A 283,505-nucleotide genomic window follows, 5' to 3' on the forward strand; every position below is an offset into this window, starting at 1 on the left:
AGAGCTTTGGTTGGCGGGGCAGAGAAATCAGGCGGCGAGCTGCGTTGCACGACTAACTTCGGTGGCAGAGGAGAGAGCTCGAGGGAGGCCGCGGGCGAGGCAGGGGTGGGGGCCTAGGGATCTGCAGGAGGGCAGAGGTCGGTGGCCTGACCTCGCCCCACCTGGCCCGGGGCGCGGTGCCCGGGAGTTGCGTGAGAAGGGCCCGGAGGCCCGCGAAGACACCCAGACGCCCAATTCCCGGCCCGGCGTGGGTCCCGGCGCTGTCACGCGAAGGGGGGAGGGGAGGCGGGGGCGAGGCTCTTAGAGGGCCAATCTGTCACCGGGAGTCGGGAGGGGGTGGAGAGAGAGGAGCCGCCTAAGCCAAGAGTGCACCAGTGGATGGGGGTGGGGCGGTGCAAAGGGCCGGGTTTGCGTGCGGAGCTGGCTTCTGCCTGCCAGGGAAAGCTTGCATGTATCTGTATTTTCGGTCCACGCCTGTGGCAGGACACGCAGCCCCACCGCCGCCCGGCATGCCTGGCTGTCTGCCCCTGGAGGCTGTCCTTCCTCTTCAGAGCTCTCCCAATGCAAGGTGTCCGGGGTGAAAAGCTGTATGTGCGTGTCTATCTCAACCTGTCTCCAACATCATCACCTGGTCCTCTCCCACGAGTTCCCAAACCCAGTAACTAGGACTGCCACCTGTCCTCGGACCTAGGCCAGCAAACAATCTTATCTGCCCCCTCACCACCCACCTCAGTCAGATGCGGCCTCACGCACTGCACGCATATTTACCAAGTGCCTACTATGTGCCTGGGACTGTTCTGAAACGCGGGCCACTGATACAAAAGTGAGCAAAACTGCCAGCGCTCCTTCTCTGATGCAACTTGCATTCTGATGGGAGGGGGCGGACAATGGAAGAGGGTAAAAAGTGCTCTAGAAAAAAAGATATATATGTGCAGAGAAGGAGTAAGAATTACAAGGATGCTGGATTGGAAGGGGTCCCTGTGGTGACGCCGAGCGGTGGCAGGAGTGTGAAATCAAGAACCAAGGCGCAGCCAGGTGTGATAGCACACGCTTGTAATCCCAGTACCTTGGAGGCTGAGGCAGGAGGATCTGGCTTCGCAGCCAGCTTCAGTTACTTAGTGAGGCCCTCTGCAACTTAGTGAGACCCTCCGAAACTTAGTGAGACCCTGTTTTAAAATAAAGAATAGCCGGGCATGGTGGAGCGCTTGGGAGGCAGAGACAGGAGGATCGCGCTGGTTCGAAGCCAGCCTCTCTGGCTTAAGAGTCCCTGTTTCCAAATAAAAAATATAAAATAGGTCTGGGACTGTAGCCCAGAGGTAGAAGGGTTTCCAGGAACCCCAGTACCACCAGTAAATAAATAAATAAATATAATAATAAATAAATAAATAAAATACATTACAGAGGTAGAATGCCCCTGGGTTCAATTCCTAGCACCACCAAAAAAAAAAAAAAAAAAAAAAAAACAACCAAGGCAGACAGGTATCTGGAGAAAAAGCACATCTGGCCAAAAGAATAGCAGGTTGAAAGACCGTGCACTGCGTCTTGAGCAGTGTGTCTTGAGGGAGGAAATAGTACCAGGAGACTGTGGAGGTGTGCAGAGGCCACAGGCTGGGGAATTCTCCAGGCACATAGTGTTTAGCAGAATTAGATACAGGGAGTACCCCATTAAGAAACATGAGCGATGCATACCTTAATCCCAGCACTTGGGAGGCTGAGCCAGGAAGATTTCATGTTCAAGACCAGCCAATGATCACAATTTCAAGGTCAGCCTCAGCAAATTAGTGACACCCTGTTTTAAAATAAAAAATTAAAAGGGCTAGGAATGCAGCTTGGAAGTTTGGAAGTAGAAGGCTTCTGGGTTCAACCCCCAGGAACGAACACACACACACACACACACACACATACACACACACACATGACCAGCCTCAGCAACTTTAGTGAGAACTAAAAATAGTAAAAAGGGGCCAGGCGTGGTGGCACATGCTTGTAATCCCAGCATTCGGGAGGCTGAGACAGGAGGTTCGCAGTTCGTGGACAGCCTCAGCTTCTTAGTGAGGTCCTTTGCAACTCAGTGAGACCCTATTTGAAAATAATTAAAAATAGGGCTGGTGGTGTAGCTCAGAGGTAGAATGCCCCTGAGTTCCATCCTCAAGACTGCAAAAAAAGAAGAAAAAAGTAAAAAGTGTTGGGATTATAACTTAGAGGTCATATGACCCTGGGTTCAATCCAAGAAAGAAAAAAAAGAGTGGTGTGTGAGATAAAGACAATGCAAGAGCCTCTCTTCTCTCTCTCTCTCTCTCTCTCTCTCTCTCTCTCTCTCTCTCTCTCTCTCCCTCTCCCTCTCTCCCTCTCTCTCGGTCAGAGGCCTATTGGCCTCCACTTCCAATGTCCCCTACTTCGAGTACTTTCTCCAGAATGCCTTCCTGGATCTCTCCATAACAGGTTAAGATTTCTTCTGGTCTCCAATTCTAGAACTTCATAGTAATTCTCAGAGCTTTTGGCCTTTGCTATATATAACTCTGACCCAAACTGCAACTTTTTCCTCTATGCTATAACAAAGAAAAACAACCTATGGGGAATTGATCTGATATACCAAGTCCTGGCAAGAAGGAGCCATTTCAAACGTAGAGACTATGAGGAGAGAACTGCCTGGCAGGCATTTTCACACAGGAGTGTAGAGAAAAAAAACAAAGCAAGCAAACTCATTGTCCTCCTTCCCTCCCATCTCACGCCAGAACCTTCCACTGGCAGAAGCCAGAGGGCAGGAAACTTATCCACAGTCCACAGGGGTCAGCTTCACGGTGCACAGAACCTGGAGGAAGGCAGAGCTCTCAGCACAGCCTGGGCCCGCAGTGATCTCGATTAACTTGCCTGCTCATCATCAGTGTCCTCCATAGAAGCAGGACCTGCCTCAGTCACTGCTGGAGGTCTCCTCCTAGAACAGTGCTGACAGAGGGATCTCCAGCCAGAGCGTCCAGCTGAGAACCCACTATGTGAAGGCACTGTACTAAAGTCAAGTAAGAACATAAGTCAGGGGGTTCAGTTCACAAAGGGAAGATGAAACCCAAGCACTGTGGTGCCTGCCTCTGCCTTTGGGGCCAAGAGAGAGTCTGTCCAAAGAAGGAGGCACTGAGCCAGGACAGGGGTCAGAATGGCCCCAGAGGAGGGGGCCTGGAGCTGAACTTTGGAGGGATGAGAGCGCTTTGTCATTAAGGCATCATAATGTTGCCATGTAGGTACGCATCTCAGGCCAGGTATGGTGGTGCACGCTTGTAATCCCAGGGCTTGGGAAGCCGAAATAGGAGGAACACAGGTCCAAAGCCAGCCTCAGCGACTTAGCAAGGCTCTCCACAGGAGGGAATGGCAAGTAAGGATGCTCAAGGCAACCGACTTGAGGAACTGCATGATGTACTCTTTGACTGGTGAGAAGGTTGCTTGAAGGGGAGGAGAAAGAATGGGCGATGAGAGTAGGAACGGGTTCACACGGAGAGCTCACTTTAAATTTTGTTTCTAATGCCTTGAGAAATGAATGAGGGCTGGGGGCAGTGCGAATGCCGATGATCCCGGTCCTTGGGAGACAAAGACAGGAAGAGCTCAGGTCTGAGGCCAGCTTCAGCAGCTTAGAAACACCCTCAGTAACTTAGTAAGACCTTGTTTCAAAATGAAAACTGAGGCCGGGTGAGGTGATGCACACTTGTAATCCTCACGCTTGGGAGGCAGAGACAGGAGGATCATGCAAGTTCGAAGCCAGGCACGCTGGCTTAAGAGACCATGTTTCCAAATAAAAATATTAAAAAATAGGTCTGGGAGTGTAGCCCGGAGGAATAAGGGTTTCCAGAAACCCCAGTACCACCAAAATAATAAATAAATAAATAAATAAATAAATAAATAAATAAATAAATAAAGACAGACATCTCAGAAGTAGAATGGTCCTGGGTAAAATCCCCAGAATGGAAGGAAGGAAGGAAGAAGAAGGAGGAGGGAGGAAGTGAAGAAGAAAGGAAGGAAGAAGAAGATTTTGGTTGCGTGCTTAGATTTGTAATTTGAGAAAGTTGTCTTAGGTGGCAGTGTGAACCGATTGCCCTGGTGCTGTCTGGCCCCAGGTTGTTGGAGAGGACCACAGCAACCTTCTGGAGGAGCAACAAGCCTGGCCCCTGGCTGGCCTGGGCTGCCTGCCCCAGCAGGGCCCTTCCTTGGAAGGGGCACAGTAGGAAGAAGGCTGGACAGTCCACAGGCCTTGTTCTCAGACCTATCACCCTGTCCTGCCCTTGGAAGAAACGAGCTCCCTGTCCCAGAGCCTGAAGGAGCTTGGCATTCATCCCCAGGGCCCAGAATCCCTGCCGGCCTATCCCCAAATTGCTGTCCCTGACACAGAGTAGTAGGTGGGGCTGAGGTGAAGATGGTGACCTAGAGCCAAGGGTTGATCTTTTCAACTTTGCTCAGTGATCCAACTTGGATATCAGGTGACCAGGACAGCTATGCTGCTCTGATAGGAGTGTTTTCTATAAAAGGCCCCCTTGTCTGCAGCCAGAAGCCCTCACAACTCCGCTGATCTCAAGCATCTGCTTCTACAGGTACCTTTCTGAACCCATTTTCCAATCCCTGGGATTCCCTGCTATGTATCCTGGGCACTAGTAGAGGTGGAGGGACAGGAACCCTGGAGTAGATACAGAAGGCTTGGGTCCTAGTCCTTGCTGCTAAGTCCTGGACTCAGTTTCTTTCTCTCTCGCATACTAGGGATTGGAGCCGGGGGGATTTTACCACTGAGCTACATCACCAGCCAAACATACTTTTCTTATTTTTAAGAATGGTCTCAGGGCCGGGCATGGTGGCACACGCTTGTAATCCCCGCGCTTGGGAGGCTGAGACAGGAGGATTGCACAATTTAAAACCAGCCTCAGCTACTTAGTTAGTGAGGTTTTCAGCAACTTAGTGCGACCTTGTTTCCAAATAAAATATAAAATAGGCCTGGGAGTATAGCCTGGCGGTAGAAAGCTCCTGGGTTCCACCCCCAGTACCACAAAAAAAAACAAAGGTCTCACTAATTTTCTGAAGGTCTGGATAAGGTACTGAGGGTGGCCCCAAACTTATAATTCTCCTGTCTCAGCCTGCCAAGTACTAGAGTTAAAGGTGTACACCTCATGCCCAGAAGTTTCTTTATTTTTAAATGAAAAGATTTCAATTAATCCATTTTTAAGAATCCCTTTACATCCCTTTACTTGGATTGGAGAGATGGGGAGGTAGTTCCCACCTGGCATGAAGTTAGTCCTAGTCCTGGCTGCAGCCCCCCTCAGCCTCCAAGACTGTGAGGGGCTGGGGTCTTGTCCTTGGAGGAGGTGCCCCTCTTGTTATGAATAGTGCTATCGATCCAGGAGTGGCAGCACACACCTGTAATCCCAGTACTTGGGAGGCTGATAAAGGAGAATTGAAGGTTCAATTGTCAATCAACCTCAAAAACTTAGCAATACCTTCAGTAAGTTAGCGAGATTATGTTTTAAAACAAAAAATAAAAAGATCCGACGGTTTGCTCAGAGGTAGGTTGCCGCGAGGTTCAATTTCCAGGACCACCAAAGAGAAAGTCAGGTGTGGTAGCACATACCTGTGTCCCAGTACCTAGGAGGCTGAGACAGGAGGACCAAAGGTTTGAGGCCAGCTTTGGCAATTTTGCAAGACCCTCAACCACTGAGCGAGACTCTGTTTCAAACTAAAAAGGGCTGAGAGTGTAGTTCACTGAGTTCCCCTGGGTTCAACCCCCTCACCTCCCAGAAAAGAGTACTGTCAGGGGGCAGGGGCATCACAGGCCACTTCATCAGGCCTGGGACCTCGGCCTCCTCAGTGCTGCTGAGGCTCCCTGTTCCCTGGTATGTGGGAGGTATCAGCAGGAACCTGCACTGGTGGGGACCTTTCAGTACGATGTGAGCATACACCCCGTGCCTGGGTTTGCCGGGGCGGGGGCCGTCTTTGGCTTCTCTATGACATGGAGTGGTCAGTCGCCCTCACTGTAGCCTCAGATGTGAAAATTAAGAGGATGGGAGGGGGAGAAGCAGGGCCGCGAATTCAGCATCCAAGTTGGGAATACCGAGGCTCATTTCCAGCCTTCAGATTCTATAATGTCCTAAGGTGGGCCCTGGGGACCTGTGAAGGATGGACCTTAGTCTTTCTGCTGTCCAGCTGGGAGCCAAGAATAAATACATCAGTTGTTACTAAATTAGAACATAAATGAAGGAAAGAAAGAAAGAAAAAGAAAGGCTTCACCTCCATCCTTAGCCTGGCGCCTCCTTCTTTTCCCCCATCAGTCCACAAGGATGGCGTCCTTGTCTCTTCCCCTGTCGACCACGGAGCTGCTCCTGGCTGCCACCATCTTCTGCCTGGTATTCTGGGCGGTCCGAGCCCCCAGGCGTCGGCTCCCCAAAGGCCTGAAGAGTCCACCAGGGCCCTGGGCTTGGCCCCTGATAGGGAACGTGCTGACGCTGGGGAAGAACCCGCACCTGGCACTGACCAAGCTGAGGCAGAAGTATGGCGACGTCTTGCAGATCCACATCGGCTCCACGCCCGTGGTGGTGCTGAGCGGCCTGGACACCATCCGCCAGGCCCTGGTGCGGCAGGGGGACGATTTCAAGGGCCGGCCCGACCTCTACAGCTTCACCCTTGTGATGGAGGGCCAGAGCATGACCTTCAACCCAGACTCCGGACCTGTGTGGGCTGCCCGCCGGCGCCTGGCCCAGGATTCCCTGAAGAGTTTCTCCATAGCCTCGGACCCGGCTTCCGCATCCTCCTGCTACCTGGAGGAGCACGTGAGCAGGGAGGCAGAGCAGCTAATCAGCAGGTTCCAGGAGCTGATGGCAGAGTCCGGGTGCTTTGACCCCTACGACCAGCTGGTGGTGGCGGTGGCCAAGGTCATTGGTTCCATGTGCTTCGGGAAGAACTTCCCCCAGAACAGTGAGGAGATGCTCAGAATCGTGCAGAGCAGCAGTGAATTCGTGGAGACAGCTTCCTCTGGGAATTCCGTGGACTTCTTCCCCATTCTTCGATACCTTCCCAACCCCGCCCTGCAGAGGTTCCGGGACTTCAATCGAAGGATTGTGGGGTTCCTGCAGAAAATCATCCAGGAGCACTACCAAGACTTTGACAAGGTGAGCCAGATACAGGGCATAAGGGGACACCTGCCGGGCCAGGGTGTGCCCCCTGCACCCTGCTCCAAGGCGCCCACACAGCCCTTGTGCTGCCAAGGCATAAAAGGTTCTCTGAGCAGCTGAGTGACCTGGGTCATCCCCTCCCCATTCTGGGGCCTCGTTCTTACAACCTCCCTGCTCCAAGCCCCCGAGAGAAAAAGCTTGTGAATGGGGCCCTGGCAGATCCTGTAATGTGAGGTGTCATTATCAAGATGGGAAGGCTTTTGTTCTGCAAGACCCTGAACCCCAACAGAGACTAATCCCCAACTGCATGCCACTTACCTTTCCTGTTTTCACATCAGTCTCTTCCTCAAGAAACTCAACCCATGGGGCAACCCATTTGGGCATGAGATGATACTTTAAGTCCATCCAGGGCCTCTATGAGGCTAGAGGCTAGGTGAGTTGCCCAGCCCCCAGGAACGCTCTAGGCAGAGTGGAGCAAGTCCAGCTTAGGCCTTTCATCTTGTGCCCCTCAGAACACTGTCCAGGACATCACAGGCGCCCTGTTCAAGCACAGCGAGAAGGGCTCCAAAGCCGATGGCAAACCTGTGCCCCAGGAGAAGATCATCAACCTCATCAACGACATCTTTGGAGCAGGTAGGAGCCAGATTCCTGCCCACCTTCCATCAGTGCCTGCTGGTCACCCACACTCTCACCCAAATCCAAGTGCCAGCCACATGCCATCTGGGATCAGGGCACAGAGGCCTGGCCTGGGGTCTGAGCCCACGCTGTGCTACCAACTCCCAGTGGAAACTCGACCAAGTCCCTCTCTCTTTGGGGTTCTCTGCTACCCCGTGTGAATGTTAGAGTTCTCTGACCTGTTAATCTAGGCTCCTGTAATTCCAGCAGCTCATTATAAAGCCAGTGTCTCAAGTTTCTGTTAAAGAAACTTAGACTATGCCCTCTGGGAACTCGTGGGCTGGCACCAGAGAAACAAAAAGCTTGCCCTGCTCCTGGCAGGTGCTAGGAACATGCCCATTTCCTTCTTTTTATTCCCTCTCACTTCACTCTGCTGCCCAGGGTTCGACACGGTCACAACCGCCATCTCCTGGAGCCTTTTGCACCTTATAACAAAGCCGGAGATACAAAGGAAGATCCAGAAGGAGCTGGGTAGGTGGTGCCCCAACCCTCTGGCCAGAGAAGCTTCAGGGCCCCAGGGTGTTTGTTCAGGCTACAAATACCTGTTGTGTGCCTACTGTATGCAAGCCCTGGGGGTATAGCAGTGCACAGTCTTGCCCAGAATGCATCGTTAGAAAGGGGATATGTGGGAGCTCAGACAAGTGAGTAGACATAGTCCCACACAGAGTGACTCATGGCATAACCGGGGACACAGATGCTGTGGAGTAAGCAGAGCAGCCCCTAAGTGCTGTCTGTCCTCTGTTCTGCAGACACAGTGATCGGCAGGACACGGCGACCCCGACTCTCTGACAGACCCCAGCTGCCCTATTTGGAGGCCTTCATCCTGGAGATCTTCCGATACACCTCCTTCGTGCCCTTCACCATCCCGCACAGGTGAGGCTTCTTATTCTGCACTCCCAAATCTTTGCCACGTTCCCTCCTTCACCTTCTCTTTTCCCAGATCTGGCTCAAGCCTGCATCTCCTTTCTGGACACAATATAGCTTCCTTACAGAGCCCCCCAGCCTCCTGTCTGCCTCATCTGGTCCAATCATGACCCAACCACCTGGTTTTCAGAACAAAATCACTCTTATGACCTCAGCTGTCACTCACCTCCACTCAGATTCCCTTCCTACAAGTCCCCTCTGCCCAGCCAGGTCATCCTGTCTGACCCTCAGAGGCATGATCTGTCCAGTCTCCAATTTTGCTTATGCTGGGCCTTCTTTTCCTGAAGGGACTTCTAGCTTATGCTGGATCTTCTCTTCCTGAAAGTCCTTCCACCCACTTCTCAGACTCCCAGAATCTTACAGTAATGCCTAAGGTCCAAGGTCAACTGCGGCCCCAGCTCCTCTCCCAAAGCCTGTTCTGACTCATCAGCTGTCACCCTCAAGTCTTCTAGGATTTAGAGTCCTCAACTGTTGGTGATAAGAGCCACTGAGCATTGGCTTCTTCCCACTTGTCCATCTAGTTATTCCTGGCTAAAAGGCTTGAGACCCCCCCCTCAGGGATGACCCAGGCCACCTGCTTCTTGGCTCCAGAGAAGTTTAGTAACACCTATTGAAATGGAAGAACAAGAGCTGAGGAAGAGGAAGGATAAATTCCCCTCTTTCCTGCCCTCACACTCCTCTCACTGTGGAGTATGGGAACTGTGCTGGGCAGATAGTGGTGTGGGGTGGACAGAGGAACAAACTGTGCCCCAGATTTCCATCCCCTGAGCCTAACAGAGCCCTCTTCCCTCCACAGCACAACAAGAGACACATCGCTGAATGGCTTCCACATCCCCAAGGAGTGCTGTGTCTTTGTAAACCAGTGGCAGGTCAACCACGACCAGTGAGTACATTTCTCCCATGGGGAAATGTGTACAAGGGTGTTTCTCTTTCCAGGAATTGGTTACACACGCAACAGGGCCTTCAACTGTTATATAGCCTATTCTAAGAGACAAAACTTAGATCTATGTCTCCCAAACTTTAAAGCTCATGAGAATTGACAGGAGCCGGTTGTGGTGTTACACACTTGTATTCCCAGTACTTGAATGGTGATACATATCACAGGTATGAGGCCATTCTCGTCAATTTAGTAAGGCCCTCAGCAACTTAGTGAGATCCTGTTTCAATATAAAAAATAAAAACCAGGCATAGTGGCACATGCTCATAGTCCCAGTACTTGGGAGTCTGAGACAGGAGGATCATGCAGGTTCAAAGCCAGCCTCAGCTATTTAGTGAGCTCAGCAACTTAGAGAGACCCTGTTTCCAAATAAAATATAAAATAGGTCTGGAAGTGTAGCCCAGAGGTAGAAGGCCCTGGTTCCATCCCTAGTACCAAATAATAATAATAATAATAATAATAATAATAATAATAAATATAAAATAGGGTTTGGGGTTTGGCTCAGAAGTAGAATGTCCCTGAGTTCAATCCACATAATAATAATAATAATAATAATAATAATAATAATAATAATAATAAAAATAAAAATTGGCACCGGGCATGGTGGCACGCGCTTGTAATCCCTGCGCTTGGGAGGTGGAGGCAGGAGGATCATGCAGGTTCAAAGCCAGCTGTGCCGGCTTAAGAGACCCTGTTTCCAAAAATAAAATAGGTCTGGGAGTGTGGCCCGGAGGTAGAAGGGCTTCCAGGAATCCCCCCAAAAAATAAATAAAAAATTGCCAGGCGTGGTGGTGCACGCTTGTAATCCCAGCATTTGGGAGGCTGAGACCTGGAGGATCGCGGTTCGCGGACAGCCTCAGCTACTTAGTGAGGCCCTCTGCAACTCAGTGAGACCCGGTTTCAAAATAAAGAATAAAATATAGGTCAGGGGGTGTAGCTCAGAAGTCAAATGCCCCTGGGTTCCATCCCCAGACCCGCAAAAAAAAAAAAAAAAGAAAAGAAAATAATAAATAAATAAATAAATAAATGAATAAATAATAAAAAGTAAATTGGCCCTGAAGGTTGTTACACAGTATGCCCATCTACCTGGGTACCACTCTGGTAGATAAGGGTGAGCACCTCAACTGATTCTAATGAGAATGCCCCAGAGACCTCTCTTTGGAAAACCTACTTTAGCCTATAATTAGAGGAACCAAGAACTTTTCCACTCAAACTGGGACAATTCTGAGTGTGAATGTGCTGTCTAGCTGGGCACAATGTGCACACCTGTAATCCCAAGGACTTGGGAGGTTGAAGCAGGATTGAAAGTTTGAGGCCAGCCTGTTCAAAGACAGGCTGGGCAACTAAGACCCTGTCTCAAAATAAACAGTAAAAAGGACTAGGGATCTAGGGATGTAACTCAGGAGTAGAGTGTGTCCCTAGGTTCCACTCCCATTACTTGGGGGGAAAAAGTTGGGTTTTTTTTTTTGTTTTTTTTTTTTTGGTGGTACTGGGGTTCCTGGAAGCCTTTCTACCTCCGGGCTACACTCCCAGACCTATTTTATATTTTTTTAAAATTTGGAAACAGGGTCTCTTAAGCCAGCATGGCTGGCTTCGAACCTGCCTGATCCTCCTGTCTCTGCCTCCCAAGCGCGGGGATTACAAGCGTGCGCCACCACACCTGGCGGGAAAAAAGTTTTATCAATATTTTACTATCATGCCAGGCGTGGTGACGCAGGCTTGTAATCCCAGCAGAATTCAGGAGGCTGAGACAGGAGGATTGCAGTTCGTGGACAGCCTCAGCTACTTAGTAAGCCCTCCGCAACTTACTGAGACCCTGCTTCAAAATAAAGAATAAAAAGTAGGGCAGGAGGTGTAGCTCGGAGGCTGAATTCCCCTGGGTTCCATCCCCAGACCCGCAAATATAAATATATTTGTGCTATCAAAATTGCTCCTAAACAATAAGCAGAAACCAAGGCATGTTGTTTTTCATTTTGTTTTATTTGTGTGTGCGTGCTGTCCTGAGGCTTGAACCCAAAGTCATTCTACTTCCAAGCTACATCCCCATCCATCCTTTTTGTTTATTTATTTTTGTTGTTGTTGTTGTTTTGTAAGAAGGTCTCACTAGGTTACTGAGATTCTCACTAAATTGCTGAGGCTGTCCTTGAACCTGTGATCCTCCTCTCTCAGCATCTCAAAATACTGGTATTATAGGCCTGCGCCACCACGCCTGGCTGAAACCAGGGCCTGCTGTTACACCTCCTTGCTAATGGCATATTTTGAGTAGAATGCAGATTAAACATGTTATCCTTTTCTTTTTTTCTTTTTTTTTTTTTTAGTACTGGGGATGGAACCCAGGGGCATTCTACCCCCGAGCTACTTCCAGCTCTCTTTTTTTTATTCTTTATTTTGAAACAGGGTTTCACTGAGTTGCGAAGGCCCTCCTCGAATGGCCCTGGGTTCCATTCCCAGTACTGCAGGGTGGTGGAGGGAGGGCTGCTCAGTAAGTACTCAGGCTGTCTGCGAACCACGATCCTCCTGTCTCAGCCTCTCAAATGTTGTTACAAGCGTGCGCTACCATGCATGGCTCATATTATCTTAAAAAATGTGTTTTAAGCCGGGCGTGGTGGTGCACGCTTGTAATCCTCGTGCTTGGGAGGCTGAGACAGGAGCATCGCTCGGGTTCGAAGCCAGCCTCAGCTACTTAGTAAGGCTCTCAGCAACTTAGTGAGACCCTGTTTCTAAATAAAATATAAAGTGGGTCTGGGAGTATAGCCCGGAGATAGAAAGCCTCTGGGTTCCACCCCCAGTATCACTAAACAAATAAATAAATAAAGTCATGATGTCATTATTTAAAAAATAAAAAATAAAAAATTTGCTGGGCATGGTGGTGCATGCTTGTAATCCCTGTGCTTGGGAGGTGGACACAGGAGGATCGCACAGGTTCAAAGCCAGCCTCACTGGCTTAAGAGACCCTGTTTAAAAAAAAAAATATATATATATATATATACACACACACACACACACACACACACACATATGGTCTGGGAGTATAGCCCAGAGTTAGAAGGGTTTGCAGGAACCCAAATACCACCAAAACAAAAACAAAAAAAAAAAAAATAAAAAATTAGTTTTAGATAAAGAATTGGTTCTTCAAAATACATTATTATTAAAAAGCACTAGCTTCATCCAGGCATAGTGGTGCACACCTGTAATCTCAGTATTTAGGAGGTTCAGACAGGAGGATCACAGATTCAAGGACAGCCTCAGAAACATAACAACTCTCAGCAACCTAGCAAGACTCTGTTCCCAAACAAAAACCATAAAAGGTTGGAGGTGTAGCTCAGAGGTAGAATATGCCTAGATTCACTCCCCAGTAACACACACACACACACACACACACACACACACAATAATGAAGAAAAGGAGGAGAAGGAGGAGAAAGAGGAAGAGGAGGAGAATGAGAATAAGGAGAAGGAGGAGGAGGAGGAGGAGGAGGAGGAGGAGGAGGAGGAGGAGGAGGAGGAGGAGGAGGAATAGGAGATGACAACAAAATAAAAAAGTTTCAAGCTAGTTGCAAAGCCACTTGAGGTAGAACACACCTGAAATCCCAGTACTTGGGAGACTGAGATAAAGAGGATTGCAGGTTTGAAGCCAGCCTCAACAACGTAGCGAGGCCCTTAACAACCAACGTAGTGAGACCATGTTTCAAAAAAATAAAAATAAAAAGCATGGGTATGTAACTCAGAGGTAGAATGACTCTGGGATCAATCTCCAGTAACCGCCACAAATAAAAAAGGACCAGGGGTAGAGCTCAGAGGTAGAAAACCATTGAGTTTGATCCCAGTAAAAAGAAAGAAGAAAGAAAGAAAGAAAGAAAGGAAGAAAGAAAGAAAGAAAGAGAGAAAAGAAAAGAAAAGAAAAGAAAAGAGAGAAAGGAAGGACCAAAGCTCAGTTTTGTCCTCTCCTCACAAAGCTCTCATTGCCCTCAACCTGTTCTACCACTGTGCTCTCAACAGAAGTCTGTCCAGAGTCTCCCCTACCACTTACCCCCAGGGCCTCCCCAGCCCAGGGCGCCCATGTCTTTGGTTTCTGTTGCAGGGCGCTGTGGGGGGACCCCTTTGAGTTCCGTCCAGAGCGGTTCCTCACCGCCCAGAACACCGCCATCAACAAGACCTTGAGTGAGAAGGTGATGCTCTTTGGCCTGGGCAAGCGCAGGTGCATCGGGGAGATCCCCGCCAGGTGGGAGGTCTTCCTCTTCCTCAGCATCCTGCTGCAGCAACTGGAGTTCAGCGTGCCAGCAGGCGTGAAGGTGGACATGACCCCCATCTACGGGCTGACCATGAAGCATCCCCGCTGCAAACAAGTCCAGGCTCGGCTGCGCTACTCCGAGTAAAGAAGGCACCATTCTAAAGCAGGGGAGGGGCCCAGTCCTGGGGCCTTAGCCCTTGTCTCTTTTCTTCTTAAAAAAACAGCTTTCTTCAGTCTCAGAGGCCCTATGCAACTTAGTGAGACCCTGTTTCAAAATAAGAAGTAAAAAATAGGTCTGTGGGTGTAGCTCGAGGGAGAATGCCCCTGGGTTCTATCCCCAGTACAGCAAAATAAACAAACAAATAAATAAAATAAAACAGCTTTCTTGAGACACCATTCTTATTTGATTCACCCCTTTCAGAATATTCAAGAGCTGCAAAACCTTGGCAATTGATCACCGCAGCCTGTTACCCTCCCCCCAAGACCCTACACCCATTATCATCCAATGGGTGGTTCAAGGACCTTGGCCAGAGCTGAACACCCGGTGCCCGGGCAAAGTTTACATGCCTTTGCGTGAGAAGCTCTTTGGCTAGGATTCCCTAGTGATCGATACTGGGCACCTAGGGAGGAGGCAGCCGGGAGGCAAGAGAGCTTCCTGGGCTAGAGGATGCAGATGGCTGAGGGCCTTGGGTCTCTGCTAGCAGAGTCACCCATCCTGGGCCTTCCCTTGCCTTACTGAAGGCTCTGTGGTGAGGGACAGTAAACAAGCAAGACTCCAAACACACTCCCACCCCGTGGTGGAGCCACACCCCAAACAGAGCCTTTGCTGAGGCCCAAGACGCAATGGGAGTCAGAGAAGGCTGAGGACAGGGCAGGAGTGTTTCAGGGAGTCTGGAGGGGGAGAGCTAGAGGAGTCCTGGAGTGGAGGAGCATAGGAAGGGCGCCCCTGCATGGGCGGGGGACACGCAAGAACAACGGCAGGGCAGTGGAGGCTGGGAGGCAGTTTGGGGAATCTCTTGCTAGGATTTCAGGCTTGTGCCACCCTGCCTGGCTCCTGTGGAATTTTCGATGAAGTCACTGGAGAAAAGGGGGTTCTCCTTTGCCAGAGATGGCCGTGCTGATAAGAAAATAAGCCTAGCCAGGCATGGTGGTGCATACCTGTAACCCTGGTACCTAGGAGGCTGAGACAGGAGCATTGCAGGTTCTCAGCAACTTAGCAAGACCTGTTTCAAAATAAATTAGGCTATGTCGGGCGTGGTGGTGCATGCTTGTAATCCCTGCGCTTGAGAGGCGGAGACAAGAGATCACGCAGGTTTGAAGCCAGCAGCGTTGGCTTAGGAGACCCTGTTTCCAAATTTTAAAAAAAGTATAAAATAGGTCTGGGAGTGTAGCCCGGAAGTAGAAGGGTTTCCAGGAACCCCAGTACCACCAATAAATAAATAAATAAATAAATAAATAAATAAATAAATAAATAAATAAAATAGGCTGGGGTGTGGCTTGGGGGTAGTATGCCCCTGGGTTCGACACCCAGGAAGAGAAAGGAAAGGAAAAGAAAAGAAAATAAAGAGCAAGCGACAAAATCTGGAGCTGCCAGTGGCTGTATATATTTTTAAGCCACTGAGAGGAGAAAGAAAGGGAAGGATTGGATGACATTATGCACCTAGATCTTGTTACACCTGAAGGCAATGAAATCACCCACAGAGCTTCCCTGCTGTATGAACCATTCACCACCACTTCTCCCTTCCCCTCCTTTTCCTTCTTCACCGCTGCCTCTTCCTCTCTTCTCTCACCTCCTTTCCCTCTTCTAGTGTGAGTTGGGCGAGTTGTATGTTTTGAGAACACACAACTGTAAGAATTATAACCCAAACCTGCCATCCAGGACTTGTACCAGCAGAGCTGAGCAGCTCAGCCTTGGCGCTTGCATGGCCCAGGAAGACCTCGCAGGTTGGACAGAGTCCTAAGAAGTTACTCCTGCCTGATGCCCCCTGCTCTGCCCCCTCCAGACTGCTGTTGGAAGGCAACTATATCTCAGAAGCCATGATGCTGTTGTGTTGTTGGTGGCCAGTGCCCACGGAGAACTGCTGTGCGTGGCAGGGTCTGCGAGGCCTGTTACCCTGCAGTTCCTCCTGGGGGCAGAGAACCCTCCATGTTGGCAGAAGGCTGGTTGGCTGGAGCCTGACCTGGGAAGCAAGCAGCTATCACCAGGTTCCTGATACCTTAGCTTCTCTCCCCCCCACAGCCCTCTGGCTTTTGGCTGAGGGACACCAGCCTTTCTCCAAGTTCAGGATGGGCAAAGTTGACGTTTTTAGGAGGAGGTGTCTGAGGAGGGCCCAAGGAAACCATTCTTCAATGCTCTTGAGGCCCTTCTGGAGCTGTCTCCCAGTTCTTCTTTGACCTCCTTACATCTCTCCTCTCTCTCTCTCTCTGTCTCTCTTTCTCTCTTTCTCTCTCTTGTATTTTTTTATGGTACTGAGGATTGAACTCAGGGGCATTCTACTGCCTGTTCTATCTCTGAGCTACATTCTCAGCCCTATTTTTATTTTGAAACAGGATCTTGCTAAGTTGATGAAAATCTCACTACTTGCTGAAGCTGCCCTTGAATCTGTGATCCTCTTGTTTCAGCTTCCCAAATACTAGAATTACAAGTATGCACCGCCTCAGCTGGTTAGAATTTTATTGGTAAAAGGGACACACAAACTGGATATGGTGGCAACTACCTGTAATCCTAGTAATTTGGAAGCTGAGACCGGAGTATTGCAGGTTCGAGACCAGCCTCAGCAACTTAGTAAGACACTCAGCAATTTAGAAAGACTCTTTAAAAATAAAAAAGGGCTGAAGATATAGCTCACAGATAGAACACACATATGATCAATCACTAATAATACACGCACACACACACACACACACACACACACACACACATACCACACAGCAAAAGACAAGTACCCTCTGGTTCTTGTTGCGTCTGGATTATAATGGCTAGGGGGAAATACTGAAGTCATATTGTGAGCCAAAGGTTTGTAGGAAAGCTGGCATTCCAAGGAAGGTAGTGCAGAATGAATGAATTTATTATTCAGGATCTTGGGAGTAAACAGAAGACTCATCCAAACTAGCTCATTAAAGAGATTTTATGCCTATGGTGGTGGTTCACTCTTGAAACCCCAGTACTTGGAAGGCTGAGACAGAAGGATCACGATTCACTACCAGCGTCAGCAGCAGAGCAAGACTCTCGGCAACCTATAGCAAGACTTGTTTCAAAATAAAAAGTTAAAAAAGGGCTGGGAATATATCTTGGAAATAGAATTCCGCTGGGTTCAATCCCCAATGCCACAAAAATATATAAATAAAAAAGAGTTTAATGAATGAACTACTCATGAAGATATGAGCAGAATACAGAGGAACCAAGACTGGACAGTGTAGGACCATGGACTAGTAACAGAGGGGCCCTGGCCACCTTGGCCTGAGGACACATTTCACACTTAGAGACTATGAGGAGAGAACTGCCTGGCAGGCATTTTCACACAGGTGTAGAGAAAAAACAAAGCAAGCAAACTCATTGTCCTCCTTCCCTCCCATCTCACGCCAGAACCTTCCACTGGCAGAAGCCAGAGGGCAGGAAACTTATCCACAGCCCACAGGGGTCAGCTTCAGGGTGCACAGAACCTGGAGGAAGGCAGAGCTCTCAGCACAGCCTGGGCCCGCAGTGATCTCGATTAACTTGCCTGCTCATCATCAGTGTCCTCCATAGAAGCAGGACCTGCCTCAGTCACTGCTGGAGGTCTCCTCCTAGAACAGTGCTGACAGAGGGATCTCCAGCCAGAGCGTCCAGCTGAGAACCCACTATGTGAAGGCACTGTACTAAAGTCAAGTAAGAACATAAGTCAGGGGGTTCAGTTCACAAAGGGAAGATGAAACCCAAGCACTGTGGTGCCTGCCTCTGCCTTTGGGGCCAAGAGAGAGTCTGTCCAAAGAAGGAGGCTCTGAGCCAGGACAGGGGTCAGAATGGCCCCAGAGGAGGGGGCCTGGAGCTGAACTTTGGAGGGATGAGAGCGCTTTGTCATTAAGGCATCATAATGTTGCCATGTAGGTACGCATCTCAGGCCAGGTATGGTGGTGCACGCTTGTAATCCCAGGGCTTGGGAAGCCGAAATAGGAGGAACACAGGTCCAAAGCCAGCCTCAGTGACTTAGCAAGGCTCTCCACAGGAGGGAATGGCAAGTAAGGATGCTCAAGGCAACCGACTTGAGGAACTGCATGATGTACTCTTTGACTGGTGAGAAGGTTGCTTGAAGGGGAGGAGAAGGAATGGGCGATGAGAGTAGGAACGGGCTCACACGGTGAGCTCACTTTAAATTTTGTTTCTAATGCCTTGAGAAATGAATGAGGGCTGGGGGCAGTGCGAATGCCGATGATCCCGGTCCTTGGGAGACAAAGACAGGAAGAGCTCAGGTCTGAGGCCAGCTTCAGCAGCTTAGAAACACCCTCAGTAACTTAGTAAGACCTTGTTTCAAAATGAAAACTGGCATCTCAGAGGTAGAATGGACCTGGGTGAAATGCCCAGGATGGAAGGAAGGAAGGAGGAGGAGGGAGGAAGCAAAGAAGAAAGGAAGGAGGAAGGGGGTTTTGGTTGCGTGCTTAGATTTCTAATTATAGAAAGTTGTCTTAGGTGGCAGTGTGAACCAATTGCCCAGGTTGTTGGAGAGGACCACAGCAACCTTTTGGAGGAGCAGCAAGCCTGGCCCCTGGCTGGCCTGGGCCACCTGTCCCAGCAGGGCCCTTCCTCGGGAGGGGCACAGTAGGAAGAAGGCTGGACAGTCCACAGGCCTCGTTCTCAGACCTATCACCCTGTCCTGCCCTTGGAAGAAATGAGCTCCCTGTCCCAGACCCTGAAGGGAGCTGGGCATTCATCCCCAGGGCCCAGAATCCCTGCTGGCCTATCCCCAAATTGCTGTCCCTGACACAGAGTAGTAGGTGGGGCTGAGGGATGGTGGCTCAAAGCCAAGGGTTGATCTTTTTAACTTTGTTCAGTGATCCAACTCTGATATCAGGTGACCAGAACAGCTAGGCTACTCTGATAGGAGTGTTTTTTTTTTTTTTTTTTTTTTTTTTTTATAAAAGGCCCCCTTGTCTGCAGCCAGAAGCCCTCACAACTCCGCTGATCTCAAGCACCTGCTTCTACAGGTACCTTTCTGAACCCATTTTCCAATCTCTGCAATTCCCTGCCATGGATCCTGGGCACTAGTAGAGGTGGAGGGACAGGGACCCTGGAGTAGATACAGAAGGCTTGGGTCCTAGTCCTTGCTGCTAAGCCCTGGACTCAGTTCCTTTCTCTCTTGCATAGTAGGGATTGGAGCCGGGGGGATTCTACCACTGAGCTACATCACCAGCCAAACATACTTTAAAAAAAAGGGGGGTCTTACTAATTATCTGAAGGTCTGGATAAGGTACTGAGGGTGGCCCCAAACTTACAATTCTCCTGTCTCAGCCTGCCAAGTACTAGAGTTAAAGGTGTACACCTCATGCCCAGAAGTTTCTTTATTTTTAAATGAAAAGATTTCAATTAATCCATTTTTAAGAATCCCTTTACATCCCTTTACTTGGATTGGAGAGATGGGGAGGTAGTCCCCACCTGGCATGAAGTTAGTCCTAGTCCTGGCTGCAGCCCCCCTCAGCCTCCAAGTCTGTGAGGGGCTGGGGTCTTGTCCTTGGAGGAGGTGCCCCTCTTGTTATGAATAGTGCTATCGATCCAGGAGTGGTGGCACACACCTGTAATCCCAGTACTTGGGAGGCTGATAAAGGAGAATTGAAGGTTCAATTGTCAATCAACCTCAAAAACTTAGCAATACCTTCAGTAAGTTAGCGAGATTATGTTTTAAAACAAAAAATAAAAAGATCCGACGGTGTGCTCAGAGGTAGGTTGCCGCGAGGTTCAATTTCCAGGACCACCAAAGAGAAAGTCAGGTGTGGTAGCACATACCTGTATCCCAGTACCTAGGAGGCTGAGACAGGAGGACCAAAGGTTTGAGGCCAGCTTTGGCAATTTTGCAAGACCCTCAACCACTGAGCGAGACTCTGTTTCAAACTAAAAAGGGCTGAGAGTGTAGCTCACTGAATTCCCCTGGGTTCAACCCCCTCACCTCCCAGAAAAGAGTACTGTCAGGGGGCAGGGGCATCACAGGCCACTTTCATCAGGCCTGGGACCTCGGCCTCCTCAGTACTGCTGAGGCTCCCTGTTCCCTGGTATGTGGGAGGTATCAGCAGGAACCTGCACTGGTGGGGACCTTTCAGTACGATGTGAGCATACACCCCGTGCCTGGGTTTGCCGGGGCGGGGGCTGTCTTTGGCTTCTCCATGACATGGAGTGGTCAGTCGCCCTCACTGTAGCCTCAGATTTGAAAATTAAGAGGATGGGAGGGGGAGAAGCAGGGCCGCGAATTCAGCATCCAAGTTGGGAACACCGAGGCTAATTTCCAGCCTTCAGATTCTATAATGTCCTAAGGTGGGCCCTGGGGACCTGTGAAGGATGGACCTTAGTCTTTCTGCTGTCCAGCTAGGAGCCAAGCATAAAAACATCAGTTGTTACTAAATTAGAACATCAATGAAAGAATGAAAGAATGAAAGAATGAAAGAATGAATGAATGAATGAATGAATGGCTTCACCTCCATGATTAGCCTGGCCCCTCCTTCTTTTCCCCCATCAGTCCACAAGGATGGCGTCCTTGTCTCTTCCCCTGTCGACCACAGAGCTGCTCCTGGCTGCCACTATCTTCTGCCTGGTATTCTGGGCGGTCCGAGCCCCCAGGCGTCGGCTCCCCAAAGGCCTGAAGAGTCCACCAGGGCCCTGGGCTTGGCCCCTGATAGGGAACGTGCTGACGCTGGGGAAGAACCCGCACCTGGCACTGACCAAGCTGAGGCAGAAGTATGGCGACGTCTTGCAGATCCACATCGGCTCCACGCCCGTGGTGGTGCTGAGCGGCCTGGACACCATCCGCCAGGCCCTGGTGCGGCAGGGGGACGATTTCAAGGGCCGGCCCGACCTCTACAGCTTCACCCTTGTGATGGAGGGCCAGAGCATGACCTTCAACCCAGACTCCGGACCTGTGTGGGCTGCCCGCCGGCGCCTGGCCCAGGATTCCCTGAAGAGTTTCTCCATAGCCTCGGACCCGGCTTCCGCATCCTCCTGCTACCTGGAGGAGCACGTGAGCAGGGAGGCAGAGCAGCTAATCAGCAGGTTCCAGGAGCTGATGGCAGAGTCCGGGCGCTTTGACCCCTACGACCAGCTGGTGGTGGCGGTGGCCAAGGTCATTGGTTCCATGTGCTTCGGGAAGAACTTCCCCCAGAACAGTGAGGAGATGCTCAGAATCGTGCAGAGCAGCAGTGACTTCGTGGAGACAGCCTCCTCTGGGAATTCCGTGGACTTCTTCCCCATTCTTCGATACCTTCCCAACCCCGCCCTGCAGAGGTTCCGGGACTTCAATCGAAGGTTTGTGGGGTTCCTGCAGAAAATCATCCAGGAGCACTACCAAGACTTTGACAAGGTGAGCCAGCCTGGATACAGGGCATAAGGGGACACCTGCAGGCCAGGGTGTGCCCCCTGCACCCTGCTCCAAGGCGCCCACACAGCCCTTGTGCTGCCAAGGCATAAAAGGTTCTCTGAGCAGCTGAGTGACCTGGGGTCATCCCCTCCCCATTCTGGGGCCTCGTTCTTACAACCTCCCTGCTCCAAGCCCCCGAGAAGAAAAAGCTTGTGAATGGGGCCCTGGCAGATCCTGTAATGTGAGGTGTCATTATCAAGATGGGAAGGCTTTTGTTCTGCAAGAACCTGAACCCCAACAGAGACTAATCCCCAACTGCATGCCACTTACCTTTCCTGTTTTCACATCAGTCTCTTCCTCAAGAAACTCAACCCATGGGGTCCAATAACCAGTTAGGGAGGAAGGGTCATGTGGGCATGAGATGATACTTTAAGTCCATCCAGGGCCTCTATGAGGCTAGAAGCTAGGGGAGTTGCCCAGCCTCCAGGAATGCTCTAGGCAGAGTGGAGCAAGTCCAGCTTAGGCCTTTCATCTTGTGCCCCTCAGAACACTGTCCAGGACATCACAGGCGCCCTGTTCAAGCACAGCGAGAAGGGCTCCAAAGCCGATGGCAAACCTGTGCCCCAGGAGAAGATCATCAACCTCGTCAACGACATCTTTGGAGCAGGTAGGAGCCAGATTCCTGCCCACCTTCCATCAGTGCCTGCTGGTCACCCACACTCTCACCCAAATCCAAGTGCCAGCCACATGCCATCTGGGATCAGGGCACAGAGGCCTGGCCTGGGGTCTGAGCCCACGCTGTGCTACCAACTCCCAGTGGAAACTCGACCAAGTCCCTCTCTCTTTGGGGTTCTCTGCTACCCCGTGTGAATGTTAGAGTTCTCTGACCTGTTAATCTAGGCTCCTGTAATTCCAGCAGCTCATTATAAAGCCAGTGTCTCAAGTTTCTGTTAAAGAAACTTAGACTATGCCCTCTGGGAACTCGTGGGCTGGCACCAGAGAAACAAAAAGCTTGCCCTGCTCCTGGCAGGTGCTAGGAACATGCCCATTTCCTTCTTTTTATTCCCTCTCACTTCACTCTGCTGCCCAGGGTTCGACACGGTCACAACCGCCATCTCCTGGAGCCTTTTGCACCTTATAACAAAGCCGGAGATACAAAGGAAGATCCAGAAGGAGCTGGGTAGGTGGTGCCCCAACCCTCTGGCCAGAGAAGCTTCAGGGCCCCAGGGTGTTTGTTCAGGCTACAAATACCTGTTGTGTGCCTACTGTATGCAAGCCCTGGGGGTATAGCAGTGCACAGTCTTGCCCAGAATGCATCATTAGAAAGGGGATTTGTGGGATCTCAGACAAGTGAGTAGACATAGTCCCACACAGAGTGACTCATGGCATAACCGGGGACACAGATGCTGTGGAGTAAGCAGAGCAGCCCCTAAGTTCTGTCTGTCCTCTGTTCTGCAGACACAGTGATCGGCAGGACACGGCGACCCCGACTCTCTGACAGACCCCAGCTGCCCTATTTGGAGGCCTTCATCCTGGAGATCTTCCGATACACCTCCTTCGTGCCCTTCACCATCCCGCACAGGTGAGGCTTCTTATTCTGCACTCCCAAATCTTTGCCACGTTCCCTCCTTCACCTTCTCTTTTCCCAGATCTGGCTCAAGCCTGCATCTCCTTTCTGGACACAATATAGCTTCCTTACAGAGCCCCTCAGCCTCCTGTCTGCCTCATCTGGTCCAATCATGACCCAACCACCTGGTTTTCAGAACAAAATCACTCTTATGACCTCAGCTGTCACTCACCTCCACTCAGATTCCCTTCCCACAAGTCCCCTCTGCCCAGCCAGGTCATCCTGTCTGACCCTCAGAGGCATGATCTGTCCAGTCTCCAATTTTGCTTATGCTGGGCCTTCTTTTCCCGAAGGGACTTCTAGCTTATGCTGGATCTTCTCTTCCTGAAAGTCCTTCCACCCACTTCTCAGACTCCCAGAATCTTACAGTAATGCCTAAGGTCCAAGGTCAACTGTGGTCCCAGCTTCCTCTCCCAAAGCCTATTCTGACTCATCAGCTGTCACCTCAAGTCTTCTAGGACTTAGAGTCCTCAGCCCTTGGTGATAAGAGCCACTGAGCATTGGCTTCTTCCCACTTGTCCATCTAGTTATTCCTGGCTAAAAGGCTTGAGACCCCCCCCCCTCCCAGGGATGACCCAGGCCACCTGCTTCTTGGCTCCAGAGAAGTTTAGTAACACCTATTGAAATGGAAGAACAAGAGCTGAGGAAGAGGAAGGATAAATTCCCCTCTTTCTTGCCCTCATACTCCCTTTCACTGTGGAGAATGGGAACTGTGCTGGGCAGATAGTGGTGTGGGGTGGACAGAGAAACAAACTATGCCCCAGATTTCCATCCCCTGAACCTAACAGAGCCCTCTTCCCTCCACAGCACAACAAGAGACACATCGCTGAATGGCTTCCACATCCCCAAGGAGTGCTGTGTCTTTGTAAACCAGTGGCAGGTCAACCACGACCAGTGAGTACATTTCTCCCATGGGGAAATGTGTACCAATTCGGCAGACAGGAAGGGTCTTTGTCTTTCCTGGAATTGGTTACACACGCAGCAGGGCCTTCAACTGTTATATAGCCTATTCTAAGAGACAAAACTTAGATCTATGTCTTCCAAACTTCAGAGTACGCCAGGCGTGGTGGCGAACGCTTGTAATCCCCGTGCTTCTGAGGCAGAGACAGGAGGATCGCGCAGGTTCAAAGCCATCCGCGCTGGCTTAAGAGACACTGTTTCCAAATAAAAATATAAAAATAGGTCTGGGAGTGTAGCCCGGAAGTAGAAGGGCTTCCAGGTACCCCAGTACCACCAAAAACAAAAAAACTTCAGGGCACATAAGGATCGACTGGAAGCAGGTGTGGTGATGCACACCTGCACTCATATTAGTACTTGAGAGGTTGAGACATATCACAGGTATGAGGCCATTCTCATCAACTTAGCAAGGCCCTCAGCAACTTAGTGAGGTCCTGTTTCAATATGAAAAATAAAAGCCAGGCATGGTGGTACATGCTTAAAATCCCAGTACTTTGCAGTACTGGGAGACAGGAGGATCATGCAGGTTCAAAGCCAGTCTCAGCTACTTAGTGAGGCTCTCAGCAACTTAGTGAGACCCTGTTTCCAAATAACATACAAAATAGGTCTAGAAGCTGGGCACAGTGGTGCACGCTTGTAATTCCCGCGCTTGGGAGGCTGAGACAGGAGGATTGCGCAGGTTTGAAACCAGCCTCAGCTACTTAGTGATGCTCTCAGCAACTTAGTGAGACCCTGTTTCCAAATTAAAAAAATACAAAATAGGTCTGGAAGTGTAGTCCAAAGGTAGAAAGCCTCTGGGTTCCATCCCAGGCACCACAAAAAAATAAAATAAAATAATAAATAAATAAAATAGGTCTAGAAGTGTAGCCCAGAGATAGAAGGCCCCTGATTCCATCACTAGTACCACAAAATAATAAATAAATAAATAAATAAATAAATAAATAAATAAAACAGGATTAGGGGTTTGGCTCAGAAGTAGGATGTCCCTGGGTTCAATTCCCAGTACAACAACAACAAAAATAATAATAATAAAATAAAAAATTGGCCCCAAAAGTTGTTATAGATTATGCCCATCTTCCTGGGTACCACTCTGGTAGATAAGGATGAGTACATCAACTGATTCTAATGAGAATGGCCCAGAGACCTCTCTTTGGAAAACACACTTTAGCCTATATGTAGAGGAACCGAGAACTTTACCACCCAAACTGGGACAATTCTGAGTGTGAAAGCGCTATCAAGCTGGGCACAGTGTGCACACTTGTAATCCCAGGGACTTGGGAGGCTGAGGCAGGATTGGAATTTCGAGGCCAGCTGTTCCAGGACAGGCTTGGCAACTAAGACCCTGTCTCAAAATAAAAAGTAAAAAGGAATAGAGATATAACTCAGGAATTGAGTGTGCCCCTGGGTTCCACTCTCAGTACTGGGGAAAAAAAAGTGTTATCAATATTTGTATTATCAAGCTGTATGTGATGGTGCACACTTGTAATCTCAGCAGCATTCAGGAGCAGAGACAGAGGATCGCAGTTCGTGGACAGCCTCAGCTACTTAGTGAGGCCCTCCGTAACTTACTGAGACCCTGCTTCAAAATAATGAATAAAAACTAGGGCAAGTGGATGCAACTCAGAGGTCAAATGCCCCTGGGTTCCATCCCCGACCTGCAAAAAAAAAAAAAAAATTTAAAAATATATCTATTTATTTGTACTATCAATAATTGCTCTAAAGCAAAAAGCAGAAACCAAGGCATGTTGTTTTTCATTTTGTTTTGTTTTTTTTGTGTGTGCGTGCTGTCCTGAGGCTTGAACCCAAAGTCATTCTACTTCCAAGCTACATCCCCATCCATCCCTTTTTGTTTATTTATTTTTGTTGTTGTTGTTGTTTTGTAAGAAGGTCTCGCTAGGTTACTGAGATTCTCACTAAATTGCTGAGGCTGTCCTTGAACCTGTGATCCTCCTCTCTCAGCATCTCAAAATACTGGTATTATAGGCCTGCGCCACCACGCCTGGCTGAAACCAGGGCCTGCTGTTACACCTCCTTGCTAATGGCATATTTTGAGTAGAATGCAGATTAAACATGTTACCCTTTTGTTTTTGTTTTTGTTTTTTTACTGGGGATGGAACCCAGGGGCATTCTACCCCCAAGCTACACCCCCAGCTCTATTTTTTATTCTTTTTTTTGTGTGTGGTACTGGGGTTCCTGGAAACCCTTCTGCCTCGAGTTACACTCCCAGACCTATTTTTTATACTTTTTTATTTTATTTGGAAACAGGGTCTCATAAGCCAGCGCGGCTGGCTTCAAAACTGCGCGATCCTCCTGTCTCCGCCTCCCGAGTGCGGGGATTACAAGCGTGCGCCACCACGCCTGGCTTTTTTATTCTTTATTTTGAAATAGGGTTTCACTGAGTTGTAAAGGGCCTCCTCAAATGCCCCTGGGTTCCATTCCCAGTGCTGCGAGGGGAAAAAAAGGGGGCCTTGTCACTAAGTACTCAGGCTGTCTGTGAACCACGGTCCTCCTGTTTCAGACTTCCAAATGCTGGGGTTACAAGCGTGCACTACCATGCCCAGCTCATGTTATCCTTTTTAAGAAAAAATGTTTTAGATAAAGAATTGTTTTTTCAAATAAATTATTATTAAAAAGCACTAACTTCAGCCAGGCTCGGTGGTGCACACCTGTAATCCCAGTATTTACGAGGCTCTGACAGGAGGATCACAGATTCAAGGACAGCCTTAGACACATAACAACTCTCAGCAACCTAGCAAGACTCTGTTCCCAAACAAAAAATAAAAAAGGCTGGAGGTGTAGCTCAGAGGTAGAATACCCTAGAATCACTCCCCAGTAACACACACACACACACACACACACACACACACACACACAATAATGAAGAAAAGGATGAGGAGAAGGACGAAGAGGAGGAGAATGAGAATAAGGAGGAGGAGGAGGAGAAGGAGGAGGAGGAGGAGGAGGAGGAGGAGGAGGAGGAGGAGGAAGAGTGTACTGGTATTGGGAAGAGAGTTTAAAAAGTATTAATGTATCAGTCCTGGGAAAGATGTCCAACCTTGAAACATATCGTCTTTACTAAGAAAGCCAGGGTTAGCCAACATGTCCTTGCATTCCTAAGAACAATTTAACACATTGTGGGGGAAAAGACGAAATGTAAAAGCCTGTGTTTGAAGACAGAGATGCCTCCCCCTCCGGCCATAAATCTGGGTCTGTGTTTGGAGACAGAGATGTCTCCCCCTTTCAGGCCATAAACCCAGCTGGAGAGATAACAGAAGCAGAGCAGGGGCTGGCGATAAGGTGTAACATGATCTCCAAAAATCAAAGGGACCTGCTGGACTTAGACAGGATAAATATTCAGTGAACTGGAGTTTGTTGGCATTTTCGTTCGAATTGCCCCCCTGTGTCTCCTCCGGCACAGGGCTGTGACTATCTCTATATTTCTATCTTTTAATAAACTTCTTTAAATCTGCAGCAGCTGTCCAAGCGATGAATACTTATTCTTAGCTTAGGACAAGAATCCACGGTTTTTCTGTTTGTCTCTGTGTGTCTGGTGGTGGGGGGATTATTTCACACCACACACCTTTCCCCCCCCAACCTATCCCCCTGCAACATATTTGGCGCCCACGCGGGGCTATCTACAGCTGCAGGTGACTCCAGCCGACGGTGGTTCTAAAGCCACTGCATCTTGAAGGTCAGTAACCTTCCCTAAAATGGGACCAGATCTCAGAGGATGACTGGATTGCCGGCGCCAATGAGCTCTCTGGAACCATGGAGACCCCCCTGCCACGGCCTAGCTACGGCAGAATCTCCAGGGGAAGGGAAAATTTCCCATTAAATAGTGTAGGGGACGATAGAGGACTGAGAACCTCCTCCCGGCCTACTACAAGGCTTAGTGGCGGCCAGTACGCGATCTGAGATCCGCACCCTACGGGGGTAAGATCTTTGCTGCCTATGCCTACGTAGGGGGTGCAGGGCCAGTGCTTGGTCCTTATTGAGGCTTCTCGGAAACCGCTATTGTCTTGTCAGGCCCAATGAGTGCCCATTTATTAGGCCCACATCACGGATGGGACACGGTTAAAATCCCTATACAAAGTGAAATCTAAAATGCCCATGGCCCACCTTGAGAAAGATTTCCAAACAAGAGACCCAAGCTAGGGGATGGTAGTTTTTTTTTGTAATTTGAAACAGATTCTAGGAAGATAAGCTAGCGCGTTTGTTTTTAGAGACGACATCTAGGTAACGTTGTCATTGGCAACTGGAGCCACGTGTAATAGTCTTAAATTTCAGAGCATGAAGGGTTAAGCTTTTTCAAGAGGTCAAAAAGAAAAGTTTCAGTCAGGCAAGTCTGCTAGGTGACGGCCGCACTCAGCAGAAATTGTTTGACATTCAACAGGCAGGGAAAGCTCAATTTGCATGGAAAAGCCCTCCGAGGAGGCGCCTCAAAGAAAGGCAACGCCCAGCCGCTGGCCGGCATGGGGATTTTAGGCCTTGCATGAGTGAAGTGAATACAGGAAAACACAGTAGGAAGACCATTTTTTTTGGTGAAAAATGGCAGTAGACACCCCATCGGGAAAAGGGGGGCACTGTGAAAGTGCGGGAAATGGAACAGGAGTAAGGGGGCTAAATCTCCATATCCATTTCGGTTGGTGGAAAGTACTGCCCCGTGCTTCTCCACGGACGGGACAGCTGGACGTCCACAGCTGTACCCATGGCTTTAGGATAGGAAGTCTCATCAAACAGAGAACGGACCAAGCAGCTCGATCGGACAGGGGAAAGGGTGGCAAAGCCTCTTCCCATTTAAGACCCTCCCGGTGGGCAGCAAAGCGTGGGAAATGAGGCCACCCTCTAGGCCCCCACTTTCACACGGTGCAGGGTCAGAAGGACAACCTTCTGCGCACCATATGCTTCTCTGTCGTAAAATGAGATTCCAAGCATGTCCTAAACGCTGGGATTTTCGGTTTGAGTGCACAGCTCTGGGGGAGGAGGGGACAACCTCCGCTCAGACAGGACACTAAACCACACCCTTTTCCCTCTCAGATGGGTTCCCAGCACTCCAAGGTGGAATCTGGATCTCCACTCGCATGTGTTCTCCAAAATTGGGAGAAGTGTGACCCTAAGATGCTAAAGAAGAAAGCTCTCATATTTTTTTATGCACCCAAGTATGGCCGCAGTACGCGCTAGGGGACGAAGACACGTGGCCCCCACAGGGAAGTTTCAATTACAAGATTTTAAGGCAATTGGACCTATTTTGTAGAAAAGAGGGTAAATGGACAGAGATAGCTTATCTTCAAGTGTTTCTCTACTTACGGGAACACCCAGAGTTACTTAAAAGGTGCAAGGTTGAGGCTATTGTGGCAGCTTTGGCTAAAACAGAATCTAAAGCACAAATGGGACAGAACAATCAGGAAGAGGGCCTTATAGGAGCTACAGGACCCCCTCTCATGCCCAAGGGATCAAACCAGACGAAGGCCCCTCCACCTCAGGGTAGCAACTCTGATATGCGGGAGACCCAGGGGGTGCCCTAGGCTCAGGGGCAAGGAGGAATGTTTCCTCTTGTAACGATAGGAGGGGGGAGAAACGGTCGAAGCGAGTCCATCAGCCTTTCTCGCTAGCAGAATTGAAAGAAATTAAAAAGGATTTGGGAAATTATACTACTGACCCGGACCAATATATAAAGGTATTCAAATTACTCAGTTCACTGTATGATCTTACTTGGAGATCATGTTACACCTTATCGCCAGCCCCTGCTCTGCTTCTGTTATCTCTCCAGCTGGGTTTATGGCCTGAAAGGGGGAGACATCTCTGTCTCCAAACACAGACCCAGATTTATGGCCGGAGGGGGAGGCATCTCTGTCTTCAAACACAGGCTTTTACATTTCGTCTTTTCCCCCACAATGTGTTAAATTGTTCTTAGGAATGCAAGGACATGTTGGCTAACCCTGGCTTTCTTAGTAAAGACGATATGTTTCAAGGTTGGACATCTTTCCCAGGACTGATACATTAATACTTTTTAAACTCTCTTCCCAATACCAGTACAAAGAGGAGGAGAAAATAAAAAAGTTTCAAGCTACTTGCAAAGCCACTTGAGGTAGAACACACCTGAAATCCCAGTACTTGGGAGACTGAGATAAAGAGGATTGCAGGTTTGAAGCCAGCCTCAACAACGTAGCGAGGCCCTCAACAACCAACTTAGTGAGACCATGTTTCAAAAAAAATAAAAATAAAAATCATGGGCATGTAACTCAGAGGTAGAATGACTCTGGGATCAATCTCCAGTAACCCCCACAAATAAAAAGAACCAGGGGTAAAGCTCAGCGATAGAATATCTTTGAGTGTGATCCCTGTATGACAAACAAATAAACAAAAAGAAATAAGAAAAGAGAGAGAAAGAGAGAGAGAGAGAGGACCAAAGCTCAGTTTTGTCCTCTCCTCACAAAGCTCTCATTGCCCTCAACCTGTTCTACCACTGTGCTCTCAACAGAAGTCTGTCCAGAGTCTCCCCTACCACTTACCCCCAGGGCCTCCCCAGCCCAGGGCGCCCATGTCTTTGGTTTCTGTTGCAGGGCGCTGTGGGGGGACCCCTTTGAGTTCCGTCCAGAGCGGTTCCTCACTGCCCAGAACACCGCCATCAACAAGACCTTGAGTGAGAAGGTGATGCTCTTTGGCCTGGGCAAGCGCAGGTGCATCGGGGAGATCCCCGCCAGGTGGGAGGTCTTCCTCTTCCTCAGCATCCTGCTGCAGCAACTGGAGTTCAGCGTGCCAGCAGGCGTGAAGGTGGACATGACCCCCATCTACGGGCTGACCATGAAGCATCCCCGCTGCAAACAAGTCCAGGCTCGGCTGCGCTACTCCGAGTAAAGAAGGCACCATTCTAAAGCAGGGGAGGGGCCCAGTCCTGGGGCCTTAGCCCTTGTCTCTTTTCTTCTTAAAAAAACAGCTTTCTTCAGTCTCAGAGGCCCTATGCAACTTAGTGAGACCCTGTTTCAAAATAAGAAGTAAAAAATAGGTCTGGGGGTGTAGCTCGAGGGAGAATGCCCGTGGGTTCCATCCCCAGTACAGCAAAATAAACAAACAAATAAATAAAATAAAACAGCTTTCTTGAGACACCATTCTTATTTGATTCACCCCTTTCAGAATATTCAAGAGCTGCAAAACCTTGGCAATTGATCACCGCAGCCTGTTACCCTCCCCCCAAGACCCTACACCCATTATCATCCAATGGGTGGTTCAAGGACCTTGGCCAGAGCTGAACACCCGGTGCCCGGGCAAAGTTTACATGCCTTTGCGTGAGAAGCTCTTTGGCTAGGATTCCCTAGTGATCGATACTGGGCACCTAGGGAGGAGGCAGCCGGGAGGCAAGAGAGCTTCCTGGGCTAGAGGATGCAGATGGCTGAGGGCCTTGGGTCTCTGCTAGCAGAGTCACCCATCCTGGGCCTTCCCTTGCCTTACTGAAGGCTCTGTGGTGAGGGACAGTAAACAAGCAAGACTCCAAACACACTCCCACCCCGTGGTGGAGCCACACCCCAAACAGAGCCTTTGCTGAGGCCCAAGACGCAATGGGAGTCAGAGAAGCCTGAGGACAGGGCAGGAGTGTTTCAGGGAGTCTGGAGGGGGAGAGCTAGAGGAGTCCTGGAGTGGAGGAGCATAGGAAGGGCGCCCCTAGCCAGGCATGGTGGTGCATACCTGTAACCCTGGTACCTAGGAGGCTGAGACAGGAGCATTGCAGGTTCTCAGCAACTTAGCAAGACCTGTTTCAAAATAAATTAGGCTATGCCGGGCGTGGTGGTGCATGCTTGTAATCCCTGCGCTTGAGAGGCGGAGACAAGAGATCACGCAGGTTTGAAGCCAGCAGCGTTGGCTTAGGAGACCCTGTTTCCAAATTTTAAAAAAAGTATAAAATAGTTCTGGGAGTGTAGCCCGGAAGTAGAAGGGTTTCCAGGAACCCCAGTACCACCAATAAATAAATAAATAAATAAATAAATAAATAAATAAATAAATAAAATAGGCTGGGGTGTGGCTTGGGGGCAGGATGCCCCTGGGTTCGACACCCAGGAAGAGAAAGGAAAGGAAAAGAAAAGAAAAGAAGGAGCAAGCGACAAAATCTGGAGCTGCCAGTGGCTGTATATATTTTTAAGCCACTGAGAGGAGAAAGAAAGGGAAGGATTGGATGACATTATGCACTAGATCTTGTTACACCTGAAGGCAGTGAAATCACCCACAGAGCTTCCCTGCTGTATGAACCATTCACCACCACTTCTCCCTTCCCCTCCTTTTCCTTCTTCACCGCTGCCTCTTCCTCTCTTCTCTCACCTCCTTTCCCTCTTCTAGTGTGAGTTGGGCGAGTTGTATGTTTTGAGAACACACAACTGTAAGAATTATAACCCAAACCTGCCATCCAGGACTTGTTCCAGCAGAGCTGAGCAGCTCAGCCTTGGCGCTTGCATGGCCCAGGAAGACCTCGCAGGTTGGACAGAGTCCTAAGAAGTTACTCCTGCCTGATGCCCCCTGCTCTGCCCCCTCCAGACTGCTGTTGGAAGGCAACTATATCTCAGAAGCCATGATGCTGTTGTGTTGTTGGTGGCCAGTGCCCACGGAGAACTGCTGTGCGTGGCAGGGTCTGCGAGGCCTGTTACCCTGCAGTTCCTCCTGCTGTCCCAGCAGGCTGGGGTCAGAGCACCCTCCATGTTGGCAGAAGGCTGGCTGGCTGGGCCTGACCTGGGCCATAATTTTATTCGTAAAAGGGACACACAAACTGGTTATGGTGTATGATGATAACTACCTGTACTCCTAGTACTTTGAGGCTGAGACAGGAGGATTGCAGGTTCAAGATCTTGTTTGAAAATAAAAATAAAATAGGGCTGGGAGTCTGGGGATGTAGCTCAGCGATAGAAAGCCCATGGGTTCAATCCCCAGTACAAGAAACAAACAAACAAACAGGCTTACTGACACATGCTAAACCATGTGTGAACTTTTTTAAAAATTATGTTAAGAGAAGGAAACCAGTCACAGCCCACTTATTGTATAATTTATTTTTCTAAAACATACAGAAGAGGCAAATCTATAGAGTCAGAAAATAGATTAGTAGTTTCCCAGGGCTGGTGGGGTAGGAGAGGCGATTTGGAACAGTCATCAAATGATAATGTGTGTGGGGCCTTGGGGGGGAGGTAACAGAATGTCCCTGGTTTCCACCCCCAGTACCGCAAAAAAAAAAAAATAATAATAATAATAATAAATAGAGCTAGGGTATATAGCTTGGAGGTAGAATGCCCCTGGTTTCCATCTCCAGTAACAAAGAAAAAAAAATTAGGCCGGGCGTGGTGGCACACGCTTGTAATCCCAGCATTCGGGAGGCTGAGACTGGAGAATTGCTGTTCACAGACAGCCTCAGCTACTTAGGCCCTTAGCAACTTAATGAGACCCTGTTTCAAAATAAAGAATAAAAAATAGGGCTAGGGAAGTACCTCAGAGGTAGAATGTCCCTGGGTTCCATCCCCAGACACACACACACACACACACACACACACACACACACACACGTACGCGTGCGCGCACACACACACGCACACACACACACACAATTTTTTTAGAAAAAGCTGGATGCCGGGCATGGTGGCGCATGCTTGTAATCCCAGCTCTTGGGAGGCTGAGACAGGAGGATCGCACAGGTTCTTAGCCAGCCTCAGCTACTTAGTGAGGCTCTCAACAAGTTAGTGAGACCCTGTTTCCAAATAAAATATAAAAATTAGGTCTGGGAGTATGGCCCAGAGGTAGAAAAGCCCCTGGCTTCCACGCTTAGTACCAAAATAAAATAAAATAAAAAGCTAGGTGTAGTGGCACACACTTATAATTTCAGCATTTGGGAGGCTGAGACAGGAGGACCGGCCTCAGCTACTTAGAGAGGCCCTTTACAACTCAGTGAGACCCTGTTTCAAAATAAAGAATAAAAAAAGGGCTGGAGGTGTACATCGGAGGTAGAATGCCTCTGGGTTCAACCCCCAAAAAGAAAAAGAAAACAGCTCAGAGCTTCACCCACATACAATCTCAGTAGTTGGGAGGCTGAGACAGGACAATCACAGGTTCAAGGCAAGTCTTGGCAATTTAGTGAGACCTTCAACAACTTTGTGAAACCCTGTTTCAAAATAAAAAATAAGCCTGACATGTTGGGGCACGCTTGTAATCTCAGCATTCGGGAGGCTGAGACCGGAGGATCGCGGTTTGCAGACAGCCTCAAGTAGTTAGGCTCTCCACAACTTAGACCCCGTTTCAAAATAAAAAAAATAAAAAATAAAAAATAGGGTGTAGCTCAGAGGTTGAATGCCCCTGGGTTCAATCTCCAGTGTATATCTAGTCTGCCTGCCTGCCTGTCTGTTCTGTCTGTCTGTCTGTCTCTCCCTCTCCCTCTCACACACACACAAATAATAAATAAAAAATAAGAAGGGTTGGGTATAGTTCATAGCTAAAATGCTCCTAAGTTCCAATTCCTAGTTCTAAAAACAGAAAGAAAAAAAAAAGGCAAGCTCAACCTTGCCCTCAGCCTTCACGTGGCCCCAAGGTTGAGCCTCCTGAAAAATTAGAGAACTGTCACTCTCTATCCCAAAACAAGTCACCCCTTCTCTGAAGGGCACTGTAACACTGAGTGTGATGGTCTGGCTACTTTTACCCTCAGGATGAGCTCTCTCCTAGGATTCCCTTGGTTCCTCTACAAATAAATCCAGGCACCAGGGTACCCTTCACTCAGATCTGCCCAGTAAATCTCATCATAAAGCAATTTTCTCCCCACGTAAGGATTTTCCAGTTGGCAACGGCGTCTGAAGATGGAACAGACTGTTTGAAAACAGTAGTGGGCGCACCGTCTGGGTGGGGGAAACCAAGCAGGCTGGATTTCCCTAGACCATAGTAAACACAGCTACAGAAAGGCTCAGCCCAGGAGTTTACCTGCATCTTCTCCCTGTAGCTGGCTCCTGTCCCTGAGAGGGGGCTGCTGCCTCTGGAGATGCTCTCTTCTAGAGCTGAGCTCCTCATCCCTCAGGGATCCTCACTTAAAATCAGCCCCCTCGGGCCCTGCATGCCGTTCACCGCTCTGCAGGATACAACGCCAGGTTCGGAGGTCCCACTGGAGTGCAGCTGTGATAGGTGGCCCTAGACCAGTGTGACAGGGACACTGTGACAAAATCTCCCCGCGGCCCCTCACCTTACATGGTGACAGTGTTCTTTGCTGAGACCACCTGCACACCTCTGTATACCAGCAGATATTTCTAGCTTTTGAAGGATAACCGATGGGTGGCACGCCTGTAATCCTAGTATTTGGTAGGGTTGAGGATAGTCTCAGCAACTTAGTGAGGCTCTCAGCAACCTAGCAAGATCCTGTTTCAAAACAAAAAATAAAAAGGGCTGGGGGTATATCTCAGAAGTAGAATGACCCTGGGTTCAATCCCTAGTCCCCAAAAGAAAGAAAGGCAAAACCAAAGGATAATGGGGTGACCCTTGAGAGCTTCCCCCAGGCCACACCTCTACCTCTGCACTCCCTGATCCACCCTGGGTCAGTAATTAAAGATGAGTCCAAAGTCGGTATGGTGGTGCCTGCTTGTAATCCCGGTACTTGGGAGGCTGAGACAGGAGGATCACAGGTTTGAGGTCAGCCTCAGCTACTTAGTGAGGCTCTCAGCGACTTAATGAAACCCTGTTTCCAAATAAAAAATAAAATAGGTCTGGGGATATAGTCCAGAGGTAAAAAGCCTCTGGGTTCCATGTTCAGTACCACACAAAAAAAAAAAAAAAAAAAGAGAGAGTTCAACCCTAAGCCAACTTTGGGAAAGAGAAAGGTGACTAGCCAGGAGGCTAGCTCACAGATCAGAGCCAACTCCGCTAACCCCAGGCCACTTTCATAACCTTTCCAACTCTGGATTTTCACACCTTGCAATGGGGATGATGATTCCACCCAGGAGGCTGGTGGGAGGCTCAATGAGATAGTGAATGTCGGGTGCCAGGTACTAGGTAGGTGCAACACACACACACACACACACACACACACACACACACACACACACACACACCAGGTTTGCTGGGAAGGGTGTTCTTAGGGCAGAACTAAGCCTGTGACACAGTGTGGCACATGGAGCCGTGTGCGCTTGGGCATGTGAGCCAGCACCCTCTCACTGGGTCTTGCCAAGGCCTGGGCTCAGCCCACTTCCTCCTTTTCCTCCCCCCGCCCAGATCAGGGAGGACCGATGGGGTGTAGCGTGCCAAGGAACAATGGGCCCCCAACCCCTTCCGGCCCATTGCGTGAGAAGGAGCTGCAGGAAGGAAAGTCACCTCCCGGCGGGACAGGCCACCGCACCCCTGACGCCTGTCCCTGGGGAAGCCAGAGACCCCGTGCCGTCAAGGACCTCTGAGCATCCCAGGCTCTCCTGCTAGGTGGGTCCTGTCCCCACCACCTGGACCGGCACACTCTACCGGCTCTTTCAGAGACAACCTCCCATCTAGGCATGGCCGGCTTCCTCCCTGCAACGGGGCAGGTGCCCCCGCAGAGACCAGGGCCTGGTTCTCATTTGCCTCAGGGCCCCCATGCGTGGCCTGGCCCAGAGCCGTCTCCCGAGCGCTGATCAACAGGATGAGGGACCACGCGAAGGAAGCCAGGGGCAGTCAGAGACCTGGAGGCTGGGCCAGAAAAGATGAGGGGAAAGGACCCATTTGGAAGAAGCCGAAACTCCCACACTGAACCTAGAGATGAGGTTAGGGCCTTGGGAATGCCTCCAGTGAGCACAGGCGAGGTGGGGAGACCCTCCCCCTAATCCTGCCCACGCTCAGCTCTGCATGTGTACAGCAGCTTCGGCACTTTCACCGACATCCCCATACACACCTCTCCCTCTCCCCCTCATGCAGGATCACATTCCTGGTGGGTCGGCACCTCTGCTGTCACCAGGGACTCTGTAACAGGCGGTCCCAGGTGGCTTTGGGACCACATCCATCCACTGCCAGCAGGATAGCTCCGAGGGTCGCTGTCAGGCGGGCTGATGACCAGCGGCTCTGGGCGCCAGTTCCCTACCTAGAGGACGTGGTGGGTGGACCAGATGAAGCCATCCCTCTGTGTGTGTGGGGGGGGGGGGGCTCTCCTACCTGGGTGTGAGGTGCACTCTGGCCCAGAGCACAGCCTCTTGGAGTGTGGGCTGATGGTGAATTCCACCTGGATCTGGCCAGCTCAGCCGTGCTCCCCAACACTCTGGTCCAGCTCTCAGCTCCCCCTCCATGGAGATGGTGTCACCGTCCTCAGGTGTCTCAGTCCTGCCAGGAAGCAAGAGGAGCAGAGCATGCTTCCCAAACCTGCCCGGATTCCCCTGCCCTCCGCCTCCCCACGTCCGCCCCCACCCTGGAGCAAGCGCTGGGGACAGAAAGATTCCTCCATTCTCACGGCAAGAAGGGCCCTAGTCACCCAGCCCCGGGGGCACAGAAGATGGCCAGCGCACCTGGGAACATATACCTGGCTGGTGTGTGGCTCCGCCTGAATGCACACCTGTTAAACTCACGCACATACATGCACCTGGCCATGCCCGCCCACACGCAAGCACCCACAAAGAGCACATGCCCCATACCTGCACGCACACTGGAGAGCACCCGGCAGGCAGTCCACCCCCGTGGGGCTCTTGGATGGGTAACCCCAGGAACTACATCAGCCTGAACACCTCACACCACCTCTATTTTGGAGACTGAGAGGATACGGGGGGGGGCAGGGCTTTGGGAATAGACTCAGGCAGGGCCTAGGGGTGACAATCAGGTGCAATGCTATAATACAGTCATTCATTTGCAAAAGTTCTTATTAAAAGGTAACCTCAAGCCAGGCATGGTGGCGCACGCTTGTAATCCTAGTACTTGGGAGGCTGAGACAAAAGGATCATGGTTCGCGGACAGCCTCAGCTACTTAGTGAGGCCCTATGCAACTCAGTGAGACCCTGTTTCAAAATAAAGAATAAAAAACAGGGCTAGGGGTGTAGCTCGGAGGTAGAATGCCCCTGGGTTCCATCCCCAGTACTGCAAAAAAAAAAAAAAAAAAAAAAAAAGGTAACCTCAAGGAGCTGGGTACAGTGTGTATACCTGTAATCCCAGGATTTGGGAGGCTGATATAGAGGAGGATCACAGGTTCAGAGCCAACCTCGGCAACTCAGCAAGTCTCTCAGTAACTTATCAAGACCCTGTTTCAAAATAAAATAAAATAAAGCCGGGCATGGTGGCCCACACTTGTAATCCCAGTACTTGGAAGGCTGAGACAGGAGGATCACAGGTTCACAGACAGCCTCATTAAGCAGTGAGACTCTCATCAACCTAGTGAGACCCTGTTTCAAAAATAAAAATAAAATAGGGCTGGATGTATAGCTCAGAGGTAGAATGTCCCTGGGTTCAATCCACAGTACTAAATAATGATGATGATGATGATGATGATGATGATGATGATGATAATGGCTGGGAGTAAGATGGGCATGGTGGTACAAACACCTGTAAATCCCAATACTTAGGAGGCGGAGACAGGAAGATCACAGGTTCAAGAAGAGTCTCAGCATGTAGTGAGACTTTCATCTAGCAAGACCCTGTTTCAAAATAAAAATAGCAGGGCGTGGTGACGCGCGCTTGTAATCCCCACTCTTGGGAGGCAGAAACAGTTGGATCACGCAGGTTTGAAGCCAGCCTCGTTGGCTTAAGAGACCCTGTTTCCAAATTTAAAAAATATAAAAAATAAGTCTGAGAGTGTAGCCCGGAGGTAGAAGGGTTCCATTCCCAGTACCACCAAAATAAATAAATAAAATTAAAAAATTAAAAAATAGAGCCAGGGGTGTAGCTCAGAGGTAGAATGCCGCTGGGTTCAATCCTCCGTACCACAAGAAGAAGAATGGAGTGTAGCTTGGGGGTAGAAAGCCTCTGGGTTCAAATCCCAATAGCACACACACAAAACCAAAACCAAACCACAGGCTCCTCCTGTCTCCACGTAGTCCTGGATGAGTCACTATGCTCATGTCCACAGGGCCAGAATCCCTGTCTGCTCTCCAGCTCCCTAATGGCACCTGCAAATTCTAGGCAGAAAATTGGAGTAGTTGCTCTTATGAAAGCCCTAACATCTCAGTGCACAATGAGTTTGTTGGCATTAATTTCTTTCTCTTCTTCCTTTTCCTCTTCTTCTTCCTCCTCTTTCTCCCTTGTTTTCTTTCTTTTTCTTTTTCTTTTTCTTTTTTTTTTTTTGGCAGTACTGGGGTTCCTGGAAGCCCTTCTATCTCCGGGCTACACTCCCAGACCTATTTTATATTTTTTATTTGAAACGGGGTCTCACTAGGTTGCTGAAAGTCCCTCTAAATAGCTGAGGCTGGTCTAAAACTTGTGATCCTCCCGTTTCAGCCTCCCAGGTACTGGGATTACAGGTATGTGCACCTACACAGCAATTTATCAACATTTTAAGGTATATACCCTTTGGCCCAGCAAGTTCACTTTCACAAATTCATCCTTCAGTTAAGCTTACACAAGTGATAATAACATGTTCAAGGATTGCTTTGTAGCTGAAAGTTGTTGGAATGAGAGGTCACTTGTGTCAAGTACTATCAGAAAAATAATAATAATAAGTAAAGCCAGGAAGATAGGGAGAAGGGAATCTCACGGCATGTATGCCTGGTAATAAGAACGACTCACAAAGGCCACGGAAAATTTACACACAAAAAAAGTATTTCTACAAGCTTGGCTGCCCAATATTTGTCTGTTTAACCTTGGACTCTTGCTATTGATCCTTTTTTTCTATTTATTTATTTAGGTACTGGGGATTGAACTCAGTGGCGTTCTACGTCCAACTTACATCCCCAACCCTTTTTACTTTTTTTTTTTTTTTTTTGGCAGTACTGGGAATTGAACCCAGGGACATTTTGCCTCCAAGCTACACCCCCAGCCCTATTTTATTTTTATTTTGAAACTGGGTCTCAGCCAGCTATAGTGGTGCACGCTTGTAACCGCAGTACTTGGAAGGCTGAAACAGCCTCAGCTACTAGTGAGGCCGTCCGCAATTTAGTGAGACCCTGTTTCAATGCTGGGTGTGGTGGCGCACGCTTGTAATCCCCACGCTTGGGAGGCTGAGACAGGAGGATTGTACAGGTTCAAAACCAGCCTCAGCTACTTAGTGAGGCTCTCAGCAACTTAGTGAGACCCTATTTCCAAATAAAAATATATAAAAAAAGGTCTGGGAACATAGCCCAGAGGTAGAAAGCCTCTGGGTTCTACCCCCAGTACCACCAAAAACAAAACAAAATAAAGGATTATTTTTTGTTGTTGTTGTTGTTTGTGTGTGTAGTACTGAAGTTCCTGGAAGCCCTTCTACCTCCAGGCTACACTCCCAGACCTATTTTATACTTTTTATTTGGACACAGGGTCTCTTAAGCCAGCATGGCTGACTTCGAACCTGTGCAATCCTCCTGTCTCCGCCTCCCAAGCGCGGGAATTACAAGAGTGCGCCACCACGCCCGGCCAAAATAAAGTATTATTTTGTACTGGGATTATAAGTGTGCACCACCACACCTGGTTTATTCATTCATTCGTTTGTTTATCAGTTTTACTCAGCCATTAAAAAAAAATCAATTACATCATTTTCAGGGAAATGGATGGAACTGGAGGACATTATGCTAAGTGAGATTAGTCAGTCACAAAAAATAAGAAAGCAGATGCTTTCCCTAATATGTGAAAGTTAGGGAGAAATGGGTCATAGGAGGAACCCTAGATGAAAAAGGAAATCCTATAGACGAGCAAACAAGACAACCTAAAGGAGGAGAAAGGAGGGGGGAAGAGGAAAACCTCTAAAACACAAAATGTACTTAAACATATCGAAGTCAACCACTAAGCCTAGCAAGGGAAGGAGGGACGGGGAGGGAATGGGGTGGGAATTGAGTAGGGGTTAAATCAGTGATGTGTGCATGTATGTACACACACGTTTTTTACCCCAATATGATGTATGAATATAATGCACCAATAAAATATTAAAAAAAAAGAACCCTTTAGCCGGGTGTGGTGGCGCACACTTGTAATCCCTGCGCTTGGGAGGCGGAGACAGGAGGATCGCACAGGTTTGAAGCCAGCTGCGCTGGTTTAAGAGACCCTGTTTCCAAATAAAAAAATACAAAATAGGTCTGGGAGTGTAGCCCAGAGGTAGAAGGGTTTCCAGGAACCCCAGTACCACAAAAGAAACAAACAAACAAACAAAAATAAATAAATAAATAAAACACTGTAACTCATGCTGTGAAGAAACAAGGCTGCTGTGAAGATGCGAAAACTTTACAGGGGTCGCTCAAGAGAGCCGTCTCAGAATTGTAAAAGAAGAGCTAAGAAAAGAGTTTTAGCCTGAAGGACTGGACAGGTGCAAAGCCCTGAGGCAGGAAAGGAAGGAAAGGACTTAGTGTATGTGCAAGGACAAGTCATCCTATCCCAGGAAAGGCACAGCCTCACCCGTGAAAATATTCTTTTTTTTTTTTTTTTTTTTTTTTGCAGGTCTGGGGATGGAACCCAGAGGCATTTGATCTCCGAGCTACACCCCCTGCCCTATTTTTATTCTTTATTTTGAAACAGGGACTCACTAAGTTGCAGAGGGCCTCACTAAGTAGCCGAGGATGTCCGCAAACCGCGATCCTCCTGTCTCCCGAATGCTGAGATTGCAAGCGTGCGCCACCACGCCCAGCGAAACTATTCATTTTATAGGTAGAGAGACAGAGGACCAGGGAGGGAAGGCAGCTTCCCCAAGAAAATGAAAGAGCTAGGAACTAAAGCCTGGATGGCTGGGCTTTGTGAGCTGGGTGCTGTTTCAGCTCTAGGTTTGGAAACCTTTGCAGGATCTCAAAAACCAGAAGAGGAGGCTACGATGGGAAGAAACTGGCAACTATCCTGGCTCTGCCCCCTGATCTCAGGAACCGAGGGAGGGGAAACCATTGGCTGCATGCCGTTGAGTGTGGGCACTGTGAGGTCGGCTGTGAGGCCTGGCCTGAGGAGGTGGAGATCAAAGAACTCCAGCAGTGGAGGGAAAGTGGCCCTAACCTTATCCCCCTACCCCCAGCCCATAAACCTACCTGTCTGGCCTTCTGTCAAGACCACCAAACCGGGAAAAGCCATGACCGTGTAACTATCCCTCCCAATGCCCCATAAAAAGCCCCTAGTCTGTAAGGCAGGGCCCCTGACTCTCCCAGTCAGGTGCCTCCTCCCAGATAAATAAGTCTCCAATTAAATCTGTTCCTGCTGTCGAGCTGTGCACTCCTGGTTCCATCTTTACCAACAGCGAGGAGTGCACAACCGTGAACACTGGCCTCAGCCGCGGCAGCGTGACCTGCCCTGGTCCCCTGGGGCTGGAGTGGGCCGTGCCTCTCCTCTGCCTGGCCGCCGTCACTCCAGCTTTTGTGTGTGCGTGTGCATGTGGGCGTGGTACTGGGGGTTGAACCCAGGGGAGTTCTACCTCTGAGCCACACCCCCAGCCGTATTTTATTTTTTAGTCTCACTGGGCGGTTGAGAGTCGGCTATGTTGTCAAGGCTGTCTTCAAACCTGCAATCCTCCTGTCTCAGCCTCCCAAGTACTGGGATTACAAGCGTGTGCCCCCACGCCCGGCTTTAGCTCTTGAATGTGCTTGCTGGGTGCTGTGGCACACGCCTGTCATTCCAATAATTCTGGAGGCTGAAGCAGGAGGATTGCAAGTTTGAGGCCAGCTTGGGTATCTTAGTAAGACTCTCATCAAAATAAATTTTAAGCTGATGACATCGCTCAGGTAAGGTGGTAGAGCACAGGTGAGGCCCTGGGTTCAATCCCAAGTACAAGAAGGAAGAAAGGAAGGAAGGAAGGGAGGAAGGAAGGAAGGGAGGGGAAAGATTCCCTTAAAAATGTGGCTTCAATTATGTACAGGCCCGAGTACGCGTGCGTGTGGGTGTGTGCCGTGTGCATCTTGAAGCTTCCGAGCATAGCACTCTCAGTGTTGGTACCACGTTTCCCGAGAAACAGCAACCAGTTTTCATATTCCTGGTCACATGATGATGATTTAACCTCCACAGCAATCCTATGAGCAGCATGCTATTATATAGTCCTTTTTTTTTTCTTTTTTTGGTGGTACTGGAGGTGGAACCCAGAGGCTTTCTACCTCCGGGGTAGCCTCCCAGACCTATTTTATATTTGGAAACAGGGTCTCACTAAGTTGCTGAGAGCCTCACTTAAGTATCTGAGGCTGGCTTCAAACCTGTGCGATCCTCCTGTCTCAGCCTCCCAAACGCTGGGATTACAAGCGTGCGCAACCACGTCCGGCTTATCTACTCCTTTTTACAGAAAAGGAAACTGAGGCTCAGAGACATCCCATAAAGTACCCAGTACTATCCAGCAAATAACTAAGTACTGTGTTCATACAGCTCTGAACTTCCTTATTATTATTTTGCAGGTCTGGGGATGGAACCCAGGAGCATTTGACCTCTGAGCTACACGCCCTGCCCTAATTTTTATTTTTTATTCTGAGACAGGGTCTCACTGAGTTGCAGAGGGCCTCACTAAGTAGCTGAGGCTGTCCATGAACCATGATCCTCCGGTCTCAGCCTCCCGAATGCTGGGATTACAAGCGTGCGCCACCACACCCGGCTTGAACTTCCTTATGTTAGATTACAATGCACCAGTAAGAGTTTAGTTGTTTGTTTGTTTGTTTGTTTATTGTGGTACTGGGGGTGGAACCCAGAGGCCTTCTACCTCCAGGCTATACTCCCGGACCTATTTTCTATTTTATTTGGAAACATGACCTCCCAAATGTCTCTGGGTTCCATCCCCAGTACAGAAAGAAAGAAAGAAAGAAAGAAAGAAAGAAAGAGAGAAAGAGAGAAAGAGGCAGAAAAGGAAAGCCCAGCAGCGAGGGACAGCAAAGCCCCCGCCCTAAGCAGAATGAGTTTCCCCACATTGGGGAAACTGATTTAGATCAGCACCCAGGAAGATGATATCTGGGGAAGACTAAATGCCCAGGCTTCCTGCCGTCCTGTCCCCCAGCCTCCGCCCCCTGGGTGGCGAGCTCTTGCCAAGGCTCCTGCTAGCCCCCCTGCCAAGCTGGGCGGGCAGGCAGCAGGTGGACTGGGCGGGTCTCCAGGCTCTTCTAGGCAGCCGGCAGGTGGACTGCGCTCTCCGCGCTCCTTAGAGCCAAAGGGGTCCTGTCCCTCTCTGCCCTGCATTTCAGGGATGCACCTGATGTGTTTAAAAGGGTGCTGCTTTCTCCCAGAGCGACCTCCTTCACCCTTCCAGCAAACAAGGTCCCAAGCCCCACCCAAGGGAGGGTGCAGCAGCCGTGCCTGCTGATAAACCGGTGGATCCCAGGTGAGCGGATGGCTGGGGCACACTCAGGAACTCAAGTCAGCACCAGGCCAACCCCACAGGGGCTCCAGAAAGGCCCCCAGTCTCCATACTCCACCTGCAGAGCACTGTGTCTGGAGTCCCACGTAGGGGTCGGTGCTGCACGCAGGGCGTCGTCTCTCCCTGAGCATTCAGCCCCCTTCCTTCAAGGAACCACACTCTCACATTCTCCCTGCCCCAGAGGAAGGGGGATCTGTCCTTAAATGTATACCTGAAAATAAGGACTGAAACTAGTCTTCATATCCTACAAACTTTTTCCAGCAGCAAGACCCCCACTGTTCAAAGGGAGGCTTCCTCCCTGCCTGCCCTTCAGAAAGTCAGGCTTGAGCCAGGCTCAGTGGCGCATGCGTGTGATCCTAGTACTTGGGAGGCTGAGACAGAAAGATTGCAGATTCTCCGCCAGCCTCAGTTACTTACTGAGGCCCTCTGCAATTCAGTAAGACCTTATTTCAAAATAAAATAAAATAAAATAAAATAGAAGCTGGGCATGGTGGTACACACTTGTAATCCCAGTACTTGAGAGGCTGAGACAGGAGGATTGCAGGTTCAAAGCCAACCTCAGCTACTTAGTGAGGCTCTCAGCAACTTAGTGAGACCCTATTTCCAAATTTTATATATATATATATGAATAGATGAATAGATCTGGGGGTATAGCCTGGAGGTAGAAGACCCCTGGTTCCATCCTCAATACCACAATAATAAATAAATAAATAAATAAATAAATAAATAAATAGGACTGGGATAGAAATTAGAGGTAAAATGCTCCTGGATTCAGCCCCCAGTACCACATACACAGAAAGTCAGGCTTATGTCGGGCATGGTGGTGTACACCTATAATATTAATACAGGAGGATCACAGGTTCAAGACCAGCTTCAGCAACTTAGTAAGGGTCTCAGCAACCTACCAAGAATTTGTTTCAAAAAATAGAAGCCCGGCATGGTGGCAAACACTTGTAATCCCAGCATTCGGGAGGCCAAGACCAGAGGATCGCGGTTCTCAGACAGCCTCAGCTACTTAACGAGGCCCTTTGCAACTCATGAGATCCTGTTTCACAAATCAAAGGAATAAAAAATAGGGCTGGGAATGTAGCTCGGAGGTACAATACCCCTGCGTTCAATGTAACTCAGAGGTAAAATACTCCTGGGTTTAATTCTAAGTGTCAAAAGCAAAAAAGTCTGCAGGGCGTGGTGGCGCATGCTTGTAATCCCAGCGTTTGGGAGGTTGAGACTGGAGGATTGCGGTTTGCAGACAGCCTCAGCTACTTAGTGAGGCCCTCTGCAACTTAGTGAGACCTTATTTCAAAATAAAGAATAAAAAATAGGACAGGGGGTGTAGCTTGGAGGTCGAATGCCCCTGGGTTCCATCCCCAGACCCGCAAAAAAACCAAAACAAAAAACAAAAAAACAAAAATGACACGCTTGTGTTCTGTAGTAGAGAGGCCCTCTGTTTCTCCCCACCCACTCACCCTGTGCCCAGTTCTGCCCCCCCCCTTTCCTTCCTGCCCCTGCCCTGTTCTCAGGCCACACTGGGATCCCATTTTATCCGAACATAGTCTGGGTCGCCCCCTTGTGGCCAGTCAGAGAAACGTCAGTCCCTCGTAGCTGCTGACCTTCACCCACAGTCCCCAGGACCCCACACCAAAGAAACAGGCAATCTATAGGGAAATGCGTTTGTTTAGAAATGCAGTAACAGCCAGGCATGGTGGCGCACCCTTGTAATCCCCGCGCTTGGGAGGCGGAGTCAGGAGGATCATGAAGGTTCGAAGCCAGCCTCTGGCTTGAGACCCTGCTTCCAAGTTAAAAAAAAAAAAAAAAAATATATATATATATATATATATATGTATGTATATACATATACAATACACACATATATGTATATATGTATATATGTATATATATGTATATATTTATATATATTTATATATATTTATATATATTTTTATATATTTATATATATTTATATATAATGTATATGTCTGGGAGTGTAGCCCGGAGGTAGAAGGGTTTCCAGGAACCCCAGTACCATAAAAAAAAGAAAGAAAGAAAGAAAGAAAGAAAGAAAGAAAGAAAGAAAGAAAGAGAAAGAAAATGCAGTATCAAGATGACCCTCAAATCCCTCTTATGCAGAAATTCTGGGTGAGCCACTAAGAGTGGACAGGGGATGCACCCTCCCTCCCATCCCACCAGTCTTCTGTCATGTCTTCATAAACCCACCTGAAGTAGAAATTATTTGTCCAGCCAGATGTGGTGGTGCACGTTTGTAATCCCAGGACTTGGTAGGCTTAAACAGGAGAATCGCAAGTTTATGGCCAGCAACTTAGTGAGGCCCTCCACAACTTAGTGAGACCCTATATCCAAATAAAAAAATAAAATAGGGCTGGAGGTATACCTGGGAGGTAGAATACCCCTGAGTTCAACCCCCAGAATCGAAAGGAAGGAAGGAAGGAAGGAAGGAAGGAAGGAAGGAATTGTCCAACTCCCTGCCAGAAATTCAACTTGTGTTCTAATATTTCCAAAGACAGGGAGCACCAAGGCTGACACCATCTTTTCTGTGCTGGGGCCATGGGAACACCAATGGTACAGGCCCTTCCCTGACTTGGGACTCACACCCTGCTCAGCTACCTGGAGCAACAGATGAGCAAATGAGGGCTACAGGTGTACTAAAGGCACAGGCGATGGGAGTGACCAGTTCTACACAGACCTACACCCCACATACCTCTTTTCAGAGAGAGATCTTGTATTTAGAGAAATTAAATTCCAGAATTTTAGCCAGGCATGGTGTCGCACGCTTGTAATCCCAGCACTTGGGAGACCGAGACAGGAGGATCACCCAGGTTCAAAGCCAGCCTCTGCTACTGAGTGGGGCTCCGCAACTGAGTGAGACCCTGTTTCCAAATAAAGTATAAAATAGGTCTGGGAGTATAGCGCGGAGGTAGAAAAGCCCCTGGGTTCCACCCCCTGTACCTCAAAAAAAGGGGGGATTTTGGTTAATCCGAGAGTCCAGCTAGCCTCTTGATTCCACTTGAAAATCAGCCAATCAAAGCTGGGCATGGTGGCCCACGCTTGTAATCCCAGTACTTGGGACGCTGAGACAGGAGGATCCAGGTTTGCAGACAGCCTCAGCTACTTAGTGAGATTCTTGGCAACTTGGTGAGACCCTGTGTCATATGAAAAGAATAAAAAAATCAAGCTGGGGGGTATAACTCGGAGGTAGAATGCCCCTGGGTGTCATCCCAGCATCACCAAAAAAAAAAAAAAATGAAATCACGGCATTTGTAAGATAGTAAGTAGAACTAGAGGACATAGAAAGACAGGTATTATATGTTTTGTTGTAAATGTGGAGGGGGAAATAGAAGAGGTCCTGAAGACAGAGGACCATTAGGGAAAGGGAAGGAGGGCGGAGAACGGAAGGGAGAGTGGGCGCAATCAAGGCACGATACATTCATGTATATAAGCGCCACAGTGAAGCACATTAATTTGTAAAATTAATACGTGTCAATAAGAATTTTTATGAGCTGGAAGTGGTGGCTCACGCTTGTAATCCCAGTACCTGGGAGGCTGACAGAGGAGGATCGCAGGTTCGCAGCCAGCTTCAGCTACTCAGTGAGGCCTCTGCAACTTAGTGAGACCCTGTTTCAAAATAAAGAATAAAAAATGGGATTGGGGAGCCGGGCGTGGTGGTGCACGCTTGTAATCCCAGCATTCGGGAGGCTGAGACCAGAGGATCATGGTTCACAGACAGCCTCAGCTACTTAGTGAGGCCCTTTGCAACTCAGTGAGACCTGGTTTCAAAATAAAGAATAAAAAATAGGGCTGGAGCATAGCCTGGAGGTAGAATGCCCCTGGGTTCCAACCCCAGTACTGCCGAGAGAAAGAAAAAGAAAGAAGGAGAGAGAGAGAGAGAGAGAGAGAGAGAGAGAGAGAGAGAGAGAGAAACAAAGGGAGAAAGAATAACTGCCGGGCGTGGTGGTGCACACTTGTAATCCCAGCATTCGGGAGACTGAGACAGGAGGATCACAGTTCGCTGACCGCCTCAGCTACTTATGCCCTTTGCAACTCAGTAAGACCCTGTTTCAAAATAAAGAATAAAAAATACGGTTGGGGAGCCGGGCATGTGGCGCACGCTTGTAATCACAGCATTCAGGAGGCTGAGACAGGAGGATCATGGTTCGCGGACAGCCTCAGCTACTTAGTGAGGCCCTCTGCAACTCAGTGAGACCCAGTTTCAAAATAAAGAATAAAAAATAGGGAAGAGGATTAGCTCAGAGGTCAAATGCCCCTGGGTTCTAACCCCAGACCCGCAAAAAAAAAAAAAAAAATAGGGTTGGGGTGTAGCTCAGAGGTAGAATGCCACTGGTTCAATCCCCAGTACCACAAGAATAATAATTATGATGATGATGATAATGATTTTTTTTCAAGAAAGTCAGCCAAAGTCCCTGTGCACTGACCACTCTACATCAGGTCTGGCCTGGTGCCTCGCCCCACTTAACACACATACACTGCACACATTCCTGCTGGGCAGATGGGGGCAGAGGTGCAGAGGGAGAGGTCACTTGGCCAGGATGGCACCTCTGGCCATTTGCAGGATTGGGTCTGACCTCAGGCTTGCTGGTAGCTCTTGCAGCTCATGTAGGATCCCCTGGAGCGATGCAGGGCACCCCAACCTGGCACCAATGCTCCGTGCTACCCCTCTAAGAGCCTGAGCTGAGCCAGGACCTGCTGAGAGAGCTCAGGGCAGGACGTGAAGCCAGAAGTCTGACCCAGACTCTGCGCCTCCTTCCTGGCCCTGCCCCCGCCATGCCCCATCTCTGCTGTCCCTCAGGATCCAGTACCTCCCTTCCCTGCTCCAGCCAGAGACTGCCCTGCACTGCAGCTCCACATACCTGGACAGAGGGCGGGCAGGCAGGAGGTGAACATCTCCCCCATCTCACAGCCCTCTGCTGCCAAGCAACTCTAGTGCCCGGGGCCTCTGCAGCTGCCGTCTAAGGCCCCCTCGTGAAACAGGGGTAGAACCAGACTTTGGGGTGATTCTGCAGATAGCCTGCCCTTCAGATAAAATCTAAATGCCATGGACTTCCTTGGAGGATAAATTTGAAATGATGCAGCTGGGCTCAGTGGCATGAGCCTGTAATCCCAGTACTTGGAAGGCTGAGACAGGAGGATCTCAGGTTGGCGACCAGCCTCAGAAACTTAGTGAGTCCCTTATCTTGAAAAAAAAAAAAAAAACAACAACAACAACAAAATAGGAGCCGGGCGTGGTGGTGCACGCTTGTAATCCCAGCATTTGGGAGTCTGAGACAGGAGAATCGTGGTTCACAGACAGCCTCAACTATCAGTGAGGCTTTTTGCAATTCAGTGAGACCCTGTTTCAAAACAAAGAATAAAAAATAGGGTTGTGGGTGTAGCTCAGAGGTAGAATGCCCCTGGGTTCCATTCCCAGTACTAAATAATAATAATAATAATAATAATAATAATAATAATAATTCCAGTACTTGGGAGGCTGAGACAGGAAGGTCACAGGTTTGAAGCTAACTCCAGCAACTTAATGAGGTTCTCAGCAACTTAGGAGACCCTGTTTCAAAATAAAACTAAAAAATAGGGATGGAGCATAGCTTGGAGGTAGGATGCCCCTGGGTTCAATCCCCAATACCACACACACACACACACACACACACACCTTTCGTAGCCAACTGGGGTCCCTGGGGCTGATTTCTGTCATTTGGGGATCACACAATCGACCCAGCCATGCTTTCCAAAATTGGCCTCTTCTCTTCCCACCGCCCTGGTCTCCCTACCCTCCTACACCCAGGCCAGCCCGGCCAGCACTAGCCCTGGACACTCTCTGTTGAGAACAGTCAGCTCTTGCTCTTTCCCTGGATGAGCCTGGTACAGGGTCCTCTCCAGCCAGAGCCGCCAGGTGCAGGCTTTCCAGGCGTGGCACTGGGGCTGGATACAGAGCCTTGTTACTTGTCCAGCCTGGGGGCCCATTCTCTTCCCCTTCAGATCTGGGATCTGGCCACTAGGAGGCGCTGTTCTCAGATTTGACAAGACCAGCCGGCAGGAGCCGTCAAACCTAACTCAATTCTAAGCCAGGACAGAGGCAGTGACTGCGGAGTGCAAACGGAAAACAATGGCCTTTGTCTATCGCTGCTGTGAACCTACCACTTCCCACGCGGGACCTTCCCTCAACCCTGCCTGCCTCGATGGGGCTGGGGTGAGGGGGCAGAGTCAGGCTTCTAAGTCACAGCCAACAGACACCGACCTCAGCTAACGTTAGCAAAAAATAAAGCCGGGAGTGGTGGTGCATGCTTGTAATTCCAGTACTTGGGAGGCTGAGATGGGAGGATCGCAGGTTCGCGGCCAGCCTCAGGTACTTAGTGAGGCCCTCCACAACTGAGTGAGACAGGAGAATCTCACTGTTTCAAAATAAAGAATAAAAAATAGGACTGGGGGTGTAGCTTGGAGGTAGAATGCCCCTGGGTTCAACACCCAGTACCACAATAATATAAAATAAAATAAAAGTATTGCTCACAAAGGCGACAGAAAAAAAACAGAAATATGCTGGGGAAATGGCAGTCGCCCCAGGAAGATGGGGCCTCCAGTGAGGTTTGAACAGGATACTGGCCCTGGCCCCACTGGAAATGATCTGCGAGGGCCCTTGGCGCTGGTGGCGCTGCTTCCCTGGTCACCACCCTCACCCTAGCTGCCTTGAACCACCGGCTCCTGCTTTGGTGTGCTCCTCCTGGTCTCTCAGGCCTCCCTCGCCCATTCAGCAGAGGCGAAGCCCCTTTCCCCCAGCACCGGGACCTCCAACAGCCTGGCCTGCCTTTGGGGACGCCACTCACTGCCGGCCGCCCCACGGTGGAGGCGGCTACACTACTAGCAAAGGCCGCGGGCCACAGGGCCAAAGCTTGATGCCAGGGTTGGGGCTGGGAAGGCCCTGGAGGTTGAGGGGTCCGCCTCTCCAACCCAACCGGCCTAGGCTGAAGGGAGAGCTGGCTGGGACCCCAGACCACCTCTATGTCAGGTAGGACCAAGAGGCTAAGAAGATGGACTGGAGACAACATAATGTCAACACACAGGGACCTTCATGGGAATCCAGAGACCTGCAGCTGGAGCCGGCCGGAGACCCCAAGGAGAATTCAGTCACCTGTGTATTTACTCCACAGGCCTTTACTGCGGCAGGCTCCGCACTGCCCTGTGGACAGAGGGAAGGAAAGGAGCCCGTCCTCACAGAGCGCACCCTCTTGACAGCCGCTTTCCTGGACACCTGAGACTGAGGGGGTGGTGTTTCCCTCCAGGGCCTCTAGAGACACCAAGAAGTGTCCTCCTGCCGGGCATGGTGGCTCACACCTGCAATCCCAGTGCCTGGGAGGCTGAAACAGGAGGCCCCCAGGTTCACAGCCAGCCTCAGCAATTTCCCAAGGTCCTCAGCAACTTAGTGAGACCCAGCTTCAAAACAAAGAATAAAAAGGACTGGGGATGTAGCTCAGAGGTAGAACCTTCCTGGGTCCAATCCCCAGTACCAAAAACAAAAACAAAAACAAAAAAACAAAAAGCAAAAAAAGAGGCCTCCAGGCCTCTTTGATTCTCAGGTAGCTTCTGTCTAGAGCCTCCTTGGCTCAGAGAGGATCCCTCTTTACAGCTCTACCCCATCCCCTCCCAGAGGAAAGGCTTTCTCAGCTGCCCTGGTCCTTGGGTCTGTCTCAGGTAGAAGGATTTCCGTGTTATGATTTGCAAAAGCTGATTATGAGGCCAACTCCGGCCCCTCCCCCACCCTGCCCCTCCCAGCCCCTCCCAGGCCAGGTCTCCAATTTCACACCTCAAAGAACCCAGAGCCTCTTTTGTTGCTTTCCCCATATGTTTCCATAAGCTGGAACAACACCACCTGGGCCTTCCAATCAGCAAGCAGAGCCTGGGGACTCCTGGCTGGGGCTTAGCCAGCGTGGAGACACCTGGCAGGTACAGTTCTCTGGGCAGCTTGGAGGGGTATCAACCTGCAAGAGGCGTTATGAGCCAGGACCCCAGGTGAGAACCAGAGTCCTTCTGACACTGCCCAATCCGGCTACTCCAGTGCCCGGAAAGTAGTAAATGCCCTGGATATTTGGTGAATGGATGGATGACAGTTTTCAATTCATCAGCCACTGTGAAACTGTAGGCTCAGGAGGAGACAAAGCCCCGGCCCCACCCTCGGGGAGGCCAACTGAACCCTTAGAGGACAGCAGGCGAGAGCTGGGACTACAGAGTCTGGTTTAGGAGAAAAAAATATTCCTCTTAACTGCCGGGGAGTGAAGGTTGCCTTGTGTCCAACACACAGGCTAAGCCGTGAACTTCGTAGCACCCCAGTTTAGAATAAGTCCCTGCAATTCATCTGCTCGCTTTCCCATCTTATTTTATTTTATTGGCACTAAGGTTTGAGCCCAGGGGCATTCTATCTACGAGCTACATCCCCAACCCTACGTTATTTTTTATTTTGAAACAGAGTCTCACTAGGTTAATGAAATCTCACTATTTGCTGAGGCTGGTCTTAAACCTGCAATCCTCCTATCTCAGCCTCCCAAGTACTGAGATTACAAGTGTGTACCACCAAAGAATAAAAAGGACTGGGGGTGTAGCTCAGAGGTAGAACCTTCCTGTTTTATTTTGTTGTACTAGGAATTGAACCCAGAGGAACTCTACCTCTGAACTACATCCCCTTCCCTACTTTATTTTTTTATTTTAAAACAGGTTATTGAGCTGTGTGTTGTGGCTTATAATTGCAATACTTGGGAGGCTGAGATAGGACAGCCTCAGCAAGTAGTAAGATTCTCATCAACCTAGCAAGGTCTTCCTTCCTTCCTTCCTTCCTTCCTTCCTTCCTTCCTTCCTTCCTTCCTTTTTCTCTTTCTTTCTTTCTTTCTTTCTTGCTTTCTTGCTTTCTTTCTTTCTTTTGTGGTACTGGGGGTGGAACCCAGGGACTTTTCTACCTCCAGGCTATACTCTATTTTATATTTTATTCGGAAACTGGGTCTCACTAAGTTCCTAAGAGCTTCACTAAGTAGCTAAGGCTGGCTTCAACCCTGTGCTATCCTCCTGTCTCAGCCTCCCAAGCGTTGGGATTATAAGTGTGCGCCACCACACTGGGCTAGCAAGATCCTCTTTCAAAATAAAAATAAATAAGCTGGGGGTGGTGGTGCACACTTGTAATCCCAGCATTTGGGAGGCTGAGACCGGAGGATCGCGGTTCACAGACAGCCTCTGCTACTTGGTGAGGCCCTTTGCAATTCAGAGAGACCCTGTTTCAAAATAAAGAATATATAATAGGGCTGAAGGTGTAGCTTGAAGGTAGAATGCCCCTGACTTTCATCCCCAGTACTGCAGGGTAAAAGAGTACCGACTGTAAGCCCTATATTAGTGTTGCCTATTATTATTATTAATTGAAATTCACGTCACTCGTTGATTCAGCCAACATTTCAGCACCAGTCTTCAGCCTCCACCAGCAGATCAGGACACAAAGAAGGGAGTCAATGCTACAGTGTCTTTGAGGAAGCATAGCAGAGTGTGGTATCCAGCCCCGTAATATGGAGAGGGAGGTCACAGAAGTTTCCAGGGATAAACAATCAATTCTCCACCAGGAGAAGGGAGCCTTTTTTTTTTTTTTAATTGGGAATTGAATCTAGGGACATTACCTCTGAGCTACATACCATCTCTTTATTTTTTATTTTGAAATAGAGTCTCACTAAGTTACTGACACTGACCTGGAACAAACCTATAATCCTCCTGCCTCAGCCTCCCAAGTACTGGGATTGTAGGCACCACCTTGCCCAGCCAGGAGCAAGCCTTTTACAGAGTAAATCTATCAGCTGAGATGAGGTGAAGCCCTCCAATGGGGAGGGAGGAGTCTCTGCCCCAGGATGAAGTTCAAAGACCCCTGTGTCCACAGGGCACCTCTACTCCAAGGTTCTGCCTTGACGTCCTGCACCCCATCCCTCCTGGTCTGTTTCATTTTAGTCCAAGCTCAACCCTTCCCAATTCCAGGGCTTCTACCCCATGGTCCCCTCTGCCAGCCTCCTCCTGCAGTGTCTGAGGGCTTCATGGGGTCCTCACTTGGCACCTGCATATTCCTCCAGGCAACTCTTTTGCCTTGAACACCTGTGCCTTCACCAGTCAGATGTTTCAAGAAGTTGGGGGAGCTGGGCATGGTGGTGCATGCGTGTAATCCCAGTACTTAGCAGGCTGAGACAGAGCTGGGCATGGTGGAAGGGAAAGAAGTCACAGGGGAAGCCCTGACCGATTCCCAGAGACTGTGGTAGCTGTGCACATCAGCCAAGCATCCCTGGCACTGAGAGGAGAAGGACCACCTGGTGATGACTTTCTCCTGGTTTCTGCCCTTCCATAAAGACTCTCAGCCCCCACTGGTCTGGTCTCCCTGGCCACCTGCCCGTAAGGCTCCTTTTGATGCTATCCCCCCTTTTTTGTTGGTACCGGGGATTGAACCCAGAGGCATCCTATTTCCAAGATATACCCTAAGCCTATTTATTTATTTATTTTAGTGTTACTAGGGCTGGGACCCAGGAGCATTCTACCTCTGGGCTACACCCCTATATCTATTTTATTTTTTTATTTGGAAACAGGGTCTCACTAAGTTGCTGAAAGCCTCCCTAAATTGCTGAGGCTGGCCGCAAACCCATGATCCTCCTCTCTCAGCCTCCCAAATACTGGAATTACAAGTGTGCACCTCCACATCCAGCACCCCTAGTCCTTTATTTTTTTTAATTTTTAAAATTTTTTTCGGTACTGGGGATGGAACTCAGGGGCATTCTACCTCCGAGCTATACACCCAGCCCTATTTTTTTTATTCTTTATTTTAAAACAGGGTTTCACTGAGTTGCAAAGGACTTCACTAGGTAGTTGAGACTATCCTTGAACTGCAATCATCCTGTCTCAGCCTCCCAAATGCTGGGGTCACAAGTGTACGCCACCACACCTGGATTACCCCTAGGCCTCTAAAAATGTATACATATTTTTAAATTTTTTGAGCCAGGCAAAGTGGCACACGCTTTTAATCCCTGTACTTGGGAGGCTGAAGGAGGATCACAGGTCTGAGGCCAGCCTCAGCTACTTAGTGAGGCCTTCTGCAACTTACTGAGACCCTGTTTCAAAATAAAGAATAATAAGCTGGTTGTGGTATACATGCCTGTAATCCCAGCATTCGGGAGGCTGAGACAGGAGGATCGTGGTTCGTGGACAGCCTCAGCTACTTAGTGAGGCCCTTTGCAACTCAGTGAGACCCTGTTTCAAAATAAAAAAATAAAATATAGGGCTGGAGGTATAGCCAGGGAAAAATAGGGCTGGGGGTGTAGCTAGGAGGTAGAATGTCACTGGGTACCATCCTCAGTATCAAAAGAAAGAAAGAAAGAAAGAAAGAAAGAAAGAAAGAAAGAAAGAAAGAAAGAAAGAATAAAAGCTGGGCATGGTGGCATACACTTCTAATCCCAGCATTCGGGAGGCTGAGACAGGAGGATCGCGGTTCACAGCCTCAGCTACTTAATGAGGCCCTCTGCAACTCAGTGAGACCCTGTTTCAAAACTAAAAAGACTAAAATATAGGGCTGAGGGTGTAGCTCAGAGGTACAGTGCCCCTGAGTTCCATCCCCGGTACTGCCCCCCCAAAAAAATTTTTTTTGAAATAGGGTCTCCCTAAGTTTCTGAAGCTGTCCTTGAATCTGCATGAGCTCCTCCTGCCTCAGCCTCCCAAGTGCTAGAATTACAGGCCTGCACCGCCACACTCGGCTTTCTACCACTTGTGCCCCTCAACCCACCCCCACAGCTTGGTGCGACCCCACTGCAGAGGTCACACCAGGCCCGAGTGACCCCCGCAAAGCTCATGCTCCTCTGCTTGGTCCTGCCACTTGCCCCCTGGTCCAGGTGCTGCTCCCAGGGTGCACCGCCATTAGGTTTCCTTCAACGGCTGCTTTCTGGAGGAGGCTCATTCTCCAAGGCCTGGGCAGAGGCTGGCTGGTAGGGACAGGAGCGTAAAGGCCAGAGCTGGAGGGCAGCCACTGCAGGGCGTCTGTTTGTGAGAAGCCCACCAGCCCCTCTGCTCACCGCCCGCTCTGCCCCAGCACCTGCCCTGCAGGAAGCAGAAGGGGACTCTGCTGGAAATATGCCTTTAATCTTGACTTCCTGTTTTTGCCCTGGGGGACTGCCCGAGCTTCTGAGCATCAAACTACTTCACACCAGCTTCTCTAAACTGTCATCTGGGGGAGGGGAAGCCCTTCCCTACCCAGGGAACCTTGGGAGCTCAGTCCACCCACAAAGGTGCTCGGGACTTCTGGACACCAGCCCAGTTCTGATGGAGCTGGGGTACTTGGCACCTATATCGAACGCAGCCAAAAGTCTGAGCCCTGGTTCCTATCCCATCCCCCATGTCCAGCAGGTGCCCACCTTCCTCTCTTCTTTACCCTTCTGAGGCTGGCCTCTTCCCCAGGACAAGTGGCCCAGCCAGGGAAAGCTCGTGCTGGTTCCAGATGCACACTTGACATCTGTTTCATGGATGACTTGGACTCAGCTCTCTAAAATCCAGCTATTAGCCGGGCACAGTGGCATGGGCTCATAATCCCAGTAAGGAGGCTGAGATGGGAGGATTGCAGGTTTGAAGATAGCCTCAGCAATTTAGCAAGACCATTTCAAAATAAAAAAATTTAAAAGGGCTCAGGGATCTGGGCATGGTGGCATACGCTTGTAATCCTAGTGCTTGGAAGGCTGAGACAGGAGGATCGCAGGTTTGTGGCCAGCCTCAAGCTACATAGTGAGGCCCTCAGCAACTTAGACCCTGCTTCAACAGGCTCACTAAGTAGCTGAGGCTGGCTTCGAACCTGCAATCCTCTTGTCTTAGCCTCCCAAATCCTGGGATTACAAGTGTGCACCACCACATCCAGCTCCTATTGTTACTTGTCTAGACCAAGCAGCAGCCTCCTCTAGTTTTCTGGCCTTGACCTTTTTTTTTAAGTACTGGAGATTGAACCCAGGAGTGCTTTACTGCTGAGCTACACTCCCAGCCCTATTGATTGATTGATTGATACTGGGTTAAACCCAGGAGCATTTTATCTCTTGGTTACACCCCCAGCCCTATTCTATTTTTTATTTGGAATCAGGATCTTGCTAAATTGCTGAGGCTGGCTTTGAATCTGCGATCCTCCTGTCTCAGCCTCCTAAGTACTGGGATCATAGGTATGCGTCCCCATGCATGCCCAGCTGGCTTTCACAATGTCATGTCACTCTTGCCCAAAATCCTCCAATGAGCCGGGCGTGGTGGCGCACCCTTGTAATCCCCACACTTGGGAGGCTGAGACAGGAGGATTGCACAGGTTCGAAGCCAGCCTCAGCTATTTAGTGAGGCTCTCAGCAACTTAGTGAGACCCTGTTTCCAAATAAAATATAAAATAGGTCTGGGAGTAGAGCCTGGAGGTAGAAAGCCCCTGGGTTCCACCCCCAGTACCACCAAAATTAAATAAATACATAAATGAATAAGTGAAATCCCCCGATAGTTCCCATTACTCCTATAATAAAATCCACACTCAATACAGCTCAATCCTCAGTGCCCCCCCACCTCAAACCACTGAGCCCTCCCAAGCCTCAGGGCCCTTTACCACCCAGTCCCTTCCACCTGGACCCCTTCCTATCCCATCAACACTGGCTCAGTCCCTCCTGGGGTCTGGAAGCTGAGACCTGCCCCCACCACAGTTCCCTCCTGTGCCTTGGGGCTCTGCCTTCGAACCACAGAGTCTGGTTGCCCGTCTGTTCACTTATCTCTTGGGCAAGAATCATGAGGGGCTCACTCATTCCTTCCTCTCCAGCATCCAGAACAATGACTAGCACGTAGTAGGTGCTCAATAAAGTATTGCTATGTGAGTGCATGAATAAATGAACAAAGTCTGAGGCTGGAAGTTGATTGGCTCTGGCACTGGAAGAAAGCTCCGTGGGGTGGAGCCCTTTATTGATTTGTTCATGCTTTATCCCCAGTGCCTGGGATTCAGGAAGGTTAAAAAACTATTTTTATCCTGCTGAAAAGAGGTGGAGCCGGGACTCGAATGCTAGTTTATTTGACTCCAAAGTTCACATGCTGGGCCACAGCACACCCGGGGAAAGAAGTCAAGTGTGTTTGGGAGGAAAAGAAAACGAGATGGTAACAACATTGGAACAAGGATTAGTGTTTTCCCCAAGTCCCCAGTGTCCTTTCTTTCCCATTCTGACAGCTAAATTCAGCCAAGGCAGGGCAGCAAATGTCATTTTCTCCCTCCCTTCCAGAGCTTTCTGCAGGCTGAGTGGCAGCCCCCTCCCCCATCCAGGCCCTGACTATAGTTCCTTCTTGACCTCAGAGGAAACCACCCCCTTCACCCCAGCCTGTTATCTTATTGAATCGGCCCCATCTCTCATAAAAGAGGTGTGCTCTGAGCCTGATCTTACAGAAGAGGAAACCGAGCTCAGAGACCTTAGGTAACTAAGGCCACACAGCTAGGAAAGGCCTGTCAAGATTTAACGCCGAATCTGGGCATGGTGAGGCATGTCTATAATCCCAGTACTTGGGAGGCTGAGATAAGAGGATCCCAGATTGGAGGCTAATGTGTGGCAACTTATGGAGACCCCGTTCCAAAAACTAAATAAATAAAAAAAAGCCGGGCGTAGTGGCACACGCTTGTAATCCCAGCATTTGGGAGGCTGAGACAAGAGGATCACCGTTCAAGGACAGCCTCGGCTATGTAGTAAGGTCCTTTGCAATTCAGTGAGACCCTGTTTCAAAATAAAGAATAAAAAATTGGGCTGGGGTGTAGCTCGGAGGTAGAATGTCCCTGGGTTCCAACCTCAGTACTGCAAAGTAAATAAATAAATAAATAAATAAATAAATAAATAATACAAAGAGATGGGGAAAGCCGGGTGTGGTGGCACACACCTGTCACCTCAGTATTTGAGGGCCCGAGAAAGGAGGATTGCAGTTTGAAGCCAGCTTAGCAACTTAGGGAGACTGACTCTCAGTAACCTAGCGAGACAGTTTCAAAAATAAAATAAGGCTGGGGGTGTAATCTGGAAGTACAAGGCCTCCATCCCCCATACCACAAAAAAGGGAGGGATGGGGTGTAACAAGCTCAGAGGTACTATGCCCCTGGGTTCAACTGTCAGTACCACACACATGGTTTCCACCACCCCCACTATGCCACGCTTATCTCCGAGACGTACCCGATGCCTCCTCAAAAGGCATCTCTCCCCAAAGCACAGGCTTCTGGGACACACTGGGTGAGAGCGCTCTGGCTCCCACGAGGCCCTTTATTCATTTTTGGTACTGAGGATTGAACCTAGGGGCATTCTACCTCTGAGTTACACCCTCAGCTTTATTTTATTTTTTACTTGAACCGGTCTCGCCAAGTTGCTGAGGCTGGTCTCAAACCTGTGATCCTACTGTCTCAGCCTTCCAAATACTGGGATTACAGGCTTGCACAGCCGCCACACCTGGCCAGCCCCTACATTCTTTTTTTGCATTCCAAGACTTTTCCGGTAGCCTCCCCCGTCCCCTAAGAATGCTCCCCCTCTCTAGCCACCCAAGCCTCACCCGTCCTTCAGAGCCCCGTCTCTAGAAAGCACCCTGAGACAGTCAACCTCTGCTGGAGTCTCTGGTCTCCCCCTCATCACTGAGGACTCCCATTTTCCTTATGCTGAGCACACAGCTCCTCTAGCTCAGAGCAGGACATCTCCCTGCTCCTCCTCATCAAACATATATATCAGTCCACGTTTGAGAATTTACCCTCTGCCAGCCACTGCACACTAAGCGCTTTAAACCTATTCACCCATTTCCTCTGTGCAAAACCTTAAGTTGACTAACTAGTTTCCTTATTTATCAGATGGGTCTATCAAAGGCACAGAGAGACTAAGTAACTCGCCCAAAGTCACACAGCCACTGGCAATTTTCTTATTACTTCCAGATTGAAAAGAAAGTTTAGCGCTGGCCCTGGTGGCACACACCTGTAATCCCACAGCACTTGGGAGGCTGAGCTAGGAGGATTGCAGGTTTAAGACCAGTCTCAGCAATTTAGCAAGACCCTGTTTCAAAATAAAAAGAGCAGGTACAGCCAGGCGTGGTGGCGCACGCTTGTAATCCCCGCGCTTGGGAGGCAGAGACAGGAGGATCGCGCAGGTTCAAAGCCAGCCGTGCGCGCTGGCTTAGGAGACCCTGTTTCCAAAATGAAAATGTAAAAATAGGTATGGGAGTGTAGCCCGGAGGTAGAAGGGCTTCCAGGAACCCCAGTACCACAAAAAAAAAAAAAAAAGAGAGAGAGAGAGAGAGAGAGAGAGAGAAGGTACATTTGGAGATAAAATGTCCCTGGGTTCAGTCCCTAGTACCAAAAAAAAAAAAAAAAAAAAAAAAAAAAGGAAAGCCTGTCTGCATCTCTCCTCTCTGTCTCTGTCCCTTGCAGGAACCCACCTCCCCCTACTCTCCCCAGCTCTTGCTTCACTACAAGTTGCAGCCCACCGAGCTATTTATAGTCCCAGAAGCCACCCAGCTCTCGGCCCTGCGGCCCTGCGAGGTGTCCCCACTCCTCTCCCTTCTCTTCGGCTTCCTGTCGTCCTTGTACGGCCTCTCTCCACTTAGCCATTAGTTCCTCGCAGTGACCCACGGGCCTGTCAGTCGGCCCCCACCCGACTGAGAACTCCTGACAGTAATGAAGCGGTCTCACTGGTGGACCCCGGAGCAGGGCTGGTCGCTCCATCAGAACCTGCAGATGTTTGTGAATGAAAAAATGAATGAGCGAATGAATGAATGCTTACTGCGGCTAGCAAGGAGGTCCACTCTCCGCAGACAGACAAGAGGAAGAGGGGCCCGTGCGTGGCCGGCTCAGCCCGGGAGCCCCCTCCGGAGAGTTGGGAGGTCTCCCGGGCAGCCTGGGGACCCCCGCGGGCGCGGGCCTTCCGGGGCGGCGGCGGGCGGGCGGGGGCAGGGCGTGGGCGCGGACACACCCCCCGCGGTGCCGCCGGCGCCCAGCAGGGGGCGCCGCCCGCCGGCCCACGCCCCGCCGGCGCCGGGCAGGCCCCCTCGCGCAGGCGCGCTGCGGCGGGCGGAGGATCCGGGCCGCGCTTCCTCTCGCCAGGCCTGCGAGCTTCCTCCCCGCGGAGCCCGGGCGAGCCGAGCTTGCTGCCGCCGCCGAGCCCGCCGCCGCCTCCGGCCCCGCGCCCCCGCACCCTGCCCCGGGAGCCCCGCCGGGGCGGGGTCCGAGCGGGGCGCCGCCGTCGGGGCCGGCCCCGGCCAGCCGTCCCCCCGCCCGGCCAGCCGCCGGCGCCCGAGCCCCCGGGGCGTGGAGCGCGGGAGCCCGCGGCCCGGGACCGAGCGTCCGGGGCGGCCCCGGGCGGCGGGCGCGACGTCCCAGGAGCCGGGCTCGGTGGCGGCGTTCGGAAGCGGAACTCTGCCGGGGCCGCGCCGGCTACATTGTTTCCTCCCCCGACTCCCTCCCGCCCCCTTCCCCCGCCTTTCTTCCCTCCCCGGCCCGGGCCTCCGCCGGTCCCTGCCTCTCGCCGGGCGCCTCTTCCTCTCCCGCTTTTCGCATCCGTGTCTCTTTGTGTCGCCCCCCTCGGGGACCCCTGCGCCCCTCCCCTCCCCGTTGGCCGCATGGACCGTCCTGCAGGCCGCTGATGCCACCCGCGGCGAGGTGGCCCGGACCGCAGTGCCCCAGGAGAGGTAAGTGCTCGGCAGCCCCGGAGGAGGCGAGAAGTGGGTGGAGGTCCCACGTCCCGCCCCTGTGGCAGCCTCTGCCGCGTCCACTCCCATCCCCCACCTCTTTTACCCCCTCCTTCACGGGTTCGAATTCTCCCGGGAGTCACTGTCAGACTCTTCCGGGAGGGAGCCACGAGGAGAGGGAGGGGAGGTGCTGCCCAGCAGCCCCACAGACTTGTCTTAGGTCAGCCGAGTTCCCCCAGTGTGGCGCTCAGAGCAGGAGGTGGCTGGAGTCTGCAGGAAGAGGGCCAGTGTGGGCCAGGGTCCTGGAAAATGGGCTGGACTCCTGGGAGTTCGCCCTCCCTGCAGGTGCTCTGGTCGGCTTGGACCCGAGGCAGCCCAGGGCCTGGCTACCTCCTTTGAATCCGACTAGAAACCTAAGTCCTGGGACTGAGTCTGTCACTTAGCCTCCAGGAGAACAGGCCTAAGCCAAAGGACCTCTGATCCCTGGGTGGGTGGGGAAACTGGGCAAGGCTTCGGTCCAAGGTGGAGGTGACACAGGGCACTAGCCCCATGCCCTCACCTCCTGGCACCCTGGCCCATTCTCCCAGGTTCCTCAGGGCTGAGGCCAGGTATTAGGAAGGGGTGTGTCCAGCCACCAGATCTTTGTAGCTTAAAGAGGAATTCACTTTTCTGCCCGTTTTGTAGACCTGGGAACTGAATCCTAAAGTGGGGAGATCACTACTCCTGGCCTCTGGTGGAAGGCGCCAGCTGTCTTTTACCCCCCAGCTTTGCAGAGCTGGACTGCTGTGGTGAAGAGAAGCCAGGGCAAGGCACTGGCCCAGGAGGGACCTTGGGGGCGAGCGCACGCTCCCCTGCAGAGCGCTTCCGGCCCCAGCTCTGCCTTAGTCTGGGCTCCCGAAAGCATCTACAGGGCCCAAGAGATTTCCCCTCGGTGCCTGAGGCTCCGTGCTCCTGGTGTAGGGCTGTGGCGAGTGTGTGGGGTCACCTCTGTAGTGTGTTACAGAGGCGCCTCGTTGAAAGTCTGCTGATTAGTCCCGACCCAGCCTGCTCACTGTACACCTTTGGCCCAGCTGGCACAGCAGCAAGCCAAGTTCAGAGCAGGAATGGGGTCAGCATGGTTAGGGGGGGAGCCCTGTCTCCACTGGCAGCCTTGTCATGGGAGCCTCCTCACACTGGGGACACCATTTTATGCCTTGTGTACCGTAGGTGTCCTCGTGTCTTTCTTGGTGTGGTCTCAGCAGGAGTGGGGCGGGGGGGGGGGGAGTGCAGCAGGCTCCTCCAGCCCTCAGAAGATGCTGCACCTGTTGGCCCCGTGGAGCCCTGTTCAGAACCCTGCCCTTGAGTTTGGCTTTTTTCCTCTGGCCCTGACATGGGCCTTGGAGGTGGACCTCTCATCCTCGACCTGTGAGGTTCTGCTCACGTAGCCCCACACCCAGCCCTGACTTCCTTTCCAGCCTGAGGGGCCAGGGCGGTGTGATTCAGTGCTTCTCACCCACCTAGAGCTGTGAGGGTGTGTCTCAGGCTCCAGAGGGCCTCCCTGGAGGCCTGGAATCCCAGTGCTTAGGAGACTGAAACAGGAGGATCTCAGGTCTGAGACCAACTTGGGCAACTTAGACCCTGTTTTAAAATAAAAAGGTCTGAATGAGCCAGGAGTGGTGGTGCACACTTGTAATCCCAGCATTCAGGAGGCTGAGACAGGAGGATCCCAGTTTGCAGACAGCCTCGGCTACTTAGTGAGGCCCTTTGCAACTTATTTTGAGACCCTGTTTCAAAGTAAAGAATAAAAAATAGGGCTAGGGATGTAGCTCAGAGGTACAAGGCCCCTGGGTTTCATCCCCAGTACCCCCCCCACACACACACACACACACAGGACTGGGGGTATAACTCAGAGGTAGAATCCCTTGGGTTCAATCCCCAGTACAAAAAAAAAAAGTAGTAAGAGGGGAACCTAGCATAAGCTAGCACATGTGTGCGACATGTTTTTATTTTATTGGTGAGCTTCGTGCCTTCCTCCTCTCTGGTTTGAGCCAGGAGATGATTCCCTTCACCATGATTGGGGTATCCGGGCCCCAGGGGACTGAGCCACATGGAGAGGTCCAGAGCAAGGTTGGAAAGGGAGCAAAGTTCAGACCTCCAAAACAGTACAGACCGGGCAGAGTCCCTGCATCCACAGTGTGACTGGGCTGCCGCCAACAATCTCCATGTGCCCCGACGGAACAGGACTACCTGAATCTGGTCTGGGCTCCATCTTTTGAGGGATTTCCAAGCCTTGACAGCCCTCTAGAACAAAAGCGTCGAGTCTGAGAAAGAAGGCAAGGAGAGCTCAGGTGTCTGCGGGGCCTGAGGTGGGAAAAGTTGTACAATTGCAGAAATGGTCTTAGGCACCCAGGCCGGAGCTAGAGTTGCAGGTGGAACCCATTGAAGCCAAATAGGAGTTCATTATTTTTTTTTTAAATATATTTACTGGCCGGGCGTGGTGGCGCATGCTTGTCATCCCCGCGTTTGGGAGGCAGAGACAGGAGGATCGCGCAGATTTGAAGCCAGCCGCGCGCGCTGGCTTAGGAGACCCTGTTTCCAAATAAAAATGTAAAAATAGGTCTGAGAGTGTAGCCCGGAGGTAGAAGGGCTTCCAGGAACCCCGGTACCACCAAAAAAATGTATTTACTAATTTTATTGATTTAGAAGGTAGCAAAACAAGCAGGGTGTGGTGGTACACGCTTGTAATCCCAGTACTCGGGAAGCTGAGACAAGAAGATTGAAGGTTTATGGCCAGCCTCAACTACTTAGGCCTTCCACAACTTAGTGAGACTCTATTTAAAAAACTAAAGAATAAAAAATAGGGCTGAGGGTGTGGCTTAGAGGTAGAATGCCCTTGGGTTCAATGCCCAGTACCAAAAAAAAAAAAAAAAAAGAAAAGAAAGGAAGGAAGAAAAAAAGAAAGACAGACAAGCTGGGCAGTACTTAGGAGGCTGAGACAGGAAGATCACAGGTTTGAGGACAGCCTCAGCAGTGTTTCAGAACTTTCTGTAACCTAGTAAGACCTTGTTTCAGAACAAAACAAAACAATAAAAAGGCTAGCTTGGGAGTCAAATGCCCCTAGGTTTAGTCCCCAGTAATACACATACACACAAACATAAACACACGAAAATAGTAAAACAGTTAGAGAAAAATTCAAGAAACAAAACAAAATACCCACTATTTCTTCATCAAGCACTGACTGCTGACATTTTGGAGTCCCCGCCAGTTTTTTCTAGACCTCTTCCTTCGCCACTGTTTTTGTTGGAGTGCGTGTGCCATGACACCTTTCTTCATTCACTATGGTGTCCACAGGCACTCCTGTGTCTCATGGCACTACGCTGTCTAACTTACTGCCTCTAAGAAGCTACAGAAGATTGCACGCAGCTCTGCCACGGCAGCTTTACCATCTCCACTTACCCAGCGTGCCTTGTTTCCCATCTGTCACTGTTGTGGGGGTTGTTACTACGAGCCCCAAAAGCAGCCAGGAAAGGAGCAGGCAACTTGGCACCAGACCCGCATGGGCACCAGGCTTAGCTGCACTGCTCAGGCCAGGGCAGTGGCATGCTGGACAGGTCCCTGCCCTTGGGTGATAGGTGCTTCTGAAGACAGTGAGCCAGCTAACCCAGGAACTAGAAATGCCTGGCACAGCACCCCTCCCTAAGTAGGAGCTGGTATCGTTGAAGGGATGCCCACCTCAGGCTGCTTCGGCACAGGGAAAGACACCTGAGCCATGGGCCCAGGTTGGCTGACGCTCACCCAAAAGGAAGGTGGTCCCTCCCCTGAGCCCTCTGAAACCCTCCAGCCATGAGGTTCTGGGCTACTATGGCCGGCGCCCTGCCCCACCCCCCGCCCCCATGGACGTGATTGGCTGGCTCCGGGCCTGGAGCTGGACCTGGGAAGATGGGCTGTCTGTTGGTGCCCAGGGCCTGACCCCACCCATTCCTCTTCCGGTCTGCCAGCCTCACAGTTAAGTAGAAGAGGCCTCTTTGAGCCTGGCTTCCTCGTGCCTCGGCTTCTGCAAGGCTGGCCGGGCCTGGCATTCCCCAGTGGAAATAGAGGCCTCCTTAGCTGGAGACTTGGGCATCCGAGCCCCAGCCCAGGGCCAGCCAGTCCAACCTCAGTGTCCACCTTTTCCAGTGGCCAGAGAAGGGAAGAATGTTAGGGTGTGGGGTAGGGAGATTCTGGATCCTTCCAGCTGAGAGTTGGAAGGGAATGACTTGGAAAGGAACTTAAATGGTCTGCAGAGTCCTAGCAGGTGTTTCCCAGGTCTAACCTGAGTGCGTACCACTGTGACATCCCTGTTCTGTGTCCATGCAGACCAGCCTCACTGGGAGTGCCCTCCTGAGGCCACCCTGTGGGCAGGAGGAGATAACCAGTCTCAGCCGGGCACTCTCTGGGCCCAGAGACTCTGTGTGGCCCCAGCTGACCCCAGGGCAGTCCGGGACTGACCTAGGCTGGGAGGACTCCCTGAGGCGGCATAGTCAATGCAGCGATCCCTCAGGCTTGTGACCTCAGACTCTGGCTGCCAGACTTTTCTCTCCTCCTGGTCTTGGTACACGGGAAGTGGGCATTACAACTGCTCTCCTGTCCCACAGCTTTGGCGGGGATGAGGTCAGAGGGTGGGGACCGCCCCAAGATGCTGGCCTGGCTAAGGCGAGCCCTTTGGGTGTTTCTCAGCCTCACCCCCCCCCCAGCCCTAGGTTGGGGACAGGATGGGTGGAGGAGCAGGCTGCCCCCCTACGCCCAGCAGGGAGCACTACCTCTCCCTCCTTCCCTCTGGGTCCCTTCATCCAAGGGCTGGAAATAGAATTCGCTAAGTAATGATTAAAGTCAGATTCAGGCCTAAAAATAAAGAGCTGGGAAGGAAGAGCTAGTGTGCTCCCTTCGCGGCTGAGGTGGAAAATGTGCGGGGAAGGAGACTGGCTTGGGTGGCCCAGCCTCTGCTTGCGCGGTAAGGAGTGTTCCATGTACTGAGGGGTGCTCCCTAATCAGGCACCAGGCTGCCAACGGCACCCATTGGTTGTAGACTGCACGGACCAGGGTCGTTCTATCAGGAGTGCAGAGAATCCGATTTTTTTCCACGGGGGAACCAAGCTCTGGAGAGTGAAGTGGGCTGTCCAGCGGCTCTCAGGGAGGTCCCCTCATCAGGCCCCAGGGCAGGAGGGCCCCACGCGCTCAGCCCGCCCTTCCTCCCGCTCGGTTTCTCTTCCTGGTTCCGAGGCACCGTGATGAGGACAGCTTCTCTTCACACACTTGCTGTGTGCACGCGACCGCAGCTCCCCTCTGCCTTCCCTCCCTTCCGTGGTCTGCAGCTAGCAGAAGAGGCTGCGGCACCCCACCCCACCCCCGCCGGCCTGTGCTCTGTGCGGTTGGAAGCCTTGTCTTCTGACCCCTGTCCACCCCAGCTGCTGCTTTTCAGCCCTCCCAGCTCTGCCCCTGCTTCCACCCAGCCTTGTGCGTCTGCAGCCCGGCCAGTAGGGTCCACACTGCAGGGAGACAGGAGGGGGGGGGTGCTCTGCCCAGCCATAGGAGGCTCAGGGGAGTCAGGCAGGAGAGGCCTGTGGTTCCCACTTCCTGGCAGGGCTATGGGTGCTCAGAAGCTAGGGATCCGCGTGGGCTGGGACAGCCTGGAGGACTTCCTGGAGGGAGGGAAGGGCACGTGAGAATCAAGCCGCACTAGAGGAAGAGGCCTGGCGGGAGCTGGGGGTGGGGAGGCAGAGGTCAGGAGCTCTGCCCTAGCCGGGCCTGCTGGCTTCTCTCAGCCTCTGTCTGCAAGTTGGAGGACGGTTCTGACCAGGGATCAGGCAGATCTGAACTTGGTGAGTGGGCCCGGGGCGATGGTCCTCCTCCGAGCTTGTTTCCTCTTCAGTCCAGCAGGAGTCAACAGTACTTGCCTGTGGTGTTTTGTCATCTGATTGAGGATCTATGGGCGTGGCCGCATAAGCTTGTAATCACAGTACGAGGGAGGGAGGCTGACCCGAGGATTGCAGGTTCGAAGCCAGCCTCAGCAGCTTCTGTCCTCCACAACTTAATGAGACCCCGTTTCAAGAGAATAAGATAGGGCTGGGGGTGTAGAACACCCCTGGTTCAATCCCCAGTACCACACACACAAAAATACAAAACAAAAAAAACACAGAGCCCCAGACTGCATTGGTTCTTGGGCTTTCTCCTGCATCCTTTAGTTCTTACAGCCCATCCTGCACGGGGGTGGTGATGGCCCCCTTCCCCTCCAGTGGGTAGCAAGCTCCTATAACTTTACCCCCGCAGCGGTGTCTTCTCAGGTCTCAGTTTGGAGATGGAAAGACCAGAAATCTGAGGGCCACAGTTCTAGACAGTATCTAGCCCTTTGGGCCTCAGTCTCTCCTCCTGTAACATGGCTAGGAGGCTTTGGGGTGAGAGACAGGGAGACTCCTTGATTTTAAAGGGTTTATTGGAGGTTAGTGCAGAAGAGCTATATGTAAATGTAGGCAAATAAAGATGCAAAACCCACAGGCTATGCCCAGGAAGGTGAGGGGAGAAGGGGCCTGGGTTAGGGCCCTGGGGAGGCCCACAGTCCCGGTTGCCCAGTGCATGTAGGTAATTAGGCTTCTGAGCGGTAATTAGAAACCTTTCTGGGCCAGGAGTGGCAGCCTCAAGCCACAGTGGTGCCCCAGGGGAGGAGGCTCCCCGTTAGCCTCCTCTTACCAGCCCCCACTGCTCCCAAACCACTAGACAGGATTTCCGGTCCCACTGCGCCACTGGGGGCAGGAAAAAAGCCAGTGAGTTGATATAATTTGGTTTTTAACATTTTCGGTCATTAAACTCGCCCCTCCTCCTAGGTCAGGAGTGCTGAAGGCCTAGGGAGCCTCAGAGGTGAGGGAGGAACCAAAGCCAGGCACCCTCCACTGCCTGACCCCTGAAACACCTGTGTGGTGGGTGCGCTGAGGATGCCTGCGCAGATGAGCAGGGCAGAGGGCCGCCCGCGGAACTGTCAGCCCGGTGCCTGCAGAACCAGGGTGGGGCTGGTTTTATTGCTGCCAAACCAGCCCAGCTGCTAGCTGGGGAGCCCCGCCCTCCACAGGTGCTCTGCCCTTTTTTTGGGATGGGGGATGCCAAAATCTGAAACTTAATTCTGCCCTGTGACCTGTTGGAAACTTGAGGGCTGGGCTCAAAGGCTCCTTGTTTCCCTGCCCTGAGCCTTCTTCAGCCTGAATTCACTCCCTCCTTACCGCACTTTGGATCCTTAACCGTGGACTCTTCTAGGGCACTCCTCTCCCAGTTACTCTCCCTGAAATCCTTCCAGCTCCCCTCCCCATTTCTTCCTAGGCCCTTCCTGGGCAGCCCCTGTCCCTCCTGGCTTTGCCATTGCGCAGTGCTGGGGATGGCCCCACGGGCCTGGGACACCCTCGCCACGGTTCTGGCGCCAGGTCTGCATTTTGCTGGGGCCTCCAGCACCCAGCCCTGGCCAAGCATAGAGGGGCTCACGAGTAGATTTCTTGGGTCCCCAAGGCAGAACCTTCTGGGCCCATGCATCTTCCTGCCCATCTGGCCCGCTAAGCACAACCCAGGACATGGGGAGGCTCTGACCCACTGGCTCAAAGAATGGGAAGGCATAGTGGGTCTTCTGTTGCCTCTGGCGGTTGCCCACATCCCCGAGAGGGTCCAGCTGCCCGGTATTCAGATGTATGTATCACTCAGCTGTCATATATTCAGGCTTAGGACCTAGGTCTCTAGTACACTTCCCTTTTCAGTGGGTATTTTTAGCTGGGTGTAAACAGTTACTGAAGGCTCCCACGGCCCATTAAGCAGTGCAGTTTTGGTGAGGGGGGCAGGGCAGGACCCCCTTGACCTACCCTGGCCCTCAGCACATGCCTGGCTTTGGGGGTCTGCAGCTGCCCCGGGGGCAGGGAAAGGGCAGCCTGAGTGTTTTGGGCTCCCACTTCCCTCTCCAACCCCCTCCCTGTCAGCCTGGGCTCCCAAGAAAGGCCTGCCCGAGGCTGTGGCCACTGACCTCAGCGCTTGGGCACAATGCCCGGCCTGTTCCCGGGACCCCAGCACAGGGGCTGCTGGGAGTAGGGTTTGGGGCAGGAAGTCAGAGCAAAGCATCGGCCCTGCCACATCCCCAGCCTCTGTCCTCCAGCCCTGTGGGGGTGGGCGGCAGCTGCTACCCCTTCGGGGTTAAGTATAGTCTCTTGGTTATGGGCCCTCCGTGTGGTGCAGCCGGCCTGGCCTCCGCCTTTTATTCCCTTGTTCATTCAGTCCGCACACTGAGCTTCCACTCGGGGCTCAGCCCATGCTGGGGACGCAGCAGTGAGCAGGAACCACGCTTTGCCCCCAGAAGAGCCCCCACGCTGCCCTGACCACAGGCTGCGGCAGCAAGGTCCTCAATGAACTCGGGTGTGAGAGGACTGGAGGCCCGGGCAGCCCCCACAGCTGGGGAACCGAGGAAGGGTCCTGGCAGAGGTGGTTTTCAAAAAGTGACTTATTCTGTTTTATTTTGGAGGGAAGATAATGGATGCATGTAGCTTAAAAAAAAATTCATAGAATAAAACAATTCTCCCTTCCCACCCCAGAGTCAACCTCTGTTGTTTCTATATCTTTCCAGAGATAATCTAAGTATATCTGAGTTTTGGGATGTGCTCTACCTCTTTCACAACACAACTGGTATTCTATAGAGTCCACCTGGCTTTTTCCCCCATAGCCTTTGATTTGGGGGGGGGGGCATTGTTTGCTTGCTTTTTGTGTGCCTGTGTGTGGTATTAGGGATTGAACCCAAAGGCATTCTCCCTCTGACCTATACCCCCAGCCGTATTTTTTTTTTCCAAACAGAATCTCACTAAGTTGTGGAGGGCCTCATTAAGTCTGAAGTTGGCCGCAAACCTGCCATCTTTCTGTCTCAGCCTCCTAAGTCTGGGATTACAGGTGTGCCTGCCAGGCTCCACTTAACTGCAGTGGCACACACCTATAGAACTCGCCTCGCAGGTGTGAGTGTGATCTGCAGTACCACACACAGACACAAGTGTTGAAATAATGGATTTTTTTTTTTTTTTTTTTTAGTACTGGGGATGGAACCCTGGGGCCTTCACCTCCGAGCCACACCCCCAGCCCTATTTTTTTATTATTTATTTTGAGACAGGGTCTCACTGAGTTGCAAAGGGCCTCGCTAAGTAGCTGAAGTTGTCTGCCAACCGCCATCCTCCTGTCTCAGCCTCCCAAATGCTGGGATTACAAGTGTGCACCAGCGGATATTTATTTCTATGTTCTTCACCCAGATTTTCCAATTCTTAACATTTTTCTACATTTGCTTTACCTCTTTAATCTACATAGATATATGCAGTTTTTTTAGTGATGTGTTTGAGTGTTTTTTTTCTTTTGTTTTTTTGTTTTTTTTTGTTTTTTGTTTTGGTGGTGCTGGGAATTGAACCCAGGAGCATTTCACTGGCCCTACTTTTTATTCTTTATTGTGAAAAGGGTCTCACTAAGTTGCAGAGGGCCTCACTAAGTAGCTGAGGCTGGCGATAAACCTGAGATCTTTCCTGTCTCTGCCTCGCAAATCCTGGGACTACAAGCATGCGCCACCATGCCTGGCTGGTTTGAATGCTTCCTACAGGCATCCTATCTTTCTCTGTGGAGAATTTAGCCTGTATCTTTTAGACAATCACACTTTTTAAAAAAATTGACACTAATTCAGCCAAGTATGATGTCACATGCCTATAATCCCAGTCTTTGGGAGGCTGGGACAGGAGGAACATAGGTTCAAGGACAGTCACAGCAACTTAGGGAGACTCTCAGAAACCTAGTGAGACCCTATTTCAAAAACAAAAAATAAACTGGGTGTGGTGGTCCAGGCCTATAATCCCAATACTTGGGAGACTGAGATAGGAGGATCACAAATTCAAGGACAATCTGAGCAAGTAGTGAGACTCATCAACCTAGCAAAACCCTATTTAAAAATAAAGATAGAATAGGGCTGGGGGTATAGCTCAGAGGTAGAATGTCCCTGGGTTCAATCCCAGTACCACCAAAAAAATAAATAGAGCCAGGCACGGTGGTGTATGCCTATAATCCAGTATTTGGGAGGCTGGGATGGGAAGATGGCAGGTTTGAGGACAGTAGGAAGACTCTCAGCGATCTAGTGAGACCCTGTTTCTAAACAAAACATAAAAAGGGTTGGGGAAGTAGCTCAGAGGTAGAATACCCCTACGTCCAATCCCTAGTACCACAAAAAAAAAAAAAAATTCTTTTTAATTTAATTTAAAAATAAAGCTGGGTGTGATGGCACACACTTGTAATCCTAGCATTTGGGAGGCTGAGACAGGAGGATCGCAGGTTCATGGCCAGCCTCAACTACATAATGAGGCCTTCTGCAACTTATTGAGACCCTGTTTCAAAATAAAGATAAAAAATAGGGCTGGAGGTATATCTCAGAGGTAGATGCCCCTGGGTTCCACCCCTAGTACCGTAAGAAAAATTAAAATAAGGTTGTGGTTATATTTTGGAGGTAGGAAAGAAAATTGACATTAATTCCATAGTGTCTATTTTCCCATTTCCATAGTTATACCTAAGTGATTATTATAGCTTTTTCCTCCTGATCCAGAATCTAATTCAAAATTACTTTTTTTTTTCATCCAGTTTTGGAGTTTGAACCCAGAGGAGCTCTACCATTGACCTATACCCCTAACCTCTTTATTCCCTTTTTTTTTTTTTTTTTTTTTTGGCAGTACTGAGGGTGGAACCCAGGGGCATTCTACCTCCAAGCTACACCCCCAGCCCTATTTTTTATTCTTTATTTTGAAACAGGGTCTCACTGAGTTGCAGAGGGCATCACCAAATAGCAGCTGAGGCTGTCCGCAAACCGCGATCCTCCTGTCTCAGCCTCCCAAATGCTGGGATTGAGGGTGTGTACCACCACACCTGGGTTAATCATTCTCTAGGCCTCCCCTCTCTCCTTTTTTTTTGTCTTTTACAACAGTGATGTTCAGAGTTCAGGCTAGTTGTTTGGGGTTTGTCTGATGGCTTTTCCTGACTGTTGTCAAGTTCAACAGCTCTGGCAGGACTACCACGGGGTGAGGCCAGGGCCTCCTTGGTGCCCCGTGGCGGGAGAGCTGAGGGTCTGCTTGTCTCTTGGTGCTCAGCTTGGTTGTCCACCAGCTCTCCCTGTTGTCGCGGCGCTCTCTTCCTCTCTGGTTAAGCTGCGAGATGGTGCTTCTGCTGGGTCTCTGTCCTGTCCCTCCAACAGTTTTCCTTTGATGACACTTGAAGTGGTGTTTTTCCACTGTACTTCCCTTGTCCTGGGGAACGCGCCCACCCCTCACCTCGAGATCTTCTCTGGCCCCGTCACAGCTGACGGTGTGCTGTCCCCTTCTTGGAATGTTTGGTGATTTGTTTACCCAGGCCCCAGTGAGTGGACATGAAGGCTGTCTCCTTATCTCTCGCTGCTACACAAAGTAGTCCTGCTGCATTTTTCTCGGCATCTATGCAACAGAAGCATTTTGCAGTTGCATCCCCCGGGGTTGAATGGAAGTGCCCTGGAGGGGAGGGAACAAGGAGGAAATGGCCGGGCAGGGAAGTGGGCAGGTGTAGGTGTCCAGAGAACAACAGGTGGGAAGTGGGTCTGGCTGAGCTGGCCTGATGGTACACGCCTGTAATCCTAGTACTTGGCATTACAGGTTCAAGGCCAGCCCCAGCAATTTAGCAAGGCCCTGTTTCAAAACAAAATGTAAAAGAGCTGAGCATAGTGGCGTGTGCTTGTAATCCCAGCATTTGGGAGGCTGAGACAGGAGGATCACAGTTTGAGGACAGCCTCAGCTACTTAGTGAGGCCCATTGCAACTCAGTGAGACCCTGTTTCAAAATAAAGAATAAAAAATAGGGCTGGAGGTGTAGCTCAGAGGTAGAATGCCTCTGGGTTCTATCCTCAGCACCACAAAAAAAAAAAAAAAAAAATAGGACTGGGGGTATAATTTGGAGATAGAATGCCTCTGGGTTCAACCTCTAGTATCAGAAAAAGAGAAATAAGTCCGGCTAAGGTACTGGGAGCCAGAAAACCCCAGAAAGGCTAAGTGATTTCCCCCAGGTCACACAGCAGTTGCCTTGGTGGTAGAGCCAGGTTCCTGTCAGGAGCTGGACTGTGGAGTCCTGAGTTGGCGGTATCTGCCTTGAACCTCAGACCTGGTCAGGATGGAGCTAGCCTCCTTGGGGTGCTTCAAGGAGGAAGCCCAGCCTGGGCAGCGGCTGGAGGCTGCTAAGCATCCTGGGCTTCTGATCTTGCCAGGGAGGAGCCTCCCAAGAAAGCTAGCAGCTCCTGCTGGTGGGTGTCTGGCAAGAAAGGTGCTCCTGCTGGGGATGTGCTGTGCTGTGCTGTGAGAACCGCAGCCTGGACCCTCTGAGCTGCAGTTCTCAGCCATCTGTGGCCCGGATGTGGAGCCTGTCCTAGAGGCCATGCCAACAGAGTGAAGGCCATGGGTTTGGCCCCTGCCTCTTCAGAACCCCCATGGCTTCCAGAGCCCACAGCCACTGTGCCTGCTCCTGGGCTTGCCCCTTCCTCTGAGCACCAGTGGCCTTTATGGCCCTGCTCTCCCCACCCTGCCTCATCCCAGACTCTCTAGGTCCCAGCCTAACAGCAACTCCTGGGCAGTGTGGACACATAAGGCAGGGCCAGGAGGGGCGGGGAGGACTGTGAACAGCTCAAGAGTCTGTTTAAAGCTGTGGCCTCAGGCACAGCCACAGGCCTCTCTGGGCCTCACTGCGGCCCTCGTCTACAAGATAGGGGTAAATAATAGCCTGTCTCTCAAGAGTTGCTAGGATTGGATGAGCCATGATGTGCCAAGGACAGGGCCTGGCACTGAATAAATGCTCAGAAAACAGGGCCTGTTATTATTTTTATTATTATCATCAAGGCAGTGGGGAGGTGGCGGCAGCAGCTGCAGGCCGGGAAGGAGTGTTTGCAAACTGACAGCTGGAAGGGTGACTAACAGAGCTGCAGCCTCCGCGCCCTCCTGCGGTGGCAGCCAGTTTTGAGTTTGGGGGGAGGTGCCGCAAAGTGAAAATCTGGCAGTGCCTTTGGGCTAGAAGGACCTGAAGTGGGGGGGCTAGCCAACCACAGTGAGATCCCCAACTCAGACTTGCAATGTCATCCCTCACAAGCTGCACGCCCTCAGGCAAGTTGGTCCAACTCTTGGGCCTCAGTTTCCATGTCTATAAAATGGGGGTGAGGCGAGCTCACGGCTCACGGGGCCCCGCGTCTGGTTCCTGTACTTGTGGTGGCTCCACTGTGGAAATGTGACTGTGGGAGTTTCAGGTTCATCCTCAGCCTCAGTGCCCCTCTCTAGACAGCAGAGGTTGATAGGCCGGCCTCTGGGTGCAGGAAGGGCTTGTGTGTTCTAGAGCGGCAGGGAAGGCTTATACCAAGCAGGTCTGGGTGGCATGTCCTCTGTAGCCTGCTGGCAGGGAGTCTCCGGACCCTTTGAGGGCAAGGGATGTGAGGCTCAGAAAGGTTGAGTTGTTCACCTTGAGTTGCATGCTCAGCGCGGCCAGGTCGGAAACCCAAGTCTGCTAGACTGTAACGCCAGGGGTGCGGTGCTTTTTTTGATGTTTTGTTATTGTGGATTACCTAGAGGCATTCTTCCTCTGAGCACTCTGAGCTACACTCCCAGCCTGTTTTATTTTTATTTTGAAAAATAAAAAATAGTGAGTCTCACCAAGTTGCTATGGGCCTTACTGAAATGCAGAGGCTGGCCTGAAGCCTGCCATCTTCCTATCTCAGCCTCCCAAGTCCAAGTATTACAGAGGTGCGCCACCGTGCCTGGCAGGGGGTGACCTTTAAGTGGTGGTAGTTTCTTTGGGCTCCCCTTTCCCCAGCTCCTGCTGGGCTTTGAGATCACACACTCCCCTGGCAAAGCTCCCCAGGCCCCATCGCCCTCCTCATCCCACCCTGACTGGACGCATTGGCATCAGAATCTGCCTTGCAAGCTTTATGCCCTGCCCACTCCAAACTTTCCTGTGCAGCAGACAAATGGGCTGTCTGGGTCTGCTCTGGAAACTAGACCACAAAGCCCCAGGTGACAGTCGGCCTGGCTGGGGGCAGGTGGTAAGGCGCGTGATCTTCAGCCTAGCTGCCAGGCCCCATCCATCTCATCAATTGAGCCATCACGAGGCTCCTGGGGGAGCCTGTTAATGTGGTGTGGCCACAGAGGGCCGGGGGGCCGTTCGGGAAGGCGGCAGTGGTGGAGGGAGCGTGGGGATGTGTACATAGACAGTTGGCCTGCTGCTCTTGGGATGTGTGGTACTGGCCACGGTAGAGCTTTGGGCAGTCAACTTTATTGAAGTGAGCACAGACCCAGAAGCATGGGTCATAAAGGTGCGGCCCCACGAACTGCTTCAGTGAACACACCCATGACTGGGCTCAGACTATACAGCCAACACCTGAAGGTCCCCTCATGCCCTTCCAGCCGCCCTCCCACAGGCAGTCATTTGGACAGATGGATGGGCTTGGCCAGATTCTGAGCTTCATACAAACAGATTCATACAGATAGGTTTCTGTACCTGCCTGCCTGCCTTGGTTAATACTAAGAAATGTGCCAGGAAGCCTGCATACTGGCACAAGCTCGTAATCCCAGTACTTGGGAGGCTGAGACAAGAGGATCTCGGTTGAAGGGAAGCCTCAGCAAATAGACACTCATCAACCTAGCAAGCCCGTTTCAAAATAAAAACAAAACATATAGTTGGGGAGTAGCTCAGAGGTAGAATCTTTCTGGGTTCAGTCCCTGGCACCACAAGAAAAGAAAGGTCTGTCTCATAGGTGAGGTGTATTGTGCTTGCTGCTGCACGGCGCCCCCTTCGCTACTGTCCCACAGTTTATCCATCTCACTCTGGGCGCCTGGCAGGTCCCAGTTTGAGGTTTGATGAAGTATGCTGCCCTGGGTGTGTCTGGATTTTTGTTTTGTTTTTTGTTTGTTTGGTTTTTGTGGTACTGGGGGGTGGAACCCAGGGGCATTCAACCTCGGACCTACTTCTCCGGCCCTATTTTTTATTCTTTATTTTGAAATAGGATCTCACAGAGTTGCAAAGGGCCTCACCAAGTAGTAGCTGAGGCTGTCCGCAAACCGCGATCCTCCTGTCTCAGCCTCCCAAATGCTGGGATTACAAGCATATGCCACCACACCCGGCTGAGTGTGTCTTCTGACACACCCCATCTTCTCTTGGGTGTGCACTGAGAAGTGGGCTCTGAACATTTGGCCTTAGAGGTGCCACCGGGGCAAGTTTTTGTAGTGAAACCTGCGAGACTCAGAGCACAAGGGACCTTCCCAGGTGACACCGCGCCTTCCCGGTCCCCCGGGGCTGGTGGCAGGCGGCTTTCCTGCTGGTTGCCCGCCCTCCTTGCCTCCTTTGCTTCTCTTGGTCATTCTGTCAGAGCTGTGAGGCCTGCTGTGCACTTAGGGTCGGTGGCAGTCTCTCCTGAGGAGGCCCTGACATCGTGCCCCTGCCTGAGGATAGAGTAGAGCCCTGTCCCAGCTCTTGGAGGCCTCAGCGCCTGTTTGCACTGCCATGGGAAAGAGCCGGCCCCAAGGTCGGTTGTGCCATCCTGTCTCATCTCCGTCTTCTGTCCTCTCAGCAGCTCTAATGGTACCAAGTAACAGATCGGCGTTGCTGTGACACGCAGACGCCTGACCTGAGAAGATGTCGGCAATACAGGTACCAAGGGCCTGAGTCTAGGGCATTTCCACACCCTGCCAGCCGGGAGGCTTAGCAGAGGAGACAGTGGGGACTCAGATCAGTCTACTGCCCCTTTTCCCTCCCTCTTTTCTAGCCCAGGCTTTCAATAAAGTAAATTTCAGTAAAGTAAAATTCCGGGCATGGTGGCACACTCCTATAATCTCAGTACTTGGAAGACTGAGACAGGAGGATTGCAGGTTCAAGGCAAGCCTCAGGAATTTAGCAAGACCCCCAGCAACTTAGTGAGACCTTGTTTCAAACAAAAATAAAATAGGGTTGGGGATCCCTGGGTTCCAGCCCCTGTTCCAAAAAAATTAAGAACTCCAGCACGTGCTGTCAGACACAGGGCTGCAACACAGGAGCACAGGTATGGGTGGTGGGGAGATCTCAGCTGGAAAGGACCCACAGTTTTTGGGAGACAGACTCCTCCCCGTGTGGCCTCCTTGAGGTGTGTGGGCCAGTGGGTGGAGAGGGGCCAGGGCTGCATCCATCCACCTGTCGCCTGCCCTTCAGGCCGCCTGGCCATCCGGTACAGAATGCATTGCCAAGTACAACTTCCATGGCACCGCCGAGCAGGACCTTCCTTTCTGCAAAGGAGACGTGCTCACGATTGTGGCCGTCACCAAGGTACTCGTGGGGGCCTTAGGTTCCCCCCACCCGCCCTCCCCTGGGGCTCGCTCCTGGGTGTGGCTCCCCTACAGGGGAATGTGCACCTGAGAGTGTGTCTGGGCTGCCCTCCTATTAGGACCCCAACTGGTACAAAGCCAAGAACAAGGTGGGCCGTGAGGGCATCATCCCGGCCAACTACGTCCAGAAGCGGGAGGGTGTGAAGGCAGGCACCAAGCTCAGCCTCATGCCGTGAGTACCCCAGGAAGGGGGCAGGAGGAGGTCCCCAGAAGAGCCTCAGGGAAAAGCATGGGGCCAGAGCAAGGCTGGTGTAGGGCCAGGCAGGGAGCCTGGGAGGCCTCCAGTGCCTGGCTGAGCAAGCGGGAGCCGTGGGAAGGTGCCGGGTACAGGGTGCATCTGCAGAGAGCAAAGCATGGGTGGGCCGGCCCGAGGCGCCAGGATCCCCTGTGAGCCACGCTGACCCCTGGCCCTGCCTCGCCCCAGCTGGTTTCATGGCAAGATCACTCGGGAGCAGGCCGAGCGGCTCCTGTACCCTCCGGAGACGGGCCTGTTCCTGGTGCGGGAGAGCACCAACTACCCCGGGGACTACACACTGTGCGTGAGCTGTGAGGGCAAGGTGGAGCACTACCGCATCATGTACCACGCCAGCAAGCTCAGCATCGATGAGGAGGTGTACTTTGAGAACCTCATGCAGCTGGTGGAGGTGAGCACAGGAGGCCCCGCCAATGGCCTCGCCCTGCTCCCTACTGCGCCTGAACCCACCCGGGGGCCCTTGGCCTTGGTCGCCTAGATTCTAGCCCCAGCCTAGATTCTAGCCCCAGCCCCAGCCTCTTCTGGTGGGCGGCCTGGGTGTCGGCTATTTCTGTACACCTTTGTTTCCTCGCACCTTGATGGAGCATCTGCTGTGTGCCAGGGCTAACCTCTGATCCCACTGTACCCCCACATGGAGACCACATGCACTTGACTGCGACTTTGTAGACCAGGACATGAAGGTTCAGAGCAGTTACGGTCCCCCAGCCACATGTTGGAGGTGCCGGGACTAGAATCTGGGTCTGTCTGATCCCAGAGCTCACCTCCCTCCAGCCACTTATGGAACCACACACCCAGGTGTGTGTACAAGAACAGGAGCTGCGCTCCTGACGGCCAGGTGCCCCAGGCTCCTGCACCTGCACGGACTTGCCCACAGGTCCCTGCAGCTTCCGAGGCCAGCTCTGCCAGCTCTGGCCAGGCCACGCCTAGCATCTGGTAGCTGCAGGTGGCCTCCCAGATGCCTCCAGACTCTCCTCTCCCTCTCGCTGCCCTGGCTTGGCCTGTGGCGAGTAAGGGTGGGGGTCCTGGGCACACCTGGCTAGAGATTGCTGTCAGGACCCATCCAGGGTTTGCCCTCTACCTCAGGATGTGGTGAGGGCCAGAATGGTAGTGACAACTGGCTCTCTGTCTAGTAATTGAGTGTAGGGTGGCAGGGTACAAAAAATAGGCAGACTCTCCTGCCCTGCCAGAAATGGGGAGCCCTCCCTTGCAAAGCTATTCTGGGCTGGGTGGGACCCGCCTCTGCTGCCCCCTGGTGGTGAGGCCTGAGCAGTGCGTGCGAGCTGATGGGAGGTGGGGCCAGGAAGGGTGAGGGCTGGCTCTGAGGGCCCCTCCTGTCCCCAGCACTACACCACTGATGCAGATGGACTCTGTACTCGCCTCATCAAACCAAAGGTCATGGAGGGCACAGTGGCCGCCCAGGATGAGTTCTACCGCAGTGAGTGCCCCACCCCAGACCGCTCACCCTTCCCACCCCAGCCTCCTGCCTCCGTCCCAGCTGACCCCTCCCCACAGGCGGCTGGGCGCTGAACATGAAGGAGCTGAAGCTGCTGCAGACGATTGGGAAGGGAGAGTTTGGAGGTAAGCCCAAGAGCCGGGAGCCCAGGCGGGCCGAGGGGCTGCGGGGAGTCCCTGAACAGCTGGTTCCCTCTCCCTCAGACGTGATGCTGGGCGATTACCGGGGGAACAAAGTCGCAGTCAAGTGTATTAAGAATGATGCCACAGCCCAGGCCTTCCTGGCCGAAGCCTCGGTCATGACGTGAGCTGGGGTGGAGGTGGTGGGGAGGCCGCCCTGGGCAGGGGCAGAGGAGGCGGGCAGGCCTTGACCCACCCGTCCTGCCCCAGGCAACTCCGGCATAGCAACCTGGTGCAGCTGCTGGGCGTGATCCTGGAAGAGAAGGGCGGGCTCTACATTGTCACCGAGTACATGGCCAAGGTGGGCACCTGCCCGCCCCTCGGTGCCCCTACCCACTTGCTTATGGCCAGCTCGCGGTCACTGCCCATGCCCCAGTCTCCTCATGTGTGGTGTGGGGATAGTTACAGAGCCCACCTCGGATCTGTGAGGATTGAGGGCATGCGTGCGTGGTGCTGGGCACAGTACCCAACACGACACCCTGGCCTCTCCCCATTCCTCGGGTGTCACCACCTGTACCCGGGAGCTGTGGGGTAAGTCAAGCTATGGGGCCTGTCTGTCTGTCCTGCCCCCAGGGGAGCCTGGTGGACTATCTGCGGTCCCGGGGCCGGTCGGTGCTGGGTGGAGACTGTCTCCTCAAGTTCTCGTTGTGAGTGAAGCAGCCCCTGGGCTGGGGTGGGCCGTGAGGGGACCCCCACTGTGCTGGGGAGCCCTGACCTGAGAGGCCATGTGGCTGGCCTGCCTCCAGAGACGTCTGTGAGGCCATGGAATACCTGGAGGGCAACAACTTTGTGCACCGGGACCTGGCTGCCAGGAACGTGCTGGTGTCTGAGGACAACGTGGCCAAGGTCAGCGACTTCGGCCTCACCAAGGAGGCCTCCAGCACCCAGGACACGGGCAAGCTGCCGGTCAAGTGGACAGCCCCCGAGGCCCTCAGAGAGAAGGTGGGATACGCCTTCCCCTGGGGCGAGGGTCCTGCCCCCCCCCCCCCGGATTCCCAGGATCTGACGCTGATTCTCCCATCCACGTGGCAGAAATTCTCCACCAAGTCCGATGTGTGGAGCTTCGGAATCCTTCTCTGGGAAATCTACTCCTTTGGGCGAGTGCCTTACCCAAGAATCGTGAGTATAGGCACTGGGGCTTGGTGCACATGGAGTCTGCCACCCGGTTGGGCCTGCCTCCCTGTCAGAGGGAGCCTCCAGGCCAGTTGGCCTGGGATGGGGCGGACTGAAGGGAATCCCTGCACTAACTCATACCACCGGCCTACCCGCAGCCCCTGAAGGATGTCGTCCCTCGGGTGGAAAAGGGCTACAAGATGGACGCCCCGGATGGCTGCCCACCCGCAGTCTACGAGGTCATGAAGAACTGCTGGCACCTGGACGCCGCCGCGCGGCCCTCCTTCCTCCAGCTCCGAGAGCAGCTTGAGCACATCAAAGCCCACGAGCTGCACCTGTGACCTCTGCCGCCACCCAGGCTGCGGCCCGCGGGGACGGAACCTGGAGACCACGGACCTGGTGCCCCTGCTGCTCGCTGGGCCTGGACCTGAACTGAGTCCAGCGGGCTGGCAGGCCTCTTTCCTCTGCCCCAGCCTAACCCCCCTGGTCCCCCAGGGACCCCACCTGGGCCTGGCACCTTCTCTCATGGACCCAACTGTAGGGCTCGGGGTGCCCAAGGAAGGGGCCAGGAAGGGAGGAGGCTGAGGAGCGGAGGCGGTGCCCCACCACTGTCAGCCTTCCCCCAGCCTCCCGTCCCTCGCCTTCTTAGAGTTTTATTCCTTTACTTTTTTGAGATTTTTTTCCGTGTGTTTATTTTTTATTATTTTTCAAGATAAGGAGAAAGAAAGTACCCAGCAAATGGGCATTTTACAAGAAGTACGAATCTTATTTTTCCTGTCCCTCCCCCGAGGGTGGGGGGGACTGGCCCCTCTCCGGGGGCCCATCGCCCCAGCCTTGTTCCCATTCCGTGTTCCGTGTCCCGTGTCGCCTCGGTCGCCCCGTGTTTGCGCTTGACCATGTTGCACTGTTTGCATGCGCCCGAGGCAGACGTCTGTCAGGGGCTTGGACTTCATGTGCCGCTGCCGCTCGCCCACCTGCCTTGTGAGATGGAATCGTAATAAACCACTCCATGAGGACACCACCACCGGCCTCGGCTTCCTCCGCCGAGCCTGCCTGTCCTGCCAGTCGTCCCCCCACCCTGCCATCTTGTCCATCCCCCTGTCTCTGTGAGTGGGGCTGGGGGAGCATGGCTGGGAGATGTAGCCGCCGCTTTGTGTCAGCTGCACGAGCGAGTGTCCTGTGTCTGCCCCGGGGGAGCGCTCTGCCCACCCTCCCCCAAACTGCCACCTGGCCCTGGTGCTAGGCTGCCTGGCCATCCACAGGACCCTGTCTGGGGGCTCCGGCCTATCCTGCTGGGTTGATCGACGCTTCAGCACAGGAGGGCTGGAGCTGAGGATGGGGGAGCCCAGGCCTGACCACATGGGGGATGGAGACCCCCGGCAGAAGACAAGCCTCTCCTACCTGGAGATGCTGACCCTGGGGCCTGGTGGGGAAGGGGAGCTCTGAGCTTCCAGAGAGTCTCACATTTCACCTAACCTGTAACAGCTTTGCCTGTCCCCACCCACATGGAGCTACGCAAGGGGATCCAGGCACCTTCCCTCCTCGCTCCTCCTCGGGCATGCAGATGGGGTTGAGGACCAGCCATGGGCTTTCCCCCTCTGCTCAGGCTGTCCAGCAGAGCCTCCGAAGGTGGGGAAGGCTTGATTGGTTCTGAGTCAGGTGGAGGGTCCCCTGGGCCAGTCGTGCTGGACCCCCCCTTGCCAGCCAGCGGGATGGAAGTATCTGGAGTTCAGTTCCCCACACAGTGTGCCCTGTGTCGGGGCCTCGGCCCTGCTGCAAGTCCCCTCCATGTGTGCTCTGCTGGTCCCGCGTAGCAGCCTCCTCACCTCCAGCCACCCTCTGCACACATTGCCAGACTGATCTGAAAGGAGACCGTGCGTTCAGCCTCAAATACCTGAGAACCAGCTGTGAGCTCGGCCTAGGGCTCAACAGTGAGCTAGAGGGACCCTGTGGGGTCCAGTTAGGAAGGCATGATCACAGAGTAACAACCGACGGATGCTGTGAAACAAGACAACACGGGATCTTGTTGATGGAGTCCCTCCTAGCAGAAGCAGCATTATCTAAGCCAAGATCAGAAGAAAACAAGAGCATGGGGGGAGGGGTTAGCAGCACTCCAGGAAGAGATGCTGAGGCTGGAGAGAGGACAGCTGGCTCAGAACCTCCTAAAGGATGAGTGAAGGTGTGCGGACAGCCCAGGCCTGGGCATGGGGTACATGCTTTGTAATCCCAGTACTTGGAAGGCTGAGATAGGAGGATCACAGACTCAAGGGCAGTCTCAGCAAGTAGTGAGACTCATCAACCTAGCGAGACCTCGTTTCAAAATAAAAATTTTAAAAATAGGGCTGAGGGACGGGCGTGGTGGCGCACGCTTGTAATCCCCGCGCTAGGGAGGCAGAGACAGGAGGATCGCGCAAGTTTGAAGCCAGCCACGCACGCTGGCTTAGGAGACCCTGTTTCCAAATAAAAAATGTAAAAATAGGCCTGGGAGTGTAGCGGAGGTAGAAGGGCTTCCAGGAACCCCAGTACCACCAAAAAAAAAAAAAGGGTTGGGGGAGGCCTGGCATGGTGGCACATGCTGGAAATCCCAGTACTTGGGAGGCTGAGACAGGAGGATTGCAAATCTGCAGCTAGCTTTAGCTACTTAGGCCCTCGACAACTTAGTGAGACCTCATTTCAAAATAACAAAAAATAGGACTAGGAGTGTAGTTTGGATGTAGAATCCCCCTAAGTTCCATCTACAGCACCACCAAAAAAACATTGTAGTTCTGGGGGTGTAGATTAGGGGTAGAATGCCCTGAGTTCATTCCCAGTACACCCCCCCCACACACACACACACAAGAAGATGGAGCAGGAGAGGTGAGCCTGTAACCAGGGTATCAGTTATCAATCTGAGAGTCATGGGTGACAGGTTTTGAGCAGGAGAATGACATGTCAGATTTTCTTTTGCTTTGGTTTGTTTTTTCTACAGTACTGAGGATTGAACCTAGATGGATTCTATCTCTGAGCTATACCATCAGCCTTATTTTTATTTTTGTTTTGAAACAGGGTCTCACTAGGCTGCTAAGAGCCTCACTATATTGCTGAGACTAGAACCTGTTATCCTCCTGTCTCAGCCTCCCAAGTACTGGGGTTACAAGAGTGCACCACTGCGCCTGGCTGGCTTTTTTTTTTTTCTACTGGGGGGTGGAACCTAGGGGCTTTTCTACCTCCGGGCTATATTCCCAGACCTATTTTATACTTTATTTGGAAACAGGGCCTCACTAAATTGCTGAGAGCCTCACTAAGTAGCTGAGACTGGCTTCAAACCTGTGCGATCCTCCTGTCTCAACCTCCAAAGCGCTGGGATTACAAGCATGTGCCACCATGCCTGGCTTTGTTTTGGTTTTTTTTATTAGTACTGGGGATTGAGCCCAGAGACATTCTACCTCTAAGCTACAACCCCAGCTTGAGTTTCTTATTTTTAAACAGAGTCTCACTAGGTTGCTGAGAGCCTTGCCAAATTGCTGAGACTGGCTTTAAAACTGCAATTTTAGCCGGGCGTGGTGGTGCACAGTTGTAATCCCAGCATTTGGGAGGCTGAGACTAGAGGATCGAGGTTCGCAGACAACCTCAGCTACTTACTTATTTATTTATTTATTTATTTATTTATTTATTTATTTTTGTGGGTCTGGGGATGGAACCCAGGGGCATTCTACCTCCAAGCTACACCCCCTGCCCTATTTTTTTATTCTTTATTTTGAAACCGGTTCTCACTGAGTTGCAGAGGACCTCACTAAGTAGTTGAGGCTGTCTGCAAACCACGATCCTCCAGGTCTCAGCCTCCCAAATGCTGGGATTACAAGCGTGCGCCACCACGCCCGGCAGCCTCAGCTACTTAGTGAGGCCCTCTGCAACTCAGTGAGACCCGGTTTCAAAATAAAGAATAAAAAATAGGGCAGGGGGTGTAGCTCAGAGGTCAAATGCCCCTGGGTTCCATCCCCAGACCTGCAAAAAAGGAAATAAAAATAGGGAAGGGGTGGTGTAGCTCGAGGTCGAATGCCCCTGGGTTCCATCCCCAGACCAGTAATAAGTAAATCTGTGATCTCCCTGTCTCAGCCTCCCAAGTACTGAGATTACAGTGTGCATCACCACTCCCAATGACTGTGTAGTTTTAAAATGATCACTCTGGGTGTGGTGGTGCATTCCTGTAAGCTCAGTGCTTGGGAGGCTGAGACAGGAGGATTGCAGGTTCAAGACCAGCCTCAGCAACCTGGCAAGACTGTTTCAAGATAAAAATAAGCCAGGTGTGGTGGCGCATGCTTGTAATCCCACCATTCAGGAGGCTGAGAATGAAGGATCGCAGTTCATGGACAGCCTCAGCTACTTAATGAGGCCCTCTGCAATTCAGTGAGACCCTGTTTCAAAATAAAGAATATTAAAAAAAAATAGGGTGGGGGATGTAGCTCAGAGGTCGAATACCCCTGGGTTCCATCTCCAGACCCACAAAAAAATAAATAAAAATAAGGGTTAGGGATGTAGTTCAGGCAGAATGCATCTGGATTCAATCCTCAGGTGCATACAAAAACATTAATACTAAGCCAGGTGTGGTGGCACACACCTGTAATCCCAGTACTCAGGAGACTGAGACTGGGGGATCACAGGTTCCAGAACAGCATCAGCAAGTAGTCAGATGGTCAGCAACCTACTGAGACCCTGCTTAAAAATAAAATAGGAACAGCCAGGCGTGGTGGGGCACACTTGTAATCTCTGCGCTTGGGAGGCTGAGACAGGAGGGTTGCACAGGTTCAAACTTAGCTGAGACAGGAGGGTTGCACAGGTTCAAACTCAGCTACTTGGGCTCTCAGCAACTCAGTGAGACTCTGTTTCCAAATAAAGTATAAAACAGGTCTGGGAGTATAACCTGGAGGTAGAAAAGCCCCTGGGTTCCACCCCCAGTACCACCAAAAAAATAAGTAGGCACAGTGGTACACTCTTGTAATCCCAGTACTTGGGAGGCTGAGACAGTAGGATCAAAGGTTTGAGGGCAGCCTCAGCAAGTAGGGACACTCTCATCAGCCTAGCAAGACCCTGTTTCAAAAATTAGAATAAGCCGGACGTCTTGGTGCACACTTGTAATCCCAGCATTTAGGAGACTGAGACAGGAGGATCGTGGTTCCTGAACAGCCTCAGCTACTTGGGCCCTTTGCAACTCAGTGAGACCCTGTTTTAAAGAATACAATATAGGACTGGGGCTGGGGCTCAGAGGTAAAATGCCCCTGGGTTCAATCCCCAGTTCCGGAAAAAAAAAAAAAGGCTGGGGGGTGTAACTCGGAGGTAGAATGCCCCTGGATCCAATCTCCAGTGACACACACAAATGTTTTACATTGTAGAAACTCAAAAAAGTAGGCGCTCGTGGGAGGCAGAGACAGGAGGATCGCACAGATTCGAAGCCAGGTATGCTGGTTTAAGAGACCCTGTTTCCAAATAAAAAAGTACAGCTGGGCGTGGTGGCACACGCTTGTAATCCCCGTGCTTGGGAGGCAGAAACAGGAGGATCACGCAGGTTCTAGGTCTGGAAGTATAGCCTGGTTTCCACCCTCAGTACCACCAAAAAATTAATAATAAAAGGCCTGAGGGTGTAGCTTGAAGGTAGCATGTCCCTGAGTTCAATCCCTAGCACACATACACACCAAAAGCTGGGCATGGTAGTGCTCACTTGTAATTCCAGTACTTGAGAGGCTGAGACAGGAAGATCAAAGGTTCTCGGGCAGCCTCAGATACTTAATGAGGCCCTCTACAATTTAGTGAAATCCAGGCATGGTGGAGCACACTTGTAATCCTAGTACTTGGGAGGCTGAGACAGGAGGATCACAGTTTCACAGCCAGCCTCAGCTACATAGTGAGGCCCTCCACAACTTAGACCCTGTTTCAAAATAAAGAATAAAAAATAGGGCTAGGTAAGGCTAGGCGTGGTGGCGCACACTTGTAATCACAGTACTTGGGAGGCTGAGACAGGAGGATCGCACAGGTTTGAAGCCAGCCTCAGCTACTTAGTGAGGCTCTCAGCAACTTAGTGAGACCCTGTTTCCAAATAAAATATAAAATAGGTCTGGGAGTGTAGCCCAGAGGTAGAAGGTCACTGGATTTCAACCCCAGTACCGCAAACAAACAAACAAAGAAATAGGGCTAGGGGTGTAGCTTGGAGGTACAATGTCCCTGAGTTTGGTTCCAAATAAATAAATAAATATTTAAAAATTTAAAATAGGGCTAGGGGTGTTGCTCGGAGATAGAATGACCTGTGTTCAGTCCCCAGTACTAAAATAAATAAATAAACAAACCCTAAACAGAATACCATATCACCAGCCAGGCATGGTGGCACACGCTTGTAATCCCAGCATACAGGAGGCTGAGACAGGAGGATCGTGATTCTTGGAAAACCTCAGCTACTTGGTGAGGTCCCTTACAACTCAGTGCGATTCTGTTTCAAAATAAAGAATAAAAAATAGGACTGGGAGCTGGACGTAGTAGCGCACGCTTGTAATCCCAGCATTCATGAGGCTGAGACAGGAGGATTGCAGTTCACAGACAGCCTCAGCTACTTAGTGAGGTCCCTTACAATTCAGTGAGACCCTGTTTCAAAATAGAGAATTAAAAAAAAATAGGGCTGAGAATGTCGCTCAGAGTTAGAATGCCCCTGGGCTCCATCCCTAGTACTGCAAATAAATAAATAAATAAATAAATAAATAAATAAATAAATAAAGGAGTGTAGCTCAGAAGCAGAATGCCCCTGAGTTCCATTTTTTTTTCCAAAAACAAAAATTAAAAGAATTTGGCTCCAAACAAGATCTGTATATTGATTGCATTGATGTTCTCTGTCTCAGAGGACTCCCTTTCTTTTTTTCTTTTTTTCTTCTTTTTATTTTCCTCTTTTTTTTTTTTTTTTTTTGTGGTACTGAAGACCGAACCCAGGGGCATTCTACCTCCAAGCTACACCCCCAGCCCTAATTTTTATTCTTTATTTTGAAACAGGGCCTCAAAATAAAGGGCTTCATTAAGTAGCTGAGGCTGTCTGTGAACTGCGATCCTCCTGTCTCAGCCTCCCAAGTACTGGGATTCAAAGCTCGCACCACCACGCCCGACTTGAGGATTCCCTCTCTTTGTTCACATAATTAAGTTGTTGAGGACTCTGGGTGCTGGGAAGGACAAAGTCTCAGGAGTGCAGGAAAGAGCTGAGCCTTGAAGCTGGACAGAAAGGGAGAGGGAGGAGGAGGGAGTGAGGGTGGATGGCCAGACAGGACATCCCCGTGTGATTATTACGGAGGCAGGACGCAGAGGGCCCTCCTCCCAGGAGGGAGGGAGGCCAGGACTGCTGAACGGTGGGCTTGTCCCCTGCATTCCTGAGCGGCCCCCTCTACCAGAGGCAGGAGCCTGGGAAGGTGGAGGGGTGGCCCAAGCCTCTGGGTGGGAGCTGCCCATTCAGGCTGGAGGGTGGGGCCTGGGATCAGCCTGGAAGGAACAGGATGTCTCTGAGGGGAGGGAGGAGAGGACAGCGCCAAAACCCAACTCCTCCCTGCCTGGCCCAGGCCCAGGAGCCCTTCCTGACCTCCCAGCTACCATACACCCGAGGAACCGGACATCAGCCACCTTCGCAATGCCAGGGGTCCGTGCTCCAGGTCTCCTCCTCTGTCTCCTTCTCCTCCTGCTTCCGGTCCCCCACAGCGCTGAGGGGGGCCATGCTCCTCGGCGCAGGTTTGAGTACAAGTTCAGCTTCAAAGGCCCAAGGCTGGCATTGCCTGGGGCTGGAATACCCTTCTGGAGCCATCACGGAGGTGAGGGGGAGAGGTTGGGGCCAGCCACACGCGAGGCCCCTCAGAGTGTGGGAGGGACTGTGACTAGGTGGGAACTGGGTCTGCCAGGCTGGGGCAATAGTGCGGGGTCCACAGGACCCTTCCCGGGCTTGTCTCCTACTCTGTCTACCCCCACTCCATCCCCACCCACCAGCCTCAGTTTCTCTTCCTGTCCTAAGACTTATCTTTTCTCCTTTGCCTCTCTTTGGACCCACTTTCTGCATCTGGAACCTGAGAAGGCATATACATGGTCACCTCTAACCCCTGGACACACTGAAACAAGGCACCTTAAACCAGCCCAAGCCTCCTCTCTCCTTCCAGGATTCGTCCTGTCAGGCCATGGCGGTCCATGAGAGCTGGGGCTGCCTGGAGAGGGGCATTCTCATGCCCAGCTGTTCTGCCAGAGTGGGCACCAGCCCTTCACTGTATGTGTCATAGGAAGAAACTTTTTTTTTTTTCTTTTGCACTGGGGATTGAACTCTGGGTGCTCCACTCCTGAGCTACAACCCCAACCCTTTTTATTTTTCTCTTGAGGCACAATCTCCCTCTGTTGCCGAGGCTGGCTTCGAACTTGTAATTCACACGAGAGCATCTTACCCTGCAGGTCTGTGTTCAGGCCCTTCCAAACCCAGACCTGTTACAGAGTCTATCATCTTCCTGATCTTGTTCTCAAAAAGGGTTGTGATAGCCAGGCGTGGCGGCGCATGCCTGTAATCCCAGTACTTGGGAGGCTGAGACAGAAGGATGGCAGGTTTGAGGACGGCCTCAGCAAGTAGTGACACTGCCAACAACTTAGCAAGATCCTGCGTCAAAGTAGAAAATAAAATTGGGTTTAGGGTGTAACTTGGAGGTAGACTGCCCCTGGGTTCAATCCCCAGTATCACAAAAAAAAAAAAGAAGAAGAAGAAAAAAGTTTGTGATGACTTTGTTTGTAAGATGCAATACTAAGGAGCTTAAATCAGGAGTAAGCAAGAAAAATGGCCCTTAGAAAGGCAAGTCAGTGAGACCAGGAATGTGGCTGGCTTCCCAAATATATGCTGGGAGGTCTGCCCAGCCATGGTCTTAGTTGATACCATCCTACCAGACAAAGGAAAGAGAGAAAGCAGATCAGCTGTGTATCTGTCTTTGAGATGGAAATTCTGAGAAGGATGGATCCCTGGCTGAGGCCTCGGAGAGGACACTTCTGGTCAGCACCTCACAGAGGCACAGGAGGTCCACCAAGGAGCGGGCCGTTTCTCACAGGCTGTTTTTCCCAGGCTCTGCTGTACAGTCGTTGCTTCTCTGGGCCTTGCCAAGTCTGGGATGTCACAGATCCTGTGGGATAGCAGAGGCACGTCCCCCACGATCGCGCAATGATATGTTCATTGTCTATTCGTTCATTCATTCCTCTGTTCATTGGACTCCCACCCTGAGGCTCCTGTGTGTCCTGCCCAGAGACACAGGACTGAGTCCTGCTCCAGGAGCTCGCAGTCTAGGGCGAGGTCCCCCAGGCACTCCGCACAGGCTGAAGGCACAATGAGAGCCCAAGCTTCCAGAGAGTCACTTCGGGGGCAGCGACTTGCAGGGGCGCTGGGACTTGCGGCTTGTGAGCCTCCCCTCCCTGGCCTTTGCAGAGCAAACAGGCTGGATTAGCAGCCTCCGGAAAGTCCTGGCAGGGTCTGGGCCCTGGGCTCTGGGCCAGGTTCCAGGCTGGCAGGAGGGGTGGGGAGCCAGCCCAGTGGGGCCTCTGATTTCCCTGCCCCCGGTTCCTGCCACGTCTGCCTCAGTTTCCCTCCTCTGTCCTACCTCCTATCATATAGGGCCCCTTCCTCTCCACCCTCCAACACAAGGGATCCTTCTCAAGTAGCTCCCTGCACCCTTCTCGCACCTGAGGGCCAGTGCCCACCTCCGTGCCTTCCTTTATTTTTCTGGGGCACCGTGGAATACCCTGCGCCCTCCACCAGAAATCCCCCAGTGCCACACCACAGGGCCCGCAGGCCCCAAAGTCTGTTCTCACAGAGCACGCTCCCTGCGGTATGGCTGCGCCTCTGCCTTGGCCCCCACAAGCCTTCAGTTTCCTTATCTGACAACAGGAATCTCTCTCATGATGGAAAAAGCTTTGCATTCTAGTCAGAACTCACTTCTAATCCACTTAGTGCCTTCAGTTGTGTGGTATTGGGCGGGGGTTGCTAGAGATGGAACCCAGGGGCATTCTACCTCTGAGCTACTGACTTGCTGAGGCTGTCCGTGAACCTGCGATCCTCTTGTCTCAGCCTCCCAAATGCTGGGATTACAATCTATGCCACCATGCCCGGCTCTGGCCCAATTTTTTATTCTTTATTTTTTTATGGTACTAGGGGGTAGAACCCGGGGGCTTTCTACCTCTGGGCTATACTCCCAGACCTATTTTATATTTAATTGGAAACAGGGTCTCACTAAGTTACTGAGAGCCTCACTAAGTAACTGAGGCTGGCTTCAAACCTGTGCGATCCTTCTGTCTCAGCCTCCCAAGCACGGGAGTTATTCTTTATTTTGAAATAGGGTCTCACTGAGTTGCAAAGGGCCTCACTAAGTAGCTGAGGCTGTCCGTGAAACCGGATCCTCCTGTCTAAGCCTCCCAAATGCTGGGATTACAAGTGTGCGCCACCACGCACGGTAGCTCCTTTTTCTTTAACTGACTCCTGTTTGTCTTACCAGCCAACTCCTTACGTATTTATATATTTATTTATTTATTTTTAGTACAGAGGATTGAGCCCAGGAGCATACAACCTCCAAGCTACAGCCCGGCCCCTTTTTGTGTGTACATGCACATGTATATGTGTGGTACTGGAGATTGGACCCAGGGGCTTTCCACCTCTGAACTACACTCCCAGCCCTTCATTTTTTATTTTGAAACAGAGTTTCGCTAAATTGTAGAGGCTGCTTAATTTTGCTAAATTGCTTCAAACCTGCAGTCCTCCTGGCTTCACCTCCCAAGTGCTGAGATTATAGTCAAGCTCTACCAAACCCACTTGCCCCCCCTTTTTTTTGCAGTACTAGGGGTAGAACCCAGGGGCATTCTACCTCCAAGCTACATCCCCAGCCCTATTTTTTTATTCTTTAGTTTGAAGCAGGGTTTCACTGAGTTGCAAAGGGCCTCACTAAGTAACTGAGGCTGTCTGCGAACCGCGACCCTTCTGTCTCAGCCTCCTAAATGCTGGGATTACAAGCGTCCGCCACCACGCCTAGCTGCCTGGTCCCTTTTTTAGTGGCAGGTCTTAGTGTGACCTCCTGCCTCCCGCAGATAAGACAGGATGGTGGGGGTGAGGGTCTAGTAGGACCAGGCCCTTCAGCCGCCCTCTCCCCAGATGCCATCTTGGGTCTGGAGGAAGTGCGACTGGTGCCGTCCATGAGGAACCGGAGCGGCGCTGTGTGGAGCCTGGCCCCTGTCCCCTTCCCTGCCTGGGAGGTGGAGATGCAGATGAGGGTGACAGGACCTGGGCGCCGGGGAGCCCAGGGCATGGTGAGTGGCTCCCCTCAGGCCTGCAGAGGGGAATGGGTCAGGGAGGTGGGTGATGAGCCTGGGATTCCTCAGGGAGCCCTAAGCTGAGGGGCTGGGGACCTGCAGGCTGTATGGTACACCCAGGACAGGGGCCAAGTCAGCTCTGTCCGGGGGGGACTGGCCTCCTGGGACGGCATCGGCATCTTCTTCGACTCCTCAGCTGAGGACCCCCAGGTAAGTAGTGATGTCCTGCCTCCCCCCACACCTGCCCAGGCCCTTGCCCTCCTCCCTGAACCCACAGCTCAGACCGATTACCACCTCCCACGCAGAGCAGCCCTGCTATCCATGTGCTGGCCAGTGACACACATGACCCCTTGGAACAGCTTGGGTAAGGACTGAGGGGACAGACCCCACCCCACTCCTACCCCTGAGAGCTCAGTCATCACCAAGTTGCCCTCTGGTGCCCCTGCCCCAGGGACCCCACCCCTCCCAGAGCTGCCACCCTTGCTGGCTCGTTCACTCAGCCCAGGGCTGCCTCCTGGGACTCCTCCCATCCGGTTTCAGCCCTGTCTCCGGGGCCTCCAGAACCAGAGTTTGCAGCCGCACTGAGCTCTCCCGTCATTCACCCCAGTAACCCCAGATGAAATCATCTAATCCCCAGCACCTGTGATAAAGGGTGGGCTTGTTAGTCGGGCAAGGATGGAGGGCCAGAGAGGTTAAATGACTTGCCAAGGTCACTCAGAAAGTCTGCACTCTGCGGACAGACTCAGTGACACACACTTGTATCCCAGTACTTGGGAGGCTGAGAGGCAGGAGGATCAGAGATCCGAGGACAGCCTCAGCAACTTACGAGACTCATCCACCTAGCAAGAATCTGTTTCAAAATAAAAATAAAAGCTAGGCATGGTGGTGCACGTTTGTAATCCCTGAACTTGGGAGGCTAAGACAGGAGGATCGCAGGTTCAAGGACAGCCTCAGCAAGTAGTGAGACTTTCATCAGCCTACTGAAACCCTGTTTCCAAATAAGAATAAAATAGGGCTGGGAGTGTAACTCAAAGATAGAATGTCGCTGGGCGTGGTGGCACACGCTTATAATCACCGCGCTTGGGAGGCAGAGACAGGAGGATCGCGCAGGTTCGAAGCCAGCCGTGCGCTGGCTTAGGAGACCCTGTTTCCAAATAAAAATGTAAAAATAGGTCTGGGAGTGTAGCCCGGAGATAGAAGGGCTTCCAGGAACCCCAGTACCACCAAAAAAAAAAAAAAAAAAAAAGATAGAATGTCCTTGGGTTCAATCCCCAGTACTGAAAAACATAAAATGAAATAGAGCTAGGGTTATAGTTTAGAGCTAGAAAACCTCTAGATTCAATTTCCATTCCACCCCCCCAACACACACACACACACACACACACACGGACACACACACACACACACACGGACACACACACACACGGACACACACACACACACACACACACACGGAATGCTCCTGGGTTCAATCCTTAGTGAAAAGAAAGAAAGAAAGAAAGAAAGAAAGAAAGAAAGAAAGAAAGAAAGAGAAAAAACCCAGAATATGTGTGCCCTGACTTGACTGTCTGGTCCCCGCCCTGCCCCTGTGCCAGCCACCTCTTCCCTTTCTCCCAGGTGACGTGGTGTCCTGACCTCCCCAGCCCAGCTCACTCCTCAGTGGCCCGGCAGGTTTGACAGTGTCTAGAAGCAAATGTCTCTCAGCTCATAACAATTAGAATAATTGCTAACATTTATGGAGCCGAGCTCCCTGGATGCCGGGCACAGTGCCCAAGCACTTGACATTCATTGTCTTAGTTAACCCTCATAACACTGTTATGAGGTAGTTGCAATTATCAACCTCATTTTAAAGGCAGAGACACTGGGTTTGGGAAGGTGACGTAACCTGCCCCGGTCACGTAGCTGGAGTGCAGGCCCATCGCTGGCGGAGCTGGCTTCCCCAGCCCTGTGCTGCCCACCCCGGCCAGCTGCCGAAGGTGACAGTGCCGGGAGCCGCCGGCAGTACCTTTGTTGGTGTGTCTGGAGTAACTCAGGGCTCAGCACTCCGCCAGAGGCTGCTGTGCCGCACCTCCAGGGAAGGGGGCGAGTCCTATTCACCTTGGCCGTTAGAAAGTGTCCCGTTCAGCTGGTACGTGTGCATAAGACTGATCCCCATATTTGGGAGATTGAGACAGGAGGGTGACAAATTTGAGGCCAGCCTCAGCAACTTAACAGGGCCCTCTACAACTTAGTGAGACCTTGTTTCAAAATAAAAATAAAATAGAGCTGGGGATGTATCTTCGAAGTAGAATGCCCCAGGGTTCAATCCCCAGTAACACACACACACACACACACACACACACACACACACACACACACCCATGCTGTCTGTCCTGCTGCAGTCCAAGCCTTGGAAGAAGGGAGAGGAAAAAGAAGTCCTCCTCAGAGGCAAGGGAAGAAGAGGGAGGGAGGGGCAATGGATGCAGTGGTGAGTTTGAGGATGCAGGTTAGAAAGCCCACAGTTGGTCCAGGCCCCTGTCCTCCTGGGGAAGGGCCACAGGGAGATCCATGGCCTTTTGTGTAAACTCCAAGCCCCCCATTCTGCCCAGCAGAGCTCGCTTCCCTATCCCTCTTTCTTCTGCCAAGGAAGCAGACATAGCAAGGGAGACTCAAGCTAGACAAGGACGTGCTTCCTTCCAGGGTGCCCTCTGGGGACGGGGTGGCACCACATACCTGGGCAGAGTCTGCTGGGGCTGTCCCTGTTGGCTGGGCTGGGTTCCTCTGTGGCCTGGCTGGATTCCAGGCTCTCACAGGGATGGAGCCAGCCAGACACTGGGCTCCTGTCGCTGGGACTTCCGGAACCGGCCGTATCCCATTCGAACACGGATCACATACTGGGAGCAGAGGCTGCGTGTGAGTCACACCTCCTGCTTTTGGGGGTCCTTTGGTAGCTAGTGCAGATTCCAGAGCTCCAAGTTATAGAGTTGCTGTCTGGGATGCCCATGGCCCCAACAGGCTCAGTGAGGCCTGTTGTACCATCGGGCCCCTGGCACACACACACACTGTCCTCCAGCCCTTACAGGATTCCTGGAATATCCAAGTCAACACCCAAGAGGGCCCCTCTGCCTGTATCTAGGACCCTAACCCAGAGAACACATATGCAGGGCTCCCATGAGGCCAGCAGTGTGAGCACCTTCATGTCATTCTAAGATGAGCTGTCCGCCCTCCTTCAGGATGGGATGACAGTGAATCAGATGGGGATGATCACCCCAGCTGGGGTCAGCAGAGAGGAGGGAGCTGACATCCCCATGCCCTTCAGGTGTCTGTGAGCACCGGCCTCACTCCCAGTGAGCCAGATAAGGTCTGCGTGGATGTGGGGCCCCTGCTTCTGGCCCCCGGAGGTTTCTTTGGGGTCTCTGCAGCTACCAGTACCCTGGCAGGTGAGGATCCCACTGGCAGGTAAGAGGAGGGGACTGTAGCCAGGTGTGGTGGTGGGGCATGCCTTGTAATCCCAATGACTGGGGAGTCTGAAACAGGAGGATTGCAAGTTCAAGGCCAACGTCAGCAGTTTAGGGAAACCCTCAGCCACTTAACAAGTCATTGTTTGAAATAAAAACTAAAAAGGGCTGGAAGTGTAACTCTGAAGTCGAATGCACCGAATTGCCAGGTGTAGTGGCACACACTTGTAATCCCACCACTACGGAGGCTGACACAGGAGGATCGCAGGTTCAAGGCCAATCTCAGCAACATAGTTAGGCCCGTTGCAACTTAGTGAGACCCTGTTTTTTTTAAAAAAAAAAATAGGGCTGGGAGTGTAACCCAGAAATAGAATTCCCTTGGGTCCAATTTCCAGTTACAAAAACAAAGAACTCTCAAATGGAAGAAAACATGACAAGCTTCTATTCCAGTATCCGCTTCACAGGAGCCCCTTGCTGAATGCTATGGGGCAGGAGATAGGGATAGGGAAAAGAGACGTTTGGATTAGTGAGTCCCTCCACAACTTAGTGAGACCCCGCTTCAAAATAAAAAATAAAAAATAGGAAGCTAGGTGTGGTGGCGCACGCTTGTAATCCCAGTACTTGGGAGGCTGAGATAGGAAGATGGCGGGTTCTGGCCAGCCTCAACTACGTAATGAGGCCCTACACAACTTAGTGAGACCCTGTTTTAAAATAAAGAATAAAAAATAGGGCTGGGGGTATAGCTCGGAGGTAGAATACTGGGGTCCATCCCTAGTACCACACACAAAAAATAAAGGGCTGGAGATAGAATACCTTTGAGTTCAACCCCTAGCACCCCCCCAAAAAAAATAGGGCTGGGGGTATAGCTCAGAGGTAGAATGCCCCTGGGTTCATCCCCAGTACTACAAAAAAAAAAAAAAAGAAAGAAAGAAAGAAAGAAAAAGGGAGAGAAACATTTTGGAAAGCAGAGCAGAGAGAGATTGCAATGGAGCACCGATGGGTGGCGCTAGAGCTAGAAGGGGGGCATCCAGAGCTTGGGAGTGCTTGAATGCCAGGACTTTGGGCTTTCGAGTCTGGGTACTGGGGAGCCCTGGAAGATTTCTGAGAAGAGTGATGTGGTCAGAGACGTGCTGGGGAAGCCTTGGGGCCTGAGGCCGTTGCTTGGTCTGCTGCCATGGCTCTGGTGCGGGACGTCTCTCCCATCTGCGGACCCCACCTCTGACTCTCACACATTTCCTATGAAGTGAGAAAGACAAAGGCCAAGAGCTGCCCACAGGCACCCGGGTCTCTTCTTCCCTGAGATATAATCGAGCTGGCGGTGGGTGAGTGGGGCCTAGCAAGTGGGCTGCTAGTGGAAGGGTCTTTGTCCCCTTTGTCTACCCTTCTTCCAGATGACCACGATGTCCTGTCCTTCCTGACCTTCAGCCTGAGTGAGCCGGGCCCAGAGGTGATGGCAGCCCTGGGCGGCTTAGGAGAGGCAGCCAGGGGACTCTCCCTCTACAGAGGCTTCTGCTCACGTCCGGGTGCCCTCTGCTTGCAGCCCTGATGCCCGCCTGGTTCTGAGATGTGCTCAGGCTGGGCCCAGTGTTGGACAGAACTGGGGGCCAGGCTCTGTCCTCACGGCCTCCCGGGCCTGGGGGAGTCAAGGTGTTACAGGAGATCTCAGAGCAGTCAGTGTTGGCTGTTAAAAGGCAGAGGAGCCAGGCGTGGTGGTGTGTGCTTGTAATCCCAGTGTTTGGGAGGCTGAGATAGGAGGAGTGCAGGTCGTAGACAGCCTCAGCTACTTAGTGAAGCCCTTTGCAACTCAGTGAGAACCCTGTTTCAAAAAAAAAATTTTTTTTAAGTGCTGGAATGTAGCTCAGAGGTAGAATGTCCCTGGGTTCCATCCCCAGTACCTCAAAAAAAAAAAAAAATCTGAAAAAAGGGATAGGGGTATAACTCAGAGGTATAATATCTCTGGGTTCAATCTCTAGTACAAAAATAAAAAATCTCCAGTAACACACACACACACGCACACACAGCACAGAGCACAGAGGATTGAGCAGGTTTGAAGCCAGCCTCAGCTACTTAGTGAGGGTCTCAGCAACTCAGTGAGACCCTGTTTCCAAATAAAATATAAAAAATAGGTCTGGGAGTGTAACCCAAAGGTAAAAAGCCTCTAGGTTCCATCTCCAGTACCACACACACACACACACACACACACACACACACACACAAATAGAGCTGGGGGTGTAGCTCAGAGGTAGAATGTCCCTGGGTTCCATCCCCAGTACCGCGGGGGGGGGGGGCACAAGGCAGGTGCAAGTGTAATGGCCTGTGCCTGTAATCATATAATACCAGTACTTAGGAGGCTAAGATAGGAGGATCACAGATTTGAGGATAGCTTCAGCAACTTAGCAAGACCCTGTTTCAAAATAAATAAATAAAAAGGGCTAGAGTTATAGCTCTGAGGTAGAATGCCCAGTACCACAGGAAGAGAGAGAGAGAGAGAGAGAGAGAGAGAGAGAGAGAGAGCGAGAGAGCGCTAAACTAAACTGGGTGCGGTGGCACATGCCTGCAATCCCAGTCCTTGGGAAGCTGGGACTAGAGGATAGCAGGTCTGAGGCCAGCGTTAGCAACTCAGTGAGACCCTGTTTCATACATGCACAGGGCTGGGGGTGTAGCTCAGAGGTGGAATGCCTCTGGGTTCAATCCCCAGTACCAAAAATATAAATAAAGGCAGAGGGACTGTGGGAGCACAGCGAAGGTCAGGCTGGCCAGGGGATCAAGGTGGGATGCCTGGAGGAGATGAGCTTAAAGGGGCAGCCTGGGATGGAAGCAGGGAGGGAGGCTGAGGGACTGGGAGTGGAAGCAGAGCTCAGATGGAGGCTGCTGGGTCAGGCGGCTTGGCTGAGGTCTCTTCCCTTCCTGGTTGGGGTGAATGTTTGGTCAGGAAGGGAGACTGGGTTCGCGGCAGCGGGGGCTGTGGGAAGGCTTCTACCACCTCTGGAGCTCCCCTGGGTTTGAGGCTGACCTTTGTCTTCCTCCTCTAGGCGCCTCGAGAGCCCTTTCTAGAGATGGAGCAGCTCCGCCTGGCCAGGCTGTTGGAAGGTCTGCAGGCCAGGCTGGCCCTGGGCGCCAAAGAGGATGTAATTCCACAGCTACACTCCAAAGACCAGGAAGAGGGTGGGCATCCTGGGAGGGGGCAAGTGGGGAGTGGCACATGTGAGGGTCCTCTGGCCTTAGAACCAGGAGTCCTGTGACCAATGGAGGGATGGAGGCCATATCTAAGCAGACCCTGGGCCCAGATGTTCTGCTCTGTCCCCACCTCTTGGCCCAGCTCTGTTTCCCAGGGGAGGGTCTTGGAGGCAGAGGCCACACCCTCTCATGCCCTTCTCCAAGAAGCCCCCGCCCAAGGTAGAGACTGTCGCCCAGTCCCCATGGCTCCCCATCCCAGCTCTGTCCCAATCCCCAGGGGAAAGGCTCTTTGACCTGGCACACACCCTGGGCAGGCAGAGCCGGATCCTGCAGGCCCTCCAGGCTCTCTCCCAGCAGCTGGCCGAGGCGGAGGGGCAATGGAAAAAGCAGCTGGGGTCCACAGGCCAGGCCGGGCTGGATGGAGGCTGGGTAAGTGGCCTTCGAGAGGGCGTCCAAGTCTCCACCTGAGGGTCTGGAAGAGGAAAGAGTTATTGTCAAGAACTAGTCTCCCCCAAGGTCTGGAGGACAAGAAGGTCAGGGGTGAAAGGCTGTGGGCACAGGATGGGGTAGCGTGACATGCAGGAAGGCATCTCTGCGTGAGCAAATGCCTGCAGCTGGCACTGGGAAGAGGAGATGCCAGGTATTTGGACTGGAGTCTAGAGACAAATGACAGAAATAGACTAGGTGCTAATTTGCATGTAGCTTCCCGTGTGACTTGCATACAGCTTGCTTAATGCTCAGTTGCACCAGGATCCTCATTTTATCCCCATGGTCCTCCTGGTTCCTCTCCCAAGGGAGTCATGTCCCAGGTACTGCTCAGCCCTGGGCCTGAGAGCTAAACCCAGCCAAGGTGTCACATATGTGGCAAAGGAGGCAGCAGCTCGTGCAGGCTTTGTGGGGCTCTGACAACTCGAGGTTAGGCTTAGCTGAGGATAGGCTTCACCCAGCAGCTTAGGCTGGACTACTGGTGTGAGACAGAGCTTGGAAGGGGGCTCATGGACCTGCTACTACCTCCAAGCCCTGGACCCCTCCTTCCAATTCCACCCACCTCCAAGAAAGGCAGCAACCCCTCCAGGTCACTCACTCAGCAGGACAGAGACCCAAGCCTCTGGTATTAACTAGCACTGGCCTCAACTCCGGATCATGCCCTGGGAGAAGGGCAGCAGAGAGGACTGGCTGGGTCTTTGTTTCTCCCGGGAGGCAGAATCCCTTTTAGAAAGAGGAGAGATTTAACCCCAGCACAGTGGCACATACTTGTAATCCTGGTATTGGGCAGTCTGCAACAGGAGGATGATAGGCTCGAGGCCAGCCTCAGCAACTTAGACCCTATTTCAAGATAAAAAATAAAAATGGTAGCCGGGCTTGGTGGCGCATACCTGTAATCCCAGTATTTGAGAGGCTGAGACAGGAAGATTGTATGTTTGAGGCCAGCCTCAGCAGCTTAGTGAGGTCCTGTTTCACAATAAATAAAATAAAATAGGGCTGAGGGTGTAGCTCAGAGGCAGAATGCCTCTGGGTTCAATCCCCAGTACTACAAAATGAATGAATGAATGAATGAATGAATGAATGAATGACTAGAGCTGAGGGTTTAGAATGGAGGTAGAGCCCCCCCACTTTGGTATTCAATCTTCAATACCCCTCTACCCTAAAAAAGAAAGAACAGGAAGGGATTTTGAGAAAGCCAGAAGTGGCCCTGTTGGGGAAACAAGCCCCCTTAGGGAGAGGGGGCTTGAAAAGGGGGAGGCTCCAGAAGCCCAGGTAGACAGGGAACAGGTCAACTCAATGTGTCTCAGATGAGGGAAGGGGGCCCATGCCCCTGATACCACCTGGCCATCTGCAAAGGCTTCTGGAAGGAAGAGACTCCAGGATCTCTGGGGAAGGCGTGCTCTGAGAGGAGGGTAGCCATGTCCTGGACCCTAGACAAGAGGCTGGCCCTCCCGCAGGACCCTGCCAAGGTCAGCACCCTGCTCTGTGGACAGCGGACTCTGCTCCAGGCCCTGCAGGAGATGAGGTAAAAAGGCCAGCGTGCTCCACCAACTTCCCTCCGTGCCTGAAGTTTCCCCTCGTGTTTCTCGTTCTTCCTGGGCACCCAGCACAGAACTTGGCAAAGAGAGGGGCTGGGGACGGGGCTGGGGTTGCTGAGCAGACCTGAATTTAATGGAGTCAAGTTTAAAGTTTTGAAAGGCCTAGTTCAAAAGCAACTCTCCCTGGAAGAAACCCACCGTGAGGCCCCCATGAGACATTCCTGCCCCAGGGAGGGTTAGGAATTCTGAGCGTCCCTGCAGTGGCAGGTCTTGGGAGGAGCAAATGTTTTGATGGAGGTTCTCAGAGGGAGCGCAGCCAAGATCAGGCCAGTTGGAGGAGGCAATTCCTGAGTTCATTTTGCCCCCTCCAGCCTCTGGGTATCCTATTATGGTAGAGGGGAAGATATAGGGAAGCCCAATCCCCTGGGGGCTGAGGATGAAAGACAAAACCCAAAGAACCAGAGATTGAGGAGGGCAGCTGTAGGGAGGTCTCTGAGCTAAAGTAGTCTCCGGACCTAGGGAGAAGGTGTGGGATGAAAAAACTAAATCCCAAGAGGGGACCCTCTGGATGGTCCCAACCATGTGCTGCCTTGGGGACTGTGGGAAATGATTAGATGATCTGGGTACAGCCAAAAGAGGTAACACGTCATCTCCCTTGATTTCCATGGCCTCCACTAGGGATACGGCTGCCCACATGGCCTCAGGAGCCCAGGTCTTCTACCTGCCCGTGGGCACCAAGCACCATTTCTTGGAGCTGGAGCAGATGCTGAGCCTCCTGCAGAAGAGCCTCCAGGGCCCAGTGGTAAAGGAGAAGTGGCCCAGGGCCCTGAGGTCCTGGCTCTGCCACCGACTTCCAACACTTCTGCAGCCCCGGGTGTATCTGCCTTTGCCTTCCTTCCCAGGCTGCAGAGCAGGCATGTCTCTGTCTCTGTGTGTGCACCCATGCAGGCGTGCAGAGACACAGATCTCATCTTCTCTCCAACCCTCTCCCATAGACTCTCAGCATCAGGGGACCCCTCGGCTCACCTTCAGTGACCAGAAGGGAAATGGTGTGGACTGTTACCGAGATCATTCAGAGTTTCTTCCCTGTGCCCCATCCCTGCTTACACTTTTCCTTTTTCTCGTCTTTATCCTGTTTTTCTCTGTCTCTCGTCATTTCTTGGAGTTGAAGCAGATGCTAAGCCTCCTGCAGAAGAGCCTCCAGGGCCCAGTGGTAAAGGAGAAGTGGCCCTAACTCTATATTTTATTTTTATTTTGAAGCAGAGTCTCACTAGGTTACTGAGAGTCTCAGTACTTGCCGAGGCTTTCCTTGAACCTGAGATCCTCCTGTCTCAGCCTCCCAAATACTGGGATTACAAGCGTGCACCACTATGCCTGGTTTATTCTTTTTATTTTGAAACAAGGTCTCACTAAGTTGCAAAGGGTCTCACTAAGTAGCTGAGGCTGTCCATGAACCCGGATCCTCCTGTCTCAGCCTCCCAACAATTGGGATTACAAGCATGCGCCACCACACCCAGGTTCTCCAGCCCTTTTTGTTTGTTTTTTGTTTTTGTGGTGCTGAGGATGGAACCCAGGGGCTTTCTACCTCCAGGTTACACGCCAAACCTATTTTATATATATTTTGATTTGGAAACAGTGTCTCACTAGGTTGCTGAGAGCCTAAGTAGCTGAGGCTGGCTTTGAACCTGTGCAACCCTCCTGTCTCAGCCTCCCAAGCACTGGGATTACAAGCATGCACCACCACGCCCGGCTCCCCCAGCCCTTTTTGAAACAGGGTCTTGTTAAATTGCTGAAGCTGGCCCCCAGCCTGTGATCCTCCTGTCTCACCCTCCCAAGTACTGGGATTACAAGTATGCGCTACCATGCCTGGCTCCTGGCTCTCTCATCTCTTAAGCCTTTGGCCTCCTGATGCTTCAAGGACCCCAGGTCTTTCCAGCTTTTTCCACAGATGGATCCATGAGAGCTGGGGTCGGGGGAGGCAGCTTCATATGCTGCCCCTTCCCCAGATTCCCTGGATGAGAGCTGGAACCCTCCCAAGCCAGGGGAAACAAATGGGGTCCAGGCATGGCAGAGAATCCAGGTATCCTCCCTCCTTCTGGATTAGAAGCAGAGAGAGGACCTCAGGCTTTTTCCTTTCAGAAAGCATCAGCCAAGAGGCCCCACCCACCTGGCTGGCACCTCGGGGCCTCCACATGCCTGCGACCCGGTATCTTCCTGTTCTTCCTCATCACGCAGACTGCAGGCTTTTTCTGCTATGTGAACTTCAGGTGGGCCTTCCCTGGGGCACGACTTCCCACCACCTGGCATCACTTGGCTCCAGACTGTGGTCATTCAATTTGAGAGAGGGGTCACTGAGGCCCAAAGGGGGACTGCCCAGTCTACCAGATGGCAAGGAGGAGAGCACAGGCTAGGACTCATTCTTTTGCCCAGGCACAGGCCACTGCACAGGCCTTGGCCCCAATCTGGACCTGTCCTCACAGAGCTCACGCCAGAGTAAGCCCAGGAGAAAGTGGAGATTAGGGTGTGGATCTGGAAAGAGTTTTTATATGGGCATCAAAGAAACCAGGAGTTTTCTAGCATGACAAGAAGGTAAAGGCATAGGAACCGAGGGAACAGCATGGAAAAAGGCACAGGGATATGAAATGAAGCTATTTTTCTTTATCTTTTCTTTTCTTTTTCTTTTTTTCTTTTTCTTTTCTTTTTTTTTTTTTTTTGCGGTACTGGGGATGGAAAAAACCCAGGGGCATTCTACCACTGAGCTACACCCCCAACCCTATATTTTTATTCTTTATTTTGAAACAGGATCTTACTGAGTGGCAAAGGGCCTCACTAAGTAGTTGAGAATGTCCGCGAACTGCGATTCTCCTGTCTCCTGTCTCAGCCTCCCAAATGCTGGGATTATAAGTGTGTGCCACCATACCCAGTTTTTTTTCTTTTTTTAGAGGGGGACAACTCAATACTGTTGGAGAAAAAGACAGAGCCAGTCTGTGAAATTGGGCAAAAATTATAGGCATGGTGGTGCATACCTGTCATCCCAGTACTTGGTAGGCTGAGACAGGAGGACTGTAGCCGCAAAGCCAGCCTCAGCAACTTAGCAAAACCTGCAGCAATTTAGTGAGATCCTGTTTCAAAATAAAAAATAAAAAGGGCTGGCGGTGTAGCTCCGAGGGAGAGTACCCCTGAGTTCAATACTCAATACCCCCCACCTCAAATTGGAAGAAATAATTAAAAAAGTGGAGGATATCACCACTTCTGCTTGGTGGGTGTTTGCTGAATAGATAGGCACCATTTAGAGATGGGGATGGAGCGGGGCGTGGTGGCGCACGCTTGTAATTCCAGTACTTAGGAGGCTGAGACAGGAGGATCACACAGGTTTGAGGCCAGCCTAAGCTCCTTAATGAGAGAGTCTCAACTCCCTCATTAAGACCCTGTTTCTTAATAAAATATAAAATAGGTCTGGGAGTGTAGCTTAGAGGTAGAATGTCCCTGGGTTCCATCCCCAGTACCACCCATACACACGCGTGCGCGCGCGCACACACACGCACGCACGCAGAGATGTGGATGCACCGAGGGCCTAGAAAGGGGACTGACAAGCAGTCCTTGCTGGGAGAATCTCAAGACTGGGAGAATCTCAAGACAAAAGAACCAGTGTGCGCTACAATGGTCCCAGAGAAGAGAAATGCGCTGAGCTTTATTTACTTCTGTGTTTATTTGTTTATTGGTACTGGAGATTGAACCCAAGGACATTCTACCTCTGAGCTACACTTTTTTGGAAACAGGGTCTCACTAAGTTGCTGAGACTGGTCGTGAACCTGCGATCTTACTGTTTCAGCTTCCTGAGTACTGGGATTAGAGGTGAGCACCACCATGCCTGGCTTGTGCTAAGCTTTATTTATTTATTTATTTATTTATTTATTTATTTATTTATTTATTTATTTACGGGTCTGGGGATGGAACCCAGAAGAATTTGACTTCCTGAGCTTCACCCCCTACCCTATTTTTTTATTCTCTCTCTCTTTTTTTTTTTTTTTTTTGGTGGTGGTACTGGGGTTCCTGGAAGCCCTTCTACCTCCGGGCTACACTCCCAGACCTACTTTTACATTTTTATTTGGAAATAGGGTCTCCTAAGCCAGCGCACACAGCTGGCTTCGAACCTGCGCGATCCTCCTGTCTCTGCCTCCCAAGCGCGGGGATTACAAGCGTGCACCATCACGCCCGGCTTTATTCTTTATTTTGAAACAGGCTCTCACTAAGTTGCGGAGGTCCTCACTAAGTAGCCAAGGCTGTCCAGGAACCTCGATCCTCCAGTTTCAGCCTCCCGAATGCTGAGATTACAAGTGTGCACCACCACACCCGGCTTGTGCTAAACTTTAAAGGGAGAAAAATAGAAATGATTGTCAATTTATGCAAGTGCAGCGGAGGCAATAAGCCACCCAGAAAGTCCTTACATGCCAAGGGGAAATAAGGGCTTCAAGTGGCATGCCAAGGAAGCCGCGGACCCCAGGGCAAGGGAGGCTGCGGTGCAGGGAGCGTAGGAAGGCAAGTGTGAGTCTTGGTTTCAAAAGGAGACTCAAGTAACCTTCTCTCTCTGGCAGCAGGAGGCAGCTGGACGAGAGCCTTCGGGAGTGTTTGTCCACGGAAAGCCTTCCTCTGAGTGGGGCAGCACACATCCCTAGAGTGCTAGGGGCTCTGAGGAGGCATCCTCCTTCCCCCAGCATGCATGCCTGACCACCTCAAGGCCACTCCTCACTGGGAAGCTGGTAGCATCGGGGGCTAGCAGTCTTGGCCAGTATCTTCTTCCACTGGCTACCCAGCTACTGCCCACCTTAGCTTTTGGTGAGCCCTGCCATATTAAAAAGTGATTTCTGTCTCCCCATGGTTTGATATCTCATTTATCTCCCAGCTTCACCAGATCTCTAAGGCTTCCATCTCCTTTGGGTATGTAGCCTGCAGTGGGCTCCAAGCAAGAAAGGAGGCCAAGGGTTTGCTTAATCACCCAAAGACCAGATATCCAATGGGCCTTTCCTCTGAACTCGGGAAAGAGAGAGTAACAACTGTGTACTATCTGCCCCCACGGCGGTCACCCGGAACAAGGAGTGCCAGTGTCCCTCCTGGCAGAGTCCTGCCGGCATCACCCAACAATTCTCTCCCCACTCCCTGCAGCTCCAGGGACAGCAGGGCAGGCAGTAACAGATGAACTCAAGAGCAGAACTCCTGCAACCAAAACTGGGATTCCTGCTCACACTCTGGGGTCTCCTTCCTTCCCAGCAAGTTGCAGTCTGGAGGGTTGGGGGAGAGACTGGGGTGGGTTTTGTCCCTGGCTGCGACTCAGATTCCCAGCTACCATCCTCACTATCAGTGACCCGGGAGTGGAGGAAGTTCGAGGAGGGTAAAAAGCAGGGTCCGGGGTGCCTATCAGCGTGGCCCCTTTCCCGGGAGGAGCGACCCCACTACCGCCATCCCTAATCCGCTGCCAGCAGTGGCCGGCAGAGCTTGGCGTTTAAGATGGCACGTGGGAGAGGCGGGAGTGAGGCGCGGGCACGTGGTCCAGCCTTCCCAGCCCCGTGCATGCCCCCCGCCCCCCGTGAGGAGGGGTTTGGGAAGGTAGGGGCGGGCGGCGGGCGGCGCCAAGCGCAGGGCGCGGGCTGGCGGCGGGAGCTGTCCGCGGGACCTGGTGCTGAAGTCAGAGCGGACGTGCCGGTGCCCCGTGCGTGCTCGCAGGCGCCTGTGGCCCCAGCCAGCGAAGACCATGGCGTTCATGGTGAAGACCATGGTGGGTGGCCAGCTGAAGAACCTCACCGGGAGCCTGGGGGGCGGCGAAGACAAGGGGGACGGGGACAAGTCGGCAGCCGAGGCACAGGGCATGAGCCGGGAGGAGTACGAAGAGTATCAGAAGCAACTGGTGGAAGAGAAGTGAGTGGGATCCCTTCCTGGCTCCACGGACCCCCACACACGGCCTTCGGGCCCAGCCCGGGGCCAACCTTGGGCCCAAGCCCCCTCCCCTGCCTCCCTAAACGCATGAAGAGGCTGGGCGGTGCCTTCTAGGCTGTTCCCAGGGCACCCCAACGCAAACCCAGGACCCCGCTCCAGCCTTGTACTCTGGCCCAGAGGGAGTGGGGGGAGGGGAGCGGCGACTGGGATGGGGAGCGGGTGCACGTGCATATCCGAGGGAACAAGTAATCCCTTAATCCGATCTGGTCCTGGCCGCCTGTGTCTTCCAACTGGGGCTCCTCTGAGCCTGAGGCTCTGAGAATAGCGGGGGGGGGGGGGGGGGGAGTGCCCCTGAGATTCGGGCACTCCTATTCGTTGAACTTACTTGAGTGCCCGCGGTTTCCGGGACAGAGCCCGTCCTAGAGGAGTTAGGACTTGGACTTGAGAGTGAGGCTGCTTGGGTCCAGACCCTGGCTTTGTTTCATATTATCTGAGTAACTTTAGGCAAGTTACTCAGCCTTCTTGTGCCTCTTTCTTTCTTCTAGAGACTAGGAATGATATATACTTTATATTTTTATGAAGATTAAATGACTTAACACATGTGAGCCTTTTTTCGCCCAGGGCCTGGCACATGGCAAACCTTCATTAAATGTTATTTTTAGTGTGTGTGTGTGTGTGTGTGTGTGTGTGTGTGTGTGTGTCCTGCTGAGAATGGAATTAGGGGAATTCTAACTCTGGACTACACCCCAGCCTTATTTTTTTTTTTTAATTTGGAAACAGGGTCTCACTATGTTGCTGAGAGCCTCACTAAATTGCCGAGGCTGGCTTTGTGCCTTTGACCCTCCTGTCTCAGCCTCCCAAGTGCTGAGATTACAAGTGTGTAATCTCTTGTGGCCACCAAGCCCAGCTACCTACTTTTATTTCACTTATTCCTGATCATTCTGTGTGAGCTGCAAAATCCCATCCCCATTTTTACAGACGGAGTGGCTCACCTAAAGATATCCCTAAAGCAGGAACCTCAGGAGGACCCGTCCATCCCAAACACTCTCTCTCATCACTTGCACACAGGACATAGTTTGTCAGGAAGGCTTGAGTCAAAGACACCAAAGGACAAAGGGTATTTATTAGGGTCTGCAGAGAGCCTCACAGACTGACACCCGCACCCTGTAGCTCTGGCTAGTGACAGGTGCTGCGACATCAGGCACGGTGATGGGGACAGGCCGCACAGAAACTAATCTAGGTCGGCCGGGTGGGTGCGAGCGCGGGAGCTGTTCACAAGTCAGCGGGGGACTCGCGACCCCTCCGCCCCGCCCTTGCAGACCCCGCCCCTCTCAGCCCCCGCGGTGACTCCACCTCTGTGCCCCCCAGGATGGAGCGGGACGCGCAATTCACGCAGAGGAAGGCAGAGCGGGCCACGCTGCGAAGTCACTTCCGAGACAAATACCGCCTGCCCAAGGTACTGTGAAGCTCAACCGCAGGGACCCTGAGCTCCGGGCTCTGTATTCCTTCTCCTGCTCTGCACCAGAGCTCTCAACCCCTAAGACTTACTGAGTGCTTGGCTAGGTCTTTCCTTCTTACATTCATTCCTTTGCTCATGGTTAACCAGTGCTGCCAACAGCAAGGACTTTGAGTTGAGGAAAAGCCTAGCCCTCCGGAGACTGACAGGTTTGTGTTTCTGGAATCAATCCAGGCCTCTTCTGGCCTCCATCCTCACCTCACCACTCCCGCCCGACCCCACCCCCATCAGGCCTGGCCCACCAAAGCACAGAGCGGGCAGAAAGCAGGTTTCAGTGCAGGGGTCGGGGAGGGATCTTGGGATTTCTGAACACATGTGGAGGGCAGACTGGAGGAGAGTAGACGGTGCCATCCGTGTCCAGGCACCCTCAGGATTGCTGCCAAGTGGCTATCACCCACATCTGCAAATGAGGACACTGAGGCTCAGGGAGATTAAGGGACTTGGCTAAGGTCACACAGTCAGTGGGGGCTGCAGCCCAAGCCTCAGCCGAGGTGGTTTTGCAGGCTGTGGGTTCTGCCTGTAGAGAGCAAAGCGCCCCTTGGCTAGCTAAGCAGCCAATGGCCCTCTCAGTTTCCCTTCCCCTATGCTGCCCTAGCACTCAGCACCAAATGGCATGAAAGCGGGCTGCTTCTGTTCCCTAAGAAGGGAACTGAGGTACAAGCCACTCCCGAAATACTGCCCTGGTGTGCACCGAACTGCTAGGCTCTCAGGGGGCAATAGAGGTAAAATGCTATCGCACTCATGACCTTGATCTTCCACTTGAATTGAAAGATCAAATATGTGAACATCACATTCGCTCATTCAACAAATGTTTACTGAGCCCCTGACTGACTCTGGCTCCCCACAGGGCAGCAGTCTTTTGGAAGCCTCTCAAAGGGAGAATCAGTCCAGAAAGCTTGCCTTGCTGCAAGCCCAGCTAGGAAAGGAGTCACTCTTCAAATGCTTGCAGTAAACATTATAAGAGTCCAACCCCTGCCATCAGGGAACTCTGAGTCCAGGAGAAGTGAGACTTGGACGTGACCATGTAGGACACAGTGGAAAGCTTCAGTGCCTCCCAGAAGGAAAAGGAAGCGCAGTGGTTCCAAGGGTAGGTGCCACACAAAGACAGCATAGGTGTTGGAATCAGTTGGCAGAGATCTGAACCTAGCTCCCTAGTTGCATGACCTTGGGCAAGTTACCTAAATGAGCTGAGCCTTCACTTGTTTATTTGTAAAGTAGAAAGAGACTAGAACCTACCTCCTAGGTACTTTTTATTGTGAGAATTAAAAGCACCCAACTCTAGGCACGTTCATCTCTTACTCATTGCGCTAGGCCTTCAGTACCTTCGACTGAAGTAAAGAAGTATAAAAATACAAGGTCTCCATGTCCACTCATCAGACGCTGATCCTGGGGTGTGGAGTAGAGGCTGAGCTCCTTGGCACACAGAGTTCAGGAGTCTAGGGACCTGGGAGCCATGTATGGTAGCACCTGCTTTTAATCCCAGTACTTGGGAGGCTGAAACAGGAGGACTGAGGTTTGAGACCAACCTCAGCAATTTAGTGACACCCTGTTTCAAAATAAAATATAAAAAGGGTTAGGGGTATAGCTTGAAAGTAGAGTGCCCTTTGCATTCTACTTTTTTTTTTTTTTTTTTTTGGTGGTACTGGGGATGGAACCCAGGGGCCTTCTACCTCTGGGCTACACTCCCAGACCTATTTTATATTTTATTTGGAAACAGTCTCGCTAAGTTGCTGAGAGCCTCACTAAGTAGCTGAGACTGGCTTTGAATCTGCGAGATCCTCCTGTCTCAGCTTCCCAAGCCCGGGGATTACAAGCGTGCACCACAACGCCTGGCTAGCACTCTACTTTTGAGTACTGGGTTCAATTCCCAGTACCCAAAACAGAATCTGGGAGCTCAGAACCCAGTCCTGGATTCTTCCTTGCCCCTTCAATTCCAGTCCTCACAGACCTCCACCTCCATCCCACTCCCTCTTCTCTTTAGAATGAAACAGATGAAAGCCAGATCCAGATGGCAGGTGGAGATGTGGAGCTGCCCCGGGAGCTGGCCAAGATGATCGAAGAGGACACGGAGGAGGAGGAGGACAAGGCCTCGGTCCTCGGGCAGCTAGCCAGCCTCCCTGGCTTGGACCTTGGCTCACTCAAGGACAAGGCCCAGACCACACTGGGAGACCTCAAGCAGTCGGCTGAGAAATGCTACATCATGTGACCACTTCCCTTGGGGTTGCCCACTGGGATGGCCAGGGGTCTGGGTCCACACGAGGGCTATGAGTCCGTCTCAGCTTCCAGGAACCTGACCCCATGGGGGGCATTGCTTTCCTCACCCTAACCTAGCCTCAGAACCCTTCTCATCCATGTCCCAAGTCTGCCTTTTGGTGTCTTCCTCTCCACTGAGAGCAAAATTCCCATTCTTCATCCTATCCCTGGGGAACCCTTGTTTGACACTCTCCCTGGGGAAGCCTCCCAAGTTTATAGAAGTTGGACCATCCCCCTCTGGGTGTGACCTCAAGTTCCTACACACGGTAGCACTCATGAAAGGACACAACAACCTTGGCACATTTGCCACAGATGCACCCTGGTATGTGCGCACACACACACGTCCTGGGCACCAACCCTTCCAGACACCAGGACTGAGACACTCTCAGAGGGGGCTTTGGGAGATACCCATGGCAGAAAGGAGACCCAAGTTCCAGTCTTCACCTTTATTGTTCTTGAAGGCCACTGCTCTTTCTGGGGCCTCTCCTCATCTGTAAAATGGGGACAGACTGGATTTCTGAGATTGCTAAGATTCTCTTGGGCTCAGCAGCCCCAGTCACTGGAGCCCACATGGAGCCCACACCCCTCCTTGGGCAGGGCAGCAGCTGCAGTCACAGCCTCAGGCAGCTGACACTGTGGGTTCTGGGAGCCAAGCAATGCTGTATGAGGGGCGGGCGCCAAGGATGGAGCTGGCACTGAACAGCAGCCCAGGCAGCTCTGGGCCTTCTCTGGGCCCACGGCCCAGCCAGTTTCTGTTCTGTTCCTGTAGAACTCTCTCTGGATTCCATAGCTGGAATCTCCTCTTCTAGCTCACTGAAAAATAAAAATTTCAAAGGATGTGGCTACCTTCCCACTTCTTACTGACCTTGAGTCTTGGAGCTTAGGGCCCCAAGCCTGCCCTCAGAGGGTGTCCCCCTCCCTCCTGCAGGAGACATCAGCTCTAGGAGCGGGAGTGTCTTCTGTAGAACCTTGCTCTAGCCCATGTAAGATGTTTACGCTCTACCTCAGCGGGACCCTGGGCGGGGGTGGGGTCTGCATGGACACAGGAGCGGGTCCAGTGTGCAGGGCCAGATGAAATAGGTCTGGGCTCTGGATTTTGAGGAAGATTTGGCACCAGGTGGACGGGAATGAAGAGGGGAAGGTGGAGCCTCTAAACGATTACCTGAGACCACAGAAAGGCCACACTCCCCACAGCTGCCTCTGGCACCTGTGCCCATACCCCTTCCTCACCAAATGGAAGATATGACCAAAAGAAGCAGAACACCTGTGCTCGAGCCTGGCACTACAGTGTGGCTTTGGGCAGGCCCCTTCTCTCTCTGAGCCTGTTTTTCCCCCTATAGAATGAATAGTCTCACCACCCCAAAATAATAATAGTACATGTTACAAAGTACCACTTTTTTTGTGTGTGTGGTGTTGGGGATTGAACCTAGGGGCATTCTACCCCCTAGCCTGATTTTTTTTTTTTTTTTTTTTTTGGTGGTACTGGGGTTCCTGGAAGCCCTTCTACCTCCGGGCTACACTCCCAGACCTATTTTTACATTTTTATTTGGAAACAGGGTCTCCTAAGCCAATGCGCGCGTGGCTGGCTTCAAACCTGCGCAATCCTCCTGTCTCTGCCACCCAAGTGCGGGGATTACAAGCGTGCGCCACCACGCCCGGCTCTGATTTTTTTATTCTTTATTTTGAAACAGGGTGTCAAAATTCCAGTATTTGGCAGGCTAAGACAGGAGGATCGCAGTTCATAGACAGCCTCAAGTATTTAGTGAGGCCCTCCTTAACTTAATGAGACCCTGTTTCAAAATAAAGAATAAAAAATAGGGCTGGAGGTGTAGCTCAGAGGTAGAATGCCCGTGGGTTCAATCCTTAGTGCTGCAAAAAAACAAAAGCAAAAACAAAAACCAACAAGAGTGGAGCCAGGTGTGGTGGCACATGCTTGTAATCCCAGTATTTAGGAGGTTGAGACAGGAGGATCACAGGTTAAAGGACAGCCTCAGTGAGTAGTGAGATTCTCATCAACCTAGAGAGACCTTGTTTCAAAATAAAAATAAATAAATGAAAATAGGTCTGGAGGTGTAGCTTGGAGGTAGAATACCCCTGGGTTCAGTTCCTAATGCCAGAAAAAAAAAAAAAAAAAAAAAAAAACCACAAGAGTGGGCCAGGTACAATGGCACACACCTATAATCCCCATGCTTGGGAGGCTGAGACAAGAGGATGGCAGGTTCAAGGCCAGTCTCAACAAAACCCTGATTCAAAATTAAAAATAAAATAGGGCTGGGGATGTAGCTGAGAGGCTCAGCACCTTTGGGTTCAGTACCTAGTACCACACACATACACACACACACAAAAAAAAAAAAAAAATTAAAAGAACAACAAAAAAAATGAAGACCCCAAATGTCATCCTGTTCACCTGTGGCTTCTGGGTAGGGTAGGGAGGGTGTCTGGGAACTCCAGACAGCTGCCCAAGGAGGTCCTCTGGGGGCTTGGGCAGGAGGAAGCGCTGCAGGCCAGACCCGGTGCCCTTTCTGCAGGCTGGGGACCTAGGAGGCTGAGGGCGGCCCCTAGAGAGGCCAGCCAGGATTACAGGCAGGAAAGGCTGTCTGGGGGTCTGGTTTCAAGGGCGAAGTTTCCATTAGGTCTCCTTCGTAAAATAAGAATGAGAAACATAAAACCTACGCAGTCAGTAATGTGGGGGTGGAAGATCGGGGAGAAAGAGAAAGCAAGCTGAGGTGGACAGGAGGAACCAGGCCCGTATGGGGCAGAGCTGCTGCCTGGACCGTCACACTGGGCCTCTCTCCTGAGCATCTCTGGGGAAGGTCCTAGGCCTCTGAGCAGCGAGCTCCCAGGCTGTCCCTGGGGACGGCCACTGGATAACAACCCCTCCTGACCTTCCCGGAGCTGGAGGAGCCTCCAGCTAGGTGGGGGGGCTGCGGGCTGCCTCCGCAGCGTCAACAGCAGGACCCACGTCAGCACTCCACCCTCCAGGGGCCTTCTGCCTAATGGGATCCGACAGCCCCCTTCCCCCTCAGTGCTTTCCAGGGCTGAGCCTCACTGGGGTGGCAGGCGGGGCGGAGGCCGGGGGACACTCACTGAACCCTGTCAAAGCAAGGCTGTTTGGTGCCCCGGGTCAGGAAGTGGGAGGGGTCTGAGCTTCCACACTGGCTCCCCGCTTGCAGCCTGGGAACTCCAAGAGGCCCTGACCTGTCTATGCTGTCTCTGGAATGGTGGAGGCTCTGGGGCAGAGGGAGCCAGTTCTGGGGCTCAGGCAGAGATGGCAAGGAGGCAGGCTGAGGGTCCCTGGCCTTGCCTACCTTCCCTGAGTGTCCCAGCCTGTGTCCCTGTCCCTTGGGTCTCCCACCCTTTGCCCCACTCCTGGCTCAGGGACTGTCTCGCCCGCATGCCCTCCATGGTGGCTGACCCAGCCAAGCTGCAACCCCTACGCCCAGGTCCCAATGCACCCTATGTCCACCCTCTTCATTTACATAATCTCCTGTTTATCTCTGGGCCACCAATCTGGTGGGATGTGAAGGCCACAGAGAAAGGCACTTGCCACCCACACTTCCCTTTACACAGTGCCTAAAACCCCACTATTAGGGCATCATAGTTTGGAGCCAGATGCTCTGAGCTTTCTTCTCTCCTACCCTTCTGTTCTTTCCTCTTCTCTCCTTTTTTCCTTGCAGGTGATCTAAGGATATAAGAAATGTCATATGTAGTGAGCCAGGTGTGGTGGCGCATGCTTGCAATCCCAGCATTCAGGAGGCTGAGACCGGAGGATTGTGGTTCACCGACAGCCTCAGCTACTTAGTGAGGCTCTCCGCAACTTAGTGAGACCTTGTTTCAAAATAAAGAATAAAATATAGGACAGGGGGTGTATCTCAGAGGTTGAATGCCCTTGGGTTTCATCCTGAGATCTGAAAAAAAAGAAGAAAGGAGAAAGAAAGAAAAGAAAGAGAGAGAGAGAGAGAGAGAGAGAGAGAGAGAGAGAGAGGGAGGGAGGGAGGGAGGGAGGGAGGAAGGAAGGAAGGAAGGAAGGAAGGAAGGAAGGAAGGAAGGAAGGAAAGAAATGTTATATGTAATAAGAGCCAGGCATAGTGGTTCATGCCTGTAATCCCAGTACTTGGGAGGCCGAGATAGGATGATTGTGGATTTGAGACCAGCCTCAGCAACCTCATAAGGTCCTGAAAATTTAGTGAGACTCTTTCTCAAAATATAAGATAAGCCGGGCGTGGTGGTGCACACTTGTAATCCCAGCATTTGGGAGGCTGAGACTGGAGGATCGCGGTTGGCTGACAGCTTCAGCTACTTAGTGAGGCCTTCTGCAATTTAGTGAGACTTTGTATCAAACTAATAAAAAATAGGGGCTGGGGGTATAGCTCAGAAGAAGAATGCCCTGAGTTCAATCCCTATTCACACACACACACACACACACACACACACACACACACACACACACACAGAGTGAGAAGCCAGGCATGGTGGTGCAGGACTGTAATCCCAACACTTGGGAGGCTGAAACAGGAGGATCACAGGTTTACAGCCAGCCTCAGCAATTTAGTGGGGCCCTCTGTAATTTAGTGAGACTCTATTTCGGAATAAAAATAAATAAAATAGGGCTGGGGGTATAGGTTGGAAGTAGAATACCCCTGGCTTCGATCCCCAATAACACACACACACACACAGCCCCTTTTATCCCCACCTCCAGCACATACACATATTTTTTCAGAAGGTGAAGGGAGACCAAGATGGCTGGTGTGACCTCCCGACACCCCCTCTCAGGGGCTTGGGCTCTACAATACAAAGGATTTGGGAGGACTGGTGGTAGCCCCTTGACTCTATCTATGGAGTCTCCAGTTCCCCATCCAGACAGCTCAGGCCGAGTTCCCAGTGGGAAGAGGGGTGCAGAAAGAACAAGTGACTTTGCCAAGGCCAGCGGGTCCCCAGGGAGGAGGTGGGAGGGTGGCCAGGTTTGGAGCCCTTAGGATCTTCCTTTCCCCATCAGCCAGGTGGTCCCTCCTCAGACACAGGAGGCCCCAGGCACGCTCTGGGGACATCTGGGGCACACTCTCTTGCTGAGCCGAGCTGCTGACTGCCTACTGACCCAGCTGACGCTCAGCCCTGGGAGGCGGGAGCTTCTGTCCACTATCCCATGGACCCTGGGGCTGCGGTGGGGGTGGGGAGCCACAGGCTTCCTGCCCTGCCTCTAGCCCGGTGCCCGCGGCCATCGCTGTTCCCAGTCTGTGCGGTTGGGGAGCGGGGGTGGCCCGAGTGCAAGGGAGCGGCAGCATTGCACCTGCCTCAACCTCATTCAGCGAGAGCTGTGCCGCGCGGTAAGCATGAGTCTAAGCCTACCCAGGGATCTGCAGGCGTCTGTGGGTTTGAGCACGGCCTTCTGAGTTTTTATGTCTGTGTTTGTGTGTCTATGGGATTTCAGGTGTAAAGGTGTGGGTGTGATTTACTCTGAGAGTGTCCAGTGGCGTGTCTGCCCCTGTGCCTCGGCCTCAGCGTGGGGCCATCTCCCTTTCAGGAAGGGCTGGGATGCACCCTGGCCTCTGGTGACAAGAACCTTTTTAGATGATTTGCAGAAATCACGATTCAATATCCTTTCCTTTCCCATTTTCTCAGTGAGCCAAAGGGGCAGGCTGGGCACAGGGACACCTGGGCCCCTCAGTCTGCTCCAGAGATCCCTCAGCTCCTCCCAGGGGCTCCTGAGAGGCCCAGACCTGGCTGCTCCCCCAGCTTGACCTAGTACTGGCTCTGATCCTGGGTGACTGAGCAAAGGGGAAGAATACATGCTGGGGGCATCTCTCTGCCTTGGGCACTTTTCTTTTCTTTTTTTCCTTTCTTTTTTTTTTTTTTTATGGTACTGGGAATAGAACCCAGAGGCATTTCTATCTCTGAGCTACACCCCCAGCCCTATTTTTTAATCTTTATAGATTTTAATTTTTGTGGTACTGGGGACGGAACCCAGGGGCATTCTATCTCCAAACTATACCCCCAGCCCTATTTTTTATTCTTTATTCTGAAACAGTGTCTCACTGAATTGCAAAGGGCCTAAGTAGCTGAGGTTATCCATGAACCGCGATCCTCCTGTTTTCAGCCTCCCAAATGCTGGGATTACAAGTGTGCGCCACCACGCCCAGCTATTCTTTATTTTGAAACAAGGTCTAAGTTGCAGAGGACTTCACTAAGTTGCTGAGGCTGGCTGCAAACCCACGATCCTCCTGTCTCAGCCTCCCAAGTACTGGGATTACAAGCGTGCACAACCATGCCTGGCTAGAGGAAAGATATTTGAAAGGTAGATTTGCATGTTTCCAATAGGCCTCTGCCAATTAGAAGAGAACCCTACAGAGAGGTCTGCCTCCTCCCTTGTTCCCAAACTCCAGCTGGGCTGCGTCCCTCTCCCATAGGTGACTGGGACAAAGGACCAGCCTGGAGCCCATCTAACATTTTGCCTGGGCAAGGGCTCTTCCCAGGTCTTGAGTCTACAAGGCCTTCCTTCTACCCAGTATCCCCACATGGGCCCACTCCTCTCCATACCCACACATGTAAGAATTTTAGGCTCCTGAGCTGGGCATGGTGGTACACACCTGTAATCCTAGTACTAGGGAGGCTGAGATAAGAGGACCAAAGGCTCGAGGCCAGCCTCAGCAATGAGCAAGACCTTTAGTGATTTATCTAATAATTAAGAAGGGTTACTTTCACCAAGCTCAGTGGCACACATCTATAATTCCAGTACTTGGAAGACTGTGACAGGATCACAGGTTCATAGCCAGCCTCAACAACTTAGTGAAACTCTGTTGCAAAATAAAAAGGTAAGCTGGGTGTTGATGGCACACACTTGTAATCCCAGTACTTGGGAGGCTGAGATAGGGGGATCCCAGTTTGAGGCCAGCCTAAGCTACTTAGTGAGGCCCTATACAACTTAGTGAGTCCCTGTTTCAAAAATAAATAGCCGGGCGTGGGAGGCAGAGACAGGAGGATTGCGCAGGTTCGAAGCCAGCCACGTGCGCTGGCTTAGGAGACCCTGTTTCCAAATAAAAATGTAAAAATAGGTCTGGGAGTGTAGCCCGGAGGTAGAAGGGCTTCCAGGAACCCCAGTACCACCAAAAAAAAAAAAAAAAAAAAAAAAGAGAATAAACTGGGTGTGGTGGCGCATGCTTGTAATCCCAGTACTTGGGACGCTAAGACAGGAGGATCACAGGTTTGGGGCCAGCCTCAGCAATTTGTGAGGCCCTCTGCAACTTGGCAAGACCCTGTTTCAAAATAAAGAATAAAAAAAATAGGCCTAGGGATATGGCTTGGAGGTAGAATGCCCCTGGGTTCCATCCCCAGTGCCACATGATGGATGGATGGATGATGGAACAGCTGGTCCTGTCACCTCCTCTCCCTCCCAGCCAGTCCTTTCCATTCATCCACCCAGCAGTTTCTATTCGCCCTTCCTTCCTTTCCTATTTCACCTATCGAGACCTTTCTGTCTGACCCATTTCCAGAGATCACGTGTTCCTTTCCCTGCCTCTAAGATACTATTAACTTCTTACTACATGCCAGGCCTCATTGCATAGCCCCAGGGACACTTATCCTCATCTTTGCACAGAGAAAGAAGCAGGTTAATCAATCAATGGGTAGCAAACTTCACAGCCAAATAGCAAAGCCAGGATTTTAGCAGCTCTCAGGCCTCTGGGACATTGTGCCACACTGCCCTCCAACGGCCAGGTCAAGGTCTTCAAGGGAATCAGTCCCTGGGCCTGGCCCCTCCCCATACCAGAAATCATCTAATGCACATGGGGGAGACAGCATCTTGGTATTGCAAAGTACCAATACTAAGCCCTGACCCTGGCTCAGGAGTCATGGGGTGCAGAAGGCAGAGCATTTGCAGAGGGCAAGGGCCTTGCTGAGCTCCCAGGTCTGCACTCCAGGGTCCCCTAGGCGGTGAGCCGGAGTGGGGCAGGACAGCAGGAAGCAGATGTACCTGTCACTCCCTTGGGATTTAACCCAAGGGCATTCAATCTCCAAGCCACACCCCCAGCCTTTTAAATTTATTTATGGTATTTAGTATTGAACACAGGCTGTTTTACCTCTGAGCTACACCTCCAGTTTGTTTTACTTTTAATCAGGGTCTTTCTAAGTTGCTGAGGGCCTCACTAAATTGCTGAGGCTGGCCTCGAACTTGTAATCCTCCTGTTTCAGGTGCCGAGATTACAGGTGTGCACCACCATGCCTGGTTCCTTTCTAGTTTTTTTTTTTTTTTTTGCGGGTTTGGGGATGTAACCCAGGGGCATTCGACATCCGAGCTACACCCCTCTGCCCTATTTTTTATTCTTTATCTTGAAACAGGGTCTCACTGAGTTGCAGAGGGCCTCATTAAGGAGCTGAGGCTGTCTGCGAACCGCGATCCTCCTGTCTCAGCCTCCCAAATGCTGGGATTACAAGCGTGCGCCACCACGCCCGGCTTCCTTTCTAGTATTTTGAAACAAGGTCTTGCTAAATTGCAGAGGATGGCCTCAAACCTGCAATCCTCCTGTCTCGGCTTTCTAAGCAATGGGATTACAGGCGTGCACCACCACACCCAGCTCTGGCTCTACTTTTTCTGGGCTCCTCTCCCCATCTCCTGTTCTTCCTAGGGCAAGAGGAGATGCTCAAGTACTAAAAAATAATTTAATAGAGAAACTGAACTGTATTCTTTACACCCAGCCTCCTGGAGGGAGGACAGTCAACTCTTGCCCTAAGGACGCATTTAAAGGCAAAGAGGTTAGAAACCACAAATTTCTGTGGCTTTTAAAACAAAAAACATCAAGTAACTCCAGGTGTTTATATTCCTCGCCAGGTGAAATTCATTTTGCCTTCTTAAGAGCCCAGGCTCTGAGCTGTGGAGGTATCAGTAGCTCCACTGGAGTGATGGGGAGACCCACGCCCAGAAAAGGGAAGGGGCTTGTCCGGGGCCACACCGTGGAGCAGCAGCAGTGTCAGGGCGGGGACCACATATCCTGGACTGTGCTGGGTCCCCCACAGCCTCACTTGGGTCAGGCAGTCCCCAAACCTCCCAGTCCCAGGCTCAAACTGCAGCACAGGGTCTGTTCTCAGGTTAGTGGGGAGTGTCCCTCAAAGAGTTGAGGACTGAGGACCCCTCCCCCACTGCCAGAGCAGGAAACGGCGTGGGGGTCTCAGACTTACCCCACCCCTACCAAGGATATTACTTTCATGCTTAAGATTGTCTTAAAGTACGGAGATGGGGAGGTGCAAACTCCCAGGAAGACTGGCGCGTTCCCAGGGCCTGAGCGTTCACTGTGGAGGGGTGGTCCCTGAGGGGCCTTGAAGTGCCCTATTCCAGTGAAGGAGGGAGGGGGAGGGGCCCAGGGTGCAGCCGCCTGTGGGCAGGGACGGTGCAGAAGCAGAAGTGGCCTGAGAGGGCCCCTGCCCCTTCTCAGAGCAAAACCCTCAGATGGCTGGACGTCTTCTATGGCCAGGCTCAGGACCCAGCAGTCACAAGGAACAAAGGTCTGGAGAGAAGTCTGCCTCCCAGGAAGGCCGGGGACTCTGGGACAGGGGAATCTCAGAGGTGTCCATCCAGGAAGCTCCCCAGAGCTGCAGAGGGCCACTTCCATCTGGGCCCGGCCTGGGCTGGTGTGCCCCTCGCCCCAGGCGGCTCCTGCTGTGCTGCCCAGTCATTCTTCAGAGGTCACTGCAGGGTGCAAGCTAGGGAGGGGTGAGGAGGGAGGAGCAGGCTCAGGTCTTCAGCAAGAGAGGCAGAAGCCAGGTCCTCAGCCCTCAGCCCTCCAATCACAGTGTGGGGCTCCGGGGCGGGACTCACAGCTCTTAACAGACTCCGACAGCCCCTCTTTGTCCATGGTCTCTGCTTCCCAGCGGGACTCCTTCATCTGTAGGACGTAAAGGCAACGTCAGAGGGGTGAGGCAGCCAGGGACAGACACGCAAGCCACGCAGATACAGACAGACAAGGGACAGACAGGTACAGGCAGAGAGAGAACCCACAAACCCACACCCCAAGTGTGGCCCTTCCGCCAACCTTGATCTGCTCCTTCAGGTACTCAGCTCGCGCCATTAGGTTCTGAACCTGCCAAGGGAAGACACGCCTGTGGGACGGGGACTTAATGTGGAGCCCTCCTCCGGCGCTCTCCAGAGCCCTCTGCACGACACAACAGCCTTCCCTCCAAGTCCTGGTGCCGCTGCCCCTAGGCAGCTTCCCCAGCTGCAGCAGCTGAGCACTTCTGGCCTGATCTGGCTTTGCAAGTCAATGATGCTTGACTCCCAGACTTGGAACATGCCAAGGGAACTCCACAGGAATCTATGGAGGTCTCACAGAGAGAAGGTTGGGAGGGGAAGAGAAAGCCCCCGGCCTCCCAACCCTAGTGGGCTTCACCTCTGTGTGAAGCAGCTCCCGCCTCCGGCTTGGGGGCTCCGCTGTAAAGAGAGGACAGGTGGTGAGGGCAGCTGTCAGCCGGGGGCAGGGGCGGGGCGCTGGGGCCTCACCTGCCAGGAGCAGCAGCAGCTCCCCCAGGCTCTGCTGGTACAGGTCCAAGGCATCCTGCTCCCCGCCGGCTTCCAACTCCTGCAGCCACGTGGACACCAGGTCATTGGGGTCCTGACTTAGATCCTCCCACCCAGCCCAGACCCCTCCCTGAGCACAAACCTTGGCCAGGGCAGCTGAGGCCACTTCCAGGGCTGCCAGGAGGCGTGGCTTGTCCCGGGCCATCTCTGGGGTGAGGAGGAAAAGGTTCCAGGTGAGGGGAGCAGCCTGCTTTTTTTGTGGTAGGGGGCTGTCAGGCTGGAGGGAGGCTGCGGGGGGCTGATAGGCAGCCAGGAACTGGAGCTTACCTCTGAGCAGGTCTCGGGTGGAGGTGCCCTGCCTGAGCAGGGCCTGGTTGGAGGAGGAGAGGATGGCCTTGAGCTCCTCAGCCCGGGACACATACTGCTTCACCTGCAGATGGCAAGAAACTGAGTAAGGCAGCTACCTCCAGGGTCTCCTGGAGCCTCAGTGCCTGCTCCAAGCTGTACCCACATCAGGGGTCAAATGGAGCTGCTCTGACACCTCCCTTGCCCTATGTTCTGGGAGAGGAAGTTCTAATTCTAAGGGAGCCATTCCCCAGAGGCCCTGGAACCCTTGGGCCTGGTCCACCCACACCCGCCCCTCTCCTCCTGCAATCTCACCTACCTTTGCCTTAATTGTCTCTTTCCGCTGGGCATCCCCTTCATCTGCAGAAGGTGGGGGTTCATAGAAGGCGTCTGTAGGGAGCCCCTGCCCCATACCATACCCCCGAGGTCTCCTAAACACCAAGTTGCAAGCATAGTCTCTGCCTTTTCTCCCATGACACTGTGGATGGGGAAGCTCCCTGGAAACCATTGCTGTGGTCCAGCTGAGCCCCTCCCGCTATACCCAGGGCCACGGGTCAGCCTGGGACTCACAGTGCAGGGCAGGCACAAAGAAGTCCAGGGCTTTGCAGTAGAGCGACAAGGCAGCTGCAGCATCCCCCTCCTGGTCCTTCTTCACAGCCTGTACCACCAGGGCAGTCTGGGGATGGGCAGGTCAGGAGTCAGCCCACCTCCCTTCCCCACACTCCCCAGGACAGGCCAAGAAGTTGCCTAAGCCTACCCTCTACTTCTGTGGGCGGGCCACCTTTTCATCTCCAAAGGGGGCAGGCGAGACACCCCCCCCCCGCCTGCCCACACCCCATCCCAGCCCCTTTGGCCTGCTCACTGCGCGTGCCAGGCTCTCCCCGCTAGGCATGTGCTCCAGATCCACCCAGGGGTGTGCAAAAAAGTCCTGGAAGGATATGCGACGGCTGGGGTCCCGTTCCAAGAGCCGCTGCAGCAGGTCACGACAGTCTCGGGAGAGTGGGGGCCGCAGGGGTAGCTGTGGAGAAAGAGAGGACAGACACATCACACTAGGCCCAGCTCCTCAGCCCCAAGTCCAGGGACTGTCAGGACCCCCAGCCCCTGACATGTTTGACAGATGGAGGATCTGAGGCCTGGAAGGAACAGGTGGGTCCAGGCAATGGAACTGGTGGCGCCCCAGGCTCTGGTCCACAGCTAGGAGAGCCGTCTCTGGATCCACCCTTCTGTCTCTGAGCTGTGCTCCCAGGAGGGCTGGGACTGGCTCTACTGTGGCCTCCTGTCTGCTGTGGATTGATCTGAATCCCTGGAATACACCAGTACCTTGACTTTCCCCTGAGAGAGCCTGGCCCTCTGCCATGAAGAAAACCTGGAGCCCACGCTGCAGTCAGTGCAGGGCCGACTCCCTCCACCCCACGATGGTGGCAAAGGCCCTGCTAGACCCACCTCGATAACACGGTTGCTTCGGATTTTCTCTTCTAGCTCCAAGAATGACCTGGAAGCAAAGGGCGGCTGCCCGAAGAGAGCTTCTGTGGAAGGGAGGCAGGAGAGGGACTGCGTCAAGCCTGGGCTGGCCCACTCCCCGGGAGGGGGCCTATGCCCCGCAGCACAGGGACCCCGGGCCAGTAGAGTCAGAGTTCTCAACAGAACCCAGAAGAGGCCCATGTGCAGCCCATGGCAGGGGACAGAGGTCTCACCATACAGGATGACCCCCACAGACCAGAGGTCCACACGGGCGTCGTACTGCCGCTGACACACCATCTCAGGGGCCATGTAGAGTGGGGAGCCACGGAGCACATGCTTCTCATCCCAGGGGGACATGTGCTGTGCGAAGCCGAAGTCTGCAGGCAAGGGCCAGGAGGCAGGGCTCAAGCCCCAGCTGCTTCCACTCCTGGCCAGTGAGGCCTCATCCCACTGCTCTGCAGGGCCCCTCCCAGCCTCCAGCCTCACCAGGAGCAATCCTACTTTCCTGCGTCTAGCCTGCAACAGCCTCCTCAACTCCCTCTGGGGAGAAAGTCCTACCCTTCTACAGGAAGACATCTGATCACCGCAGCTGCATGGACGAGGGCCCTGCCCCTCACTGTCCACCAGGTTTAGGACATACACACTGTTCTCTGGCCTCCAACCTCAAGTACACTCCTGACCAAATCCACAACTACCCTTCCTCCACCATTCATCCTCCCAGGTTGCCCCAGGGGGAGTCACAGTTTGAGATCCAATTCTGATGGCAAACTAAGTCCAGTCCCTGATCACAGACTGAGCCTCGATGCTGGTCACACCCTGCCACTGTATCCAGATACAGTGAGGCTCAACCCTGACCACAGACTGAGCCCATCATACTGCTGGACTCCAAAGTGCAGGCAGCCAGCCAGAGGTCCTGCCCCCTGGTGATGGGGCCCGGGCCCAGATCTCCCAAGCCACAGTTCAGCCGCTCCACAGCGGGCTTCCAGGTAGAGAGAGCTCGCCCACCCCCAAACCTAACCCCCGCTGTTCCAGACTCACACCTGCCAGTTTCAGGTGGGGCTTCTCCAAGGAGCTCAGCAGAATGTTCTGTGGCTTCAGATCCAGGTGAGAGATGTTTCGTTCATGCAGGAACTGCAGGGCGCTAGCTGGAGAGTGGAACCCATGCACAGAGACAGGTCAGAGCAGACACTCTCCTGCCTACCTCTCCTCTCCCCATGCCTCCATCTGCCCCTCTCAGCCTGCACAACCTTAGTTCTGACCTGACTGATCTACTGGTTTACATATAGGCACCGGGCTCCTGCTGCTGTTGCTGCTGCTGCTGCTTCTTTTTTCGTGTCTGTGTGTGGTACAGGGGGTCAAACCCAGGGGCATTCTACCTGAGCTACACCCTCAGCCCTATTTTTTATTCTTTTTATTTTGGTGGTATTGGGGGTGGAACCCAGAGGCTTTCTACCTCCGGGCCATACTCCCAGACCTATTTTCTATTTTATTTGGAAACAGGGTCTCACTGAGTTGCTGAGAGCCTCACTAGGTAGCTGAGGCTGGCTTCGAACCCGTGCGATCCTCCTGTCTCAGCCTCCCAAGCGTGGGGATTACAAGCGTGCGCCAGCACGCCTAGCTCTTCTTTAATTTTTTGAAACAGGGTCTCACTAAGTTGCAGAGAGCCTAAGTAGCTGAGGCTGCCTTCAAACCTGCACGATCCTCTGTCTCAGCCTCCCAAATACTGGGATTACAAGTGTGCACCATCACGCCCAACTCTGCTGCTTCTAAAGCTTGCTACCAAGTGTCTGCCATCCTTCTCTCTATACCCTTCACAAGTCTCTTTTCCTCTCAGAAGCCTCCTAAGATGTCCTGGTCCTTTAGAATTTTCATATTAATGGGCATAGAACACAGAGGTGGGCTACCACTGAGCTACACCCCAGCCCCTCTCCTTTTTTTTTTTTTTTTTTGAAACAGTTCAATAAGTTGCTAAGGCTGGCTTCCAACGCGTTATCACCCTGGCTCAATCTCTCAAGTGCTGGGATTACATGTGTGCACCACTGCACCTGGCTGCCCTTTAGGATCGTGCACTTTTCTTAGCTAAATATCACTTGGGTTCCACCTGCTGGGCCCTGGAATGTTCTACAAAGTCCTTATGTTACGCTCCATATGTGGAAAACAACTCCCCAAGATGCAAGGCTTCATAGCATCTTGATCCAAACTGGATACCAGGAAACAGCAAAAGCACTGTCAGGGCTCTAAGCCCGGGGGAAGGGGCAGGATGGGAGAGCAGCAGAGAACACTGGAAGGGTGTCAGGCTGGGGCCAGGAGGCTTTTACCCAATTGCTGCATGAAGACGTGGACCACTTTCTCCGGCAGAATCCTTCGAGTATGGATGAAGCGGGACAGGTCACCCCCTGCGCAGAACTCCATGATGAGGTAGATATTGTCGCTGTCCCACTGTGGTCAGAGGCAGAGAAGCAGCCTGAAGAGAGAGCCCCTTCTCAGCCCCTTCTGGGGGAGCCCCATCCCAGGCTCACACCTGGAAGTCTTTCAGCTGCACGATGTGGGGGTGCCGGATGCCTTTGAGGATCTCGATTTCGGTCAAGAGGTTTTCCACAGATGCCTTGTTCAAACTCTTCTTGGCCACACACTTTACGGCTACCACCTCTCGAGTGTCCTTCTGTGGGCAAAGGAGATATGGGGGCTCTGCCTTCAGGCAGCCAGGGCGACGCCTGGCTGGAAGGGCTCTGGGTTCCTCTGCTCCCTTCCCCCTGCCATGAGGCATGTAGATTCTGGAATGCTAGTTTCCAGCATTCTGGCTCGATGTTCTCCAACCCTCTGCAACCCACGCTACTTCCTCGCATCCTAGGATGCCCCCGCAAGAGCGCATCACTCGGTGTCCTGGAACTGCCACTCTGCCTCCGAACGGGTCCCGCCTTCAGAGTCCGGTCCCAGACTCCTCCCACCCCGCCAGGTAACTTCCGTTTGGAGCCACTGACAACCCAAGTCTCCACCCGCCCGGCCAGAATAAACAGGGTGTGTGTGTGTATGCTTTTAAGACTTGAGCGAGGTGGTCAGCTCCGATCTCCTGCACCGAGGGTGGCCGGGGCAGGCGGGCCGAAGTCCCCCCGCCTCCCGCGTCCCTATGCCTCCCGCCCTCCCCGCCTGCGCCCGCCCGGGGTCTGCGGCCCGGGAGCCCAGCGCCGGCACCCGGAGCCTCCCGGGGCGGCCCGGCCTCACCCACCTTGGCGTAGGCCTTGTACACCGTGGCGTACGTGCCACTGCCCAGGCGCTCGGTGAGGATGAAGCTGTCCAGCCGCGGGGGCGCCCAGCCGGGCCCCGCCATCCCGCCGCCGCCCGCCCGCAGGCGCTTCCGGATCCCGCGAGCAGGCTCAGGGCCGGAGCCGCGCGGGCGGGGCGGGGCGCCACGGCGTGGCCACGCCCACAGGAAGCCCCGCGCCGCCCCGCCCACTGAGCTCCTCCCACCCGCGCGTCCGCGGCGGAAACCACAGCCCTTTTGGGGTCCCTGAAGCCCCAGCTGGAAGGACGAAGGTGAGCTGAGGACGGCAGACGTGGTCACCCGGGGAATCCTGCCCGGCCGCAGACATCTCCTAGTAGTCACCCGAGTGAGGGAGAGGGAGGGAGGAGCCCGGTGAGCTGGTGTGTGGAGTAGGTGGGGGAAGATTCCAGAAGGGCCGATTCCCTCCCCTCCAGACCAGTAGCTCGGAAATTAGAGGAAGATCTGAGGCGGTGCGGTGGCGACAGCCATAACCCCGGTAACTCTGGAGTTTGAGGCAGGAATGTTGCAAGTTGGAGACCAGCCTGAGGAACTTTGGGAGATTTTTGTCTCAAAACAAGAAATGAAAGGGCTAGGGATATAGCTTAGTTGTAGAGCGCCCCAGGTTCAATCCCTAGTACTGGGAGAAATGGCCTCCCGCCCATCCTTCAGCTCTTCAGAGAAAGGGGCTCATCCGTAGCAGCGAAGGCTTGACCACCTGTCACAGACCACTGGGGAGCACCGTGATTGCACCTCTCCCCCATCTTGGAGGCCCTCAGCCCTACCTGATGTCTCCATCATCAGCATCACTGTCTTCATTCACCAAAACTCAGGACCAGTACTGTCTAAAAATGTCTTTTCTCTTTATTTAAGCACAAAAATCGAGACATTAACATATACATTTGTACATGGAGGAAAACAATACCAGAAAAGAGTTTATAAAACCTGGTCACTGTCACCATTTGGTTGGCTCTAGGCCTGGCAGCAAGCAGGCGGCCTCAGGTGGCCCCAAGTCCCAGAGGCAGGCAGGCGGCCGGCCAGCAGAGTTCCCACAACCCCACACCAGCTCCTGCAGCCTCTGCAGGTCACGGGGCAGGCTTCCCGCAGACTCCTAGGAGCCTAGCACAGCGGCACACTCCTGGGGATCCCCAGGGTGAGTGGAGGGTGGTCTAGACTCTACTCTGGGTGTGAGAGGAACCCTGGAGGATGAGTCTGGGCCCTTCAGGAAAATGGCCTACCAGTCCTGCCTGAAGGATACAGTTCTGGACAGACTCCCCCTGCCCTCCCTAAGAGTTTTTTACAAGCTGAATATTGATTGCTGATGGTAGGGGCAGGAGTAAGGCTAAGGCAAAGGGCAGCTGTCCCTAAGAGAAGGTTGAACTGTAGGCCAGTAAGACTCATTCTCCCAGCAGATGCCAAAAACCGGGCAGGACAAGTTGGGATCAGTGTCCCTGCTCCCTACCCATTCCCAAGTCCCAAGCACCCTGCTGCACATTCAGAAAGTCTGAAGGGTGGAAGATTCGAGGGGCCAGAGGGTACAAGGTGCGACCCACACAAGGAGGGTGCAGGGGCCGAACCCGCTATGAATTCATTTGTGAGGAACAAGAGGCAGGAAGAGCCTGACGACACCAGGCCAGAGGCTCTAGAAACCTGGACACCACCCTAGGGGAACCTGGGGGACAGACCTGTCCACTCACCCAGACCTATCTGGTGATAGGCCACGTTTAGGTGGCCTATCACAGCGGCACACCTTGGGAGGCTTATCCCAGCCTGGGGTTGCCAGTGCAGGACTGCAGTACCACAGGCCAGGCCTGCTGGGGAGCAGAGTCCCAGAACACCAACAGAAAACTCCCAGCCAGGCCAGCTAATGTCCTGTGTGTGTACAGGGGGAAGCTTCAGTGCCACTGTTCCAGAGAGACCAGAATCCTACCAAATCATCACCAGAGAAGGAAAGACAGTTTTGTTATTTTTTCTTTTCTCTTCTGTAAAAGAAAAGCCCCTGGCCTTCCCTCTGGTGGAAGGGAGAGATGGCTGCTGAGAAAGAAGGAAGAGCCAGGTCAAGACCCCCGCCAGGTCGGTGCTGGGCAAAACCACTGCATAAGGCACCCATGGAAAGTGCAGCTCAGAAGGCAGCGAGAAGAGAGTCTGCGCAGAGGGAGGAGGGTTGGGAGGACTAGTTCCCCTGGAAGGTTCCTCGGGCAGCAGACGATGCAGCATGGCGAAAGGTTCTGTTGCTGAAGATGCCCTGGGAAAACTCCTCCTGGGCCTGCTGGAAGCTGGCTCCTGTCCGGCGGTAGAAGGAGTGCACCTGGGGAAAGAGGATGGGGTGAGAGGAGCCTGCCACATGGGCCCACCGGAGTCCTCGCCACCCAGGTTATACTGAAGGGGCCACCAGGAGCCAACTTAGAGCCTTGGGGAAGGGTGCTGGACCTCTGTGGAACAGACACCCAACTGCGGAGGTGAGGACAGCTGGTGAGGTGCCGACTTCCTTGGGGTTGCTGCGGCCCAGCCCACACTCACCCGCTGCAGGAGGAAGAGTGACAGCACGGCACAGAGGGTAAAGAAGCCAGCCACCACCATCATGATGATTGACACAGCCAAGGGCTCTTGCTTCAGTGTAGACAAGGCTGAGATCCAACCACTGTAAAGAGAAAAGGAGGCCAGAGGGGGTAGAGTGGGAGTGGGCTCACTAGGAGCCCTTCTCCATTGGCTGTCACGTCCCGACAGCCATCTGGGCATGTCCCTGTGGCCGGAGCCCTTAGTCTGTGGGAGGCAGGTCCTCTGTGAGGCTGGCAGGCACAGGCTGCCCCTGCGTGGCTTGCCCTGGGGTCTCGGAGGTGGAGTCACGTGGGGAGTCTTCTGGCCTGTGAAGCCCAGAGGGGGACGTAGCGGCTGCCTGAGGCTGCTTCGGGTGGGGACACAGAGGCCTGGGCGCTCACTGCTGAAGAGCCACCCTTGAGAAGGACGACCACTGGCCAGCCTGCCACACTCCTCCGGCTTCCGCCAGGACCCAGGGCCAGCTCTTCTGCCTCTCGTTAGGCCATCTCCCTGAGCCCCGGTGTCTTCATTAGTGAAAGGGAATATGCTTCCCGATTCTAAAGCTTACCCCAAAGCTACGGCAATCAGAACAGTGCGGGGACTGAAAATACAGACAGACATCTAGACCAGTGGACCAAAAGGTCAATGGAAAAGAACTGAAAGCCCAGAAATAAACCCATATACCTATGACTGATTAATCTGTGTGTATGTGAGATACTGGGATTAAACCCAGGGAGACTCCACCTCTGACCTACATCCCAACCCTACTTATTATTATTATTAGTAGTAGTAGTAGTAGTACTGCTAGGGACTGAACCCAGGGGATTTCTGCCTCCGAGCTGTACCCCCAACTCTATTTTATTTTTTTATTTGGAAACAGGGTCTTGCTAAGTTGATGCAAGCATAAGTTGCTGAGGCTGGCTACAACCTATGATCCTCCTGGGAGTCTTAGCCTCCAAGTACTGGGATTACAAATGCGCACCACTGTGCCCAGCTCCTTGTTATCTTTTTTTTTTTTTTTTTTTTTTTGGTGGTACTGGGGATGGAACCGGGCATTCTACCTCCAAGTCACACCCTCAGCCCTAATTTTTATTCTTTATTTTGAAACAGTATCTCACTAAGTTGCAGAAGGCCTGCCTCCCTAAGTAGCTGAGGCTGGCCACAAACCTGCAATCCTCCTGTCTCAGCCTCCCAAGTACTGGGATTACAAGCATGTGCCACTTTTATCTTGAAATAGGGTCTTGCTAAGTTACCATGTGCTGGTCTCGAACCTGCAATCTTCCTGTCTCAGCCTTTCAAGTTTGGGCTTACACATGCCACAGTGGCCTGGCTTGACCAATTAATTTTTGACAAGGGTGTGAACATGGTACCTAATACAAGTGATCCTTACATCAACAATATATAAAAACTAATCAGCCAGCCATGGTGGCACACGCTTATAATCCCAGTACTAGAGAGACTGAGACAGGAGGATACGGGTTTGCGGCCAACCTCAGCTACTTAATGAGGGTTTCTGCAGCTTAGTGAGACACTGTGTCAAAATAAAGAATAAAAGATAGGGCTAGGGGTATAGCTCCGAGGTAGAATGCCCCTGGGTTCAATTCTCAGTAGCGCCAAAATAAATAGATAATAAACGTATCTGGGAATGGTGGCACCTGCCTGTAATCCCAGTACTTAGAAAGCTGAGACAAGAGGATCACAGGTTCAATGCCAGCTTCAGTAAATTGTGAGACTCTCATCAACCTAGCAAGACCCGGTTTCTAAATAAAAATAAAATAAGGCTGGAGTGTAGCTCAGAGGTAGAATACCCTTGGGTTCCATCCCCAGTACTAAAAAAAAAAAATAAAAAAAAAAATCAGGCTGAGGGAGCCAGGCATGGTGGTATATGTCTATAATCCTTAATTCTTGGGAGGCTGAAAAGGAAGATTACAGGTTTGAAATCACTCAGCAACAAGAGAAATCCTGTTTCTAAATAAGAAATAAAATCAGGCTGGTGGTAGAGCTCAGAGGTAGAACACCCCTGGGTTCATGCCCTAGTACCACACACACACACACAAAAAAAATCAAGCTGGGAGTATTGCTCAGAGGTAAAATGCCCTCAGGTTCCACCTCCAGCACTACAAAAAAAAAAAGTAATAAAGTTTCGAGGCTCCTCAATAAGTTAAATTTAAGAATTACCATATAACCCCTCCTAGTCTCCTAGGATGATACACAAAAGAAATGAAAGCAAAAACTTGAGGCCTCGGGGTGTAGCTCAACAGTAGAGCGCCGACTTAGAGGGCATGAGGTCCTGGGTTCGATCCCCAGCACCGTACACACACAGAAGATAATCTTCAAACAAAAACTTGTATATGAGCTGGATGCAGTATAATCCCAATACTTAGGAGGCTGCGACAGGAGGATTGCAGGCTTGAGGCCAGCCTCAGCAACTTAGTGAGACCCTGTTTCAAAATAAAATAGGGCTGGGAGTATAGCTCAGAGGTATAATGTCCTTGAACTCAATCTCCAGTACCACACATAGAAGGAAGTGCTAATGCATACCAAAACATGAATTTTGAAAGCACTCTTATATGAAGAAAGCCAGACATAAGAGGCTGGATACTGCATGATACCCTATGATCCCATTTACTATAAAGTGCTTAGACACAGAAGGCAGACAAATGGCTGCTGGGTTAGGGGAGGAGGGAATGAGGAATGGCTGCTGATGGGACATGGGTGATGAGGTGTTCTAGAGGCCGGGCGTGTTGGCACAGGTGTATATTCCCAGGACTTGGGAGGCTGAGACAGGAGGATGGCAAGTTCACAGCCAGCCTCAGCTACTTAGTGAGACCCTGTTTCAGAATAAAGAATAAAGAAAAAAAAATAGGGCTGGGGGTGCAGCTCTGAGGTAGAATGCCCCTGGATTCCATCCCCAGTACTGCAAAAAAAAAAAAAAAAAAAAGTGTTCTAGAACTAAAGAGGCGGCGGCTGCACAACAGAGTGACCGCACTGACCGTGGTCACGGAGCCGTATGGCCTTCAACTGTTAAGGTGGCAAAGACAATGGCAAATTTTATGTTACAAATATAATAACAAGAAGAGGTGTTGCGAGGTACTATGAGAAGCGGTCATGGAAGGGCGGGCTGTCAAAAGGCACAGGAGGCCGCAGGCCGCAGAGCTCTTAGAGCTCTTCCAGGAGGAACTGGATGGGGTAGCGGGGGCCGCCAGGCCCAGCCTCCGCCTCGGCCTCTGAGTCCAGGGACAAACGGCAGTAATTAATCACTGCCTTCCCCCAGGGCTCTCGCTTAGGGTAATGAAATTGAATCATTGATCAAAGGGGGCCAGGTTAGGAACAGCAGGGCGGCGGGAGCCCGCATGCTCTGGCTTAGAGAGCCCGGGGAGTCGGCCCTCGCCTCCCGCTCTGGACCTGCCAGCTCTGCTGGAGGGAGGGACCAGAATAGTGCTGACCTTCCAGGCGCTCAGCCAGAGCTGCCTGACCTTTCTGCACCGCTCCCTGTGCACTGGGGTAGAAAGGAAAATATCAGCCGTCAGCTTTTCTTTGTGACCAATTTTGAGCTGAGGAATGGGGAGCCAGATCTCAGGGCAGCCGCGTGTTCAAGGACAACAAGCTGCCCAGCAGGGGAGGCTGGGCCTGCCTCCTACAGTTAGAAGGCCTCTGGAGAAATGCACAGTGCAAGGTCTGTACAGGACATCCCTCAGCCTCCAGGAGGGGGTGGCAGGAGAAGAGAGAGCTGCAACCCAGCGCAAGGACACAGCCCTGAAGAGTCCAGCCAACCCGCATGCCCTCGATGACAGCCCTCTAGTGACTACTGGACAAGAACTGGAAAGGGAGCCCAGTGCAGCGATGCACGCCTCTGAGGCCAGCCACTCGGGAGGCTGAGGCAGGAGGATGGCAAGATCAAGACCAGCCTGGGAGACTTAGAGAGACCTGACTCAAAATAAAATCTAGGCCAGGTGTGGTTGTGCACACTTGTAATCCCAGTACTCGGGAGGCTGAGACAGGAGGATTGTAGGTTCACAGCCACACAACTTAGACCCTGTCTCTAAATAAAATCTAGGCTGAGCATAGTGGCGCATGCTTGTAATCCCAGACTTGGGAGGCTGAGACAGGAGGATTGTGGGTTCCCGTTTAGCCTCAGCTACTTAGTGAGGTCCTGTTTCAAAATAAAGAATAAAAATATCGCTGGGGGTATATAGTTCAGAGGTAGAATGCCCCCGGGTTCAATCTGTAGTACCATAAAATAAATAAATAAATAAATAAATAAATAAATAAATAAATAAATAAATAAATAAAATCTAGGCTGGGCATGGTGACGCATGCTTGTAATCCCAGTACTTGGGAAGTGGAGACAGGATGATCGCAGGTTCACAGCCAACCCCAGCAACTTAGTGAGGCCTTCTACAACCTAGTGAGACCCTGTTTCAAAATAAAAATTAAACCAGGGCTGGGGGGTGTAGCTTGGGGATAGAATGCCTCTGGATTTAATCCCCAGTCCCACAAATAAATAAAATAAATAAATAAATAAATAAATAAATAAATAAATCTAGGAGGAGACTAGGATGTAGTTCAGTGGTAGAACACTCCTAGGTTCAATCTCCAATACTGTAAAAAAAAAAAAGAGAAAGAAAAAGAAAGAAAGAGCAAGCCAATGCCTGTAATCCCAGTCCTGGGGAGGCTGAGACAGGAGGATCACAGGTTCAAAGCCAGCCCCGGCAATGGTAAGACTGTCAGCAACCTAGCAAGATCTTGTTCCCAAAAAAGAAATAAAATCGGGCTGGGAGTGTAGTTCGAAGGTAGAATGCCTCTGGGTTCACTCCCCAGTACCAAAAAAGGGGCCCAAAATGGAACCAGGTCAGCCTGGCCACCACCACCCCTGTACCCTGATAGAAGTGGGGTCGTCCGTAGCGTTGTCTAAGAGCTAGGAACTAGCAAGAGAGGCTGAGCCTGCATCCAAAGCCTCATTCCCTCTGTGATGGCCCCAGTCTCACCTGGTCCCCAGGTTAGGCATGCCAATCAGCTGGATGAAGTAGATCCCTATTTGACAAAAAAATATAAAGAAGAACACGAAGAAGCTGAAAGAGTTGTCAGACCTGTGGAGAGAGGGGAAGAAGTCAAGAGGACTTGGCCATTTCCTCAGCATTCCTTACTTGGGATTCTGTTCTAACTAGGAGTTGGGGGCAGGATGGACAAGTAGACCAGCCAGGGACCAGCCCCATTGTCCGTAAGGATTCACACACACGCACACGCACGCACACGCACGCAGTCACCCATCAATAGGGTTGCCTTTCACTGCCTCCCTGATAAAACTGTTCCCCCAAAGAACAAAACAGAAAGCCTAACGCTCCACCCCCTGGTGTACTTGCATTTCATAGCAGGCAAGAAAATCTAAGCCAAAGACACAAATCTCTACTAATAAAACTGTAGGCCTCGGCCTGGGGGTGTAGCTCAGTGGTACAGTGTAGCTGGGCATGTACAAGGCCCTAAGTTCAATCAGAACAGCATCAACAAACACCCCTCAGACCTGGGTAGAGGAAAAGGTACTTGGAGAGCAGGAGCATAGACAAGCCCCCTCAAGCAGTGTCCTTGAGGGCCAGAAGGCAGCAGGGACTCAGGTCCTGCTGGACTCCCCGTTCAGAAAGCATCAACCCAAGGTACAATCCAAACCCGTAGGGACTTGTGAGGTGTACCCAGTTCCTGTTCACCGTATCCAGCCTACCTGCTGGCACTCAGTGGATGGCCAAGAGTTCCAGGGGAGCAAGGGGCCAGCCACCAACAGCACCTGCCTGAGGCGCTCTGAGAGGACCGCCCTAAAGAGGCCCCACCAGCTTCCCAGCAGCTGAAACGCCCCCGGCCAGGAGCACTAAGCTGGCCGGTGAGGCTCCAGATCTCCTCTCCGGGTGTCCTCTGCCTCATCCCAGCACAGGCTCAGTGCAGAGCTCAGGAACAACGGAGGGGACTGGCTCCTTATCCCTGCCTGCTCTGGCTCTGGGTGGGACCGGGAAAGCAAATTTCCCTACCACTCTATTCTGCGATGACTGGGATGGGGCCCCAGGGCCTGGGGTCTGTTGCCTGCTACTGGGATACCAGCCTTACCTCACCCTCTGCCACAGCCCCACTCACCGGAAGGCCTTATAGATGGGTCGGTACCAACATAGGAAGGCACAGGGCGTGAAGAGCAGAAACCACAGGATGGAGAGACCGAAGTCCACGCCCCTGGCGGTGTTGCCGGTGAACCAGGCCAGGCAGGCAAGCAGGTTCAGAAACAGAGTCACTGAATGCACTGGGTAAGGGGAAAGAGAGACACAGCTGAGCCACGGTGGCTGAAGGCTCCCCACAGGGAAGTCTCTCAGACCAGGGCCACGCCGTAAGGCTGCTGCAGAGACAGTAGAGGACATCGGGCTGTATGGAAACAGTGGTGGCTCCCAAATCCTGATTTTCTGGGACCTCAAGTCCATAAAGTTCCTAAGGTTCAAAGAGGCAACAGGACAGCCCAGGGATCTGGGAAGAAGACACGGGACTACTGGGGAACGAAGAAACCCTTTTTCCCCGGCCTACAGTGGAGCTGCACCTAAGAGCCTAGGGGCCTGGGTCTTTTGTTCCTCATCCCTGGGAGCCAAGGGCCCTGTGGGAAGAGTCATCTTTTAATACAGTGAGCTTCACAGGGACTGGAAGTCTCTGTCTAGTCCCACCTATGTGCTCAGTGGTCTAGGCTGCCCGGCTGCAGGAGGCTCTCCAGTAGGAAGACGCCTGCAGGCAAAAGAGTCCTCCTGATTCCAGCTCAGGCACTGGGAAGATGGAGTCTGTAGAAAGTCTTGACACCAGGGAGGAGCAACCAGGGCAAAGACGAGGCCCCTGGGATACACCACGAGCTCTGAGGGCGGGGCAGGACTCACACATCCAGAGGTAGTACAGCATCTTGCATATCCGCTGGTAGTCGGCAGGGATCTCGGTGGAGAAGTCCTGGTAGAAACAGGGCTTGACAGGGCACCACGAGGGCAGGGGTGGCCAGTTGTTCTCTCTCACTGTGTGGAAACAGGCACCGGAGTGAGGATCTGGTACCAAGTGGCATCAAGGAGTATAGGTGCGGGCCCAGTTTATGGGCCACCAGGGTTTGCAGAAGGGCTCTGGAAAGCAGTCTTCACAGCGCATAAAGTAGGATGGAGGAGGGTCAGGAGACCCCAGAAGATATCCACAAGCTCACGCTAAGAAAACAGAGACAGAGCTGAGACCCAAGTGACTATTAGTAACCAGCTAATAAACTGGGCATGGTGGTGACACCTATAATCCCAGAACTTGGGAGGCTGAGACAGGAGGATTGCAAGTTTGAGACGAACCTTAATGACTTAGCAAGATCCTGTCTCAAAATTTTGAAAAATTAAATTAATGCACAAAAAAGAAGAAAAAGAGCTGGGAATGCAGACATAATCTATATTCATCAGGTCCACATTGCAAATCTTGACTTCTAGCTTGCTGCTCCCCCCAGGGCTGGTTGCCAGGGCTCTGCAATGCTCTGTGGCTGCCCCAGGAAGGCGGCGGCTCAGGAGGGTGCCCGGCACAGGGTTCCGGACACTCCTGCCACCTTACCGTGCAAGTTGGCCATGGTATTCTGCAGCTCCCGCTCCTTGCGTTCCAGTTCAGCAGCTTTCCTGTCCAGTTCTTCTTGCTGCCGGAGCAGTCCTGCCTGGGCTGCAGCTGCCACCGCCTGGAGAGAATAGGGCGGGGGTGCAGCCAGACACAAGAGACAAAGGAACAGTGTCAGCTTGGGCAGGAGGGCAGAGGAACCTTGCACAGGCAGAAGAAACAAGGAGTCAGAGGAGGTCCCAACTCCAGTGTTCTAGATCTTCAGGCCCACCACACAGGCAAAGATAGCCTGTCTTCCTCGGCCCCTACACCATCATCACCTGTGGCCCCTTAACCACAACCAGGCTCTCCATTCCCATTATCCCCAAACTTAAGACAGGAGAAGTAGCCCCTATGGCTTCTTCCCCATTCCTCATAGGAGAATCTGGGCTGAGTTTAGTTACAGCTGCCTTTGGGGGGCAACAGTAAAGGGGAAAAGACTTCGCAAGAGACTAACTTGAAGCCAGAAACCCAGAGCCCCACGCCTCACATGATGAGCCTGGCAGGGGCGTGCGGGAGGCAACAGTGCGGAGCCGCCACAGTGGGCAGGGAGGAGAGAAGCTAGGGCGGTGGGCACAGTGCAGCCCCAGGGCTCTGCAGTAAGGCTGGCCCCTGCTCCACCCCCAGAGCCGCCTCCTGAAGCCCAGCTAAACCGCTGAAGCTCATCCCCAGACCTGCGGTCTCCCTGGGGGACAGTCCCTGAGGCACGGTCCTGCCTGGCTTTCATGGTGTACCGTATCTAAGCCTCATCTCCTCTGCAGGCAGGCAGAGCAGAGCCTGTGTGGGAGGCAGCTCGCAGACTCTCAGGTGAAGCCAAGCACAACAGGGCCCAGGGCCCGGCTGCTCAGCCCAGGACCCCGCTCCAGTGGCATCTGCCACTGTGTGGGCCAGGTTTCTCCTCCAGTCTTCTTTAGGGAGGAGGTAGCAGACTGGTCATCTCACAGGATGACAAACCAGGCATATGTACACACACACACACACACACACACACACACACACACATACACACACCACCTCTCTCTCCATCAAAAGGAATTCTCCCAGGAGCTAAGGTTGCCCGTGGGAGGTGAACTTCAGGCACTGGAGGCAGAAGCAGGACCAGCATTGACCTCCTCTCCCTCCCCAAGTCTGTGCCTTCGTTTGGGCAGCTGGATCCCCGCCGCCCACCACCCCACTGAACGTCAAGTCACCCCAGCACGAGGTTGCCTCACCTCCATGGGGTTCCAGGGCCCAGCCTGTGCAGGCTCCGCGTGCCTGGCCCTCCCTCTTGCTCATCTACACTGGGCCTACCTTCGGAAGCTTTCGCATGTAGCTGTCTCTGAGAATACTATCTCCTCCTAGTAGCATCTGCCTCTCTGAGAGCTCGCCCGCTGACAGGAATCGGGCGGGCAGGAACTTGCCAGCCTGCCGAAGCAGGAGCTGCAACATACAACTCCGCTGTGGGCCACGCTCATGCGCAGCGGGGAGACTGGGGTAGGAGCTTGTGGGTAAGATGGGGAGTTGACAGACTAAAGTGTTCAACACAAGCCAGGCGTGGTGGCACACACTTGTAATCCCCGCGCTTGGGAGGCAGAGACAGGAGGATTGCGCAGGTTCGAAGCCAGCCGCGCGCGCTGGCTTAGGAGACCCTGTTTCCAAATAAAAATGTAAAAATAGGTCTGGGAGTGTAGCCCGGAGGTAGAAGGGCTTCCAGGAACCCCAGTACCACCAAAAAAGAGTGTTCAACACAAAGCAGGTAAGAGTCATTATATATGCGGAAGGGACAAAGGAAAATATGAAGGAAGGCAGGAATAAATGAGGTTAAAGAAAGAAGAGCTGGGCCAGGTGTGGCGGCGCACACCTGTAATCCCAGTACTTGGGAGACTGAGACAGGAGGACCGTAGGTTCCAGGACAGCCTCAGCAAGTAGTGAGACACTCAGCAACCTAGCGAGACCCTGCTTCAAAACAATAAGAAGGGCCGGGAGTGTAGCTTGAAGGAGAATAACCCGGGTTCAGTCTCCAGTATCATACACACACACAAGAAAACAGAAAGATGGGCGAGGGGCGTAGGTCAGTGGTGGAGTGCTTGCCTAGCAGGCACAAGGCCCTGGGTTTGCTCCCCAGCACCAGGGAAGAGAATGACTGATTTGGGCTCCAAGTAAGAGAGAGCAAGTCGACAGCCCCAGGGGACCTGTGGCACAACAGAGCACATCTCTCTGGAGACACCGAGGACTCCAGCCTGGCGAGTAGGCTTATTTTCTGGTGGGGGTTGGGGGGTGGGGATATCACTGGCAAAGCGGCCCCTCCACTTGCAAGTGACCAGCTCCACAGCAGTTAGCAAGGAGGCCCCCGAAGGGGAGAGAGGATGAAGGCCCTCTGTCTGCCCCAGCCTCGGGGCTCAGCTGTGGTCTGGGTGGTTCCCTCACTGGACAGGGGAGGCCAGAGAGTCCCCGCCAACAGTACCTGGGGACTGGGCTGTGTTGGTTCCACTGAAGGCTGGAGCACAGCCGGCTGTGAGGGCCCAGGGAGCTGTGTGACAGGAACCGTTGTCGCTGCATTTGTCTGTGTGGGTGACATCAAAGGAGGGAAATGAGCAGGCTGTACTAGAGGCAAGCCACAGGGCGAGGCTGCTTTGGGCCTTCCCCTGCAGCGGCTCAGCCAACAGCCTCAGGCTCAGGGCACTGCGGCCCCTGACCAGTACCCCGGGGCTCGCTGGACCCAGGGTTCTGGGCTATGCTTCCCTCCTCAGAGAGGAGCCCAGCTCACAGGCCCCAAGAGGAGAAATTTGGAGAGCCTTGGACGGTGCCCTCTATCCCCACTCCCACCCCGGGTTCACATCAGGACTGTCCCCTGGAGGAGGACTACAGACTTTCAGAGTGCTTCTTTCTCTGCCCCAACTCCTTCCCCAGAAATGCCAGCGCTACCCACAGGACTCAGCGGGCATGCTCACCAACCTCTGAGAAGGGGTTGAATTCAGCCAGCCCACCCGGCGGGGCATTGGTCAGCTGGGTCACAGAGGGATCCTGGGAAGGAGAAAAGGAGGCATTAGATACTGGGGAGAGAACAGCCCCGGCCAGGGCCCAGCAGGTAATCCCATAACACCAGGCTGTGTGAAGCTACTGACCACCTGCCTGGTGCCCAGGAGCCTCTCCCCGCGGCGGCCGGGCTGCCCTGCCTCAGCACAGCTGCGATCCCCTCACCCGACTGGCTTCTCAGAAGTGGCCCAGGGTGAGGCCTCCACTCTTGAGGCCTGGGAGCAGGTGACCTTATGGATACAGATATGGAATGGCCACCTCCACCCAGGGAGGAGGTGGAGAGGGGAGGTAGAGACTGACTGACACTTTATGGCTTTTCTGTACTACTTTATTCTACAGAAAGCAATTACTCCTTCTACTTTTCTTTTTCTTTCTTTCTCTTTTTATTTTTTATTTATTTATTTATTTATTTATTTATTTATTTATTTATTTATTTTCTGTACTGGGGATGGAACCCAGGGGCATTCTACCGCCAAACTACATCCCCAGCCCTATTTTTTATTCTTTATTTTGAAACAGTGTCTCACTGAGTTGCAAAGGGCCTCACTAAGTTGCGGAGGGCCTCACTAAGTAGCTGAGGCTGTCCATGAACTGCAATCCTCCTGTCTCAGCCTCCCAAATGCTGGGATTACAAGCGTGCGCCACCACACCCGCTTTCCTCCTACTTTTCAAAGGACAGTTTAAGGTCTTGGAACAAAAACACGCTGCTGGCTGCCAGTGCTGATTTTATTAAATCAAGCATACTTGCTAGGAGCAGAGATACAAAGGGCTCAGATGAAAGCCAGGATTTATTTTTTCTTTTCAAAGTACAATGTCCTTAGAACTTAGCTTGCCCTGAGTTCTCAGTCCTGTCTTTCCCATCTGATCCCTATCTGGAGTTCACAACCTCCTTCCCCAAGCAGCCCCCTAGTAGCCAGAGCAGTCTCCTCCCCGTCCCTCCTCCAGCGGAGCCCCCCTCGCCCTCTCCTTCCCAGTCAGTCACAGGTGTGAGGTTCAGTCCTGCTTATCTATCATGCTGGAGCTCTGGGAGAAACAGCCGTGGAGGGGGCCAGACTGCCAACAGCCCATGAGTCCGCACCCCACTCCCAGCCCCTCAGGACTTGACGAGGGGTCCCGACCTTGACTCCCCTGGTGGGAACCTCCAAAGACCCAATTCTTTTTTTTTTTAGGGGGGGTACTAGGGATTGAACTCAGGGGCATTCTACCTCTGAACTACACTCCCAGCCTGATTTTTTTATTTTTTATTTGAAACAGGGTCTCACTATGTTGCTGAGAGCCTAAGTTGCTGAGGCTGGCTTCGAGCCTGCTATCTTCCTGTCTTAGCCTAAGTACTGGGATTACAAGCGTGCGCCACCACGCCCAGCTCACCGACCCAAATCTTAAGCACAAAGTTAATGGCGCACAGAACCTCCAAGAACAACCCGTCAAGCTCTGGGCATGGGAAGCGGCACTCGCCATGCTGAAGTAACTTGTCCTGGGTCTCAAGTGGGGGCTCACTCCCTCTTCTGAACATTCCTACAGCTGAGGGTCGGTACTGAATGTATTCTCTGGCTTTTTTTCACAGATACTTTTATCTTCCCATCCAGACAACCAGCGCCTAGAGGACAAAACTGACTGGCCCAGGGCTGGGCACACAGCCCGCACTCAGTGCCTCTGGAGGGCCTCATCCTGTGCAGCTCCCTAAGCCCTGCGCAGCAGGGACAGTGACCGTGTCCTTTCTGCTGGACACCACCCAGCTCCAACGGCGCTTGCAACTTGGGTAAAGTGAGGAGGTGAGGTGTGGGAGGCCACCTGAAGCTGGGAGAAACTTGTCCTCAGGTTATTTCACAGCTGAACAACTAGCGATTGCTTCACAGAATTACCAGACTTCCCATGAGGAAGATTTGGGGCCCAGGAGCTTTTCCTCTTTCCGACTCGGTAGATATCTAGCCAGAGCAGAGTGAGAGAGTGAAAGTCACTGAATCAGACCCACCAGCCAAGCAACTAGTTACTTGAGTATGAGTCACCGCAGGACAGAGGACAGCGGGGCAGCTCTGCTAGCAACTTCAGGTGCTGGCACACAGACAACTGGCCAAGGCACACACGTTTAACAGACTCCCTTCAGGACCATGGCAAGATGCCGTCCCCGTCTCCATGGTGGTCACGTAGGGGATTCTGGGCCTGGGGTGGAGATGGAGACTGTCCACACTGATCCTCTTCCTCTTTCTAAAATCTTTTCTTTTTTTCCCCCTAGTACTAGGGATTGAACGCAGGGGCACTCGACCTCCGAGCTACACTCCCAGCCCTATTTTTTTTTTGCGAGTCTGGGAATGGAACCCAGGGGCATTCGACCTCCGGGCTACACCCCCTGCCCTATTTTTTATTCTTTTTATTTTGAAACCAAGTCTCACTGAGTTGTAGACAGCCTCACCAAGTAGCTGAGGCTGTCTGCGAACCGTGATCCTCCAGTCTCAGCTTCCTGAATGCTGGGATTACAAGTGTGCGCCACCACGCCTGGCTCCCTATTTATTTATTTATTATTATTATTATTTTTTTTGGGGGGGTGGTACTGGGGTTCCTGGACGCCCTTCTACTTCCGGGCTACACTCCCAGACCTTTTTTTTTTTTTTAAATTTGGAAACAGGGTCTCTTAAGCCAGCATGGCTAGCTTAGAACCTGCACAATCCTCCTGTCTCCTCCTCCCAAGCACAGGGATTAAAAGCGTGCGCCACCACACCCGGCCCGGCTACTCTTTCTAAAATCTTAAAGGCTTGGCCACTGGCCCCTCACCATGCATCATATACAGATCCCATCTCCACTAGTGGGCTTGGAACACTTTGCAGCCAGGTGCATCTAAGTCTAGTGCACCCCTCGAAATCCCTGGGGCTCGGTGAGGGTCCGGGCAGAGCTGCAGTCCAGCAGAGGGTTGAGGATAAACGCCATGTACCGCAAGACCTCGCTTTCTCTAGGAAGCGCACGCAGGGGCCTGCAGCGCGGCGGCGGCTCCACGCTCAGAGGCATTTTGCCTGGGAAGAGGAACCTAGCACACTCGTGACACGAGGGCTTTCCACCTGAGGACACCTGGGCTGGATTCTGGTGTTGAGCTTGAATGTTTTATTAACTGTGAGTGGGTGGCTTCAAGAAGAGCTGAGGCCTGGTGGGAAAGGAAAGGGTATGGAGGAACCGCAGGAGGGAACTGATGTTACTGAGTGTCTACTATGTGCCAGGCTCACGGCAACGTGACACTACTGTGAAATTCTAGTCACCCCAGAACTGGCCACAATATAAGCTATCAGAAAAGAAGGTTCTGAGCCGGGCGTGGTGGCACACGCTTGTGATCTCAGTACTTGGGAGGCTGAGACAAGAGGACTGCAGGTTCGTGGCCAGCCTAAGCAGTTAAACAAGGCCCTACACAACTTAGTGAGACCTTGTTTCAGAAATAAAAAATAAGCTGGGAGTGGTGGCACATGCTTGCAATCCCAGTACTTGGGATGCTGAGACAGGTTCAGGACCAGCCTCAGCTACTTAGTGAGGCCCTCTGTAACTTACTGAAACCCTGTTTCAAAATAAAGAATATCAGGAGGCTGAGACAGGACAGCCTTAGCTACTTAGAGAGGCCCTTTGCAATTCAGTGAGACCCTGTTTCAAAATAAAGAGTAAGAGCCGGGCATGGTGGCGCACGCTTGTAATCTCAGCATTTGGGAGGCTGAGACAGGGGAATCACAGTTCACAGACAGCCTCAACTATACTTAGTGAGGTCCTCTGCAACTCAGTAAGACCCTGTTTCAAAAAAAAAAAGAATAAAAAAATAGGGCTATGAGTGTAGCTCAGAGGTAGAATGCTCCTGGGTTCAATCCCCAGTATCAAAAAAAAAAAAAAAAAAAGATAAAAGATAAAAGAGGGCTGGGGGTGCAGCACGGAGGTATAATGGCCTTGGGTTCACCCCAGTCACACACACACACACACACACACACACACACACACACACACGCAAACCCCAATCTATAGTGCCCTACCTCCTGTGCACGTACAGTGTACTTGTTATTCTACCCTGGAGAAAACTGAGAAGTCACGCGAGTCAGCTGTGTTCTATGCTTCAGCTGAGGAACCCTGACGGAGAAAGGCTGCTTTTACTTCCTGAATAGGTTTTCTTTCTTTATTCTCCCCCCCACCCCCCAGTACTAGGGAAGGAATCCAGGGGCGTTCTACCTCCAAGCTGCATCCCTAGTCCTATTTTTTATTCTTTATTTGGAAACACGGTCTCACTAAGTTGCGGAGGGCCTCACTAAGTAGCTGAGGCTGGCCAGGAACCTGCGGTCCTCTTCTCTCAGCCTTCCAAGTGCTAGGATTACAAGTCCCACCAAACCCGGCTTCGTTTTTAATTTTTTAAATTTTTTTTTTTTTTTTTTTGTGTGTGTGTGTGTGTGTAGTACAGGGGTAGAAACCCAGAGGCTTTCTACCTCTGGGCCATATTCCCAGACCTATTTTCATATTTTATTTGGAAACAGGGTCTCACTAAGTTGCTGAGAGCCTAAGTAACTGAGGCTGGCTTCGAACCTGTGTGATCCTCCTGTCTCAGCCTCCCAAGTGCAGGGATTACAAGCGTGCGCCACCACGCCCGGCTAATTTTTTTTTTAATTTTTTTGTGGTACTAGAGATTGAATCTTAGGGTATTCTACCTCTGAGCTACACCCCAGCTCTATTTTATTCTTTATTCTGAAACAGGCTCTCACTAAGTTGCAAAGAACATCACTATGTTTCTGAGGCTGGCTGAGAACCTGTGATCCTCCTGTTTCAGCTTCCCAAGTACTGGGATTACAAGTGTGTGCCCCCCCCCCAAAAAAAAGCTGATTTTTGGGAAACATTCTTGGTATGATACAAGCAGAGGGTCTTTCAATAAAGACCACGCTGGCCATCAGCTTTCACTGGGTCACAAATAGGAAGCCAGCAGCATCAACCTTCCCACTTGCCGGGCATGGTGGCGCACGCTTGTAATCCCGGCATTCGAGAGGCTGAGACTGGAGGATCTTGGTTCGTGGACAGCCTCAGCTACTTAGAGAAGTCCTTCGCAACTCAGTGAGACCCTGTTTCAAAATAAAGAATAAAAAATAGGGCAGGGGGTGTAGCTCAGAGGTTGAATGCCCCTGGGTTCCATCCCCAGACCTGCAAAAAAAGCAAAAAACAACAACAACAACAAAACCTTCCCACTCATCAACCACAACTGGCTCTTAAGTGGGTCAAGTAGTTGAAAGGACAGTGAGGACTAAGTTTCACCTATGAAGGAGAAGTAACCTAAAACCCCCTCGGCCACGCAGACCGGCTAATGACCTTTACTGAACTTTTTTTTCTTTTTTTTTTTTTTTGCGGTACTGGTGATGGAACCCAGGGGCATTCTACCTCCGAACGACACCCCTAGCCAGCTGAGGCTGGCTATGAACTGCGATCCTTCTGTCTCAGCCTCCCAAATGCTGGGATTACAAGCGTACGCCACCACGCCCAGCTTTTACTGAACTTTTAACAAGGAAAAAAGTCTAAAAGTTCTTTTCACTTAACAAACAGAGTGTGAGGACTATGCCAAAGTGATTGGACACAGCTTCTGCCCTTCCAGAGTCTGTAGTTGGAGAGCTGAGACATGCGGACACACCCCAGTGAACTGGGAACACCGCAAGGTACAGGGCGGTGTCAGGAGCCAAGACACTCCCCATGGGGCTCTGAGGAAGGAGAGACAGCCAGGGAAGGCCTGGGGCAGCCCAGGGCACGAAAGCGCTTCCACAGGATGGGTCTGGGGGCTCTGGGAAAGGACAGTGGCTGGGGCTGGAGCTCGGCTTAAAGGGCCATGAAACACACATTTACATTGTCTGTAAACAGCCTTGAGTCCTAGCTGGGCCCCAGGCACATAAAGAGCCACAAGTAACCTTGAAGCTCTTTGACCCATAACCTGAGAATCCATCCTAAGGAAATATGACAAGAACATGCAAAGAGCTGTAGCTATAGAGCTGTTCACTGCACCAGGATTTACAGGAGGAGTTTTAATAAAAGCAGACACAAATAACTAGTAACACAGAGCACAAGTATGTCCTGGTGCACGTTCCCTTTAAGGCCTGAATAGCCACGAAAAATCACAGCTACGAGGACAGCATGACAATACAGAAAAGGCTTTGTTATATAAATGCCAAATTATAGCTCTGTCAAAAGTAATCATATGAAAAAAGGACTGGCAGGAAAACACATCTAAATAACAATGGTTGCAAAAGCCTGGTGGAAGTATGATCAACTTCTTTTCTGCCTTCCAAATTTTCTGTAACAGGATTATGTTATTTTTACCTTAAAAATACAAACACATTGTGTGTGTGTGTGTGTGTGTGTGTGTGTGTGTGTGTGTGTGTGTGTGTGTGTTACTGGATTGAACCCAGAGCCATTTCACCTCTAAGCTACATCCCCAGCCCTATTTTATTCTTTTAAATTTTGAAGCAGGGTCTTACTTGGTTGATGAGAGTCTCACTACCTTGCTGAGGCTGTCAACCTGCGATCCTCCTCTTTCAGCCTCCCAAGTACTGGGATTAGAGGTGTGCACACCATGCTTGGCTACAAACACATATTTTTTTTTTTTTTAAAAAAAGAAAGTGAGCCGGGCGTGGTGGCGCATGCTTGTAATCCCTGCACTTGGGAGGCAGAGACAGGAGGATCATGCAGGTTCGAAGCCAGCCGCGCGCGCTGGCTTAGGAGACCCTGTTTCCAAATAAAAATATAAAATAGGTCTGGGAGTGTAGCCCGGAGGTAGAAGGGCTTCCAGGAACCCCAGTACCACCAAAAAAAAAAGAGAGTGAGCTCAGTCGGGCATGGTGGAGCACACTTGTAATCCCAGCATTTGGGAGGCTGAGACTGGAGGATCGCAGTTCATGGACAGCCTCAGCTACTTAGTGAGGCCCTCCGCAACTTAGTGAGACCCTGTTTCAAAATAAAGAATAAAAAAATAGGCCAGGGGTATAGCTCGGAGGTCGAATGCCCCTGGGTTCCATCCCCAGACCCACAAAAAGTAAAAACAATTTAAAAAATTAAAAAGTGAGCTCTGTGTCAGAAGAGCAAGGTGTAATTTCAAGAAAGTTTCCCTCCTGCTACAGGCAGTGATGTACAGAATGGTCCAGAACAACAAGTCTGAACTGCCTGGCCCTGCCCCCAGCACCCGGCCTGGAGCCCTGTCTATCCTCAAACTGAGCCACTGGCCCTCTCCTCCCACCCCGTCTGTCCCTTCCCTCGGCAAGCGTCTCCACACCAGGCTCTGGCTAGGGCTACCAAGAAAACGCCTTGCTTCTTGCCCTCCAGGAGAAATGCAGAGAATCAAACCTAAGCCAGGGAAGGAGCAATGGCACCTGCTCGGTGCTGCAACAGGGAGAGGGCGAGGGCCGGCGGGTCACCGGGGAGCAGCGAGTCAGGGCAGGCTCTCCTGAGCTGGTATGTGAGTTGGGTCTGGCAGATGAAAGGAATCTGCGAGCAGTAAAGAGGGAGACAGGAGGCTCACTTGTGCAGCGCAGAATCTAAAAGAGCGTGACATGTGAGGAGGGGGAGGCTGTGGAGGTTGAGGGGCAGGGTGTGTGGACAGAGGGGAGCCAGCAACGTCAGGAAAAGGGCCGGGGCAGACTAGAGCTGTGTGGACGTGAGCCTCCAGGCAATGGGGAAGGCTCAGGTTGCGTGAGCAAGCAATGTGGGACTGCCCAGCGGCACCAAGGAGAGTGCAACTCGGGAAGGGGATGGGAGGAAGGCTGGCCGGGACACAACTACCATGGGCAGGGGTGACCGACAGGATGGAATTAGGGATTGGCAGTTGTGAGCCAGATGTGGTGGCACACATCTGTGACCCCAGTACTTGGGAGGCTGAGAAAGGAGGATCACAAGTTCAAGACCAGCCTCAGCAACTTAGTGAGACCTTGTTTTCAAATAAAAATAAAATAGGGCTGGGGGTGTAGCTTGGAGGTAGAATACCTTTGGGTTCATCCTCTGCACAACAAAGAGAAAAGGAAGAAAGAAAAAAGAAAGCAAGAAAGAAAGGGAAAGAAGGAAGGAGGCAGGCAGGCAAGGCAGCAGGTGAGCTGGGCATGGTGGCGCACACTTTAATCCCAGCATTTGGGAGGCTGAGACAGGAGAATCGAGTTTGAGGACAGCCTCAGCTTCTTAGTGAGGTCCTTTACAACTCAGTGAGACCCTATTTCAAAATAAGAAATAGGCCTGAGGATGTAAGCTTGGAGGTAGAATGCCCCTGAGTTCCATTCCCAGTACTGCAAAAATAAAGAAGAAAGGAAGGAAAGAGTTGTGGGTGGAGCTGGAAGGAGGGACCCTAGACAGAGTCCCTTCTGGGTTGATGCTACGGGCTCAGCAACTCTGGTTGGCTGGGGATGGAAGGACTGCAGGGCAAGCGAGGGAAGGGAAAGGAAGCCTGGTGACTGGTGGACAGTACCACCATTCCCCAAAAGAAGTGATTACAGAGGAGGAGAAATGGAGAAACAGGTTTTTCCGGCTGGATATAGCAGACAGGGAGAGAAGCTGAGAAGATTCTGAATCAGAATAGAGATACCTGTGGAATATACTGGGTGAAAAGCTGGAAAGGTCCAGTCGAGAGTTGGAAATCACTTATCTCAAGAGGGAGTGGATGCCATTCTGACGGCACAGAGCAAGAACAGGGTCAAAGACAGAACTCAGGGGCTCCTAAATGGATGACAGGAAGCAAAGACAGGCTGAGGGATGAGAACTGTCAGGACAGAGGTCTTCAGAGGAGACTGGTCCCCCAAGGGCGTGTCACAAGCAGCAGGTGTACCAGAAGCCAAGAGTGAAGAGGGGCCGCAAGGGTGATAGGGATCTCAAGGTGCACGGTGACAGCACGCAGGAGCAACTTTTTCTTCTTCTTGGTACTGAGGATTGAATCCAGGGGCATCCTACCTCCAAGCTCTACCCCTAGCACCCCCTTTTTGTGGTGCTGGGGATTGAACCCAGGGCATTCTACCTCTGAGCTATATCCCCAGCCCTATTTTATTTTATTTACTTATTTTTTTGGTGGTACTGGGGATGGAACCCTTCTCACTCCGGGCTACACTCCCAGACACACACACACACACACACACACACACACACACACACACATATATTTATTTATTTTTTTTTTTTTTGAAAGCAGGGTCTCTTAAGCTAGCAAGGCTGGCTTTGAACCTGCGTGATCCTCCTGTCTCTGCCTCCCAAGTGCGGGGATTACAAGCGTGCGCCACCACGCCTGGCTTATTTATTTATTGCAGTATTGGGGATAGAGCCCAGGGGTATTCTATCTTTGAGCTACACCCCAGCCCTATTTTTTCTCTCTTTCTTTCTTTCTTTCTTTCTTTCTTTCTTTCTCTTTGCTTTTCCTTTCTTTCTTTCTCTTTCTTCTGTGGTACTGGGGATGGGACCCAGGGGTATTGTACCTCCAAGCTACACCCCCAGCCCTAATTTTCAGTCTTTTTATTCATTTATTTTATTTATTTATTTTGGCGGGTCTGGGGATGGAACCCAGAGGCATTTGACCTCCGAGCTACACCCCCTGCCCAATTTTTTATTCTTTATTTTGAAACAGGGTCTCACTGAGTTGCAGAGGGCCTCACTAAGTAGCTGAGGCTGTCAGCGAACCATGATCCTCCGGTCTCCACCTCCCCAATGCTGGGATTACCAAAATGCGCCACCACACCCAGCTCTTTTTATTTTTTTGAAACAGGGTCTCATTGAATTGTGAAGAGCCTCGCTAAGTAGCTGAGGCTGTCTGTGAACTGGGATCCTCTGGTCTCCGCCTCCCGAATACTGGGATTACAAGCGTGTGCCACCATGCTCCGCTTTATTATTTACTTTGAAACAGGGCCTCAGTTGCTGAGGCTGGCCATAAACCTGCGATCCTCCACTCTCCGCCTCCCAAGTCCTGGCATTACAGGCGTGCGCCACCACACCTGCTCAGGAGCAACTTCTGGTTGTCGCCATTCCTCACCCCACATTCCCTGTCTCCCCAACTGCCCGGCCCCCCGACTCACCTCAAGCCCTTCCTGCCACTGAGCTCTGCCCTTGCTCCCGAGAGCCCTCCGTTCCTCTGCACGCCGCCCTCCCCCCACCACAGCGTGCTGTGATTGTTAGTGCAGACTCTCGGCTCCCCTGGTGGTGTGGACGCGCTGGCCGGCCGCTGACCGCGTGCCCGTTTCCCTTGCTCTCCTGCCTCAGGGCCGTGCACTAGCGCGCAGCACCTCAAAGGGGCACTTGCTGGCTCGCTCACAGCTGGCAATGTGTACGGCACTCTTCTCTGAGTGGCAAGTACCCTCTGTTTGTCTGGTTAAATATTACCATTCTCAGGAACATGGGTTTATCCAGCACATCGTGGCTCCAAAGAAAACTTAACTGAAGTGCAGAGTCCAAGCCCACCCGAATCTCCAGCCGACTTCGACCAGCCCGGCTCCAGGTGCCAACCACAAAGGCAGGACCGCCCCATGTTGGCATCTGTCTAGAGTCAGCATTAAGCTATAGAAACCTTAACATTCTTAAATTTCTCAGAACTATGCTCCTGCCCCGCGGAGAAGTTCTTCCAGGTCCACGTGGAGGTTTTGAGAGCTCCCGGAGTTCCAGCCAGGCTGGGGTGGACCCTCTCTGGGCAGGGGCAAAGGCCCCAGTTTTCTGTGTAGGGAATCGTGTAACTGTGTTCACACCCAAATCAGTTTCCGCCACCACTTTCTCCTCCCACAGGAGAGAAATGTTTCAAATCCCGGGGAAGCAGCCACAGCACTGAGATTATCTTTTAACTGCAAGGAGGCAATGTGTGAAAGTGAGATTGCGTGACTCGGCGACGGGGCCCTGAAAGGCCTCCTCTGTTTGGCACCGCCACCTTTTCCACTCCCCTCCCGAGATCAGTGCTGTCTGGGATGATCTGGCAGAAGGGCCAAGTAGGAGAGCAGCCCTGGCACTGGCCTGGGCGGTCTGATTTTTAGTGGGCTCTTGAAAAGTAAAATGGACAGTACAACTCTCCTTTTGCTTTTCACCTCTTCCACAAGTGACAACACTAAGTGAAAAACTTTTGGGAGCAGACGCCCTAGTGTCATTCCAAAGCTGGGACCCGAATACCCAGAAGATACCGAGCAGACCTGCCATAATTAACAGAAATTAAGGAGTGCCGGGAGGTTGCACAATGGCCAGTGCTTGGCTTTCAGTTTCCTGCCTCCTCCTAGGAGCCTGGTAAGACTCTGCGGCGCTCTCGTGACTTAACTTTCCACCCACAGCTCTTACTTGGCGGGAAATTTTCTAATAATCCCAACTATAAAGGCCCGTGGCCACACTGCGGGGTGGTCGTAGAGCCTTGATACGGTACTTGCCTGAGGAAGCCAATTGAAAGATATGCACTGGGAGTTTCACTGGCTTTCATAAGAGTAAGCAGAAGCGGGTTCCATGGCTGAGTAACCGAGACATGCTGGGTCACATTAACACAGAGAAGAAGTCTTTACTTAGGATTTCTCAACAAATTAAGAAGCTTTATCGATAGCCAAGAAAAATGGAATAGGTAGGGGTTTTCCAAACCTATCAGACCACAGAACCCTGAGCCCCTTTCAGGTCAGAGTTACTCAGAACATATACTGATTTAAAGTACTGTCTTAAGCTGGGTGTGGTAGTGTACACCTGTAATCCCAGTACTTGTAAGGCTGAGACAGAAAGATCACAGGTTGAGCCGGGCGTGGTGGCACACCCCTGTAATCCCAGCATTCGAGAGGCTGAGACCAGAGGATCGCAGTTCAGTTCGCAGTTCGCAGACAGCCTCAGATACTTAGTGAGGCCCTGTTTCAAAATAAAATATAAAAAGGTCTGGGAGTATAGTCCGGAGGTAGAAAGCCTCTGGGTTCCACCCCCAATGCCACAAAAAAAAAAATTATATATATATATATATATATATATATATATATATATATATATAATAGGTCTGGGAGTGTAGCCCAGAGGTAGAAGGGTTTCCAGGAACCCCAGTACCACCAAAAAATAATAATAAATAAATAAATAAAAGAGAAAGAATCAAAAAATAGGGCAGGGAGCCAGGAGTGGTGGTGCACGCTTATAATCCCAGTACTTGGGAGACTGAGACAGGAGAATCACAAAGGTTCGAAGCCAGCCTCAGCTACTTAGTGAGGCTCTCAGCAACTCAGTGAGACCCTGTTTCCAAATAAAATATAAAATAGGTCTGGGAGTATACTCTGCAGGTAGAAAAGTCCCTGGATTCCACCCCTAGTACCACAAAATAAATAAATAATTAATTAATTAATAAAGGCTGAGCCCTGGATGGTGGCGCAGGCTTGTAATCCCAGTACTTGGGAGACTGAAACAGGAGGATCCACGTTCACAGCCACACTTAGCTATTTAGTGAGGCCCTCTACAACTTAGTGAGACCCTGTTCCAAAATAAAGAACAAAAAAAATCAGGCTGGGGCCTAGCTTGGAGGTAGAACTCATGGGTTCAATCCCCAGGACCACAAAAATAAATCAAAGTACTGTCTTGCCAGGCATGGTGGTGCATACCTATAATCCCAGTATCTATGAGGCTGAGACAAAAGGATCACAGGTTCGATGACAGTCTCAGAAACCTCGTGAGATTCTTAGCAATCTAGCAAGACCCTATTTCCAAACAAAAAATAAATAAAAAGGATTGGGAGTATAGCTCAGAAGTAGAATGCCCCTGGGTTCAATTCTTGGTGCCACAAAAATTAAAAATAATAAAGTATTGTCTTTTTTTTTGGGGGGTGGTGTCTGGGGATGGAACCCAGGGGCATTCAACCTCCAAGCTATACCCCCTGGCCTATTTTTTATTCTTTATTTTGAAATAGGGTCTCACTGAATTGCAAAGGGCCTCACCAAGTAGCTGAGGCTCTCTGCAAATCGTGATCCTCCAGTCTCAGCCTCCCGAATGCCGGGATTCCAAGCGTGTACTACTACGCCTGGCGTAAAGTACTGTCTTAAAAAGCAAAATTAGGCACTGGTACTTAGTGGTAGAACATGCTTAGCTCTACCAGGGTCTCTAATAAAAAAATAAAAAGTATACACACATATAATAAAATCTGTATCATTAGCCAGCTATGATGTCGCATGCTTGTAATCACAGTATTTGGGAGGCTGAGACAGGATGATCACAGGTTCATGGCCAGCCTCATCTACTTAGGAAGGCCCTCTGCAATTTAGTGAGACCTTGTTTCAAAATAAAGAATCAAAAAAATGGGGCTGGGGGTGTAGCTCAGAGGTAGAATGCCCTTGGGTTCAATCTTCAGTACTGAAAAAAAAAAAAATCTGTCTTTTTATATCTTCCTCACATGGGGAGAGGAGAGAAACTTAGCTAATACTAATTTTTTTTCCACTACTACCAGTACTCTCATTTCAAGATGTGGGCCCCTTCCTGCTGTTAATTTGCTGGTGACTCTGGAATGTCCCATCCTCACTGGAGTCTTGGTTTCCATACCATGAAACTGAAGAAAAGATTTCTAAGAGCCAGGCATCGAGGCACATGCCTATAATCCTAGTACTTGGGAAACTGAGACAGGGGGATCAGGGACAAGCTTAGCAACCTAGCCAGCTTTCAAAACAAAAAATAAATTAGGGCTGGGGATATAGCTCAGAAGTGGAATACTTCTAGGTTCAATTCCCAGTACCACACATTTAAAAGAAAGAAAGAAAGAAAGAAAGAAAGAAAGAAAGAAAGAAAGAAAGAGGAAAGGACTTCTAAAAATGTTCCAGTTTTAACAGTCAACCATAGACTCTGAGTCCTAAATGTATTTTTGCCATCTACCACTGTATGACATGACGGAAATAAACAAGTGTTCCGGAGGCTGGCTAGGTGTGACAGCTTCTGAGTCTATCGCCTCTCCACCTGCTTTCTCCTGAGCTTTGTGCCAACACCCTGAGTAAATGAAGCTAGGCTCACACCCAGTCACCCAAGGGCTGTACCCTCCCCATGTCCCAGTCCTAGCAGACAGAGAAGCAACACTTTCTTCAGGGAAAGGACAGCTCTGAACAGGAGAAGGAGCTTGGGGGCCTGACAGCCAAAACTGTTTCTCCCTACACAAATGTGTGCCAAGAATTAAAACAGCACAGGATGGGGGGTGGGGGGCCAAGAATTAAAACAGCACAGGATGGGGGGTGGGGGGGATCACAGACAGCCAGCTTTCTTCTTCCCACACAGGATTCCCCACCAGATGTTTCTGGTTTACAGGCCAACAGCTGCTTCCTGTCCCACATATCCTGGGGCTGCCTGATGGACAGACTGTCTTGCTTGAATGCAGAAGTTACTGCTCCACCGTTTGCACAATCATTTCTGAGACCAGAAATATGGTTTGAGACTTTCAAGGACCTATTAATAAAAGGCAGAAGGGTTCCTCCACTAACAGTGGAGGACAGCTCTCTGCATTTTTGGACACCTCACTGCTTCTGTGTCTGCAGAAATTTTATGTGATTCTGACAGGATGGAAAAACAATCGACAGATATACTTCAAAGGCTCCTGGATCCTTGCTAAAACCCGACCCCACTATTACACAGCAGTTACAGAAGATATCGGCAGAAAAAAATGCCATTGTTCTTTCCTTACTCGGCTAATAGTGATGGTGGTTTGCCTTACATAAGAGACAAGGTCCTTGCAAAGGCTCTGTCAAGAAGCATCAAGCTTCTAAAGGAATGCTCAGAATTCCCCAGTGTTACAGTAACAAACTACCAAAATATGTCTTGAGGGTTCCATGGGCTAAGTCACCTTGAGGCCAAGAGAGAAGCATACAATTTCCACTCTGCTGACAGTGTGCAATTAGTTCAAGTCTCCCTGGCTTTTGCTTTGACCCTTGGAGGAATTCAAGGTGGGAAAACTCACTGTGAGTCACAAGAGGGACCCCTGTAAGAACTTCCCCGATACCTACAGGAAACTTTGAAGCTGCCAATGACTAAAATATAGTACAAACAGGATGAGTACCTGGTCACATTCTGAGAGAGTAGAAACATCAGAGCTCATAATTTACCACTCAGCAACAAGCAAAGTTCTCTGAACTGGTTTTGAGCAGACATGAAAGAAGAGACACAGGTACCTTGGAGCTGAACAGGGGTTCCAGCTCTTTACTGTAGATGGGGGGAAAATGCTCTGTACTCAAAGGCATGAAAGTTTTGGCTCTAAGTAGAAAGACTATGTCTTAGCTGGGCATGGTGGCACACACTTGTAATCCCAGTACTTGAGAGGCTGAGACTGGAGGATCGCAGGTTAAAGTCCAGCCTCAGCTACTTAGTGAGGCCCTTCACAATTTAGTGAGACCCTGTTTCAAAATAAAGAATAAGCCAGGCATGGTGGCGCACGCTTGTGATCCCAGCATTTGGGAGGCTGAGACAGGAGGATCACAGTTCGTGGACAGCCTCAGCTACTTAGTGAGGCCCTTTGCAACTCAGTGAGACCCTGTTTCAAACTAAAGAATAAAAAATAGGACTGATGGTGTAGCTCAGAGGTAAAATGCCCCTGGGTTCCATCTCTAGTAGAAAAAAAAGAAAAAAAGAAAAAATATAGGGCTGGGGGTGTAGCTCGGAGGTAAAATGTCCCTGGGTTCAATCCCTAGTAACACACACACACACACACACACACACACACACACACACACATTGTGTCTTCCTCGATTGTTCCAAAGGTCAAGCCAGCTCAGAGATCAGTGCATCTCAACTACCCTGCCATTACGCACACCATAAGATCAACACTCCACGTTCTTCAAGACTTTCAGCAACCCCTCATCTCTCCTACTTCCCTAACCTGGGCTGTTCTATCTGGCCAAACCCACTCCAACTTGGCACATTCCATGACCATGGCATGGAATTCCTATCAAGGCCATTTTGTCTATGAGAGGCAATTGGAAACAGCTCCGATGTTGCAAGGCTTGGGCTTTCTACCTACCCTCTCGCAGCCTTCTTTTCCTCAGGGACTCTGATATACTTTCTAGGCCAGGCTGACAGCTGGCGGTGCGGGTCGAGAGTGTCTTGGGCTTTTCCCACATTTCCTCCTCCCACTAAAGACTCCTAAGTCTCTCATTACGTTACTGTCACCCCCTCTCCTAAAATCTCAAGGCAGGTGTCTGCTCGAAACTGCAGAAACGTGATAGTCACATTTCAAATCTCTCCCTGACGACAGAGATCTGAAAGCGCCTGCTCCCGTCCCCTTTCCAGCAATGTAATGGTCAGAGGAGATAGGTCCCACGAAGGTAGACCTCTCCAGACTACAGCACCCCGCCCCCTCCGCAGTTTCACCTGCTGCTAGTCCCGCCCCCCGTACGCTATGATAGGCCGGCCTTCAGAGCCCACTCTCCCATTGGACAGATGGCCCGTCCCTCCTACGCCACGTCTTCTGGCTCTGGCAAGAGGTTCGGGCGGCGGCCTTTAGCTCTGTATAGATTTGTGAGTTGGGGGTGAGTCCTACCTGGAAGGGGTTTACGTCCACTGGGTCCGCGAATGGGTTGGAATCGAAGACCGACATGGCGATCGGAGGCCAGAGGGCGAGCTTCTCGAGCGCTGCTGCCTCCGGGCACCCAGACCCAGCGGCGCTCGGTGTACACCCTCTACTTCCGGAACCAAGGCAGCCGTTCCCACGCAGGCGCAGTGCCCTCCCTGGGGGCGTGGTCCTGTGACGTCACAGAGTCCGGATCCGCCCCGGCCCGGCCCACTGCGGAGCCAAGGGCGAGGCGTTCACTTTCGGTCCTGGTTTTCCTGGTGCCCAAACTGCTAGGGTCCAGGCGGCGCTGGACTCGGGAGCCAGAAGTAGTACCGAGTCGTTTTCGACTGCTTCTCAGCTGATATCTTCCAACTTTGTGTGTCTAAAGTAAACTCCCCAAAGTAGGACAGGAAACTTCTTCCTTTTCCTAAGGGTCAAATTTGGGAGGTCCACACACGTCTCCATGTGTGTCTTCTCCATGCTCCGAGAAGACGAGGACCGTGCAGCAGCCCCCCCCCCATTCCAGCTCAGCATCCCCTTCCTTTAGGCCTCGCCCCCTGATCTCAAGTTTTATCGGTATAGAGATTGGGGATCCTTAAACCTGTGATCCACACTGGTGGGAACTGAAACCTGGGCATCATGCATTTATTATGTAAGTGAAGCCGGGCTTGGTGGCGCACACTTGTAATCTCAGCATTCGGGAGTATGAGACAAGAGGACCCGGGCTCGCGACCAGCCGCAGCTACTTAGTGAGGCCCTTTGCAACTCAGTGAGACTCTGTTCCAAAATAAGGATAAAAAATAGAGCTGGGGTGTAGCTTAGGGGTAGAATGTCCCTGGGTTCCATCCCCAGTACCGCAAAAAGAAAAAAACATTATTAATAGAACCTCAGTCATGGAGGAAGCAGCTGATTCAGTCCCCACAAACTATTCCTATCTTTCTGGCTTTGTTCATTTCTTATGTGGAACCCAGACACCATCATTTCTTACCTTGGACTAGAACACCACTGTCTATTATTCTTCATGTTGTAAATAAAGATTTTTTTTAATTTGGAATATTTTGTGTATTTTTTGTGTTTTGATACTGGGGATTGAACCCAAGGGCATTCTACCTATGAGCTCACCTCAGCCCTATTTTATTTTTACTTTTGTATTTGCTTATTTATTTATTGTGGTACTGGGGATTGAGCCCAGGAGCGTTCTGCCTCAGCTACACCCCCAGCCCTACTTTATATTTGTTTTTGAAACAGGCTCTCACTTGGTTGATGAGTCTCAGTACTTGCTGAGGCTGTCCTCGAACCTGCCATTATCCTGTCTCAGCCTCCCAACTACTGGGATTACAGGCATGGGCCATCACGCCCTCCTTCATTTTTATTTATTTTTTGTTGTTGTTGTTTTGTTTTGTTTTTTGTGGTTCTGTAGTTTGAACTCGGGCATTTTACCTCTGAGCTACACTCCCATTCCTATTTTATTTATTCATTTATTTTTGTAGTGCTGGAGATTGAACCCAGGGGCATTCTACTTCCAAGTTACACCCCCAGCCCTATTATTTTGAAACAGGGTTTCACTAAGTTGTGGAGAGCCTAAGTAGCTGAGGCTGTCCGCGAACCACGTTGCTCCTGTCTCAGCCTCTCAAGTACTGAGATTGTTTGTTTGTTTGTTTGTTTGTTTATGGTACTGGGGGTGGGACCCAGGGGCTTTTCTACCTCCGGGCTATACTCCCAGACCTATTTTATTCTTTATTGGAAACAGGGTCTCACTAAGTTGCTGAGAGCCTCACTAAGTAGCTGAGGCTGGCTTCCAACCTGTGTGATCCTCCTGTCTCAACCTCCCAAGCGCAGGGATTACAAGCATCTGCCACCATGCCCGACTCTGGCCAATTTTATTTTTTTAGTCTGAAACTCACTAAGTTGCCGAGGCCTTAACTAAGTACCTGAGACTAGATACAAACCTTCAATCCTCCTGACTCATCCTCCCAAGTTCTGGGATTACAAGGCTGCACCACCAGGCCCATCTTATTTTTATTTTTCTGAAATAGAATCTCACTATGTTGCACAGGGTGGTATACAACTCCTAGGTTCAAGTGATTCTCCCACCTTAGGCTCCTTAATAGCTGGAACTGTAAATGCACACTGCCATGCCCATTTCCAGATCCATTTCAAGAGGATCGAATTAGCGGGGCCTGGTGGCCCAGACCTGTAACCTCATTATTTGGGAAGTTGAGACAGGAGGATTGCAGGTTCAAAGACGTCCTCTGCAATTTAGGGAAACCCTGCTTCAAAAATAAAGGGCTAGGGGGTGTAGCTCAGTGGTAGAATACAATTCATAGTACCACAAAATAAAGTAAAATAAAATAAAAATGAAGGAGCCGGGCGTGGTGGCGCACGCTTGTAATCCCTGCGCTTGGGAGGCTGAGACAGGAGGATCGCACAGGTTCGAAGCCAGCCTCAGCTACGTAGTGAGGCTCTCGGCAACTTAGTGAGACCCTGTTTCCAAATAAAATATAAAATAGGTCTGGGAGTATGGCCCAGAGGTAGAAAGCCTCTGGGTTCCACCCTAGTACCACCAATAAATAAATAAATAAATATAAAAATAAAAAGGAAGGAGATGTGGTGGCACATGCCGTTACTTGGGAGGCCAAGACATGAGGATCACAGGTTCAAAGGCAACCTTAGCAAGTAGCAAGACTCTCAGCAACCAGGTTAGACCCTGTTTTAAAAACAAAAATCAAAGCCGGGCGTGGTGGCACACACTTGTCATCCCAGCATTTGGGAGGCTGAGACTGGAGGATCGCGGTCGCCAACCTCAGCTACTTAGTGAGGTCTCTTGCAACTCAGTCAGACCTTGTTTCAAAATAAAGAATAAAAAATCAGGCTGGGGTGTAACTTGGAGGTAGAATGCCCTGGGTTCCATCCCCAGTACCGCAAAAAAAAAAAATTAAAATTAAAAAGGGCTGGGGGTGTTACTCAGAGGTAAAAAGCCCCTTTGGGTTAAAACCCCTGTACCACTAAAAAAAATTAATTAAAAATAACAATTAGCCGGGCGTGGTGGTGCACGCTTGTAGTCCCCGCGCTTGGGAGGCAGAGACAGGAGGATCGTGCAGGTTTGAAGCCAGCCGTGCTGGCTTAGGAGACCCTGTTTCCAAACAATAAAATAGGTCTGGGAGTGTAGCCTGGAGGTAGAAGGGCTTCCAGGAACCCCAGTACCACAAAAAAAAAAAAAAAAAAAGACGATTAGCCCTGCATGATGGTACATACTTGTAATCCCAGTACTTGGGGGCTGAGACAGGTGGATCCCAGGTTTGCGGCTAGCTCCAGCAACATAGTAATGCCCTTTGCAACTCAATGAGACCCTTTTTTTTTCTCTTGGTATTGGACATTGAACCCAGAGGCTTTCTATCTCCAAGCTACACTCCCAGCCTGATTTTATTTCTTTACGTGGAAGCAGGGTCTCACTAGGTTTCTGAGAGCCTTGCTATGTTACAGAGGCTGGCTTTGAACCTTCAATCCACCTGTCTTAGCCTCCCAAGTACTGGGATTACAAGCATGTGCCACCATGCCTGCCAGTAAGACCTTTTTTTTTTTTTATTGGTGGTACTGGGGGTGGAACCCAGAGACTTTCTACCTCCAGGCTATACTCCCAGACCTATTTTCTATTTTATTTGGAAACAGGGTCTCACTAAGTTGCTGAGAGCCTCACTAAATAGCTGAGGCTGGCTTTGAACCTGTGCAATCCTCCTGTCTCAGCCTCCCAAGCGCGGGGATTACAAGCGTGCGCCACCACGCCCGGCTTTTTTTTCTTTTTTTTTTTTTTTTTTTTTTTTAATGTGGGTCTGGGAATGGAACCCAGGGACATTAAACCTCCGAGCTACACCCCCTGCCCTACTTTTTTTATTCTTTATTTTGAAATAGGGTCTCACTAAGTTGTGGAGGGCCTCACTAAGTAGCTGAGACTGTCCGCGAATCCTCCAGTCTCAGCCTCCCGAATGCCAAGATTACAAGCATATGCCACCATGCCCGGTTGAGATCCTATTTTAAAGTAAAAAATAAAGCCAGGTGTAGTGGAAAAAAAAAGAATAGATCTGGGGATATAGTTTAGAGGTAGAAAGCCCCTGGGCTCAATCCCCAGTAACATGTGCACGTGTTAAAAACACACACACCCTCATACACACACATGCACACAGAATAAATAATAAAGGAGATGAAACTTTTAAAGATCTCTCTGTTAATCTTTTTTTTTTTTTTTTTTTTTTTTTAGTACTGAGGGTGGAACCCAGGGGCATTCTACCTCTGAGCTTCACCCCCAGCCCTATTTGTTTTTTTACACAGGGTCTCACTAAGTTGCATAAGGCCTCACTCAGTAGCTGAGGCTGGCTGTGAACCTCAATCCTCCTGTCTCAGCCTCCCAAGTACTGGGATTACAAGCGTGTGCCACCTCGCCTGACATTTTCTGTTAATTTCTATAGAGGCCTAATTTTTTAGTTTGGCCTCTGGAGCTCCAGGATGTGCTCTTACCTCCTGTCCTGCCTCCCATCTCTTTGTCTGGCCACCGGTGCATCCCAGCCTTCCCAGGGGCTTTTCAGTTCCTCGGACATCCCTCTGCCTCAGGGCTTCGCACGTGCTGTCCCCAGACCGGGATGCTCTTCCCGCACGTCCCCATGTCTCCTTATCCTTCAAATCCAAGCTCAGGCCCTTCGCGGTGGCTTTCCTCGCTGGGCGTGGTGGCACACACCTGGAATCCTAGCTGGAGGCTGAGGCTGGTGGACCACATGCTGTAGGCCAAACTGGGCAACCTAACAAGACCCTGTCTCAAAATAAAAATAATAAATGGGGTGAGGATTAAGCACATCTGGGTTCAATCCCCAGTACTGTAAAACAAAAATAGTGGCTCCATCAAAAGCTTTCCTATTACCCTGTACTCTTCTCCATAACGCCTGCTGTAATGACACACATAGGGGGTTGTTTGCGGCCGTCTGTCCAGTAGACTCCATGAGGACAGAGGTAGAGTCTGTGTTGCTCATTTGGTGTTTCTGGCACTAACATAGTACCAAGCACATGACAGGCTCTTAGTAAATACTTCCTGTTTCTTTCACCCACTTCTCTTATTTTCCTCTCCCCTAACTCCCAAGTATCCACTGGGGTTCAGCCCTCATTTTTTTTTTTTTTTTTTTTTTTTTTTTTTTTTTTTTGGTGGTGGTACTAGGGTTCCTGGAAGCCCTTCTACCTCCAGGCTACACTCCCAGATCTATTTTATTTTTATACTTATTTATTTATTTATTTATTTATTTTGGTGGTACTGGGGGTAGAACCCAGAGGCTTTCTACCCCTGGGCTATACTCCCAGACCCGTTTTATATTTTATTTGGAAACAGGGTCTCACTAAGTTGCTGAGAGCCTCACTAAGTAGCTGAGGCTGGCTTCGAACCTGTGCGATCCTCCTGTCTCAGCCTCCCAAGCGCGGAGATTGATTACAAGTGTGCGCCACCACGCCGGGCTTGACCTATTATATATTATATATATTTTTTTACTTTTGGAAACAGGGTCTCTTAAGCCAGCGTGGCTGGCTTCAATCTATCTGTCTCCGCCTCGCAAGCGCGGGGATTACAAGCGTGCGCCACCACGCCCGGCTTCAGCCCTAATTTTGTTTCTTATTTGGAAACGGTCTCAGTAGGTTGCTGAGAGCCTTGTGAAATCGCCAAAAGCTGGCTTTGAACCTGCGATCCTCCGTTCTCAGCCTCCCAAGTACTAGGATTACAAGTGCACCAGCATGCCCAGCTCAGCCAACATTTCTCCAGGAAATACCCTCTAGTGAGAGGCTGCAAGGGATCTTTGTGCATGTCCCCGGAGAAGCTGCCTCCCCCTCAGTCCTTATGGCTTCCCCTCCAAGGGCCGAGGCAGTTCCAGAGGAGAACATGGAACATGCCGTGCGCTGTCTAACCTTATCTCTGGCAGCCTCGTATAACGCTGGGCTGGCAGGGAAGGAACGGAACTTGATTATAACCACTGTGGAGGCTGTCCACCCACGGTCTCTAAAGATCCCGACGCTCTGTCCTCTTTCTCTTTTTTCACCTACCTCTAAGTGACAACTCCAGCCCTATTTATTTTATTTTATTTTATTTTATTTTATTTTATTTTTGTGTGGTACTGGGGGTAGAACCCAGGGGCTACCTCCGGGCTATACCCTCAGCCCTATTTTAGACTTTATTTGGAAACAGGGTCTCACTAAGTTGCTGAGAGCCTCACTCAGTAGCTGAGGCTGGCTTCGAACCCGTAGGATCTTCCTGTCTCAGCCTCCTAAACACTGGGATTACACCACCATGCCCAGCTCCTATTTTATTTTGAAACAGGGTCTTGCCAAATTGCTGAAACTAGTCTCAACCCTGTGATCCTCTTTTCTCAACCCCTCAAGTATTGGGATTCCAGACACACACCATTACACCAGTCTTTTTTCCTTTTTTTTTTTTTTTCTGTGTGTATGTGGTGCTAGGGATTGAGCCCAGGGGCATTCAACCTCTGAGCTACACCCCAACCCTATTTTTTTTATTATTTATTTTGAAACAGGGTCTCACTAAGTTGCAGAGGGCCTCATTAAGTAGCTGAGACTGTCAGCGAACCATGATCCTCCTGTCTCAGCCTCCCAAGTACTAGGATTACAAACCTGCACCACCACGCCTAGCTCCTTTTATTTTGTGATACTGGGGATAGAACCCAGGGGCATTTGACCTCCGAGCTACACCCCCAGCCCTATTTTTTATTCTTTTTTTTTTAAACAGGGTCTCCTTGCTAAATAGCTGAGGCTGTCTGTGAACCACTATCCTCCTGTCTTAACCTCCCAAATGCTGGGATTATAAGTATGCGCCACCACGCCAAGCCCTATTTTTTATACTTTATTTTGAAAGAAGTAAGAAACAGATTCCTTATTTTGAAACAAATACTAATAATTTTTTTTTTTGGTGGTACTGGGGTTCCTGGAAGCCCTTCTACCTCCAGGCTACACCCCCAGACCTACCCAGACCTATTTTTACATTTTTTATTTGGAAACAGGGTCTCCTAAGCCAGCGCGCGTGGCTGGCTTCGAACCTGCGCGATCCTCCTGTCTCTGCCTCCCAAGCGCGGGGATTACAAGCGTGCGCCACCACGCCCGGCCGAATAAAAATTTTTTATTCTTATTCTGTAGCTGAGGCTGGCGGCAAACCAGCAATCCTCCTGTCTCAGCCTCTCAAGTATTGGTTACAAGCGTGCACCACCACGTCTGGCTTTTCCTTTTTTTATTTTGAAACAAGGTCTCCTTCGGTTGCTGAGGCTGACCTCAAACTTGCAATGCTCCTGCCTTAGCGTCCTGAGTACTACACTGCCTGGCTATAGCAATAACTTTCCCCCTGGGTATAGTAACAACCTTTTTTGGTATGTATGGTACTGAAGCGAAACCAGGGGCGTTCTACCTCCAAGCTATACCCCCAGCCCTATTTTATTTGAAACAAGATCTCACTAAGTTGCGGAAGTCCTTGCTAAATTTCTGAGGCTGGCTGGAACTTGTAATCTTCCTGTCTCAGCTCCCAAGTACTGAGATTACAAGGGTGCTTTGTAGCAATAAATTTCTTTTTTTTTTTTTTTTTGGTGGTACTGGGGGTGGAACCCAGAGGCTTTCTACCTCAAGGCTATACTCCCAGACCTATTTTATACTTTATTTGGAAACAGGGTCTCACTAAGTTGCTGAGAGCCTCACTAAGTAGCTGAGGCTGGCTTCGAACCTGTGCGATCCTCCTGTCTCAACCTCCCAAGCGCAGGGATTACAAGCGTGCGCCACCACGCCCGGCGTAGCAATAAATTTCTAACCACTGAAATGCTCAGAGTAAAACCTGAACTCCTCACCCTAGCCTAGGAAGCTATGCCCACTGCCTTTCTTCTGCAACCTTCTCGTTTTCCCCAGCCCTGCTCACTCTGGCCCTTCGCTGTTTACTCCTGGACAGGCAGGCACCTGGTTCCCCAGGTTTCCACTTAAGGCTTTTTCTCTAGCAGTTTCCTCTGGCTCAAGCTGTCTTCCTTTCCTTCCTCACCTGTAAGTCTGTGCTCAGATCTTGCATTCCAATAAGGCTTGCTCAAATAGCCTTCTGAGCTGGGCGTGGTGGTGCACACTTGTAATCCCAGTGTTTAGGAAGCTGAGACAGGAGATCACACAGGTTTGAAGCCAGCCTCAGCTACTTAGTGAGGCTCTCAGCAACTTAGTGAGACCCAGTTTCCAAATAAAGAATACAATAGGTCTGGGAGTATAGCCTGGAAGTAAAAAAGCCCCTGGGTTCCACACTCAATACCGTCAAAAAAAAAAAAAATAGCCTTCTGAGTTCTGGAAACTGCATCCCACTCCTACCTGCCCTCTTACCTACTGTAGCCTTTATTACTGTGTGTGTGTGTGTGTGTGTGTGTGTGTGTGTGTGTGTGTGTGTGTTTAGTGTGTGTTTATGTGTTTTACTGGGGATTGAACCCAGGGCATTCTGCCTCTGAGCTACATCATCACCCCTATTTTATTTTATTTTATTTTTGTGGTACTAGAGATGGAACTCAGGGGCATTCTACTTCCGAGCTCCAGCTCCAGCCCTATTTTATTATTTTATTTTGAAACAGGGTCTCATTAAGTTGCAGATGGCCTCACTAAGTGGCTGAGGATGGCTGTGAACCTGCGATCCTCCAGTCTCAGCCTTCCAAGTACCGGATTACAAACTTGTGCTACTACACCCGCCTTATTTTTATTTTGAAACAGGGTCTCGCTATGTTGCTGAGTCTACTTGTCGAGGCTTTCCTCGAACCTGCGATCCTCCAGTCTCAGCCTCCCAAGCACTGGGATCACAAGTGTGCATCACCACGTCATTTATTAATTAATTAATTAATTAATTTATTTATTTATTTATCGGTACTGGGGATGGAACCCAGGAGCATTGTACCTCCGAGCTACACCCCATACCTATATTTTAGTCTTTATTTTGAAACAGGGTCTCACTGAGTTGCATAGGGCCTCAGTAAGTAGCTAAGGCTTACCGGGCACCGGGATCCTCTTGTCTCAGCCCCCCAATGCTGGGATTACAAGGTTATGGGCAAAGAGCATCTAAGCCAGCCGCGGGCACCTGGGAACTACGTTTCCCGTGGAGCCCCGCGCGAGCGCGCGGGTGCTGCTGGGAAGGGCGTGCGTGCGGAGAGCCGGGTCCGGTTCCGCGGGGATGGCGAGCCAGCGAGGTGAGCGGTTGGCCGGTGCTCGGCGAGTCGGGCGGTTGTCTTGCAGTGGGATCTAATCCGGGCAAGAGCCGCCACGTTGAGCCCAACTCTGGGACTCCAAGGAAAGAGGGGTGGTGCCCGGTAAAGGAGAGAGCACTTTCGCTGGGCTTGCCGGGCTCCAGGAGAGGGTGCCCTCGCCCCCGGGCTGCGCTTGGAGACGGGTTGCGGCGGGGTGAGTACTTCCAGCTCCCTCCCGGTCACCTGGACGCAGCTCTCTCACGGCAGACGAAAACCGTATCTGCTCGTCTTACGGACAGGAGCGTCAAGCTCGCGGACACATGGTTCTCCCCCAGCAGTGTGTAGACCCGCGTTTGACTCGACCCTAGTCAAACCTACCTGCTGGAGCCCTGGATCTTCGGAGAGGAGGGCCAGGTCTGAGGAGCGGAGTGGACGCTGACTCTCTGTCTGTGCCCCTAGTGTTCCCGCTCTCCTGTGCGGTGCAGCAATATGCTTGGGGGAAGATGGGCTCCAACAGCGAAGTGGCACGGCTGCTGGCCAGCAGCGACCCCCTGGCCCAGATCTCAGAGGACAAGCCATATGCAGAGGTGAGAACCGAGCTGCACATCGCCCGCCTTAGCCATAGGTGAGACCAAAGGGCACGAGGCAAGCCATACGGGTCAGCTGGGAAGAGTAGGAGAGAGGACCTGGAGGCCTTCTTGGTTCTTCACGGCAGTGCAGGTCAGTGGGCGCAAGGGTGGCACCAAAACACAAGAGGCTTTGTTATAGGCATCTGGGGTTTCCAGTACCTCTTTCTTCAACAACACTCAGCATTTTTTTTTTTTTTTTTTTGGTACTTGGAATTGAAGCCGGGGCATTGCACCTCGAGCTACACCCTCAGCCCTTTTTATTTTTTATTTTGAAACAAGATCTTGCTAAGTTGCTGAGGGACTCACTAATTTGCTGAGGCTGGATCCAAACCTGTGATCCTTCTGTCTCAGCTGCCCAAGTACTGGGATTACGGATGCACACCAACGGAGCCTGGTTCTCATCACTTACTGAAAAAAAAAAAAAAAATGGAACTGAGGGGCATTCTACCTCTGAACTATACTCCCAGCCCTATTTTTTATTCTTTATTTTGAAACAAGATCTCACTAAGTTGCTAAGGGCCTTACTAAGTAGCTGAGGCTGTCCATAAACCTGTGATCCTTCTGTCTCAGCCACCCAGATTCTGGGATGACAAGCATATGCCATCATGCCCAGCACTTACTGAATTCTAACTCAGCCCACTTTGATGATAAATTGTGTGTGTGTGTGTGTGGGGGGGTACTGGGGTTCCTGGAAACCCTTCTACCTCTGGGCTACACTCCCAGAACCATTATATATATATTTTTTATTTTATTTTGGAAATCAGGGTCTCTTAAGCCAGCGAGGCTGTCTTTGAACCAGTGCGATCCTCCTGTCTCCTCCTCCCAAGCACAGGGATTACAAGCGGATTACAAGCGTGAGCCACCACGCCTGGCAATAAAATTTTTTACTTTGTGCATTTTTATTAGTCTAAAACATTCCTTTTATCTAAATAGTTGAGAAAAAGACCAAACATAGAAAGGCTGTAGCCTGTGCTTATCAGACGGGAATAAATGAATGTTAACCCCTCATACAGTTGTTTGAGAGTCATGGCTTTTCAGTGACCTTTACAATGCAGGTGTCATTCTCATTATTGGACCAAAAAAAAAACAAAAACAAAAAAAAACAACCCAATTTTAGAGAAGGGAAACAGAGCTCGCCCAAGCTCCACAGCTGGCTAGAGGCAGGCTAGGATAGGGCATGGGTCTCCTTACTCCTGGTGATCAGGGGTCGGCTACCCCCCTTGTCTGTGATGGTGTGTCCTGGGAGACTGTCGCAGGACTCAGCTTCTCTGCGGGGAGCACACATAACTTGGGGCAGGCCAGCCAAACCTCCTCCTCTCCCAAGTTTCTTGTCTTTTCAGCTGTGGATGGGAACACATCCCCGGGGAGATGCCAAGATCCTTGACAACCGCATCTCGCAGAAGACTCTGGGCCAGTGGATTGCTGAGAACCCCGACTGCTTAGGCTCAAAGGTCAAGGACACCTTTAATGGCAAGCTGCCCTTCCTCTTCAAAGTGCTGTCTGTGGAAACGGCCCTGTCCATCCAGGCACACCCTAACAAGGTACAAGATCAGAGTGGAGTGTGGCGGTCAGGGCAGAGAAAGGTTAAATCAGGGCCCTCCCACAACTTTTATGGCTGTTTTGAGCTGCCTAAAGCCCATAGCAACCTCCAGCCCAGAGCTAAATCCAGGCCTGAGGACTCCCAAATTATCTCTGTAAGGCCAGATGGTGGTGACACATGTCGAGTGGACAGCTGGCCAGCCTGTGCCAGGGGCGTTTCTCCAAGTCCACTCCCAGGGACGCGTTCCTGGTCTTCTCTTACCTAGTCTAGATGTGTTCATATCTGTCATTTTCCCAGCTTGCTCCCTGGGAAAGTTCCACCTCCAGAGCAGGGCCGGCACCCGAGCTGTTGCCTCAGTTCTGCCACTGTGGGACCCTCCTGTACGAGCCTCTAAGTCCCGGCCTAAGCAACTGTCTGTCCAAATTCTTCATTTTTTAGACAGGGCAAAGAAGACCCAGAGAAGGGAGGGATTTACCCACAGTCACAGCTTGGTAGGCCCCAGGGCTTGGTTCAGTGTTCAGGTTTGCCGATTCACTGGCCAGGCCTCTTAGAGCGCTCCAGCTCTCCCCCAGGTTTTGCCTGTTGCTCTGTCCTGGGGTGGCTGAACCCCAAGTCTCTGCACCCTGCCTTGACCAGGTTCATTGGCATAGGCAAGAAGCTGTTAGCAGCTGGGGAGGGCAGAGAGTGGGGGGACTGGTGTTTGTGCGAGGGGATGGCTGCACTCTGTCCTCTCCTGGCCACCTACAGGAGCTGGCAGAGAAGCTGCACGTCCAGGCTCCACAGCACTACCCTGATGCCAACCACAAGCCAGAGATGGCCATTGCCCTCACCACCTTCCAGGGCCTGTGTGGCTTCCGGCCAGTTGAGGAGATTCTAACCTTTCTGAAGAGTAAGATGAGACAGAATGCTGCGGCATGTGTCCTGGGCCTGGGAAGTGTGGGGAACCCAGGCCGGAGTGAGAATAGTAACAGAACAGAGGCCGGGTCATAGGAATGCGGGGCCCCCTGGCTGGGTGTGGGCCAGACAAGTGAGACCCGACTCGAGTGTGGCTGCCCAGGGCTGGCGGTGGGAATTGCTTTGCACTGCAGGGTTTGCTTAGCTGCCTGGCTCCAGGGTGGAGGGGTTGTGGAGGGCTCCTCTAAGTCCTCACTTCTGTGAGCTCCATCTACCATTCCTGATACGAGCCCTGGCCTGGCCCTGCTGCAGAGGTGCCCGAGCTCCAGCTCCTGATCGGGGATGCCGCCGCCGCACAGCTGAGGCAGAGTGTGAGCAGCGGGGCCCCGGCCATGGCCTCTGCTCTGCGGAGCTGCTTCTCCCACCTCATGAGGAGCGAGAAGAAGATGGTGGTGGGCCAGCTCAACCTGTTGGTGAAGCGGATCTCCCAGCAAGGTGGGCACGGTGATATGCCTGGGCTCCCGGGCACAGACACGAGCCCTTTGCCCAAGGGAAAGGACTTGGCTCAGGGGCTTGCTGTCCTCCACCTTCTCTCCCAGTTTGTAGAACAAGGCCCTGGGTTGGGTGCTGCTTCCTGACTGCTCTAGAAGACGCTTCCCACCCAGGCAGCGACGCTTCTCCCCAGCCCTGCAGCTGCTTCCTAGGGACACACTTGCATCAGGGCTGGAGGACAGGAAGGGGCCAAGGGTCATCCCACTCCTCTAGAGGCCGGACGCCTAGTTCTCCCAATCATGTACCCAGCTTGCGCTAATTAAGGAGAGTCCAGGAAACGACTGGCGTGTGTGGTCACGCCACCTTTGGGTTGAGGAGTCAGTCTAGGCAGTGAGAAACGAAAGGCAGACAAATTCTCAGCTCTGCGCTGATGTGGCGGTTGAAGTCTAAGCTCCTTTTCCTGGTGCCCCTGCCCCTTCTCCAGGTGGCCCCGGAGCTCTCTTCTTTTTTTATCTGTGCACATTTCTCCTGCTGAGGAAACTGGAGCCACAAGGCACCGTTGCTTTTACCCAAGCATATTGGTGGTAGTATTGGGTGTTTTATCACAGCAGAACGGTCGCTCTTGCCCTGAGCTCTCACAGCTCCTGGCTCATGCACCCAGGTCTCGCCCTTAGCACCCATGAGCATGCTCTCATGTGCATGCTTGTTTTATTTATTTATTTACCTTTTTGCGGGTCTGGGGGTGGAACCCAGGGGCATTTGACCTCTGAGCTACACCCCCTGCCCTATTTTTTTATTTTTTATTTATTTATTTTTTTGATGCTACTGGGGTTCCTGGAAACCCTTTTACTTCTGGGCTACACTTCCAGACCTATTTTATACTTTTTATTTGGAAACAGGGTCTGCTAAGCCAGCGCGGCTGGCTTTGAACCCGCGCGATCCTTCTGTCTCCGCCTCCCAAGCACGGGGATTACAAGCGTGTGCCACCACGCCCAGCTATTCTTTATTTTTTGTTATTTTTATTTTTTATTTTTTGGTGGCACTGGGGTGGAACCCAGAGGCTTTCTACCTCCAGGCTATACTCACAGACCTATTTTATACTTTATTTGGAAACAGGGTCTCACTGAGTTGCTGAGAGCCTCACTCAGTAGCTGAGGCTGGCTTCGAACCTGTGCGATCCTCCTGTCTCAGCCTCCCAAGCGTGAGGATTACAAGTGTGCGCTTATTCTTTATTTTTTGAAACAGGGTCTCACTAAGTTGTGGAGGGCCTAAGTAGCTGAGGCTGTCTGCGAACTGTGATCCTCCAGTCTCAGCCTCCCAAATGCTAGGATTACAAGCGTGCGCCACCACGCCCGACACTGCATGCTTGTTTAAACTGGGGTTCAACCCAGGTCAGAGGCCTTCATGTTCTTCCCAGTGCTTAATGGATTAGCCATTTGGCAGTCTCTGTATGAAGACTCAGAACCACCCGCCAGCCCAGACCTGCTGGTTTCTTCGTTGTGGTACGCACAAACACCCGATCCCCACTTCTCTGCATACCTAAGTCAACCCAGCTCCCCCAGCCCTTCCTACCCCTTCCCAGAAGCCTGCCCTCACCCTGCGGCCCAGGCTGAGCTCATCTTCCCTTGGTCAGGGGCCAGGACACACTTTTGGCCCATGGCATATTCTGCCTCATGCTATCTGGAGTGGACAACCATCCTGTTTGCCTGGGACTGAGATATTTTTCTGAGAAGTGAGACTTTCAGTGCTATATAAAGGGGAAGTCCTGGGCAACTGGAGCGTGTGCCACCCTTGATGGACTCTTCTGGGTTACCTGTCTAGATTGAGTGCCAGGAGCAGTGGTTCTCAACTAGGGGCCATGGCGACTGTCTATATAGGATTCTGGTTGACAAACCTGGATTGGGAGTGGTGATAATGATATCTTGTGAATAGAGGCCAAAGAGAGCACAGGCAGCCCCCACAGCAAAGAATTTGGCCCCAAATGCTATTGCTGTTGAGAAATCTTGTCCTGAAAGGACCACATTCAGCCCTTGGAGGCCAGGCATGCATATGGTCAAGGTGTGAGAGAGAACATCTGTGTGGGTTGGAGTATCAGAAAGATGGATCCTAGAGGGTGTGGTGCTGCAAACCTGCCATCCCTATACTTGGGAGGCTGAGACAGGAGGATTGCAGGCTCATGGCCAGCCTCAGCAACTTCGACTGTTTCAAAATAAGAAATATAGGACTGGGAAGCCCGGCGTGGTGGGCACGCTTGTAATCCCAGTACTTGGGAGGCTGAGAGGATCGCAGGCTCGTGGCCAGCCTCAGCAACTTAGTTTAAGGCCTTCCACAACTTAGTGAGAGCCTGTTTCAAAATAAAGAATAAAAAATAGGGTTGGGAGTGTAGCTCAAAGGTAGAATGCCTCTGGGTTCAATCTCCAACACCCCCCACTGTCTGTCTGTCTGTCTATCTATCTATATTAGGAGACTGAGGAAATGAGAGAAAAGAGAGGAGAAAGGAGGGAAGGGAAGGGGAGGGGAAGAAGAGAAGGGAGGCTGGACCCCAAAGGGTGGAGGATAGTTAGGACAGCTTGTGCATTCCTGTGGCCAGGGACTCTTTTCTCAAGACTCCCTGGCCGGGGTGGGGCCGTGGACACCACTGAATGGTGCTCTGTGGCCCCAGTGTCCACGGGGAACAGCATGGAGGACATCTGCGGGGAGCTCTTGCTGCAGCTGCACCAGCAGTACCCAGGTGATATTGGTTGTTTTGCCATCTACTTCCTGAACCTGCTCACCCTGAAGCCGGGGGAGGCCATGTTTCTGGAGGCCAACGTACCCCATGCCTACCTGAAGGGAGGTGAGCCCTGTTTCCACAGTACTGCCGTCTCCCTTGGGCCTTGTCTCCCCATTTGGACAAAAGAGGGGGCAGGTGGTAGGGGAGACCCCTCAGGACCACCCAGCTCTGACAACTGGCTTGGTGGGGCTGCGAACGCCAGCTCTTGTAGGTGATGCTCATAGTCTCCCCGCAGCCTGGCGGTCAGTCCTCTGCCGAGCCCGCCGGTGAGTGTGGGAAGCACGGCTTAAACTCAGCCCTGTTGTGTTCTCCCCCTCATCTCACCCAGTCTGTGTGCGCCTGTTCTGCCTACCAGATTTTCTTTTCCTTGGCATTGGAGATTAAACCCAGAGATACTCTGCCGCTGAGCTCCCAGCCCTTTTTATTTTATATATTTACATATTTATTTATTTTTGTGGGTCTGGGGATGGAACCCAGGGGCATTCGACCTCCGAGCTACACCCCCTGCCCTATTTTTTATTCTTTATTTTGAAACCGGTCTCACTGAGTTTCAGAGGGCCTCACTAAGTAGCTGAGGCTGTCCGCGAACCATGATCCTTCCGTCTCAGGCTCCCGAATGCTGGGATTACAAGCGTGCGCCACCACGCCTGGCCCTTTTTATTTTTTGAGACAGGTTCTAAGTTTCCCAGGCTTGCCTCGAACTTGTGGCCCTCTTGCCATAGAATCCCAATTAGCTAAGATTACACTTGGCATCCCAGAGATTTTTACGTTTAAATATGCATTGCCTTAGAACTGTGTCACAATTTGACTGTTGGCAGCCTCTCAGGCATAGGATTCTGTTTCAGAAGGTTTGGGGCTCCCCAGGGGCTAACATGACTCCCCCTGACCATAGCGGGTGACCTGTCACCTGACTGCTGTTTGGTATCTTGGCCCCGTTCCCCCAGAAAATGTTTTCTGCACATTTTACCTTCCTGGGGTTGGGGTGGGGGTGGGGAGTCCCAGAGCTCAGGGTAGGAAGCCCAGCCCTGGAGCCAGATTCCAAGGCTTGTCATCACTGCGCTCATGACAACTGTCTGCCCCCAGACTGCGTGGAGTGCATGGCATGTTCGGACAACACCGTACGGGCCGGCCTGACACCCAAGTTCATCGACGTGCCGACCCTGTGTGAAATGCTCAACTATACCCCAACCCCCAGCAAGGACAGGCTCTTCCCTCCGACACAGAGCCAGGAGGACCCGTACCTCTCCATCTATGACCCCCCTGTGCCGGACTTCACCGTTATGAAGATGGAGGTGAGTGGGGGCCCATGGTGTCCTTGTGCAGTACGACACTCTGGCAAGGTCACAAGATGGGGAATACCATGTCTTCTGTCAAGCTCACCTGATGGTGACAGCCACAGGGCCCGTCCCCTGTAGCAGGGACCAGATGTGGCCCTCCGTGCTGGCGAGGGCTGAGTGGCGGTGGGGGCAGCAAGGCTTCCCTCTCTGCCTCGAGCTGTCCTGAGCTTGGGCTGATGGTGCTGTCCGACTTTCTTCCCGCCCAGGTCCCCGGCTCTGTCAGTGAATACAAGGTCCTGGCCCTGGACTCTGCCAGCATCCTCCTGGTGGTACAAGGGACGGTGACAGCCAGCACGCCCACAGCCCAGGCAGCAATCCCCCTGCAGCGTGGAGGGGTGCTCTTCATTGGGGCCAACGAGAGCGTCTCACTGAAGCTTACTGTGCCTAAGGACTTGCTGATATTCCGGGCCTGCTGTTTGCTGTAGAGGCCACAGCCTCCCTGACTCTCCTCTACCAGTCACCCTAAAGCCCAGCCAGCCTCACCTCTCAGACTCTGCCCAAGCCCCTTCCCTTCTCTGCACTCATTGGGTGCACCCTAGCAGAGCTGGGACGTGAACCTGAAGGTAATGGCCCCTGAGCTGAACCACCTCCAGGAATGAGCCCCTGTGAGAACTAAGGCTTGCCACTCCCCTCTCCCCTCCTCTCACACGTAAGCTAGGTTCTCGCCTGCTCAGGAGGCAGCTGTGCTGCTCTAGCCCATAGCATTAGGCTGTGCGGTGAGCCCTGTGACCCAGCGTTAGCATCCATCAGAGCAAGAGGCAAAGTGACTTCGCAGAACAGGGTTCTTGCCCTGGGACTACCCACGCCCTCTGCTGCCCAGGACCGGGAAAGGGCAGGCCTGTGGACTGACTTCAATTAAAGCTTACTTGTGTTGACACTGTCAGGTAAGGAGCATTCAGCGTTTGGCATTCCTGTCCCTGAAGTGGGCTGAGAGCTTTCCCTGGATGTTGTCCAGTTTTTGCTGTATTCCTACTTTACAGAGCTTCCTAAGCATAGGCAGGCTGGATTCCAGATCCTTTTATAGGAAGGAGTGGGAGAGGAAGCCAGTTTCAGCCTCAGATGCACAGCTTGCAGGCAGGCCTTGGGCCTCTTAGCTCTCCAGAGAGCTGGATCCAAGAACAGACTAGTGTCAGTGCTTCAGCAGCTGGCCCCAGCAGGGTCAGCCAGCCTGGGCTGCCCTGCCTATTCACTGATACACTGCTTGCTGCTGTAAGGCTATGAGGATAGTCTAGGTGCACCAGGCTGAGTGACCTGTAGCTCGGAGGTCAAATGCCCCTGGGTTCCATCCCCAGAACCCCCACACACACAATATATATCTACATATATACACACATATACACATATACATATATACACGTATATATACATATATACACATATACATATATACACACACATATATACGTATACACACACACACACACACACACACACACACACACACATATATATTTGTTGTTGTTGTTGTTGTTGTTGTTGTAGTAGCCAAACTGGGTATGGTGGCACATGCTTGTAATCGCAGTACTTGGGAGGCTGAGACAGGAGGATCGCGGGTTCATGGTCAGCCTCAGCTATTTATTGAGGCTCTCTGCAACTTAGACCCTGTTTCAAAATAGAGAATAAGCCAGGCTTGGGCATGGTGGCACACGCTTGTAATCCCAGCATTCGGGAGGCTGAGACAGGAGGATCACGGTTCACAGACAGCCTCAGCTACTAGTGAGGAGACCCTGTTTCAAAATAAAGAATAAAAATAGTGTTGGGGGTGTATCTCGGAGGTAGAATGCTCCTGGGTTCCATCCCTAGTACTGCAAAAAGGAAAAAAAAGTAGCCGAGCGTGGTAGTGCACACTTGTAATCCCAGAATTTGGGAGACTGAGACAGGAGGATTGTGGTTCATGGACAGCCTTAACTATTTAGGCCCTTTACAACTCAGTGAGACCCTGTTTCAAAATAAAAAAGAAATTAAAAAATAGGGCTGTGGTGTAGCTTGAAGGTAGAATGCCCCTGGGTTCCATCCTAAAAAAAAAAAAAAAAAAAAAAAAAAAAGGATATATTTTGAGCTGGGCACAGTGGCACATGCCTGTAATCCTAGTTTTTGGGAGGCTGAGACAGGAGGATAACAGGTTTGCAGCCAGCAACTTAGCAAGACCTTCCACAACTTAAGACTCTGTTTCAAAATAATAAAATAGGACTGGGGGTATAAACTCAGAGGCACAATGCCCCTGGGTTCAATGGTTCAATTCCTAGTACCACATACACAAAGTTTTGGGTCTCCCAGGCAGTGGTGCTTGCCTGTAATCTCAGTATTTGGGAGATTCAGACAGGAGGATCACAAGTTCAAGGTGTCAGCCTGGGTAACTTAGCAAGACCCTATTTCAATATAAAAAGGACTGGGGGTGTACTTTGGAAGTAGATTGCTCTTGAGATCAATCCCTAGTACAAGAAAAAAAAATTTTTTTTTTTGCAGGTCTGGGGATGGAACCCAGGGGCATTCGACCACTGAGCTACACCCCCTGCTCTATTTTTTTTATTCATTTTTAATTTTTAATTTTATTTTTTATTTTTGGTGGTACTGGGGTTTCTGGAAGCCCTTCTACCTTCGGGCTACACTCCTAGACCTATTTTATTTTTGGAAACAGGGTCTCTTATGCTAGCACGGCTGGCTTCGAACCTGTGCAATCCTCCTGTCTCTGCCTCCCAAGCGCGGGGATTACAAGCGTGCGCCACCGCGCCCGGGTATTCTTTATTTTGAAACAGGATCTCACTAAGTTGCGAAGGGCCTCACTAAATAGCTGAGCCTGTCTGCGAACCATAATCCTCCAGTCTCAGCCTCCTGAATGCTTGGATTACAAGTGTGCACCACAACGCCTGGCTAAAACTTGTTTTTTGCCTCCAAAATTTTTCAGATACTAAAAAAAAAAAAAAAAAGAATAAGCTGGGCATGGTAATGCATGATTTGTAATCCCAGTACTTGGGGAGGCTGAGAGGAGGATCACAGGTTTCCATATAGCCTCAGCAACTTGGTGAGACCATTAAAAAAATAATAGGAAGCTGGCATAATAATACACGCTTGAAATCCCAGCATTTGGGAGGCTGAGACCAGAGGATCTTTGCAGACAGCCTTAGTACTTAGCAAGGTCCTTCACAACTCTGTGAGACCATTTCAAGAAATAGAAAGACTAAGAGTTGGGCATGGTGGCACACGCTAATAATCCCAGCATTTGGGAGGCTGAGACAGGAGGATCACGGTTTGCAGGCAGCCTCAGCTACTTAGTGAGGTCCTGTTTTCTTTCTTTCTTTTTCTTTCTTTTTTTGGTGGTACTGGGGTTCCTGGAAACCCTCTACCTCCGGAATACACTCCCAGACCTATTTTTATACATTTTAATTTGGAAACAGGGTCTCTTAAGCCAGCACAGCTGGCTTTGAACCTGCATGATCCTCCTGTATCCGCCTCCCAAGCACGGGGATTACAACTATGCGCTACCACGTCCAACATAAGGCCCTGTTTTCAAATAAAGAATAAAAGAGCTGGGTGTGGTGGTGCATGCTTGTAATCCCAGCATTTGGGAGGCTGAGACAGGAAGATTCAGGTTCGCAGCCAGCCTCTGGTACTTAGGCCCTCTACAACTTGGTGAGACCTTGTTTCAAAATAAAGAATAAAAAATAGGGTTGGGGTTATAGCTCAGAGGTAGAATGTCCCTGGGTTCCATCCCCAGTACCTAAAAAAAAAAAAAAGATTATAAAAAAGTAACTTAGAGGTAGAATGCCCCTGGGTCTTACCACCAGTACCATAAGTAAGTAAATAAATAGACTAAGAAATAGGGCTGGGAGTGTAGTTTGGAGATGTAATGCCCCTGGGTTTTATCCCCAGTACTTTAAAACAAAATAAAAATAGGGCTGGGGGTTTAGCTTAGAGGTAGAATGCCCCTGGATTCAAACCCTAGTACCACATATACACACATAAGAAAAATATAGGATAGAAAGAAAGGGTTTGCTAAAGGGAGCCCATTCTAGAGAGACATGATCGGCTAGAGCCCACTTCACTCAGCCGCTGTGAGAAGGGCCAGAAAATGATACCACAGGGACAGCCAGGATGGGTCCTAGGAGAGACTGGCACTGTTGGGCTATTAAGCGGTTTCTTCACCTCAGGATTTCCAGGCCTTTAAAATCCTGTTGCAAAACAGACGCAGTTCACACATGATTGTGTTTATTATAATCGTACAGAGTGCAGAAGTGCAAGCCAGGTCTGTAAAGCACTGTAAACACCAATGGAACCACTCCTGTATGCAGGAAGCCCAGACACCTCTCCCGGGGCACCGGCATGACACCCAGCACTCTGCATTAAGGCAGTTGGGCTCTGGGCAACTTGGTACCTTGATTGGTGGTATTTTGGTCTGTGGCCCCTGGCCCCAAACATCTGAGCATTTCTATCCCACTTAATCACAAAAGGTCCCCTTCTCCAGATCCCTGCAGCTCTTCCCAGAAGGCAGTGCTCTCCAATGCAGGGCCACCCAGTTCTGGAACATCCATTCCAGGGGCAGTTGCAGCCAAGTACCCCAGAGTTGCTTACAGTAGTGCCCACCCAGAGGGTGTGGTTTGGGGCCGCCACCCTTCCGTCAGCAGCCACCAAATGGCCTCTCTGTTCTAACCAAGCCCCCACAGAAATACGGCTCCACAACCCGGCTCCTAGCGCAAGGCTGCCCCAGGTCTTTCTCTACAGCCCTGCATCTGCTTGCATGCCACGTGTGCTCTTCGACTCCACAGAAACCTGCAAGGCCCGGACCGTCTGTGACAGAGCAAAGGGTTCAGAATGGAGATTTTCTTGTGCTCTTTGCACAAGAATGTTGGGCCCCTGAGTAGAGTTGCAGAGTCCCATTCCAGAACAGAACAGCCGTCCACCTCCCTTGTCCCAGACCCTCTGGTCTCTGACCCATCTTCCTTCTGTTATGCTGCTGGCTAGCAGAGTAAGTCAGCTACAACCCCTAGATCCTGTAAACTTCCCAACCTTCCAGACTGAAAAGACAAAGATATATTCATTAAGCCTACTAGGATGACCCTCAAGACGACAGCCATCTGACAAGTAACAAGGCCTTATCTTTTTATCTGACTTCTCAGACTTCTAAGCACCTCATGTGGTAAAGCCAGAGTCCATACCACAGACTCTAGTGGCCACAGGACATCAGGTGAAGTCGGTCAGTGGACACTTATGTGTGGGATTCATACCCCAATCCTAACTACATGTCTCTTGGGTTGGGAACCTTACCCACTTCCACCCACACCTCTTCATGGTTCTCTCCTGGCTGAGGCAAAAAATGGGGGCCAGGGAAATGAAACATTAAATTCTAGAAAGAAGCTTGGAATAACAGTGGGGGCCACAGGGAATTGTGCTGTCACTGCTGTGTTCAGGCTGGGAGCTAAGAGGTATGTTCACACAGAGGTTTGCCATAAAGTCCAATCTTTTTTTTCTTTTCTTTTCTGGTGGAGACGGGAAGATTAAATTCATGGCCTCACACATGCTACTCAAACCCTCTGTCACTGAATTCCACCCCTACTCCAAAATCCTATCCCTGAGGATCCACTGAGGCTCATGCTGGAGCAGAGGGATGCCCCACACTCAAGGAGAGAGGCTCTCTGCTTGGACGGCTCATCTCCCTAGGCAGGGGCCTGGGAGCTGGCCTAGGTCTCTCCTTACCATCCTGAGAGCGTTAGTCTAGGCCACACACATGCAGCTGCATCAGTACACACACTCAACACAGCTAACCCAACAGGAAGGCACTCTGACTGTTCTTGCAGCGCCCTCTGCTGGTGCCCATCAAAACTGCAGGCTTCTGGAGCAGGCCCTAGTACCTTCAACACAACCTAAAGCTCAAAAACTGGGTGGAAGCCGGGCGTGGTGGCACACACGCTTGTAATCCCAGTACTTGGGAGGCTTAGACTGGAGGATCCGGTTTTGCGGCCAGCCTTAGCTACTTAGTGAGGCCCTCCGCAACTTAGTGAGACCATGTTTCAAAATAAAGAATAAAAAAAAAAGGGTAAGAGGTGTAGCTTAGAGGTAGAATGCCCCTGGATTCAATACACACACGCAGCTGAGTGGAGAAGCTAGCCAAGACCAAGGAAATACAAATATGTGATGGTGCAGTTTTCTCTTAACTAGGGAAGGGCTGACCGAATTACTATACCCACGGGACGAGTTGGACTGGATTGTGTCCCTTAGTTTCAAGGATTCTGGAAGCCACCATCCTGATACGTCAGTAAGCAACCTGCTACACTTCCTGTCACAGGTAGACAGATGTAAACGGAAGAGGACAAAAGGACCCATGTGCTCTCTCGAAGGTTACCCCTGTAACCTTTGAACATATGGAATTTCCTGAATGGTCCCAGTTCACTTCTTTTTCAGATACCCAGCTGCAAGCTAAAAAGTGCTGTCTCTTACCTCCATACATTCTCCAGCAGGGCCTGGCACAGAAGCTCTTTTCCCTTCTGGAGAGCACCGCGACAAGTACCAGTCAAGATGCCTGCAAGTGGCTTTCTTGGCCATGCCTGCCAGTCACCTCAGGAACCACAACTCCGCTGCTCCTGCCCTTATTAATGTGGCTTCTCTAAACTCTGCTCCAACAACAAAGCAACACCACAGAATTCCACCCCACACCCTGACACCCGGGCAGGGCCTCTGGCGAGAAGCACCAGGTGAAGGCTGCCTGGAGGGTCGCTCCCTTCTCCAGCATCAGCGCCTCCCATGAGTCTGAGCTGAAAGCATCCCACTGCACTCTGGCCTCATGGTACACAGGGCCCATCCTGGAGAATATGTCTACTGGAGGGTGCAGGAAGAATCCCCAAGACAGCACCAGCAGCAAGAGCATGCAGAAGTGGCCATAGGTTTAGGAGGAATGAGGTCTAAGTCCTCGTCGTCTGGAATCTCATCCAGGTGATACCCATCTTGTAGCAGCTGCCGGCTCACATCCTGGTTCACCTGCTAAGAGAAGGAGAAGGAACTGAGGACTGGAGCAGAAATGGCTGCTGCCTAAAAGGCAAGCCCACATCCCTCTGCCTGGGTTTCCTGACCATGCTCCATCCTGGGCCAACCCGGCACATTCCTGGACTTTAGGAGGGGTATCACTTTTTCCTAGTTGCGCCAGGGGCCTAACTAGTACTGTCCAGTCTTCACTGACCTCCAGGGTAGCTGCTCTCACTAAAAAATCTCAAGGCACGATACTAATATCAAATTCTAAATTAGGTTCAGCCAAGCATGGTAGCCCATGCTTGTGATCCCAGCATTCGGGAGGCTGAGACTGGAGGATCACGGTTCGTGGACAACCTCAGCTACTTAGTGAGGCCCTCTGCAACTTAGTGAGACCCTGTTTCAAAATAAAGAATAAGCTGGGCATGGTGGCGCACGCTTGTAATCCCTGTGCTTGGGAGGCTGAGACCGGAGGATCGCGGTTCACAGACAGCTTCAGCTACTTAGGCCCTCTGCAACTCAGTGAGACCCGGTTTCAAAAATAAAGAATAAAAAATTGGGCAGGGGGTGTAGCTTGGAGGTCAAATGCCTCTGGGTTCCGGGGTGTAGCTCGGAGGTCGAATGCCCCTGAGTTCCATCCTCGGACCCGCACAAAAAAAAAAAAAAAAAAAATTAGGTTTAAAATACATTGCCCTAGCCAAGTATTGTGGTACACACCTGTAATCTTAGGACTTGGGAAGCTGAGCCAGGAGGATTACAAGTTCAAGGTCAGCTTCAGAAACAGTGAGACCCTCAGCATTCTAGCTAGACCCTGTTTCAAAAAAAATATATATATAGACAGGTGTGGTGGCGCACGCTTGTAATCCCCGTGCTTGGGAGGCTGAGACAGGAGGATCGCACAGGTTTGAAGCCAGCCTCAGCTACTTAGTGAGGCTCTCAGCAACTTAGTGAGACCCTGTTTCCAAATAAAATATTAAAAAAAAATTACACACACACACACACACACACACACACACACACACACACACAGGCACATAAGAGGCTGGGGTGTAGTTCAAAGGTAGGGCACTTCTGGGTCCAATCCTAAGTACCAAATAAAATAAAAAATAGAAACCAGGCATGGTGACGCACGCTTGTAATCCCAGCGCTTGGGAGGCTGAGACAGGAGGATCACGCAGGTTCAAAGCCAGCCTCAGCTGGCTTAAGAGACCTTGTTTCCAAATAAAATATAAAATAGGTCTGGGAGTGTAGCCCGGAGGTAGAAGGCCCCTGTGTTCCAAACCCAGTACCACAAATAAATAAATAAAAATAAATAATAAAAAGGGCTAGGATGTAGCTCAGAGGTAGGATGCCCTGGGTTTAATCCCCAATATCGCAATAAAATAAAATAAATTTTAAAGCCAGGCGTGGTGGCGCACGCTTGTAATCCCAGAGGATCGTGGTTCGCGGACAGCCTCAGCTACTTAGTGAGGTCCTCTGCAACTCAATGAGACCCGGTTTCAAAATAAAGAATAAGACATAGGGCGGGGGTGTAGCTCGGAGGTCAAATACCCCTGGGTTCCATCCCCAAACCCGCAATAAATAAATAAATAAATAAAATAATTAAAAAAATATCATATCAATAGGGAAAATAAATGTAGGGAAGACTTCTCTAAAAGTGACCCTAAGCCGGGCATGGTGGCACACGCTTGTAATCCCACCATTTGGGAGGCTGAGACCTGAGGATCGCGGTTCACAGACAGCCTAAGCTACTTAGTGAGGCCCTCCGCAACTTAGTGAGACCCTGTTTCAAAATAAAGAATAAAAAATTGGGCAGGGAGTATAGCTCAGAGGTCGAATGCCTCTGGGTTTCATCCCCTGACCCGCTTAAATAAATAAATAAATAAAAACAAAAAATAAATAAAAGCGACCCTAAGAGCTGGGCATGGTGGTACACACCTGTAATCCCAGGGCTTGGAGGGCTGAGACAGGAGGATCACAAGTTCGAAGCCAACCTCAGCAATTTAGCAAAACCCTGTTTCCAAATAAAAAAAAATTGTTCTGTGAGTGTAGCTCAGAGGTAGAATGCCCCTGGGTTCAGTCTCCAGCACCACAATAAATAAATACATACATAAATAAAAGCTATTCCAAGAAGAGGATGTGTGCATGTTGGGGTGGACAGCAAACAATGCTTCTTGTAGGTACCGAGTACTCAATTATAAGCAGCATTCAAACAAGCAAAGACTAGTAAACACTAAGCTAGGATCTATCAAGAGGATTCCTTTTAAGTTGCGGCCTAGAATAAAAAACTTCTGAGGTCATTTCCAGCCCTGAGGATATATGGTCTCCTGGCTTTTCAATAGCCCTCCTAAGCCACCTATACCTCTGCTGGGGGAAGAGGGCAGAGTGGAGGATCGCAGAACAGACTGGAAGTCTGGCACAGTGCTGTGCACACAGCAGGCAACACACAAGCATCTGGCAATGCTGGTGATGATGCCGGCAGCCTGGCCCCGCGCAGAAAGGTGCTCTGGACTTGCCTCTGCAGAGGAATACCCGGAGGAGTATCTGGATTCCAGCTCCCCGTCACTAGGAGAAGAGGAAGACAGTCAGTTCAGGAGGGGAGGTTTGAGGAGTACAGATGCAAACAGCAAGGAGGAGAGCATGCACCTGGGCACTTGTGAAACAAAGACCACACACCACAGATCTCCAGCCCGAAACCTGCAGTAAGTGTAAAGAGCTCCCTCAATTGGCTCCAGGAGGAACAGGGTCACTCTAACAGTACAGACAGAATAGGTCAAGGTGATGATTTCCCCAGAACAAACTGGTGTTCCAAATCCTAGAGCAGCATCAATCTTCTAACCAAGCCATCCTGGAACGGCGTTCAGAAAAGAACAGTCCTGGAATGTGTGGAGAGGGCCTTGGAAGAGACAGGAAGAGCAAAGGCACCAAGCAATCTTGCAGTGCTAGCCAAGTCATTCCCCAAGTGGTATTTCTAGGGGAGCACTCACCTGTCAGAGTCTAAGGACACCAGGTTTTCATCTGGACTCTGGCTAAGAGCAGTGTAACCTTTGTTAAACTTCACTGACCTAAGGGGGAAGAGGAGAAGAGACCAAGCAGAGATGAATGAACAGTGTTACACAAGGAAAGTCAGTGTCCTGAGCTGATGGGAAGGAAAGGACTGCCCTACTCCTGACTTGCCTTCTGGTCTCAGCTACCAGTGCCTGCAGCTCCATTCATCTGGCTACAGCTCCTCCTACAGCCCTATTCCAGTCCCCAAAAGGCTCCAAAGGGGGAAAAAAAAAAGCACATTTCCCCTTTCAGGAACCAGGAAAAAAAAAAAAAAAACCCTCCCCAAAGATACACACTTTATTTTAACCAGAGGACAGAAAAACTACCAAGTCTTTTACCTTCATGAGTTACAGGGTTTTTTTGTTTTTGTTTTTTTCCTTTTCTTTTTAGTACCTCTGAGCAACACTCCCAGCCCCCCCCCCTTTTTTTCCGGTACTGGGAATTGAACCCAGGGTCATTCTACCTCTGGGGTACACCCCCAGCCCTATTTTTAATTCTTTATTTTGAAACAGGGTGAGCCAGGTGTGGTAGTGCACGCTTGTAATCCCAGCATTTGGGAGGCTGAGACCGGAGGATCATGGTTCACAGACAGGCTCAGCTACTTAGTGCGGCCCTCCACAACTCAGTGAGACCCTGTTTCAAAATAAAGAATAAAAAATTGGGTAGGGGGTTTAGCTCAGAGGTCAAATGCCTCTGGGTTCCATCCCCGGAAAAAAAAAAAAAAAAGGAAAAAAAGAAAAGGTCTCACTAAGTTGTAGAGGCCTAAGCAAGTAGCTGAGGCTGGCCGTTAGCCGGGATCCTCCTGCCTCAGCCTCCAATTACTGGAATTACAAACATGTGCCACCATGCCTGGCTTCACGACCCCAGCCCTATTTTTACGTTTTACTTTGAAACAGGGTCTGGCTAGGTTGATGGGAGTCTCACTACTTGCTGAGCTTGCAATCCTCTCAGCCTCCCAAGTACTGGATTACGGGTATGTGCCACCACGCCCAGCTGAGTTAGTTCTTAAAATGAAAACAACTAGCGCTGGACGTTCCTACACGGCGTTTCCATTCTCTCCTGGGGACTCCAGCTGCTATGCTCCTCCCAGATACTCAGTGAATGATCCTATGCATCTGCTGAACTCCCTTATTCCAAAGACCTTTCTTTGGTACTATCATTGCCTTAAAGGAATAGAGTAGGATGTTCCTTTCCCCATTATTAAAACGGTGAAGCTGACAGGCTGCCGTCAGGACAATCGCCAGCTTGGACTTAAACGTGAGCATCCTTTCGCCCAGAAACAGGCACAGAGGAGGTGGCGCCCGCTGAGACCTTTTCCCTGAAGAGTCCGGGCGGTTCGGCAGGGCCCCCAGCATGCCTTTTCTCCGCAGAACCGCCTTGGCCAGGTCCCGGTGCTTCTCTGGAAGTCAAAGGGCCCGGGTCAGCCGAGTCGCCCCCAGTCCGCCCGAGTCTCCCGAACGCCTGGAGACGGATATTTTGGGGCGAGACCGGGCGGCACCAAACCCTTTCCCTCCAGGAGGCTGGGGGGCCCGCCCCAGGGGCGCGGCAGCAGCCGGAGCGAGGCCCTCCCGCGCCCGCGCACTCACGCAGCTTGGCCTGAATGGAAGGCGCGCGCACCACCAAGTACGGCCCCCGCTTCTCCGTGGCCGCGGGCGCGCGCTCCGCCGGCCGGCCGGCTCCGCTGCCGCTCCTCCCCGAGGTCGGAGCCGCGGCGCCCGCCACCGGGCCGGGGATCCCGCCCGGCCGGGGCCCGGGGCCCGACGACGGCCCCGCGCGCCCGCCCGGCTCCGCGGTCGCCATGGCCAGGCGCCGCCCCGACCCGGCAGCCCGCCCTCCCCAGCGCCCGCGCAGGCGCGCCGCCGAGCTCCGGCCCCTGTCAGGGGGGCGGCACGAAGGTTCCGCCAGCCCCGAGCAATTCCGGGCCCGTTTGTAGGCCGCACCGCGGAACTCAGAGTCGGCCGGAGCGCGGTGGCCTGTGAGCCTAGCGATGCCGAGGCCGCCAGTTCTGTCTCTAGTCTGTGCCGGTATTGGAAAATTGCTTTGATATTATTTCCAAAATGTAAAATATACTCCGGGCCTGGGTGCTGTACAGGCACTCAGGCAGGGAGGGAGCTGCAGCTATTACAATGCAGAGTTCCTCTCTGTCTTTGCCCTTGCTTCTAAAGATTAACCTATTAGAGTCAATTGAAGTTTTTAGCCCTAAAACTACATAGAGGCAATCAGTGCCTCTGTTTACCTCCTCTCTTCTGTGACCTGGCCTGGGTATAGGAGAGGTAAACTTTGTGTGTGGCTTCAAAACACCCTAGCTGATGAGCAACAATACTGTCCAATACAATAGAGGCCAGGGCCAGGTAGATTCTTGACCCCTGCACTTAGTAAGTGCACTGTCCGGAGACAAAGAAGCACCACCTGCTTAAGAAATAAGTCACTAGACCATTGCCTTGGTAATGCTGATAAGAAAGATACCAATACAAAATCTACTTAGAGGTAGGGGGGGGGGGCAAAAAGGGGGCCAGAGTTCCATTTTCAGGCTTTCCAGCATGCTGCTTTTTCCATCTCTATTTCCTACTGATTTTGTAATAAAGATTTGTTAAAGCTGCACCAAGCTGCCTATTAGTTTTTTCTTTCTTTTTTTTTTTGCGGGTCTAGGGATGGAACCCAGGGGCATTTGACCTCGGAGCTACACCCCCTGCCCTATTTTTTATTCTTTATTTTGAAACCAGGTCTCACTGAGTTGCAGAGGGCCTAAGTAGCTGAGGCTGTCCTCAAACCGCGATCTTCTGGTCTCAGCCTCCCGATTGCTGGGATTACAAGTGTGTGCTACCATGCCCAGCTTAGTTTTAATTTTCTATCCAACAAACTTTAGTTGAATAAGAAAAAGAACTCCTTCCATTTAAAGAGTAATATAGTAAAAAATAATTGACATTTAGGGAGAGCCCAGTGTGCGTCCTGGCACTCTCCAGGCTCCTGGCAACATAGGGTCTTCTGGCCACAGTCAGAGCTTACTGCAGGCGGACTGAGGAGGCCTGTGTTGAATAGAAAAGGTCCAAAGGAGGAAGAGAGGTAACTGGACCTTTCTCCAGAAAAGAAACTGGGCCCGGAGGCCCCAGGGATTGTGGAGGTAAGGCAGCTAGCAGCAGTGCCTGGGCACTCAGTCCAAGCCCACCCTACCCCACGCCAGGGGTATTGTACCTCCGAGCAACACCCTAAGCCCTTCTATTTTTGAAATGGTCTCACTACATTGTTAAGTCTCATTAAATTGCTGTGACTGGCTTTGAACCTGCCACCCTCTGGTCTCAGCTTTCCAAGTACTGGGATTAACAGCCCTGTGCCACCATACCTGGCTTATTATGGGACTGAGGATTGAAGTCAAAGGCATTCTACCTTCAAGCCACACCTCCAGCCTTTTTTATTCTGCAACAGTCTTGCTGGGTGTCTCACTAAATCATTGAGGCTGGCTTTGCTAAATTATTAATTGTTGAGGCTGGCCTTGAACCTGTAATCTTCCCAGGTGCTCCACTGGCCCTTATAGTTTCCATTTTGTGTATGAGGTGCTGGGGATTCAACCTTCTACCTCGGAGGTACAACCCAGCCCTATTTATCTTTTATTTGGAAATAGGGTCTTGCTTAGTTGATGTAAGCTGAACAGAGTTGTTGAGGATGTCTTTGTGATCTTCCTGTCTCAGCCTCCCAAGTACTGGCCTGGTTTCCACATTTGAAAATGGAATTTTGAGAGCCGGGCGTGGTGGCACACGCTTGTAATCTCAGCATTCAGGAGGCTGACTGGAGGATCACGATTTGTAGACTGCCTCAACTACTTAGTGAGGCCCTCTGCAACTCTGTGAGACCCTATTTCAAAATAAAAAATAAAATAAAAAAAATAGGGCAGGGGGTGTAGCTCGGAGGTCGAATACCCCTGGGTTCCATCTCCAGACCCGCCAAAAAAAAAAAAAAAAAAAAAAGGAATTTTAAAAGCTGGGCATGGTGGTACACAATTATGTAATCCCAGTACTTGGGAGGCTAAAACAGGAAGGACATAAATGGAAGCCATCCCAGCTATGTAATGAGCCCCTCTACAACTTAGTGAAACCCTTTTCAAAATAAAGACTAAAACATAGGGCTGGGGGTGTAACTCAGAGGTAGGATACCCTGGATTCAATCTCCAGTACTATAAAATAAATTAAAAATAAATAAACCTTACACCGGGTGGTACACGCTTGTAATCCCGGTACTCAGGAGACTGCAACAGGAAGATCACAGGTTAGAGAAGTCTCAACAAGTAGTGAGACTCTTATCGACACTGTTTTTACTTTGTGTGTGTGTGTGTGTGTTACTGGGGATGGAACCCAGGGGCATTCAACGTCCGAGCTACACCCCCTGCCGTATTTTTTATTCCCTATTTTGAAACACGGTCTCACTAAATTGCGGAGGGCCTAAGTAGTTGAGGCCGTCCACGAACTGTAATCCTCCCGTCTCAGCCTCCCGAATGCTGGGATTACAAGCGTGTGCCACTGCACCCAGCTAAGATCCTGTTAAAAAAAAAAAAAAAAAGAAGCCGGGCGTGGTGGCGCATGCTTGTAATCCCCGCGCTTGGGAGGCTGAGACAGGAGGATCGCACGGGTTCGAAGCCAGCCTCAGCTACTGAGTGAGGCTCTCAGCAACTTAGTGAGACCCTGTTTCCAAATAAAATATAAAATAGGTCTGGGAGGTAGAATATATAAAATAGCCCGGAGGTAGAAAACCCCTAGGTTCCACCCTCAGTACCACCAAAAATAATTAATAATAATAATAGGGGTTTTTCCCTCTCGGGGACCCCCTCCCCTTTTTGGGGAGCTTTTCTCTCGCGCGCAGGTCGTGTTAGCCTTGAGAGAAGGTGGAGTGCAATGAAGGCATTTGGTCCGGGTTTCTCTCGGGTAGTGACTTGAAGGCCTCTGCTGGACATCAAGGCCGACCAGGGCCCCTAGGGCTGACCTGCACTTTTCTGGCAGATCGCGTGGACTCTGGAAGAAAGCCGCCTGTGATTGAAAGCATTCGGCTTGGGCTACTCCCAAGTAATGTCCTAAAGGCAGCAGCTGAACACTAGAGACCCGACAGCCCGAGAGGTGTTCTGCCACTTTCCCTATTCCTTTCTGGCAGATCGCGTGGACTCTGGAAGAAAACAGCCAGTAATTGAAGGCATTCGGCTTGGGCTACTCCCAAGTAATGTCCTAAAGGCAGCTGCTGGACCCCAAAGTTCTGACAGCCCCTTTGGGGTGTTCAGTCATCTTTCCTTATTCCCTGCTGCTTCCAATAAACCATTTACTCCCCTTAAAAAAATAATAATAGGATTGGGCGTGGTAGTGCACGTTTTTAATCCCAGAGCTCGGGAGGCTGAAACACGAGGATCGCAGGTTTGCAGTCAGCCTCAACAACTTAGTGAGACCCTGTTTCAAAAATAAAGACTAAAATAGGGCTGGGGGTGTAGCTTGGAGGTAGCATGCCCCAGGTTCAATCCCCAGTGCAACACACACACACACACACACACACACACACACACACACACACACACACACGGCTGGGGTACAGCTAAGAGGTAGAATGCTTGTCTGGCATGCAAGAGGCCCTGGTGGATTCTCAGCACTGTAAAAAATAAAATGGAACCAAATGTTACTACTAGTTCTAATGGGACCAAAAAAAAAACACAAAAACAACAACTGCATAGTAGAAAGGAGGGTGAAAGTTCATTGGGAGTCTGTGGCAGGGTACATGGCGCTGCACCGAGGCTCTCGAAGTCTCTGACCTCCCAAGGGATGTGCTCATGGCTGGCTGGAAATAAGTTCCAGATTCTTATAAGAACTGCTAGCTCTATTTAGAGTGTGCTCCATAGCTAATATATTGGCCTCTGCAGAGGGGAGTCAACATTGTGCAGTCTCTGAACTCCCAGGGCCAACCCATACTGTTGGAACCCAGGGGGATTTTACCGCCAAGCTACACTCCTAGTCCTTTTTTTATTCTTTTTATTTTTTGAAACAGGGCCTCACTAAATAGCTGAGGCTGTCCATGAATCGTGATCCTCTGGTCTCCCGAATGCTGAGATTACAAGTGTGCGCCACCACGCCCAGCTCCTAGTTCTTCTCTTATACTTCTAGTTAACTTAGACTCATAGAACTTTAAGGCTGGATCTTAGAGAGCAGTCTTTTATAGTGAAGAAATTGTGGTCTTGTGATAGTTGCCCAATGATAGTGGCCTGCGTGTGGGTAGTTAGTTCCCTTTCCACTTAAGAAACTATATTCAAGCTGGGTACGGTACTGCACACCTGTAGTCCCAGTACTTGGGAGGCTGAGGATTGCAGGTTTGAGACTAGCCTCAGCAATTTAATAAGACCCTGTTTCAACATAAAAAATAAAAAGGGCTAGGGGTGTAGCTTAGTGGTAGAATGCCCTTGGGTTCAATCCCAGTACCAAAAAAATTATATTCAATAGGAACGTAAGGAAAATAATTTATCCCTATTGCCAAAATAACAAAGAAACCTAGGCTGAGCCAGCAGTGGTGGTGCATGCCTGTTACCCCAGTTCCTCGGGAGGCTAAGGCAGGAGGATCACAAGTTTGAGGGCAGCCTTAACAACTTAAGAGATACTCCAAAATAAAAAAAATAAAAAATAAAAAGGGCAGGGCATAGCTCAATGGTAGAACACTCCTGGGTTCGATCTCCAGCACCTTCAAAACAAAAGCCTAATTTGTAAGCAAGTGGGGCTCCAGGACAAGAACTGGAACTGCACACAGCCCGTCTGCCTCACGCCTACTGCCCTGACAGACCCTGCCCGTTACTGAGTTGGCTCCCTCGCTAGGCCTGGGGACCCTCAACTCATTTTCAGCAAAGCTTTATTCATCTCTTATCCTGTGGCAGGCGCTATAAAATAGGTCTTAAAGACCTAATAACAACAAAAAAAGTACTGACCAGTTCTCAAGTTTTTTATTTGGAACAGGGGTCATTGGGGAGAGATAATCTTGGCTGTTAGGGTTGAATACTTCCAACCTTTTTTTTGGTGGTACTGGGGATTAAACCTAGGGATATACTATGTCCAAGTTACACTCTCAGCCCTTTTTTGTTTAAATAGGGTCTTGCTAAGTTGCTGGACTAATCTCAAACTTGTGATCATCCTGTCTCAGCCTCCCAAATACTGGAATCACAGGTGTGTGCCACCACCCATAGCCCTTTTTATATTGTTTTGAGACAGGGTTTCCTAGGCTGCTCAGTCTTCCAGGCATGTGACTCCTGGCCCGCTCCATCCTGGTTTTTGGGCCCTTGCCCTCACTGGTCTGTCACATCCCTTTTTCCCAGCTCCAAATCATGGGAATCCCACCCATTCCCTAACCTTTCTTGGTCTTGGGACAGACTCCATCATCAGTTGATAGTTCTTGTTGTGCTGTTCACTGGAGCTGAATTACTTTATCTAGACAGGTATCTGGGGTTATATATCAGAAGGGATGGAAGGGAGTATTTTTGCCATTTCTCTATAAGGCTTTCTCTCTCTCTTCCTGTCTCACCATGTTTGACTTCTATTATCACTGGTAGAGCCTAGATAACCAAGAAATAGAGGCCATATATCTACAGGTGTTTTGGGGTACCAAGTCCCCAGCCCCACTTCTTCCCAACATTAACTCATGTCACCTCCCCCTAGGGAAGATTTCCAAATTGTGAACACCCCCATGTGGCACAGGCACACCCACTTAAGATGAGGAAAGTGAGGTGGTCACAGAACTTAACTGATCTAAGACCGGAAAATTGTAGGAGTGGGTTGAATTTTTTTTTTTTTGAGTGGAACCTGAGAGCTTTTCTACCTCGGGCTATACTCCCAGACCTATTTTATATTTTATTTGGAAACGGGGTCTCGCGAAGTTGCTGAGAGCCTAAGTAGCTGAGGCGGGCTTCGAACCTGTGCGATCCTCCTGTCTCAGCTGGGATTACAAGCATGCGCCACCACGCCCAGCTTAATATTTTCATTTTTGACATGGGGTCTTGTTCTGTTGCCCAGGATGGCCAACTCCTGTGCTCAAGAGGTCCTCCTGCCTCAGCTGTACCTATAGGTACACACCATGTCCAGCTTGAGAGCTGGATCCTAGTCTGACTCAAAAGGCTGTCCTTCACAGGTCTTCATTTGTGTTGAGTTTTATGAAAAATGGTAGTTTTTATTGACAAAAGCAATCTTACAACTATGTACATACAAAAGTAATACTATTTTGTGACTAAATATTTTATATTGAAATTTACATCAGCAACTGTCTTGAGATTTCAGAGAAATAGAGCGGATTTAAAACCAACAGTTTTGTTAAACCTATAAACATAAAGTTAGCATTCCAAAGAGATTCTGAAATTTCTTATCTTGGGGAATGATGGTATATTAATTCAAATGAGGATGGAGATGATTTAAAAATAACATTTGACTTTTGAATAATAAAAAGTAAATAGTAAAAAAAAAAAAAAAAGGCTGCCCTTTTTATGCCATTGAAGTGTCTTTTTTTTTTTTTTTGGTGGTACTGGGGGTGGAACCCAGAGGCTTTCTACCTCTGGGCTATCCTCCCAGACCTATTTTATATTTTATTTAGAAACAGGGTCTCACTAAGCTGCCAAGAGCCTAAGTGGCTGAGGCTGGCTTCAAACCTGCGTGATCCTCCTGTCTCAGCCTCCCAAGCGCAGGGATTACAAGCGTGCGCCACCACGCCCGGCTGAAGTGTCTTTTTTTAAATCCCTCCTATCCCATACTGAAGATTGTACCTGGGGGCACTTTACCACTGAGCACTTTAACTTTATTCTTATTCTGGGACAGGCTATCTTCAAATTTGAAATCTTCCTACATCAGCTTCCCAAATAGGTGAGATTACTGGTCCAGTGTATCTTTAATGATATTCTTCATGTTTTCATATGAAAATGTACAGAATCCCTGGATGCAGTGGGACATTCCTAAAATCCCAGTGACTTAGGGGGGTGAAGCAGGAGGATCACAAGTTCAAGGCCAGCATTGGCAATTTATCTAGACCCTGTCTTGACAGCCTAAGCTACCTAGTGAGACCCTGTTTCAAAATAAAGAATAAAAGCTCAGCGTGGTGGCACAACCTTGTTATCTCAGCATTTGGGAGCCTGAGACAGGACTTGGTTCACAGACAGCCTCAGCTACTTAGTGAGGCCCTTTGCAACTCAGTGAGACCCTGTTTTCAAATAAAGAATAAAAAATAGGGCTGAGGACGAATCTCAGAGGTAGAATACCCCAGGGGTTCCATTCCTAGTATTGGAAAAAAAAAAAAGACGCTGCTTTGCAGGAAGTAAAAAGTAAAAAGGGCTGGGCATGATGGTGCACCCTTGTAATCCCAGCATTCGGGAGGCTGAGACCAGAGGATCACGGTTCCCAGACAGCCTCAGCTACTTAGTGAGGCCCTCTGCAACTCAGTGAGACCCGGTTTCAAAATAAAGAATAAAAATAGGGAATGGGGTATAGCTCAGAGGTCAAATGCCCCTGGGTTCCATCCCCAGACCTGCAAAAAAGATAAAATAAAAATAAAAATGGCTGTTCATATAGCTCAGTGATAGAGTACCCCTTGGATTCAGACAGAAAGGAGGGGAGGAAGAAAGGTACAGAATCTACTTCTAGAGCCTAATACTTGCTTAAAAAAAGAGATTTTTAGAATGAAAATGCTGGGCCAAAACAAGTCACATGCAAAAAAGGCCATGGCTGTGGAGAGTAAAGCCCAGCCCAGAACCATCTCACATCTGGTATTTAACCAAATCATCTCTATGCGTAGAAAAATGGCCACACAATGCTTTCCTTGTCCTACAGGAGGAGGACATGCTCCTTGGTGAGCAGCCAGGCATGGTGGCGTATGCCAGTGATCCCAGTACTTGGGAGGCTAAGACAGAAAGACTGGAATTCAGGAAGGTCCTATCCCTGCCCCCCCAAAAAAGGGCTATGGGTGTAGATCAGTGGTAAAGTACCCCGAGGCTCAATTCCACTGGTGCACACACACAGAGTTAAAATGACAGTGATAAATGTACACAAAATTACTAATTCCAATCTCAAAAGACATGTACAGGGAGGAGGGAGGGCAGGACCAGAGGGAACTGATCCATGATTCAAGAGTTGTGTGCATGTACATTCCCATCACTATACACCTCAGTACAGTGTGTAATTACAGTGCACCAAATGAAAGTGTGTGTGTACGCATATGTGAACACAAACTACAGAGACCAGCTGGATGTGGCGGCTCATGCCTGTAATCCCAATACTTGGTAGGTTGAAAAAGATTATTTCAAGTTTGAGGCCAGCCTCAGAAACCTAGCAAAAATCTATTTCAAAGTAAAATATAAAGCAGGGCATGGTGGCCCACGTGTATAATTGCAGTACTTGGGAGGCTGAGACAGGAGGATCTGGGTTTACAGATAGCCTCAGCTATAACTTAGTGAGGCCCTCTGCAACTTAGACCTTTTTCAAAATAAAAAATAGGGCTGGGGGTGTAGCTTGGAGGCAAAATGCCCCTGGGTTCAATCCCCAATATCATACTAAAAAAAAAAAAAAAAAAAAGTAAAATAAAGCCAGTTGTGTTGGCTCATACTTTTAATTCCAGTACTTGGGAGGCTGAGACAGGAGGACTGGGGTTCAGGATAGCCTCAGCTACTTTGTGAAACCTTGTTTCAATATAAAGAATAAAAAATAGGACTTGGTGGTATAGCTTGGGGGGGTGTGTGTGTAGAATACTGGGTTCAATCTCCAGTACTGCAAAAAAAGAAAAAAGAATTATGGGGCCGCGAGTATGAATCCTCAGAGGTAGAATGATCCTAGGTTTAATCTCCAGTACCACCAAAAAAAACAAGCCAGGCATGGTAGCCCATGAGATACAAGATTACAGGTTCTAGGACAGTCTTAGCAGGTAGTGAGAATCTCATCAACCTAGTGAGACCCTATTTCAAAATGAAATAAATTAGGGCTGAGGTGTAGCTCAGAGGTAGAATGCCCCTGGATTCAAACCCAGCACCACAAAAATAAAGACCTGAGGATGTAGCTAAGAGAATTCCTCTGGGTTAAATCCCCAGAACCCTCCACCCCCGGAAAAACTGTCATCATTTCCTCTTAAGGATGAGATAGGAACTTGACATTATTTTTTATATTTTTGTGAAAATATTTATTGAACCCGGGGAATTCTACCTGAGCTACACCCCCAGCCCTATTTTTTCTTCTTTATTTTGAAACAAGATTTCACTAAGTTGTGGAGTGCCTAAGTAGCTGAGAGTCTGTGATTCTCCTGCCTTAGCCTCCCAAGTAGTGAGATTACAAGCATGTGTCACCACGCCCAGCTAACAGCCCTTTTTATTTGAAACAGGGACTTGGCTAAATTGCTGGGGCTGGCCTAGAACTTGTGGTCCTCCCACCTCAACTTCCCAAGTACTAGGATTACAGGTCTAGAATCTTTTTTTTTTTTTTTTTTTTTCCGGTGGTACTAGAGATTGAACCCAAAAGTTCAAGCCTTGTACCCAGTCTGTTTTTTTTTTTTTTTTTTTTTTGGTGGCACCAGGGATGGAACCCAGGGGCATTCTACCTCCAAGCTACACCCCTAGCCCTATTTATTATTATTTATTTATTTTTGGTGCTGGAGATTGAAACAGAGACTTTCTACCTTCGGGCTACACTCCCAGATCTATTTTGTATTTTATTTGAAAACAGGGTCTCACTAAGTTTCGGACAGCCTAAATAGCTGAGGCTGGTTTTGAACCCGTGCAATCCTCCTGTCTCAGCCTCCCAAATGCTATGATTACAAGCGTGTATCACCACACTCCACCCCAGCCCTATTTTTATTCTTTATTTTGAAACAGGGTCTCACTGAGTTGCAAAGGGCTTCATTAAGTAACTGAGGCTGGCCGAGAAACCAAAACTGGATCCTCCTGCAATCTGCCTCCCAAATAATGGGATTACAAGTGTGAGCTACCACACCCAGATGTATCTTTTTTTATTGTGAGTCTGGGGATGGAACCCAGGGGCATTCGAGCTCTGAGCTACACCCCTTGCCCTATTTTTTATTCTTTGTTTTTGAAACAGGGTCTCACTAAGTTGCGGAGGCCCTCACTAAGTAGCTGAGGCTGTCCATGAACCATGTTTCTCTGGTCTCAGCCTCCAGAATGCTGGGATTACAAGTATGCCTCACACGCCCGGCTGTGTTTTTTGTTTCTGAAACAGGGTCCTAGGTTGTGGAGTCTCACTACATTGCTGAAGCTGTCCAAGAACTTGTGATCCCCTGTTTCAGCTACTCAAGCACCTTTAAAAAAAAAAAAAAAAACTACTACTGAGGATTGAACCCCTGAGTGTTCTACCTCTGAGCTATACTTTCAAGCCTTTTTTTTGAAACAAGGATTCATTAAATTGCTGAGGCTGGCATTGCACCGCAATCCTCTTGTCTCAGCCTCCCAAGTACTAGGATTATAAGCATGCACCACCAAGCCTGGCTTCGATGACCACAGCTTTATTTCATCTGTCTGTGAAAGGTCACAATATGATCTGTTCCCACAGTCATGTAAAGCCAGGGTGCTTGCTGAGCTTGTCAAAAGGTATTTACAAATGACTTTAGCCTTCAGGTAATTTACCAGCTGGAGGACTCAATATACTGAAGCTGATTTCCCATATCTGATGTTTCAGAGAATTAAAGCAGTTCTCTCAGCATGCAAGAAGGCAACAAAACTGAGAAACCATTGGCTCCACAGCATTTCATTTTCTGCTCCTCAATGCAAACAATGGGACATACCTAATTTCAGTTCAAACTTATTTTCCTTTTATTAAAGTCCAAGTTACCGTTACAGGGTTTGGTACTCAATAAAGGAAAACTTGTTCAAATAAGGTAATATGTTATCATCAGCATTTCCAGGTAATTGTTTAAGATCAAGTAGCAATACCAATAAATCCTTGGGAAGCCCATCTGTAAGAGAAAACAGGAAGGAAGAGTTAGTAAAGAAAGAATTAAGAAAAGGTAGAAAACTTATTTTGTGGTGCTGGGAATGTAGTCCAGGGGCATTCTACCTTTGAGCTACATCTTCATCCTAATTTTATTTATTTATTTACTTATTTTTGTGGTACTGAGGGTGGAACCCAGAAGCTTTCTACCTCCGGGCTATACTCCCAGACCTATTTTATACTTTATTTGGAAACAGGGTCTCACTAAGTTGCTGAGCGCCTCACTAAGTAGCTGAGGCTGGCTTTGAACCTGCTTAATCCTCCTGTCTCAGCCTCCCGAGCGTTATTGTTTTATTTTAAAACAGGGTCTCTGGGAGTGGTGAGTTGGCCCGGGCCACCCTCCCCCCTCATGCCATTTTGGCATGGGGCTGTAACTATTTTCTGTATTTCTATCTTTTTAATAAACTTCTTTAAATCTTAAAAAATAAATAAATAAAAATAGGGTCTCACCAAGTTGTGGAGGGCCTCACTAAGTAACAGGCTGGCCACAAACATGTGATCCTCTTGTCTCAGCCTCCCCAGTACTAGGATTACAACATGTACCATGCCCAGCTTGAAATCTTATTTTAAGTGACCTTTAGAAGTATAACCCTCAGCCAGGCGTGTTGGCACATACTTGTAATCCCAGCATTCGGGAGGCTGAGACTGGAGGATCACGGTTCGCAGACAGCCTCAGCTACTTAGTGAGGCCCTTCGCAACTTAGATCCTGTTTCAAAATAAAGAATAAAAAATACGACAGGGGGTGTAGCTCGGAGGTTAAATGCCCCTGGGTTCTATCCCCAGACCCACCAAAAAAAAAAAAAGTATAACCCTCAGAAATCACCATCTGTTTGTGGTCTTTTTTGCTCTTACTTAATTCTGCCCTAATGAGATCAAAGGAGACCAGCTTCATGGTGTCTCATCATTTACACCACTAGTCCTCAGTGAAAGGTATTTGGTGGTTACATTAAAGGAGAAAAAAAAATTTTTTTTTGTGGTGCTGGGGATGGAACCCAGGGGCATTCTAATCTCATTCTACCTCTATACCCCCATCCCTATTTTTTATTCTTTATTTTGAAATAGGGTTTTACTAGGTAGCTGAGGCTGACTACAAACCTGGATCCTTCTGTCTCAGCTTTCCAAGTACTAGGATTACAAGCATGTACCACCACGCCTGGCTCAAAACAAAACCTACTTAAATGTTTATCATTAGTGTTAACACATTTTTCATGCTAGGAATTGAACCCAGGGCCTCACATATGCTAAGGACATGCTATAATCTCCTGTTTCAGCCTCTTAAAATTCTGGGATTACAAGCATGTGCTACCATGCCCAACAGTGAGTGAGTGAGTGAGTGAGTGAGTGAGTGAGTGAGTGTGTGTTACTGGGAATGGAATCCAGGAGCATTCTGCTTTCAGGCCACACCCCCAACCCTATTTTATTATTTTATTTTGAAATATGGTCTAATCAAATTGTGGAGTGCCTCACTAATTTGCTGAGGTTAACTGTGAACCTCTGATACTCCTGTCTCAGCATCCCAAGCACTGGGATTACAAGTGTGTACCACCATAAACAGGTAGCAGTTATTTGTTTTTTGTTTTTGGTGGTATTGGGGGTGGAACCCAGGGCCTTTTCTACCTCTGGGTATTATTCTCAGACTTATTTTATACTTTATTTGGAAACAGGGTCTCACTAAGTTGATGAAACCTCACTAAGTGAACTGTATGCAGTTCACATACAGCCTCAGCTACTTAGGCCCTTTGCAACTCAGTGAGACCTTGTTTCAAAATAAAGACTAAAAAATAGGGCTGATGATATAGCTTGCAGGTAGAATGCCCTGGAGTTCCACCCCAGTACTGCAAAAAGCAAAAACAAAACAAAAACAGAAGTGTCTGGCCTGGTGTGGTGACATACACACTTGTATTCCCAGTACTTGTGAAGCTGAGACAGGATGACAGGTTCACAGCCAGCCTCAGCTACTTTGTGAGGTGCTCTGCAACTTAGCAAGACTCTGTTTCAAAATAAAGAATAAAAAATATGGCTGAGGGTATAGCTCAGAGGTGAAATGCCCCTGAGTTCAATCCCTAGTACCACAAAACAAAACAAAACACAAACAACAAAAAAAAACCACAAAAAAAACTGCACCCTGCTCACTGCCTAGACAATCTATTTTTACTATCTAATCAGTCTTTCCATAGAAAACAAGATATCAAACTGGGAATGTAATCCCAGTATTTGGGAGGCTGAGACAGGAGCAGACAGCCTCAGCTACTTAGTGAAGCCCTCTGCAACTTAGTGAGACCCTGTTTCAAAATAAAGAATAAAAAATAGGCCAGGAGGTGTAGCTCATAGGTCAAATGCCCCTGGGTTCCATCCCCAGACCTGCAAAAAAAAAAATTTTTATCACTTAATAGCAGATATTTACTTAACTACTAGATTATTTTATTTGTTAAAGAGGCTTTTACTTGCCTTTAGACTAGTTTTTTTAAAAAAAGGGAGAATGGAAATAATTCAGTTTCTTAAATTTATCATTCACATAGATCTCTCTAAATCCATGCTCCAGGCCACAACCTCTAACAAGAACAGTGCCCTGAATGTCACCCACCGCCCTGGTTTCTGTTCCTGTCTTAGCCAATGGTCTGTTACTTACCCATGAAGGTTTACACTTTGTCAAGGCCCAGTTCCTCTGGAGTGGAGATTCCCAGTTCATTTAAAGTTGGTCTAAGTTCCTGGATGACATATGGATAGATTTCCTTATGAGGTCCTGCTTTGTCCTGTTGGCAAAGAGAATATTTACATTTAACTCTTGGAAAAAAGCTGTCTTAACAGGACAATCTCAGTTCCAAGCCAGCCTCAGCAACTTACTAAGACTATCATCAACTTAACAAGACCCTGCTTCAAAATAAAAAATAAAAGAGGAGTGGTGTATAGCTCAGAGTTAGAATGCCACTGGGATCAATTACCAGTAACACACATACACACACAGTCTCAAGTCAGGTGCGGTGGCACACGCCTATAATTCAGTACTTGGGAGGCTGCAACAGGAGGATCACAGGTTCAAAGCCAACTTCAGAAGCCTGATGTGGCACATGCTTGTAATCCCCGCACTTGGGAGGCTGAGACCGGAGGATCGCACACAGGTTCAAAGCCAGCAGCAGCTACTTAGTGAGACCCTGTTTCAAAATAAAATATAAAATAGGTCTGGGAGTATAGTCCAGAGGTAGAAAGCCCTCCTGGGTTCTACCCCAGTACCAAAAAAATAAAAAATAGAACAGGGGGTATAGCTTGGAGGTTGAATGCCCCTGAGTTCCATCCCCAGACTCAAAAAAAAAAAAAAAAAAAAAAAAAAGCCAACCTCAGCAACTAGGGAAACTGTCAGTAACCTAGTGAGACTGTTTCAAAATTATGTGCCAGGTGTGGTGGTGTGTAATTCCAATACTTGGTTAGGAATCTAAGACAGGAGAATCGCAGGTTGGAGGATAGCCTCAGCAAGTACTGAGACTCTCATCAACTTAGCTGGCTGGGGGTGTGGCTTGGAGATAGATTCCCCTGAGTTCAATTCCCAGTACCAAAAAATAAATAAATGAATAAAATAGGGCTGGGGATGTGCTACTGGGGACGAACACCCCTGGGTTCAATCCCCAATAGCACAAAATAAACAGACAAAAACTGTTAATAAAATCAACTTGAAAAAGCTTTTTTTGGTGGTTGTATTAGGAATTGAAGCCAGGGTGTTCTACCTGTGATCACATCATTTTTAGAGACAGGGCCGTGCTAAATCACAGCAGCTGGCCTCGAACCTGTGATCCTCCTGAGTCTCCTGGGTATGCGGATTACAGGTGCACGTCACTATGCCTGGCTTACAAAAAGCCTTTGTTTTTGTTGTCACTGGTACTTAGGAGTACACCCAATGGTACACCAATTCTACCTCTGAGTTATAGCCCCAACCCCCCTTTTTTGCAGTACTGGGGATGGAACCCAGGGACATGCTAAATCCAAGCTACATCCCCAGCTCTATTCTTTATTCTTTATTTTGAAACAGGGTCTCATCAAGTAGCTAAGGCTGGCTGTGAACCTGAATCCTTCAGCCTCCCAAGTACTGGGATAACAAGCATGCGCCACCACGCTCACCTCCAACCCTTTATTATTTTGAAACAGGGTCTATATAATTATTATTATTATTTTGTGGTACTGGGGATGGAACCCAGGGGTATTCCGCCTCCAAGCTACACCCCCAGCCCTATTTTCATTTTTATTTTTTGAAACAGGGCCTCACTCAGTTGCAAAGGGCCTCACTAAGTAGCTGAGGCTGTACATGAACCGCAATCCTCCCGTCTCAGCCTCCCGAATGCTGGGATTACAAGCGTGTGCCACCACTCCCAGCTGGGTCTAAATTATTGAAACTGGCCTTGAACCTGCAATCCTCCTGTCGCAGCCTCCCAAATACTGGAATTACAGGTTTGCACTACCATACCCAGCTGAAAAAAACTCTTAATCAAATCATATATGCAGAGAGTAGTAGAATAAAATATAGGTCATCTGTTTTTAGGACAACACATTTTTTCAATAAAGAAGGTAACTTAAGCAAGGCATGGTGCTGCACGCTTGTAATCCCAGTACTTGGGAGGCTGAGACACAGGAGGATCCAGGTTCGTGGGCAGTCTCAGCTACTTAGAGATGGCCTCCACAACTGAGACCCTGTTTCAAAATAAAAAATAAAAAATTGGGCTGGGGATATGGCTCAGAGGTAGAATGCCCTCGGGTTCAATCCCCAGCACCACCCACCCACACCCACAGATAACTTATATATGCCATGTTCAAGTGCCTTTATTTTTTATTCTGAGAATTAAACCCAGCAGTATTCTACTGCTGAGCTGTATCCCCTTTCTGTTCTCTTTCTACTTTTTTATTCTGAGACAAGGTCTTACTAAATTATCTAGGCTGGCCTCGAACTTGCAATGCTCCTGCTTTAGCCTCCAAGTCTCAGGGACTACAAACACACACCACCATGCCCATCTCTCTCTCTCTTTTTTTTAATGCTGTGAGATTTAACCCAGGGCCTCACACATGCCAGCCAAATGCTCTACCGTTGAGCTACCCCCTCAACTACTCAAGATAGGTTTTAAAGATATTTTGTAATGGAACATGGCAGCACATGCCTTTAATCCCAGTACTTGGGAGGCTAAAATGGAAGAACAGCAGGTTTGAGGCCAGCCTCAGCAACTTAGTGAGACCCTCAGAAACTCAGCAAGTAAGACCTTGTTTTCTTTTTTCTTTTTTTTTTTTTTGGTTGTACTAGGGATTAAAGCCAGGGTTGATGAGAATCTCACTACTATATGAGGCTGTTCTTGAACCTGCAATCCTCCTGTCTCAGCCTCCTAAGTACTGGGATTACATGTGCCACCAGGCCTTGCTCAAGACCCTGTTTCAATATCAAAGTACAGGAGCAGAGCCGGGAGTGGTGGCGCATGCAATCGGGAGGCTGAGACAGGAAGATCACAGTTTGCAGACAGCCTCAGCCACTACTTAGTAAAGCCCTCTGCAACTCAGTGAGACTCTTTCATAATTAAAAAAGAAAAAAGAAAAAAGCTGGGCGTGGTAGCGCACACTTGTAATCCCAGCATTCGGGAGGCTGAGACCAGAGGATCGCGGTTAAGGGACAGCCTCAGCTACTTAGTGAGGCCCTTTGCAACTCAGTGAGACCTGGTTTCAAAATAAAGAATAAAAAATAGGGCAGGGGCTGTAGCTCAGAGGTTGAATGCCCCTGGGTTCCATCGCAGACCCGCCAAAAAAAAAAAAAGGGGGGGGGCCTGGGTGTATAGCTCAGAGTTAGAATGCCCCTGGTTTCATCTCCAGTACAAAAATATTTAAATATATATATATATATTTAATTTTTTATTGGCAGGTCTGGGGATGGAACCCAGGGGCATCTGACCTCCAAGCTATACCCCCTGCCCTATTTTTTATTCTTTATTATCTTTCTTATCAACCTAGAGAGACTGTTTCCAAATAAGAAATAAAATCAGGCTGGGATATAAGGTAGAATGCCTCTGGGTTCAATTCCAAGCACCAGACAAACACAAAGATATTTTGAAAATAACAAAGATAATTAAGACTAAAACCAGAGGTAAACATTTTCAAGCATGGAATACTGGGAAAAGAAGGTGATGACAGAATTTTGTAAAGGGAATTAAACGTGCCCAGCAGCAAGAGGAAAAATTAAGTTAACAGAGGAAAAGTTTATTAATGTGTCTCTAATTTGAGACCCTAACTAAATTAACTTCCAGTGCTGAATGGATTGATATCCTACAGAACCCTTAATTATTTTACTCATTGTAGACAAAGTAATGTCACTTTCCCCCTTAAAGACCTTGAAATTCTTTTCTTTTTTTTTTTTTTTTTGTGGTACTGGGGGTGGAACCCAGGGGTATTCTACCTCCAAGCTATACCCCCACCCCTATTTTTAAAATCCTTTTTAAAAATTATTAGTATTATTTTTGGTGGTATTGGGGATGGAACCCTTCTACCTCCCAGCTACACTCCCAGACCTTTTTTTTTTTTGGTGGTACTAGGGGTGGAACCCAGGGGCTTTCTACCTCTGGGCCACACTCCCAGACCTATTTTATATTTTATTTGGAAACAGGGTCTCTTAAGCGAGCTGAGGCTGACTTTGAACCTGCGCGCTCCTCCTGTCTCAGCCTTCCCACAGCAGGGATTACAAGTGTGCACCACCACACCCGGCTATTCTTTTTATTTTGAAACAGGGTCTCACTAAGTTGCAAAGGGCCTCACTAAGTAGCTAAGGTTGTCTGCAAACCGTGATCCTCCTGTCTCAGCCTCCCAAATGCTGGGATTACAAACATGCCACCACACCTGGCTTGAATTTCTTTCTGATAGACCATAATGTGTTTTTCATAGAGAGCTTGTATTTATATCCAGGGCAGGAGGCTTTTGACCTGTAGAATCACAAAGTTCCTCAGGAGCAAATATTAAAAAAGCAAATGAAGCCAGGCGTGGTGGCACACCTTGTAATCCCAGCATTGGGGAGGCTGAGACAGGAGGATCTAGGTTTGAGGTCAGTCTCAGCTACTTAGTGAGGCCCTCTGCAATTCAGTGAGACTGTTTCAAAATAAAGAATAAAAAAATAGGGCTGAGGGTGTAGCTCGGAGGTAGAATGCCCCTGGGTCCCTTACCCAATTCTGCATGCTTGTAATCCCAATACTTGGGCCAGCATCAGCTACTTAGTGAGGCCCTCTACAATTTAGTACTTAGTAAGACACTGTTTCAAAATAAAGGATAAAGCAGGAGGTGGTGAAGCATGTTTGTAATACCAGTACTTGATAGGCTGAGATAGGAAGATGGAGGTTTGAAGGCTCTCAGCAACTTAATGAAACCCTGTTACCACATAAAATAAAAAATACATCTGGGAGTGTAGCATGGAGGTAGAAAGCCCCTGGGTTCCATCCCCAGTACACACACACACACACACACACACACACACACCAAAAAAAAAAAAAAAAAAAAAAAAAAAAAAAAAAAAAACTGGGCTGGAAAGCCAGGCATAGTGGTGCATGCTTGTAATCCCAGCATTCAAGAGGCTGAGACAGGAGGATCATGGTTTGCGGCCAGTCTCAGCTACCTAGTGAGGCCCTTTACAACTCAGTGAGACCCTGTTTCAAAATAAAGAACAAAAAATACGGCTGTTGGCATAGCTCAGAGGTAGAATGCCCCTGGGTTCCATTTCCAGGACCACAAAAGAAAGGGGGGGCTGGTGGTATAGCTTAGAGGTAGAATGCCCCTGGGTTCACTCCCCAGCACACACACACACACACACAAAAAAAAAAAAAGCTGGGCGTTGTGGCGCATGCTTGTACATTTGTAATCCCAGTGCTTGGGAGGTGGAGACAGGAGGACTGGCAGATTCAAAGCCAGCTGTGTTGGCTTAAGAGACCCTGTTTCCAAATAAAAAAGTATAAAAATAGGTCTGGGAGTGCAGCCCTGAGGTAGAAGGGCTTCCAGGAACCCTAGTACCACCAAAAAAAAAAAAAAAAAAAAAAAGCAAACAAACCAAGAAAATGTCAAGTTGTCATTTTGCTGTCTTCAACAAATTCTATATCTACCTAATTGTATTTTTATTTTTGGTGCTAGGGGTTGAACCAAGAGTTATTCTACCTCTGAGCTACACCCCCCAGCCCTATATTACTCTTTACTTTGAAATAAGATCTCACTAAGTTGCAAGTTGTGGAGGGCCTCACTAAGTAGCACAGGCTAGCTGTGAACCCGTGATCCTCCTGTCTCAGCCTTTCGAAGGCTGGGATTATAAGTGGGCGCCACCATGCCCGGCTTCCGAGCCCCATTTTTATGTTTTATTTTGAAACCGGGTCTCATTAGGTTGCTGAGGCTGTCTTCAAACTTGCGATCCTCTTGTCTCAGCTTCTCAAGTACTGGGATTACAGACATGTGCCACCACGCCTGGCTTTATTTTTGGTACTGGGATTAAACCCAGGGCTTTCCACCTCTGAGCTACATCCCCAGCCTTCTTTTATTTTTATTTTGAAACAGGGTCTCTCTAGGTTGACAAGCATACGACTGTCTCAGTCTCTCAAGTACTGGAATTACAAGTGTACACCACCACGCCTGGCTACTATACAGCTATTAATACTATAGAAATGTATTTAACATGAAATATATTCATGGCATTAACTGAAACAAGTTATAAGATGGTATTTATGATTTGACTCCATTTTACTTTTCTAAACATAGTGTGTATGTAGCAGCATATATTACTAATCCCCTTTATTGGTTATAATTTCTGGTTTTTCTATAATGAACAAATATTCTTTTTTTGTGGCGCTGGGGATTGAACCCAGGGGGCATTCTACCTCTGCATTACACCCCAACCCCTATTATATTTTTATTTGAAAACAGGGCCTCACCAGGTTGATGAGAGTCTCACTACTTGCTGAAACTGTCCTCAAACCTGTGACCCTCCTGTCTCAGCCTCCCCAGTACTAGGATCATAAGCATGTGCTACCATGTTTGGTTTGACATTTAATTTCATTTTACAAATAGCAAAAAGATAAAGCTGGGCGTGGTGGCGCATGCTTATAATCCCAGCATTTGGGAGGCTGAGAGAGGAGGTTCGTGAACAGCCTCAGCTACTTAGTGAGGCCCTTTGCAACTTAGTGAAACCCTGTTTCAAAATAAAGAATAAAAATTTGAGCTGGGAGTGTAGGCTGGAGGTAGATGAACAAAAGAGTATCATGCACACTTGTGAAGGCCTTTAATACAATGTATATTCTCTGTAGTTATTAAGAACTAAAAGACATTTTAACAAATTAAAAACCTAATCAACAGCCCACTAACTTCTAGAACAATTTTAGCAGTTACTTCACTGACCTTAACAACTTCCAGGATACGAACAGCACTAGCAAAATCATTTAACCGTCTGCATGCTCGCAAAGCAGCATCAATGATTTTGGGTTCTGGAACCAGATCATAGCCAACAAGCGTGTTCATTCCTGTCAAATTAAAAAGAAGGAAAATATTAACTGGACTATCCTCACTTGAACTAAAATTTAATATCTATATTCTGTGTGTGTGTGTGTGTGTGTGTGTGTGTGTGTGTGTTGATGGGGACTGAACCCAGGGTCTCTTTACCTCTGAACTACACCCCAGCCCACTTTTTTATTCTTTATTTGAAACAGGGTCTCAGTAAGTTGTGCGGGGCCTCACTAAGTAGCTGAGGCTGGCTGTGAACCTGAATCATCCTTTCTCAGCCTCCCAAGTACTGAGATTACAAGTATGTGCTACTGCATCCAGCTATTATCTACATTTTTTTTGGGGGGGGGGATACTGAGGATGGAGCCCAGGGGCATTCTACCTTTGATCTATACCCCCAGCCCTATTTTTTATTCTTTATATTGAAATAGGGCCTCACTAAGTAGATGAGGCTGTCCTTGAACTGCAATCCTCCTGTCTCAGCCTCCCAAATGCTGGGATTACAGGTGTGCACCACAACTCTATATTCTAATTGAGTCCTGGAAGGTTATCTTTTCTTGCAGTTGATATTCTGTTGCCTATAAAAAGAGAATGTGCCATTAACAAATTCTAAGATCACAATGGATCTTGCACAATGAATAAGTTGAAAGAAATATGTAAAAGCATGCAAACTGAAGGGAAGTAATCTAAAACTTCTCTTTTTCTTTTTTACCTTGTGGTACTTGGGATTGAACCAAGTCTCAAACATGCGAGGCAAGCACTTTACCACATACACAGTCCTTTGTTATTTTATTTAGAGATATAGTCTAAGTTACTGAGGCTAACCTTGAACTGTGAGCTTCTTACTTTAGCTTTGTAAGTAGAACGAATGACAAGAATTCCACCTCATGCCAAGTTTAAAAACTGAGTTTTCAGCTGGGCGTGGTGGTTCAAGCTTGTAATCCCAGCATTTGGGAGGCTGAAACACAAGGATCTGGGTTCAAGTACAGCCTCAGCTACTACTTAGTGAGGCCAATTGCAACTCAGTGAGACCCTGTTTCAAAATAAAGAGTAAAAAATAAGGGCTGGTGGTGTAGCTCAAAGGTAGAATGCCCCTAGGTTCCATGCCTATTACCACACATACACACAAAAATAATAATATTTTAAAAAAGTTAAGACTCAAGATTATTCAATAAGAATTTCTCTGGTTGTAGCAAATGAAGTCATTACATTCTAGCAAATTAATTTAAAGCACTTAGATTTCTTGCTTTTATCATTTAAAAATACTTAAACAAGCAAGGTATGGTGGTGCATGCCTGGAATCCTGGTACTTGAGAGGCAGATATACTTCAGTGAGGCCCTCCGCAACTTAGTGAGACCCTGTTTGAAAATGAAAAATAAAGCAGCCAGGCGTGGTGGCACACACTTGTAATCCCAGCATTCAGGAGGCTGAGACAGAAGGATCCAGTTCGAGGAAAGCCTCAGCTACTATCTAGTGAGGCTCTCTGCAACCCAGTGAGACCCTGTTTCAAAAAAAAAAAAAAAAAAAGGGCTGGGAGTGTAACTCAGAGGTAGAATGAGCCTGGGTTCCTAGTACTAGTACTGCAAAATAATAATAATAATAATTATTATTATTATAATAAAAATAAATCATCTGAAAGACACAAAACTGTTAAGTATGCTTAGCTAGCTAGCTATATCTCTATAGCAGTGGTTCTCATCAGGGGTGATTCTGTCACCCAAAGGGTATCAGGCCATGTCTAGGGACATTTTTGGCTTTCAGCAACTGCAGGTATGTATATATCTAGAGGGCAGAGGCCAGGATGCTGCTAAAATACCCTATTGTGCAAAGACCCGGACAACAAAGAATTATCTGGCTCACTGATGTGGCAATACATGCCTGTAATCCCAGTACTTGGGAGGCTGAGACAGAAGGAACACAGGTTTGACGACAGCCTCAGCAACTTAGTGAGGCTCTCAGCAATTTGGGGAGACCCTGTTTCCAAATGAAAAACAAAAGCCAGGATTGGTGACACATGCCTATAATCCCAGTACTTGGGAGGCCAAGACAGGAAGATCACAGGTTTGAGAATAGCTTTACCAAGTAGTGACACTCTCATGAACCTAATGAAACCCTGTTTCAAAATAAAAATAAAATAGAACTGGGAGTGTAGCTCAGAAGTAGAATGCCTTTAGATTCAATCACTAGCATAAAAAAAAAAAGTAAAAGTCAACAGTGCCCATTGTAAAATTTTACTTTTAAAAGAAACATTATAGCCAGGCGTGGTGGCACATACTTGTAATCCCCACACTTGAGAGGCAGACACAGGAGGATCCTGCAGGTTTGAAGACAGTGTGCTGGCTTAAGAGGCCCTGTTTCCAAATAAAAAGTATAAAATAGGTCTGGAAGTGTAGCCCTGAAGTAGAAGGGTTTCCAGAAACACCAGTACCACCAAAAAAAAAAAAAATAAAAAAATAAATAAATAAATAAATAAATAAATAAATAAAAAATAAAATAAAAATCGGAGAGTTATAACCTTTTTCTTTTCCCTTTCTTTCTTTTTTTTTTTTGTGATACTGAGGGTGGATACAGGGGCTTTCTACCTCTGGGCTATATTCCCAGACTTATTTTATATTTTATTTGGAAACAGGGTCTCACTAAGTTGCTGAGAGCCTCACTAAGTAGCTGAGCCTGGCTTCGAACCTGCCTGATCCTCCTGTCTCAAGCCTCCCAAGTGCCGGGGGATTACAAGCGTGCAGTTATAAACTTTTCCAATTCCAAACTGCATGATAGTAACCACTTTATAGGACACATGCTTTCCAAACAGCTGTATTCAAACACAGTAGCGGAAACACTTCATATTTACATACTAAAATAGGCAAATATATCTAAGTTCCAATTACCTTTACGTAATTCCCAAGCATCTATATCTGGCTTGTTGAAGTAAGTCACCCAACGAGCATCAAACTCCTCATCTGTCTCATGTGAACCATGGGAATAGCAGCGAGCTGAATGGATGGCTACAATCAAGAAGGAAATCACGTTAAAGTACAAAAACAGTATTTGACATATATTGTGTAACACACTGAGTTTTGAATCAACTAGAGGTGTTGCAAACAAAACACCCCAAAGGGTTAAATGAACTAAATCTTGTGTATTGATATAGAAAGATATCTTAAGCCAGCACAGTGGTGCTCACTTGTTATCTCAGTACTCGGGAAGCTGGGATAGGAGGATTGCAGGTTTGCAGCCAGCCTCAGCTACTTAGTGAGGCCCTTTGAAACTTAGGGAGACCCTGTTTTATTTGATTTATTTTTGGTGGTAGTGGGGTTCCTGGAAACCCTTCTACCTCTGGGATACACTTCCAGATGTATTTTATTCTTTTTTTAAAATTTGGAAACAGGGTCTCTTAAGCCAGCACAGCTGGCTTCGAACCTGTGCGCTCCTTCTGTCTCTGCCTCCCAAGCACAGGGATTATAAGTGTGTGCCACCATGACCGGCAGGGAGACCCTGTTTTAAAATAAAGAATAAAAAATAGGGCTGGGGTATAGCTCTGAGGCAGAATGCCCAAGTTCAAACCCCAGTATCACACACAAAATAAAATTTAAAAATGCTATTCTCAAACCTGGGATCCTCCTGTCTTAGCCTCCAAAATGCTGGGATTACAAGCGTGGGCCACCACACCCGGCTTCCATCTTACTATCCCCCTACCCCCGTACTGGGGATAAAACAACCCATCCTGAGCTACTGAGCTACACTCCAGCCCTATTTTTTTTTAATCTTTATTTTTTTGAAACAGGGTCTCAATGAGTTGCAAAAGGCCTAAGTAGCTGAGGCTGTCCTCCAACCACAATCCTCCTGTCTTAACCTCCCAAATTCTGGGATTACAAGAGTGCACCACCACACCCAGCTTCCAATTTACTTTATTTATTTTTGTGGGTTTGGGGATGGAAACCAGGGGCATTTGACCTCCAAGCTACACCCCCGCCTTATTTTTTATTTATTCTTTATTTTGAAACAGGGTCTCACTAAGTTGTAGAGGGCCTCACTAAGTAGCTGAGGCTGTCCATGAACCATGATCCTCCAGTCTCAGCCTCCCGAATGCTGGGATTACAAGTGTGCGCCACCACGCCCGGCTCTCCATCTTACTTCTGAAGCAAATTTGTGACATACACCATACACTGCTGTTTTTTTAAAAATATATATTCCAGCCGGGTCCTTTGCAACTGAGACCCTGTTTCAAAATAGAGAATAAAAAATAGGGCCCAGGGTATAGCTCAGAGGTAGAATGCCCCTGGTTGTTTCCATTCCAAGCAACACACACACACACACACACACACACACACACACACACACACACACGGCTGAGGCAAACCTAACAATTACAGCTAAAAAACAGAAGGTGGACTTCAGTCTCTTCTTCTATATGGTGACTTCCATAGTCTCTAAAATGCACTTTGGCCTTCTATATTATGAAAGACAAAATTTAATTTAAATGAAGTGAAAATATATTTTAGGTTCTGAAGTGGCTAGTTAAAATAGCTAAAGTAGGCCGGGCATGTTGGCGCATGCTTGTAATTCCCGCGCTTGGGAGGCAGAGACAGGAGGATCACACAGGTTCGAAGCCAGCCACGCGCGCTGGCTTAGGAGACCCTGTTTCCAAATAAAAATGTAAAAATAGGTCTGGGAGTGTAGCCCAGAGGTAGAAGGGCTTCCAGGAACTCCAGTACCACCAAAAATAAATAAATAAATAAATAGATAAATAAATAAATAAATAAATAAATAAATAAAAGAAAAAAGCTAAAGTAGCCGGGCCTGGTGGTGCACGCTTGTAATCCCAGCATTGGGAGGATGAGACAAGACGATCATGGTTCACAGACAGCCTCAGCTAATTAGTAAGGTCCTTTGCAACTCAGTAAGACCCTGTTTCAAAATAAAGAGCATAAAATAGGACTGTAGCTCAGAGGTAGAATGCCCCTGGGTTCCATCCCCAGTACTGCAAAAATAAATAAATGAAACAGCTAAAGTAGGTGGTGGTGGTGGTGGTGGTGGTGCACCCCTGTACTCAGGAGGCTAAGACAGAAGGATCACAGGTTCAAGGTCAGCCTTAGAAACCTAGCTAGACCCTGCTTTAGGAAACAAACAAACAAACAAACAAACATATAAGGGCTGGGGTTGCGGTTCCGAGGTAGAACACCCCTACGTTCAATCTCCGGTAGCCCTCCCCACCCTAAAATAATAAAGAAGCGTTTTTTTAGTTTCCGGGTTTTTACGTTTAAATATGCCCTCAAAGGGCTGAAATTTCATAATTATCATATATTTCCATCATGGCCCAAGATCTAAGTGCAGTTGCTATGAATTTCATAATTTATCATATATTACCATCATGGGCCAAGATCTAAGTGCAGTTACTATAATTAAAAATACAATGCTGAACACACAATCTCCTAGAACACAAGTTAAAGACAAAATAAGAGACAAAAATTAGCAGCACATTTTCTATCCCAACAGTCAGGGTTTTCATCGGAATGGGAAAAGGCCCACGAAGCGTTCCCAAATTTGTAAAGTCTAGTATTCCCGGGTCTGTGGTATTCAGTTTTAGGGACAATAATATTCTTTTCAGAACACCTATCAATACTCGGGTTGTCTTCCAGACCTCAGTTAACCACCACAGACATCGATCAACTTTAAAATGTGGAGGAAACAGAACGTGGCAGAAGAGTCCCTAACCATGACCTTATGGCTGTGAAGCCGACACACAAAACGCTACCAGAACTGCCTGCCTAAGAGCGCAGCGTGCGGTCGGAGCCACAGGGAAGCCTGGACGTGCCGGGGCGCTGGGCCGCGGCGCGCCCGGGCCTCAATGTCACCTTCGCGGGCGCTGGAGGCCGGCGGCCGCCCCTCCCGTCAGGTGGCCGCGGGGTCGGCGCGGGACGCGGTCCCGGCCCGGGGAGCGTGGGGAGCGCGGCGCCCTCTCCTCGGCGCCCCGCAGGTCCACACCTGCCCGTCGCGGCGCCGCGGGAGGCCCCGGGCGCCGTCCCGGCTCCAGGCAGCAGCCGGGGAGGCCTGCGGTCGGGGCTGCCGGCGGGGAGCCTGCCCTCGAGTGGCGGCGGGGCCAGGTCACCGCAAGGACACGCGGGCGCGGCAGCGCCAGGAAGGGCCTTACCGGCGGCGGGGCTGGGGGCCGGGGCGGTGTGCTGGAGGCCTCGGGGGCCGACACGGGCGGCTGCTGCTACGGCGCAGCGGCGGAGAGCGGCGCCCAGCATGTCGGCGACGGAGGCGCGCGGGCTGAGGCTGGAGGGAAGCCGCGGTGAGCTCGCGGGCCGCTAGCAAGCGCTCGGGGGCCGGATCCGCGCACCGACGCACAGTGGGCGGAGCGCGCAGCCACGCCCACTGCGCGGCGCGCGCCTCGGGGGCGGGGCCACGCCGCCACGCGCCTGGGACGGTGGCGCGCTGAGGACAAACGGGGTCGGCGCCGCTCGGCTCCGCGTCCGGTCTCCGATCACGAGACCCAAGGGGCCAATTGTGTAAGGAGGAGGAAAGGAGACCCACCAGGACCTGCTCCAGGTTCTTGTTGAGCTCCAACTGTCCAAACGGGAATAATAACTGGACATGGTGGCGCACGCCTGTAATCCCAGTTGGGAAATTAGGACAGGAGGATCGCCCGTTCGAAGGCAGCCTCAGCAATTTAGTGAGCCAGTCTCACACACACACACACACACACACACACACACACACACACACACACACACACACACACAATAGCAAAAACAGTCGGACGTGGCGGCACACGCTTGTAATCCTAGTATTTGGGAGGCTGAGACGGGAAAATCGCGGTTTCCAGACAGCGTCAGCTACTTAGTGAGTCCTTCTGTACCTTAGTGAGACACTGTTTCAAAATTAAGAATAGAAAATAGGGCTGGGGCTGTAGTTCAGAGGTAGAATGCCCCTGGGTTCCTTTCCCAGTACCGCAAAAAAGATTAATGATAATAGCAAAAACAACGACAAATTATGATAAATCCATTTTGCTTACGCTACTTAACCCCCTTGTGACAGATAAATGGGACAAAATTAGGTGTGTATAAAGGACCTTTCTAGTAACGTGTGTGTGTGTGTGTGTGTGTGTGTGTGTGTGTAATTGAGGATTGAACCCAGGGGCATTCTACCTCTGAGTTACACTCCCAGACCTATTTTATTTATTGGTTTTGTTTTGTTTTGAAGCAAAGTCTCGCTAGGTTGGTGAGAGTCTTGTTTCATTCCTGAGGCTGTCCTCGAACTTGTGATCCCCTTTCTCAGCTTCCCAAGTACTGGGAATACAGATGTGAACCACCACGACCAGCTAATACTAAGTATTCTTATAAATAGGCAAACATTAAAAATTGAATCCAGCTGGATTTCGTGGCCCACACTTATAATCCCAGTGTTTGGGATTATATTTCAGTATTTGGGCCGAGACAGGATGATTGCAGGATAGCTTTAGCAACTTCGGAAGGCTTTCAGCAACTTAGTGAGAATCTGTTTTAAAATAAAAATAAATAAAATAGGGCTGGTAGTGTAGCTCAGAGGTAGAATGTTTCTGGGTTTAATCTTCTGGGCGGAGACAGGAGGATCGCACAGGTTCGAAGCCAGCCGCGCTGGCGTAAGAGACCCTGTTTCAAAAATATAAAATAGATCTGGGAGTGTAGCCCGGAGATAGAAGGGCTTCCAGGAACCCCAGTACCACCAAAAAACAAAGAAAGAAAGAAAGAAAGAAAGAAAGAAAGAAAGAAAGAAAGAAAGAAAGAAAGAAAGAAAGAAAGAAAAAAAAAAAACAGGGCAGGGGCTGTAGCTCATAGGTAGAATGTTCCTAAATCCAATCCTCACTACCAAAAAATAAAAACAAAAATAAAAAATAAAGGCGGTGTGTAGCTAAGAAGTAGAATGCCCATAGGTTCAATCCCCAGTGAAATAGATAAATAAATAAATGGCTGAGGGTATATCTTGGAGGTAGAATGCCACTGGGTTCAAGCACAAGTAATACACACACGCACACACACACACACAACCATTTGTGTAGGTTAAAGTACCACTTTAACCTACTTTATATATTTATATTTACCAAGAAATTTCCTAAATTATAATAAGAGTATTATTAAATTATATATTTTTATTGAGATGTAGTTCACATACCATAAAACTTTTGTGTGTGTGGTACTGAGGATTGAACCTAGGGGTGCTCTGCCTCTGAGCTACAGCACCAGAACTATTTTATTTATTTATTTATTTATTTTTGTGTTACTAGGGATTGAACCCAGGGGCATTCTCATTTTGTTTTTTTTTATTTTATTTAATTCATTTATTTTATTTTATTTTAATTTTTGCAGTACTAGGGATGGAACCCAGGGCATTCTACCTTTAAGCTACGCCCCCAGCCCTGGTTTTTCTTTTTTTTCTTTATTTATTTTTAAACAGGGTCTCAATGAGTTGCAAAGGGCCTCACTAAGTAGCTGAGGCTGTCTGCAAACAGCAATCCTCCTGTCTCCACCTCCCAAATGCTGGGATTATTATTTTTTATTTTTTTGTGGTACTGGGGTGGAACCCAGGGGCTTTTGTACCTCCGGGCTATATTCCCAGACCTATTTTATACTCTATTTGGAAAACAGGGTCTCACTAAGTTGCTGAGAGCCTCACTCAGTAGCTGAGGCTGGCTTCAAGCCTGTGCGATCCTCCTGTCTCAGCCTCCCAAACACTGGGATGACAAGTGTGCACTACCACGCCCGGCTATTTTTATTTTAAAACATGGTCTCAAGCCAGGCATGATGGCGCACGTTTGTAATCCCAGCATTTGGGAGGCTGAGACCAGAGGATCACGGTTTGCGGACAGCCTCAGCTACTTAGTGAGGCCCTCTGCAACTCAGTGAGACCCTGTTTCAAAATAAAGAATACAAAATAGGGCAGGGGGTGTAGCTCGGAGGTCAAATGCCCCTGGGTTCCATCCTCAAACCCACCCCCCCAAAAAAAAAAATGGTCTCACTAAATTGCAGAGGGCCTCACTAAGATTCTGAGGCTTGCCAAGATTCTATGATCCCCCTGTCTCAGCCTCCCAAGTGTTGGGATTACAAGTGCTCACCACCATATCCGGCTTTATTTTGAAACAAGGTCTGACTAATGTGCTGGCCTAGAAACTGTGATTCTCCTGTCTCAGTTTAAATTTTTTTTTTCCTTCGGTGGTGTTGAGAATTGAACCAAGGCTCATTCTACCTCTGATCCACACCCCCAGCCCTGTTTTATTTTTTATTTGGAAACAGGGTCTCACTAAATTGATTGAAGTCTTACTGAGTTTCTAAGACTGGTTTTGAACCCATGATCTTTGTGTCAGCCTCCTGAGTACTGATATTACAGTCATGCACCACCATGCCTGGCTTAACATTTACCTTTTTAAAGTATAGAATTTGCCGGGAGTGGTGGCGCACGCTTGTAATCCCAGCATTCGGGAGACTGAGACCTGGAGGATTGTAATTCGCAGACAGCCTCAGCTACTTAGTGAGGCCCTCTGCAACTCAGTGAGACCCGGTTTCAAAATAAAGACTAAAAAATAGGGCAGGGGGTATAACTCAGAGGTCAAATGCCCCTGGGTTCCATCCCCAGACCTGCAAAAAATAAAAATAAAATAAAAATAAAGTATAGAATTCAAGTAAGGCATGATGGGGCATGCTTGTATTTCTAGTACTTGGAAGGCTGAGACAGGAAATTGCAAGTTTGAGGACAGCTTCAGCAAGTAGTGAGACTCTCATTAATCTAGAGAGATCAAAATAAAACAGGGAGCCGGGCGTGGTGGCACATGCTTGTAATCCCAGCATTCCGGAGGCTGAGACCAGAGGATTGCAGTTCATGGCCAGCCTCAGCTACTTAGGTTCTCTGCAACTTAGTGAGACCCTGTTTCCAAATAAAGAATAAAAAATAGGGCTGGGGGTGTAGCTCGGAGGTCGAATGCCCCTGGGTTCCATCCCCAGACCAGCAAAAAGATAAAATAAAATAAAAAAGGGCTGGTGGTATAGTTTGTAGGTAGAATGCCCCAGGGTTCAATCCCCACTGCCACAAAAAATAAATAAAATATATAATTCAGTAGTGTCTAGTATATTCACTGCCCACTGTAATTCCAGAACATTTTCTTCCTTTCTTTCTCTCTTTTTTGTGGTACTGAGGATGGAACTGAGGGGCATTCTACTATTGAGCTACACCCCCAGCCTTGTGTTTATTGTTATTTTGAAACAGGGTCTCACTAGGTTGATGAGAGTCTCACTACTTGCTGAAGCTGTCCTCAATCCTGTAATCCTTCTGTTTCAGCCTCCCAAGTACTGGGAATACAGGTGTGGGCCACCATGCCCAGCTCAGAACATTTTCATCATTCTAAAAAAAAACTGCAATCCAGTGAGGCTCTTTGCAACTCAGTGAGACCCTGTTTCAAAATAAAGAATAAAAAATAGGGCTGGGTGTATAGCTTGGAGGTAGAATGCCCCTGTTCCATCACTAGTCCTGCAAAATAAAAAACAAAAACAAAAAACTGCAATCCAATAGTAATTATTCACCATTCTCCCCAAACCCATCAGCCCTCGGCAACTTTTGAAGCGCGCGCACACACACACACACACACACACACACACACACACACACACCTACAGTACTGAGGATTGAACCCAGAGGTATTCTACCTCTGAGCTACACCCCCAGCCCGATTTTTTTTTTTTTTCAGTACTAGGGATGGAACCCAGGGGCTTTCTATCACCAGGCACACACCCAGCCCAATTTTTATTCTTTATTTTGAAACAAGCTCTCACTAAATTGCAGAAGGCCTCACTAAGTAGCTGAGGCTGGCCCCGAATCATCCTTGCCTCGGCTTCCCAAGTGCTGGGATTACAGTGTGTGCTACCACGCCCGGCTCAAATTTTATTGCTTATATGGAAACAGGGTCTCACTAGATTGATAAGTTTCACTGCTTGCTAAGACTGTCCTCGAACCTGCAATCCTTCTGTCTCAGACTCCCAGGTACTGGGATTACAGGTGTACACCACCATGCTCAGTTTATTTATTTACCTATCTATTTATTTATTTTTGAAACAGGTCTCACTAGGTTGCTGAGAGTTGTCTCAGTCTCTCAAGTTTTGGGATTACAGATGTGTGTGCCACTATCTTTCTTTTATTTTTATTTTTTACTTTTTAAACAAGATCTCGCTAAGATGTAGAAAGGCTGGCCTAGAACCTGTGATCCCTCTGTCTCAGCCACCCAAGTATTGGGACTACAAGAGCGTGCTACGATGCCTGGCTGGGCTGGTGGTTTCAGAAGCCTCCCTTGGCCTGTAAATGGTGCTCCCCCCATCTTCACTGTCTTTCCTCTCTGTGCATGCGTATCTATGTTCAGTGCCTTCTTACCAAGACATCGTCATATGAGATTAGACACCACCCATATAACCTCACTCTTTCTTCAGTATCTCTTTACAGCCCCATCTCTAAATGCAGTCATATTTTGAAGAACTGGGGATTATTAGGTCTTCAACAGAGGAAATCCGGAGGGAGGCAGCTGAGCGCATAACATTAAGCAACACTCATTCCTTCCTCTGGGGGAATTATACTCCGTCATCGTTTACCTTATTTTATCCATCCATCAGCTGATGGACATTTATGTTGTTTTCATCTATTGGCTATTATGAATAATGAAATAAAAATTTTGAGCTCATAAAAAAAAGAAACAGGTCCCAGATATATATGGTTTGTGCATGGAGTTCATTAGCCCCTCTACTCAACAGTTACCCTAGTCTAGTTTCTCTCCAGCCCCCGAGCTCAGAGCCTCTTTCCCAGTGTCACCGCTAGGGGGCAGCTCTCAACAGTTCCTCAACTGGGAGATTACAGAAATTTGTTTGGCTCAGGGCTGTGTCTGTAATTCGGTAGTAGAGGGCTTGTCCATGTGTAAGGCCGTGGGCTCAATCCTCAATACCAGAATGAATAATTAATTAATTAATTAAAATACATATGGCTGTCAGCAAGAAAGGGGATGTAATTCTGCATCTTTTTTTTTTTTTTTTCAGTATTGGTAATGGAACCCAGACGCATTCTACCTTTGAACGACATCTCCAGCACTATTTTTTATTCTTTATTTTGAAACAGGGTATCAGAGCTGGGCATGGTGACACATGCTTGTATTCCCAGCATTTGGGAGGCTGAGACAGGAGGATTGCAGTTTGCAGACAGCCTCAGCTACTTAGGCCCTTTGCAACTTAGTGAGACCCTGTTTCTTTCTCTTCTTCTTCTTCTTCTTCTTCTTCTTCTTCTTCTTCTTCTTCTTCTTCTTCTTCTTCTTTTTGGTGGTACTGGGGGTGGAACTAAGAGGCTTTCTACCTCCGGGCTATACTCCCAGATCCATTTTATATTTTTTTATTTGGAAACAGAGTCTCACTAAGTTGCTGAAAGCCTCACTAAGTAGCTGAGGCTGGCTTCGAACCCGTGCGATCCTCCTGTCTCAGCCTCCCAAGTGTGGGGATTACAAGCGTGCGCCACCACGCCCGGCTGTGAGACCCTGTTTCAAAATAAAGAATAAAAAATAGGGCAGGGGGTGTAGCTCGGAGGTTGAATGCCCCTGGGTTCCATCCCCAAACAGAAAAAAAAAAAAAAAAAGTAGGCCAGGGGATGTAGCTCAGAAGTAGAATGTCCCTAAGTTCTATCCCTAGTACCTCAAAAGAAAAAAGAAAAAGAAAAAGAAACAGGGTTTCACTGAGTTGCAAACTGCTTCAGTAAGCAGCTGAGGCTGCCTGAAAACTGTGATTCTCCTGTCTCAGCCTCTCAAACGCTGGGATTACAAGTGTGAGCCACCATGCCTGGTTTAATTCTGCATCTTTCTGTAAATCACCATAAATTCACATGAGTGTGATTCTTAATCTCAGGGAATAAACAACCTTGGTTAATCATCAAAATCAGTTTAACTCTGAGTGTGGTGGTTCATGTCTGTAATCGCAGTATTTCAGAGGCTGAGACAAGAGGATCGCAAATTTGAGGACAGCAGCAGCAAGTAGTGAGACTTTCATCAACCTAGTTAGACCCTTTTCAAAAGAAAAATAAAATAGGGCTGAATCCGAGTGTGGTGGCGCATGCTTGTGATCCCAGTACTTGGGAGGCTGAAACTAGAGGTTCCAGATTCGCAGACAGCCTCGGCTATTGAGTGAGGCCCTCCGCAACTTGGTGAGACCCTGTTTCAAAATACAGAATAAAAAATTGGGCTGGGGGTGTAGCTTGGAGGTAAAATGCCCCTGGGTTCAATACCCAGCAACACATAATAAATAAATAAATAAATAAATAAATAAATAAATAAGTAAATAAATAAGCTGGAGGTATAGCTCAGAGGTACTATTCCAGTACCAAAAGAAAAGATAAAAGCCAGCTATGGTGGCACATGATTGTAATCCCAGTACTTTGAGGATCAGACAGGAGGATCACAGGTTTGAGTACAGCCTCAGCAAGTAGTGAGACTCTCATCAACCTAGCAAGGCCATGTGTCAGCCGGGCGTGGTGGCACATGCTTGTAATCCCCGTGCTTGGGAGGCTGAGACAGGAGGATCACACGGGTTCGAAGTCAGCCTCAGCTACTTAGTGAGGCTCTCGGCAACTTAGTGAGACCCTGTTTCCAAATAAAATATAAAACAGGGCTGGGAGTATAGCTTGGAGGTAGAAAGCCCCTGTGTTCCACCCCTAGTACCACCAAAAAAAAAAAAAAAAAGACCATGTTTCAAAATAAAAGTAAAAAAGGCTTGGGGAAGCTGGGCGTGGTGGCACATGCTTGTAATCCCAGCATTTGGGAGGCTGAGACCTGAGGATCAGGATCCTGGTTCACGGACAGCTTCAGCTACTTAGTGAGGCCCTGTTTCAAAATAAAGAATAAAAAATAGGGCAGGGGGTGTAGCTTGGAGGTCAGATGCCCTTGGGTTCCATCCCCAAACCCGCAAGAAAAAAAAGGGGCGGGGGTTGGGGCTATATCTCGGAGGTAGAAGGCCTCTAGGCTCAATCTCCAATACTATGAAAAGAAAAGAAGCCAGGCATGGTGGCTCATTCTGGTAATCCCAGTACATGGGAGGCTGAGACAGGAAGATCACAAGTTAAGGACAGCCTCGGAAACTTAGTGAGGCCTTCTACAACTTGGTGAAACCCTGTTTCTTTTTCTTTTTTTAATTTTATTTTTGTGGTACTGGAAATTGAACCTGGGGCATTCTACTTCTGAGCTATACTCCCAGCCCAACTTTTTATTCTTTATTTTGAAACAGAGTCTGAGTTGCAAAGGACCTCACTAAGTAGCTGAGGCTGGCCATGAACCTGCGATCCTCCTGTCTCAGCCTCCCAACTACTGGAATTACAAGTGTGCACCACCACACTCGGCTGAGACGCTGTTTCAAAATTAAAAAAAATTAAATAGGGGCCGGGCGTGGTGGCGCACGCTTGTAATCCCCACACTTGGGAGGCGGAGATAGGAGGATCGCGCAGGTTCGAAGCCAGCTGCGCTGGCTTAAGAGACCCTGTTTCCAAATTAAAAAGTATAAAATAGGTCTGGGAGAGTAGCCCGGAGGTAGATGGGCTTCCAGGAACCCCAGTACCACCAAAAAAAAAAAAAAAAAATTAAGTAGGACTGGGGTTTGGCTCAGAGGTAGAACATCTCTGGGTTCTAGCCTAGTACCAGTACATACATACATACATACATACATACATACATACACAGAACTGAATCAACAGAAGAGGTCGGCATGGGAGAGCGTGCCTGTACCCACCTGTTCTAGAGGCTGCGGCAGGATCTTGAGTTCAAGGCTGGCCTGGACAACATAAAAAATAAAAAGGGTTGAAGATAGTTTAATGTTAGACTACTCCTGGTTTCCATTCTCAGCATCACAAAAACAAAAACAACAAAACTGAGGATTTTATTAAAATGCCTTATTTATTTTATCATGCTGAGCATGGAAGCCAGGGCCTCACACACGCCAGGCAAGTGCTCTACCACTGAGCTACATCCGTCCCCAGGCCTTCTGGGAGATTCTCATCCTATTCCTTTGGAATTTAGCATAGGCAGTTTTGTGTGGGTGTGTATGTGTGTTATTAGGGAGCCAACACAGGGGCATTCTATTTCTGATCTACAATCCCAGCTCCTTTTTATTTTGTTTGTCGTGTGTGTGTGTGTGTGTGTGTGTGTGTGTGTGTGTGTGTTAATGGGGATTGAATCCAGGGGTTTTCTATCTCCAAGCTATATCCCAGCCCTATTTTTTTTTATTTTTATTTTTTTGGTACTAAGGATGGAACCCAGAGACTTTTCTACCTCCAGGCTATACTCACAGATCTATTTTATATTTTATTTGAAAACAGGTCTCACTAAGTTACTGAGAGCCTCGCTAAGCTGCTGCAGCTGGTTCGAACCTCAGTGATCCTCTTGTCTCAGCCTCTCAAGTACTGGGATTACGAGCGAGCGTGCGCCACCACACCTGGCTCCTATTTTTTTTTTTTTTTTTTTAAGCAGGGTCTTGCTCGGTTGATGAGAGTCTCACTACTTGCTCAGGCTGTCCTCAAACCTGTGATTTTCCTGTTTTAGCCTCCCAAGTACTGGGATTACAGGCATGCGCCATCACTCCTGGATTTATTTATTTATTTTTATTTTTGGGGTGGTACTAGGGGTGGAACCCAGAGGCTTTCTACCTCCGGGCTATACTCCCAGATCCATTTTATATTTTTTTATTTGGAAACAGGGTCTCACTAAGTTGCTGAGAGCCTCACTAAGTAGCTGAGGCTGGCTTCGAACCTGTGCGATCCTCCTGTCTCAGCCTCCCGAGCGTGGGGATTACAAGCGTGCGCCACCACGCCTGGCTTCTGGATTTATTTTTTATTTTGAAACAGGCTCTCACTAAATTGCTGTGCATCTCATTAAGTTGCTGGGGCTGGCCTCAAACCTGTGATCCTCCTGTCTCATCCTTCCGAGTACTAGGACTAGAGATGTGTACCACCCTGCTTGGCTGGCAATTTGTGTGTGTGTTTGTGTGTTATTGGGAACTAAATCCAGGAGCATTCTACCTCTAAACTACTCCCCAGCCCTATTTTTTTAATTTTTTATTTATTTACATTTATTTTTTATTTTTATTTTTGTGGTGCTGGGGATTGGATCCAGAGATATTCTTCCTCCCAGCTACATCCCCAGGCCCGATTTTTTTTTTTTTTTTTTTACTCTTTATTTTGAAACAGGGTCTCACTAAATTGCGGAGGGCCTCACTTAAGTAGCTAAGGCTATCTGGGAACCCGGATCCTCCTGTCTCAGCCTCCCAAGTACTGGGATTACAAGCATGCACCACCGCACCTGGCTCTATTTTTTATTTTGAAATAGTGTCTCAGAAGCCGGCGTAGTGGCACATGCTTGTTAATCCCAGCATTTGGGAAGTAAGATAGGAGGATTGCGCAGGTTTGAACCCAGCCTCAGGTATTTCGTGAGGCCCTTTACAACTCAGTGAGACCCTGTTTCAAAATAAAGAATAAAAAAAATAGGGCTGGGGTGTCGCTGGGAGGTAGAATGCCCCTGGGTTCCATCCCCAGTACAAAAGAAAAAAAGATAGAAAAGAAATAGTGTCTCAGCCAGGAGTGGTGGCACATGCTTGTAATCCCAGTACTTAGGAGGCTGAGACAAGAGGACCACAGGTTTGCAGCCAGCCTCAACTACTTAGTGAGGCTTTTCACAACTTAGTGAGACCCTGTTTCAAATTAAAGAATAAAAAACAGGGCTGGGAGCCGGGTGTGGTGGTGCCCGCTTATAATCCTAGCATTTGGGAGGCTGAGACAGGAGGATCACAGGTTCAAGGACAGCTTAAGCTACCTCATAAGGCCCTCTGCAACTTAGTGAGACTCTGTTAACTGAGTAGTTGAGGCTGTCCTCAAAACTCGATTCTCCTGTCTCAGCCTCCCAAAAGCTGAGATTACAAGCATGCGCCACCACACCCGGCTCCCCAAGCTCGCCGCCGCCCAGTCCACCCCCAAACTTAATGAGACCCTGTTTCAAAATAAAGAATAAAAAAGGTCTAGGGTAGCCAGGGTGTGGTGGCGCATGCTTGTAATCTCAGCATTTGGGAGGCTGAAACATGAGAATCGCTGTTCATGACCGGCCTCAGGTACTTAGGAGGCCCTTTGCAACTCAATGAGACCCTGTTTCGAAATAAAGAATAAAAAATAAGACTGGGAGCCAGGCGTGGCACAACCTCCTGGCTCAACCTCCCAGGTATTGGGATTACAAATGTGCACCACCCCACCCATCCCACAGGTACAGATTCTGATGTGACGCTAAAGCAGCTGAGAAAGCGGGCTCAGCAAGTCTTCAACCATTTAGTCAGCAACACTTCATGGCTTCTTTAGTGCCTGCAGCTGGGCAGGGAGCAAAGCGGGCAGGATTCATTCAGCCGTGGGCTTCTGCCGGAGCAGGCAGGGTTCCTGGCAGGCTAGCCAAAGGACCGCACTGGTGAAGGCACAGGGACAAGCTGGTCTGTGCTCTGAGAGGACGAATCCTGCAGATTTTTTGGGGGGAGGGGGAGGGAAACGTATGGGGTATTGAATGCAGGGGCATTCTATGTCCAACTTACACTCCTAGCCCTATTTTATTTTTTGTTAATGTTTGTGGTTTTTTTGCATGTGGAAATGGGGATTGAACCCAAGGCATTCTACTCCAAGCCACAACCCCAACCCCCAGGGGCATTCTACCTCTGAGCTACACACCCAGCCCTAATTTGTATTCTTTCTTTCTTTCTTTTGTGGGTCTAGGGATGGAACCCAGGGGTATTCGACCTCCAAGCTACACCCCCAGCCCTATTTTTATTCTTTATTTTGAAACCGGGTCTCACTGAGTTGCAGAGGGCCTCGCTAAGTAGCTGAGGCTGTCCGCGAACTGCGATCCTCTGGGATTACAAGCATGTGCCAACATGCCCGGCTTGTATTCTTTATTTTGAAAAAGAGTTTCACTGAGTTGCAAAGGGCCTCACTACATAGTAGCTGAGGCTGTCCTCGAACCAACCGAACCAACTGTGATCCTCTTGTTTCAGCCTCCCAAATGCTGGGATTACAAGCATGTGCCACCATGCCAGGCTTCCCAGCCCCCCCCCCCTTTTTTTTTTTTTTTGGTAGTACTGAGGGTGGAACCCAGAGGGTTTCTACCTCCGAGTTATACTCCCAGACCTTTTTTATATTTTATTTGGAAACAGGGTCTCACTAAGTTGCTGAAAGCCTCACTAAGTAGCTGAGGCTGGCTTCGAACCCGTGTGATCCTCCTGTCTCAGCCTCCCAAGTGCGGGGATTACAAGCGTGTGCCACCATGCCCAGCATCCAGACCTATTTTATATTTTATTTGGAAACAGGGTCTCACTAAGTTGCTGAGAGCCTCACTAAGTAGCTGAGGCTGGCTTTGAACCTGCGCGATCCTCCTGTCTCAGCCCCCCAGGCGCGGGGATTACAAGCGTGCGCCACTATGCCCAGCTCTTCCCAGCCCTTTTTATTTTCTGTTTTTGAAACAGGGTCTGGCTAGATTGCTGACAGTCTTGCTAAATTGCCGAGGCTGTCCTTGAACCCATCCTCTTGTCTCAGTCTCCTAATTACTGGGATTACAGTACTTGAATTACAGGTGTGGGCCACCATGCCATCTTAAATTATTTATTTAAGCTAGGCGTGGTGGGGCACGCTTGTAATCCCAGTATTTGGAGGCTGAGACAGGAGGATCGTGGTTCAAAGACAGCCTCAGCTACTTAGTGAGGCCCTTTGCAACTCAGTGAGACCCTGTTTCAAAAATAGAGACTAAAAAATAGGGCTGGGGGTGTAGCTCAGAGGTAGAATGCTTCTGGGTTCCATCCCCAGTATTGCAAAAAAAAAAAAAAAAAAAAAATATATATATATATATATATATATATATATATACATATATATATATATATATATCTAGGGTTCACCCAGGGATGTTGATCTCCGAGCTACACCCTCAGCCCCCCTTTTTTTTCCTTTCTTTTGAAATAGCCAGGGGTGGTGGCACATATTTATAATCCCAGTACTTGGGAGGCTGAAACAGGAGGATTACAGGTTTGAAGTCAGCCCTAGCAACCTAGTGAAACTCTTAGCAGCCTAGTAAGACCCTGTTTCTAAGTAAGAAATAAAGTTGGACTGGGGATGTAGCTTGAAGGTAGAGTGCCTCTGGGTTCAATCCCTTGTATTAAACAAACAAATAAACAAACAAACAAAAAACAGGGCTGGGGCAAAATGCTCCAGGGTTCAATTCCTGGTATCAAAACCCAAAATAAATAAATAAAAAGTGCTAGGGATGTTGAACCTCCTGGGTGGGAGTGCAAAGAAAGTGGTTCTTTCCCTGTTTCTTAAGTTCTGGCATAGGGGCAGGTTAATACTTTGAAGGTAGGAAACAACATGTCCTCCTCTCCCCTACCCCTAGGATGTGTCTCTAGAAGATGACTTACCTGGCCTGTCAAAAGAGAAAGACTTAGGTGGGTGTGGTGATACATGCTTGTAATCCTAGTATTTGGGAGGCTTGAGATAGGAGATTCTGGGTTCTCTTTTTTTTTCCTTTTGTGGGTTTGGGGGTGGAACCCAGGGGCATTCGACCTCCGAGCTACACTCCCAGCCCTATTTTTTATTCTTTATTTTGAAACCAGATCTCACTGAGTTGCAGAGGGCCTCACTAAGTAGCTGAGACTGTCCGCAAACTGCGATCCTCCGGGTCTCAGCCTCCCAAATGCTGGGATTACAAGCGTGCGCCACCACACCCGGCTAGGAGAATCTGGTTTCTCAGTGTGCCGGGTGTGGTGGGGCACTCCTGTAATCCCAGCATTTAGAAGGCTGAGATTGCGCCGGGCGTGGTGGCGCACGCTTGTAATCCCCGCGCTTGGGAGGCGGAGACAGGAGGATCGCGCAGGTTCGAAGCCAGCCGCGCGCTGGCTTAGGAGACCCTGTTTCCAAAAATGAAAATGTAAAAATAGGTCTGGGAGTGTAGCCCGGAGGTAGAAGGGCTTCCAGGAACCCCAGTACCACCAAAAAAAAAAAAAAAAAAAAAAAGGCTGAGATAGGAGGATCATGGTTGACTGACAGCCTCAGCTACTTAGTGAGGCCCTTTGCAACTCAATGAGACCCTGTTTCAAAATAAAAATAGGGCCGGGGGTGTCTCTCAGAGGTAGAACCCCCCTAGGTTCCATCATATAAATAAATAAGTAAATAAATAAACAGAAACAAATCGGGCTGGGGGGGGGTGTAGCTTAGAGGTAGAATGCCCCTGGGTTCAATCCCCAGTACTGCAAAAAGGAAAAAGAAAAGAAAGCCATTATAATGATAGTCTTTCCTCCTTGATAAGACTAGCCAACTCTGCTTACTAGTCCTGGTAACCAGGCAATCACCAAGACTAGTCCTCCTTAAGCTTCTAACATGCAGGACTTCTTCCAAGTTTTATCATTTTCTTTCGAAATGCTGAAGCCCAGTCCGGGTATGATGGTCCAAGCTTGTAATCCCAGTACTTGGGAGGCTGAGACGGGAGGATAACAGGTTCGCGGCCAGCCTCAGCTGCTTATTTAAGGGCGTCTGTCTGCATCTTAGTAAGACCCTTTTTCAAAATAAAGAATAAAAATAAGAGCTGGGCGTGGTGGCACATGCTTGTAATCCCAGCATTTGGGAGGCTGAGACCGGAGGATAGTGGTTCACAGACAGCCTCAGCTACTTAGTGAGGCTGTCTGCAATTTAGTGAGACACTGTTTCAAAATAATAAAAAAAAAAAATAGGGCAGCGGGTGTAGCTCGGAGGTCGAATGCCCCTGGGTTCCATCCCCAGACCGGAAAAAAAAAAAAACATAATAAGGCTGAAGGTATAGAATGTCCCTGGGTTCAATCCCCAGTACTGAAAGAAAAACAAGAAAGAAAGAGACAGGCAGACAGAAACCCATCATTGTCAAAATAGATTAAATTCTTTTCATGCTTCATGGGCCACCTCTGAGAGCATCGGACAAGCACTCCCAACCTCCCTGGCCCTTCCCAGGGGCTCACTGAGATCAGGAAATCAGTGGCTGGTTGTGTAGCTTGGTGGTGGAGTCTTGCCTAGCATGCACCAAGCCTCACACTCAATCCAGGCATTGGGGTGGAGGGAGATTAGACAGGAGCCCTGTGGGAGGGGGCAGGAAATCAGAGAGGGCAACCGGTGACAGTGTCTGGTGCACAGGGCTCACTGACCCAAAGCTTCAGCAGAGATATTGAGGGGAGGAGAGCTTCTCTGAAAAAGCCCCTTTTCCAGTGCAGAAACCTCTTATCGCCAGCAAAAGGATTTATTTCAAGGTTCTGCCAGCTAAGTGACTTATAAATACATTCTTTCTCATCTCTTTCCTGCCTGTGGTGCTGCTGAGTTGCAGGGAGTGGGGTCTGATCCTGAGATTCTGGGGCTGTATGCCCACCACACACAGGACCTCTTCTAACACACAGCTCCGTCTCCCCAAGCTGACTTGGAGTTGGACAGAGAGGCATCTCAGGCCGGGGAGACTGTTATCTCTCTACAGACAGCTGTGCAAGGCTGGAGGCACCAGCTTATCAGGGAGCCTGCAGTGATTCACAGCCCAAATTCCAGCTTCTCTGCTGAATAGTAATTTCCAGCAGTGGATCTGTGCCGTCTCTCTCCTCCCCCTCTCCCAAGGGTGTGCTGTCCTTTTGCAGAGAGAGGGCAGTGAAGGGGAGCTCCTACCCATGGGATGAGGGCTTTGTGCCAGCCTTTTGGGTAAGGCTCTGGCTGTTGGGAGGCTGCAGGCTTAGGGACCTCAGCAGGGTCAGCCATCCTTAGCAGTGACCCCCCCAAGAGAGCTCACTGATGCTGTCTCCTTCCCTTCCCAGAAACACAACTGCTCCTGCTCATTTCCCCTGTTGGGGATGGACACACAGTGGGGACAAAGGCCCCCTTCCAACCACAAGCCCTGGTGAGTCCAGACACACCCAGGGAGGACAGGAGAGATAGAAGCCAGTGTGCCTCCCTCCCTGCGCCATTCTGAAGCTGTCCAGTCTCTGTGCTTGACCCCTAACGCTCCAAAGGCTGGAGGGGGGCTGACCAGAGCTCCAGAAGCTCCAGCTGAGACTCCAGGTGTGTGTACGGGGGCAGAGAGAGCGCGTCAGGCCAGAGCTGTCTCTGCACAGGCAGGTGATTAGGAAAAAAATGGGGACAGAGCCATTTTTGTTTGTTTTATTGGAAGCAAGACTCCAGGGTGAGGTTCAGGGGAGAAAACACGGAAAGTTCTGTTCTGGATCTCTCCCTCTGGGCCAGCAGAGGGAAAGAGTCATGTTAAAACAGGAAGGAAAGCTAAAATGAAAACTGTCCCAGGATGGAGGGCAAAACTGCCCCCGACACATACATCGAAGACTACCCTACTCTCAAGCAATCATTTTCTCGGCCCCCACCTCCCCCATCAACGCTGGAGGTGAGTCTAGGAGCTCCCTTCCCTTGCCAAAGTTCGGGCGCCCTTCAGGCATGCCGAGTGCCCATGACACCCGTGGTTCCCAGACAAGGCTCGAGAGACCCACTGCCCACCATTTCCTCGGAGAAGAGGGTCCTGGAATGGCCCAGAAAAGGCGAAGCTCTGCGTCTTCAGGCAACATGGTTGTAGAATCAACCATTCCATTCCAGACATCCCGGGGCTCCTCTGAACCTCCTCCTGCCATTCCCGGGGGCCCCCTCTCTTGTCGCCTTGGGGTCGGTCCGTGCTGCCAGTCTGAGAAGCTGTGTCCAGCATGTGGGCTCCTGGGGACCCAGGCATGAAAGGCTGGGGATGCGTTTTAAAGTAGAGGCGCTGGGAATAAGATCCTGTCGGTCTAGGTGGCCCGGGTCTTAGGCAGTCCGGTGCTCGTCCGCAGCCCCTGGCTCAGGCTGTACCCGCTTCGCGGTACCTTCTCCAGCTGCGGGCTCTCCTAGGCTCCTCTTGGACGTCGGCGCGGTCGGGAGGGACGAAGGACCAGGATGGGGGTTCGGGGGCTGGTAGCCGAGCTGTTGCGGATCCAGCGCGTCCTTGGAAAGTAGGATGGCGAGGCCTGGCACGTTCTTAAGTACACTGAGACTGGCGGCCGGCTCGCCGGGAGCCTGACCCGGCGTGGGCCCAGGCGGGAGGCTCTGCCACACCTCGCGCACGCTCCGGTAGCGCAGCCGCGTGACCTGGTGCAAGCCCGCCAGGCGGCGCTTGAGGATCTCGACGCACGTGACGGTCTTGGTGGTGGCCCGGCCGCAGCCGCTGAAGACGATGGCGCGGGTGGCCGGCTGCGCCATGCTGGCGGTGGCGAAGGCCAGCAGGTTGCGGATCTTGCTGCCCTCCTTGACCCGCATGTGCACGGCCCCGGGCGCCAGGTCGGCGAAGGGGCCGCAGCCCGGGCCGCCCTCCTCGGCCCCGCCCCCCGGCGCCTCTTCCGAGCGCACCTTACGGAAGTTCTCCATGCGCCGTCGTCGCCGGGACCGCCGGCTTGGCCATGGGGCCGCCTCAGCCCTGGGGCTGCATGGCCGGCAGGGGTAAGGGCGCGGGATCCGCGCGGGGGCTGGCGGGCTGGCCGGGACCGCGCCGCCCTCGGTCCCCACGCCTCTCCAGCGGGCGCTGCTCTGGAGCCCCGCGCTCCGCGCCTTTAGCCGACACCCCGCCGGGGAGCCTGGACCCCGCCCCTCGCAGGCCCCGCCCCTCGCAGGCCCCGCCCCCAACCCTGCCCGGCCCGCCCGGTCCCAGCCCCGCCAGTCTTTCCGCCCGCGGTCCTCGCTGCCCCGCGTGGGAGCTGCGCGCACCCCGGGGCGCATTAGCAGCGCCAGGGGGTGACTCGAGAGGCGAAGTTCTCCGCTAATTGCCATCAGTCCTCCCTGAACCAACACGCCTTAAGATGCAACCTAAATAAAAGCGGCTCGCGATGCAAATTCCGTTTCAGGCCAGTTCCCTGAGTCCTACAGGGTTCCCGCTGAAAGGTCCCTGGTCTCCTTTCTGGGACAGATTTGCGAGCGGCCTGCTGGGGCCGCGCTCCTCCAGCCCTCAGGGGAAGCCCTCCTCCCTTCCGTCCCCCGGTATTCTTGTCTCAAGGACAGCCCATGCGTGGTCAGCAGAGTGCGGGGGGCGCTGACTGCGGCTCCGCTCCGCGACTACTACGCGGAGGTGTGGTCCTGCCGGGCAGCCAGAGACCCAGGCTTCAGCCTCGCCACGCCGGACCCGAGCGCTGGCATACCAAGCGCCTACGCACCCCTGGGCGCGGGGAGTGATGCCCTGGGCCTGATTGTTCCCTAAGGTGACTGGGGAAAAGAACAAGGGAGACCCCTCCTCGAGGGCGTTAAGCTCCCCCACGGTGGCTGAAAGTCCACTCTCTGAGCGGCATGCGTTAGTGGACGCCAGGATTGCTTCTTCTAAAGTGGATTCCCCCTTCCTCCCTGATATAATTCGTTGTCAGTCAACCCTGGAGATTCAGTGGGATCCTTTTCAAAAAGAAGACCGAAGGAAGGCAGGTCGGTGTGCGTGTGCGTGTGCGTGTGTGCGTGTGTTAGTTACTGGAAACTGAATCCAGGGGCAATCTACCCCTGTGCTTCACCCCAGCCCTATTTAATTAAATTAAGTAATTAATTTTTTTTTGCAATACTGGGGATTGAACCCAGGGGCATTCTGCCTCTGAACTATCCCTCCCATCCCTTTTTTTTTTAATTCTGTATTTTGAAACAGGGTGGCAATAAGTTGAGGAGGGCTTCATTAAGTAGGGGAGGCTGTCCACCAACCGCGATCCTCCTGTCTCAGCCTCCTGAATGCTGGGATTACAAGCATAAACCGCCACGCCTGGCCCCTTCTTATTTTTGTCTTTTATTTATTTATTTATTTATTTTTGTGTGTGTGTGTGGGGGTCTGGGGATAGAACCCAGGGGCATCTGACCTACAGCTACACCCACTGCCCTATTTTTTATTCTTTATTTTGAAACGGGGTCTCACTAAGTTGCAGAGCGCCTCATTAAGTAGCTGAGGCTGTCCGCGAACCGCGATCCTCCTGTCTCAGCCTCCCGAATACTGGGATTACAAGCATGCGCCACCACGCCCGGCTATTTTTGTCTTTTAAAACAGGGTCTCGCTAAACTGGGGAGGGCCTTGCTAAATTGCTGAGGCTGGCCGGGAACCTACGACTCTCTTGTTTCACCTTCCCAAGCCCTGGGATTACTGACAGACGCCATCACGCCTATCCCTTTTTTTCTATTGTTGTTGTTTTGAAACAGGGTCTCACTAAGTGCTGAGGCTGGCCTGGAACCAGCGGTCCTGCTATCTCAGCCTCCCAAATGCTGAGATCACATACATGTGCCACCGTGCCCAGCAGAGGGAGGTTTTTAGAGGAAGGGAGGGAGGTGGCTGGGAGGCCTGGAGTCGAAGCCTTGGGCCATTCTGAAGCCACTGGTCTCCTGCCAGGTGAGAGGAGCAGTAGAAAGACCCGAGGGTGGAGCTGAAGGAAGGATGGGAGGGAGTGGTCTGAGAGGCAGCCCGAGTCTCTCTAAAACTGCCCCAGAGCATCACCTTCATCCCTGCACATCCCTCCCGGAACTGGGCGACAGGAGCCCGCCTGGTTCGGGTGACGATCTGGCGCCGGGGAGAGGAACAGACGGGTGATTCCAAAAGTATTGGCGGCGTGGAAGTGCCTGGGGTTGCTGGGCTTCATTCTAGGGAGGGGCTGCCGAGCCCTCCTCTCCCTCTGCGACTACTCTCTAGGCATCTGCAACAGTTTTCAGCCCCTGGTAGCCACATCCCCGGGTTTACCCTCAAACCTCTCTTTGGGGGGTGGCTGCAGCACCTCTGCGCCCCAAAATACAGGTAACTGACCCTTTCCAGGGTCTCCTGCTCGCGGTTTGGGGCCAGGGGCCCTCTGCGTGAGCTGCAAACCAGGACTCCCGCTTCAGCTCCCGCCAGCTGCAAAAGGAACCGCTCTCTGTAGGAGCCCGAGCGGCCTGGGGAAGACACGAGGACCGAAGCGATCGCGGGCGCGTGGATCCATGGGCTCTGTAAGACCCGGGCAGCGGTGACACTTTAAGGACGGCAGTTTCCGACAAGCCTGAGAAAAAGGCCCCGAGAGGCCCGGAGCTACGTTGGAAAGGCTGTTTGGGGGAAGAACCAGCTCTCCGACCCGGGAGTGTGCCAGGCTGGGCTGAAAGCGCTCAGCAGGCGACGGCCCCTGGGAGCTCAGGTCTGTGTAGGGCGAGGGTGGGCGGTTGTGCCTTCGCCAGGCTGGCCCTCCTGGACGCCGCCAGCCCCGCACCCCCGCTGTCAGCTGGAGAAGACGCCCCCTCCGCGCCGGAGTCGGTGGAGGGAGAACCGAAAAGGCCCGCGCCGCTCCCTTTCTCCGCTCCCTCTGCAGCACTTAAAATGTAAATGCACATCGTGATTAGCCGCGGGGTCGCTAATTACAGCTGAAGCCATTCATTACGCTGTCATCCGCGCCGCAGCCCGCCGGCTGCGCGCTCGGTCCCCGCCGCGGAGGGCGGCGGGCGGGGGCGCGAGCTGGGCCGAGCCGAGGGGCCGGGCGCGGGGAGCCGGAGCCCGGAGAGGGCGGAGCAGGGCGCCCCCGCCAGGAGGCCCAGGCCCGAGGGGGGCGGCGGGGAGAAAACGCTGGGGGCCCGGGAAGGGGCGGGCGCCGCGGGGAGCGAAGAGGGGTCAGCTGGGGGAAAGTGGGAGTAAACGTGCCCTTCTCTTTACACAATGGTTACGAACGAGGGACCGCAGGATGTTAGGAGCCCATGCCAGCCAAACACCCGAGGAGCCCAACTTTTTATTTTTTTTCGGAAGCGGGGAATTCTACCCCCGAGTTACAACCCAGCCCCTTTGTAAATGAAAAAAGTGTGTGTGTGTGTGTGTGTGTGTGTGTGTGTGTGTGAGAGAGAGAGAGAGAGAGAGAGAGAGAGAGAGAGAGAGAGAGACAGACAGACAGACAGACAGAGACAGACAGAGGCAGACAGAGACAGACAGGCAGACATACTGGGGATTGAACCCAGAGGCATTCTACCTTCAAGCTACACCCCCAGCCCTATTTTCTTTCTTTCTTTCTTTCTCTCTTTCTTTCCTTCCTTTTTTCTTTTCTTTTCTTTTCTTTCTTTCTTTTTGGTACTGGGGATGGAACCCAGGAGCATTCTCTCGATCTACACCCCCAGCCCTTATTTTTTAATTCTTTATTTTTGGAACAGGGTCTCACTGAGTTGCAAAGGGCCTCAGTGTAGTAGGTTTAGTAGTAGCTGAGGCTGGCTGTCCGCGATCCGTGATCCTCCTGTCTCAGCCTCCCAAATGCTGGGATTACAAGTGTGCACCACCACGCCTGATTCCAATTTTATTTCTTATTTGGAAACAGAGTCTTGCTAGGTTGGTGAGCTTATTGGAAGCAGCAGGGAATGGGGAAAGGTGGCTGAACACCCCAAAGGGGCTGTCGGGGCTCTGGTGTCCAGTAGCTGTCTTCAGGTCACTACCCGAGTGTAGCCCGAGCCAAGTGCCATCAGTTACAAACTACTTTCTCCCAGGGTCCACGCGATTTTCCAGAAAAGTGCAGGTCACCCCTAAGGGCCCTGGTCAGCCTTGATGTCCAGCAGAGGCCTTCAGATCACTACCCGAGAGTAGCCCGAGCCACGGGCCCTCAATTGCACTCTGCCTTCTCTCAAGGCTAACACGACCTTTGGGAGAGAGAGAAGCTCCCCAAAAGGGGAGGGGGTCCCCGAGAGGGAAAACCCCCCCAGTTAACTAATTTTTTTAATGCTATTTCCAGAGGGGTATGGTGGCACAGTCTGTAATCCTAGTACTTGGGAGGCCGAGACAAGAGGACCAAGGTTTTCAGCCAGCTTCAGTAACCAAGTGAGACCCCGTTTTAAAAATAAAAAGAGGCCGGGCGTGGTGATGCACGCTTGTATTCCCTGCACTTGGGAGGCGGAGACAGGAGGATCCCACAGGTTTGAAGCCAGACGTGCTGGCTTAAGAGACCCTGTTTCCAAATTTTAAAAAGTATAAAAATAGGTCTGGGAGTGTAGCCCAGAGGTAGAAGGGTTTCCAGGAACCCCAGTACCACACACAAAAATAAATAAATATAAAAATAAAAAGAGCCAGATGCTACATTCTTATGATCTTGGTACTTGGGAGGCTGAGATCAGAAGATTGCATGTTCATGGCCTGACTCAGCAATTTAGTGAGAGCCTGATTCAAAATAAGGAAATAAAATAGGGCTGGGGATGTAGCTGGGAGGTAGAATGCTTTTAGTTTTTTTTTATTCTCAGTGCCAAAGTAAAAAATAAATATATAAATAGGGCCAAGAATCTGGCTCAGAGTCAGAATGCCCCTGGCTTTAATCCCTAGTACCCCCCACACTAATAATAATAATAATAATAATAATAATAATAATATATCCAAAACCAGGTGTGGTAGCACACGCTTGTTTTTGCAGCATTTAGGAGGCTGAGACAAGAGGATTGCAGTTCACAGACAGCCTCAGCTACTTAGTGAGGCTCTTCGCAACTTAGTGAGACCCTGTTTAAAAATAAAGAATAAAAAAATAGGGCTGGGGGTGTAGCTTGGAGGTAGAATGCCCCTGGGTTTCATCCCTAGTACTGCAAAAAAACAAACAAAAAACAACAACAACAAAAACTATTTCCATATTTCAATCTATATGTGTTTAAATTTTTAATTATTATTATTTTTTTAGGTACTGGGGATTAAAACCAGAAGCATTCTACCTCCCAGGTACATCCCAGCCCTATTTTTTTTTTTTTTTTTTGCGGGTCTGGGGATGGAACCCAGGGGCATTTGACCTCTGAGCTACACCCCCTGCCCTATTTTGTATTCTTTATTTTGAAACCAGGTCTCACTGAGTTGCAGAGGGCCTCACTAAGTAGCTGAGGCTGTCCACGAACCATGATCCTCTGGTCTAAGCCTCCCAAATGCTGGGATTACAATCATGCGCCACCATACCTGGCTTTATTTTTTAAAATTCTTTATTTTGAAACAGAGTCTCACTAAGTTCCTGAAGCTGGCCATGAACCTGTGATCATCTGTGTCAGCCGCCTAAGTACTGGGATAAAGCTGGGGCTATATAGCTCAGAGGGGGAATGCCCCTGGGTTCAATACCCAGTATTCCCCCCCCCCCGCCCAAAAAAAATGGAAAAAGTTGGACACAGGAAAAGAAAGCTAGTGAAAAGCTAGGCGTGATGGTGCACGCTTGTAATCCCGGTATTTGGGAGGCTGACAGGAGGATTGCAGGTTTGCAGACAGCCTCAGCCATTTTGTAAGACCTTGTTTCAAAATTAATTATATATATATTTTTTACCTCGTCACATCACTGATTGAAGCAAACAACACAACAGAAGCAGAGATGAGGAAGAGCACGCACTGGGAAGACAGGATCTGCAGGGCCCTCTGGCCCAGCCTCGGAATTTGCACATCTTCATTTTCACATTATTTCCACTTTATTCTATTATTTGGAAAGGAGCCGGGCCCGTATTCAAGAGGGAAGGGGATTGGCCTCCACTTTTTTTTTTCTTTTTTTGCGGGTCTGGGGATGGAACCCAGGGACGTTCGACCTCTGAGCTTCATCCCCGGCCCTATTTTTTTATTTTTTATTCTGAAACAGGGTCTCATTAAGTTCCAGAGGGCCTCACTAAGTAGCTGAGGCTGACTGAAAACTGCAATCCTCCTGTCTCAGCCTCCCTGAATGCTGGGATTACAAGCGTGTATCACCACGCCCGGCTTACCCTCCACTAATTGAGAGGAAGGGCATCAAAGAATTTATGGTCCTTCTTTCCATCCTTCCTTCTTTCTTCCTTCCTTCCTTCCTTCCTCCCTTCCTCCTTTTCTTTCTTCTTTCTTTGTGGTTGTACTGGGGATTGAACCCAGAGATGTTCTACCACTGAACTACATCCCAGCCTTATTTATTTATTTATTTATTTATTTAATTTATGATGAAACCCAGAGGCTTTCTACCTCCAGGCTATACTCCCAGACCTATTTTATATTTTATTTGGGAACAGGGTCTCACTAAGTTGCTGAGAGCCTCACTAAGCTGCTGAGGCTGGCTTAAACCTGAGATCCTCCTGTCTCAGCCTCCCAAGTACTGGCAGGATCTTGCTAAATTGCCCAGGCTAGCCTTGAACTTTTTTTTTTTTTTTTTGCAGGTGTAGGGATGGCTCCTAGGGGCATTCGACCTCCAAACTACACCCCCTTGCCCTATTTTTTATTCTTTATTTTGAAACTGAGTCTCACTGAGTTGCAAAGGGCCTCACTAAGTAGCTGAGGCTGTCCTTGAACCGCGATCCTCTGGTCTCAGCCTCCCAAATGCTGGGGTTAAAAGCCTGTGCCACCAGGCCAGGCATTTAGCCTTGAACTTTTTTTTTTTTTTTTTTTTTTTTTTTGGTGGTACTGGGATTCCTGGAAACCCTACCTCCGGGCTACACTCCCAGACCTATTTTTTATACTTTTTAAATTTGGAAACAGGGTCTCTTTTTTTGTTTGTGTGTGTGGTACTGGGGGTGGAACCCAGAGGCTTTCTACCTCCGGGCTATACTCCCAGCCCTATTTTATATTTTATTTTGAAACAGGGTCTCACTGAGTTGCTGAGAGCCTCACTAAGTAGCTGAGGCTGGCTTCGAACCTGCACGATCCTCCTGTCTCCACCTCCCAAGCGGGGGTGGGGGGTGGGGGGATTGCCACCACGCCTGGCTCTGCCACTTGGGTGACTGGGGTTACAGGAATGTTTCACCAGAAAACACAACAGAAAGGGTGTTTGGGAGGAAGAAAAACAGGAATGAACATCCTGAAGTAAATCTCTGGAAAGAGCTCTGGCCTTCTCAGGAGAGCTGAGTTTCTTTCCTGACAAACAGCAAGTACTTAATAAAGTTTGTTGAGTGAATGCATAACTCTTCTCTGAGACTGTTTTCATGGGCATTGGAATGGTTCCCATTTTACGGGGCTCTCCTGGGGGTCGACTGGGATTGTGGGTATCAGAGCTATTTATAAATTTAACAGTGTTAGGCAATGAAGCTTGGAGGCAAATGTGGCTTTGGGGAGCAGGATCGGGATCTGCTATTCAAGAGTTCTTGCCCAGGTCAGGCATCTCTCCTTTCAGATGGAGCCCAGGCCCTGGGTCAGTGCTCTGATTCCAGGCCCTCTCCGCTCATCACGTGTCACCTCCAGGCCTCGCTTTCCCCGTTTGAGTCAGCCAGGCCCGTGCCTAGGAGTCCTGCCACCAGCCAAGCCCCTCACTGTCCGGCTGCTCTTCTTCCTGAGTCCCCCCGGCCCCACAGAAGGGAAAAGGGGGGCTTGAATTGCAGACCTAGTGAGCAGTACCATCTGGGGACAAGTGCCATTAATCTTGCGTGAATTCAATTGCTTTCCTAGGACACAGGCCAAGTCGTCTTAGTCCTGGGAGGCAGAGGAAGAGAGGCATGTGTGGGAGGGACCTCAAGTTAATGGGGGGGGACAAGCTATGAGGGAGAAGCAGAAGCAGCCTCCTGACGTCCTTCTCCATCTCCCTAACAACTGGCTGCTGCCGTTAGCTCCTCCATCTCCCTAAACATTCCCCACATAGCCAGGCGTGGTGGCACATACCTGCAATCCCAGTGTTTGGGATTGGCTGAGACAGGAGAATCACAGGTTCGAAGCCAGCCTCAGCAATTTAGCAAGACCCTATTACTTTCTTTCTTTTTTTTTTAATCTTACTATATTCAGAACTAAATTTATTGTTCTATATAATATGGAAAAATAAATGAAAATCACATTTTGCCCTTGAGTAACTTGTGATCCTACTGGGGAGACAAAGGTACTCAAAAGTAATAGCTGTATTACAGGATCACAGCTGAGCAGAGGTAATGATGAGATGCTCCATAAACTGGAAGTAGAGATAGGTATCCCAGAGAGGAGCAACCAATGAAATGATCAGCTTTCAACTGCCATTTTATAAAAGGTACATATTTACTCATTCATTTGGTAGCCATTTATTGACCAATTTCTACATATTGGGTGCTAAGCCTGGCTTTAGGGATATAGTTGGTGAAATAGACAAATGTCTCTGCCCTTGTAGAGTTTGAAGTACAACACAAGAGTTGAAGTGTTGAACTCACAGTCTGCTAGAATTGGGCATTCTGTAATGAGTAACTCCAGTATTGATTTGCTATCCTCCACTCTACTCTTGATTTTGAAGATAGCTGCTTAGACATGGCGGAGGTTGGCTGGAGAATCTTTCTCAGTAGTTACCTGGGATGGCATGTCTTTTGATCTATGCAGACCTACTATACACAGAGGAACCAAAATATCTTTAATCTTTCAATTTTAAAAAGGCACTATGGGAATTAAAGAAATTAATTTATCCATTTATTTTTGATGACTTCATTCGAAATTAGGTTTTTGAAAACATGAGCATAATAGTGCTACTTACCAAGTCATACATTTAGTAATGCATTAAAAAATTAGTTTTAAGGCTGACTCTCAAAACTACTGTCTCGAATTTAACCCATTAGAAACAGCCAAGATTAATGGTTATAGTATATCTTTATATACCTTTCTCAATACTCACAAACTTAAGCCAACCTATATGCATAGTTTACTAAAACCTCTGGATTATAGCTAAAGCAATACTAGGAAGAAAGTTTACAGAGATAAATGCCTAAAATAAAGGAAGAAAGATCTCAAGTAAATTACTTTACACCTCAAGAGAATAGAAAAGTAATGATCTCACAGTTAACAAATTCAAACCATCCACAGTCTGAATCCAGTCCATCACCACTATTTATATTGCCTCAATTTGCTAAGACAAAGACAAAAAGCCTAGTAGGAAAAAAATGAACAAAATATATAAACAGTCATATCACATAACACAAAATGTGCATTCCCAAAATTATCATAACAATGAAAAATGAGTACTATAGTGAAATAATAATACTTGTAACATATGTTTGCAATATGTTAATGATAATTGTATCAATTCTCATTAACTGAATATTTATTATTTTTTTGTTTTTTTAATTTATTTTTATTGGTGCATTGTAATCATACATCACATTGGAATACAAGACTTGAGAGGATATACAAGCACACATCATCCAATTAGCCCTCATCCAGTCCCCATCCCATTCCCTCCCCCTCCCTCGATCCCATGCTTGTTTGGTGATTAACTTTGATACATATGTTTATGTATCTCCTGCTTTTTAAAGAGGCTCCATCCTCGCCTATTCCATACGCTCTGATTGGTCACCTTAATTGCTTCACTATAGGGCCCTTTCTATAGCTCGACCTCTTCCTGTTGCCCTTTTCCTCCTAGTTATTGCTGATTAGGGGAAGCATCTGGTTTTAATTTTCTGCGATATTTCTCTGTGCATGCCGCGTTGCAAATACCGATCCCACTCTTGACGGCCCCAGTTGTGGCCTGGCTACCTGGTGGACTGATCCAGACCTCGCTGGCTCAAGCAGCAGCATTGCCTCATGGGAGGCCCCGGTTCTGGTTCGCTGGGCCCGACACTGGCCTAACCCCTCAGCTGGCTCTGATCCCGGCCTCAGAGGCCCCAGCACCGGCCTTCCTCATGGCAGGCTCCGATGTTAGCCAATGGCCCTGGCATCGGCCTAACCCCTCAGCAGGCTCCGATCCAGGCCTCGGAGGCTTCAATAGCGGCCTTGCTTCACGGAAGGCTCCGATGCCGGCCGCTGGCCCCGGCACTGGCCTAACCCCTCGGCAGGCTCCGATTCTGGCCTCTGAGACCCCGGCACTGACCTTGCCTCGCGGCAGGCTCCGATCCCAGCCTCGCTGGCCCCAGTACTGGCCTAACCCCTCGGCAGGCTCCGATCCTGGCCTCGGAGGCCTCAATAGCGGCCCTGCCTCACGGAAGTCTCCAATGCTGGCCTTGCTGGCCCTGGCACCGGCCTAACCCCTCGGGAGGCTCCGATCCTGGCCTCGGAGGCCTCAATAGCAGGCCTTGCCTCACGAAAGGCTCCGATGCCGGCCTCTGGCCCCGGCACCGGCCTGACCCCTCGGCAGACTCTGATCCTGGCCTCGGAGGCCCCAGCACCGGCCTTGCCTCACGGCAGGCTCCGATCCTAGCCTCACTGGCCCCAGCACCGGCCTAACCCCTCAGAAGGCTCCGATCCCGGCCTCAGAGGCCTCAATAGCGGCCTTGCCTCACGGAAGGCTCCGATACCGGCCAGTGGCCCCGGCACCGGCCTAACCCCTCAGCAGGCTCCGATCCCGGCCTTGCTGGCTCCAGCACCGGCCTAACCCCTCGGCAGGCTCCCATCCCGGCCTCGGAGGCCTCAATAACAGCCTTGCCTCACAGAAGGCTCCGATGCCGGCCTCGCTGGCCCCAGCACCAGCCTAACCCCTCGGCAGGCTCCATCCCGGCCTTGGAGGCCCCAGCACTGGCCTTGCCTCATGGCTGGCTCTGATCCCAGCTTTGCTGTGTCCATCACCGGCCTCACTTCTCGGCAGGTTCTAATCCGAGCACCCTCTTCGCCCAACCATTTGTCCCATGTTCTTGAGGGTGCGTGGTGGTGGTAGCATTCTGCCTCTGGGGTCATTACTTCAAAGGTTCCAGGTGGAATGCATCAGATCTCTGCCTCCCCTGAGTACTGGCCACTGCCATTGCCACTGCCTCCACCATTTCAAATCTTTCCCAAGCTCTTTTTCCACTCTGAATGTTGTCCAGTCTTCCTAAGCATGCACGATGGTAGCATTCAACCTTTGGTGTAATTTCTCCAAAAAATAAATAAGGTTGGTAGGCTCCGATTTCTGCTTCTCCTGAATACAAGTCTCCACTGCCAATGCGGAGACCGCTTTCAGCACCGCCTTTCTCCTTGGTCTCCGCTAAAGTCTCTCTCCTTACAGGTGATGTCCAAGATTCTTAACAATGTAGAGAAGAAGCAGTCCTCCTTAGCGGGGAATTTTTCCAATAATTCCAGTTCATTTGGATAAGTTTTGTCTGCATCTCCAATATCCTGGCATCTGCCACCTCCTTGACCCCTCTCCGATATTTTCCTTTTTTCTTTTCCTTTTTTACAGGGTCCTTCCGGGTGGAAAGGGGGTTGCCAAAGGGTGTCCCGTCAGCGCCTGCCCACCCGCCCAGGGTGGGGGCCATAGGCCCGGACCACAGGGTCCTTCCGGGTGGAGAGGGGGTCACCGAAGGGTGCCCCACCAGCGCCTGCCCACCCGCCCAGGGTCGGGACCAGAGGCCCGGACCACAGGGCCCTTCCGGGTGGGGAGGGGGTGGCCTAGGGGTACCCCGCCAGCGCCTGCCCACCCACCCAGGGTCGGGGCCAGAGGCTCGGACCACAGGGTCCTTCCGGGTGAAGAGGGGGGCAAGAACCTATTTCAATACAAAAAATAAAATAGGACTGGGGATGCAGCAAGGAGGGTTCAATCCCATTACTCACCCCCTCATAAAAGAAAGACTCCACATACAGCTGCAGTAAAGAGCCATTCACTGGTCCAAAATAAGACTTCCAGAGGAACTCATGCCATCAAGAGACTTCCTAAGAGCCTGCAGCAACGCCTAAAGTCCCCATTATGTGTCTTCCCTTTGGATCTGCCTTTGCTGAACCCATTTTATTTTTTCTAGTACTGAGGATTTAACCCAGGGGCATTCTGCCTCACAGCTACACTCCCAGCCCTATTTTTATTCGTGTGTGTGTGTGTGTGTGTGTGTGTGTGTGTGTGTGTGTGTGTTACTGGAGATTGAAAACCCACAGGCACTCTACATCCAAGCTACACCCCTAGCCCTATTTTTTATTCTTTATTTGGAAACAGAGTCTTACTGAATTGCAAAGGGCCTCACTAAGTAGCTGAGGCTGTCTGCGAACTGCGGTCCTCCTGTCTCAGCCTCCCGAATGCTGGGATTATAAACATGCACCACCACCACCCCGGCTCTTTATTCTTTAATTTTGAAACAGGGTCTCACTAAGTTGGGGAGAGCCTCACTAAGTAGCTGAGGCTGGCCACGAACCTGAGGTCCTCCCATCTCAGCCTCCAAGTACTGGGATTACAAAATTGGGCCACGGCGCCTGAACCAATTCTATCTACATGTATTTAGCACTTGTGAGCCGAGTGTGGGCACATGCCTGTCATCTCAGTTACTCTGCAGGCTGAGGCAGGAGGGTAGCAAGTTAGAGACAAGCCTGGGCAACTTAGGGTCTCAAAATTAAAAAAGACTTATCGGGCATGGTGGCGCACGCTTGTAATCCCAGTACTTGGGAGGCTGAGACAGGAGGATCGCAGGTTCGAAGCCAGCCTCAACAATGTAGTGAGGCCCTCCGCAACTTAGCCCTGTTTCCAAATGAGAAATAAAATCGGGCTGGGGGGTTAGCCAGTAGGCAGAATGCCCCTGGGTTCAATCTCTAGTGCCACACACACAAATAAATAAATAAATAAATAAATAAATAAAAGGACTGGAGGGGTGGTGTTTGGGGCTGTAGCTCAGTGGTACTTACTTGCCTAGCCTGCACAAGGCCCTGAGTTCAATCTCCAGCAACACACACACACACACACACACACACACACACACACACACACACACATCCCTAGAGCTGTAGCTCAGTGGTTGAATCACCGGTACTGGGGGAGGGGAAAGGACATTGAGCTCCAGCTGTGGAATACTTTTTTTTTTTTTTTTTTTTTGGTGGTACTGGGGATTGAACCCAGGGGCATTCTACTTCTGAGCTGCATGCCTTATTTTATTTTATTTTATTTTATTTTATTTTATTTTATTTTTGTGGTACTTGGGATGGAAACCAAGGGCATTCTACCTCTGAGCTATACCCCCAGCCCTATTTTTTATTATTTATTTGGAAACAGGGTCTCACTGAGTTGCTGAGAGCCTCAGTAAGTAGCTGAAGCTGGCTTCGAACCTATGCAATCCTCCTGTCTCAGCCTACCAAGTACAAACGTGCGCCACCACGCCCGGCTCTATTATTATTATTATTATTATTATTATTATTATTATTATTTTAGTTTTGAAACAGGGTCTCACTAAGTTGCTGAGGCTGTCCTTGAACCTGCAATACTCCTGTCTCAGCCTCCCAAGCACTCAGATTACAAGCATTTGCCACCATGCCTGGCTTCTATTTTATTTTTTCTTTTGAACAAGGTCTCACTAAGTTGTGGAGGACCTAGGCCTCTCTATAAATTGCTGAAGTTGGCCGTGAACCTGTGATTCCTGTCTTAGCCTCCCAAATCCTGGGATTACAGGCATGCACCACTACACCTGGCATGCCGGAACTTGAATCCTAGCTCTGCCCCTTGCTGGCTGTGCCCTTGTCAAGGAGCAGGGCTTCTCCGTGTCTGTTTCCTCTCCTGTAAGAGAGAGATGATGCTAACAGTACTCCTCTCTTAGGATTGTCTCCGGCTATCCCCCAGCACCTCAGGCATGGCCACCCTTACTTTGCAGAGGTAGGCTAGACCCCTGGCTCACCCACTGGGTCAGCTGTTGAGCAAAGAGGCTTGCAAGCAAACGTGGAGGGCGGGGCCCAGAGCGGGAGGCAGAGCTGCACTTCAGCCTCCCTGGGCCGCCAGAGCTGTTGGTTCCAGCTGTTTGTTGACAGGCAGGAATGCAGGCGCAGTGGTTTTATTTTGATGGCCTGTGATTGAACATTTTCTGCTTCATTTCAGTGAGGAGCGGCTGTATCAGCTTTTCTGAATATTGCACATGGGGCCCTCTCCCTTCACATTCTGCAGAGTCAGGCTCATGATAAACAATGAAATGTTGTTGCCTTAGAGACCCACAAGGCCTGGCATACTGGGAGAAGCCAGGAGAGAGTTCCCTCTCTCCTGCTGGCAGTTGCCCCAACCCACCTCTCCATGGTAGGGTGAATAGAAACAGCTCTTTTCACAAACCACCCTGAGACCCCCATCTTCCAGCCTGCTGTCCTGAAACAGAGCCTCCAAATCAAAATGGATGAACTGGGGTTCCTCCCGGTTCAGGGAGACACTTTGTCAAATTACCTTTATGATCATGAGGGTGCCTGTCACCACCAGATAATTAATTGTCTTTCCTTCTCTTGAAAGAGAGATGAATCAAATGTGCCTGCTATCTATTGTTCTGCAGTAAATCATAAGGTACACTGAACATACTCTTGCAGAAGATATATTTTATTTTATTTTATTTTATTTTTTGGTGGTACTGGGAATTGAACCCAGAGACATTCTACCTCTGAGCTATACCCCTTGCCTATTAAACTAAATTAATCAATTAGTTCCTTAATTAATTTATTTATTTTGTGGTACTGGGGATTGAGCCCAGGGGTATTCTACCTCTGAGCCACATCCCCAATCCTGTCTTCCTTCCTTCCTTCCTTCCTTCCTCCCTTTCTTTCTTTTTTTGTGGTACTAGAGATGGAACCCAGGGGCTTTCTACCTCAAAGCTACATCCCCAGCCCTATTTTTTTAGTCTTTTTTAAATTTTATTTTTGAAGATGGCGACCGAGAAAAGCAGGGCTTAAGAGCCCCACTAACAACAATTCTCCATTACCACAAAATCAGCGCCTTTCATAGCCAGAAAACACCATCACCAGTGAAACAAAAAATCACCAGGCTCCAGAGAGAAAGCGGACTGAGAACAGAGCTCAGAGCCACAGAGGAGATAACCGGCCTTGCGCCCGAGGACGCGGCAGACGCGGCAGCAGCGCCATACTGCCGGCGGCAGCGGCGAATTCACGGGACGGCTACAGCAAGCCGAGGTGAGCCACTGCGGAACAGCCAGGCAGGATTTCTCCGCGCAGAGAGCATCTAAAGCTCCCAGTGGCCGAGCTCAGCACACGCTGCAGGGATTCAGAGGAAATCAAAATCAAGAAAACGCCAGGCCCATAGACGAGGGCGTAGCAGCGGCGCCATATTGCCACTGGTGGCAGCAGCAGAGAATTCACCGAATCCAGTATAGCTACATCTGCGTACTCAAGAACAGTGAGTCAAATTGTGGGCCACGGAGGAGAAATCCCAGTACTGTACTCCCTGGGACTTGACCCAGTGGAGGAGAGGCGGTGGCAGAGATATCACACCATAGGAGAACGTGCAACCTGGCACCCCCCACAGTCTAAAGCAGCCTCTATCGACTCTCTGGGTCGGAGACTCTGTGATAAAACCCAGTAAAGGAGTAGTGGGGTCCAAGATACTACTGACTCGAGATCCAGAACACCTTAAGGGAAGTCATAGTGACCCAAGGGAAGAACCCAGAGAAGGCACAAACATCGGAAATCATGGGAAAGAGGAATAATACTGGAGCAATGAATGCCCACAACCCCACAACATCAGAACCCGATAAAACAGAAAATCAGAGATTTCTAGAAGATCAAATCAGGAAAATAACTGTAGAAATAATAGAGGTGCTTCGAAAAGAACTCAGAGAGAGCCAAAAAGAGATAAAGGATGCAATTAATGAAGTAAAGGCCTCAATTCAAAGCACAAACAACCGATTAGAACACATGGAGAACAGAATCTCGCTCTTAGAAGATGAGCAATCCAAAAATGAACTCATAGTTTCTAATCTAGAAAAAAATATCCGACAACAGGAATCTGTTATTGAAGAAATATGGGCCCATTTTAAGAGAGCTAACCTGAGAATAATTGGAATAGAGGAGGGAAAAGAAAGTGAAACCAAAGGGATCAACAATCTCTTCAAAGAAGTAATAGCAGAAAATTTTCCAAACATAGAGCAAGAGGTTGATACAAAGGTCCAGGAAACTAATAGAACTCCCTTTAGACAGGATCGGAGAAGAGGATCCCCACGCCACATAATTGTCAAAATGACCAATGTGGAAGCCAAGCAGAGAATCTTAAAGGCAACAAAAACAAAGGGCCAACTGACATTCAGAGGCAAACCAATTAGAATCACTCCAGACTTCCCAAACCAAGTTATGAGAGCCAGAAGGGCTTGGAGTAACATATTCCAAACTCTGAAAGAAAACAACTTCCAGCCAAAAATTTCCTACCCAGCAAAACTTTCTATCAAATTAGATGGGGAAATAAGAAGCTTCCATGACAAACAGAAACTGAAGGAATTTATGTCTTCAAAACCAGCACTAGAGAAAATACTCAAAGAGATTAACTACAAAGAAGAAATAGGTAACACACACCAGAACCAGAGAAACAAGAGTTTCCATCCAACAGACAATTAAGATTGGTTATCTGTGGAGATTCATTATTTATGTTAGTCTTTTACCTATCTCTAAATGGTATTGTTTGCCTTTATTGTTGTTAATTTTTAGGATTTCTAGTTGGAATATTAATATACCTTCAGATATAGCAATTGGAAATATTTTATCCCATTCTATTAGTAACTGTTAACTCTGTTTACATTGTCTTTGGATATACAATTTTTTTTTTATTTTTTAGGGAGTCTGTATACTCCTCTGTTGCCTGTGCCATTGAAATCATAACCAAGAAATCACTGCCAATTTCAATGTTGTGAGGTTTTATGACCCAGATTTTCTCCTAAAAGTTTATAGTCTTAAGATTTATATTTAGGTCTATTATCTATTTTGAGTTAATATTTGTATATGGGATTAGGTAAGGGTCCAATTTTATTCTTTTCCATGTAATTATTATTTTTTAACAATATTTAGTTAAAAGATTATCATTTCCACCACCAAATGTTCGTGGAAACCTTGTCAAAAATAACTTGACAATATAGGGAAGAATTTAGCTCTAGGCTTTTAATTAACTCCAATGGTTTATATATCTGCCTTTAGAATAGTACTACACTGTTTCAATTATTGTAGCTTTATATGGTTTGAAATCAGAAAATATATATCTTCTAGCTTTGTTCTTTTTCAAGATCGTTTTGGGTACCTAGACTCCATATTCCATATTAGGATAGATTTTTTTCTGAAAAATAAATATATAAATATATGATAGTTTCACCTAAAAAATAGAAAAAAATATTCTCTGGTAAGAAAGAAAGCAAAAAGAAATATTGAAATGTTATCTTTAAGTCATCAAAAGCTTGGTATCAGACAAATGAAACTGTTATGTGAGATTATCATTTTTAATTTTAGATAAATTGCCATAATACTAGATGTCAACTACTAAGCCAAGCATGGGAGGGAGGGATAGGGAGAGAATGGAGTAGGGATTGGGTGGGGGCTGACTGGGAAAAGTGTGCATGTATGTCTACAAAAGTATGTATCCTACTATGATGTATGAATACAGTGCACCAATAAAAAAAAATAAAAAAAAAGAAAAAAAAATTTTATTTTTAATTTTTAATTTTTTTAATTTTTTATTTTTTTTGTGGGTCTGGAGATGGAGCCCGGGGCATTTGACCTCTGAGTTACACCCCCTGCCCAATTTTTTATTCTTTATTTTGAAACCGGGTCTCACTGAGTTGCAGAGGGCCTCATTAAGTAGCTGAGGCTGTCCACAAACCGCGATCCTCTAGTCTCAGCCTCCCGAATGCTGGGATTACAAGCATGCGCCACCACGCCCGGCTTTTTAAATTTTATTTTTATCTCTTTATTTTTTGTGGTACTGGGAGTGGAACCTAAGGGCTTTTCTACCTCTGTGCTATACTCCCAGACCTATTTTATACTTTATTTGGAAACAGGGTCTCATTAAGTTGCTGAAAGTCTCACTAAGTAGCTGAGGCTGGCTTCGAACCTGTGCGCTCCTCCTGTCTCAGCCTCACAAGTGCTGGGATTACAAGTGTGCGCCACCACCGCTGGCTTTTAGTCTTTTATTTATTTTTATTTTTATTTTTTGGTGGTACTGGGGTTACTGGAAGCCCTTCTACCTCCGGGCTACACTCCCAGACCTATTTTTACATTTTTTAATTTTGGAAACAGGGTCTCCTAAGCCAGCGCGCGCGGCTGGCTTCGAACCTGCGCGATCCTCCTGTCTCTGCCTCCCAAGTGCGGGGATTACAAGCGTGCACCACCACACCTGGCCTAGTCTTTTTTTTTTGAAACAGGGTCTCACTGAGTTGTGAAGGGCCTCACTAAGCAGCTGAGGCTGTCTGCCAACCAAGATCTTCCGGTCTCCGCCTCCCAAATGCTGGGATTACAGTTCACCACCACCCCAGCTTTTATTCTTTATTTTGAAACAAGGTCTCACTAAATTGTGGAAGGCGTCATTAAGTAGCTGAGGCTGGCTGCAAACCTGCGATCCTCTTGTCTCAGCCTTCCAAGTACTGGAATTATAGGCTTGTGCCAACATGCCCGGCTAGAAGATATATTTTATATGTTCTTTTCTTTCCTTCTTTTACTTTCTTTCCTTCCTTCCTTCCTTCCTTCCTTCCTTCCTTCCTTCCTTCCTTCCTTCCTTCCTTCCTTCCTTCCTTCCTTTCTTCCATACTGAGAATTGAAACCAGGCATTCTACCTCCAAGCTATTCCCCCAGACCAATTTTCTTTATTTCTTTCCCTCCCTCCCTCCCTTCCTTTCCTTTTCTTTCTTTCTTTCTTTCTTTCTTTCTTTCTTTCTTTCTTTCTTTCTTTCTTTCTTTCTTTCTTTCTTTCTTTCTTTCTTTCTTTCTTTCTTTCGGTGGTACTGGGGTTCCTGGAAACCCTTCTACCTCCAGGCTACACTCCCAGACCCATTTTATTTTATTTTATTTTTATTATTTTTTTTTTTTGCGGGTCTGGGGATAGAACCCAGGGGCATTCGACCTCTGAGCTACACCCCTGCCCTATTTTTTTTTATTCTTTATTTTGAAACCGAGTCTTACTGAGTTGCAGAGGGCCTCACTTAGTAGCTGAGGCTGTCCGCGAACCACGATCCTCCGGTCTCGGCCTCCCAAATGCTGGGATTACAAGTGTGCGCTACCACGCCCGGCTCCCCATTTTATATTTTTATTTGGAAACAGGGTCTCTTAAGCCAGAGAGGCTGGCTTTGAACCAGCGCGATCCTCCTGTCTCTGCCTCCCAAGTGCGGGGATTACAAGCGTGCGCCACCACGCCGGGCCCAATTTTATTTCTTATTTGGAAACAGGGTTTCACTAAGTTGCTGAGAGCCTTGCTAAATTGTTAAGGCTGGCTTTCACCCTGTGATCCTCCTGTCTCAGCCTCCCAAGCACTGGGATTACAATTGTGAGCCACCATGCCCAACTTTGTCCCCAAATTATGCATACTTGCTGATGAATGCCATTTCCAGTATCCCTACCTCAGGAGAGCGGGGGCAGAGCTTCTCCTTGCCCTTTTGCCCACCAATCTTTTCTGTGCCTATATTTCAAATGCTGTCCAGAAGTGCAAATGAGCTAAGCATGTTCAGGGTTTTTGTTTTATATTTTGTTACTAGGGATCAACACCAGGTGTGTTCTACCTCTGAGCTACACCCCAATCCTTTTTAAGTTTGAAACAGGATCTTGATTAAGTTGCTGAGGCTGGCCTCAAACCTGTGACACTCCTGTTTCAGCCTCTCAAATGCTAGGGTCACAGGTATGCACTACCACACCCAGTCAGTGTTTTCAAAAGAGAAGCTAAAGGGCTAAAGATGTAGCTCAGTGGTAGGGCTCTTGTCTAGTATGTGTAAAGCCCTGGGTTCAATTCCCAGTACAAATAAAACAGAAAAACTCAAGCTGGGCCTGGTGGTATAGGACTATAATTCCAGCACTGGAGAGGCTGAGACAAGAATATCACAGGTTCAAGGACAGTATGCAGTAATTTAGTAATTTAGCCAAACCCGTGTGTGTGTGTGTGTGTGTGTGTGTGTGTGTGTGTGTTACTGGACATTGACCCAGGGGTATTCTACCTCCACGCCATACCACAAGCCCCATTATATTTTTATTTTGAAACAAGGTCTTCCGAGGTTGGTAAGTCTCACTACTTGCTGAGGATGTCCTCGAACTCTTGATTCTCCTGTCTCAGCCTCCTAGGTACTTGGATTAGAAGCCTGTGCTAAGAGCTGGGCGTGGTGGCGCACGCTTGTAATCCCTGCGCTTGGGAGGCTGAGACAGGAGGATCGCACGGGTTCGAAGCCAGCTCAGCAACTTAGTGAGACCCTGTTTCCAAACAAAATATTTAAAAAAGGTCTGGGAGTATAGCCCAGAGGTAGAAAGCCTCTGGATTCTACCCCCAGTACCACCAAAAAAAAAAAAAAAAAGAAGAAGAAGAAGAAGAAGAAGCCTATGCTACCATGCCCAGGTCTAAATCCTATCTTTATTTATTTATTTATTTATTTATTTATTTATTTATTTTTGCGGTACTGGGAATGGAACCCAGCAGCATTCTACCTCTGAGTGAAACCCTTACCCCTATTTTTTATTTTTTATTTGGAACAGGGTCTCACTGAGTTGCAGAGGACCTCACTAAGTAGCTACGGCTGGCTGTGAACCTGCGATCTTCCATCTCAGCCTCCCGAGTAGAACATCCCTGAGTGTCAAAAAAACAGACTCTCAAAATAGAAGCTACAATTTCATGTTTTTATGTCTCAGGGTGTATGTGTGTGTATTTCTGGGGATTGAGCCCAAAGGCTTACTTGCTTTTTTATTTTTTGGTACTGAGGATTGAATCCAGGGACATTCTACCTCTGAGCTACAATCCCAGCCCTATTTTATTTTTACTTTTAAACAGGGTATCATTATGTTGTTGAGAGTCTCATTACTGTTTGAGGCTGTCCTTAAACCTGCGTTTCTCCCGTCTCAGTCTCCTAATTACTGGGATTACAGGCATGTGCCACCACACCTAACTCACCCTCAGCATTGTAATTTTTGATTTTTTTGTGTGGTACTGGGGATGGAACCTAGGAGCATTCTACCTCTGAGATACACCACCAGTCCAATATTTTATTCTTTATTTGTTTTATTTATTTATTTATTTATTTTTATTAATTAATTTATTTTTTGTGGTACTGGGGGTGGAACCCAGGGGCTTGTCTACCTCTGTGCTATACTCCCAGATCTATTATTTTTTTTTTTTGGTGGTACTGGGGTTCCTGGAAGCCCTTCTACCTCCGGGCTACACTCCCAGACCTATTTTTTATACTTTTTTTTTGGAAACAGGGTCTCCTAAGCCAGCGTGCGCGGCTGGCTTCGAACCTGTGCGATCCTCCTGTCTCTGCCTCCCAAGCGCGGGGATTACAAGCGTGCGCCACCACGCCCGGCCCCAGATCTATTTTTAAAAATATTTTATTTGAAAACAGGGTCTCACTAAGTTGCAGAGGGCCTCAATAAATAGCTGAAGCTGGTCGCAAACCTTTGATCCTCTTGTCTAAGCCTCCCAAGTCTTGGGACTAGAGCGTGCAGCACCATACCTGGTTTTGATTTTTTTTTTTTTTTTTTTTTTTTTTGGTGGTACTGGGGTTCCTGGAAACCCTTCTACCTCTGGGCTACACTCCCAGATCTATTTTTATATTTTTATACTTTTTAAATTTGGAAACAGGGTCTCTTAAACCAGCGTGGCTGGCTTCGAACCTGCATAATCCTCCTGTCTCCGCCTCCCAAGCGCGGGATTACAAGCGTGCACCACCACGTCTGGCACTTGGTTTTGATTTTTGATTTTTGATTCTTTTTTTATTGTGTGTGTGTGTGTCTGGGGATGGAACCCAGGAACATTCAACCTCCGAGCTATACCCCTAGCCCTATTTTTTATTCTTTGTTTTGAAGCAGGGTCTAAGTTGCAGAGGGCCTCTCCTTAAGTAGCTGAGGCTGTCTGAGAACCTCAAATCTCCAGTCTCAGCCTCCCAAATCCTGGGATTACAAGTGTATGCCACCATGCCCAGCCTGATATTTGATTTTTGTGGTACTGGGGATGGAACCCAGGGGCATTCTACTTCCAAGCTACACCCCTATCCCATTTTTTTTTCTTTATTTTGAAACAGGGTCTCACTGAGTTGCAAAGGGCCTCACTAAGTAGCTGAGACTATCCTCTAACCACTTTCCTCCTGTCTCAGCCTCCCAAATCCTGGGATTACAAGCATGCAACACCATACCCAGCTGATTTTTTATTTTGAAACAGGATCTCACTAAATTGCTGAGGTTAGTTTCTCCAACCTGCAATCGTCCTGTTTCAGCCTCTCAAATATTGGGATTACAGGCATGTGCCACCACAACTGGCTGAACCCAGAGTCATTCTACCTCTGAACTACATCCCCAGATTGATTTTTTTTTTTCTAGCACTGGGGATGGAATCCAGGGGCATTGTACTTCTGAGCTACAACCCCAGCCCTATTTTTTTTTATTTTTTATTTTTTTTGGGTGGTACTGGGGTTCTTGGAAGCCCTTCTACCTCCGGGCTACACTCCCAGACTTATTTTTACATTTTTATTTGGAAACAGGGTCTCCTAAGCCAGGGCAGCGCGGCTGGCTTCGAACCTGCGCGATTCTCCTGTCTCTGCCTCCCAAGCGCGGGGATTACAAGCGTGCGGCACCACGCCCGGCTGTTTTTTAAAATTCTTTATTATTTGTTTTGTTTTGTAGTCCTGGGAATTGAACCCAGAGGTGTTTGTACCTCCGGGATACACTCACAGACCTATTTTATATTTTATTTGGAAACGGTCTCACTAAGTCGCTGAGAGCCTCATGAAGTAGCTGAGGCTGGCTTTGAACCTGTGTGATCCTGCCTCAGCCTCCCAAGCACTGGGATTACAAATGTGCACCACCTCCCGCTACTTTATTCTTTATTTTGAAATAGGGTCTCACTGAGTTGCAAAGGGTCTCACTATGTAGCTGAGGCTGTCTGCAAACCCCGATCCTCGTTTCTCAGCCTCCCAAACGCTGGGATTACAAGCCTGTGCCACCACGCCCGGCTCCTTTTTATTTTTTATTATGAGGCCGGATCTCACTTACTTGGCCAGGCTGCCCTCCATCTTGCCATCCTCCTGCCTCAGCCTCCTAAATTGCTGGGGTTATGGGTGTGTGCCACCATGTCTGATCTTAGTTTTGGATCTTAAAATGTCAACTGTTGTTATGATCTGTCACTGGGTAACAAAGCACTTTAAAATTTGGAGGCTAAAAATAAGTGATTGGGCTGGGGTGTGCTCAGTGGTAGAGCACATGCTTAGCATAGGAGAAGCCTTGGGTTCAATTCCTAGCCCCCAAAAACCAAAAAAAGAAAACCACTAGCAATTTATTATTTCTTCTTTTTTTTTTTTTCAGAGACACAGAAATTTAGAAAAGTAGAAAATACACACTCAAAGGAGAATGCGGCCACCCCCAAAGTGAGAGAGGCCAGTAGTTTATGTCTAACAGTCGTGGTTTGGCTAGATCCAGCTGGGTAGTTCTGTACCATGCGTGTTGGCTGTGGTCACGCACGAGGAATTTATTTGGGGCTGGAACATCGCAGGTGGCTTTATTCACATGTCTGGGGCCTCAGCCAGGGTGGTTGGAATGCCTGGGGATGGCGACTCTGCTTATCTCTGCATGGTCTCTGGCCCAAGCTAGCTCTCCTTCCCCTCCCCTCCCCTCCTGTGCCCTCCCTTCTCCTCTTCCTTCTCTTTCTTGGTACTTGGGATTGAACCCAGGAGCATTCAACCACTGAGCTACACTCTCAGCCCTTTTTATTTTGAAATAGGGTCTCACTAAATTGTCCAGGCTGGCCTTGAGGCCTTGATCCTCCTGTCTCAGCCTCCCACGTACCAGGGTTCCCAGCATTCACCACTGTGCCTGGCTCCAAGCTTCTTTCTTGAGTAGCTTGATCCCCAAACAGTAAAGGCCTAGACCTAGAAGTCACACATTATTATTTCCTCTGCATACTAGCGGGCAAACCAAGAGCATGTCCAGCCCAGAATCAAGGTCCAGGGAAATGGATCTCACCTCTTAGTGGAAAGCCTGTCCTACCTGTACAGAGACGGGAGGAATTGTTGGCAAGCTGTAACCGTACACAGCCTACCGTATCAACTAACTCAAGTATTGATTGATTGATTGATTGATTGCGATATGGGGATTGAACCCAGGGGCATTCTAACTCCAAGCTACATCCCAGCCCTATGTCTGTCCGTCTTTCTTTCCTTCTTTCTCTCTTTCTCTCTCTCTTTCTTTCTTTCTTTCTTTCTTTCTTTCTTTCTTTCTTTCTTTCTTTCTTTCTTTCTTCTCTCTTTATTTTTTTGTCTGTGGTGCTGGGGATTGAACCCAGGGGCATTCTATTTCCGAGCTACACCTCCAGCCCTATTTTTTATTCTTTATTTTGAAACAGGGTCTCACTAAGTTGCAGAGGGCCTCACTAAGTAGCTGAGGCTAGTGTAAACCTGTGGTCCTCCTGTCTCAGCCTCCTGAGTACTAGGATTACAAGCATATGTCACCATGGCGGTCTTTGTTTTATTTTTAAATATTTATGCATTTATTTAGTGGTACTGAGATTTTTTTTTTCCTTTTATTTTAGGTGGGGCTAGGGGTGGAACCCAGGGGCTTTCTACCTCCGGGCTATACTCCCAGACCTATTTTATATTTTACTTGAAAACAGGGTCTCACCAAGTTGCTGAGAGCCTCACTAAGTAGCTGAGGCTGGCTTCAAACCTGTGTGATCCTCCTGTCTCAATCTCCCAAGCGCAGGGATTACAGGTGTGCGCCACCATGCCTGGCTTAAGTGAATTGAACTCAGAGGCATTCTACTTCCGAACTATACCCCATCCTAGTTTTAAATTTATTTTATTTTTAAATTTATTTTATATTTATATAAAATTTATTTTATATTTTATTATTATTAATTTTGCAGCACATCCCCAGCCCTATTTTTAATTCTTTATTTTGAAACAGAGTCTCACTGAGTTGCAAAGGGCTTCACTAAGTAGCTGAGGCTGGCTGTGAAGTGCAGTCCTCCTGTCTCAGCCTCCCAAATGCTGGGATTGTAAATGTGTGCTACCACACCTGGCTCCTATTTTTTTATTTTTTTTTTTGAAACAGGGTCTCACTCGATCGATGAGAATCTCACTACTTGCTGAGGCTGGCCGGAAGCCTGTGATCCTTCTGTCTCAGCCTCCCTAGTACTGGGATTACAAGCATGCCCAATCATGCTGACTATTTTTTTTTTTAATCTTTTGCAGTGCTGGGGATTGAACCCAGACACTTGCACATGCTAGATAAATATTCTCCTACTGCGCTGCATCCTGAATCTTAACTCATGTTTTTATTTTATTTTATTAATTAATTAATTTATTTATTTGGTGGTACTGGGGGTGGAACTTAGGGACTTTTCTACCTCTGGGCTATACTTCCAGACCTATTTAATACTTTATTTGGAAACAGGGTCTCACTAAGTTGCTGAGAGCCTCACTCAGTAGATGAGGCTGGCTTGGAACCTATGTGATCCTCCTGTCTCAGCCTCCCAAGCACTGGGATTACAAGCATACCTAGGCCACCATGCCTGGTTTAACTCATGTTTTTAAAACATAGTATCTAGGCCGGGCATGGTGTCGCACCCAGGCTTGGGAGGCGGAGGGAGACAGGAGGATCGCTCAGGTTCAAAGCCAGCCGCGCTGGTTTAAGAGACCCTGTATCCAAATAATAGGTCTGGGAGTGTAGCCCGGAGATAGAAAGGTTTCCAGGAACCCCAGTACCACACACACACACACAAAAAAAAAAAAAAAAAAAAAAAACATAGTATCTAGTCGGGTGTGGTGGCACACACTTGTAGTTTAGTAAGTGGGAGGCTGAGACAGGAGGGTCACAGGTGTTTTGGGCCAGCCTCAACAACTTGTGAGGCTGTCCACAACTTAGTGATGGTGGCAAATGTGCTTCTTGGGTGAAACACTTCCTGGGAGTGACAAGAACGATGGTGAAGCCCCAGGCAGGTGGTGGCTGGCGGGAAGACAAAGGTCATCAGAGTTGAAGAGGACTCATAAGCCCCAAGTGTTGGATGGGTCACCTGGGGTGCCCAGAAATCTCTTAGACTGGCAGGAATACTGGCCCCAGAGAGGAAGCTTCAGGCTGGGGGTGCCAGCTTTGGAATGTGGGCAGTAGCACGTTCTGGCTCGTGGGAGATAAATGTTAGATGTTCAGTTTTATGAGCTGATTGTTAAACACAGCCATTATTAAAATTTTAGTTATATCAACTAACAATTAAATAAAATATATTAAAACAAATAATGAAAATATATTAGTCGGGCATGGTAGCACACACTTGTAATCCCAGTACTTGGGAGACTGAGACAGGAGAATCGAAGGTTTGCATCCAGCCTCAGCGATTTAATGAGGCTTTCTTCAACTTAGTGAGACCTTGTTTTAAAATAAAATAAAATAATAAAATGGGGCTGGAGGTGTAGCTTAGAGGCAGAATATCTCTGAGTTCCATCCATAGCACCAAACACACATACACACAAAAAAGAAATTATATGAATGTTAGACATGGTGGCATGTGCCTGTAATCCCAAGTACTTGAGAGGCTGAGACAGGAGGATCGCAGGTTCAAAGCCAGCCTTAGCAACTTGTGAGGCTTTCAGCAGCTTGGTGAAACCCTGTTTCCAAACTGCATCAGATAAGAAGACTCTTACTAAAATAATAACCATGAATAATAATAAAATATAAAATGGGCTGAGGGTGTAGCTTGGAGGTAGAAAGAGTGTCCCTGAGTTTAATTCCCAGCAACACACACACACACACACACACACACACACACACACACACATTAAAAATGAATATTTAAAATTCATCACTTAGCTGAGCATGTTGGTGCATGCCTATGATCCCAGTTCTTGAGAGACTGAGACAGGAGGATTTCAGGTTCATGACCAGCTTCAGCAATTTATATTATTTATTTATTTTTGCAGGTCTGGGGATGGAACCCAGAGGCATTCAACCTCTGAGCTACACCTCCTGCCCAAATTTTTATTCTTTATTTTGAAACAGGGTCTCACTGACTTGTAGAGGGCCTCACTGAGTAGCTGAGGCTGTCCGCAAACCATGATCCTCCTATCTCAGCCTCCCGAATGCTGGGATTACAAGCGTGCGCCACCACGCCTGGCTTAACAATTTATTTTATTTTTTTAAATTTATTTTATTGGTGCACTGTATTCATACATCATAATGGGATAAAAAAACTTTTGTAGACATACATGCACATATCGCCCAGTTAGCCCCTACCCGATCCCCACCCTGTTCCTTCCCCATCCCTCCTTCCCATGCTTGGCTTAGTGGTTGACATCTAGTATTATAGCAATTTATCCAAAATTAACAATAATCTCACATAACAGTTTCATTTGTCTGATACCAAGCTTTTGATGACTTAAAGATAACATTTCAATATTTCTTTTTGCTGTCTTTCTTACCAGAGGATATTTTTTCTTTTTTTTTTTTTTAGGTGAAGCTATCATACATTTATTTATTTTCCAGAAAAAAAAATCTATCCTAATATGGAATATGGACTCTAGATACCCAAAACGATCTCAAAAAAGAACAAAGCTAGAAAATGTATATTTTCTGATTTCAAACCATATAAAGCTACAATAATTGAAACAGTGTAGTACTGTTAAAAAGGTAGATATATAAACCATTGGAGTTAAATAAAAGCCTAGAGATAAATTCTTCCATATATTGTCAAGTTAATTTTGAGAAGGTTTCCACGAATATTTGGTGGAGGAAATAGTAATCCTTTAACTAAATATTGTTGAAAAATAATAATTACATGAAGAAGAATAAAGGACCCTTACCTAATACCATATACAAATATTAACTCAAAATAGATAAAAGACCTAAATATAAATATTAAGACTATAAACTTTTAGAAGAAAATCTGAGTCATAATACCTCACAACATTGAAATTGGCAGTGGTTTCTTGGATATGATTTCAATGGCACAGGCAACAGAAGGGTAAACAAACTCCCTCAAAAAAAAATTGTATATCCAAAGACAATGTAAACAGAGTTAAAAGTTACTGATAGAATGGGATAAAATATTTCCAGATGCTATAACTGAAGGTATATTAATATTCCAACTAGAAATCCTAAAAATTAGCAACAATAAGAGCAAACAATACAATTTAGAGATATGTAAAAGACTAACATAAATAATCAATCTCCACAGATAACCAATCTTAGTTGTCTGTTGGATGGAAAATCTTGTTTCTCTGGTTCTGGTGTGTGTTACCTATTTCTTCTTTGTAGTTAATCTCTTTGAGTCTTTTCTCTAGCGCTGGTTTTGAAGACATAAATTCCTTCAGTTTCTGTTTGTCATGGAAGCTTCTTATTTCTCCATCTAATTTGATAGAAAGTTTTGCTGGGTAGGAAATTTTTGGCTGGAAGTTGTTTTCTTTCAGTTTGGAATATGTTACTCCAAGCCCTTCTGGTTCTCATGACTTGGTTAGGGAAGTCTGGAGTGATTCTAATTGGTTTGCCTCTGAATGTCACTTGGCCCTTTGTTTTTGTTGCCTTTAAGATTCTCTGCTTGGCTTCCACATTGGTCATTTTGACAATTATGTGGCTTGGGGAACCTCTTCTCTGATCCTGTCTAAAGGGAGTTCTATAAGTTTCCTGGACCTGTGTATCGACCTCTTGCTCTATGTTTGGAAAATTTTCTGCTATTACTTCCTTGAAGAGATTGTTGATCCCTTTAGTTTCACCTTCTATTCCCTCCTCTATTCCAATTATTCTTAGGTTAGCTCTCTTAAAATGGGCCCATATTTCTTCAATGTCAGATTCCTGCTGTTGGATTTTTTTTTCTAAATTAGAAACAATGCGTTCATTTTTGGAGTGATCATCTTCTAGGAGCGAGATTCTATTCTCCATGTGGTCTAATCGGTTGTTTGTACTTTGAATTGAGGCCTTTACTTCATTAATTGCATCCTTTATCTCTTTTTGGCTCTCTCTGAATTCTTTTCGAAACACCTCTATTATTTCTACAGTTATTTTCCTGATTTGGTCTTCTAGAAATTTCTGAATTTCTGTTTTATCGGGTTCTGATGTTGTGGGGTTGTGGGCATTCATTGCTCCATTGTTATTCCTCTTTCCCATGATTTCGGGGGTTTGTGCCTTCTCTGGGTTCTTCCCTGGGTCACTACGACTTCACGTAAGGTGCTCTGGATCTAGCGTCTGTGGTATCTCAGTCCCCAAGACTCCTTTACTGGGTTATATCGCAAAGTCTCAGACCCAGGGAGTCAATCGAGGCTGCTTTAGACCATGGGGGGGTGCCAGGTTGGGCATTCTTCTATGGCGTGATATCTCTGCCACTGCCACTCCCCCACTGGGTCAAGTCCCTGGGAGTGCAGTACTGGGATTTCTCCTCTAGGGGCCGAAATTTGACTCACTGTTGTTGAGTGCGCTGATGGAGTTATAGTGGACTCGGTGAATTTGCTGCTGATGCCGCCTGTGGCAATATGGCGCCGCTGCCACACCCTTGGCCGTGAGGCTGGTGTATTTCTTCTCTGGTTTTGAGCTCTGCTCTGAGTCCCAGAAGGGTGCGCTGAGCCCAGCCACTGGGAGCTTTAGATGCTCCCTGCTCCGAAAAATCTGTTGAATTCCACTCGGCTGTTCCGCAGTGCTCACCTCGGTTCGCTGTCCGCCGCTCCTCTCTGGAGCCTGGTGGGCTGTTGAGTGTGTTGGTCTTGTGCCGTCCGGTGAGCTCACTGCTTCCACAGGCCATCCATTTATTTTTATTTTTATATTATGTGGTACTGGGGATGGAACCCAGGGGCATTCTACCTCCAAGATACACCCCTAGCCCTATTTTTTATTCTTTATTTTGAAACAGGGTTTCACTGAGCTGCAAAGGGCCTCACTAAGTAGTAGCTGAGGCTGTCTGGGAACCACAATCCTCTTGTTTCAGCCTCTCAAATGCTGGAATTAGAAGTGTGTTCCATCACACCCAGTTCTACCTCAGCAATTTAGAAGACGCTCAGTGACCCAGGAGACCCTGTTTCAAAACAGAGTTCAATCCACAGTACCACAGAAATGAAGCAGAAACCTCATCACTTTCTTTTTTTTTCTTTTTGGTGGTACTGGGGGTGGAACCCAGGGGCTTTCTACCTCTGGGCTACACTTCCAGACCTATTTTATATTTTATTTGGAAACAGGGTCTCACTAAGTTGCTGAGAGCCTCACTAAGTAGCTGAGGCTGGCTTCAAACCTATGAGATCCTCCTGTCTCAGCCTCCCAAGTGCTGGGATTACAAGCGTGCACCACCACACCCGGCTAAACCTCATCACTTTCTAATAATTTTTTTAGAATTTACTATTATTCATGCTCGTGAGTGTATGTGTGCATGTGTGTGTGTATGTGTGTGTGTGTGTGTGTGTGTGTGTGTGTGTGGTACTGGGGATAGAACTCAGGGTCACTCTGCTGGGTGTGGTGGCACACACTTGTAATCCCTGCGCTTGGGAGGTGGAGACAGGAGGATCACGCAGGTTCGAAGCCAGCAGCACTGGCTTAAGAGACCCTGTTTCAAAAAAAAATTATATATATATATATATATATATATATATATATATATATATATATATACATACAGTCTTCGCGTGTAGCCTGGATGTAGAAGGGTTTCCAGGAACCCCAGTACCACAAAAAAAAAAAAAAAAAGAACTCAGGGTCACTCTACCACTGAGCTACATCTTCAGCCCTTTTTATTTTTGGCAGAACTGGGAATTGAACCCAGGGGCTGTCTATCTCTGGGTTACACCCCGAAGTAATGGGATTACAAGCAGGCATCACCATGCCTGGATTTTTTTTTAAATTTTTAAACAGGGTCTTGCTAGGTTGTTGAGAGTCTCACTACTTGCTGATGCTGTCCTTAAGCCCGTGATCCTCCTGTCTTAGCCTCCCAAGTACTGGGATTATGAGTGTGGGCCACCATGCCCATCTGTTTTTCTATATTTTGAAACAGGGTCTCACTAAGTTGCAGAAGGCCTCGCTTAGTAGCTGAGGCTGTCCAAGAACCTGTGATCCTCCTATCTCAGCCTCTCAAGTACTGAGATTACAGGCTTGTGCCACCACACCTGGCAGCCAAACTCTCCTTTGGGTGAGGCTGGCATTGGGGTAATGGTGAGGGATACCACTTCTCACTTCTGCCCCTGAACTCAGATGCATGGGGTGTCCTAGATAAGGACCCACCACTGGGAGGCAGGGAGAGAAGGAGCTAAGACCAAGCAGAGCACCCATTTAATCCAAGGGAAGCTATCTGGAAGAAATGAGACTTATGTACCTCAGAGGATGAGTAAGAATAAGCCATTCAGAAGGAAAAGCAGGAGCAAGGCCCCAAGCAATGAGGGACAAAGGGTGGAAACCAAGAATCACAGGACACGATGCCTGATGGCGTGGCCATTGTGTGTCTTCCAGGGCCCGTAGTTCCTGGCAGGGTGGAGAAAGAGCAGCCCCCACTTGAGAAGCTCTTTTGGACCCTAGTTTTAGGAAAAGAATTTCTGGGCAGAAGGACAGGGCCAGAGTCAAGTGAGGGGGAGAGAAGTTACTTGAGGTAGTGCAAAAACCAGGAGGTAAAAGAGAATCTGAATTTTGCAGTGCCAGGGCCGGGGCTGGTGTGCAGAAGATGGGGCTGGGGAAGTGGGCAGGACCGAGGTCAGGGGGGCTAAGAGCAGGCTGAGGATTGTGCAGTCACAGGAGCAGTGGGGGGCCTTGGCAGGGCTCTAAGTAGGGGGTGACATGATTAAGGTGGTGTGGCTGCTTGGAGGAAAGCAGGGTGGGTGGGTGTCCAGTGGGGGAAGACTAGAGAATGTAATACCTTTAGAGAAGGCTACTGCAGTAAAGTAGGTGAGAAAACTGCAGTCAGGTAGTGAATGTGGAGGTGAAAAACGAAGGATTGACTCCAAAGATAGGCACAAGTGCTACAGAGAAGAGTGGACAGGACTTGACTTCTAGAAGTCTGGCTTGGATGATGGAGGCAGTCTTTTTTTTGTTTGTTTTTTTGGTGGTGGTACTGGGGATGGAACCCAGGGACATATTGCCTCTGAGCTACACTCCCCAGCTCTATTTTATTCTTTTTATTTTGAAACAGGGTCTCGCTAGGTTAATGAGTCACTATTTGCTGAGGCTGTCTTCAAACCTGCAATCCTTCTGTTTTAGCCTCACCAGCATGCAGTCTTTTTTTTTTTTTCCCCCCAGTACTGGGGATGGAATCCAAAGGCATTTTACATCCAAGCGACACCCCCAGTCCTATTTTTTTATTCTCCCCCCCCCTTTTTTTGCATGTCTGGGATAAAACCCAGGGTCATTCAACCTCCGAGCTACACCCCCTGCCCTAGTTCTTATTCTTTTATTTTGAAACAGGGTCTCACTGAGCTGTGAAGGGCCTTGCTAAGTAGCTGAGGCTGTCCATGAACCTCAGTCCTCCTGTCTCAGCCTCCCAAATGCTAGGATTACAAGCGTGCGGCACCACACCTGGCCTCTTATTCTTTATTTTGAAACAGGGTTTCACTGAGTTGCAAAGGGCCTCACTAGGTAGCTGAGGCTGTCTGCAAATCCGGATCCTCCTATTTCAGCCTCCCAAATGCTGGCATTATAAGTGTATGCCACCACACCCAGCTCCTTTTTTTTTTTTTTAATTTTGTGGGAGCAGGTTTGAATGGGTACTGCTGAGCAGGGCATGGTGGCATACACCTATAATCCTGGTACTTGGGAGGCCGAGACAGGAAGATTGAGGTTTGAAGCCAGCTTCAGAAAATTAGCAAGACCCTATTTCAAAATAAAAAGTAAAAAGGCCCAGTGCTTGGGAGGCTTAGACAGGAGGATCGTGCATGTTCGAAGACAGCTACTTAGTGGGGCTCTCAGCAACTTAGTGAGACCGTTTCCAAATAAAATATAAAATATAAAAATAGGTCTGAGAGTATAGCCCGGAGGTAGAAAAACCCCTGGATTCCACCCCCAGTAACACACACACACACAAACGAAAAAAAAAAAAAGTGAAAAGGAGCCAGTGTGGTGGCACACGCCTGTGATTCCAGTACTTGGGAGTTTGAGACAGGAGTATCTCAGGTTTGAGGATAGCTTCAGCAAGTAGTAAGATGCTCATCAGTCTAGTGAAACTCTGTTTCCAGATAAAAATAAAATAGGGCTGGGGTATAGCTTGGAGGTGGAATGTCCCTGGGTTCAATCCCCAGTACCAATAAATAAATAAATAAATAAATAAATAAATAAATAAAGTAAGTAAGTAAGTAAGTAAGTAAATAAAAAAGCAAAAAGGGCTGAGTTGTAGCTTGGAGGTAGAATGCCCCCCCATTCCATTTTAGTGTCAAAAGAAGGAGGAGAAGGAAGAGAAGGAGGAGGAGGAGGGCGGGAAGGGAAGTTGTTGGGTATTCTGTTCCAATTCTAGCTTCATGAGTGCACGGTGGGCACTGTACTGAATTCCATGTTCAGAGCTGCAGGCTAGGCTGCAAGAAATGATCATGAAGTTGGGTTGTGTGTAGATCTCAGACTGCTCAGCGCTGAGAACTAGTTACAGCCACAGCAGCATGATTAGTAGAGAATTAGCTCTGCAAGTTTTGGTCACTGCGGGCATGGGTGCCCCCAAGTGGACAATTTGAGGCACTGCTAGTAGAAGGGAAACAGGAATAGCCACTGAATGGTAAAGGGTAGGAGGTGGAGAATTGCCTTTTTCCTTAGACTCAAGTTGCCCCAGAGGACGATCTATCCCCTTTAATATTTTTTTTCAGTACTGGGAATGGAAACCAGGGGCATTCTACCTCCGAGCTACACTCCCTGCCCTATTATTATTTTTTTTTTTTGGTGGTACTGGGGGTGGAACCCAGAGGCTTTCTACCTCCGGGCTATATTCCCAGACCCATTTTATATTTTATTTGGAAAAGGGTCTCACTAAGTTGCTGAGAGCCTCACTAAGTAGCTGAGGCTGGCTTCGAACCTGTGCGATCCTCCTGTCTCAGCCTCCCAAGTGTGGGGATTACAAGCGTGCGCCACCATGCCTGGCTCCCTGCCCTATTTTTTATTCTTTATTTATTTTTCTTTATTTTATTTTATTTTATTTTTTTGATGGTACTAGGGGTGGAACCCAGAGGCTTTCTACCTCCGGGCTATACTCCCAGACCTATTTTATATTTTATTTGGAAACAGGGTCTCACTAAGTTGCTGAGAGCCTCACTAAGTAGCTGAGGCTGGCTTCGAACCTGTGCGATCCTCCTGTCTCAGCCTCCCAAGAGCGGGGATTACAAGCGTGCGCCACCATGCCCGGCTTTTATTCTTTATTTTGAAACAGGGTCTCACTAAGTTGCAGAGGGCCTCACTAAGTAGCTGAGGCTGTCCTCGAACCATGATCCTCAGGTCTCAGCCTCCCGAATGCCGGGATTACAAGCGTGCGCCACCACGCCAGGCTCTACTCTGTCTTCTAACACATTAATTTCTCATTCCTGAACTTCACATAAGTGGATCATATAGTAGTGTGTGTGTGTGTGTGTGTGTGTGTGTACTACTGAAACAAACATTTTCCTTACTAGGGTTCTTGTCTATGAAGTGTGAAGAATGGCGCAGACAACAGACAGGTGAGCAGGGAGTGGATTGTAAAAAGAACAGCGAAGGGGAAAAGAAGCAGAGCACCCTGTGGGCAGCGGGACCCTGGAGTCCAGCAGCTGTCTCTGGACACTGCTTGGGGTAGCCCAAGCCACATGCCATCAGTTGCAACCTGCTTTCTCCTAAATCCATACGATGTACTGAAGAGAGGAGCAGGCCACCCCTCAGGGCCCAGTCAGCCTTGATGTCCAGCAGGGGTCTTCTGGTCATTACCTGGGAGTTTCCTGGGCTGAGGGCCATCAATTATCTACCACTTTTCCCTCAAAGCCAACACGACCTCTGAGAGAGAGAAAAGCTCCCAGAGGGAGGGGCTCCCAGGGTGGGGAGAACATTTACAGAGAGGCTGGTCTTTGGTTTATATGCTTCCTTGTGTCTCCTTTCCCAGGGAGTCTCAGCGGCCGTGTCCTGGGGTCTGCACAGTGCATTTGCACAGTGTCCCCTCCTCTGGGTTGGGCGTCCGGCGCTGTTTCCTGGGCTCTCTGGGGGAATCTCTAGCGATTGCTTATCAACAGAAGCAATTGAAGTTTTGTGAAGCTCTGGTCACTCTCAGAGGCTCTTGATCTCATTATCACTTGACATTTGGGAGGTCTGGTCTCTTTAGGAGTTTTGGAGGTTAGTTAGCATCTGCTGCCTCTCAGGAAGAGAAGTCTTTCCACCGTGGCCCTTTGGTCCTATCTACCTACATTTTTCTACCTCCTCAATATTGGGAATTGAACCCAGGGGTATTCTACCTCCGAACTACACCCCCAGCCCTATTTTTTTTAATTATTTCTTTATTTTATTTTTTATGATTTATTTTTATTTTTTGGTGGTACTGGGGTTCCTGGAAGCCCTTCTACCTCCGGGCTACACTCCCAGACCTATTTTATTTTTGGAAACAGGATCTCTTACGCCAGCGTGGCTGGCTTCGAACCTGCGCGATCCTCCTGTCTCCGCCTCCCAAGCGCGGGGATTACAAGCGTGCGCCACCACACCTGGCTTATTCTTTATTTTGAAACAGGGTCTCACTGAGTTGCAAAGGTCCTCACTAAGTAGCTGAGGCTGTCTGTGAACCACAATCCTCTTGTCTCAGCCTCCCAAATGCTGGGATTACAATCGTGCACCACCACACCCGGCTTATATTTATTTATTTATGTATATATTTATTTTTGCGGGTCTGGCGATGGGACTCAGAGGCATTTGACCGAGCCACACACCTCCTGCCCCATTTTTTATTCTTTATTTTGAAACAGGGTCTCACTGAGTTGCAAAGGGCCTCACTAGCTGAGGCTGGCTGCGAACCGCTATCTTTCTGTCTCAGCCTCCCAAATGTTGGGAGTACAAGTGTGCGCCACCACACCTGGCTGTCCCCAGCCCTATTTTTTATTCTTTATTTTGAAACAGGGTCTCACAGAGTTGCAGGGGGCCTCACTAAGTAGCTGAGGCTGTCTGTGAACTGTGATCCTCCTGTCTCAGCCTCCCAAATGCTGGAATTACAAATTTATGCCACCATGCCCAGCTCCTAGTCATTCTTCTGATTGAGGAAAAGTAGTCTATGGTTATCAAATGGGAACCCCAACATTTCCCCAGTAGGACCCACATAAACCACGGGATATCTCTTGTAAGTTTCATATGGATTCCAGACATCTCTCCTGTAGAGCTTAATGTTGGCCTCAGAGCCTTCTCCTGAAGGCCCATATGAACCTCTATATTTTTCTTGAGGCCCAGATGGACTCCTAACATCTCTATTCTAGGAGCCCTGCTTGATGTCAGCAGGTTCCCATCTGTCCTATTATTGGCTCCTACCTACTGCTCTGTAAATCATCTTAGGCTTGTATTATTACAGGGATAAAGAATAGTGACCATTCTAAAAGTTTATAGTATTAAGATTTATATTTAGGTCTTTTATCTATTTTGAGTTAATATTTGTATATGGGATTAGGTAAGGGTCCAATTTTATTCTTTTTCATGTAATTATTATTTTTCAACAATATTTAGTTAAAAGATTATTATTTCCTCCACCAAATGTTCATGGAAACCTTGTCAAAAATAACTTGACTATATATGGAAGAATGTATCTCTAGGCTTTTATTTAACTCCAATGGTTTATATATCTGCCTTTAGAACAGTACTACACTGTTTCAATTATTGTAGCTTTATATGGTTTGAAATTAGAAAATATATACCTTCTAGCTTTGTTCTTTTTTGAGATTGTTTTGGGTATCTGGAGTCCATATTCCATATTAGGATAGATTTTTTCCTGAAAAATAAATATATAAATAAATGATAGTTTTACCTAAAAATAAAAAAGAAAAAAATATTCTCTGGTAAGAAAGAAAGCAAAAAGAAATATTAAAATGTTATCTTTAAGTTATCAAAAGCTTGGTATCAGACAAATGAAACTGTTATGTGAGATTATTGTTAATTTTGGATAAATTGCTATAATACTAGATGTCAACCACTAAGCCAAGTATGGGAAGGAGGGATGGGGAGGGAATGGGGTGGGGATCGGGCAGGGGCTGACTGGGTGATGTGTGCATGTATGTCTACAAAAGTTTTTTGTATCCCACTATGATGTATGAATACAGTGCACCAATAAAAAATTAAAAAAAAGAATAGTGACCATGCTGGGCTTGTAATCCCAGTACTTTGGAGGCTGAGACAGGAGGATCACAGATTCGTGACCAGCCTCAGGTACTTAGTGAGGCCCTCCACAACTCAGTGAGACCCTGTTTCAAAATAAAGAATAAAAAATAGGGCAGGGAATGGGGCTGGAGGTAAGAGGCACTTGGGTTCAATCCCTAGTTCCGTAAAAACAAAAAACAAATATACAAAAAAAAAGAAAGAAAAAAAGACCGTATGATGACCCAGGGACAGGACCAACAGAGAACCCAGTTGTCCTGCTTCCTGGTTATGCCTTCCAGCCCCTGAGGTTCCTTCCCTTCTTCCTCCTCTCTTCCACCAGTTCTTGTCTGCTTTTCTTTACTCTCTCCTCTTCCATCCCAGCTGTGGGAGTAGGCTCGCTGCTGGCAGGCTGGAGCTAAACAATGGGCCCTTATTCTGGGCAAAGAATCTCTGCAGTGTCTCCCACCCACGGAGGCTCCCTTCCAGGCCCAGGGTGGTGTGGGTGGGGGCGGGGTGGGAGATAACCAGCACTGGGGGGGGGGCAATTAGCTAGCGGGACAGAGAATGGCCCTGGCTGTGGAGATCCCACAGGAGGTTTACTATGTAAACAGCATTCACAATAAAAGCCTGTCTTCCACTCCCAGCCCCATCTAAGTGGTCTCTCTCAACTCTCCTAAATTCTGAATTTTAAGCTTTTAACCTGTCCTCTCCTCTTTCCTCCTGCTCTTCCTCCTTTTCTTCCTCCTCTTCCTCCTCTTCCTCCTCCTCCTCCTCCTCCTCCTCCTCCTCCTCCTCCTCCTCCTCCTCCTTCTTCTTCTTCTTCTTCTTTCTCTCTCTCTCTCTCTCTCTCTCTCTCTCTCTCTCTCTCTCTCTCTGTTACTGAGGATCAAACCCAGGGGAATTCTACCTGAGTTACACTCCCACCTATTTATTTATTTATTTATTTATTTATTTATTTATTTATTTATTTATTATTTTGCGGGTTTGGGGATGGAAGTCAGGGGCATTCAACCTCTGAGCTATAACCCCTGCCCTATATATATTTTTTTTTCTGGTTTTTTTTTTTTTTTGGTACTGGGGATGGAACCTAGAGGCATTCTTCCTCTGAGCGACACCCCCTGCCCTGTTTTTTATTCTTTATTTTGATACAGGGTCTCATGAGTTGCTAAGGACCTCACTAAGTAGCTGAGACTGGCTTTGAACCTGTGCAATCCTCCTGTGTCAGCCTCCCAAATGCTGGGATGACAAGTGTGAGCCACCATGCCCGGCTTCCTGCCCTATTTTTTATTTTTTATTTTGAAACAGGGTCTCACTACCATGAACTGTGAGCCTCTGGTCTCAGCCTCCTGAATGCTGAGGATTACAAGCGAACCGCGATCCTCCGGTCTCAGCTGGGATTACCACGCCCGGCTTCAAAGGTCTTTTCTTAATCTTCCTTCCTGGTACACCGGAAGCCTCTAGGATAGGTATGGGAAGTGATTCTCCCCAGTTTACAGATTTGCAAGCTGAGGCAGTGACTGCTGGTGCCAGGCTCCCATCTCTGGGTCTTCGCCAAGCCCTTGTCTTTGGGTGCCCGCCGACCACCTAATCCTCCTGAGGGCCCGGGAACTAGCACCGCGGACAGCTCCTGCACCGTGCCGGGGGGCGGGGCGACCGCGCCTCCTTCTCGCGAGCTGCGTCCCAGAGTGGAGCGGGGATCTCGCGAGAGCGGCCGCTCAGGCCGCGGCGGCGCGCGCGGGGAGCTGGCCGGGCGCGCGCTCCCCGCCCCCCGCCCCGGAGCCGCGCGTGGCCGGCTCCGCGCCGCATCGATCGGTGCTTCGCAGCGCAGCGCAGCGCGGCGCCGCGGCCTCTCCGCAGCTGAGCGGCGGCCGAGGGTGAGTCCCGGGCCCGAAAGCCGGGAGGAGGGCTTTGCAGGGAATGTGGGAACCGGGCTGGAGGGGGCCTGGCACCTCCCAAGCCTCACCTGGGGATGCGCGCGGCGGGGGGGGCTGGCCGAGCTGCCGGGAAGGTGAGAAGTCGAGGTGACCTTCCTTGTTGGGGTCGGGGAAAGAGCGCTTGGGGCGCCCCAGGCTCCTCCAGCCTCTACCGTCCCCATCTTGGTTCCTGCAGAGGGAACCGAGGGTTTGGGTGACGTCAGACCCTTGGATTCTGGAGCCTGAGCCTAGGGCCCTCCATCCCCCAGCCCCACCTGGGGAAGCCGACCTCCTCCTGGGGATGGCACGCGCCGCCGGAGACCCGGGGGGAGCGGACACGAGTGACTGTGGCCTCTTTGGGGCCCTTCGTCCCAGCAGGCACCTGCGGGTGGACGGATTTGCACCCACCCTCGCCGTCCTGGGGCGGTCGACCTTTGCACTGCGGGTGTGAGCCGCCTCTGGTTGGGCGGAGAGAGAGGGGAGCAGTGGCCTGGGGCTAGGCTCCACCAGGGCTTTGGGTAGTGCGTGGGGGCTTCAGGTGTAGTTCATTCCAACGCTGGCAGGAATTGTTCTGAGGGAGGACGTGTTTAGGAATCAACCCTTGTCTCTGTCTGGGGGAGCTTGTGAGGTCCCAGCCGCCTCACCGGGAGATCAGCTGTTTCCCAGACAGGGAGAAAGGGAGGCGAGAGCCAGCGAAGACTCTCCCGAGGACGTGAGGTTTGGATGGAGGGAGGCAGAGGGCATCCCAGCGGCTGGTGGTGTGGGCAAAGCACAGAGGTGGGGATGAAGCCCGTATGCCACCCCATCCTCCCTCCCTGCCCCCTCCAGCCATGTGACTGCGCGCCTGGGGTGGAAGAGTCTGGGGAATTGTGCAGCCTGTGCTCTATTCATTCTGCTCCACAGGTCAGGGCTGTGAAAGGGAGATGGTTCTGGCAGGGGTTGGACTTGTTTGGGGCTACACAGCCTTGCTAGATTCGATTCCATCCTGCCATGGCGAGCCTGAGGGCAAAGTCTTCATTGCCGAGAGGGGACCCTCTCTGGGGCATGGGCCACAGACAGGTCTTTGTTGTAGTAAATCCCTGAAGTGTTAATGGGGTCCTGGGAGGGGCGCTCTGGTTAGGGACCTTGGGCCCTGGTGGCTGTTTCTTTGGCTCTTTTCGTGGTTGGCCACCTCTAGACAAGTTGAATCCCCTCTCTGGGAACCTTTCTGCCAGCATCTCCCCCCCACCCCCACCCCCCTTTCTCTCTGTCTTCTCTTGCAGTAATGGAGATGGAACCCAGAGGCATTCTACCTCTGAGCTACACCCCAAGCCCTACTTTTTATTCTTTATTTTGAAACAGGGTGTCATTGAGTTGCAAAGGGCCTCACTAAGTAGCTGAGGTTGTCTGCGAACCACGGTCTTCTGTCTCAGCCTCCCGAATGCTGGGATTACAACCGTGTGCCACCACACTTGGCTTCCTAGCCCTATTTTTTTTTTTTTTTTTTTTTTTTTTTTTTTACTGTTTATTTTGAAACAGGGTCTCACTAAATTGCGGAGGGCCTCACTAAGCAGCCGAGGCTGTTTGCAAATCTGCGATCCTCCTGTCTCAGCCTCCCAAATACCGGAATTACAAGGGTGCACTACCAGCCAGTAAAGGCTGCTAGCACCTTTCTCTAGGGATGAAATAATAGAATTAAGTGGTGACCTCCCTTGAGGAAGCTCCTGTTCTAGTTTAGATCAGTCTTCCCAGTTCTCCCTCTGCCCCCCTCTGCCTGTCTGAGCCCCCACCCCACAGAAATTCCTCTGCAAGCTGCACTTCCTGCCTTGCTGCCTCCTGGAGACTGCAAGTTTCCTGGAGGAAGTGTGTTTTGCAACTGAAGAGGTGGCCTTAGCCTGCTAGGGGGAGGGGATCAGTTTTCCCATCCCACCCCTTGGGAGGATGTCCAAATCTTAAGGAAGTACTGAATATGCGTGGACGATGCTTTGTTCAGGCCCTTCTTGGAAACTATCCATGAGGGATGGGGAAGAGATTGAATGAGAACGCGTGAGCACTTAGTGCCCAAGGACTGGTTCAGAATTTTTGCAGGGAGCTGCAGAGCAGGGATGTCTGGAAAGGCTTCCCAGAAGAGGTGGGATGTGAGAAAATGGCAGGACTTAGAGGAGGTGATAGGCTGGTGGTTTAGGGGTGCTGGAAACAGATGGGGTGACCAGATGTGATCGCCTGCGTGAAACCGGACGGGTAGGAAACAGGTCAGCTTATATGGTACAGAAGCAGAGAGTGGCAGGAGGGAGATTTCTAGCTGACTGGCACAAAGCCTTGGATGCCAGGCACAGGCTCTGTAGGAGGCTACTGAAGAGTCATCAGCAAGACAGTAATAGCATGGCCAGGAATGTGCTGTTTTCTGAGGATGATTCATAGTTTTGGGATTTCAAGGTTGGAGATGGGACTGATTATAGAATATGGAGACCAGACGTTGAACAGGTAGGGGAAACTTCTGTCTTAGCAGATGAGATCTGGGCAAGTAGACAGAAAGTGATCATTTCTATGCCAGGATGAAAAGTTCATGTTGAGCCGGGCATGGTGGTGCATGCTTGTAATCCCCGCGCTTGGGAGGCTGAGACAGGAGGATCGCACAGGTTCGAAGCCAGCCTCAGCTACTTAGTGAGGCTCTCAGCAACTTAGTAAGACCTTTTTTCCAAATAAAGTATAAAATAGGTCTGGGAGTGTATATAGCCCGGAGGTAGAAAGCTTCGCTTCTGGGTTCCACTCCAAGTACCACCAGAAAAAAAAAAAAGAAAAGTTTATGTTGGAAAATTGGGAATCTGAATTCACCCTATGTCTCTGAAATGATTTGAAACTAGGCTTGGCCGGGTGTGGTGGCGCACGCTTGTAATCCCCGCTCTTGGGAGGCTGAGACAGGAGGATCGCACAGGTTTGAAGCCAGCCTCAGCTACTTAGGCTCTCAGCAAATTAGTGAGACCCTGTTTCCAAATAAAGTATAAAATAGGTCTGGGAGTATAGACTGGAGGTAGAAAGCCTCTGGGTTCCACCCCCAGTACCACACACACACACACAAAAAAAAAAAACACAAAAGAAACTAGGCTTGACTCCCTCTCTCTACCGTGGACCTTATTCTCCCTACTACAGGACCTCTTTTCTCTCAGCCTTACAGTAAGGTGTGAAGTAAATTAAAGACTTTTTTTTATGGTACTTCAGATGGAACCCAGGAGCATTCTATCTCTGAATGTCCCCAGACCTATTTATATTTTATTTGAAGACAGGGTCTCACTAAGTAGCTGAGGCTGGCTTCGAACCTGCTTGATCCTCCTGTCTCAGCTTCCCAAGTAGTGGGATTACAAGCGTGCGCCATCACGCTTGGCTATAGACTGGTTTTGAATAGACTTTGTTCAGAATTTCAGGTTATATCTGCTATCTTATTGATAATTAAGGAAATATTTCCTTAAGCTTGCATATTTGGGGAGATATATAGTGTGTTCCTCATTATGAAAAAGTCTTATGGGGGGTACTGGGGACTGAACCTAGGGGCATTCTACCACTGCATGTACTCCTGGCCCCTTTTATATATTTTATTTAGTTATTTTGAAATAGGGTCTTGCTAAGTTATGGCTCATTGGTCTTGAATTTGTGATCCTCAGCCTTCCAAATATTGGAATTATAGGGGTGTGCTACCATGCTGGGCTATGTCTGCAGTCTATTTTTGGTACTGGAGCTTGAACTCAGGGGCATTCTACCTCTGAGATATAACTCCAGCCCTATGTCTGTCTGTCTGTCTGTCTCTATCTATCTATCTATCTATCTCTGTTTTGTGTGTGTGTGTGTGGGGGGGGGTACTGGGGATTGAACCCAGGGGCATTCTACCTCCAAACTACATCCCCAGCCCTATATTTTATTCTTTATTTTGAAACAGGGTCTCACTAAGTTGTGGAAGACTTCACTAAGTAGCTGAGGCTGGCTGTGAACCTTCAATCTCAGCCTCCCAAGTACTGGGATTACAGGCGTGTGCCATCATGCCTGGCCCCCAGCCCTTTATTATTTATTTATTTATTTATTTATTATTTATTTATTTATTGTGGTGCTGAGGATGGCACCTAGGGACATTCTACCTTCAAGCTATACTCCAAGACCTATTTTTTATTCTTTCTTTTGAAACAGGGTCCTGTTAAATTATATAGGGCCTCACTAAGTAGCTGAGGCTGGCCGTGAACCTGCAATCCTCCTATGTCCGCCTCCCAAATACTGGGATTGCAAGTGTGAGCCACCACGCCTGGCTTTATTTTTGTTTTCAAATAGGGTCTCCCTGGGTTGGTGAGAGTCTTACTACTTACTGAGGCTGTCTTCGAACCTGTGATCCTATGGTCTCAGACGCCCAAGTACTGAGATTGCAAGCCTGTGCCACCATCACCATGCCTGGCCATTCTCTGCAGCCTTGAACTCCAGTTTCCATCTGTGACTATAGTCCAACTTCTGCTTTACCTGCTTTGTGACCTCCCAGTCCATTCTACAAGAGGAGTACTCCAAACTGTACCACTCTCCCAAAGGAGACCTCCTGTTTTCTTTCTTTCTTTCTTTCTTTCTTTCTTTCTTTCTTTCTTTCTTTCTTTCTTTCCTTCCTTCCTTCCTTCTTTCTTTCTTTCTTTTTCTTTCTCTCTTTCTCCTTTTTTTTTTTTTTTTTTTTTTTGCGGGTTTAGGAATGGAACCCAGGGGCATTCGATCTCCGAGCTACACCCCCAGGCCTATTTTTTATTCTTTAATTTGAAACAGGGTCTCACTGAGTTGCGGAGGGCCTCACTAAGTAGCTGAGGCTGTCCACGAACTGCGATCTTCCTGTCTCAGCCTCCCTAATGCTGGATTACAAGCGTGCACCACCAACGCCTGGCTCCTTTTTATTTTTTGTTTTGAAACAGAGTCTGACTAGGTTGCCGAGAGACTCATAAATGGCTGAGGCTGGTTTTGAACCTACAGCCCTCCTGTCTCAGCCTCTCAAGTGCTGAGATTACAGGCGTGTGCCACCACACACCCATTTCTTCTTTTTCTTAAGTGAAGCTATTTGAAGTCTGCTAGACTTGCCCCTTCTTTTTCTCCCTCCTATTTTCCTAATTTCTTGGCAGCTTGTCTTCTGCCCGACCACTTCCTTCAAGCTGTGACCTCGTCATTGCCGAAGCAGCCTGTTACACACCTGACTGCGCCGTTGCCGTGGACACTGTTGACCCAGTGGGTCAGTCATTTAAAAGATCAAGATAGATCTGTATTCATTGACATGAAAACTGTTCATAAGATACTGTTGAGTGGAAAAAAACAGATTGAAAAGCTAGGTGTGGTGGTGCATGCTTATAATTCTAAGATTTGGGAGGCTGAGATAGGAGGATTCCAGGTGTGTGGCCAACCTCAGCAACTTTGTGAGGACTTCCACAACTTAGACCCTTATAAAAAAAAAAAAATTAGCGGGGCGTCGTGGTACACGCTGTAATCCCAGTACTTAGCTGAGACAGGATTGTAGGTTTGTGGCCAAACTTAGCTACTTAGGCCCTCTGCGACTTAGTGAGACCTTATTTCAAAATAAAGAATAAAAAGCAGGGTTGGAGGTATAGCTTGGAGGTAAAAATAACCCTGAGTTCAATTCTCAGTACTGCAAAAAAAAAAAGCGGGGGGGAATGGAAAAAAAAAAAATAGGGCCAGGGTATAGCTTAGAGGTAGAATGCCCCTGAGTTCAATCTCTAATACCACAAAATCAGTCAATCACATAGGGCTGAGTTGTAGCTCAGAAGTAGAATACCCAGGAGTTCAATCCTTAGCACCAAAAAAACCCCGAAACAAAACAAAAAAAACAAAAACCAATAACAGCCGGCTGTGATGGAGGCTGAGACGGGAGGATCGTGATTTGAGGACAGCCTCAGCTACTACTTAGTGAGGCCCTCTGGAATTCAGTGAGACCCTATTTCAAAATAAAGAATAAAAAATAGGGCTGGGGGTGTAGCTTGGAGGTAGAATGCCCCTGGGTTCCATCCCCAGTACTGCCAAGAAAACAAAACAACAACAAAAAACAGCAGATTGAAAAAGAGCTTGTAGCCGGGCGTGGTGGCGCACGCTTGTAATCCCTGTGCTTGGGAGGCGGAGACAGGAGGATCACACAGGTTCGTAGTCAGCCTCGCTGGCTTAAGAAACCCTGTTTCCCCCTCTGCAACTCAGTGAGACCCGGTTTCAAAATAAAGAATAAAAAATAGGGCAGGGGGTGTAGCTCAGAGGTCAAATGCCCCTGGGTTCTATTCCCAGACCCGCAAACAAAAAACAACAACAAAAAAAAACCCCTGTTTCCAAATAAATAAAAAATATAAAATAGGTCTGGGAGTGTAGCCCGGAGGTAGAAGGGCTTCCAGGAACCCCAGTACCACCCAAAATAAATAAATAAATAAATAAATAAATAAATAAATAAATAAATAAATAAAATAATAAAAAGCAAAAAGGGCTAGAGGCCAGGAGTGGTGGCTCACACTTGTAATCCCAGCAATCGGGAGGCTGAGACTGGAGGATCGCGGTTCGTGGACAGCCTCAGCTACTTAGTGAGGCCCTCTGCAACTCAGTAAGACCATTTCAAAATAAAGAATAAAATATAGGGCAGGGGGTGTAGCTCGGAGGTAGAGTGCCCCTGGGTTCCATCCCCAGTACTGTAAAATAAAACAAAAAAAGGGTAGGGTTGTAGCTGGGAGGTAGAGCACCTCTGGATTTAACCCCTGCCCCATTACCCCAAAACAAATCAAAACAACCTTTTAGCCAGATGTGGTGGCATATGCCTCCATGTGGGAGGCTGAGACAGGAGGATCACAGGTTTCAGGATAGCCTCAAGGCCCTCAGCAACTTAGTGAGACCTTGTTTCAAAATTTAAAAATAAGATAGAATGAGGGAGCCAGACTTGGTGGTATACACTTGTAATCCCAGCATTTGGGAGGCAGAGACAAGAGGATCACAATTCACAGACAGCCTCAGCTATTTAGTGAGGCTCTCCACAACTCAGTGAGACTTTGTCTCATACTAAAGAATAAAAAAAATAGGGCTGGGGTGTAGCTTGGAGGTAGAATACCTCTGGGTTCCACCCTCAGTACCACACACACACACACACACACACAAAAAAAAAAAAAAAAGGATTGGGGTGTAGCTTAGAGGTACAATACCTTTGGGTCAGATCCCTAGAGTAACACACACACACACACACACACACACACACACACACACACACACAGAGTTACCCCCAAGACCATATATATATAACATATATATTATATGTATATTACATATATTTTATATATATATGTGTGTGTGTGTGTATATATATATATTTGTTTGTGTGTGTGGTACTGGAGATTGAACTCTTGAGTATTCTACTTCCAAGCTGTACCCCCAGCCTTTTAAAAAATCTTTTGTTTGGAAACAGGGTCCATGTTCTTGAGGCTATCCTCAAACTTTTTTTTTTTTTTTTGGTGGTACTGGGGTTCCTGGAAGCCCTTCTACCTCCGGGCTACACTCCCAGACCTATTTTTATGTTTTTATTAGGAAACGGGGTCTCTTAAGCCAGCGCGCCTGGCTCCGAACTTGCACGATCCTCCTGGCTCCGCCTCCCAAGCGCGGGGATCACAAGCGTGCGCCACCACGCCCGGCCCTTCATATATATATAAATTTCTACTTTTGCAGAACCATTTTGAAGTAAGTTGCAGACCATACACTTCTAAATACTTTATCATGTATCTCCTAAGAACAAAGATATTCTCCATAACACAGTAGCCAAGAACTTTAACATTGAGCAATGGTAACATCTATGTATGCTATATTAAGACTTCTCTAAGTCATCCTAAAAATATCTTTTGTAAAGCCCATAGTGGTGCATGCCTGTAATATGAGTACTTGAAAGGCTGAAAACAGGAGGATCACAGGTTTGAGGACAGCCTCTGCACTTTAGTGAGGTCCTCAGCAACCTAATGAGACTTTTTTCTTTTTTCTTTTTTTTTTTTGGTACTGGCGATGGAACCCAGGGACATTCTACCTCTGAGCTACATCCCCAGCCCTATTTTTTTTTTTTTTGTGGGTCTGGGATGGAACCCCAAGGCATTCGACCTCCAAGCTACACCCCCTGCCCAATTTTTTATTCTTTATTTTGAAACAGGGTCTCACTGAGTTGTGGAGGGCCTCACTAGGTAGCTGAGGCTGTCCGCGAACAGCGATCCTCTGGTCTCAGCCTCCCAAATGCTGGAATTACAAGCGTACACCACCACACCTGGCCCCAGCCCTATTTTTTATTCTCTATTTTGAAATAAGGTCTCACCGAGTTGCAATGGGCCTCAATAAGTAGCTGATGCTGGCCATGAACCTGTGATCTTCCTGTCTCAGCCTCCCTAATGCCGGGATAACAAGCATGCACTATCATGCCCGGATTTAATGAGACTCATTTAAAAAAAAACTAAAAACAAGCCGGGTGTGATGGCGCATGCTTGTAATCCCAGCATTCGGGAGGCTGAGACCAGAGGATCGCGACTCAGTGAGACCCTGTTTCAAAAAAAAGAATTAAAAAAAATTAGGGCAGCCGGGCATGGTGGCGCACGCTTGTAATCCCCGCGCTTGGGAGGCAGAGACAGGAGGATCGCGCAGGTTCGAAGCCAGCCTCAGCTACTTAGTGAGGCTCTCAGCAACTTAGTGAGACCCTGTTTCCAATAAAATATAAAAAAGGTCTGGGAGTATAGCCCGGAGGTAGAAAGCCTCTGGGTTCCACCCCAGTACCATACACACACACACACACACACAAAATTAGGGCAGGAGGTGTAGCTCGGAGGTAGAAATGCCCCTGGGTTCCATCCCCAGACCTGCAAAAAAACAAAAAAAAAACAAAAAAAACCCCCAAAAAACCCACAATAACTAAACTAAAAATAGGGCTTGGGGTGTAGCTCGGAGGTAAAATACTCCTGGATTCAATCCTTAGTACAGCAATGAAATTAAAAAAAAAAATAAAATTACAGCTACGAAAGATTTTTTTTTTTAATACCAGGCATTGAATCCAGGAGCATTCTACCTCTGAGCTACTCCTCCAGTCCTATTTTTTATTCTTTATTTTAAAATAGTGTCTCAGTAAGTAGCTGAGGCTGGCTGTGATCCCGTGATCCTCCTGTTTTAGCCTCCCAAGTACTGGGATTACAAGCGTGCGCCACCAGGCCCAGCTGTAGCTGTGATTTTAAAAATCCAGCGTCTAATACTAAAGGATCACCCATTGGATTTAGTCGAATATCTCTTTAGTCTCCTTTAATTTAGATGAGTCCCCTTACCAATTTTTGTCCTTCATGACACTAACATATTTCTTGTAGAATTTCCCACGGTTGCAACTTGCCAGATTGTTTTTTTCATAATTATTTTCAGGTTAAATATTTTTGGCAACAATACTACAGATGATCCTTCTGTGCATATCCCATCGGAAGGCACCCAGTGTCCTGTCATCTCATCAGAAATGCTGAGTCTGATCACTTAATCTGCCAGAGCCCGTCACTGTAGAAGTTCCTTTCCTCTGTTGTGATTAATAAGTAGTCTGGGGGAGGGGACACACACAGGCTATGTGACTCCTCTTAACCTAGCAACTGTTTCCCCATTGGTTCTAGTGGCTACTGGGGGCCTTGCCTGTGTCAGTTCTGGTTTTTCTTTCTTTTTTTTTTTTTTTGGTGGTACTGGGGTTCCTGGAAGCCCTTCTACCTCTGGGCTACACTCCCAGACCTATTTTCTGTATTTTTGAAACAGGGTCTCTTAAACCAGCGCGGCTGGCCTCGATCCTCCTGCCTCTGCCTCCCAAGCGCAGGAATTACAAGCGTGCGCCACCACACCCGGCTGGTTTTTTTTTTTTTTAATGTTGTACTGATGATTGAACTCAGAGGCATTCTACCTCCTAGCTACATTATCAGCCCTATTTTCTTTTCTTTTCTTGTGTTCCTGGGGATTGAACCCAGGGGCATTCTATCTCTGAGCCACACCCCAGCCCTATCTATCTATTTATTTATTTATTTATTTATTTATTTATTTATTTGGTGGTACTGGAGATGGAGCCCTTCTAACTCTGGCTACACTCCCAGACCTATTTTATATTTTAATTTGGAAACAGGGTCTCTTAAGCCAGCGAGGCTGGCTTTGAACCTGCGCGATCCTCCTGTTTCCACCTCCCAAGCGTGGGGATTACAAGCGTGCACCACCACGCCTGGCTTATTTTTATCTTTTAGTGGTACTGGGGTTCCTGAAAGCCCTTCTACCTCTGGGCTACACTCCCAGACCTATTTTATACTTTTTTATTTGGAAACAGGGTCTCTTAAGTCAGCGAGGCTGGCTCTGAACCAGCGGGATCCTCCTGTCTCCTCCTCCCAAGCACGGGGATTACAAGCGTGCGCCACCACGCCCGGCTTATTTTTCTTTAACAGTTTTTTTTTTGGGGATTACAAGCATGCGCCACCATGCCCGGTTTATTTTTTTTTAACAGTTTTAAAAAAATATTTTATTGGTGCATTATATTCATACATCATATTGGGGTAAAAAACTTGTGTGTACATACATGTACACATCACTGATTTAACCCCTACCCAATTCCCACCCCATTCCCTCCCCATCCCTCCTTCCCTTGCTAGGCTTAGTCAGCCGGTCGTGGTGGCGCACGCTTGTAATCCCCGCGCTTGGGAGGCGGAGACAGGAAGATCACGCAAGTTCGAAGCCAGCGTCTCTGGTTTAAGAGACCGTTTCCAAATAAAAATATATTTTTATCTTTTTTTTTTTTTGGTGGTACTGGGGTTCCTGGAAGCCCTTCTACCTACGGGCTACACTCCCAGACCTATTTTTTTATATATATTTTTATTTGGAAACAGGGTCTCTTAAGCCAGCACGGCCGACTTTGAACCTGCGCGATCCTCCTGTCTCCACCAACCAAGCGCGGGGATTACAAGCGTGCGCCACCACGCCCGGCTCCAAATAAAAATATAAAAACAGGTCTGGGAGTGTAGCCCAGAGGTAGAAGGGTTTCCAGGAACCCCAGTACCCTTCCTCCAAAAAAACCCCAGGGCCTCATGCTAGGCGTGGTGGCGCACGCTTGTAATCCCCGCGCTTGGGAGGCTGAGACAGGAGGATCGCACAGGTTCGAGGCCAGCCTCAGCTACTTCGTGTGGGATGCTGAGACTGGAAGCTTGTAGCTTTACAGATTCGCAGCAGCCAGAGCAACTCGGTAAGACCCTGCATCAATGAACAGTAATGCTACTATCATTTCTTTTTCTTCTGTACTGGGGATCGAACCCAGGGCATTCTATCTCCAAGCTATACGCCCTAACCCCTCTTTATTTTTTCAGTTTTGAAACAGAGTCTTGCTAGGTTGCTGAGTCTCACTAAGTTGCTGGGACTGACCTTAACCCGTGATCCTCCTGTCTCAGCCTCCCAAGAGTCTCACTGGATTCATGAGAGTCTCACTCCTTGCTGAGGCTGCGCTCAAACCTGTGATCCTCCTGTCTCAGCCTCCCAAGTACAGGGATTCCAGGCACGTGCTACCACACCCGGCTCCAACAAGATTTCTTTAAGCGTATGTCCCAGCCCGGCCCCTTGTGTATTCTACATGCCTGCCAGCAGCTCTTCCTGGGTATTTTTCCTAGTATCGAAGACCCAGCATGTCCCTAAAGCAGCCTCTGACTGCCCCTGGGTCGCACGCCTCTTCTCACACCTGCTTCTGCACAGGGGGCTGCTGCATCCACAGAGTGGCTTACGTGGGCGGAGTCTTCTTGGTTTCTTCCCTTTTTGCATCCCCCAAGTCCACTCAAAGCCTCCTCTGACTTGCCTCCCATGGGCCTCACCAATCACTGCCCAGCTGGCCTCCTGCCTCCTCTCCTGTTGCCTTTGTCTGCACGCTTTGCTTTGGCCTCTGCGGCTTTCTGTCCCTCACAAGAGCGAGTGAAGGATGTGTGACGCTTTCCCTCTGACCACCTTGAAGGCTGCCCTGCCCCAGGTGCCCTTCATCCTCCACGGCTTTGCCTACAGCTTATATTGCATCTGGGTGTGGCGGTGCACACCTGTTATCCTAGTATTTAGGAGGCTGAGACAGGGGGATTGCAGATTTGAGGCCAACCTTATCAACAGACCAAGACTCTCAATAACCTAGTAAGACGCTGTTTCAAAAAAATAAAAAAGGAACCAGGCATGGTGGCACATGCTTGAGAGCCCAGTACCTGGGAGGCAGAGGGCAGCCTCAGTAAATATTGAGACTCTCATTAACCTAGCGAGACCTTGTTTCAAATTAAAAATAAAAGCCAGCGTGGTGGTGCACGCTTCTAATGCCAGCATTTGGGAGGCTGAGACCAGAGAATCATGATTCGCGAACGGCCTCAGCTACTTAGTGAGGCCCTCCGCAACTTAGTGAGACCCTGTTTCAAAATAAAGAATAAAAAATAGGGCAGGGGGTGTAGCTTGGAGGTTGAATGCCCCTGGGTTTCATCACTAGACCTGCAAAAAAAAAAAAAAGTAATAATAATAATAATAATAAGGCTGGGGATGTAGCTCGGAGGTAAATGCCTCTAGGTTCAGTTCCCAGCAACACACACACACACACACACATGCTTATATTCCATTTCCCTGACTCCCTGGACCAAGTTAGGTCCCTTGATAGCTGCTGCACATGTTTGCAGAGCAGCTCTATTTCCTCTACATGATTCAGACAGGGTTGTTGACTGGGTGGTGCAGAGAGAGCACCGGGCCCACAGCCGTCTCACTCACGTTCTCCCTTGTGCCTGGCAGATAAAGTCCCAACAGGTGAACAGATGCCTGGAGGTCTGAAGGCAGGGGGTCGGCAGCTCAGCCTGTGTTCAGGGTCAGGGACTAGAATTTTTTCTCAGAGGTCTCTGGCCCCCGGGCTTCAGTGTCTTGTGGTTCTTCCCGCTAGAGGGCCCTCTCCTCTAGATTCACCCCCACCCTTGGGTGCGGAGAGCCTTTGTGCTTGAGGCAGAGGCTGCGAGGAGCTGGCAGGGTGTTGCAGGTGACGCGGTGGCTCTGAGGGGAGGATTGGCACCCTCTGGGCTCTTCCCATTGTGAGTGTCCAGGGAGCAGGCAGCCCAGCTACAAAGAGGACGCCTGGGTCGTGGGGCCCTGATCCTTACACCTCTCTGTGTTTTCTTCCAGTTCGGGACAAAGACGCGTGGGCAGGCCACTGGGCCGCTGGTGCCATCATGGCAGGTAAGGGCAGGGTGGACCTGGACAGCCTGTATTGCTTTTTGTCTGTTCTGAGGGGCACTGTCAGGACCTTTGGTGACATTGGCATCAGCAGTACGTAGGGAGGCAGAGGCTTCGGAGGATAGCTGCGTGGGGTAGCCTGGTGTCCAGGGCTGCAGGGGCAGGGAGGAAGGGGCGTCGTGTGCTGTGGCGAGGGGGGCACTCAGGGTCCCTCTTGTGGGACAGGGAGGAAGGGGCGTCGTGTGCTGTGGCGAGGGGGCACTCAGGGTCCCTCTTGTGGGACAGGGAGGAAGGGGCGTCGTGTGCTGTGGCGAGGGGGTACTCAGGGTCCCTCTCGTGTGCCGCGCCTACAGAGAAAGTGAACAACTTCCCACCGCTGCCCAAGTTCATCCCCCTGAAGCCATGTTTCTACCAGGACTTCGAGGCAGACATCCCCCCCCAGCATCGCAGCATGACCAAGCGCCTCTACTACCTCTGGATATGTGAGTGCTCTAGGGGTGGAGAGGGCCAGGAAGGGCGGAGCGGGAGGGACACTGGCGGGTGCTGGGCACAAGGATAGGGTGCCGCAGCTTGCTGTCCTTCAGCCTTGCATGTGGCAGGCATGGGCCGGGCAGTGAGCCTTTCCCCGCCTGGCTCCCAGCAGGCTCCTTTCACGGGGCTGTTCCCCAGCCCGGCCCTCTAGTACCCACCATGCAGGCCTCTTCCCCCGCGCCCCGCCGGCTCATGCGCAGGGGTTCTGGATGGAGTTTTCTTTTTGCAATGTAATTCTCTTTCTCTTCCCTTCCCCTGCCCACTGACATTGTTTTCTAGGGAAACTCTGGCAATTGCCAGGACCTTGGATTCTGGATTTGGAGGAGAATCCTTCCCTCAAAGCCTCTTTTTTTTTCTCTTTCTTTCTCTGGAAGATTGCTCAAAGGGAAGAGCATTCAACTGGGAGTTTGGAGACATGAGATCCAGTTTATCTTGTGGTTCCACTTCCCAAGCAGCAAGTTCCTTATTTTTCTCCTCTCCTCTCCTCTCCTCTCCTCTCCTCTCCTCTCCTCTCCTCTCCTCTCCTCTCCTCTCCTCTCCTCTCCTGTCTTTCTTTCTTTCCTTTTTTTTTTGTGGTACTGGGAGTGGAACCCAGGGGCTTTCTACCTCCAGGCTATACTCCCAGACCTATTTTATACTTTATTTGGAAACAGGGTCTCACTAAGTTGCTGAGAGCCTCACTAAGTAGCCGAGGCTGGCTTCGAACCTGTGCAATCCTCCTGTCTCAGCCTCCCAAGCGCGGGGATTACAAGTGTGCGCCACCACACCCGGCTCGCTCTTTCTTTCTTTCTTTCTTTCTTTCTTTCTTTCTTTCTTTCTTTCTTTCTTTCTTTCTTTTTTTCTTTTCTTTTCTTTCTTTATTCTTTCTTTTTGTGAGCATGGTGCTGATGATTTAGCCCAGAGGCCTTCTACCTCCAAGCTATACCCCCAGCTCTATTTTATTATTTTTTATTTGGAAACAGGGTCTTGCTAAGTTGCTGAGAGCCTCCGTAAGTTGCGGAGGCTGACTTGGAACCTGTGATCCTCCTGTCTCAGCCTCCCCAGTACTGGGATTACAGGTGTGCACCACCATGCCCAGCTCAGGAGTCTAGAATATTGAGGTTGAGAGTTTTAATGCTCCCATTCTTTTCTCGCTTTCCCTTCCCTCCTTTCCTTCCTTCCCTTTCTTTCTTCCTTTCCTACTAGTGACTAAACCCAGGGGCATTCTACCTCTGAACTGTGCCTTGAGCCCTATTTATTTATTTATTTATTTATTTTGGTGGTACTGGGGAT

At 49.8% G+C, this 283,505-nt stretch overlaps 11 protein-coding genes across 14 annotated transcripts in view; 6 read left to right on the forward strand and 5 right to left on the reverse strand.

Moving 5' to 3' along the window:
• Window positions 1-6,305: 6,305 nt before the first annotated feature.
• On the forward strand, window positions 6,306-14,048 carry LOC308261375 (cytochrome P450 1A2-like; the record flags this gene model as incomplete). Its single annotated transcript, XM_080693253.1, has 6 exons — window positions 6,306-7,133; window positions 7,649-7,769; window positions 8,193-8,282; window positions 8,561-8,684; window positions 9,532-9,618; window positions 13,753-14,048. The coding sequence occupies 6 exons, from the start codon at window positions 6,306-6,308 to the stop codon at window positions 14,045-14,047; spliced, it is 1,545 nt and encodes a 514-aa protein (XP_080549379.1). The 3' UTR covers window position 14,048.
• Window positions 14,049-20,612: 6,564 nt separating this feature from the next.
• On the forward strand, window positions 20,613-30,879 carry LOC308260364 (cytochrome P450 1A2-like; the record flags this gene model as incomplete). Its single annotated transcript, XM_080691659.1, has 6 exons — window positions 20,613-21,440; window positions 21,984-22,104; window positions 22,528-22,617; window positions 22,896-23,019; window positions 23,872-23,958; window positions 30,585-30,879. The coding sequence occupies 6 exons, from the start codon at window positions 20,613-20,615 to the stop codon at window positions 30,877-30,879; spliced, it is 1,545 nt and encodes a 514-aa protein (XP_080547785.1).
• A 58,234-nt stretch (window positions 30,880-89,113) lies between these two features.
• On the forward strand, window positions 89,114-106,621 carry LMAN1L (lectin, mannose binding 1 like; the record flags this gene model as incomplete). The annotated part of the gene is made up of 13 exons (XM_080691660.1): window positions 89,114-89,291; window positions 92,636-92,790; window positions 92,896-93,003; window positions 93,099-93,157; window positions 95,586-95,685; window positions 96,092-96,212; window positions 97,622-97,677; window positions 99,263-99,395; window positions 99,685-99,836; window positions 101,351-101,418; window positions 102,110-102,230; window positions 103,556-103,698; window positions 106,474-106,621. The coding sequence occupies 13 exons, from the start codon at window positions 89,114-89,116 to the stop codon at window positions 106,619-106,621; spliced, it is 1,542 nt and encodes a 513-aa protein (XP_080547786.1).
• A 559-nt stretch (window positions 106,622-107,180) lies between these two features.
• CPLX3 (complexin 3) lies at window positions 107,181-111,084 on the forward strand (the record flags this gene model as incomplete). Its single annotated transcript, XM_080693361.1, has 3 exons — window positions 107,181-107,344; window positions 108,731-108,818; window positions 110,860-111,084. 3 exons carry the CDS (start codon window positions 107,181-107,183, stop codon window positions 111,082-111,084), a joined length of 477 nt encoding a protein of 158 aa, XP_080549487.1.
• A 5,134-nt stretch (window positions 111,085-116,218) lies between these two features.
• ULK3 (unc-51 like kinase 3) lies at window positions 116,219-126,766 on the reverse strand (the record flags this gene model as incomplete). The annotated part of the gene is made up of 17 exons (XM_080691661.1): window positions 116,219-116,363; window positions 120,300-120,447; window positions 120,937-121,003; window positions 121,151-121,198; window positions 121,505-121,545; window positions 121,615-121,693; window positions 121,775-121,839; window positions 121,960-122,062; window positions 122,297-122,337; window positions 122,548-122,653; window positions 122,840-122,995; window positions 123,421-123,503; window positions 123,672-123,815; window positions 124,479-124,583; window positions 125,757-125,877; window positions 125,960-126,100; window positions 126,665-126,766. 17 exons carry the CDS (start codon window positions 126,764-126,766, stop codon window positions 116,219-116,221), a joined length of 1,695 nt encoding a protein of 564 aa, XP_080547787.1.
• Window positions 126,767-128,870: 2,104 nt separating this feature from the next.
• Window positions 128,871-156,359, reverse strand: SCAMP2 (secretory carrier membrane protein 2; the record flags this gene model as incomplete). Of its 2 annotated transcripts, XM_080693430.1 has the most annotated exons (10): window positions 128,871-129,005; window positions 129,218-129,338; window positions 134,224-134,325; window positions 135,356-135,515; window positions 136,129-136,257; window positions 136,820-136,937; window positions 138,146-138,274; window positions 139,299-139,397; window positions 139,790-139,858; window positions 156,303-156,359. In XM_080693430.1, the coding sequence occupies 10 exons, from the start codon at window positions 156,357-156,359 to the stop codon at window positions 128,871-128,873; spliced, it is 1,119 nt and encodes a 372-aa protein (XP_080549556.1). The 2 variants fall into 2 exon arrangements, with proteins under 2 accessions (XP_080549556.1, XP_080549557.1); XM_080693431.1 differs by lacking the exon at window positions 138,146-138,274.
• Window positions 156,360-165,999: 9,640 nt separating this feature from the next.
• On the forward strand, window positions 166,000-173,625 carry MPI (mannose phosphate isomerase; the record flags this gene model as incomplete). Of its 2 annotated transcripts, XM_080692500.1 has the most annotated exons (7): window positions 166,039-166,122; window positions 167,505-167,705; window positions 168,452-168,593; window positions 168,911-169,093; window positions 171,753-171,926; window positions 172,947-173,155; window positions 173,407-173,625. In XM_080692500.1, the coding sequence occupies 7 exons, from the start codon at window positions 166,039-166,041 to the stop codon at window positions 173,623-173,625; spliced, it is 1,212 nt and encodes a 403-aa protein (XP_080548626.1). The 2 variants fall into 2 exon arrangements, with proteins under 2 accessions (XP_080548627.1, XP_080548626.1); XM_080692501.1 differs by lacking the exon at window positions 168,911-169,093 and having other exon boundaries at window positions 166,000-166,122.
• A 6,382-nt stretch (window positions 173,626-180,007) lies between these two features.
• FAM219B (family with sequence similarity 219 member B) lies at window positions 180,008-185,005 on the reverse strand (the record flags this gene model as incomplete). 2 transcript variants are annotated; one of them, XM_080692683.1, is made up of 5 exons in its annotated part: window positions 180,008-180,169; window positions 182,674-182,722; window positions 183,145-183,222; window positions 184,517-184,604; window positions 184,792-185,005. In XM_080692683.1, the coding sequence occupies 5 exons, from the start codon at window positions 185,003-185,005 to the stop codon at window positions 180,008-180,010; spliced, it is 591 nt and encodes a 196-aa protein (XP_080548809.1). The 2 variants fall into 2 exon arrangements, with proteins under 2 accessions (XP_080548809.1, XP_080548808.1); XM_080692682.1 differs by having other exon boundaries at window positions 180,008-180,172.
• A 13,808-nt stretch (window positions 185,006-198,813) lies between these two features.
• COX5A (cytochrome c oxidase subunit 5A) lies at window positions 198,814-211,900 on the reverse strand (the record flags this gene model as incomplete). Its single annotated transcript, XM_080691847.1, has 4 exons — window positions 198,814-198,927; window positions 205,553-205,674; window positions 208,538-208,654; window positions 211,801-211,900. 4 exons carry the CDS (start codon window positions 211,898-211,900, stop codon window positions 198,814-198,816), a joined length of 453 nt encoding a protein of 150 aa, XP_080547973.1.
• A 16,603-nt stretch (window positions 211,901-228,503) lies between these two features.
• RPP25 (ribonuclease P/MRP subunit p25) lies at window positions 228,504-229,115 on the reverse strand (the record flags this gene model as incomplete). Its single annotated transcript, XM_080690530.1, has 1 exon — window positions 228,504-229,115. Exon 1 carries the CDS (start codon window positions 229,098-229,100, stop codon window positions 228,504-228,506), a length of 597 nt encoding a protein of 198 aa, XP_080546656.1. The 5' UTR covers window positions 229,101-229,115.
• A 52,989-nt stretch (window positions 229,116-282,104) lies between these two features.
• Window positions 282,105-283,505, forward strand: part of SCAMP5 (secretory carrier membrane protein 5) — a gene marked incomplete at both ends in the record, with an annotated part of 8,244 nt that continues 6,843 nt past the window's right edge. Inside the window, one exon of the mRNA XM_080693480.1 lies at window positions 282,105-282,184. Coding sequence (XP_080549606.1) covers window positions 282,105-282,184 — 80 coding nt within the window. The remainder of the gene's footprint in view (window positions 282,185-283,505) is intronic.

Source organism: Muscardinus avellanarius, assembly GCF_963383645.1.
Source record: "Muscardinus avellanarius genome assembly, chromosome: 3".
In the NCBI taxonomy this organism is placed as follows: domain Eukaryota; kingdom Metazoa; phylum Chordata; class Mammalia; order Rodentia; family Gliridae; genus Muscardinus; species Muscardinus avellanarius.